Genomic DNA, 288,358 nt, shown 5'->3' with positions numbered 1-288,358 from the left:
GCACCCATTACCTCATTATCCACAGTTGCCAAACACATATTTTCATTACTTTGAAAACGAACTCCCACCAGTCTGGGACCATCAAGAACATCCGCAGTACCTGTTGCATCATCATCTTCTTCATCTTCAACTGTCAAAGTATCAGAATCCAGAGAAACAACAAACACACCAACATTTGCATTGTTTTATTCAATCAGTCTTTCAAAATTATCATTATTTGTAACATCCAAAAGACCATCCATTGTAATGGCTTTGAATACTACACCATAGTTTGCTTCCATTTTCTCTGTTTTATTGTTCTACACTGAGTAAAGTAAACTTCACTCTCCAACTCCACCACTAGAACTGAGTGCTGTTAGTGTGTTGCTTTTATTAGAGCTGTCACCAGACAATAATGTTTTCTCTCAAGGACCCAAAAACAGATCATTTTTCTTTATGCTCACTAAACAACTATGTAGGTCAATAATGGCAAATTACTTGCTTGCATTATTATTGTACATACCTTTTCCTACACGATCAGTGTCAAAATACACTAATAAGTCATTGATGAACATAGTGAGAATATAAAAAATGACATGCCTTACTTGCAGTAATTACAGTCTCGTTTTAAAATATTAGAAAATGTAAGACATGTCCCATAAAAATTGCAACAGATTACTGAAATTATTTAGCTTTATAATTAGTAATTGTAGCTCAATATAAGATATAACATTATTAGTAATAAAACAAAATAAAAGACAAAGGAGCCTAAACAGATCTTTAATCTTGAGATGTTTTCTGATGTAAAATGGATATAATTAGTCAGTTTTCATCTTTTACTGTGTGCTACTGTTTAATGACAATGACACTTTCTTCATTACACATGCCTTCTTTTATGTGTCTCTGGAATGCAGCTGCACTACAAATTGGTTGTATTTTGTTTTGTTTATTTTTATCTGGCTGATTACTGTTTTTAATCACAAAATTTTCCTAAATATTGAAATGATAAACTAGTCATGTATATGAGATATATTTCTTAGATCATGATGTTTCTTATACCCTCTAACATAGACAGCCACCTGTAAATAATATGTCAAATATATTTTTGCTTTCATACTCACTAAATTAACATATGTATTTATATCTCCATATGTTAGTTACATTTTTCCCTCAGAGCTATTTCAGTGCACTTCCTTTGTAACATCTCCCTTCTACTCTCTTGTTTTATATGTTAGTGACATTATATAGGTCTGATGGTCCTCCCTTTCAGAATACATATGTTTTATTTTTATTATGTTTTAGGTCTCTAGTGTACAACACTAGTGTAGCATTATTTTACTGTAATGTGTGTATCAGAAGAAGTTTGACTTTATTGTAAATTTCCTGACTAGTTTTCAGATATTCGAAGATTTATGGTATGGAGCATGGTCCTGAAGATCAAGGTTTCGTCGAAACTATAGGCCTACTGTAGTTTTCATTACATTATACAAAATTTTTATAAAATTTATTTTTACAAATTTATAAGTTATTTTGTGTTATTTGACAATAATCATGTTGTGTATTTGACAATTTTTTTCGTTTCCATTATTCAATTTTAAAGATGTAGTCAATATGTCGTCTTTTGTGTGAACTATGCCGCTGTTATTCAAGATGCAGTTTCTTTGTATCTCAGTGAATAATGTGTCACATATTTTGCAACAGATACTATACTGTCATTACTTGCTTATACACATGCCAGTGTGACCCCATATTTGTTCTAGACATTGTGTAAATTTGGCTCATATCTTATCCTTCATAGTCATTGTTTTGGCGATTTTGATTACCAGCAACTTAATATTGTTTATTGTGTAATATTTGTTGGATAAGTCAGCTGTAGCCTGGGGTCTAAGCTCCTTGTAATATTTGAGGGGTCAACATACTTATAAGTACATACAATATTTTACGTTATGCACCTGGATTAAATAATTTTCTTAAATATCCTGCCTTATAGCTACATTAGTTTCTTAAAAGGAAAATTGTCTGATCATTATTACCATTGTATAAGCTTGCTACTAGCAGTTCATAAAGCCTAACTTGGACACTCACTCAATTATTGTGTGACTGGTTACATTTTCGGGATATAAATATTCCTGCTAGATCTGGTTTTCAAAACAAACAATCTAACAGATTTAGCAATCACGGAAGACGTGGTCCATCACACGTAGTCGTTAACTTACGTAAATGGCTGATTAATGTAACAAGGATGTAAATAAATGGTAACTGACAGCTTACACTTAAGTACCTCATTTTCTAATCTACTTCATGTTACGATCACCACTTTCATTTCGTTTCTGTTGTGATTGATGTTTGTTTTTTACAAATCCCATAAATTATTATCCAATGATTACACTACTGCTTAGCATTTATATTCTGTGGAGATTTGTACCATTTTTTGTGGGACAGTTGTTTTTCTATATTTGTAATGGAAATTTGATTTCCCATTTTATGTTTAAATCAGAAACTACCAAAGAAATTCGCCAAAGATAATCTAGTCAATCAGCAGTTAACTCATGACCGATATACTTTGTCTCTTAAGGGGGCTTGCACACGTTCAGTATTTATTGACAGTGCTAATTTGTCAAACCTTCGATGTATTGAAGCGAGCCCACACTATCAATGAAATTGGCAAACATTCTCTGTTGACAGCGTGATTCTAGAAGGTAAGTTGTCGAGCAGCCAAAAGAAAGCGTGTGCTGCAGTTATATTATCTATAGCTTGCAAGCAATAGAAAACAACGAAAAAGAGGAAATGGTTCCGAGACTCGTCAGAAAAGCAGCAAATGGTCGTGTATTAATTTATTGACTGAAATCAGAATCACGCACCCAAAAGATTTCATAAATTATCTTCTGATGAGTTCTGCTTCATAGGACTAGTTATTAGTGTTGATACGAGATAAAACCTAGGAGCAAAATATATTTATGAGAGAGGCAGTCACGTTCGTCAAGAGATTAGGAGTAAATTTGAGATCTCTGACGACAGACAGGTAATTCTAATGCTCGTTGTAATGCTCGAAGTTTAGTTCCTTAATATCAGCAAGCACAGTTAGTAAAATTCTATGGAAACCTGTGATATAATTGCATCTGCGTTGCTAGGACCTGTTCAGGCAATTAACGTAAAACTTTTTCTGACATGCTTTTCACAGATGTCTTAGTAGTCATTGTAGGTGTGCGACACATTTTTTTCAAATGGGAGTGTTTTTCAAAATTGCTGTGTAACAACATCTGCACTATATTTTTAAATTAACGACATAAACTATATAATAATGAGTCCTCCATTAACTGTCCTAAAGTGGCATATACAATGATTACCCTTACATAAGCTATTAAAATTCTTTTGTATTGAAAGACAAATTAAAAATTTAGTCTGAGATACGATATACACAACGGCGAATTGAAAAAATAAACACTGTACACTATTGCCATGTGGCTGGTTCCTGAAGCTCTGTCACCATCTGAATGGAGAATATTGTCAAAGCTTCAATGTTTGACCTCAGACCATCAATCCCATTCATCAGTATTACTAGTACTGGCAGTGTGTCAATTCGTCCACTCAGACGATCACTATGTTGACAGCTTGACACTATTATTGAATGTGTGAGGTCTCCTTTAGGATGAAGTGGTTTGGTGAAGGTCTTTGACCAACTCTTCAGTGTTTGTAACATGATAGTACCTAGGTCTCGAGATTTCTCGTTAGTGTATATACTGCACTGTGAACTGATGTCCCTATTGAGCCCAACTAAAATGCCATGTGTAGACCTTAAATATACTGGGATTACATATTATAACAGCTAAAACGTATGCACTTCAAACGGTGATATGAGAGACGTATTTACTTAAATTGTTTTTAATTTAATAAGTACCAACATTCTTTTTGCACCTTTTTGTTATTTCTTACCATATTTTTGTGTATTTTATTTACCTCTATTTGTACCTTTGGGTAAATATCCATTGATGATCGACTAAGATTAAGCTAATTGATGCTGAAGGTTTTCAGTAAAACAGCTGATAGTCAAACAAGCATTTTATAAACATTAAACTTTATATCCATCTCACCACTCTTATTTCAGTATTGTGAATCACAGAAATGAAGAAAGACAGGCAACACTTCAATACTTCCTTGACATAAGTGGTGGCTGTCCTTCAAAAATATCTGACAAGTGTGAGAAGTACTTGTTCTCTGAGGGTTTTAATAAATTTAATTATGTGTGTAGATAATAGCAGCTTACTGGTCTGGTACAAGTCCATTGGGCGCCACTACAGTGACTTACATATCACTAATGCACCCTAGTTATCCAACCAGGGAAAGGAGACGTAGATTTTTAAATGGTGTCCGACACTCATGTTGGTTATGGTGACTTCTCCTTTGAGAAGTGAAGGCTAGGTTAAAAGGAAGATTGAAAAATACCTGGTCTGACAGAGTTTCGATCCCGCAGAGACTCGGATTCCATGCAGGCACTTTCACACTAGGACACCAAGCTCGAATCACCTGTAAATAGTTCATTTATAGGTTTTAGTGATTGAGATCGCGAGTAGCAAAATATATGATGTAAATGGTCACATCTTCTGATTACAGTGACTGCAAAACTTACAGTCAAGGGACCATAAAATTTAGGAACGATCAGGAATTTCAACTTGATTATAGACTTGCATAACACTGTGTCGGGTTAACATGGAAAAACGAGGAGTTACAATATACGTACAAGTTGGTCACAAAGTGAAAAATATTGAAGTAAATAGTTTTTGTGTTGATCGGAACCTGGATGCATGTTCTTGTCAATGGTAACTGCACAATATTTTTCTGATAATTGTAATAGTCTACAGATCCCCTCTGGGAAATTTTCAACTGTTTATGGGAAATCTAGATGCATTATTGATTTCTCAAGAGATAAGGACAGTAAAAATGAAATTTGGTCATTTCAATCTAATTTCAGTCGTAAATTTTTCAACTCATGAGTAGCAAAATAGTAGGACCCTGATTGATAAGAATTTTATAGACATACTCAGGCTGAAAGAATTAATGTGTACCTAGTTGATAATGAACTATCTGATCATGATGCCCAATTAATGGAAATAAGTGCAGTCCGGAACAGCGCGACTTTTATGGTCACAGGTTCGAATCCTGCCTCGGGCATGGATGTGTGTGATGTCCCTAGGTTAGTTACGTTTAAGTAGTTCTATGTTCTAGGGGACTGATGACCTCAGCTGTTAAGAGTTCCATAGTGCTCAAAGCCATTTAATGTTAATAAGCATCTCGGCATGTTACAAACTGGAGACAGTTTCATGCAAAGCAGTGAGTTCAGGATACAATATTTCTAGGGTAAGCTAACAAGATTTCCACCCAACAGTGCCGTCACAATACATATTTTCGTTGATGAAATTCGTCGTAAGTAATCCATCACAATTTGAGAAGACCAGTGATGTACGTACCTACAACACTAGAGGGATAAATGACCTTTATTTCTCATTGTTAAAGATGACAGTGACTCAGAGAGGAGATCAGTATACAGCAATAACAATTTTTTATCTTTCTCCCAATAACATAAAATTTCTGACAAGTAGCGAAGGAAGTTTTAAATCTGACTTAAAATCATTTCTCCTGGAGAGCTGCTTCTATTCTACTAACGAATTTCTCCTTAATAAGTGGTACTCAGAAAAAAGAAAAGAAACATGTTTTGATGTGTGAGTAGGGATAAAATGATCAATCTGTTCATTACTGTTAATGGTAATCATGTAAACATATTCTGTAAACTGACTTGTCCCTCATCATTTCGTTGGAAGAATCCTTCAAATTGTCTATGGAACATGTAACTAACTAACTAACTAACAACCATTCCCAAGAAAAAACGGTCTTAACAGACAGACAGACAGACGGGCAACAAATGGCAAAAAAGTGGTGTGATTGCAGAATATCAATTTTCGAATTTTTTCCGTAGTTGTACAGAGAAACCTTGCTTCTTGTTATCTGTCATGATTCTACGTTAACCCTGTAGCTTTTGGTGAGTGAGTTTCCGAGTGCCAAAATATTTGACGTAAAGGTATCTTTTGACTGCATTGACTTAGAAGCTTAAATTTTTCGCGCCGCAAAGGGTCCATACACTTTAGTATGTGAGACAAATTTCAGCTTGATATATATATCCGTTCCTGTAGAAAAGCGGTCTGAGGTGACAGACAGGCAAGTAGAGAGACAACAAAGTTACCCTGTAAGCGTCCAGTCTTTACCGATTCAGGTACGGAACCATAAAAATTAAAAACAATGAGAGAAAGGGAAAGAATTCAGCAGTCGCATGGATTGGTTTACAGAAACAATAGGAAACCTAAATATGCTTGAACGGATAGAAAGCAGAACCTCGGTCTTCATAAATACGAGTCGAGTCTCTCTAATTGTTTCTTCCTCAGCACTATGCGATTCGCAGCACATCGAACTGTTGTACTTATTTCAGTCGGACACGGCTACACACAGCATAAAATATCCACACAACGACATCAATTCTCTCGATCGGAGAATGTAAGGTAACTGGAAGGCTAAATAAAACGTACCTATCTTTTTGAAACAGTATGGAACGAGTAACGACTGTTTCCATTAAGCTGATAACTTTCGTAAATTGCATTTTGAAGAACAAAAGTCAACTTTGTAAGGTGTGTGTGTATATGCGTGTGTGTGTGTGTGTGTGTTGTGTGTGTGTGTGTGTGTGTGTGTACGTGTGTGTTTGTGTGTGCGGTAAAACCTGTACTACTAGCGTGAGCAGTTAATTAAGACAGGGAATATTAAGCTGAGCTGTAATATATGAACCTCTATGCTCCAGAAAACAAACTGGAAACGCTCTCTGACCACGAATACTTAACGGAATTATCACACACACACACACACACACACACACACACAAACATACACACACACATAGGGTTACTTAATGCGAGCACGAAGGAAATGAATTTTACGTTGCCACTTGTTCAAACATTAAACAATAAGTAATTTCCACCAAGAAACTGTCGGAATTTAGCCGGCCGCGGTGGTCTAGCGGTTCTAGGCGCGCAGTCCGGAACCGCGCGACTGCTACGGTCGCAGTTTCGAATCCTACCTCGGGCATGGATGTGTGTGATGTCCTTAGGTTAGTTAGGTTTAAGTAGTTCTAAGTTCTAGGGGACTGATGACCGCAGATGTTAAGTCCCATAGTGCTCAGAGCCATTTGAACCATGTGTCGGAATTTATAGAGTGTGTTTGCTTACAGCCCCAAGCAATGCGAGTGTGAATGTTCCCTTTACCTCTGCTCCCTGCATCCTGACATGAAAGAATAATTAAAACACTACTTTCTTGAGCCACGGTGATCATTACTTCAAAATATGTTCTCCTCCCAGTATTGCAGTTAGAGAATCCCTCGATATCACCTATTCCATAAGATATCTCACAGATTTAGCAGACCACTGCACACTGCATTTAGAAGGAAACAATCTTCCAGAATAGCAGCCGACGACTTCCCTTCCTCCATCTCAAGTCTGACTCCACGCGAACGTTTCTAATGCTTTACGATTGTAGAACGTAATTAATATAGTTAACTGTTTGTATCATATCTGAATATTTACGGGAAGAAATCGGCAGGCCGCAGTTGTGCACAATATGCCGGCGTGGCGGCATGACAGGCCTGTTTTGCACGAAAAAAGTTCAGAGAAAAACATTAGAAACGTTTACGTACACTGTTCTCAAAAGAATGCAGGTGAAGATGGAAGTAGGCTGTTTAGGTTTTTATGTTGGTAACGCCACGTAGCGCTCTATATGAAGATCACTGACTGTGCTGTGTGCAGTCTGTGGCTGGTTTGCATTGTTGTAATTTGCTATTGTAGTGTTGGGCAGTTGGCTGTTAACAGCGAGTAGCGTTGCGCAGATGGAGGTAAGCCGCCAGCAGTGGTGAATGTGGGGAGAGAGATGGCAGAATTTTAAGAGCGGATGATCTGGACGTGTGTCCGCCAGAAAGAGTAAATTTGTAACTGGATATCATGAACTGCGACTTTTGAACACTATTAAGGTAAATACATTGTTTGTTCTCTATCAAAATCTTTCATTTGCTAAGTATGCCTATCAGTAGTTAGTGCCTTCAGTAGTTAGAATCTTTTATATAGCTGGCAGTAGTGGCGCTCGCTGTATTGCAGTAGTTCGACTAACGAAGATTTTTGTGAGGTAAGTGATTTGTGAAAGGTATAGGTTAATGTTCGTCAGGGCCATTATTTTGTAGGGATTTTTGAAAGTCAGGTTGCGTTGCGCTAAAAATATTGTGTTTCAGTTTAGTGATGATCAGAATAAGTAAAGAGAGAAATGTCTGAGTATGTTCAGTTTTGCTCAGCTGTTTGAAAATAAAATAACGTAAGGGGTTTATCAACACAGTCTTTCATAAATTTTTCTAAGGGGACGTTACAAAGAAAGATCTCACCCATTTTATTCAGTATTGCGGAACCTCTGAACTAGCTCGCATCGACACCAAACAAAACCAGACTTCCTCGCAAATCGAACAGAACAAAACTTGCGGAGAATCAGCACCAAAGTAATAAATACCATTCGACCTGTAGCATCTCGCGGTTCCTAAACCGACGTCTGAAGATATAGAATGCATCACTGGAGACCCAAAGAGCTTACTCCAAGAGTCTCACTAATCTAAATTGACTATAGCAGAAAGACGCAAAGGAATGCAAAGACAACTCTCAGTTGATTAAAATCAAGAAGATTATGAGAAAAAGTCAGATTGCAAATGAACAGGCAACTGTCAGCTTCTTTTTCCTAAAAGAGCTTTCTGAATTTCGAGGGCAAGAAGAAAATTTCTCGGCCTGGAAAATAGGTACATAGATTTTTAAACTAACTCTGTACTGATATTTCGAATTGCTCTTCCTGTAGGTCAGAGCATTTTCTTTGATATTTCTCGAAAGAGTGCATTCCACCTTTGAAACACATTCCTGAGCTTTACTCCATCTGACGTGGTTGATAACTATCATCATCTCCTGTATTTTAGATCAGAAGGTGACCTATATCGATTGAAACTGGTAATTACAACTTAAAGAAAAGAAACCCTGATCTAGACTGGTTCATAAAGTTCTGAGAATTTCCAAAACACTCATAAATGGCTGCTGTAATCTGCTTATTGGACACAAAACGTTTGTCGCTATTTTTCTTCTTTAGTCTCCCATCTGGTTTCATGCAGGAATGGGCAGAAGTAATGGGGCCACAGGTCTAGTGAATACACTATAAAACTTGCCTCAAATTCCGAAGTTCTCGCTTTAACAAAGCACCTTTGTGGATAGGTGAAAGAAGACGTCATTATTTTGCCTTCACTTTTTCGTCTAAGTGGTGCAGAATCATTACGTATTCACAAATTAGTTTACCATTTTCAAGGGTAATTAACAGGAATAGTCCCCTTTGCACCCCAGGAACGCCGTCCCTAACCTTTCTTGCAATTGGTATCGACTTCCTCCTCTTTGGGGCAGGGAGAAAGGTCCCCTATTTAATTTCTTCATCGAAGTCATGGACTTCCATCTCATCCACAGTAGAAAATTGATGCACAATATCCGTTTGTTATTACAAAGTCAAATTATCATTTACGCATTTGCGGTTGATCAAAATTCAACAAATATGGCAACATCGCACTCTTCAGTGCTTTTTCACAATTTATGCCCTACTCGTTTCTTCTGATATCAGAAGATCTTCTTTAATGAACCATATTCCTAGGAATAAAAAACTTCAAATGTCTGATTACTTTATAGATTAGTTAACGTGTAAAATATTTGACTTTAACATGTAAGCTAGGAAAGTTTAGTAAGGGTTTGAAATTATGTTGAAAGTTTGTTGAAAGTCATTTAGTGCTCTTATTATCAAATATTGGATGAGGATAATCTGGGTAATTTTAAGAAAAAAAATAATTTTTCATGATCTCAATGTTTATGACGTCATATCTCCTGAAATACATGTCTTACATTTCTACAGTTTTGGAGATACATTCACTGCTATATGTAGAAACTGTTTGCAAAACGTGTTGCGAATAGAGTTAGTAGTAAAGAAGTACTAAATTAATAGTTAATACGTCATTCCTGATGTTGACGTTTTTGTACGTGAATAACGAAAATGTAAGCTACATAATTTTTTCATTTCATCTTTTTGTCGGGAGTAGCACGGAGCAATGTTTCGTAAAAGAATGCAAATAATGTGTAGAAGTTTGTTGGAAATCGCTAAGTACTCTTATTCTCAAATGCTGGACGAATGTAGACTGGATAGTTTTGTGCGTCACGCGATGCGCTGCTGCAGGATATAAACACAGTTTAGAACTGTAATACTTGTCTTGCTGTGTTAAACCTTTAATATAAGGTTATAACTCTTAATGAATAGATTATGACAGCATTTTAAATCGTTAAACTCGGTCAATAAAAATATGAAATACACAAAATCAGTTTCTCTCTCTCTCTCTTTTTCTGTTGTTTGACAGACAACATTGGGTGACCGTAGCCTGGGTCAACAGTGTGGTAATATACTCATAGATGGTTATGGCGTCAGCTCGTTGATGCACATTTAATAGCCCGTCAACCAATACAGTGTTGTGTATTTCTTTTATCTTTTCATCTGTGACTGCAGGTTTTGGACGGCGTATTCAAGAAAAGTGCGCTACATTTCAGTTTAGGCACCCACTCCATAATTGTTGGAAATCAAGGAGCAGATACCTCACAAGCAATCACCAATTTCGACTGGAATTCCATTTAAAGTAAAATTTCTTGCCGATATGGCGGTCCACTTAGCTCATTTGAGCGAAACATACCCAGACATGACCATTTTAAGAATCCATACCTACCAAACACACAGATCACTTGATTTACACTATTACAGAATGAGTAGAGTCATCACAAAAATAAAATTACGTGGTGCCAATGCTATCTTTCTTCGGAGCCTAGAAATTCTCTCTTCTCGTTGTATTTACAGCAAACATTGCATGTAGTGTTATTCATGTGAAACTGTGGAAAAGTTTTCCGAATGTTTCCTAATCGTGTGACTTGGCCGGGACTTGGGTACCATCCCCGTATTCACCTAGTCGAATGTGGAAAACCGTATAAAAACCACATCCACGCTGTCCGGCAAATCGACACTTGTCGTTAATCCACCAGGAGGATTTGATCTGTGAGAAGCGTAACTTCCCATTCCTAACGTGGGGCTTTCACATGTACGGCTATCCGACCCGGTGAAGCACGGAATACGGTAACTGATTTCGAACCGTACTCCTGTAGAAGAATGCTGTAGATCCGATGAGAGATAACTGATGAAGATTCATTTTATCCGCGATGGTCTGAGAACATCGCAGCAGTGTCTAGTGCCTACTTTAGACGAAAGGTTAAGCTACAGGTAACAACACACAAAAGCTGTTGCAAAGTCACTACAGGGACTAACATCATACGGAAGCTACTTGACATAACATCTCTTCGGCATCTACTTTACGAACAGCTTTAGCTTAGGTTTATTCTGCAACCTAATACTGCAGTCCCATCTAGCTTAATAGCTTCCACTGTAAGAAAATTGACACCGAAACAATTTATGCAATGTGAAACATTAAGAGTACTATCACTCTCTTGCTACCAGTCCTATGTTATATATTATTTATTCATTTATTTATACGTCAAGTTCCGTTGGACCAAACTGAGGAGGAAATCTCCAAGGTCGTGGAACGTGTCAGTACATGAAGTTACAACATAAAAGTAGTAATACATAAAAATAAAATGTTTATGAACCCGAAAACGTTAAGCCATGAATTTAATTAAACACAATCAACAATTCATCAAGAAACAGCTTAATTTTTCAAGGAACTCCTCGACAGAATAGACGAAATGACCCATGTGGAAACTGTTCAGTTTCGATTTGAAAGCGCGTGGATTATTGCTAACATTTTTGAATTCTTGTGGTAGCTTATTGAAAATGGATGCAGCAGTATACTGTACACCTTTCTGCACAAGAGTTAAGGAAGTCCGACCCAAATGCATGCTTGATTTCTACCGAGTATTAACTGAGTGAAAGCTGCTTATTCCTGGGAAGAAGCTAATATTGTGAACAAAAAATGACAATAAAAATATATACATATATTGAGAGGACACTGTCAAAATACCTAGACTCGTGAACAGGGTTCGACAAAACATTTGTGAGTTTACTCCACTTACTGCCCGAACCGCCCGTTTCTGAGCCAAAAATATCCTTTGAAAATGGAAGAGTTACCCCAAAATGTAATACCATGCGACATAAGAAAATGAAAATAAGCAAAGTAGACTAGTTGTCGTGTCAGATGTTAAGTTCCATAGTTCCATAGTGGTTAGAGCCATTTGAACCTTTTTTTTTTTTAAGTAAGGATAATAGAAAGAGTGGAGTCATTACGCGTCGTATGTGGGTGTATATCGGCTGTTAGATCATAGCAATTATTGATACCCTCTGATTCATAAAATTCCGGTGCCAAGAAGACAATTTACAGAGCAATTTCACACCAAGAGCCATGATCACGTACGACGACTTCGTATATGTGCCACAGAATGTCGTCACAGCCATCACCTTTAGTATAATTAAAGTTTAGTATTGTATTTATTTGCATGGACCAGTAATGTGATCTAATTTCGACCTTGTGTTAGGAACACTGATTTATTCCTCTGTATTTACCTGGACTGGTTCCTTTTGCTAGTCATTCAATAATTCTAATGAACTATTGAATCGCTATTGTTTTCAAAGTGTTCATTAGCTTTCATGGAGTAATAATTTTGTTAAGGGTTTAGTTAGTCCTTTGTGCTCCATATAATCAGTAAAAGTGAATGATTAAAGTATATTGACGGAAAAAATCGCAACACCGAAAACGAGCTGTGTGACGTAAACGAAAGTTGGTAGGCGCGTTTCTACATCTGTAAGATGATTTCTGTTCACATGCTGCACCAGTAGCATAAAAGTGGCCCCTAGGAGAATGGAAATCAGGTTTGCTTTATATACAGGCTGTAACCGTAGCGATAGTTACTTATCTTTGAGGTTGGACTTTGTGGCTTTATGTCAGACAAGTATATCTTTAAAGCGACAAAATCGCGATTATCAACATATGGCTGAGTTTGAACGAGGTCGTGTAATCGGTCTACAAGGAGCTGGATGTTCCTTCTGCAGTGCTGCAGAAAGACTTCACAGGAATGTAGCCTCTGTACATGATTGCTGGCACCAGTAGTCACCCGAGAGCTCAGCCAAGGGCAGGGTGGAAGTCTGCTGTGTTTTCTGATGGAAGCTGGTTCTGCCTCTGTGACAGTGATAGCCATGTGTTGGTTAGAAGGAGGTCAGGTGAGAGCCTGCAACCAACCTGACTGCGTGCTGGACACACTGGACTTACACCTGGAGTTATGGTCAGTGGTGCGATTTAAATGACAGCAGGAGCACTCTCCAAGTTATCCCAAGGACCATGATTTCAAATTTCTGCATCAGTCTGTGATTCGACCTGTCGTCCTTCTACTCATTAACAGCATTGCAAAGGGTGTTGTCCAACTGGATAACGCTTGCTCGCATACTGCTGGTGTAACCCACTATGCTTTACAGCAGGGGTTCCCAACAAAATTTTCTCAAGGACCCCCTTACCGAGCATGATTGGTACCTTGTCATATCACAGTATCAAGTACCTAAAAAAGCCAAATTAAAAGTCTTTTTATACGTTTTCTATTTTTGGTACTTAGAAAAAATATTGACATATTCATTATTGAAAAAATATTGAGCTTAAAACTTTTTCAATTTAGCCGTCATTGTTATTGTTAAATTTTTGATTATTACTCAAAATCTTTATCTTCAAATCTGGCTGTTTAGTATAACAAACTCCTTAAAAAAATAAAAATTGAGTATGAACTGAAAATTACAGGAAAAAATTAAAAGTAAGTGTGTTGGTCTTTCAAGTGTACTACACTTGAGATGGCATTGAGGAGACTGAGTAGACATGTGTGAAAAATAAGAAAACACTAATTTCATACAAGGTGTGCTAGTGTCAGTTGGCTCTAGGAAGACGCTAAACGCAGAAGTTAGCGTTCGCTAAAGCTCTGCTCATGCAGGAAGCGGCCAAAACAATATCATATGATATATTTTTAACATATTTTTTATTCTAATAACATCTTGCGGACCCCTCCGGCATAACTCGTGGACCGCTGGGGGTCCGCGGATCACCTGTTGGGAACCACTGGCCTACAGGGTGTCGCCTGTTGCCTTGGTCTGCTCGATCACCAGACCTGTCTCCAGTCGACCAAGTGCAACAGGCGTGGAACTCCATCCCACGAACTGACATACGGAATCTGTACAAGACAATGAATGAATGCACGTTTGCAAGCTTGCATTCAACATTCTGGCGGCTACATTGGTTGTTACTGTGTCACCATTCCACATTTGCAATAGGTTATCTAGTTCCTACGTTAACCTGTGGTATTGCAGTGTTAATCTCTTAAACATGTTATCTAGGCAAATCTATTCTCGATATTTCATTGCTCTACATTAAATGATGTTGCGATTGTTTTCCGTCTGGGTGTTTCAAAAGAATAAGTGTAAAGAAAAAAGTCTATTTGCAATGTTTAACTGTCATTCATATTGAAAGCTTTGCTCGGTATTAAAAGCATCAGTATAGAACTGTAGTTGAAACCTCCTCGCAGATTAAAACTGTGCGCCAGCTCGAGACTCGAATTCGGGACCTTTGCCTTTCGCGGGCAAGTGCTCTACCATCTGAGTATCCCAAGCACGACTCACGACCCGTCCTCACAGCTTTAATACCACTAGTACCTCGTCTCCTACCTTCCAAACTTCACAGAAGCTCTTCTGCGAATCTTGCAGAACTAGCACTCCTGGAAGAAAGGAAATTGCTGAGACATGGCTTAGCCACAGCCTGGGGGATGTTTCCAGAATGAAATTTTCACTCTGCAGCGGAGTTAAAAGAAGCATTGACGGACCATTGCATCTTAAAGGCCTGCTCCTGTATTATCTAATTGACAGATAGTAATAGTATTTTTATTCTTATAATTACGTTTATGTATTTTTGTTTGTTTGTTTGAAGTGTTTGCCCAAAACCTAGTCGGTAGGTAGCAAATTTTCTGGGTCCACCCACCAAATTTGAGCCAGTACCTCTGTAATTCTCAGAGCGAAAGTATTTATGGAGACAACTGTGTTCTTGTGAATGTAACTGGAAACAATTTACTAAAACCTTAGTAGATTCAGGGTCCCCACGCTTCACTTATGCTCTACGTAATGCAAAGACGTATATGCTCCATTTCAAGACAAATAGTAATCATGTTGGTTAGTATGACACTTTGACAATTATTTTTATTTTACTGTCTCTCGATAGTAAGGTGTAAAAGCCACCCCATATCCAAGATACCTTTGCTCCTCCCTTACTAAATGGTACTGTGTAATAAACTTTCTTACTTTGAAACAGTGTACGTTAACGGGAGATAATTTGTTTCCAAGACATTTTATGCTTTTATCTGTGTTGTTCGTGAATAGCTACTTTTCAGACATTTGCTAGAGTATGCCATTGTCCAATTTACAAAACAGTAGAGAATCCCATGAAAAGTCTCATACAGCCGTTAGTTTTCTTCATTAGCAGGGTATTTGCTTGGAATACCTTTGACTAATGGAATATCTTTGACTAATTAGGCTAGCGACCGTCTTTCATTTACATGAATACAATTTTACTTTCCAACTACAATGACATTGGTTCGATTTCCGCTAAATTAACCACTGCTCATTATGGATAAGTAAATTTCTGGTGACAAAACATAATCCAGGTAATTTCCGTTAGCTCACGATAACGGTCAAATTTTAATTCCTGTAGTAGGAAAGAGGCCATGGGTAACAGAGGAAATACTTATTAGTCGACGAAAGAAGGAAATACAAAACTGTCCAGGGAAATTAAAGAATATAAAAATACAAGTCGCTGGCTACTGAAATAAACAAAAAGTGTAGGGAATGAGAGGCGAAATGACTGGAGAAAAAAATGTGAAAAAATCGCAAAAGAATGATAGTCGGAAGGACTGAGTAAAATATAGAAAAGTCGAAAGAACCTTCCGTAAAATTAAGAGTATGGGGGGTAACATTAAGAGTGCTACGGGAATACCACTGTTACATGCAGAGGCCAGAGCGGGTAGGTGGAAAGAGTATATTGAAGGCCTCTATGAGGTGCAGGACTTGTCTCTTGTGATGGAAGAAGAAGCGAAGAGACAGGGGATCCAGTATTAAAACAACAATTTCAAAGAACTTTGGACGATTAAGGTCAAATAAGGCAGTAGGGACAGATAACATTCCTTAGGAATTTCTAAAATCGTTGGGGGAAATGGCAACAGAATGACTATTCACGTTGATGTGTAGAGTGTAAGAGACTGGCGATATACCACCAGAGCTTCGGATAAACAACATGCACACAATTCCGAATACAGCAAGAGCCGACAAGTGCGAGAATTAACAGCTCACGCATCCGAATTCCTGGCAAGAATGATATACAGAAGATTGGAAAAGAAAATTGAGGATCTGTTAGATGACGAAAAGTGAAGGCATTAGAGAGACATTTATCGCGTTGCGGTTGATAATGGAAGCAAGACTGAATACTCTTTCGTAGGATTTGTCGAGCTGAAGAAAGCGTTCGCCAGTGTACAAAAGTGCAAGCTGTTCATGCGATATGTACAGAAACCAAGAGGGAACAATAAGCCTGGAAGACCAAGAACGAAATGTTCTGATTAAAAAGGCTGTAAAACAGAGATGTAGTCTTTCGCCCCTACTGTTCAAACTATGCAGAAAATAAACAATGACGGAAATAAAAGAAAGGTTCAAGACTGGGATTAAAATTTAGAGTGACAGGATTTCAATTGTGAGATTAACTGATGACACTGCTACTTCAGTGAAACTGAAGAAGTGGTACAGAATATGTTCAATGGCATGAACCAGTCTAAAGAGTATAGATTAAGCATTGAGAAGAAACTGAAAAAGCACGAAAGTAATGAGGAGTAGCAGAAATGAAAACAGTGAGAAGCTTAATGTCAGAATTGAGGATCACGAAGTAGACGAAATTAAGGAATTCTGTTGCCTAGGCAGCAAAATAACCCATGTCGGATGGAGAAAGGAGGACATAAAAAGCAAATTAGTAGTGGCAAGAAGGGCATTCTTGGCCAAGAGAAGTCTATTAATATCAAACGTAGGCCTTAATTTGAGGAAGAAATTTCTAAGATTGTACGTTTGGAGCACAGCATTGTATGGTAGTGAAACACGGAGTGTAGGAAAACGGAACAGAATAGTATCGGAGCATTTGAGATAATGTGATACAGACGGATGTTGAGAACTAGTTGGACTGATAAGGTAAGGAACGAGGAGGTTCCCCACAGAATCGACGAGGAAACAAATGTGTGAAAAACACTAACAAGAAGAAGGGACAGGAGGGTAGGACATTTGTTAAGACATCAGGGAGTAACTCCAAAGGTTCTAGAGAGAGGTGTACGGGGTAAGGGAAGACAGAGATTGGAATACATCGACCCAAATATTGAGCTTGCGATCGCTACTCTGCGATGAAATGGTTAGTACACGAGAGGAATTCGTGGTAGACTGCATCCAAACAGTGAGAAGACTGATGAGGAAAAAAAAAGAAAAAAGAGAGTTTGGTGGTGACATTATTGGGGACTTAATCTCGTAGTAATAACCGTTACTACTGCAGAATGACAGACTAGTAGAGGGTGTGCAGATTGCCATTGTGCGGAGGCAGCATGACAGATGTTTCCCCCTCTGTGAGGGGGTGGGCATTCATGTTTGCGGAGAGCGGGAAGAGAAGTGACCGCCTGAGCGAATAATCACTTTCATGAATAAACAGCGCTGCAGATAGCGAATCCGTCGGTAGGGAGTACCTTGTCGCGTGGCGGCGATAAGCGCGAGTCGACAACCTCAGCGGTCAGTAACTCCGGTGCGCCGTTCCCACGCCTGCCAAGGTCCCGAAAAAGCCGACCGGGCCACGGCGGAAGGAAGCGAGGCCACGCGCCGCAGGTTTCGGTGGCATACGGCACGCACGACATGCCGCCAGAGCGCACTATCGTGGCTCAGTAGCAGATACACTGGCCTCCTTGTACTTCTTGTTCTTTGTCGTGGCTAGGTCGTTGTTGTGGTCTTCAGTCCGAAAACTGGTTTGGTGCAGCTCCCCACACTGCTCCATCCTGTGGAAAAGACTCCTCATTTCTGCTCAGCTACAACAACGCACGTCCTCCTCTGTAGCTGAGTGGCCACCAACAATAAATGTGGGACATACGAGGTGTGTGAGAAAAGTAATGAGACAGACAACGCTAAGAGCGATCTGGCAACGCTGTGTTGTTCTACTTGTGTTCACAGGTGTGTTCATCTCTACCAGATACTCAATCCGAGTTTCAGATCCGTACAGCCACCAATTTCTGAGAGCGACGTAATGAGGTTGTGTTATTGCTATGGTTACGAAAATGGAACAGCGGAATTTAGAGCACCACTATGCCATCAAGTTTTGTGCTAAACTTGGGGAACCCACGCGTGTGACCTCTGAAGTGTTGAAACAGGCCTATGAGGAACATTCCTTATCAAGAGCACAAGTTTTTCGCTTGTAAAAATCATTCTTGTAAGACTGAGGATACATTGAAGATCAACCTCGTTCAGGGAGACATTCAACTTCAAAAACCAACGAGAACGTCGAACAATGTTTTGAAGCAACTCACCTATAATCAGTTGTAAGAAATGCTACTGTCGTCGGAGTAGCTGATAAGGCTCTCCACTTTTCTAGTATAAATACGTCTGCTCAAAAGTATCATATTAGCTATTATTCTCACTGTCGAAAAATTACGACAAACATGCTGCAGTGCCTTGGTTATCAGCAGTAGATGCTTCCATTGTTTCGTTTAGCACAGCGAGTTCTGATTTCTGTTATAGTGGCCCCTACCATTGACTTGGCCGGAGATAATTAATTCCTCCATCCATTTATCGTATACGTGCGGTACGTGGAAAAGCAAAATTACAGAAATTGTGTTAATTCCTATCATATCCACAAAAAGAAAAAAAAGTTAAAAAAAAGACATGCAACTATCGTCATCATCTGTTAAAACCCGATATACACTGAAGAGCCAAAGAAACAGCTTCATCTGCCCAATATCGTGCAGGGTCACCGCGAGCACGCAGAAGTGCGCAACACGACGTGACATGGAAACTAAGGTCTGAAGTGGTGCTGGAGGGAAATGACACAATGAATCTTTCAGGGCTGTCTATAAATCCGTAAGAGTACGAGGAGGTGGAGATCTCTCCTGAACAGCACGTTGCAAGGCATCCCAAATATGCTCAATAATGTTCATGTCTGCCGGCCGGGGTGGCCGAGCGGTTCTAGGCGCTACGGTCTGGAACCGCGCGACCGCAACAGTTGCAGGTTCGAATCCTGCCTCGGGCATGGATGTGTGTGCTGTCCTTAGGTTAGTTAGATTTAAGTAGTTCTAAGTTCTAGGTGACTGATGAACTCAGACGTTAAGTCCCATAGTGCTCAGAGCCATTTGAACCATTTTTTGAATGTTCATGTCTGGGGAGTTTGGTGGCAAGCGGAAGTGTTTAAGCTCAGAAGAGTGTTCCTGGAGCAACTCTTTAGCAATTCTGGACATGAGAGGTGTCGCACTGTCCTGCTGGGATTCCCCACGTCCGTCGGATTGCACAGTGGACATGAATGGATGCAGGTGATCAGACAGGATGCTTACGTACGTGTCACCTGTCAGAGTCGTATCTAGACGTATCAGGGGTCCCATACCACTCCAACTGCACACGCCTCATACAATTATGGAGCCTGCTGACATGCAGGGTGCATGGATTCATGAGCTTGACTCCATACCCGTACATGTCAATCCGCTCGATACATTTTGAAAAGAGACTCGTCCGACCAGGCAACATGTTTCCAGTCATCAACAGTCGAATGTCGGTGTTGACGGCTCCTAGCGAGGCGTAAAACTTTGTGTCGTGTTGTCATCAAGGGTATACGAATGGTCCTTCGGCTCCGAAAGCCAGTATCGGTGATGTTTTGTTGAATGATTTGCTCGCTGACGGTTGGTTTTGCCCCAGCATTGAAATCTGAAGCAATATGAGGAAAGGTTGCACTTCCGTCACGTTGAACGATTCTCTTCAGTCGTCGATGGTCCCGTTCTTGCAGTATCTTTTACAGGCGGCAGCGATGCTGGAGATTTGATGTTTTACTGGATTTCTGATATTCACGGTACACTCGTGAAACGGTCCTCGGGAAAATTCCCACTTCATCGCTAGGTCGGAGGTACTGTATCCCACCGATCGTGCGCCGATTATAACATCACGTTAAAACTCACTTAAAACTTGATAATGTGGCATTGTAACGGCAGTAACCGATCTAACAACTGCGCCAGACACTTGTCTTTTATAGGCGTTGCCGACCGAAGCGCCATATTCTGCGCGTTTATATATCTCTGTATTTGAATATGCGTGCCTATACCAGTTTCTTTCTCGCTTCGGTGTATTTCGCCATAGCTTACTGAGCCGTACACGGCTCACGTTTATCCCATTTACTGTTTGTCATCTTCTATTACGGTACTGCCGCCTCGTTTTCTTATTCCATTTACTGGCGTCACTAACCTGCTGCCTTACTTGCCGTGAGCGGCAGCAGCAGCGCGTATCGATAAGTGCACTGTCGTACCATCTCTGCAGCGACCGATAGCATTTCCGGGTCGCTGTGTGTCTGGAGTCAGTTCTGGTCGGACCAGCAGTGCAGTCGGGACGCAGCAGCAGTGAGGTCGGGGATCGGAGCGCCGGTGAGGCGACGACAGCCAGTGCTCGCCGACCACTGGCGACACACATGAACTGTCCGACGGAGGGAGATTGGAGCGGGACGACGGTTGGTTGGTCGTTCGGTTGGTAGTCTCATTGGCCGACGTATATTTGGTCCTTTCACCGCTTCCGGGCCTGGGCAGTTGGTCGGTTGGTATGGAGGAGCAAGAAAGTCTCCGTGGCGCGTGTCTGTCCTGGGTCTGGCGGCTTCCACGCGCGGTCGGAGTGTGAGAGGCTGCTCCCATTGCTACGAGGTCCGTGGCTCACCGATCCTGGACATGAAGATTGAGTCTTTACTTAATCTACCAGCCAGCCCCAACTGGGCACATTGTGTCGTTTAAATTAGTTACCCTGTCGCTTGATCCGTTGACTGTCTGTCGGTTCGGTGGTCGTCGGATCGTGAATGGCTGATCCGACTACCTGTCTCACCTAAGCGAGCGTTAGTGTTTGACTTCCAGGCCGACCCTCGAGCATCTGAGCGCTCTTGGGTGTACTGCCTTTTTTTAAAAAAATTCTTTTTGTTGTTTGTACTTTTATGGCTTCTAGCCAATTTAAAAAAAATTAAGGTTGTTTTACCCTTAAGGCGTAAGGTTGTTTAGGCCTTCAGACTAATTTAAAGAAGTGTTTCACGTGAGACCTTTGGCATTTTAAAGGTTTTAATGTTGTTGATTATTAAGTGTTTGGCCTTCAGCCGATTTTGAGTTTGAGTTGTTTTGCTCTTAAGACCTTGAGCCTAAATTAAAGAACTTTTTCACGTAAGGCCTTTGGTATTTAAAAAAAATAATGTTATGGAGTTTTAAGTGTTAGATCTTCAGCCAATTTGAATTTATCTTGTTTGCTCTTGAAGTGTCTGATTCTTTGGGTCTTCAGCCTAACTAAAGAACTGTCTTAAGATAAGGTTTCGCCTTTTAAATGTCTGTTTTGGTTGAGTTTTGCCTAATTAAGAATTGTTTTACGGAGGGCCTTAGTTTTTTTTTTAAAAAAATTAGTGTGTTGCGCTTTCAGCCGATTTTGAATTCAAATTGTTTGCTCTGCAAATTCCAGATTCTTTGGGCCTTCAACCTAAATAAAGAACTGTTATAGATAAGGCATGCCTTTTAAATTTCTGATTATGCTTGCGTTTTAAGTTATTGGCCTTCAGCCTTTTTTAAATTAAAGTGGCTTTCAGCCGGTAATTAAGTCCCAAAGATTAAAGCTGTGTGTTTTTAAAAAAAACTGGGCTCTTGTAACGTCTGATCAAATAATAAAGTTGTATGTTCGAGTGTAACTGATAGCCCCTTGTTTTGGCCCCGTTCCACAATTTAAACTACCTGTCCTGTCCTGCGGGTTAAACCGGACGTTCCACTTACTGCCACACGACAAGATTTCTCTTCATACTGTACAGTGACAGAATAGTATTATGAAATGTCCCCTCACAAGCCTCTAGGGCAGACGGCGGCATTTACAAGCAACGAGAGCGTCGGTAGTACACGTCCGTCAAGGCACGCTGGCGCAGTGTCCCAGACTGTACACGCCGCAGACCCTGGTGCCGAGACTCGCGGCTGATACAGCGCCGAATTTACGCGCCTGCGCAGGGGCCTCAGTGCCACAGTTAACATTACGTTCGCATGCGAATGGGCTGGATACATAACGTTTTATCAAGCGCCACTGTTTCCCAACGCTGCTATAATTTCCGCCACGCGCTTCCCCTCTTGACACGGGACATTTATGTCTGCGGGCCTTTTGGGTTCCACTGGTTCCCCGTTATCTGCTGTGACACCTGCGAACCATTGCCTTGTTCGTTACGTTCCTCCGAGGGCCGCTATAACTTTTATTCAAGGATTATAACAAACCGCTCGGGTGTCTTTTTGCACAAATAGTATTTTAAAACTCTCCGCTCACGTTAAAAATAGACCAAGATTGTCGCCTGACGACGTTACGAATTAAGGGATGAAACGGGGGTCGATTTAAGGCCAGTAAGCCAAGAAAAGTTTTATGCTGATTAGTACGTTGACAAAAGTGATCATGATGTCCCCGGACAGTTGAGGGGCCTTCATAGGCTGACCTTCATTTGTTTGAGATAAAGTTATATTTTATGTGACATTTAAAAGCGCCACCACAAAACTTTGTAACAATGAACAACTACATTTCTCCTTTGATGTTCATTCAGAAGCATCTCACCAAATAAACAATGAACTCTGTAATAATGGACAAAATCCGACCACGTTTATCTCCTGTCGAACACTTCTTTTCAGTAGCTCTCCTGCGAACCTTGCAGAAGTTTGGAAGGTAGGAGGCGAGATACTGGCAGAAGTAAAGCTGTGAGTACCGGGCGTGAGTCGTGCTTCGGTATCTCAGATGGTAGAGTACTTGCCCGCGAAAGGCAAAGGTCCCGAGTTCGAGTCTCGATCGGGCACACAGTTTTAATCTGCCAGGAAGTTTCATATCAGCGCACACCCCGCTGCAGAGTGAAAATCTCATTCTGGAAATGTCCCCCAGGCTGTGGCTAAGCCATGTCTCCGCAATATCCTTTCTTTCGGGAGTGCTAGTTCTGCAAGGTTCGCAGGAGAGCTTCTGTAAAGTTTGGAAGGTAGGAGGCGAGATACTGGCAGAAGTAAAGCTGTGAGTATCGGGCGTGAGTCGTGCTTCGGTATCTCAGATGGTAGAGCACTTGCCCGCGAAAGGCAAAGGTCCCGAGTTCGAGTCCCGGTCGGGCACACAGTTTTAATCTGCCAGGAAGTTTCATATCAGCGCACACTCCGCTGCAGAGTGAAAATCTCATTCTGGAAATAGCCAGAAGTGTTTGTTCCGGCATTTTCTTTTAACCAGTTGTTGCTTGGCTTTGGAGATTCCACCTCTAAACTGCGTAGCAATGTGTGTAATGGGTCGTAGTGTACAACAACGTCGTCCAACATCGAATTTTTCAGTGGGATGCTGGCGTTACTTTGACGAAAATTTCAAACACCGTTGTTCGACATGCAGAGGCAACAAATAATTATGTTGTTTAAAGGAAGTGTGGAGTCACTGAAGCCAGTGTTCGGACCTGGAGTAAGGACGAAAGACATCTGGAAAATGTTAAGTCGGCTAGGAAAGCTTTCAGTGGCCCGCAGGGTGGACGTCTCTAAAATACTGAAATGGAAGTCGTGTCTTTAGTGCGAGAGAAACGTAAAGAAGGTTTGGTAACTTCCCGCAATGTCATATGAAATAAAGCACGCGAATTGACAGAGGAAGACGGTGTTAAATCGTGGGATATCGATTCTCGATACTTTCAAGAGCCATCGGACACCAGAAGTGAAGGTAGAAATACCAGAATTAAACGCAGCTCTTATCGGCATTCCAGGAGGCATGACTTCGCATCTACAAGTGTTAAATGTGGTGGTGAATAAGCCATTTAGGGGCCATCTGAAACAGCTATAAAGCAACTTGTTACTTCAAGGTGGTCACGTTCTGACCCCCACTGGGAGGCTGATGAAGCCTTCAGTGTCTGTAATTGCGAAGTGGATCGAGACTGCTTGGACACGCATATCGAGTTCAGCTGTTGTAGACAGCTTTAAGAACTGCTCCGCAACAAATGCATTAGGTGGGAGTGAAGAGGATCCGCAATGGGAAGAAATTCAAGATAAGCATGAAGTGACAGTGACACTGCAGATTCTGTGATTTATTCCAGGAGGTGGGCTAAGTGGCATCTGTATCTAAGAGAGGCCTTATCTGATTTTATTTTCTGTGTATCGGTACTTTTATTGTCTCCTTCAGTTAAGTATAATAAGACCGAGCGAGGTGGCGCGGTGGTTAGCACACTGGAGTCGCATTCGGAAGGACGACGGTTCAATCACGCGTCCAGCCATCGAGATTTAGGTTTCCCGTGATTTACCTAAATCTCTCCAGGCAAATGACGGAATGGTTCCTTTGAAAGGGCACGGCCGACTTCCTTCCCCATCCTTCCCTAACCCTATGAGACCGATAACCTCGCTGTTTGGTCTCTTCCCCTCAACCAACCACTTAAGTGTAATAAGATAACTATTTGTAATTTTTCGGAATAAATCAAGTGTTTGTAAGCATGTTTTTCTGTTAACCCTTACCCGATAATGGAGGGTCGTCTTACATTTAGAGTCGTCTTGGATTCGGAGATACACAATATATCGATATTTTACATCTGAGGTAGCCTCAAAAATGATATTTTTCATCTGCTTTATCTATATGTCGATACTTCAGAAAATTCTGCCATTTCTAGGCAGGCACAGCGTCGCGTCCCAGCACAGTTTTCCAATTTCTTTTTCCTTTGGCTTCGGTGTTATCTATGTGTTGTAATCAGAACGTTGACGACAATAAGGGTTTAGTTATCTTGTTTGTCAATCTTTATACGGAGGAGAGGGAGGAGTTCTCCTTGATTGGGATGGTAATTCTCGTGGAGTTGGCAGGACTGATTTTCTTAAGTAGCAATTTATTACTTTTAGCCGATTCGTTTATTGTTCTAACCAACACATTTGTTTGTTGACGTATCAGACCAAAACCTCTTAACAGAGTGTCAGATTCTCTCTATAATCGCTAGCAATAACATTTATCATAGGGCTTGTGCTTTCACTGCCGCTCAGTCTTCTATCTACTGGCCACTTGCCCTAAATCATAAATCATCAACACTTTGAAATAATTCGCTACCACTCGAGGCCCACTTTCTGCACAGTACAAGAGATATGTACCGATCAGTAACTTGTTCCTGCTATTCACTGAAATTTGTCTAACTTAATTCTTTGAGACAGAGACAGGCAGTCTGTGTTCAATGTTATTTTGCCATGCGTGTACCAGGACCTATCACCGGCTTCTCGTAGCTGAAGTGCCTACTGCTACATCAGGCGCTGCTGAGGGGCGTCGGTGTACTCCAGCTGCTCGGATTATTCGTTGAATCTCTGGCCTCCTTTGATCTGGCCCTCTCTGAGCTTTTATTCCGTTTCACATTGGTTCGAGGGAGGTGCACACGGCCTTCTGCAGTTTCTGTTGGGAATATTACCTACGATACGATATTGGAGTGCCTATATTGCACGATGCAGCGTTCCTTCCGACATGCACGCCTATCAGAAGGAACATTGCAACGTAATTCTCAAACAATACAGACACTGCAATATCATTTTAATCCGCTAACACTTGGCCATCGATCTTCAATTAAAATGTCATCTCTGTAAAGTAATATGCATAACGAATGTACGAGTGAAGGTTGTAGACACGTGGTTGACGACATATTGAAGTTTGGACCTGGCCGTGAGTCGTGCTCGGATATCCTACTGGTAAGGCAGCTGCTTGTGATAGGCAGGAAATCCAGATTCGAGTTCTGGTCCAGCATAAATTTTCATTGTCATCATTCCATTATACAGCTGATGATTGCCCATACTAGCGCCTGTGAATACTTTTTCACGTATTCCCTTGGAAGCTTTCCTCGACATGTGATCATCTTGATGTTTGACTATCATTCTAACTTCTGCCAGGAATTCCTCCATTATATGTATTGGAATGGAAGAACCCTGGAGATACTAAAAGATATCAGATAGATTATATAATGGTAAGACAGAGATTTAGGAACCAGGTTTTAAATTGTAAGACATTTCCAGGGGCAGATGTGGACTCTGACCACAATCTATTGGTTATGACCTGTAGATTAAAACTGAAGAAATTGCAAAAAGGTGGGAATTCAAGGAGATGGGACCTGGATTAACTGAAAGAACCAGAGGTTGTACAGAGTTTCAGGGAGAGCATAAGGGAACAATTGACAGGAACGGGGGAAAGAAATACAGTAGAAGAAGAATGGGTAGCTTTGAGGGATGAAGTAGTGCAGGCAGCAGAGGATCAAGTAGGTAAAAAAACGAGGGCTAGTAGAAATCCTTGGGTAACAGAAGAAATATTGAATTTAATTGATGAAAGGAGAAAATATAAAAATGCAGCGAAGGAAGCAGGCAAAAAGGAATACAAACGTCTCAAAAATGAGATCGAGGAAGTGCAAAATGGCTAAGCAGGGATGGCTAGAGGACAAATGTAAGGATGTAGAGGCTTATCTCACTAGGGGTAAGATAGATATTGCCTACAGAAAAATTAAAGAGACCTTTGGAGATAAGAGAACCAGTTGTATGAACATCAAGAGTTCAGATGGAAACCTATTTCTAAGCAAAGAAGGGAAAGCAGAAAGGTGGAAGGAGTATATAGAGCGTCTATACAAGGGCGATGTACTTGAGGACAATATTATGGAAATGGAAGAGGATGTAGATGAAGATGAAATGGGAGATACGATACTGCGTGAAGAGTTTGACAGAGCACTGAAAGACCTGGGTGGAAACAAGGCCCCCGGAGCAGACAACATTCCATTGGAACTACTGACGGCCTTGGGAGAGCCAGTCCTGACAAAACTCTACCATCTGGTGAGCAAGATGTATGAAACAGGCGAAATACCCTCAGACTTCAAGAAGAATATAATAATTCCAATCCCAAAGAAAGCAGGTGCTGATAGATGTGAAAATTACCAAACAATCAGTTTAATAAGCCACAGCTGCAAAATACTTACACGAATTCTTTGCAGACGAATGGAAAAACTAGTAGAAGCCGACCTCGGGGAAGATCAGTTTCGATTCCGTAGAAATACTGGAACACGTGAGGCAATACTGACCTTACGACTTATCTTAGAAGAAAGATTAAGGAAAGGCAAACTGCAACGTCCCCTTTTTAACAATTATACACGACTGTCCTTAAACTGACACAAAATATTTTTAGCGCAACGCAATCTGACTATCAAAGATCCCTGCAAAAGAATGGCCCTGACTAACATTAAACTATACCTTTCACAAATCACTTACCTCACAAAAATCTTCGCTGCTCAAGCTACTGCAATACAGCGAGCGCCACTACTGCCAGCTAAATAAAAGATTCAAACTATGGAAGGCACTAACTACTGATAGGGATAGTTAGCAAATGAAAGATATTAATAGAGAACAAACAATGTATTTACCTTAATATCATCACAAGTCATAATATATATATCAGTTCATGACAAATTACAAATCTCCACCATCTCTCTCCCCACATCCACCACTGCTGGCGGCTCACCTCCAACTGCGCAACGCTACGCGCTGTTCACATCCAGCTGCTGCTGCCCAACACTACAATGGCAGACAACAATGCAAACTAGCCACAGACTGCACACAGCACAGCCAGTGATTTTCATATTGAGCGCTACGTAACGTTGCCAATAAGAAAACATAAACAGCCTACTTACATAGAGAAAACATAAACAGCCTACTTACATAGCCCCCATGCTCCCCACAAAAAATTTTTACAAATGGTGTTGGGCACTGGCCAATACAGATTTGACAAAAATTTTTCACAATTACAGTAACAAAGATATAAAATGCACACACTTATTGATACTATGTTGGTCAAAAGCTAAAATTTTCTCACAGTCCATAAAGACAGTCCTGATCATTCATTACGGTAAAAATAGTAGTGTTTTTCTCAAAGTCTGAGCAGTAGAAGAAAATGCACACGGAAGTAGTGGATTTCCATGCAGTCTTGAAGAAGTAGCGTTGTCCTTCCAACGGAAAGACAGTGCTGACTCTTGACATGCAGACAAGTAATGGGTCACAACAGAGCAAACCCACAGCAGAGTCATTCGAAGTTTTGAAGAATATTGGTAGGTAGGTGATCACAGGGCAGACCCACTGTAGTCCTGGTAGAAATTACGGTACTGGTGGGCCACCAGAGGTGCAGACCCACTGCAGTCCTCGTAGAGATTACAGTATTGGTGGGCCACCAGAGGTGCAGACCCACTGCAGTCCTTGTAGAAATAATGGTATTGGTGGGTCATCAAAGATGCAGACCCACTGTAGTCCTTGTAGAAATAATGGCGTTGGTGGGTCATCATAGATGCAGACCCACTGTAGTCCTTGTAAAGATGGCCAGCAGCCATCTGTTGCGATTGTGCAGGTGCACATTCACCATGAAAGAGTCTTGCGGAGAATATAGCAAGTCCATAAACCACCACTTGTGCACTCACAAAGTTTTTGGAATTGTCCTTAGAACCAGCAATGCTGTTATCCAGTCCCTTGCTGAATTATCAACACACGTGCAAACACTAACAGTCCCAACTTCTCACATATTATCCATATACTATGACCAACAGAAACGTGTGCAGTGAAATGTAACTTACAAGTTAATAATAAGATGAACTGGTGTCAATTACAATTTTATAAATTTACAACATGAAAATACAATTACAAAGGTACAAAATACATCATTAAAGAACATAACAATACAGATAACATTTGTAGTACAGGCTTTACAAAAGAATCGAACTAACATATACATCAGTGGAATTATGACATGAGTACATACATAAAAGATCACAATAACTTTTGAAACATCAACTTCACACATGAGCATTGAACAGAACAGAATTAATAATGTCTAACATCTTTACAAAGTAAATAACATATTATTAATGCCAATTATATTCGAGGATAACAGTATTCCTCATCATAGTGAATGTAGCTTAGTATTAGAAGAGAAAAAAGTTCTATGAAACAGTACACAGAGACAGGAAGAAAACAAATACTCAAGGGTACACAAACACATAGTGGGATAACACCAATAGGAAAGGACAGGGTTCGTTTTCAGTGTAACATTTGGTACTGCAGTCCAACCCAAAACTTCATATATCTTTCCTCTTATTTCATCCTTTGTTTCCACCAAAAAAATTCTATCTAAGCATGCTTTCTGTATTTATATGTTCACACATTTCTTACCTCAACATTTATTTCCAAGAAAATCCTACCTAAACCTGTTTTCTCAATGCATTTCTTCCAATTCATCGTAACTCATTCTCTTAGAGGCTACCCCCTCTTAAGCTAACTTAAATCTACTGAGCTCAGATGCTAAACTAAGGGACGAGGCAATGCAGCAGCACAAAATAAGTTGTAAGTAGGCTGTTTATGTTTTCTCTATGTAAGTAGGCTGTTTATGTTTTCTTATTGGCAACGTTACGTAGCGCTCAATATGAAAATCACTGGCTGTGCTGTGTGCAGTCTGTGGCTAGTTTGCATTGTTGTCTGCCATTGTAGTGTTGGGCAGCGGCAGCTGGATGTGAACAGCGCGTAGCGTTGCGCAGTTGGAGGTGAGCCACCAGCAGTGGTGGATGTGGGGAGAGAGATGGTGGAGATTTGTAATTTGTCATGAACTGATATATATATTATGACTTGTGATGATATTAAGGTAAATACATTGTTTGTTCTCTATTAATATCTTTCATTTGCTAACTATCCCTATCAGTAGTTAGTGCCTTCCATAGTTTGAATCTTTTATTTAGCTGGCAGTAGTGGCGCTCGCTGTATTGCAGTAGCTTGAGCAGCGAAGATTTTTGTGAGGTAAGTGATTTGTGAAAGGTATAGTTTAATGTTAGTCAGGGCCATTCTTTTGCAGGGATCTTTGATAGTCAGATTGCGTTGCGCTAAAAATATTTTGTGTCAGTTTAAGGACAGTCGTGTATAATTGTTAAAAAGGGGACGTTGCATATAAAAATATTTCACAGGTCAAGAATTTGCGTTACAAATCTGTAGAAACAAAATGCTATTGATATAACAGTGTCCAAAAAAATTTTCGTCTGCATTGTAATACATTCACGAATATACACACACATTTCATAACTCTTAAAGTACGTTTCTTGGTTTCCAACATCCTTTTCATAAATCAGAGTCCCTAAACACTACTCATTATTCCTTACCTCATTATACATATACATATTCGTCGACACTTCTTCAATATTTCATCATGAGAAATACGTAGCATAATAAACATTCCTCAACAACATAATACACATCGTCGTCGTAATAATAACATCATAACACCTCAGTCAAATCTCAAAATCGTCGTAACTTCCTCCAATAATTTCTAAGCCTAAAAAAATTCTCTGCTCATGTCAAAAGTGTCAGCTGCCTCAAACGTACTTTAAAAATCATGATCTCATACCAAATACATCATTCAAAGCTCTCATAGTATCACAATGATTCCGAAAAAATATGAACAGTTTACAAAGTACAGAAAAAATACAGTTTCATAAGTGTGAAGTTATCCAACTGTATAATTGCGTAAACATGTGTCACTGATGTAGTAAAATAAATGTTTGTCTCTCTCAGTTAAATAATCAGATAGCTGTGTAATTCTGTGTTTTAGAGAAATATGGTACCGATGTGTAAAGTTGTATAAGCAAAATACCATATTAGCTAGGGTTCCTTGTTGTTGCCACACACATGGTACACAAAGTAAGCATGTACCCTCCTGAGGATAAATGTAATTATACTCCCAGGTGTTACAGATTACAGCAACGGAATGAAATGTATCACAGAAAACCTTTGTATCATTGTACTCCAAATATCTTTAAAAATAAATGTTTTAAGTACAAAATTAATCACTCAAATGCGTGTCCTGTAGCGCTAAATGTGCGTCTTGTTGCAACATAATCTCTGTGGAAGTGTCGTAGTTATCGTCCTCCGAAAGCTAAGTTCTGCAGAAGTCAATGTACTTACCTCATAATACACAAAAGTGAAATGCTTTGCGTATAAATGTCTTAGTTATTACGCTTATTGCCGTGATGAGGAAAGTACTGTGCTGTAACGTATTGTTGTGCTACGGAAAAGGCAATCTCATTGTAGCTATACCACAAAAGTTACTACTAAAACATGTTTTACTTTCCAGAATAAAACAGAAAACTGTGCAGATATAAAACAGATACACCGCAAAAGCAACATTGTAAATTGTCACTCATTAGTAGCGTCGTGATAAAAATCGTGTAGCTGTCACATAAACTAACCTCTGTGTCATCTGGTATCTCTCAGAAAGCACATTAAATTCAGAATGTATTTTCAAATAAACCAAAATGTTGCATTAAAATCTCATTAGCAGTACTGGTAAATGTTCTAAGTATGTGAGCCTTATAGTCGTTACGTAATTGTGCAACAAACAAGCAAGAATGTACACACACAATAACACTGTGACGTCTGTTCACTATAACAATGCATTCGTCATTTCTGTTTAAATAAGTTCTCTTGGTTCTTGATTGGATATTTAACTTCAAACATTGTTGTATGTTAACAGATTCTAAGTCTGACAAAGCATATTAGTAATGTGAAGCGAAAAATTTTATGACAAAGACTAAGATAAAAAGCAGATTATCTTTCAATAAACGGTTTTACATGTGAAATGTGGTGTAAACCTTTACTCTTCCTAGTACGCAGACTTTCAACTGCAAAGCAATTGTCATGTTTTACACGTCGGTAAGGAATGCTAAATCTTTTCTCAAGGTTCGCGTCTTTGTTATTTTTCTCTGAGCCAGCCGGCGCACGCGTCTGCCTGCGGTGCGAGTCATTGTCTGTCTCTTTGTTGGCGCGCGTCGTTATTGGGATTTGGAGACCTAACTTCTACGAATTCGCCTTGCCGAGAGGGCCCTGCTCTGTTTGAATCCCGCCAGTTCTGATGCAATTCAGGTCTGTCGTTACGATCATATCGTCTGTCGTCATGTCGGTAGATTCCATAGTTTCTTTCTTGTCGGTCACATGGTGGAGAATTTCTCCCTGAATCGTAACTGCGCGCTGGTCCATTGCGTCTAAAGTTATTCTGTCTCCCTTGATAGTATTTATTTTGGTTCCCATATTGTCTGTTTCTCTTATTGTCTCTGTGATAGTCATTACCACGGAGAGGTGATCTTTCCCTGTAGTTATTACTACTCTGCCAACGGTTGTCATACGGGTGGTGTCTGTTTTGGTCACGATTTGTGTTGTGATAATAGCCTTGTCGTGTCAAATTATTACTTCTTTCATCGCGGAATTGCGACGGATGTGACCTGTAATTGTTGTGTTCCTGGTTTCGCGTTCCGCGATTGTCAGTGGCAATTTCTAGTTCTTGTAACAGTCCCTGAAAAGATTCAATGTCGTCTTTGCAACGTCCTGCCAAAATAATATGTCGTAAATGTTCAGGTAATTTGATTAAGCAAATGCGGATGAGTTGTGAGGGGCTGTATGGGTTTGACAGGTACTGATTCTTCTGCAACATGTCTTCAAAATATTTCATAAGACTGGAAAATTCAGATTGTTCGAAACGTTTCATCATTATGATGCTATGTTTTACACGGTCTTGTGTAGCTTGAGACCAATATGCTGAGAGGAAGGCATGGTAAAACTCTCCTTCACTGTGGCAATCGTGAATTACCGATCGCATTCTTACAGCTGGTTCATTCTCTAAGTAGCCATACATAAATTCTAATCTGTGTTCCAACGACCAGTTGGGAGGAAAACAATGAGAGAATTGATGGAGCCATGCTTGTGGATGAATGTCGTTGCCAGAATTCTTAAATGTTTTGAATTTACGTGTAGTAATGAACAGCTTATAGTCAAAATCATCATGTCGGCGAGTCGCATATCGGTCATTGTTAGGTCGTGTCGGCCGTTCCATATCAAAATTCGGTGCACATTGACAATTTCTTTCATAACTTCCGAAATGCCCTGTGTTATTATTTTGTGGCTGTTCCGTATTTCTGTGTTCCTCTTCCCGTATTGGGGTGCGAGTATCCTCTGAAATACGTAATTCTTGAATTACCTGTGTCAGCTGATCTTGTACTTCCCGGATTTCTCTTTTGTACTGTGTATTGATTTGATTTTGATTCTGTTTGAATTTTCTAATTTGTTCATACTCTTCTGTGTCAGTGAAGGCTACAGGTCTTGTGTCATTCAGATCATCATCTACCTTTGTAGATAAGTTAGTGACCCGATCCGAAAGTTCGGCTACTTTCTCCGACAGTGAACACATTTCCTTAGTGTGTTTTTCTGAACCAAGTTTCAGAGTGTCCATTTGTGCTGAAATCGAATCTACTGTGTCCGTTAAGTTTTCCTGAGTTTTTGCAAGTTGCGTAACCGAATCGGTAGATGCAACTGAGTCAATTTTAGCCCACAAGGTCTCATGATTTTCATGAACAATGGTTTGCAGTTCTTTTATGGCTGCTTCGTGATTCTGTAATGCATTTTCATGCCGCGAAAAAATAGGTTGAAAATGCTCACAAATTTGTGTTTTTACGTCATTACAGACTTTTTGACATTTCGATTCAATGTTATGTAACTCAGTAGTTAAATCTTCACGTGTTCGTTCAAGTGTGGTGTCTAACTTTTGAAGATTTTGTTCCGTTGTGTCTAACTTTTTAAGATTTTGTTCGACTGTATCTAACTTTTGAAGCTTTTGCTGTGTTTGTCTCTGATTTTGTTCCATTGTGCCTAACTGTTGCTGTGTTTGTCTCTGATGTTGTTCCATTGTGTCTAACTTTTCAAGCTTTTGTCCCATTTGTTGCATTAATTGTAATAAAAATGCACTGGTGTCTGAAACATGTTCCTCAGTGCTTTTCGGCAGTGAATTTGCACCGGAAACATTCACATTTTGACAAGCAGAAAATGTGTCTTGACTTATTTGAGAAAACGGTGAGGATCCAAAACCTGAATCTACAGTATTTGCGAGATCGTGTCGTGTCATTTCGGCTTCCTGAGGGCAGCTATTGCCGACCGATCGATCGATAATGCTTCCCTCTTCACTAATTGTTTCACTGTCCACGCCATTGTTTGACGCCCGCTCCATTTCCTTGTGCACAGTTACCAAATTACTACTTTGAACATTAGTAAATTCATTACTCGGCGGCGCTGATAAGCTACGCTCGTCGTCACTATTATTTCTCAGTTTAGTTTGGAGCCTAGTGTTACGTTTTTCACACGCCATAATTGTCACAATATTTCACACGATAACACAGAAAAGCACAATTTGAAGTGCAAAAATAGGAGAACACATTAACATAGCACTGAAAATGATATGTAGTTAATTGCAAGCGTAGCTGCGAAATACTTGGTGCAAATCTACATGCATGCCACAACTGTTTTACTGTACAACAATGAAAGGCTACAACTACAAAGGAGATTCTCTCTACAATTACGCGCTAGCAATAAACAAAAGCTACACTAAAAACACAAACTACAAGAAAAAAAAAATCAGAAGATTCCAGTGAGGTATCCTAGGCTAAGGGTCGACATATGCAACGGCCCCTTTTTAACAATTATACACGACTGTCCTTAAACTGACACAAAATATTTTTAGCGCAACGCAATCTGACTATCAAAGATCCCTGCAAAAGAATGGCCCTGACTAACATTAAACTATACCTTTCACAAATCACTTACCTCACAAAAATCTTCGCTGCTCAAGCTACTGCAATACAGCGAGCGCCACTACTGCCAGCTAAATAAAAGATTCAAACTATGGAAGGCACTAACTACTGATAGGGATAGTTAGCAAATGAAAGATATTAATAGAGAACAAACAATGTATTTACCTTAATATCATCACAAGTCATAATATATATATCAGTTCATGACAAATTACAAATCTCCGCCATCTCTCTCCCCACATCCACCACTGCTGGCGGCTCACCTCCAACTGCGCAACGCTACGCGCTGTTCACATCCAGCTGCCGCTGCCCAACACTACAATGGCAGACAACAATGCAAACTAGCCACAGACTGCACACAGCACAGCCAGTGATTTTCATATTGAGCGCTACGTAACGTTGCCAATAAGAAAACATAAACAGCCTACTTACATAGAGAAAACATAAACAGCCTACTTACAAAACCTACGTTTCTAGCATTTGTAGACTTATAGAAAGCTTTTGACAATGTTGACTAGAATACTCTCTTTCAAATTCTAAAGGTTGCAGGGGTAAAATACAGGGAGCGAAAGGCTATTTACAATTTGTAGAGAAACCAGATGGCGGTTATAAGAGACGAGGGACATGAAAGGGAAGCAGTGGTTGGGAAGGGAGTAAGACAGGGTTGTAGACTCTCCCCGATGTTATTCAATCTGTATATTGAGCAAGCCGTAAAGGAAACAAAAGAAAAATTCGGAGAAGGTATTAAAATCCACGGAGAAGAAATAAAAACTTTGGGGTTCGCTGATGACATTGTAATTCTGTCAGAGACAGCAAAGGACTTGGAAGAGCAGTTGAACGGAATGGATGGTGTCTTGAAGGGAGGATATAAGATGAACATCAACAAAAGCAAAACGAGGATAATGGAATGTAGTCAAATTAAGTCGGGTGATGTTGAGGGTATTAGATTAGGAAATGGGACACTTAAAGTAATAAAGGAGTTTTGCTATTTGGGGAGCAAAATAACTGATGATGGTCGAAGCAGAGAGGATATAAAATGTAGACTGGCAATGGCAAGGAAAGCGTTTCTGAAGAAGAGAAATTTGTTAACATCGAGTATAGATTTAAGTGTCAGGAAGTCGTTTCTGAAAGTATTTGTATGGAGTGTAGCCATGTATGGAAGTGAAACATGGACGGTAAATAGTTTGGACAAGAAGAGAATAGAAGCTTTCGAAATGTGGTGCTACAGAAGAATGCTGACGATTAGATGGGTAGATCACATAACTAATGAGGAAGTATTAAATAGGATTGGGGAGAAGAGAAGTTTGTGGCACAACTTGACCAGAAGAAGGGATCGGTTGGTAGGACATGTTCTGAGGCATCAAGGGATCACCAAATTAGTAGTGGAGGGCAGCGTGCAGGGTAAAAATCGTAGGGGGAGACCAAGAGATGGATGTAGGTTGCAGTAGGTACTGGGAGATGAAGAAGCTTGCACAGGATAGAGTAGCATGGAGAGCTGCATCAAACCAGTCTCAGGACTGAAGACCACAACAACAACAACATGCATTGGAAGGTTACCACTCTGACACCTGGGACCGCGACCCGCGTTGCCTTGTTGAACCGCCACGAATAATCCTCACTGGCGTGTTTGGTCAGCCACTGAGATGAGATCAGTTTTTTGTTGCTTCGAGACTCGTTATCTCATCCTGTTTGTCGTCCTTGTCTTCCATGCGCCTGGAAGCCTATGTCTGCTTCCAGTGATGACCTAAAATCTACTCAAAATTATTAACATTTTCTGATCTGACCTGCAATAAATATTACACTGAAGTGCCATAGAAACTGGTATAGGCATGGGTATTCAAATACAGAAATATGTATACAGTCAGAGTACGGCGCTCGGTCGGCGACGCCTATATAAGACAACAAGTGTCTGGCGCAGTTGTTAGATCGGTTACTGTTGCTACAATGCCAGGTTATCAAGGTTTGTGTGGGTCTGAATGGGGTGTTACAGTCGGCGCACGAGCGATGGGACACACCATTTCCGTGGTAGTGATGAAGAGGGTATTTCATCCCACGACCATTTTACGAGGGTACTGTGAATATCAGGAATCCGGTAAAACATCGAATCTCCGACATCGCTGTGGTCGGAAAAAGATAACTGCAAGAACGGGATCAACGACGACTGAAGAGAATCTTTCAACGTGACAGAAGTTCATCCCTTCCGCAAATTGCTGCAGATTTCAATTCTGGGCCTTCTACAAGTGTCAGCGTGCGAACTGTTCTACGAAACATCATGAATATGCGCTTTCGGAGCCGAAGGCCCACTCGTGTAACCTTCATGACTGCACGACACAAACCTTTACGCCTCTCATGGGCTTGGCAACACCGACAATGCACTGTTGATGACTGGAAACATGCCGGACGAGACTCGTTTCAATTTGTATCGAGCGGATGCACGTGTACGGGAATGGAGACAACCTCTTGAATCCATGGACCCTGCATGTCAGCAGGGGCTGTTGAGACTGGTGAAGGCTCTGTAATGGTGTGGGGCGTTTGCAGTTGGAGTGATACGGGACCCCAGACACCTCTGTATACGACCCTGACAGGTGACATGTACGTAAGCACCCTGTCTGATCACCTGCATCCGTCATGTCCGTTGTGCATTCCGACGGACCTGGACAACTTCAGCAGCACAATACGACAGCTCACATATCCAGAATTGCTACAGAGTGGCTCCAGTAACACTCTTCTGATTTTAAACACTTCGCTGGGCACTAAACGCCTCACACATGAACATTATTGAGCATATCTAGGATGCCTTGCAACGTGCTGTTCAGAGGAGATCGCCACCCCCTCGTAGTTTTACCGATTTATGGGCAGCCCTGTAAGATTCATGGTATCAGTTTCCTCCACCTCCAATTCAGACATTAGTCGAGTCCATGCCACGTCTTGTTACGGCACTTCCGCGTGCTCGCAGGGGTGCTACATGATATTAGGCAGATGTACCAGTTTCTTTGGCTCTTCAGTGTATTAACATTTTCTAGTGTCATGGCAATAGGAGTCTGCCATTGAGAACCCGGGTGCTGCCAGGTATTTTTCCTTAATGAGGTGCACTCAGCTTTGTGATGCCAGCAGAGTAGCTACTTGAGTTAGAAGTAATGGCTACAAGGTCTGGGATGGTGACAACGGTCAGGAGAGCTGTGTGCTGACTTAATGCCACTCCGCACTGCATCCTAACGACGCCATCGGCAGAGGATGACATGGTGGCCGGTCGGTAGTGTAAACTCGGCAGGGCCAGGAGAGTGAGCTTTAGCTTTTTAGACATGGGCAGGTAACGGCGCCTCGTACTAGTTGCAGCGCGGCCACGCCCCACACTGCGGCAAGCGCGGGCGGCTGCTGCCTGGCATGTGCTGAAGCCTGCGTCTGCTGCTGCGGCCAGGCTGCAGAGCGCCGGACAATGTCCGCGCGGAATGCGGGAGGCCTTGCCCGTATATAGGCCGCGGCGTTCCCAGGGGTGACCAGGCGGCGCGCCTCCGTCCCGCGTGGCGCACGATTCGTCTCATCTATGACTGTAACCTGCCAGTTGTGTACCCCACTACAGGGCTCGCCTTAAGGCTTATCAGCAGCCAGTACACTATAAGTCAATGTTAATTTGGTTGGTGTCAAGACCGACAGAGACAATTTTCTGCTTCACCAGTCACATTCTGCAGTTTCTTGCTATTACGCCGCAGATTTCTTTGACAAAGATTTTTGATCAAGGCCCTCTGGTCACATCTATAGTCTAATACATACAGTCACTACACTCCCTGGTGTGAAAGTTGTTACCGTTCGACAGCTGGAGTGACGCTAGCATCCCAAGCGGCGAGAAATCGGACAGTGATATGTGTCGGAAGGATACTGTATGCCTTATTTCTTTTTCTACTTAGTTAAAGAAATAAGTATTATGTTTCTGCTTTTTAAGGTTTTGTAAGCCCCGTCGCCAGTTTTGTATACCCTCATCGCCAGTTTTGTAAAAGCCTCGTCGTTGCCGCTGCAGAGGCCGGCTTCTGGTGTGGTACACCGCTAAGACTAATTCTCCCTGCCACTATTACACAGCTATGCCCCAGGGTCAGGTAACAGGATAGGAGAGCGAAGTTCCTACAAGACTCCAACAAATTAGTAACCAAGTCACGCAAATGAGTTAAACTGATTTATTTGTCTTTGTGACTTGTTGAATAATGAAGCCTGCAACACTGCTTCTAATATAACACAAAAAAGGCCCTGAATGGGTAGGGGCAAGTAATCGTAGGAAAACTTCACAGTATGTAGCGAATGCAGCTTGCAGTAACTGTCTGTTCACTTCTAGGCATCCACTAAACGAAACGACTTTCCCCGTCTAAGTCAGCCCTGGACGATGATGTATAACCAACGGGGCGAGAGCTGCTCTTCTGAGTAGGCTTCTGCCCGTTCTTGTCCGGTCGTTGGCGGATTGTACTCGGCCGACAATTGGCTGAGGCGAAGTCGATGTCTTCGTCCTTAGCGACACCGGTGGCGCTGGTGGAACTCGCGCAGGTGGTGAATCTCTATGGCACTCGCACCAGCTCGCATCTTTACGCCTGTGGTGCTTTACACCTGGCTCTGTCTTGTTAGGGCGACACACCACATGCGTTACCAAATTACCAAGTGACATGAATTTTCGCGAAAAAATTGAAAACAAACGAGTTCCATTGATTCAGTGACATAAGCTACGTCAGAATTATTTCGAATTGCGGCTCACCCCTTTGACAGCAAGAGAATACGAATAAATATCTCGCGTGTGAGAAGCGTGTATTTCTATTGTTGTATGTTCTTATTATATAGGGACGTTCCCTGACACGTAAGAAACGTGTAAGTATGCCAGCTGCAAGCTGCAAGGCATTTACGTTAGTCCAGTGTGAAAAGTGTGGAGTAGCTCTGTGTCAGAAGAAGAACATTGATTGTCTCAAAATTTATCACATTGAATAAGGGTCATGTTTTACAGTGTCATGTTGTTTCTAAATATTTCATAGTGACTGACAGTTTTGCAAAAATATGACTATTTTTCTATATTGTGCTAAACTACTTCTTAGAAGCTATGAAATATTGATTGTACAGTTTGTTGAATGCTGCTAATCTAACCTATTTCATGTCACACTGCATGATGTAGCATTTTTGCACAATATCAAATATTAGTCTCATTGCATGATGTAGCGTTTCCGCACTTTTTTCGTTTTGTACCCAAAATGCAATAATAAGTGAAACATTGAGGTATCTTAAAAGTTATAGTTCATTTTTTCTACTCAAAATTACTGAAATAATTTTTACCACAATTTAATAACTTAAAATAAATTCATGCAGTGTAGGGTTAAATGAGTATATTGTTTGCAAATATGAGGGTCTGCAACGAGTCATGAGAAACTTGGTACCAATCGGAGATATCGGCATAGACACACCCACAAGTGTTTCCTTACGCAACTGCAGCCGGAAAGTTATTTACGTGCGAGCTCCGTGACGGTCAGCTCACTCTTTATGTAATCATGAATGATGTGCTAAATGATATATGTGTCAGCGAGAGCATCAGTTTCATGTCATCTGTGTCGACACTACTTGTCTACAGAGTTAATTATTTAGCATATTCAGGATTTAATAAGTTGCTAGCAAGTTGTGTGTGCGTTGTAGCATCTGCTCGACTTCCTCCTGAACTCCACTTTCAGCCATACGCTACACAATTTGTGAATTTCTTAGCGTCAGAAAGAATGCTTATATGTAGTTTTCTTCTACAGCTGGGACTAGTGCAAGCATAAACATAAATCATTATTGTAGTCTCATTATATTCACTAAGACAAGTGAGGAAACCAAGTATGTCATGGAGAAGTTATGCGAGAATGCATCAAAAACTCTAAGGAAAATTAAAGGTACCAGCGATATTAATGGCATATCAAGAGAAAAATTACAGATCTGTACACAGTACTAGACAAGTTCACTGATGCAGTACGCTGAAGACACTTGGACTTCTATGGTCACATCTACAGAACCGTCAAGACTGAATTAACAAAAAACTGTTTCCTATAAGAAGTTAAGCAAGACTTACAAGAAATGAACGCGACAAAAGATACCGTCAAAGAGTGCAAAGTCTTTGGCACCCTAGTTGCAACTCACACATTCGCGGAGAAAGCACAAAACCTTAATGGAAAGCAGTGGACAGCGGAATGCAAGAACCAATACAGCAAATGTACGAAAATATTTTGGCAAGAGAAGAAGAAGAAGAAGCTTCCATACCAGGCTAACAAGATCAAATGCGGTATTTAACTTGACATAACGAAGAAAGAAGAAGAAATCAATAAATTATGGTCTTAGCAAACTTGGATGGATCTAGGAATACAATTGAAGTGACTTGTATCTAGACAAAACATATGTACTTACAGTGATTACATTATGTTAGTTCACAGAGACAGAAAGCACTACAGAATTTACTGCCAGAGTTGAAAGCATGTTGAACCTCTAACTGAATAAAGTATTTTCGAAATGAAGACTGAAATTACTGAACAGTCTGCTTCGCTATTGCAGTCGGATCTCATCATATTCATAAGCTGAAAATGGCTGTGGAAGTGGCTGCCAAATCAGTTATTGGCTTGGTATTAACAACTCCTCCCTGCTTGCAGCCGGCCGGAGTGGCCGAGCGGTTCTAGGCGCTTCAGTCCGGACCCGCGCGACTGCTACGGTCGCAGGTTCGAATCCTGCTTCGGGCATGGATGTGTGTGATGTCCTTAGGTTAGTTAGGTTTAAGTAGTTCTAAGTTCTAGGGGACTGACGACCTCAGATGTTAAGTCCCATAGTGCTCAGAGCCAGCCTGCTTGCATCTAAGTTCAACGCAACTCCACGAGTGCCTGTCATTCCAGCTGAGAGAAAGAATGTGGATGTGGTTAAGATCTGTTTGAGAAATTGTCTACAATGAAGCCTAGAAGTGAAGAAGCCTGCCTGAGAAATGGCTGTTTGCAGGGCGCTTCCGACAACGAAAACTTGGAGTTTTGTTTCTCATCATAGCGTAATTTTGATTGGCTGCATACTAATTCTTACCAACATGGCAGGTCCTCTGTAAATGCAGTCGCACCCCTTACTTTAACTTCTCTGAATGATTAATATGAAGCTATAACAGCCTTTGTTACATTTCCGTAAACATTCAGTCTGGATGGCCCTGGGCCTGTGTTCGTGCCCACGTGCTACAAGCAAGTCCCAAACTTTCCGTTCCCGTTCCACCTTCTATGAAGTTAACAGCCCGTGACTATCGGTGATGTTCGATTGTCCACTATTACCAGAAGGCGATGCCAGTGGCAAATCAGTCTATTTATACTGTCTTTTATTTGTTTCGTGCTTTTCTACCTCAGTGGTAACACCGATTCCCGTCAAATCACCGAAGTGAAGCACTGTCGGTCAGGGCAGCACTTGGATGAGTGACTGTCCAGTCTGCCGAGCGCTACTGGCAAGTGGGGTTCATTCAGCCCTTGTGAGGCCAATTGAGGAGCTACTTGATTGGGAAGTAGCGGCTCCAGTCACGAAAACTGACAACGGCCGGAAGAGCGGTGTGCTGACAACATGCCCCTCCACATCCGCATGGAATGACGGTTGTGGGCTGAGGATGACAGGGGGGTCTGTCAGTAGGCTACTGTTGTATCTTCAAGGCCTGTTAGGATCGAGTTTAGAGTAGTAATTCTTGTGACTGCCGGCCAATAAGATGTTGTCTTTATTAGACGCTGGTGTCCCACCATTACTCGTATTTCAGGAGATTAGGCAGTCAAAAACTTGTTAGTCCTTGTGCTACAAAATATATGCGACTTACTGAATCCCTCTCCCATCTTTGATATGCTGGCCAATATGGCAATACGTCTGTGAGCGCAGTCACACCCTTACGTCAACTTCTAAACGATTTATGTGAACCAATAGTAGCCATTGGCCAACGGCCTTGCTGCAGTGATAACACCGTTTCCCGTCAGATCATCAAAGTTAACCACTGTCGGACTGAGCTTGCACTAGGATGGGTGACCACCCAGTCTGTCGAGCGCCGTTGGCAAGCGGGGTGCACTCAGTCCTTGTGAAGCAAACTCGAGGAGCTACTTGGCGGCTCCGGTCTCGTAAACTGACATATCTACATCTACATCTACATCTACATCCATACTCCGCAAGCCACCTGACGGTGTGTGGCGGAGGGTACCTTGAGTACCTCTATCGGTTCTCCCTTCTATTCCAGTCTCGTATTGTTCGTGGAAAGAAGGATTGTCGGTATGCCTCTGTGTGGGCTCTAATCTCTCTGATTTTATCCTCATGGTCTCTTCGCGAGATATACGCAGGAGGGAGCAATATACTGCTTGACTCTTCGGTGAAGGTATGTTCTCGAAACTTTGACAAAAGCCCGTACCGAGCTACTGAGCGTCTCTCCTGCAGAGTCTTCCACTGGAGTTTATCTATCATCTCCGTAACGCTTTCGCGATTACTAAATGATCCTGTAACGAAGCGCGCTGCTCTCCGTTGGATCTTCTCTATATCTTCTATCAACCCTGTCTGGTACGGATCCCACACTGCTGAGCAGTATTCAAGCAGTGGGCGAACAAGCGTACTGTAACCTACTTCCTTTGCTTTCGGATTGCATTTCCTTAGGATTCTTCCAATGAATCTCAGTCTGGCATCTGCTTTACCGACGATCAACATTATACGATCATTCCATTTTAAATCCCTCCTAATGCGTACTCCCAGATAATTTATGGTATTAACTGCTTCCAGTTGCTGACCTGCTATTTTGTAGCTAAATGATAAAGGATCTATCTTTCTGTGTATTCGCAGCATATTACACTTGTCTACATTGAGATTCACTTGCCATTCCCTGCACCATGCTTCAATTAGCTGCAGATCCTCCTGCATTTCAGTACAATTTTCCATTGTTACAACCTCTCAATACACCACAGCATCATCTGCAAAAAGCCTCAGTGAACTTCCGATGTCATCCACAAGGTCATTTATGTATATTGTGAATAGCAACGGTCCTATGACACTCCCCTGCGGCACACCTGAAATCACTCTTACTTCGGAAGACTTCTCTCCATTGAGAATGACATGCTGCGTCCTGTTATCTAGGAACTCCTCAATCCAATCACACAATTGGTCTGATAGTCCATATGCTCTTACTTTGTTCATTAAACGACTGTGGGGAACTGTATCGAACGCCTTGCGGAAGTCAAGAAACACGGCATCTACCTGTGAACCCGTGTCTATGGCCCTCTGAGTCTCGTGGACGAATAGCGCGAGCTGGGTTTCACATGACCGTCTTTTTCGAAACCCATGTTGATTCCTACAGAGTAGATTTCTAGTCTCCAGAAAAGTCATTATACTCGAACACAATACGTGTTCCAAAATTCGACAACTGATCGACATTAGAGATATAGGTCTATAGTTCTGCACATCTGCTCGACTTCCCTTCTTGAAAACGGGGATGACCTGTGCCCTTTTCCAATCCTTTGGAACGCTACGCTCTTCTAGAGACCTACGGTACACCGCTGCAAGAAGGGGGGCAAGTTCCTTCGCGTACTCCGTGTAAAATTGAACTGGTATCCCATCAGGTCCAGAGGCCTTTCCTGTTTTGAGCGATTTTAATTGTTTCTCTATCCCTCTGTCGTCTATTTGGATATCTACCATTTTGTCATCTGTGCGACAATCTAGAGAAGGAACTACAGTGCAATCTTTCTCTGTAAAACAACTTTGGAAAAAGACATTTAGTATTTCGGCCTTTAGTCTGTCATCCTCTGTTTCAGTACCATTTTGGTCACAGAGTGTCTGGACATTTTGTTTTGATCCACCTACAGCTTTGACACAAGACCAAAATTTCTTAGGATTTTCTGCCAAGTCAGTACATAAGTCATACGGCTGGGAGAGCGGGTGCTGACCACATGCCCGTCCATATCCGCATGCAGTGACGCCTGTGGGCTGAGATGACACGGCGGCCGGTCGGTACCGTTGGACCCTCATGGCTTGTTCCTGCGGAGTTACTTAATAGTAGCCATTGTTGCAGTCCTTAGACATTCAGTCTCGCTGCACCTGGGCCTGTGTTTGTGTCCGACGTGCTACAAAGAAGAACCAGACTTCCTGTCCCCATTCCACTTTCTAACATGTTAACAGCGCATGTTTTTCGGTGATATCTGGTTGCCCACTACTTCTAGAAGGCGATACCAGTGTCAAATAAGTCTATTTATACTGTTTTTTATCTGTCCCGTACAGTTTTACCTGTTACATAATGTATCATCAGCTGCTATGTGTTCTTTAGGTACTTAGACGCCTGCCGCTGTGGCCGAGCGATTCTAGGTGCTTCAGTCTGGAACCGCGCGACTGCTACGGTCGCAGGTTAGAATCCTGCCTCGGGCATGAGTGTGTTTGATGTTCTTAGGTTAGTTAGGTTTAAGTAGTTGTAAGTTCTAGGGGCCTGATGACCTCAGATGTTAAGTCCGATAGTGCTCAGAGCCATTTGTACTTAGACAAACGTTTTTTTTTATCCTCAGATGTTTAACTTATGTAATATGGTGCTACCTGCAGGGTACACGTGAAGGATGTAAACACATGTCGGAAAACAATACAAGACTCTCAAGGACTGCGTTTAGTGGCACCAGAGTGTAACATGTGCATACTAAGCGGTTGTAATATTAGCGATTTACTTGACTCGGTCATCGACGATTAGAGGGCGCCCAGGAAGTCTGTCTGTGCAGCCTTTATTTCGACTTTGCAGCTAGTAGATATGAAGATTTTACAGGTGAACAGTGCTTGCAACATTCATTCTAGGGTTCAACCATACTCCACGAATGAGTATGTCCTCCTGTTGAACAGCTTCAGCCATTTGAACGGTGTCGCATTGTGGGCCTGCAGGAAGATGGATGGACGTACCGATGAACTACTGAAAGTGCTGGTGACAATGAATCGTTTTTGTGTCGCTTCTGTCAACACAGATCTTTGGAATATTACCACAACCACAGATGACGTTCTGGACGTTGTGTAGTACAGACACACATCAGGGTCGACACATCGTGCGACCATTGGTGGCCAACCGAACATCATCCAGGGACGAAATCGGACGCCTGAATTACCTGCTGTGTCATCAGAGATGAATGGGAACTATCTGCTTGCAGGCCAGGCTATCACTGACACCACAACACCATCAAGCTTGGCTACCCTGGTATCGCGAAAGAGCTGACTGGAGAAAATAACACTCTCTTGTCTTCAGTAATGAGAGTACGTTCTGAACGTATGTGTTTTATGGATGTACACATGTATGGCATAGACCTGATGAGCTACCCACTCCAGAATGCATTCACCCACGACCAACGCCACCTTTTCATACAGGTGGTGTTGCCATGACACACAGATTCTGTCCGAGGCTTGAAGATATGAAGGGCCATCAATTTCGTGGTCTCATTTGGTGTTCCTGCAGGGTAAAGTAACTGATCCCTGTGCTGATGTAAGCTGTCGCCAGCACACTGGTCGGCAAAGATGTAGCACAAAGATCGTTATTAGGCGCTGGATGAAGCACACCTGTCATGGGCGAGGCCAGAGACACACCCGCAAGCAACACGCTAGAGTGGGTTCAGTTCTTATCACAGGTTACGACGATACATAGCGACCAGATTAGTAACCATAACGGGACCAGCAGTAAGACTAAAGTTTTTAATAGTAAGATTGCTGACATTGTCTGGAAAAGGACTATTTGATGAGTTTGTACCACAACACATGGACGCTATTCGAGATAAGAAAATACTTCAAGTTCATGTAAATAAAGAATCGTATTAATCCATATGCGCATTTGTGTTGCTAAAAAGTGGATACCGGCCACCCATAACAGCATCCTCTCCCTTGCTTCCTTACGGTACAAGACACTACAGTCCCCACTACATTGCACAGCCTGTTATTCCCGTACTACTGGCATTTCTTCGACAGGAAGGTGCTGTGCTCTTTCAGCAGGATGATGATTACCTACATGCAGCTACTGTGACGCAGCGTGCTCTTCATGGCGTGCAAGAACTACTCTGGCCAGCAAGATCACCAGATCTGTCGCCAATTGAATACGTATGGGTCATGATCAAGTGGGAACTTACACGTTCTCCTGGGTCTGCAAAAAATCATTGCCGGATTGCAACAAAAGGAGCAAGATGCTTCGGACAGTCTATCGCAGCACGTCATTCGGTACCTTTATGATGGTTTTCATCAGAGAATACACGGCTGTGTTGCCGCCAGAGGTGGGCATACTGTGTAGTGATGCGATTCTTTGGGCACTCTTCACTGTGACATGTGGTTCATTTGGCCTGAATTTATTATCATATACTCCTACAATGACTAACAACCTGCCGCCTCGCTTGTCAATAAAATGGTAATGTCATTCAGGGTGTTACATATTTTTTTTCGCAGCGCTACAGCCATTTGATTTAATTTGTCTGATAGCCTGAAACGCTGAAAGAGGCAGCGTCAAGTTGGAACACGTTCCGAATTGTCAGTCAGCGCTCAGAGATCAGCACTCGGAGACGCTTGAGTGACATTGTATTTACCGTGTCTGTCGCGCATTCTGGATTTCCAACAACGCGTGAACATTAAGTGCTGTTTAATTTTTCATAAAAATGTTAAAGAAATTCACGAAATGTTGATACTGGTGTATGGCGATAGTGCAGTCACTCTGAAAACTGTTTACAGGTTTTATGAGCGATTTATATGCGTAAATGAGTTGGTAGAAGACGAGCAACGTTCTGGAAGTCCCTAACCTCAAAATAAGGAAGATAACGTGCAAAAAGTGGCAAAAATTGTGCGCTCAAGCAGGAGAATAACTATTCGAGATCTTACTTAAGAACTTAGCACCTCATACGGAGCCTTGCAAAGCATTTTAACCGATAATTTGTAAATGAGACGAGAAATGCAAAATTTGTTCTCAAAGTTAAGTGATGAACGTAAGGAACATCGTTTGTTAGTTTGTACGGAGTTGAAGGATCGTCTTCATTCAGATTAAGACTTCATGTCAAAAATCGTAGCTGGAGATGAAACTTGTGCCTTCGTTTATGACCGCCGAGCGGTTCTAGGCACTTTAGTCCGGAGCCGCTGCTGCTGCTACGGTCGCAGGTTCGAAGTGAGCAGTCATTCCTTCCATGCGACGACCAATTAGTGGAATGAGAGGAAGCTTAACTATGAGCAAGCAATCACTTTTGAAGACTTACAGTAGTTTCCAAGTATTCTTTCAATAAATCTCAAGACGCTCTCCGCAACAAGAAAAGACCGCACTTCGACAGAAAGGATCACTTAGTGTAATGACGAATGACATACTATGATAGGAACAAATGCGATAATTATCAACTGTTAGAAGATCGAGTAGAAGACTTTGAATAAGAAAAATAGGGAAAATGGCATGGTAGCGATACTACATCTAAAAGTGTGTAGTAATAAATACCTCCGTTGTTATTTTCTGTTCGCTCTTACAAATCTGAAGCATTTGTTAGTCATTCATTCTAGTACATGAAAATTTAATTTGAATATCTCGTCATATATTCGAATAGTACATTTGTTTTTTACAGATGGGCATTCTACATAAATTATATAGGTGCATCGAGCACCAGCCCTAATTTGCATACTTGTAAATTACTAAATTAGTGCAGGATTTACATATTCGACAAGGTAAATTCACTCCAAACTGCTGTATAACTTCAGTATGTGGCTGTCGCTGTAGAACCACTATGGCGTAAAAGAGCATTTCTCTTTTGAAGATAAGGAATGGCTGATAATATACACTCCAAGTCTGAAGATTACTTTGATCGTAAGTGATTTACTTTCCACCATGTGAAAGTACACCGCCCAACTTTATTTTACGTGTTAACAAAAATGGTTCAAATGGCTCTGAGCACTATGGGACTTAACATCTGTGGTCATCAGTCCCCTAGAACTTAGAACTACTTAAACCTAACTAACCTAAGGACATCACACACATCCATGCCCGAGGCAGGATTCGAACCTGCGACCGTAGCGGTCACGCGGTGCCAGACTGTAGCGCCCAGAACCGCACGGCCACACCGGCCGGCTTACGTGTTGACAATCAGAATCCGAGTGTAAATAAAAGAACTTTGTAATGTAATAGTGCACTCTTGTTAATGATCCGTGATGATAATAGTAGTAACAATAATAAGAATTACAAGAAATTGAAATGCTATGATCTCAGTGGCGAAAATACTAATACACGGTAGCTGAATGTGGAAGTCACTGCTATCATGATTTTTGCCTCTGAATTTGAGGAATTCTCTTGTTCAAACTCTAACATGAAAGATACAGCATTATCCGATACATAATGTTTCTACCAATCACTAATATAACGAAAAAATGTTAGACTACCGCCGCAATTAACTCTAGTTGTATACATCAAACAACAAGAAGTAGATATCAATTCAGACACAACGAATGAGATAACCTCTTGTCGAAATAATGACAGAAGAATTAGCAATGGAAACGTCGGACATTATGAAAAACAAATTCCGCGTATTGCTAATAAAGTGGTAGGTCCGAGGAGAGCTTCAATTGCTTAGTTAAAAATAAGCGACATTCTACATGTCCAAATTAAAGCGACATGTATATCTGAATACACTAAAATACTTTGTAAGACATCTCAGTGAAAATTCAACGATGACATTTTCCTAAGCGCTAAGATAATGTCTTTAATTGAAATTCGTTTTTCTTTCTGCAGTTGTGAGCTGTAGAACTGGAGTACGACGGCACTGAAAACGTAAAAATATAGATTTCATGTGACACTTCAATGGAATGGGGTAACTGCTTATTATCCCAAATGCGAAGCCCATAAGTGAAAGATTAAGACGTAAATTTTTACTAGTGTTGTCCTTGTGGCAGCAAGCTAAACACTGTAACTAAACTATTAGAGTAAATAGACACGTGAGGTGGTGAGCGTCTTAAAATGAAATGGGATGCATGTCAACGAACCTAACAGCACAACTGTATCGTCAGTGCTATAAAAAACCTGTTGTTGTTTTGTGGTTCTCAGTCCGAAGACTGGATTAATGCAGCTGCTCTATCCTGTGCAAGCCTCTTCACCTCCTGATTATTAATGCAGCCCACATTTATTTGAACTTGTCTACTGTTCTTGTCCAGTTGTCTCCCTCTGCAGTTTTTACCTCCCACGTTTCTAGCGAAACTAAAGTGACGATTCCTTCATGTCTCAGAATATGTACTATCAACTGATCCCTTTTTTTTTTAGGTAAGTTATGCCACAAATTTCTTTTTTCCTAATTCTATTCAGTACCTCCTCGTTACTTACGCAATCTATCTATCTAATCTTCAGCATTCATCTGCAGCACCACATTTCAAAAGCCTCTGTTCTCTTCTTGTCTGAACTGCATATTGCAGTACTGTATGGCTACAATCGACACAGATGGCTTCAGAAAGACTTTCTAACTCTTAAATTTCTGTTCGATGTTAACAAATTTATCTTCTTCTGAAACACTTTCCCAAGAGGTCGCGAAAACGAATCGTATTCGCACCTCGGATCTTTCAGTCTTCGTTTCAACTTAGCCTTCACCTCTCATCGATGTAAAGGGTCGCCACCAACGACATGTTGTTCTGATTTCACGTTAAAGTGTAGGTACAGTATATCAACCATTGTGTCAATGTCATTTGTTTATTTGAAAACAAGCATTCTGCATTTTATATCCTCTCTACTTCGGCCATCATACGTTATTTAACTGCACAAATAGCAAAACTCATCTAATATTTTTCGTGTTTCCTGTATAAAAGAACCTATACACTAACAATACCAACTTTGTCTCAGACGTTACTACATAAATATACGTAATATAAAAGTTTTATGGAGTGTGTCATAAGCAAAAAAATAATCAGAAGAAGCTTTAAAAATTTGAGAGGACGGGTATGTGCACAATTACTACATATGGAATTTACGTTTCTTGTATTTATTGTGAGTTGTTATAGAATTGTGGCATATACATGTTGTGAACGTATCTACTACAGTTGTGCGAAACTCACTTACGCATACTCCATACACTGCTACCGCTTAGCAGATGCGTGGAATACATCATGCTTTATCATAAATAATTTTTCCTATGATGTAAGTACCTGAGGTGTGTAATTTTCGGCTGGTTCCGGCGGAGGTTCGAGTCCTCCCTCGGGCATTGGTGTGTGTGTTTGTCCTTAGGATAATTTAGGATAAGTAGTGTGTAAGCTTAGGGGCTGATGACCTTAGCAGTTAAGTCCCATAAGATTTCACACACATTTGATTTTTTGTGTAATTTTTTAAATAAGGTGTTTCAAAATTATGCTGACAAATTTGTAGCGGATGCAGAAGGAGTCTTGAGGAACAAATTAAGGAAAAGAAACTGTAGCAAGGAACGCCATTCAGTGACGCTACAGAGCTTCACAGCACCTGTGCCTGCCGCTAGCCCTCCACTCCAGCAGCAGGTGTGATGTAAGCGAACAGGCCACGAGCAGGTTGACACCTGTGGTTTTTGATTTTCAGTGATCACAGCTGATTGCCAAGATTGCTTATGGAGCAGATGGAGCTAGATTTTGCATATACAGGCCTTGTCTCCTATGAACGCAATATTGTGTTGCTGTGGTGTGTATTCAGTTTGTGCAGTTGCACTTCCAGAAACTATGGCTCTTGAAAATAGAAACCTATAAGCATTTATAGTACCACAGGCATAAGCATTTGCGATGCTATCAAGACTTTAATACTTACCAGTGTTCTCATCTATGCATCATGTTCCTCCTGACATTTACAAAAAGGATCTATAAGGAGGTGCATTAAACATGCATTACCAGTTGTGTTTCAAATGCATTGTCATACACATTGACTCTAAAATAATGATAATCAGTATTACATGTGAATTACTTCCTGCCAATTGATTTTGGAGTATTGCACTGAATGGGCTGGAGACATACAACAGCACTAGTAGTGGGACAAGGGTGCTGTGATCCCACTCTCCATTGCTGCCAAATTTATTCAAGATGGCGGATCAAAGGTGGTGGCGATAGATTTGACAATGTTGCAAAGACATCATGGCGGGAAGCTGAAACTTTGGCGGAAAGGTAGGTCAGTTGGGCTAAATTCCACTAAAATAACCCACTCCACTCCCCCCTCCCATGCCCACTCCCAGTAAATGGTGGGAAGTTCAAATTCCAGCAGGAGAATGCAGCACACCATGGCTACCAACACTAACCTAAGAAAATGGCGAGAAAATAGGTCACTTGGGCTACTTCCACTAAGCTAAGTCATCTGACCACCACCTCTTCCTAGGAATGAAAGGGAAAAGGGCTAAGCCTGTGCTGGATAGGATGGACATAAGTCTGTATTTTGCATGCAGTCTTTATTTAAACAATCTGTGGCAGTAGCTCCATCCTCTGACATGGAATCGAGACAGAATGCATTACAAATACTGGAGAAATATCTAGCAGTGGCATGAGGGAGTTGCAAATACTAGTTTTATACCATGTTTCTTAGCCGAATCACTTACTAAATTCGGTATTTTCTAATGAGGTTGCACCGTTGGCAACATGTAACCGCACTGTTGGTCTCATAATATATAACCTGGCAATCACCGTCTATATTCAGTGTCACAGTATTTGTACGGAAAAACCACTTCATTGGGATGCCATACCTGGATTTATAAAGCCTTTATAGCTTTTAACATGAATATTTTTGTGCACCAGTAAAAACAAGACTGATTGTAATGGTAATACAGTCGTGTTTTTTTTAACATATAGCGGTTTGTAAGATGATTATGCGTCTCTTTCTAAGACACAGTGGTAGTACTTGCAGGAAAAACTTATCAGACACGTCTATGCATCTGATGTTCTCTCAGTATTATTTTGTATTGTCAGCAGTCAACTATTGGCAGAGTAGTATACTTAGTAGTGGGGGGTACATGATAGGTTCACCTTGAGCATCAGGCTTATAAAAGTTGTGTGCGTGTTCCGAAATGTGTAAAGGAAATGACTAGTCCAGTCATAAGGAAGGTATGGATTTGAAGTGGAATACTGTGATAGCGAAGGGGAAAGTATGTCAAGTACTATGAGTGGTATAGATATTTCTATTTCTAGAGCCACAGCCATCAACAGGGTGTATTTCCAATATTCGCTCATTGTCGAATCTCGTTCAATTGAGACCACGATAGTAACATCAGCTCTAGTGCTCACAATTAAGTTCAAATTATTCTCCTGTTTGAATATTACGCAACGGAAACGGATAACGCAAACTGACTATTAGTAATTTACACAACTCTGACTGTTCACTACGCACTGGCAATACCACATTTTCTTTCTTACCCAACGGCTTTGATCAACACGTGGCTATCGCACTGAATATGAATGGCGCACACATTATAAATTCTGGATATCATGACAACATACTATTCGAAGGAAAAGGCCACCAATCTTTTTCTATCACTATCTTTTTTATTCTGATAAATTCTATAACCTAAACACACCATAACATTTTCTACAACAATTGCACATGAGAAACTCCGCCCAGTGGGCATGGCTTTACATTGGTGGTTCTCTATCTTATGGTCTCGTAATTATCTAATACTACAGTGCACTTTCTGAATAGGATGGTGGATCTTTTGCTATATCTCACACATCGACTCTCACACCCATCATCACGAAAATTTCCTCCAGACCGAGCGGTACAAAAAGGAACATGCATAACCCACTGCCTCTGAACCTATCTTGCTACTCTCCCATGCAAACCACACATACTTAAATTACATGAAATACACCATACTGGCAATATGGAATACAACACAAGGAATAGTCACAACGTTATAATCACATCACTTTCAGCTTTCCCACTTCAATTAGTATTCATCCCAGTTTCACACGACACTGCCCCACTTCGTAACTTTTGTTTCCTACTATGAACTCTGGAGGATATATGCACGTCTTCCGGTGCAATGCAAGCCAAGTGGCGTTGCTGGATAGACGGCTGACTCACCTTGCTTCACTCTCAGAGTATTATAGTTTGAATCAAGCGTCACACGGAAACATAACACGAAAAGTAATAATAAGAACATATTCGTCACACACGTGAGTCCTCAACTGATACCATGGACGAGTACTTCACTTTATCATTTGTCTCATACACAGATTGAGACTCATACAATACTCACCACGTGGAAGTACTGGTCTCTAATTTCAAGTCCTGCACATGCCATTTCTTACATATTTCTAACTTATAGTACACACACCAGTAATTGAGCTTAACTTTAGCACTTGGAAGTATATCAACTTATTTCTACACGTGGTTTCATTGTGACCGTTGGTCACTTCCGAAGATTACTACGATCCCACTAATATTACCTGCCTGACATTTAATTCTCCCCACAAAAGTTCCTGAAATAGAGAAATTATTATTTCAAACTACTCTTAAATATTCACCATGCATACCATGTCTCCACTCTTTTGTCTTTACGGAGCACACCTAAGACAGGTCTTAAAAGCACAAGATCCAGTGGCAGAGTGCTGAAACATGGCTGTTCTTCAGGTCCTCTCGCACCTCTGCCCAAGTGGGGGAGCACCTTCCAACCGTATTGGTCAGCCACATTTCAGGGGCTCAAAGCTCAGGTAAATTTCATCTCTATGGTCCCACCAAAGGTGGCCAAAGGATCGTCTCAAAGATGATCATATATTCACATTCACTATCTGCGGTTAGCAGACGACCATACATTCATTCATTTCGCAGATCTCACCAAATTGGATATAGGGATTTATTTTGTAGGAGTGCACATGTGATCAATTAAACAAATAAATTGTCCTTCTTTCCTACACTGCTATCCGGCTTTGGTGTATTAAGTGAAATTGAGTTATTATTATAAAAAATATGTTGTTCTGACAAGAATAATGAAGAATGCTGTACCTATTTTCAATGCCGAGCGGTACTGTACCCTTTCACTATCGCTGCCATCTTTAATCAGCCCTCCGAAGAAATTTGGCAACACTGGAGTGTGAGGCCACACTGCCCTCGTCGAACTACTAGTAACCTGATTATCAGAGAGGCAATTAATAGTTGAAAAGAGCTTTTGGAAACAGAACTTGGTCCATATGATATTGATGATTGAAGCGAATTCTCAAAATAGTCTGGAAAAAGGTTGGAACTATGTGCAGAGATCAGTACACTTAAATCCAAAATGAGACAGTGAACGCAACGATCAGAAAGACACAATATGAAGACAACTTGGTTTCACGAAAGGATTGGTTTTGAAGAAGGCTTCCAATAAATTTTACAGATCTGGTCAGACTGTGGATGTACCGCACGGTCTAGGGCGTCTCGTCACTGTCTCGAGGCTCCCCCCCCCCCCGCCACCCTCCCCTCCCCCCCCCCCCCTAAGAGATTCGAGTCGTCCCTCGGGCATGGGTGTGTGTGTTGTCCTTAGCGTAAGTTAGTTTAAGTAGTTGTAAGTTTAGGGCCCCATGGAACTTACCACAAATTTTTATACTACCAGTCAGTGCAATTCGTGTCGACTGTAACATTGCAATAACTCCTATCTCAATAACAGACTGATTCATACAATTTGTGGATTCTTCCTGTCAGTTGGTTTAAAATGGCTCTGAGCACTATGGGACTTAACTTCTGAGGTCATCAGTCCCCTGGAACTTAGAACTACTTAAACCTAACGAACCTAAGGACAGCACACACAGCCATGCCCTAGGCAGGATTCGAGCCTAGCGGTCGCGCAGTTCCAGACTGTAGCGCCTAGAACCGCATGGCCACTGCGGCCGACTCTGTCAGTTGGTTCGAGGTATATAACACGGTAACGCTATATATCTCCCAGTGACAGTTCAGAGATTGGATTATCTGGACCAGAGTAATAATTTAGAGAAACTAAGGAAAACTTAAATTTCAGTGGCCAGACGTGATTTGAATCACCTTCTTCCGGGTTGTTAGTTAAGTATCGTACCTAATGATCCAATTTCGCTAGTAATAATTGAGAAACTGTTGCCTCTGAATTCATATAAAATGTTGGAGTGGTACGAGAACAAGTAGGCATCAAAATAGAAAATAGATTTTTTTATTGAAATACGAGTATTCATACACTGTCATAAAATTTTGCACCATTGCTGTGTATTTAAAGTTTACAGAGAAAAATACTTGTTTGTAAATGAACATCACATTTATTTAGCGAGAGTCAGTTAACATGTTTAGGTGTATGAAAGTGGAACGTATTTTCAGCCATTCCACGTAATCTGAGTCCTCATATTATATTATCATATTTTACACACAAAAAGGCCTGGAGCTTTTAATTACGAGTGGAAAGCGGAATTTAGAAACACGGATATTAATTTAATTTTGCGTCAGTGTTCATTTATCTGTGGAGATTTCCTACGTCTCTGTGCTAAAAAAAAAAAAAAAAAAAAAAAAAAAAAAAAAAAAAAAAAAAAAAAAAAAGAAAAAGAAAAAGAAAGAAAGAGTGAAAAGCGCATTCCCGAAACGGCATACGCTTACAGAAGAAGCATAGACGGAACAGACAAAAAGTCGGCAATGCAATGTGTGTTGAAGTATTCTGAGTCATTTCTGTTGTGGAAGGATTGTTTTTGAAAGTTAATTTGAAATTCCTTACGGCACATTCTATCTGATTGAATTTGAAAAACTGAAGATCATAATAGTTATGTTTCGAAACGTTGATTATCTTGTTTCTCATGACTATTTCTGTCCAAAACATGCCTAAAAGCTCATATTAGTGCAGTCTTAGGTCATCCCATGTAGAACAGTTTAAGTTTAAGGGTGGAAAGACAACGTGTCAGGCTATCATCTATTGCGAATGAATCAAAATTTTGAATACTAATGATATTACTGAGTACGCAGGGTCTTTCGTCGTAACAGAGGATAGAAATTATCATGCAGAACACACGAAATTAATTTGGTTGTAACATAGTTAGATTAGTTAAGAGATATGTATTTTTTATCTAAAACAAGTACTAGGATTCCGATAAGATAACTATATATTCAGTTTTCAACGCTTAATGCACTTGCTCATACACTAAGTGGCCATTGTTTCCGGGCACCTCTATGTAATGCGGAACCCATCATTAGATGTCACAGGAGGCGCGCCCACAAGTATATAAGGGGGCGGGGAGTGCTGTGCTGCCAGCAGGAAACGGTAACAGAAGAATGGTCAGTCAGGAGGCCACTGCGACATCGAACGTGAACTAGTCACCGGAAGTCACGTAACAAATCCATATGGGATATTTCAAGCCTCTCATCAAGTTGATTGCTGGTGACGTGACTGTGAAATGGAAACGTGAAGGAACAGCCATTGCCAAACCAGGACCTTAACAGACGTCATTCACTGACAGGCTGGGATAGTCAGGCATTGCGGAGTGTGGTTGTGATAAATGGCCGGAAGTCACTGAAAGGAATCACATGTGACTTCCAAAGCACTATCAGCAGTCTACCTAGCACAATGACCGTACGTAGGAGTACCCACACATCTCTGGCGTCAATGTAAGAGACAACTAAGCTGACTACACAGTGGAAGACTGGAAACGAGCGATTTGGAGTGATGAATTACGCTGTATACCCTGTGCAGTCCGATGGAAGGGTTTCGGTTTGGCTACTGCCTGGAGAACCATGGCTGCCATCGTGTGAAGCATCAACAGAGAATACAGAGGGGTTTGTGTCACGGTACGGGGGTGTTTCTCTTTATCAGCGTGTGGTTCCCTTATTGTGCTTAAGAAAATGATAAATGCGTTCAGAGACTATGACTGTCAGTATGACAATGCAATCTACGATGAAGGAAACTCTATGAGGTAATAGTTTCTGGACAATAATATTCCTGGCATGGAGTGGCCGGTCCTGAATCAATGCAACACCCACGGGATGAGTTAGAACCGCGAATTCATTTCAGACCACAGCATTCAGCATCGAAATGTACCAGACGCCAAGTGTTGGCTCTTCTTCTTCTGCTACTGGAGGGTTAGGCCTAGTGCTGGTTGTAGTCTCTCCGTGTCTTCCCCGGGTTTTCCCACGCTCTTTTTGTCCCACGGTTTATAATCAATTGCCAGTTTAGGAAATCTTGGAGGTGACATACGAAGTACATGATCTCTCCATTGTTCTTTGAACTGGATTGCCCTTTGAGTTACTGGTTGGATTCGTAATTCCTCCCTTATTGCTTATTTTCCACTTTTGTCTTCCGTAGTGCAGCCTTTCACAGATCTTAGAAATTTCGTTTCTGATGCTTCTAGTTGCCGCAAATCTTTATTTCTCAGTGTCCAACTTTCTGACCCATATAACAAAGGAGGAACTGCCAGCCTTTACCAAAAAATTCTCAGGAGCCGTTGTGCACAGTGACCGAGGCTGTAATGAAGTATTGGCACACAGCAGTCAGTCGCAATCGCATTAGTTTTTATTAAGCTTGCAAATCTAGATTTCGGCTATAAATAGCCGTCTTCAGTGCATTTCCGTTGCAATTCAACAGACTCGCGGCATTTCATGCCATCATATGTTCTTACAGGTGTACAGGCAGTGTCCTTCTGCCTAAACACGTCTAAGAACATATGGTGGCATAAAATGCCGCGAGTCTGTTGAATTGTACTGAAAATGCACTGAAGACGGCCATTTGTAGCAGAAATCTAGATTTGCAAGCTTAATAAAAACTAAAGCGATTGCGACTGACTGCTGTGTGCCAATACTTCATTAGTTTTTTTCTGTTTGTCCGTATCTTGATCATATGATATGTTACATTCTAAATACGTGAAATGGGCTACATGTTCTACCGGTTTATTATTGAGGACTATTTTTGTTCGTGATGGATGAATAGCAGAAAAGGCCACAGTTTGAGTTTAATTTATATAGTCAGATTTTAGCTCGCACTTATCTCTTTTACTTTGTGTAATGCCATTTGTAATTTATCTTTGCTGTCTCGTATGATATCTTAATCATCCGCAAACAACATCCTTTTAAAATATTTATTCCCCCCCCCCCCCCCCAATATTTATGCATGATGATGTTCTCCTTTTTATCCATTCCCTGGTCATGTTATCTATATACGAGGGTAAGTCAAATGAAAACCTTAAACATTTTTTTAAATATTATTTATTGTGCAGAAGTGGTACAAAGCTGTATCACTTTTCAACATAATCTCCCCCAAGCTCAATGCAAGTCCTCCAGCTCTTACAAAGTGCATAAATTCCTTCAGAAAAAAAATTCTTTTGGTAGTCCGCGCAACCACTCACGCACCGCGTGGCGTACCTCTTCATCAGAACGGAACTTCTTCTTTCCTCTCATTGCGTCTTTGAGTGGTCCAAATATATGGAAATCACTTGGGGCAAGGTCTGGTGAGTATGGTGGATGAGAAAGACACTCAAAATGCAGGTCTGTGATTGTTGCAACTGTTGTACTGGCAGTGTGGGGCCTTGCATTGTCATGTTGGAAAAGGACACCTGCTGACAGAAATCCACGTCCCTTTGATTTGATTGCAGACCGCAGACGGTTTTTTAGGAGATCTGTGTATGATGCACTGGTGGCAGTGGTCGCTCTAGGCATGTAATGCTCTAAAATGACACCATTTTCGTCTCAAAAGAGAGTCAGCATAACCTTCCCTGCTGATGGTTCTGTTCGCAACTTCTTTGGTTTTGGTGATGAGGAATGGTGCCATTCCTTGCTCGCTCTCTTCGTCTCCGGTTGGTGGAAGTGAACCGAGGTTTCGTCCCCAGTAACGATTCTTGCAAGGAAGCCATCACCTTCTCGTTCAAAGCGCCGAAGAAGTTCTTCACAAGCATTAACACGTTGTTCTCTCATTTCAGGTGTCAGCTGCCGTGGCACCCATCTTGCAGCATGTAAATATGCTGCAATGACATTCAGTGTCAGTCGGCGGTTTTCCTTCACTATGACTTCAACTGCTGCAATGTTTTGTGGAGTCACAACTCGTTGTGACTGACCTGGACGAGGAGCATTTTCCACTGAAGTCACACCATTTGCGAACTTCCTACTCCATTCGTAGACTTACTGCTGTGACAAACATGCATCACCGTACTGAACCTTCATTCGTAGATGAATTTCAATAGGTTTCACACCGTCACAACGCAAAAACCGAATAACAGAACGCTGATCTTCCCTGGTGCAAGTCGCAAGTGGGGATGCCATTTTTATACTGATACTGCGACGGTATGTGTGCATCTGCACATGGACCTTGCCGTTTGTGGGGAGGCTTGCGTGCCTCAACGATACAGGTTCTAGGCGAGCAGTCCGGAACCGCGCGACTGCTACGGTCGCAGGTTCCAATCCTGCCTCGGGCATGGATGTGTGTGATGTCCGTAGGTTAGTTAGGTTTAAGTAGTTCTAAGTTCTAGGGGACTGATGACCACAGATGTTAAGTCTCATAGTGCTCAGAGCCATTTTTTCAACGTTACAGATAACCGTACCGTAGGTGCAACCACAACGGAGGGGTATCTGTTGAGAGGCCAGACAAACGTGTGGTTCCTGAAGAGGGGCAGCAGCCTTTTCAGTAGTTGCAGGGGCAACAGTCTGGATGATTGACTGATCTGGCCTTGTAACACTAACCAAAACGGCTTTGCTGTTGTGGTACTGCGAACGGCTGAAAGCAAGGGGAAACTACAGCCGTAATTTTTCCCGAGGGCATGCAGCTTTACTGTATGGTTAAACGATGATGGCGTCCTCTTGGGTAAAATATTCCGGAGGTAAAATAATCCCCCATTCGGATCTCTGGGCGGGGACTACTCAAGAGGACGTCGTTATCAGGAGAAAGAAAACTGGCATTCTACGGATCGGAACTTGGAATGTCATATCCCTTAATCAGGCAGGAAGGTTAGAAAATTTAAAAAGGGAAATGGATAGGTTAAAGTTAGATATAGTGGGAATTAGTGAAGTTCGGTGGCAGGAGGAACAAGACTTCTGCTCAGGTGAATACAGGGTTATAAATACAAAATCAAATAGGGGTAATGCAGGAGTAGGTTTAATAATGAATAAAAAGTAGGAATGCGGGTAAGCTACTACAAACAGCATAGTGAATGCATTATTGTGGCCACGATAGATACCAAGCCCACGCCTTCCACAGTAGGACAAGTTTATATGCCAACTAGCTCTGCAGATGACGAAGAGATTGATGAAAGGTATGATGAGATAAAAGGAATTATTCAGATAGTGAAGGGAGTCGAAAATCTAATAGTCATGGGTGACTGGAATTCGATAGTAGGGAAAGAAAGAGAAGGAAACATAGTAGGTGAATATGGATTGAGGCTAAGAAATGAAAGAGGAAGCCGTCTGGTAGAATTTTGCACAGAGCATAACTTAATCATAGCTAACACTTGGTTCAAGAATCATAAAAGAAGGTTGTATACATGGAAGAATCCTCGAGATACTAAAAGGTATGAGAGATTATATAATGGTAAGACAGAGATTTAGGAACCAGGTTTTAAATTGTAGGACATTTCCAGGGGCAGATGTGGACTCTGACCACAATCTATTGGTTATGAACTGTAGATTAAAACTGAAGAAATTGCAAAAAGGTGGGAAATTAAGGAGATGGGCTTGGATAAACTGACTAAACCAGAGTTTGTACAGAGTTTCGGGGACAGCATAAGTGAAAAATTGACAGGAACGGGGGAAAGAAATACAGTAGAAGACGAATGGGTAGCTCTGAGGGATGAAGTACTGAAGGTAGCAGAGGATGAAGTAGGTAAAAGACGAGGGCTAGTAGAAATCCTTGGGTAGCAGAAGAAATATTGAATTTAATTGATGTAAGGAGAAAATATAAAAATGCAGTAAATGAAGCAGCCAAAAAGGAATACAAACGTCTCAAAAATGAGATCGACAGGAAGTGCAAAATGGCTAAGCAGGGATGGCTAGAGGACAAATGTAAGGATGTAGAGACTTATCTCACTGGGGGTAAGATAGATACAGCCTACAGGATAATTAGAGAGACCTTTGGAGATAAGAGAACCTCTTGTATGAACATCAAGAGCTCAGATGGAAACCCAGTTCTAAGCAAAGAAGGGAAAGCAGAAAGGTGGAAGGAGTATATAGAGGGTCTATTCAAGGGCGATGTACTTGAGGACAATATTATGGAAATGGAAGAGGATGTAGATGAAGATGAAATGGGATACACGATACTGCGTGAAGAGTTTGACAGAGCACTGAAAGACCTGAGTCGAAACAAGGCCCCAGGAGTAGACAACATTCCATTAGAATTACTGAGAGCCTTGGGAGAGACAGTCCTGACAAAACTCTACTATCTGGTGTGCAAGATGTACGAGACAGGTGAAATACCCTCAGACTTCAAGAAGAATATAATAATTCCAATCCCAAAGAAAGCAGGCGTTGACAGATCTGAAAATTACCGAACTATCAGTTCAATAAGCCACAGCTGCAAAATACTAACTCTAATTATTTACAGACGAATGGAAAAACTGGTAGAAGCCGACCTCGCGGAAGATCAGTTTGGAATCCGTAGAAATGTTGGAACACGTGAGGCAATACTGACCGTACGACATATCTTAGAAGAAAGATTAAGGAAAGCAAACCTAGGTTTCTAGCATTTGTAGACTTAGAGAAAGCTTTTGACAATGTTGACTGGAATACTCTCTTTCAAATTCTAAAGGTGGCAGGGGTAAAATACAGGAAGTGAAAGGCTATTTACAATTTATACAGAAACCAGATGGCAGTTATAAGAGTCGAGGGGCATGAAAGGGAAGCAGTGGTTGGGAAGGGAGTGAGACAGGGTTTTAGCCTCTCCCAGATGTTATTCAATCTGTATATTGAGCAAGCAGTAAAAGAAACAAAAGAAAAATTTGGAGGTATTGAAAATCCAGGGAGAAGAAATAAAAACTTTGAGGTTCGCCGATGACATTGTAATTCTGTCAGAGACAGCAAAGGACTTGGAAGAGTAGTTGAACGGAATGGACAGTGTCTTGAAAGGAGGATATAAGATGAACATCAACAAAACTAAAACGAGGATAATGGAATACAGTCGAATTAAGTCGGGTGATGCTGACGGAATTAGGTTAGGAAATGAGTCACTAAAAGTAGTAAAGGAGTTTTGCTATTTGGGGAGCATAATAACTGATGATGGTCGAGGTAGAGAGGATATAAAATGTAGACTGGCAATGGCAAGGAAAACGTTTCTGAAGAGGAGAAATTTGTTAACATCGAGTATAGATTTAAGTGTCAGGAAGTCATTTCTGAAAGTATTTATATGGAGTGTAGCCATGTATGGAAGTGAAACATGGATGATAAATAGTTTGGACAAGAAGAGAATAGAAGGTTTCGAAATGTGGTGCTGCAGAAGAATGTTGAAGATTAGGTGGGTAGATCACATAACTAATGAGGAGGTATTGAATAGGATTGGGGAGAAAAGAAGTTTGTGGAACAACTTGACTAGAAGAAGGGATCGGTTGGTAGGACATGTCCTGAGGCATCAAGGGATCACAAATTTAGCATTGGAGGTTAGCGTGGAGGGTAAGAATCGTAGAGGGAGACCAAGAGATGAATACACTAAGCAGATTCAGAAGGATGTAGGTTGCAGTATTTACTGGGAGATGAAGGAGCTTGCACAGGATGGATTAGCATGGAGAGCTGCATCAAACCAGTCTCAGGACTGAAGACCACAGCAACAACAACAACAACGTCTTTACCCCCGTTAGTTCTAATTATGGTGTTCACAAAAAATAATACTGAGAAACCACAGAGACGGCTTCATGGCTAGAAACGGAGGAAAAAAGATCCTAAAACCACAAGTCCGAAAATGCACCGTTGCCACGGTACATAGCGCTCACGAATGAAAGTTCCTGTGACCATGTGGCGTGCGTTCCTTACGTGTTGCCTGCTGTGTGATTGACGTTACATACTGTAAGTAGCAGAATAGTCCGTTGTTCATGTCGGGAAGAAACCGAGTTTGTGTTTGCATACGACCAAGCAGTTGTATACGGTCGAGAGGTAGCACGGTTATACCAATAAAGGATCTTCACAGACACGAACCACATCACACAATATTTCAAGCCCTTGTTGGGCGTCTGTGTGGTCATGGTTCCCCCCAGACGGACGAACGTGCAATGTGGCGGCATACTGTGCGTACACCATATTTGGAGCACCAGGTTCTACAGGATATTGAGACGTACCCCAAGCTCCAGGCAAGGGGTCTGCCAACATGGTGTACTCCAAAGTATGATTATGTGTATCCTGCATCACAACCGCAACTATCCATGTCGCCTACAACGGGTACAAGGATTATCAGATTTTCATCTACGGGAAAGATTTTGTCGATGATTTTTGCACCAAACCATCAGAATTATGGAATTTCGTCCTCAGCTCTCTTTACCGACGAAGAACCCTTAACAGAACTGACGTCATCAGTCTGCATAATTGTCAGCTGTGGGCTACAGACAAGGTACGTGGTCAGAGGAACTTTCATTCGTCAGCGCCATCTATGGTGATAACGATGCACTTCTGGACAAATGTTCATACGACATTTTCTCCTTCATTTCCAGTCTGGAGTTTGTCCCTGCAATTTGTCGGTTTCATTAATGTTCACCCTATATATAGGCTTTGTGTTGCTTGGATGTTTCGGGATTACTCTTTTTTTCCTTGTTGCCCATAGCATGGCTGTGTGACTTTTGTCAAACGCTTCTTCGTAATCCACAAATGATAAGTGTGATTCCAGATTAAATTATCGTCTCTTCTGAATTATCAGTTTCAGTGCCAAACTTCGTGTATGTATGATCTTCCCTTTCAAAAACCTGCTTCTTCCTACATTAAAATAGCATGCGGGATATTTCGCAGTCTTTCGTTTAATATTTTGCTGTAGATTTTGTAAGAAATATTTAGAGTACTTATGCCACTGTACTTAGACGTTTTACTTCTTTCGAGTTTCTTATTTACGGAAATGACCTTTGCTATTTTCCATTCCGGTATTTCATATTTTATCCAGGGCAAAAAAAATGGTTCAAATGACTCTGAGCACTATGGGACTCAACTGCTGTGGTCATCAGTCCCCTAGAACTTAGAACTAATTAAACCTAACTAACCTAAGGACATCACACACATCCATGCCCGAGGCAGGATTCGAACTTGCGACCGTAGCAGCAGCGCGGCTCCGGACTGGAGCGCCTAGAACCGCACGACCACCGCGGCCGTCTTATCCAGGGCACATTACGGAGGTGTAGCATTTCTTAATCCCAAATGCACCGTGTTCAATGAACTCCAGATCTATTCCTGGTGATTTTCTGTTTTCATTGGTTTTAAACTGTCTTAAATTCTGTCAGTTCAATATAATGTACTCTATGCGGTTGTTCTTTTTTATCTGCATCTTTGATCGCTGGATTGTACCATAGTCTTTTATGACGTCAAATCCAGTCAGATGGTTGTATTAAATTTAGATTTGCGGTTTCTCTTTCTTCTTTGTTGGGGTGTTTCATTAATTTGTGTGGTATTTATTGTCTCCCATGGATACCATGTTCAGCTCTGTTTATAAACGGGTCTCACCGTGTACTGTGTGGTACTCTTACTATCGTTATTGCTTCATTTCTTTTGCGATGTTATTGCTCTTTAGCTTCTGTAAGTATTCATTATATTCTTTATGTTTATAGTTTGTCGCTTTTTTAAACTATCGTTCCGTATTTCTAAACCTTTTTTCCGATTGGTCCTATGTTTTTCACCAGGAATTTCAATTGCTATCTGTTTGACAGTGTTTTGAATATTAGAACATTCTTAGTTTGTATCTTCACTAGTTGCTGCTTCATTGAGCGGTTGTGTAAGTTAGTTCTGGTACATATTTCTCAAGCCCTTTTCTTGCAACAGATGTCTCTTAAATCTTTTATTTTAGCGGTCTTCATCTTTATATTTATTTTTTATTGATTGGGTTTTCCATCTTGGCCGGCCGCGGTGGTCACGCGGTTCTAGGCGCACAGTCCGGAACCGCGCGACTGCTACGGTCGCAGGTTCGAATCCTGCCTCGGGCATGGATGTGTGTGATGTCCTTAGGTTAGTTAGGTTTAAGTAGTTCTAAGTTCTAGGCGACTGATGACCTCAGCAGTTAAGTCGCATAGTGCTCAGAGCCATTTCCATCTTGATCATAACTGGAATTTTGATTTTACAAGATAGTGGTCTGTAATAACATTTTTAGGGCTGTATGCTTGAGTGTCTGTTATCCTTGGAACTAACTTTTGGTTAAGTTTTACATAATGTATTAGTAAGTGCCACTCTCGTGTAGACCATGTAAATTTGTGAATGTCTTTCTTCTTAAAGAATGTGTTCGTTATCTTCAAATCGTTAAATGGTATGAACTCCCTTACTTTTCCTTGATTCTTATTTATGGTATCTTTGTAGCATCTACCTATCAAACTGACAGTGTGTTAGTGCCATGAACCCTTAGCTAAGTCTGACATTTCTTCGGCTATTTTCTTTCCTGTTGGCCTCCCTTGGCCAGCTATTGAGTCGACCAGCAATATTAGTTTACAAGATCCTTTCAGTTCCGTTTTCTATCTCTAACGATGAAGAACCCAACGGGTCCCCATGCAAAAACTTCACTGGCGAAAGCTTCAAAGCAGTCTCAGAACGCTACTGCTTTGCAGACAGGCGATGACTGGTGAAAGGCTAATGGAAGAAAATTTCTAAAAAAAATTACTTGGTCCTTCTGGATGCGGGTTTTTCTATGGGCTGGTAATCCATACATGCAGAAGGACAAACACTCGAAAGTCTCACATCGAGCCTCGGAACAAGGCCGCGCAAAATAGAAAACGACCAGGCATGAATAAAAATGTGAGAAAAGATTAACGGACTCCCTAAATGTGGTCACATGAAATGTACAGGGAGTAGGATCAAATGAACTAAACAGAATTCTCAAATAATATTAAATAAATATAGCCATGATCACAGAAGCAAAGAAGTTTAAAGGCATGAAGGAGCTGGAAGACCATGTCATGCTTTACAGTGGACTGACACAAACAACGAGAACACATCGTGGAGTAGCAGTTTAATATACAGGAAATGGAGGCATAAAATAAGACATCATTCTTTAGTAGATGAGAGAACAATACGACTAAAATTCGACGGGGGAACAGTAGTATGAACTTATACACCAGAGGAAGTAGGACCAAAACGACCTTCACTACGAAGAACCTTAGAAGTGGTTAAATAAAACGAACAATAAACACCAAGTAAATATAACGGGAAGCATTCTTGTAGGGTATACAAGTAACGGGAACTCCAGTAAATCACTATTTTATCCTGCGGCGTCGCATGTTAGATTTTGCTGATTATTGGACGAGTTACTCTTGCAACCGATCCAGTCAGGTACGTTCTGGGGTGTTTGATGTTTGGTGATGCTACGGTATGATAACATTATGTACGAGTATTTGTTGATTAGTTATTTTACTGCTGACTGCAGGTCTGAGAAGGGTTAACGTTCAACCGAAACCAGTCATTCAACAATTAATTTAAAGCAATCGAGGCAGAGAATAATAAAGTCTGTGGTAAGATATGTAACTTACACCACGTACATGGGGACACATGCCCATCTTAATAAAACAAGAGAAATCAAAGCTCGCACGAAAAGATTAACGTGTTCGTTCCTTCCACGTGCGATTCTGGAGTGGAACGGTCGATGTACATATATCACACATACACACTCCGTAAGCCACCGTACATTGCAAAACGTCCTTCTTGTACCACTGGTATCCAACTCATTTCTTTTTCACTCGTAAATGGAGGGAGGGAGAAACGACCATCTATAAGCCACCATACGAGCCCTAAATTCTTTTATTTTCGTGGTCCTTACCCGAAATGTACGTGGCGGCAGTTCTTCAGTTAGCCTCAAATGCCGCTCCTCTAGATCTTCTCAGTAGCGCTTTGCGAAAAGAACTTCGTCTTCTGTACAGATATTCCCATTTCCGTAATACTTGTGTGCCGGTGGATCATGCCAATAAAGAACCTAGCAGGACGTCCTTGAATTACATTGGTGTTCTCCTTTAATCCGACCTGGTGGGATCCCACACACTCGAGCAGTATTCGAGAATGGGTCACACGAGTGTTCTATGTGCTGTCTCGTTTATTGGTGGGCTACACGTTCCTAAAATTTTGCCAATAACCCGAAGTCGACCACTCTCCTTCTGTGCTACCGTCCTTACATGCTCGATCCGTTTCAGATCTCTGTATAACGTTACGCCTAGATATTTAATCGAGGCGACTGTGTTAACCAGCACACTGCTACTGCTGTATGCGAAAGTTACGCGGTTGTCTTTCCTACTCATCTGCACTACCTTACATTTTTCTGCATTTAGAGCAAGCTGCCATTCATCATACCAACTAGAAATTTTCTCTAAGTCATTTTGTAGCCGCCTTCCCTGTCTCTCCCCTGACGATAGCCTTATCTGTGATAAACAGTCGCCGACGAAGATGACGTTCTGCATTCTGTTACTTAAGAAGTCTCCGAGTCACTCACATGTCTGCGAAGCCATTCCGTACGATCTTACCTTCGTTAACAGTCTGCATGTGGCGCACGGTGTCAAACGCTTTCTGGAAATCCAGAAATGTGGAATCTGCCTATTGTCCTTCACTCTTGATTCGCATGATGTCATGTGATAAAAGGGCTAGCAAGATTTCGTATGAGCAGTGCTCTGTAAATCCCCGCTGATTTATGAAAAGAAGCTTTTTTATGTCAAGGAAATTTATTTTATTGTAACTCAGAATATGGTCAAGAATTCTGCAGCAACCGATGTTAAGAGTACTGGTCTGTAATTATGACGATCTGCTCTTTTATCTTTCTGATATACTGGGGTCGCCTGCGGTTTTTTTCCAGTGGCTTGGAACTTTGCACTGGGCAAGGAATTTGCGATAAATGCATCCTAAATAAGGGGCCAATGTCGTAGCAAACTCTCTGAAAAATGGAACAGAGATTCCATCCGGACCTGGTGACTTACTTGTTTTCAACTCATTCAGTTGCTTCCCTATTAGTGTCTCCTCCATACGAGAGTCTGTGCGACAGTCAAACGATAGTATTTTTGTACGATCCTCCAGCGTGAATGATTTCTTAAACGCGAAATTTAAATACTAGCTTTCCTTTTGCTGTCTTCTATTGCCTCTCCAAACTGGTCGACGAGTGTCTAAAGAGGAGCCTTCGACCTGCTTGGCGATTTTACTTAGGACCAGAATTTTCTCGTGTTCTTGGGAAGATTTTTCGCTAAGCTATGACGGTCGAAGATGTATCTTAGCACATTGATCATCTTACAGACGCACGAATATCAACAAACTTCTGCCTCTCGACATTTGCGCGTTCTCTTTGAATCGACAGTGTAACAATCTCTACTTCCCCCTCATTTCCCGACTTTTGTAACTAAACCACGTTGGATCTGTTTCACAGAGCAAGACTGCACTGTAGTTCCCTCTCTAGATTGTCGCACAGATGACAAAATGATATGTATCGAGATAGACGACAGAGGGATAGAGAAACAAAAAAAAATCGTTCAAAAGAGGAAAGGCCGCTGGACCTGACGGGATACCAGTTCGATTTTACACAGAGTACGCGAAGGAACTTGCCCCCCTTCTTGCAGCGGTGTACCGTAGGTCTCTAGAAGAGGGTAGCGTTCCAAAGGATTGGAAAAGGGCACAGGTCATCCCCGTTTTCAAGAAGGGACGTCGAACAGGTGTGCAGAACTATAGACTTATATCTCTAACGTCGATCAGTTGTAGAATTTTGGAACACGTATTATGTTCGAGTATAATAACTTTTCTGGAGACTAGAAATCTACTCTGTAGGAATCAGCATGGGTTTCGAAAAAGACGGTCGTGTGAAACCCAGCTCGCGCTATTCGCCCACGAGACTCAGAGGGCCATAGACACGGGTTCCCAGGTAGATGCCGTGTTTCTTGACTTCGGCAAAGCGTTCGATACAGTTCCCCACAGTCGTTTAATGAACAAAGTAAGAGCATATGGACTATCAGACCAATTGTGTGATTGGATTGAAGAGTTCCTAGATAACAGAACGCAGCATGTCATTCCCAATCGAGAGAAGTCTTCCGAAGTAAGATTGATTTCGGGTTTGTCGCAGGGAGTGTCGTGGGACCGTTGATATTCACAATATACATAAATGACCTTGCGGATAACATCGGAAGTTCACTGAAGCTTTTTGCGGATGATGCTGTGGTATATCGAGAGGTTGTAACAACGGAAAATTGTACTGAACTGCAGGAGGATCTGCAGCGAATTGACGCATGGTGCAGGGAATGGCAATTGAATCTCAATGTAGAGAAGTGTAATGTGCTGCGGGTACATAGAAAGAAAGATCCTTTATCATTTAACTACAATATGGCAGGTCAGCAACTGGAAGCAGTTAATTCAATCAATTATCTGGGAGTAGGCATTAGGAGTGATTTAAAATGGAATGATCATATAAAGTTGATAGTCGGTAAAGCAGTTGCCAGACTGAGATTCGTTGCAAGAGTCCTAAGGAAATGCAATCCGAAAACAAAGGAAGTAGGTTACAGTACACTTGCTCGCCCACTGCTTGAATGTTTCTCACCAGTGTGGGATCCATACCAGATAGGGTTGATAGAAGAGATAGAGAAGATCCAACGGAGAGCAGCGCGCTTCGTTACAGGATCATTTAGCAATCGCGAAAGCGTTACGGAGATGATAGATAAACTGCAGTGGAAGACGCCGGCCGTGAAAGCCTACATGGAATGATTCCAGTGGAAGACTTTGCAGCAGAGACGCTCAGTAGCTCGGTATGGGCTTTTGTTGAAGTTTCGAGAACATAGCTTCAGCGAGGAGTCAAGCAGTGTATTGCTCTCTCCTACGTATATCTCGCGAAGAGACCATGAGGATAAAATCAGAGAGATTAGAGCCCAGACAGAGGCATACCGACAATGTTTCTTTCCACGAACAATACGAGACTGTAATGGAAGGGAGAACCAATAGAGGTACTCAAAGTACCATCCGCCACAAACCATCAGGTGGCTTGCGGAGTATGGATGTAGATGTAGATGTAGATCTTTTGCATCCTTAATCCATTTACTTGGCACATAATTATCCTTGGTGCGATTCAAAAACAGTTAAAAAGTTAGAGGTATCCGTCAGGGATTGTCGACGATCGTTGCTTATCCCAAACTGTCCAAATTTAGTCTCCAGATAGCTTTTTTTTATTTCCACATGACTGTCACATGACAGCGAAGTTTCATTTCCATATTTGACCGGTAACAGAAAAGCCTAAATATGTGATCTGGTATTCTCATGGTGCGTGACCAACGGGGACTGGTGGCTGAAAGTGGTTGGATGAACCCATAGCCAGACTCGTAATTGTTAATTGCAGAATAACCGTATAGACGTAGACGAACATGTTCAACACGAGAAAACGCTCCTCCAGTACTCTAAGTAACGTCAAAGTTTTCCCACTGGGAAAGTAACAGCGAACTGCAACTTAAATGACAGACAGTTCAGACCTTATACCGACGGGAACGACTTGTTATCATTTTAATCCTTACGTTCATACAATAAAAAACGAAAAAGTAAACAAAATAGAGATGAAACGAGGGCGTCCTCCTGCCCCATGTGTGTTACGTTTAGTTTAGAGAAGGAAGACTGAAGAAAATTAATGGGTTCGCTTGCGCGACAGCCTCCAGGCGTGCCTTAAAGAAGTTCCCCGACAGGCGCTGAGAGGGCCGCCGTGTAAACACGGCCATCGCCTCCTGCGTCACATTTATCTGCGTCCCTCACGGGATAAAACACAACTAGACTCGGCGCACGAGTGTTTTGAAACAATGGACGTGCCGTTCGCATCACCTAGAAGCCGTCTTTCGGTCAAAAGCTGCATCATCGACACACCAGTTACTTCCTGCTAGCATCCGAGCGCCAGAGGGTAAACCAGCAAAAGGCTACGAGCTTTACCAGCTGAAGCTGCTGAACAGGAAACCGATCCGTCACCTTCGCTTGACTGGACGTTGTAACAGAACAAAATGGTTCAAATGGCTCTGAGCACTATGGGACTTAACTTCTGAGGTCATCAGTCCCCTAGAACTTGGAACTACTTAAACCTAACTAACCTAAGGATATCACACACATCCATGCCCGAGGCAGGATTCTAACCTGCGACCATAGCGGTCGCGCGGTTCCAGACTGTAGCGCCTGGTGGAACAGAACAAATGTGGACCTCAACTACAGGGTCTATCATAATAACAGCAAAAAGTGACACGGATGGAAGTGTACCTTAGGTTGGTTGTTTATTTCGGGGGAGGGGACCAAACAGCAATGTCATCGGTCCATCGGATTATTGAAGGATGAGGAAAGGAGTTGGCCGCGCCCTGTCAAAGGAACCATCCCGGCATCTGCCTGAAGCTATTTAGCGAAATCAAGGAAAACCTGAATCAGTACGGCCGGACGCAGAGTTGGAACCGTCGTCCTTGCGAATGGGAAACCATAGCACTAACCACTACGTCACCTCGCTCTGTAGTATACTTGAATAAAAGCAAAAACGTTCCGGTATCCATTGGCCATTTGCAAGATAATTACGAATATGTCGTTACGAGATGGCGCTACGTTATGTGAGAAATATAGTCCTGTGCACTACAAAGGCATTTTCAACGTAGACTTTTCGATTAAGCCCTTATCTAACAGGGCTTAAAATTCGCGTGCGGTCTACGTTTACAACTTTAACCTAAATGGTTTGTCACAAGTCGCTGCGTGATCTTTATTTTATCTGAAAATGTCTACGTCCCCTTAACTTTGCTTGAAGAACGGACACATGCAGTGATTATAAGATCCAAGTTTCAATATTTTCTCTTGTAGGAAACACGTCAAGCAAGCCAGCTTGCTTGTCGCTTCGGAACACAGGGCTCTTTCCATAAGCTTCTCAAGGCCCGCAAAATTCTAAGAACACACGGGATGCCTGTGATAATTCTTGTTTGTCGGAAGGACAGAGCGCGCCCTTTGAAGTCAGGAAGTTCCGTTGAGCCCCGAAACTGTTTGACAGGTGTTACGGATCTGTTAAACATGCAGAGCACTGGAGTGAGCGGCTCCGCCATTTTGTGCTTCCACAGCGTGAATGCATCAGCATCGAGCGTGGGACCGCTGGTCGCTTCGGAACACACAGCTCTTTCCCGAAGCTTCTCAAGGGCCGAAAATTCTAAAAACACATGGGATGCCTGTGACAATTCTTGTTTGCCGGCAGAAGAGAGCGCGCCCTTTGAAGTCAGAAAGTTCCGTTGAGCTCCGAAAGTGTTGAGGAATTTTGGATCTGTTACCTCTTGGAGGGCACTGAAGTATGCGACTCCACCATTCTGTGCTTCCATAACGTGGGAACTTTTCATATTCTGGGAGCTCCAGAAGCCGCCTATCCCTGTTTTTGGTTTACCCAGTGGGGGTAGAGATAGCAATCGGTATGGAAACCTCATACAAACAAGGAATACGCTATTCAAGAAGTTTAGCTGTTTCTCGACCGCCATTTAAGATGAAAAGAGAAATCCTGAGTTCTCAGGCTGGTATTCGTGACACTTTCTTCCCACAATGACGTGGTCTTCTGGAGGGGGTGTTTGTGTTTTTAGAAAGGATGCTTTATTACTGAGGATAGTTCGAACAAGAATATTATTCTAAACATACTACTACTACCGTTTGTTAAGATCAGAGAGGTGCTCATGTCAAGCTTCTGAAGTCTTTCGCACTGACAAGTATGATCTGTTTTAAGAAAATGCTTATTGAAGTTTTATGGTAATTAACTGGCTGAGAAACTCGGCTTGGCCTGGTTATTTATTTATAGCTGTGCCAGACACTTGGTACGTATGAAATTTACGTTTTATTTATAAAGATTCTTTGTGTTCGCTGTTTGAAGTACTATAACTGGTGAAATGAATAAAGAGCTTGTTCGCTTCACTAACACAGGAGAGAGCCACGTAGGGCTAGTCGTTCGAAAAGCAACTGACGGTAAGGAACATGTCCGCGACACGCGGCATCCAGCCTCGTGGTTTATTTACAATCATGGCGTAACATAAGCTCACAGGGAACAGTACACGTTTGAAGCAAAATGGTAAATTGTCAGGAATAAGAGGTATTCGGTGTATAAAAACATGCTCGTCTGTGCCCCTTTCAGTCAAAATTTTCGCTTTTGTGATGTTATACTGGAGAGAGATAATACATGACGCTTCAGATCAGAGTTAGTCCCATCTTGTTTTTGGAAGGAGTTTAAAAACAGCTACACTATTTGATCAAAAGTATCCGGACACCCCTAAAAACATACGTTTTTCATATTAGGTGCATTGTGCCGCCACCTACTGCCAGGTACTCCATATCAGCGAGCTCAGTAGTCATTAGACATCGTGAGAGAGCACAATGGGCCGCGCGGGATTAGTCGAGCGGTCTAAGGTGCTGCAGTCATGGACTGTGCGGCTGGTCCCGGCGGAGGTTCGAGTCCTCCCTTGGGCATGGATGTGTGTTCGTCCTTAGGATAATTTAGGCTAAGTAGTGCGTAAGCTTAGGGACTGATGACCTTAGCAGTTAAGTCCCATAAGATTTCAACACATTTTTGAACAGGATGGGGCGCCCCGCGGAACTCACTGACCTCAAACGTAGTCAGGTGATCCGGTGTCATTGATATCATATGACTGTACGCGAGATTTCCACACTCCTAAACATCCCTAGATCCACTGCTTCCGATGTGATAGTGAAGTGGAAATGTGAAGGGGCACGTACAGCACAAAAGCGTACATGCTGACCTCGTCTGTTGGCTAACAGAGACCGCCGCCAGTTGAAGAGGGTCGTAATGTGTAATAGGTAGACACCTATCCAGATCAACACACAGGAATTCCAAACTGCATCAGCATCCACTACAAGTACTGTGACAGCTAGGCGGGAGGTGAGAAAACTTGGATTTCATTGTCGAGCGGCTGCTCATAAGCCGCACATCACGCCAGTAAATGCCAAACGACCCCTCTCTTGGTATAAGGAGAGTAAACATTGGACGACTGAACAGTGGAAAAACGTTGTGTGGAGTGACGAACAACGTTACACAATGTGGCGATCCGATTTCAGAGAGTGGATATGGCGAATACCCGGTAAACGTCATCTGCCGGTGTGTGTTTTGCCAACAGTAAAATTCGGAGGCGGTGGTGTTATGGTGTGATCGTGTTTTTCATGGAGGGGCTTGCCCCCCATGTTGTTTTGCGTGGAACTATCACAGCACAGGCCTACACTGATATTTTAAGCACCTTCTTGCTTCCCACCGTTGAAGAGCAATCCGGGAATGGCTATTGCGTCTTTCAACAGAATCGATCACCTGTTCATAATGCATTGCCTGTGGCGGAGTGGTTATACGACAATAACATCCCTGTAATGGACTGGCCTGCACATAATCCTAACCTGAATCCTACAGAACACCTTTGGGATGTTTTGGAACGCCGACTTCGTGCCAGGCCTCACCGACCGACATCGATGCGTCTCCTCAGTGCAGCACTCCGTGAAGAATGGGCTGCCATTCCCCAAGACACCTTCCACCACCTGACTGAACGTATGCCTGTGAGAGTGGAAGCTGTCATCAACGCTAAGGGTGGGCCAACACCATATTGAATTCCAGCATTACCGATGGAAGCCGCCACGAAATTCTAAGTCATTTTCAGCCAGGTGTCCGGATACTTTTGATCACATAGTGTAGTTAAATAAAGCCTGATGTTTTCGAACCTCAGCAAGCCTCGCGTCACGATATTCATTGGATTCTAGATATTGCATAGTTCGTAACCTTCTAACCGTTCTGGTGTATTTAAAAAGACGCGACCGTTTACTAGGCATTTTTATTTGTAAACGAAATTAAGTCAAAGCGTAATGAGTAGTCACCCAAAGACAAGAAAAATTTAAGGAAAGGTACAGGAATAAAACTTAGCGAAAGAAGAAAAACAATGTCGTTATGTTTTAAAAACACCAAAAGAAATCGGTAAATTCCTGTATCCCAGTCAGGTAAATTTACTGTTAGTATGTATTCGTAAAGATAATTGACGTAAACTACCGAAAATACAGATCTCACTGAACTGAAAAAAAACTAATAGCGGCATTTATGGGTTCTTTGTTGGACTTCGCCTTAATGATTAAACATCCGAACTATCGATTGCAAGCGATGGAAAAATCGCTGATTAGTTGAAATACAGTTTTAAGGTAAAAAATAATGTTTATCTTTAAATTACGTGGATTAAAAACAAATATTAAATGTGTGTATAAGTGTAAGTGTAGCAGAGCCGTATTAAGGGCCAAATTGTGTTATCTGGGTGTAACAGGGTGGAGGGACAGATGTGTGGTGTATAAGCCCGAGGGAAAACAGGTCTCTGGATTGCTTTCATGCACTTCCCCCTTTTATAGGTCGGCAAACTGAAGATGGAGTAGGTGGTTCCCCACTCTCTCTGCCCATTACGTCACAAGAAACAACTGAGGGCCTTTCACAAAGTTGTACCGGCTTCCCACAGCGCAGCCTATTGATCATTAGCGACATGCTGCGCAGACATGACCGGGACTGTTTAATTTCCAATAAAATCCGTTGGCACTGTATGGAATGCATATATGAGCTACTAATAATACTAAAACAAGTAATGTATATAGACAGATTCAGCGTAAATCTCTGCACACTGTTCTACACTGCCAGGGGGAAATGGATTCTTAGTAATCCTGTGCGGCAGCACTTCAGAGAAAGAAGACTACCTCCACGACGAGCGCTGCACAGTTTTCAGTTTCCAGACACTCTTTACCTCTCTAGCATTACCCATCCCGTGTTTATATAATGAAACTATTTTCAGTTAAATGAGCTCTTAATTGCAGTTGTTAAGTGGGGGTAAATGTAAAACATGTTCCTATAAACGGTGGGTGAGAAGTGCGTAATTTGTAAGTGTGATGTTATCAGTGACCTATGCTGTGTTGGTGAGAAAGGATTATATTGTTAATGAGTGGCCCGAAGATTACTGCGTTTCCCTCACCGTTGGCTGTGTTACTGATAGGTTGCGTAAATATTTTCCATTAAGAGTTAGCCGCACTGAGTGGAGTCACTCACCGAACATCTGCAGTTTATCTTACAAGATGGTTGTGAATATGACTGATGGAATGGGACTGATCATGTTAAAGTCTAGAACAGTAATTTATTACAAGGCATTGCTTGACTTGTGCTGAAATATTGGAAGTTCTATAACACCTAGGTGACCTACTGCTATTGTAGAGGGATGCAGTTTATGCCTCAGGGTCTCTTATATGTTTGGAAGAGCTGAGGCTGGGGTGATGAACTGGATGAAATCAACATTGTCGAGTACGTATTGACAGCATGATGCACTTGGAATAGGCTTTTTAGTGTGTTAGACAGCTGAGAGCTCCAGTTGTCGAACAGATGTTTCAACACTAACGTGCAGGATAAACAATCAACACAACACCGTATCCAAGCTGGAGTACCCCAAGGAGTCATCCTAAGGCCCATCTTGTTTAACCTGTACATTAATGACTTCCCAGCGACACAAAACACGACGTTAGCCGTCTACGCGGATGACACCGCCATCCTTGCGCAAGACTGGAAACCGTCGAACATCAATTCACGAATACAGACAGCACTCAGAACAGCTGAGCCTTGGTTGGAGCGATGGCGTATTAAAGTAAACGTCGACAAGTGTGAAGCAGTTCTGTTCACACGCAGACCGAAACTACTGCGCAAACATCAACACTGTAGACCAATAACACTACATACACGCCCAATACGTTACCGAGAGAAAGTGAGGTACCTTGGTGTCTGGCTGGACCGGAAACTTACATGGGGGGACCACGTCGAATACGTTGCCAAAATAGCGCACGCGAGGCTCAAACAGCTCTACCCAATGCTCAACAGGGAAAGCACACTGAATAGGAGGGTGTCGAGGTCCGTATACATGACACTGATTAGACCTCTGATGACGTACGCAGCTCCCGTCTGGGGATATGCAGCTTCTACACGACTGCGCCGCCTGCAGAGCATACAGAACAAGGTGCTACGAATCATTAGCAACGCTCCACGCTACACACGCACCGTGGATCTTCACCATGAATACCGCCTTGATACCCTCAAGGAAGTATTCAAAAAACACGCCACACGACTATACAGGAACTCGAGACACTCGAACAATCCTTTCATCCTCACTCTGGGAAACTACGATCACAACCACAGGTGGAAGCACAAGCGGCCAAAGACACTGCTAGCTAGGGCATAGCCACCTATGGTAAACTAACATACACAAACAGCGACAAACGTCGGTAAGCCCCTGCATATCAGCAACACTGACTGGCAACTACCAGCTGCTATTAGAGCCGACCAACAGGCCACAGCAGGGACACCGACGAGCTCGCCCACAGACGCACAAATAATCTGCCAACATTCCCTCACACTGTGCTTCCGGTATATGACCTATCGGACACAAGATCGATAACAAACCTAACTGTTGCAGGTTGCTGACGCTGAATGAGGTCTCTGTACCAGCACCCAGCGCCAGACGCCGAGCAGCACAAACGCACAACGTCAAGGTATCGACATGCATGATACCCACTACTAACAAAGCCTATCCTTGCACGACCTATCGCAGGCAGCAAGACAACCGCTACTGCTCTTACCACCCGACCTAACTATCGCAGAGGTTTTTTCTCTTGGTTCTTGCCTTGACACTTTTTTTCCTCTGCCCTTCAAACCGCTACCCTTCGTCCGATTTCGACCAATCTATCTCCAGATGAGCGCGTATTAATGGTTAACCCTAACCAGACGTACGCAAACATCGCAGTACCCACAACCTGCGACACCTCACTTTAGTAATACTAACCCTTATGCAGAGATAGCAGTAGACCTTTTGTGTTGGCCATCATGCCGGTGTGGGCGTGGAGGGGCTCCACCTCTTTAAAAAAAATCGACAAAACCGGAAGAAGTTGTGTGGAACTATGAAAAAATAAGCAAAATATACAAACTGAGTAGTCCATGTGCAAGATAGGTAATATCAAGGATAATGGGAGCCAAGGAGCTCCGTGGTCCCGTGGTTACCGTGAGCAGCTGCGGAACGAGAGGTCCTTGGTTCAAGTCTTCCCTCGGGTGAAAAGTTTACTTTATTTTCGCAAAGTTATGATCTGTCCGTTCGTTCACTGACGTCTCTGTTCACTGTAATAAGTTTATTGTCTGTGTTTTGCGACCGCACCGCAAAACCGTGCGATTAGTAGACGAAAGGACGTGCCTCTCCAATGGGAACCGAAAACATTTGATCGCAAGGCCATAGGTCAACCGATTCCTCCAAAGGAAAACACATCTGATATATTCTATACGACACTGGTGGCGGCATGTGCGTCACATGATAGGAATATGTTGTCGACCCACCTAACTTGTACACTTGGCGAATGGGTAAAAAGATTCTTCTACCTTGCCCGATTTAGGTTTTCTTGTGGATGTGATAATAAATCCCAAAAAAGTGATGAAAACATAGGAGTTTGTCACATAAACTGGAAATAAAAAATTAAACTTTTCACTCGAGGGAAGTCTTGGACCAAGGACCTCTCGATCCGCAGCTGCTCACGCTAACGACGGAACCACGGCGCTCGTGAGCTCACGTTATCCTTGATATTGCCTATCTTGCGCCTGGACTACTCAGTTTGTGTATTTTGCTTATTTTTTCATAGTTCCACATAACTTCTTCCTGTTTTCTCGATTGATCTGTGTTTAGTTTTTCAAGGCCTATCCCAGTGCCAACTTATAACTAAATCTGAGGGGGGTGCGATGTGGAGGTTCCCTTGTAAGTGCATATCGCGAAAGGTTTATGAAGGTAAAACTAAATATGAGGTATACCAACTAATCGTCCTTCACGGAGACTACTCGTGACTGGAACAGGAAAGTGGAAATGTGACAGCGATACACAAAACATCCTTCGCGAATCGCAATCAAGTAACCTGCAGAGTATAGATGTAGACGTAGATGTATGTAGCCCACTTTGTGCATTGGGAACAAAAACTGCACTACCGTTGCTCTCATCGCCTGTCAACAATCTGTCCAAACAGGAGATGAGAACCAAGAATGCGACATCTATCGCAACTGGACTCAGTAATTTATATGTAATTCTCGAATAAATGCTGCACCTGAAGCCTTTTCTGTCGGAGGAGCGGCGACAGTGCAAATGTAAAATGACAGAAATAAAGATTTACGAGCGGTCGTAACAGGGTCTGCAGCGGGAAAACGTCGATATTTGTTATGGTGTTCTGGGTTAATGACAGTTGCGAGCGAATGACGACGTTCCTCAGCCCCTAACGATCTCGGCGCCAGACTCGGTCGGCTGCAGCAGGGAGTGGCCCTGGTAACAGCGCCATTTATCTTGCGCCGCTTGCTCCTGCTGTCAACGGCAGCGCACCAGCCGCAAGTAATTCTGTCTCTCGCGCCGTCGCACTGCCGCTTGCTGAGCGGGGTACAAACGCCTGCTTCAATTGCGTCGCCCACTGAGATCACAGGTGTCACTTGCGCTAATATTTATTCACCGTACAGTAATCAGGCAAGCTTGCTAAGCGATTCTCCATCATACTCAATATAAGATGCGGGAATCCGCTCACCATCTCAAAGTGGCAGCTAATTCACCGCTTTTTGGCGTATTATGACAAGACGTGAAAGCAGGGTGGAAGGGACTGGATTCTTAATTCTTTTTCAGTTTGTACAGACAAGACGTGCAATGAACATAAGCTCCTTTTCGTCATGAAATATTCCCGTGTATCCTCATAACTTCATTCCGAGACAAGTTAATGCTTACCGACATAGACTTGATGTAGTCGTTACCAGTAGTGGCTCGTGCCCAAAATTAGTGGGAGTGCTGATTCAAAAATTTTTAGTCTTTGTTTTAAAATTGAGTAAAAGGAAACATACATGTACAACCCTTATATTTTGCTAATTTATTTAAAGTCTGTGTGCCTCACTAAGCTTCTCTCAAAATGGCTCTGATTATTATGGGACTTAACGTCTGAGGTCATCAGTCCCCAAGACTTAGAACTACTTAAACCTAACTAACATAAGGTCATCACACACATCCATGCCCGAAGCAGGATTCGAACCTGCGACCGCAGCAGCAAAGCGGTTCCGGACTGAAGCGCTTAGAACCGCTCTGCCACAGTGGCCGGCCCTAAGCTCCTCCTTAATCCCTGCGACACCTAGAAGTTAAAGCGAAACTACATAATCAACGTGCTTCTTTGACTTCTCGTGATTTTTAGCTTTTCATCCTAACACCATCTTTTGTCCAAGTTAAATCAGGAGAGCGAAACAATGCTTTTCAAAGCCGCAAAGCCAACTTTTCCGTTGGTGTCATTCAGGAATGAAGCAACGAAATAGTTCTTGTCGTTGCTTATGCCTGCCTGAGATATTAGTGTATCAATGTTGAAAGACCTTTTCTTTTAACTACAACTTTTCCCTGGAGAAACAGCCGTGGAAGTTTCAGCCGTTTAACCTGACTTACAGTCACATAACTTAATTCTTCGGGATATGTCGTTGTTGTTGTGGTCTTGGCAGCTCGCCATGCTACTCTATCCTGTGCAAGCTTCTTCATCTCCAAGTAACTACTGCAACCAACATCCTTCTGAATCTGCTTGGTGTATTCTTCTTTCGGTCTCCCTCTACAATTTTTACCCTCCACGCTGCCCTCCAATACAAAATTGATGCCTCAGAATGTGTCCTGCCAACCGAACCCTTATTCTAGTCGTTGTGCCACAAATTTCTGCCCAATTCTATTCACTACCTCCTCATTAGTTATGTGATCTACCCACCTAATCTTCAGCACTCTGCTGTAGCACCACATTCCGAAAGCTTCGATTCTCTTCTTGTCCATGTTTCACTTCCATACATGGCTACACTTTCAGAAAAGGCTTCCTGACACTTAAATCTATACTCGATGTTAACAAATTTCTTCAGAAATGCTTTCCTTGCCATTGCCAATCTACATTTTATGTCTTCTCTACTTCGACCATCATCAGTTATTTTGCTTTCCAAAGAGCAAAATTTATTTATTAGTTTAAATGTCTTATTTCCTAATCTAATTCTCTCAGCATCACCTGATTTTATTCTTCTACATTCCATTATCCTCGTTTTGCTTTTGTTGATGTTCATCATACATCCTCCTTTCAAGACGCTGTCTATTCCGTTTAACTGCTGTTCCAGGTCTTTTGCTGTCTCTGACAAAATTACAATGTCATCGGTGAACCTCAAAGTTTTTATTTCTTTTTCATGGATTTTAATTCCTACTCCAATTTTTTCTTTCGTTTTTTGTAACGCTTGGTCAATATACAGATTGAATAAAATCAGGGATAAGCTACATCCCTGTCTCACTCCCTTGCCAACCACTGCTTCACTTTCGTGCCCCTCGACTCTTATAACTGCCATCTGGTTTCTGTACAAATTGTAAATAGCCTTTCGCTCCCTGTATTTGATACCTGTCACCTTCAAAATTTGGAAGAGAGTATTCCAGCTACCATTGTCAAAAGCTTTCTCTAAGTCTACAAATGCTAGAAACGGAGGTTTGCCTTTCTTTAAGCTATCTTCTAAGATAATTCGTAGCGTCAGTATTGCCTCACGTGTTCCAACATTTCTACGGAATCCAAACTGTTCTTCCCCGAGGTCGGCTTCTACCAGTTTTTCCTTTCGTCTGTAAACTTTTCGTGTTAGTATTTTGCAGCCGTGACTTATTAAACTGATAGTTCGGTAATTTTCAGATCTGTCAACGCCTGCTTTTTTTGGGATTGGAATTATTATATTCTTCTTGAAGTCTGAGGGTATTTCGCCTGTCTCATACATTTTGCTCACCAGATGGTAGAGTTTTGTCAGCACTGGCTCTCCCAAGGCTGTCAGTAGTTCTAATGGAATGCTGTATACACCCGGGGCCTTTTTTTCACTTAGGTCTTTCAGTACTCTGTCAAATTCTTTACACAGTATCACATCTCCCATTTCATCTTCATCTACGTCCTCTTCCATTTCCATAATATTTCACTCGAGTACATAGCCCTTGTATCAACCCTCTAAACACTCTTTTCACCTTTCTGCTTTCCCTTCTTTGCATAGAACTGTTTCCCCATCTGAGCTCTTGATGTTCATACAAGTGGTTCTCTTTTCTCCAAAGGTCTCTTTAATTTTCCTGTAGGCAGTATCTATCTTACCCCTAGCGATATATGCCTCTAAATCCTTACATTTGTCCTCTAGCTGTCCCTTCGACATATAACGTTCTGTAAAATAAAAGTCAAAAAGTACGAATCAAATAGAACTGCTGGAAGCAGGATAGTAATCTATTTCTATACTTTATCACGCTCAAGAATACGATACACGGATTTTTAAGCACAACACGCGAGAAGTAAAATATCTATCGGGCATCAATAGTGTCGACACTGTAGGAGCGACATTGCTCTCTCACCAAAGCAGCCTCTTGGGTGGTTACCTGCGGATGCCCGCAACAGCAAAACACCGTGCCGCCGGAAATGTGAAGCACATAATTCCAAACAAAGATTTCTGTATCTTCTTTATAAAATGGGAAGTAGCTACAAGCTTAAGTGACTTTTCAGGCTATTTAGAAGGATCTGTTGCAAATACACCTCTCGGGTTTGCCACTGAAATATGTGCAAAAATTCCACACCATTTCATCGATACAACTCTTCAACATCTTCAGGGGCGGTAGTTGCCGACGTCACTGCTGTAAGACGCGTCTGCTGGTAATCACACATTTTTCTTTCTTCATCGTTATTTCATCCCCCTCGCCCCATATACAGGAAAACTATGCAGATGAGAGGTAGTAAATGAAGTGGATAGTGAGAAATACAGTCTATGGATAAGACAGGGAGTGAGGAGTAATATGTCGTGCGGGTTGAAAGAGGAAATGGATCGGGGTGGATAGAGAGGGAAAGAAGAGCCATTATGTGGAGTCGGAGAGGTGATTCAGAATTAAATTGGTAGGAGGGATAAATGTCGGGGCTGATCTCATTGTATGGGAGAGGGAATTCGTTGAAGCTGCGTTGGAATAGGATATGGAGTGTTTGTGAAGCGCAACAGCATACCAGAGTTGGTGATCAGAGGGGAGACAATGGGGTAATTGGAATCTAGTTCGTGGACTGTCTAGGAGACGTGGAGGTGTTCGATCTGGGTGAGGAGGGGTGGGAATTTGATGAGATGGTAGAGGATCCAGGAGGGCGAAGGTAAACGGATGGGGAAAGCGAGACGGAGTACATGACCGTAGAGGATTTGGAGGGGCTTACAGAACTTTCGTGGGGCGAAGATCCATGCAACACTCGCATAGCAGACAATGGGTCGGATCAGGATTTTTCGGTGTAGAGAATACTGGAGGGATTTAATCCCCAGTCAGTCACGACGCGATGTCGAAATTTATCAGGTCAGGAGCAGGAAATACCCATGCGTGGAGAGGCGGTCACAATTGGATGAAATCGACAGTCATAGAGCACCCCCCGCCGGGTGACTTCGGCCCGTGAGCGGTGAGGAATCCTTCCAGACACTCCTGTGGTTAATAGGTTCTTATTTCTCCCGCTGGATTCCAGGTGGCACTTACAAGGGCATGATCCAATACGACATGTTGAAAGATGCCGTGAATTTTTTCTTTTTTTGTGCAAGAAGAATACACCGAAAGACAGAACCTGCCAAAATTTTGGCTGCTAAGACGCATTACAAGCATTTTAAAAAATGTCAAAAACTGCCAAACTCGTAGCTCGCCAGGCGTTTTGAGGAATGGAACTGCTACCGGTGCTGTACGGGAATGCGTATGCGCAACATGGCATTCGCAGATGTCTGGTTGAAAGCATATCGGTTAACAGAGAATACGAGTTGGTACGATCGTAATTTGTAAAGTTAATTTCAGATTTCGTTGATAATTCCTGTGAGATAATTGCCCATAGTTACTGTTCATTCAGTTTTGCAGCTCAAATAACATCCATAATAATTACCAATTGTATTTGTAGTTGCGTAAGCGTTAACAATGGAGGTAAAGCTGAATTAATGTTCAGTGTGTTTAAAGCTTAATGTTAAGCACTGTGCAAACCCTGTTTTCTTCATAAAATCTGTCCTTGAATGCATAAATGGAGGAAAGACTTACACGAAATAACAAATACGCGCCAAAATGAAACTCGTAAAACTATCAAAGAAAAACTATCCGATAAAATTTACTCTACATGGTGGCCACAGAGTCCGGTTACCCCCATTAATAATCAGCATAAACCCCTAAACTTGAATAAATAATGTGAAAAACAGGTTATATATATATATATATATATATATATATATATATATATATATATATATACACTCCTGGAAATTGAAATATGAACACCGTGAATTCATTGTCCCAGGAAGGGGAAACTTTATTGACAAATTCCTGGGGTCAGATACATCACATGATCACACTGACAGACCCACAGGCACATAGACACAGGCAACAGAGCATGCACAATGTCGGCACTAGTACAGTTTATATCCACCTTTCGCAGCAATGCAGGCTGCTGTTCTCCCATGGAGACGATCGTAGAGATGCTGGATGTAGTCCTGTGGAACGGCTTGCCATGCCATTTCCACCTGGCGCCTCAGTTGGACCAGCGTTCGTGCTGGACGTGCAGACCGCGTGAGACGACGCTTCATCCAGTCCCAAACATACTCAATGGGGGACAGATCCGGAGATCTTGCTGGCCAGGGTAGTTGACTTACACCTTCTAGAGCACGTTGGGTGGCACGGGATACATGCGGACGTGCATTGTCCTGTTGGAACAGCAAGTTCCCTTGCCGCTCTAGGAATGGTAGAACGATGGGGTCGATGACGGTTTGGATGTACCGTGCACTTTTCAGTGTCCCCTCGACGATCACCAGTGGTGTACGGCCAGTGTAGGCGATCGCTCCCCACACCATGATGCCAGGTGTTGGCCCTGTGTGCCTCGGTCGTATGCAGTCCTGATTGTGGCGCTCACCTGCACGGCGCCAAACACGCATACGACCATCGTTGGCACCAAGGCAGAAGCGACTCTCATCGCTGAAGACGACACGTCTCCATTCGTCCCTCCATTCACGCCTGTCGCGACACCACTGGAGGCGGGCTGCACGATGTTGGGGCGTGAGCGGAAGACGGCCTAACGGTGTGCGGGACCGTAGCCCAGCTTCATGGAGACGGTTGCGAATGGTCCTCGCCGATACCCCAGGAGCAACAGTGTCACTAATTTGCTGGGAAGTGGCGGTGCGGTCCCCTACGGCACTGTGTAGGATCCTACGGTCTTGGCGTGCATCCGTGCGTCGCTGCTGTCCGGTCCCAGGTCGACGGGCACGTGCACCTTCCGCCGACCACTGGCGACAACATCGATGTACTGTGGAGACCTCACGCCCCACGTGTTGAGCAATTCGGTGGTACGTCCACCCGGCCTCCCGCATGCCCACTATACGCCCTCGCTCAAAGTCCGTCAACTGCACATACGGTTCACGTCCACGCTGTCGCGGCATGCTACCTGTGTTAAAGACTGCGATGGAGCTCCGTATGCCACGGCAAACTGGCTGACACTGACGGCACAAATGCTGCGCAGCTAGCGCCATTCGACGGCCAACACCGCGGTTCCTGGTGTGTCCGCTGTGCCGTGCGTGTGATCATTGCTTGTACAGCCCTCTCGCAGTGTCCGGAGCAAGTATGGTGGGTCTGACACACCGGTGTCAATGTGTTCTTTTTTCCATTTCCAGGAGTATATATATATATATATATATATATATATATATATATATATATATATATATATATGAAGGACGTAGAGCTGCTCTTGAGAGGCAGTGCCCTATTACCGATACAGACGTACGAGAGTGGGCCCTCCGAATCGCACTTGAGATGAACACTGCTGAATTCAAGTTTTCTGCGACCCGGTTAAGCAGATTCAAGAAATCATACAATGTAGGAAGTCGCAAACAACGGTGTTTACTTCAAGTAAGGTGTAGAGGAGACACCATTAATTAGTAGCTGACGCAACGTGCCGCTATCCCGACATCTGCTGTGTCTAAGGTTAGTCAGCCAGGTTTCGAGAAAGAACAGTGAAGAAACAGCACTTTATCATTTCCTGGCGAAAAAAGACCGAGTCTGTTGTGTAATGACAGTGATAACTATGGCTGGATTATTGTTTCTGCAGCTTTTTATCTGCCTTTAGCGCCCTAATGGCATATCTGGACCAAAAATAAAAAAAGGACTGTTCCGTAAGAAAAATCTTATAATTCATTTATCAAAATTTAGAAAAACCAAAAAGAATCATTTTTAACATGTCTCTCGAAACGGTTTTTAATCATTTGCAGTAATTAAGTCATTGCGTTTGTTGGACTCTTGGCCTGGACATAACGACACCTATGTGTTTCTAGTGGATGACGAAAAGAGTGTTGATATAATTCAGGTTCCACTCGGAACAACCTATGTAACTGTGAATGAAAAAAATTTTTCCTCTGTGGAGAGTACTTTTAAGAAAACTATCGCACTATATAATTTCCGATAACTTCGTGTCATTTGAAGTTTATCAGCAGAACAACATTCTTAAATGTCAATTATTTGTGCATTATCAGTTTGCATTGGCATATCTTACGAACTGCATTAAGTATGCTCGGTATGCAGCACAATAAGCAGAGCAGTGGCCAGGACCATTGCTTACACCACTGCAGTACTGTCTAAATACAACTAGTAATTACTGTGATGTGCCTGCAAGCTTTCATTTTTATTTCGTGAAGTCTACCTGGTGTAAGGAAAATGTTTGTTTTCGTCATTCGAATGATACTTTACTTCACTGCAATGACTTTGGGGTGAAACAAGGAACTGTTACTTTGTTACTGAAATATACATTATTTAAAAATTACCATAAGTACTATGCTACTGAAACTGTTATAAAGTTATGTATGTATAAGAAATAATTTCTTTTAATAAATCAAAGTCACAAATGACGGAAGTCGTCTGGAATGTAACATCAGACGCTGACTTGATTTATTTTCCTCTGCTAGTCGCCTTTGTAGGAATTACATATGAAACAGTTTAGCTGTGATTACGAAATGGTTCTTATTCGAAAAATTAAAGATCCATGACATTTTTCGGTATGGTTTAAGAGCTTCAAATTCGCTTGTGCCACTCCCAGTATTAGCACTACATGGAGCTACATTCTCTTGTCAGGGTCGATCGCGCGCTAGGGAGGAAGATCTATGTAAACCGCAGTCATAAGGATTCCTTCGTGCGTTGGAAACGAGTAACTTAAATGCTTTTTGAAAAATATTTGCACAACGTCTTAGCAGCCAAAATTCTGGCAGTTCATTTCCTTCGTTGTACTTTTCCCGCAAAAAAATTTCAGGTTCGGTTTTCACATGTCAGATTGGACCATTCCCTTGTAAACTGCAAACCTATATGCCTGCTGAAAGGATTGTCCGCTTCTCTGCTGTACGGATGTGTATGGACTCCTTAAAAATAGAGTCCCACAACGATGACGCTGAGGACAAAACTTGAATCTCTTTGTAAAACATGCGATACCCTGTGTTCGACTATCGCTGATTTAAGAGGTTGGCCCAGGTTTGTATGATGCTGGTGCTCAACACAACGTTCTTGCACGGTTTAACATGTCTGCCCAATATAAGATTTCCCACATTGGCATGGGTTCTTACGCACGCTGCATTTTCTAAGGAAACATCATCTTTGGCCGAACACAAGAAATTCCTAAGTTTTGCTGGGGGACGAAAAACACGCTTGATGTGGAGTCTCTTGAGGATTCTTTCTATTCTTGAAGACACGCTGCCAAAATAGGTAAAGAAGTCTGTTTCAGAGGGTGCCTCCGCATCTTCTTTCACGTCCCTACTTTGAACTTGCTTGCAACGGATTGCACTGGGCATCTGCCTATCAGAATAACTGTTCTGTTGGAACACCGTTCTTAGGTGTTGTAGCTCACCAGGCAGACTGTTGGCATCTGAGAGCACATGTGTTCCACATTCGAGAGAGCGTAAGACGCTACTGCTTTGTGCAGGATGATGACAGCCTGTGGCCTGCAAATATAACTCTGAGTCGGTTTGCGCTAGACCAAAATGTCCAAGCGTACCGCCGACTTTTCATCTAACCATGACATCCAGAAACGGTAACATACCATCTTTTGCCACTCCCACGGTGAATTGAATATCCGGATGGAGCGAGTTCAGGTGCTGGAGAAGCATAGGTAATGTCTCTTTTCCGTGGGGCCACAGCATTAATTTGACGTCTACATATCGCCAGAAGCAGGAATTTTGGAGACTTACCGATTGCAGTGCCTTTTCCTGGAAGTGTTCCATCAGAGACAGGGGACTTACTATGGTGACACCGTCCATTTCTTCAAAATACTTGTTATTAAGTAAGAAATACGTTGAGCTAAGCACATGTATAAACAATGTCTTTCTCAATCTTGCGCTGATAAGCTATAACGAGTCCTATGGAGGTATTTTTTAAATAAAGATACATCAATGCTAACCGAAAGACCCGGCGGTTGTAGTTCGTCTTCGGACGTCCTATGAAGTCGTCTGATTTCCAATTATGAAAATGCCTCCTTAGGGCTCATTAGAGCAAGTCGGCGGCAAGTTTGAAAAAGGCATTATAGCATTGTCTAAAAACTATTAATAATTTTTGTGGTGTTAAAAAGCTTTAAGACTTTTCACATGAAAATTCGAAGGTATTATTTTTCAACAAGTCCTCGTACAGACACACACACACACACACACACACACACACATATATATATATATATATATATATATATATATATATATATATACTTCAAAGAAAGTTTTGTTTGCATCACCTCGGTTCCGAGAGTCCCGGAATCTGAACAGAAAATTGGAATAGAGCTCGAGATCAACACACACATCAATTCCGCCCTTTTTATTGCTCATGAAAACCACACATTGCATGTTGTACCACCACACAGGGAGACCTTCAGAGTTGATGGTCCAGAATGCTGTACACACCGGTACCTCTAATACCCACTAGCACGTCTTCTCGCATTGATGCATGCCTGTATTCGTCATGGCATACTATCCACAAGTTCATTAAGCCACTGTTGGTCCAGATTGACCCACTCCTCAACGGCGATATGGCATAGATCCTTCAGAGTGGTTGTTGGGTCACGTCGTCCATAAACATCTGTTTTCAATCTATCCCTGGCATTTGCCAGAGTGTTCATGTCTGGAAAACATGGTGGCCACTCTAGTCGAGCGGTGTCGTTATCCTGAAGGCGATCATTCACAAGATGTGCACGACGGGGACGCGAATTGTCGTCCATGAAGACGAATACCTCGCCAATGCTGGCGGTATGGTTGCACTATCGGTCGGAGGATGGCATTCACGTATCGTACAGTCATTACGGCGCCTAACCACCAGCGGCGTACGTCGGGCCCACAAAATGCCACCCCAAAACAGAAGGGAACCCTCACTTTGCTGCACTCATTGGACAGAGTGTCTAAGGCGTTCAGCCTGACCAGGTTGCCTAGAAACACGTCTTCGACGATTGTCTGGTTGAAAGCATATGCGACTCTCATCACTGAAGAGAACGTGATGCCAATCCTTTGCAGTCTATTCGGCATGTTGTTGGGCCCATCTGTACCATGTTACATGGTGTCGTGTTTGCAGTGATGGACCTCGCCGTGGACGTCGAGAGTGAAGTTGCGGATCATGCAGCCTGTTGCGCACAGTTTGAGTCGTAACACGACGTCCTGTGGCTGCACGAAAAACACTATTCAACATGGCGGTGTTGCTGTCAGGGTTCTTCTGAGCCATAATCCGTAGGTAGCGGTCATCCACTGCAGTAGTAGCCCTTGGGCAGCCTGAGCGAGGCATGTCATCGACAGTTCCTGTCTCTCTGTATCTCCTCCATGTCCGAAGAACATCGCTTTGGTTCACTCCGAGACGCCTGGACTCCCCCATGTTGAGAGCCCTTTCTGGCACAAAGTAACAATGTGGACGCAATCGAACCGCGGTATTAACCGTCTAGGCATGGTTGAACTACAGAAAACACCAGCCGTGTACCTTCTTCCTGGTGGAACGACTGGAACTGATCGGCTGTCGGACACCCTCCGCGTAATAGGCGCTGCTCATGCATGGTTGTTTACATCTTTTGGCGGATATACATATTTTTCCAGATGTACTAATTTTTTTAGCTCGTCTTCGACTCACGCCACAACATCGACGTACACGGCTCGACTGGTGCCGTTAGGGGATCACTTGGAACATAGAATGGTGCACTGTGGTCTTCAGATTCTTGGCTGCACGCTAGTGATGGTCATTTGCGCATGTGACGTAGATATGGTTAGAGCTGTCTCGTAGAATTCATTTGTCCAAGACACTCTAGCCCCACCCCAGATTTTAAGCTCCAAGATGTGATAAGGTTCGGTTCTCGTATGCTGAACCAGCGCTCGGAACGCACAGAATGTATTTATTCAGTTCTTTTGTCGTTCTTGCAACAGGAAGATGATGTGTTGTTCAACAGGATAATCCTTGACCACACACCATCTGAGAAGCTCAATGTGCTCTGCAAAACGTTCAGCAACTTCCCTGGCCAGCACGATCTCTGGACTTGTCTCCAACCGAGCACAAGTTAGATATGATGGGATGAGAAATGACTGGTGCGACTCCTCAGCCAACAGTTCTTACAGAACTATGTGAACAGGTCGAGTAGGTGTGGCAGACTGTATTCCAGGATAGCATTCGACATGTGTACTATCGCATGGATGCCAGAAACAGTGTCTGCATTGCCGCCATTTGGGGCTACACCATGATTCGGCATGAGTCGACACCTGGTGTCCCAGAACCGCTTTGTGCTATTGATTTGCAAATCTAATCATTTAATTTACTCTCTACGCTCTGTTGCAAGAATAAATGTTTCGTGAACTGGAAACTGATGGCGCGAACCTTTTAGGATTCTATCTATTCAATGCATCTCTATCTTTCCTTAGGTAAACGAATGTGTCTTCATGATTTAGATGTTAGAGCTGGAAGAATTTCTGATGTATTCCCACACAGAGTCCCCAATGATCACTTCATCGACGGGATGAAAGAACCTAATCATGATTTTCTTCTTGTTTTTCATTTTTGAACCAAAACGTTACAATCTGAACGGTTGCATATAAAAGAGAAATATAGCCACTGACACAATTACTTAATAAAAAATTGAATCTATGCACCAGCGCTGGTGATACAAACCCTGAATATATCCGGAATTAGTTTAAATCACTTTTTATCACCTTGCTAATTTTCTGGTATGAAACCCTAGGGGCATTAGTCATTGCTGCATGCGAAAGATATTTTCTCCTTACTACGTTCCTCCCACAGTTCTCTTCCCTTTCACCGTAACCGAGGTCACCAAGTGGTGGTGGCTCTCATGTCAGAGGTAGCCGGTTCGAATACCGGTGATAGGGCTTTGGAAGAGCGCTGATGGTGTCGAGTTGCTCACCACAAGGGCTGCTCCAATGTCCTGACTTAAATTTCAAACCTTTCTACAACGACGTCAAGACACTGATACATCCTAAGGTGTGGGAAATTTACGCTCTCGTCTTGTTACATTTCACAAGTACCATTTGGCGGTGTGTTTAACATTGTCATTTGGATCTAGATTTGTGTTGGTCAAGGCAAATACAAACACTTACTTATACTCGTTGGATGCAAGAAGGATTGTATGGTGAAAACTCTCAGGTGCAACTACTGAAATTCACGAGGGATTTAGTGGAGTGAGGGCGTTGAGAAGCACGTTTGGACTACAGAAACGTGGGGTAATGAGAACGTTTTTTAGTAAGAGTTACTTCAGAGAAACGCATTGATATAGGTTATGTGAAGAAGAAAAGGCACGACAAACCAGTCGAAAGGATGTAGAAAAGAACAAAAAGAAAGTGATGGACAGCAACATGTTCCGCAAGTATCGTAGTTGACATTCCGCAGTACTCAGCCGTCCTTGGATACGTTTTGCAGTGGACCGGGAGGCCCAGAAAATGTTGGAGGCTACGTGTTGTCTGGCGGATCACGTGCGCGTTGAGACGCCGGGGCTGCCCCTGTTTATCCTTCTGGGAATTACAGCGGCGGGTCGCGACGCCAGCGATCACTTCGCTCCAAAATGGGCGACGTCCTTGCCGCTGTCTGCAACTGCCGCAAAAACTCCGCAAGGGGGCGCATACCACCTTTCCGTGCCCGGAGATCACAAGTGAGCGCTGCACAGAATGCAGACTGCTTCACACGCTCCAAAATCCATTACGTGGTGCCCATCAGAACAACACATCCCCACAACCCTACCCTGTAATAACACAAGTCGCGTCTGGAAGGAAGTAATGGGAATTACAAATTTGGTATACAAGTTGTGGATGATTATAAATGACAGTGTTCCAGTTTTTCTACGCTCGTTGACGTTTATAATTGAGCTCTGAGGGAAATGGCGTGTCTCTTCTGAACTGCAAAAGACCGTCGCCTCACATCTAACTTCGTTGAAATCATTTTTGTCAGTATCAAATATACACATCGTAAACGTAAGGGAGAAACATTTCTCATTTTCAGAGGTTCTTAGAGAGTTGTGCCTGGAAACTAAAGAACTCGTTGGCTAAAACGCAACCCAAGTGTAGCCACAACCAGGCCTACGCAACATCGCGGTGGCTAGCCCAGAAAAAATTTTCGTTTTAAAGGGGGCGGGAGATTTTTTGACCACCAGCCGCCAGTAACATTATCACCAGCTAGCGTCCACAGGGAATCACGCGTAGACAGTGCCTCTGAAACGTCTGTGCAATGTGTGTAGTCGTAGGGTCCGAGTTTGCCTGACATAGCTACTGTAAAGCTCAGGTTGCTTCACTTCATCAACCACCTCCCAGGAAACATATGGCATTTGTACTTGGAATAGTGCTCACGAGATTTATGTTACTGGGTTTGAGAAGTACTGGTCTCCAAGTTGGTCTGACTTAGCCACTGTCGATCCTAGACTGAAGAGCCAAAGAAACTGGTACACCTGCCTAATATCGTGTAGGGACACCGCGGGCATGCAGAAGTTCTGCTACACCACGAGCAATGGACTCGACTAATGTCTGAAGTAGTGCTGGAGGAAGCTGACACAATGAATCCTGCAGGGCTGTCCATAAATTCGCAAGAGTAAGAGGAGGTGGAGATCTCTTCTAAACAGCATATTGCAAGGCATCCCGGATATGCTCAATAATGTTATTGTCTGGGGAGTTTGGTGGCCATCGGAAGTGTTTAAACTCAGAAGAGTGTTCCTCAGCCACTCTGTAGAATTTCTGGACATGTGGGGTGTCGCACTGCCCTGCTGAAGTTGCCCAAGTCCGTCGGAATGCACAATGGGCCTGAAAGGATGCAGGTGATCAGACAGGATGTTTACGTACGTATCACATGTCAGAGTAGTAACTAGACGTATCAGGAGTCACTTGTCGCTCCAACTGCACACGACCTACACCATTTTAGAGCCTCCACCAGCCTGAACAGTCCCCTGATGACATGCATGGTCCATGGATTCATGAGGTTGTCCCCATATCCGTAAACGTCCATTCCCTCAATACAATCTGAAACGAGACCGACCAGGCAACATGTTTCCAGTCATCAACAGTCCAATGTCGGTGTTAAATGACTTACGCAAGACGTCCTGTTGGAATTTCCTAAGTCCGTCGGAATGCACAATGGACATAAATGGATGCAAATGACCAGATAGGATGCTTACATACATGTCACCTTTATCGCATATAGATGTATCAGGGGTCCCATATTACTCCAACTGCACACGCCCCACACCATTACACAAGCTCCACCAGCTTGAACAGTTTCCTGCTCACATGCAGGGACCATGGATTCATGAAGTTGTCTCCATGCCCGTACACGTCCATGTGCTGGATACAATTTGAACGAGACTTGTCCGGTCAGGCACCATGTTTCCAGTCACCAACAGTCCAATGTCAGTATTGAGGGGCCATGCCAGACGATAGGTTTTGTGTCGTGCACTCATCAAGGGTACACGAGTAGGCCTTCGGTTTCGGAAGCCCATACTGATGATGTTTCGTAGAATGGTTCGCACGCTGACACTTGATGTCACAGCGTTGAAATCTGCAGCAATTTGCGGAAGGGTTGCACTTCTGTCACGTTGAACGATTCTCGGCAGTCGTCGTTGGTACCGTTCTTGCAGGATCTTTTCTGCAGTAGCAGCGCTATGTCGGAGATTTGATGTTTTATCGGATCTCTGATATTCACGGTACACTCATGAAATGGTCGTACGGGAAAATCCCCACTTCATCGCTACCTCGGAGATGCTGTGTCTCATCGCTCGTGCGCCGACTATAACACCACGTTCAAACCCTCTTAAATCTATATAATCTGCCACTGTAGCAGCAGTAATCGATCTAACAACTGCGCCCGACCCTTGTTGTCTTATATAGGCGTTGCCGCTCGCAGCATCGTATTGTGCCTGTTTTCAAATCTGTGTATTTGAATACGCATGCCTATACCAGTTTCTTGGCGCTTCAGTGTATGTTACTCCAGTTTATCAGCCACTTCCCATGAAATCCACTGCATTTGTGCTGCAGCACACGTGTTGGCGATATTTCTCACGTTACGTTTGGCAAATCAGTCCCGAATGGGATCCTGCGCTCAGAGTTGGTGTGACCCAGCCAACGTCATGCAAAGGTTGCATCAGTTTATGAGTTATTTGCCTTCACGCACATGGTATTTGTACTAGACTATTAGTGTTGCTGAGATTTATTTCCTTGTGTTTGAAGAATTGGTGCAGAATATAACCTCAGCGCCCTGATAAGGGCTGATTTAGCCACTGTCGAACCGAAATTATCCAGTTCATCGTTGCAATTGCCATGATATCCAGTGTATTTATACTTGAGTACTAGAGCTGGCGAGGTTTCTCTCCTTGCGTCTGATGAATTGGCGTCAAGTGTAGTTCTGGGGTCAAGATTTCCTCTACGTTTGCCTAGTTAGTGCTGAAGACATAAGCGTATTACATCTACGAAATATTTCTACTGTCAACGTACGAGCGTGGCTCTCATACTGGACACTGGGTAGTCCGTAGAGAACTCTTGGTATAAATGCCTTGTGGTCGACCTATGAGCTTCGCCCTGACCCCAAAGGGATGTCAGATACTAGCAAATGCTGACACTTCAAATGATTGCCACAGCATATTTTTACAGCGGAGTTGAAATCGTCGGTAAGGTTTCCCATACTTCGATGTTCAAGTACTGTACATCTATCACACATATACTTGATATTGGTAGCTTCACCGACAGCTATAGCAGTGAACGACCCTGGCCTGCTTAAGGACTTCGTAGCTGTCCAGAATTTTTCTTGAATTGTATTGAATCCTGTTATCACCAAATGAAACTTCAATCGTATAGCCAAAATTGTGGGTACTTTGACTGCTCTGGGATATAACTCAACAAGCTACAAGATATGAAATATTATTTCACTTTATTATATGAGTGATAAAAATATTTACTTCACTTGATACACTTCTTTGCTACAGGAATACTTAATAATTTACAACTGTCATCGTCTGTTAAATCATAACTTGATGCATGCAATCACAAGCTCTATCCCTAAACTATACAAAAGTAGATTTCAATATGTTATTTCAATAACTCTTTAATCGTAGACGATGTGGATGACTGTTTCAAATGAGGTGACGAACCGGCGTGGAGCACTTCCAAACTCAGCACTATGTTGACCGCTACGTGCGGGCCCTGTTGGGCTTAGAGAGATGGTATGTCTTCTTCAGCCTCTCCCATTCGTCGTTGTGGATTGCTGCGAGACATAGCTAACGTCTGCGGTACCGATGCGTGTTGCCAACATAGTGTGACACTGCAAATTTTGGATGACACCACAAATCCCACAATGGTTGTGTCCTGACATTAAATGTCTGCCACACTGTTCACCACAAAGGATGTTGCATAGTCACTCTGACATACTGTGTATTGTTGTTGGTGACAATGAATACAAGCAACTACACAGGAACGGTGTGGACTACCGCCAAAAACTACTGTGAGAGAACAATAAGGATTATCTGAGGAATATAAATGGCAGCAACTGCTACGACTGCTGCCATTCAGAAAGCAGTGATTCACCTTCTTGGAACACCGTAACGGGCCCACGAACAACGATAAACGTGGACATTGTAAAAATGAACGCATGATTGAACTGTCAAGTGATTTCATCAATTAGTTCCCGATTTCGCGTGAAGTCCTGTCAATCAACGTCGGTTTTCAGCACGAGTGGCAGATCATAGACAACTAACTGCGTTGACGCTTGTAGCGTTCACTACCAATGATCGACTTCAGTACGACATCACTCTTTGCAGCTTCCAGGTTTGGTCTTGCAGGGGTAAATACTATTCCAACACTATCCAGGTAAGGGACTGTGTGAATCTGGAAGTTTCCTATTCGTTTGCAATTTCATTTTTGATCAATATAATTATATCCTTTTTTTATCATGCCGGAATCTTTGCAAGGCTTTGCACGTTTCCGCTATAGTCAGCTTCGATTACTTGAGCAATTCTTGGTATATCCACCCAGGCGTTTCGCATCTTTGGAGGTCGGTTTTAGCCACCACCCAGTCAGAAGGCTTCGTGGTTGTAGGATCACGAGACTTGTTTAGTTTGAATGGCCAGCTGCCACGCTGTTTCCTCTTGCGTTTCTACTTGCAGGTCTACTGCTATTTTTTGTTGTGTGTTGCACTGTTTGATTTGAAATTGTCTGGTTCTGGTGTGAACTGGTACGGAATTTCAATAGCGGTGAAGAAGTATAGTGATATCCTGTCAGTTACTTACCATGGTGAATATTAGGCGTATGTATATTTCATTTCAGGAGTATACTCAAAGTTCTACGCAATTCACTAACGATTACTCCTCGCCCAGACTAGCGAGGATGTGCCTCCGCGTGGCGAAATAGAATCGAATAAGTGGCTTTTTTTTTTTTTTTTTAAGTTGATTATCTCTTCCTGCCTCCGTGTTGTTGGCTCAACGTCTCCTAAGCAGAGTAAATGAGTTATTGCCTTGCTGGCAGTAGTGTATTAAGAGCCCGTCTTTTCGTTATTCGTTGTACCTCTCAGTTAGTTGAGTCTTTCCAAAACAAGGTTCAAATCGCTGTAAGCGCTATGGGACTTAACATCTGAGGTCGTCAGTCCCCTAGACTTAGAACTACTTAAACCTAAGTAATCTAAGGACATCACACACATTCATGCCAGAGGCAGTATTCGAACCTGCGACCGTAGCAGCAGCGCGGTTCCGGACTGAAGCGCCTAGAACCGCTCGGCCATAGCGGCCGGCTGAGTCTTTCCACACCACTTAAATTATTTCATTTACTTAAAGCAATTGCATGCTGGCTCGCCATCGTATTCAGCACTCTTGTAGGAATGGAATGAAACACGTAAACACTATGAAATGGCCAGTAATTTAACCGACTTCATTTTGTTTTGAAATTGCAGACACTAACAATAAATATAGTTTGTTTGCATGAAATTAGATTTCAGGTGGGGGAAGCCAAGTCGACGTCTGCTGTTGTGGACGATCGATGCTTTCGAAGTGCAGTACTTATGCGAGAACTGGCATATTAGTGAGATATACAGTGAGGCGACAAAAGTCGTGGGATCCCTTCTAAAATCGTGTTGGACCCCCTTCTGTCCAGTGTAGTGCAGTAACTCAACGTGGCATGGACTCAATAAGTTACTGGTAGTCCACTGTAGAAATATTGATCCTTGCTGTCTCTATGATGATGAGGTCCCCTACTCCGAGGAGCGTAGGGGACGATGCGGGAGACCCGCACCGCTGTACTAGGCAAGGTCCGAGTGGAGATGGTTTGCCATTGCCTTCCTCCGACCGTAATGGAGAGCCGTCCATAATTGCGAAAGTGTTGCCGGTGCAGGATTTTGTGCATGAACTGACCTCTCGATAATGTGTTCCATAAATTATCGATAGGACTCATGTGAGGCGATCTGGGAGAGCAGATCATTCGCTCGAATTGGCCAGAGTGTTCTTCAAACCAACCGTGAACATCTGTGGCGCCGTGACGTGGCGCATTGTTATCCATTAAAATTCCATCGTTGTGTTGGAACGTGAAGTCCATGAATGGCTTCAAATGGTCTCCAGCTATCCGAACATAACCTCTTCCAGCCAGTGATTGGTTCAGTTCATGTAAACACAGCTCACACTATTATGAGTCACCACTAGCTTGCACAGTGGTTTGTTGACAACATGGGGCCACTGCTGGTGGAGTATGCGCCACACTTGAACACTGCCATCAGCACTTAACAGCTGAAATCGAGACTCTCCTTTCCACTCTTCTAGGGTCCGGCTGATGTGATCACGAGCCCAGGAGAGGGGCTGCAGGCGACGTGCTGTTAGCAAAGGCACTCTCGTCGATCGTCTTGTGCCGTAGCTCTTTTTTTTTTTTTTTTTGGTCATCAGTCTACTGACTGGTTTGATGCGGCCCGCCACAAATTCCTTTCCTGTGCTAACCTCTTCATCTCAGAGTAGCACTTGCAACCTACGTCCTCAAATATTTGCTTGACGTATTCCAATCTCTGTCTTCCTCTACTGTTTTTGCCCTCTACAGTTCCCTCTAGTACCATGGAACTCATTCCCTCATGCCTTAGCAGATGTCCTATCATCCTGTCCCTTCTCCTTATCAGTGTTTTCCACATATTCCTTTCCTCTCCGATTCTGCGTAGAACCTCTTCATTCCTTACCTTATCAGTCCACCTAATTTTCAACATTCGTCTATAGCACCGCATCTCAAATGCTTCGATTCTCTTCTGTTCCGGTTTTCCCACAGTCCATGTTTCACTACCATACAATGCTGTACTCCAGACGTACATCCTCAGATATTTCTTCCTCAAATTAAGGCCGGTATTTGATATTAGTAGACTTCTCTTGGCCAGAAATGCCTTTTTTGCCATAGCGAGTCTGCTTTTGATGTCCTCCCTGCTCCGTCCGTCATTGGTTATTTTACTGCCTTGGTAGCAGAGGTCCTTAACTTCATTGACTTCGTGAGCATCAATCCTGATGTTAAGTTTCTCGCTGTCCTCATTTCTACTACTTCTCATACCTTCGTCTTTCTCCGATTTACTCTCAAGCCATACTGTGTACTTAGTAGACTGTTCATTCCGTTCAGCAGATCATTTAATTCTTCTTCACTTTCACTCAGGATAGCAATGTCATCAGCGAATCGTATCATTGACATCCTTTCACCTTGTATTTTAATCCCACTCCTGAACCTTTATTTTATTTCCATCATTACTTCCACAATGTACAGATTGAAGAGTAGGGGCGAAAGGCTACAGCTTGGTCTTACACCCTTCTTAATACGAGCATTTCGTTCTTGATTGTCCACTCTGTTGTGGCGTAACAAGACAGCTACGCCACACTGAAGTAGCCGAAAGGCACGCGTAATCTCACGTAGGCTAGATAGACGTCTGAAACAGGATACGTATTGAATGGTAGCAAGAAAGGTACGTAGCTGCTATATACTTAACTTTTAATCCTTCATTTGAATACAGCATTCCTTGATGATACAAGTGAGACTCTATCTTATAATGGTTAATGGCGCCTTGCTAGGTCGTAGCCATTGACTTAGCTGAAGGCTATTCTGTCTCTCGGCAAATGAGAGAAAGGCTTCGTCAGTGTAGTCGCTAGCAAAGTCGTCGTACAACTGGGGCGAGTGCTATTCTGTATCTCGAGACCTGCCTTGTGGTGGCGCTCGGTCTGCGATCACACAGTGGCGACACGCGGGTCCGACATGTACTAAATGGACCGCGGCCGATTTAAAGCTACCACCTAGCAAGTGTGGTGTCTGGCGGTGACACCACACACTCTTATTATTCCCTCTTGGTTGTTGTACATATTGTATATGACCCATCTCTCCCTATAGCTTGCACCATTTTATATTGTCGAACGCTTTTTCCAGGTCGACAAATCCTATGAAAGTGTCTTGATTTTTCTTTAGCCTTGCTTCCATTATTAGCCGTAACGTCAGAATTGCCTCCCTCGTCCCTTTACTTTTCCTAAAGCCAAACTGATCGTCACCTAGCGCATTCTCAATTTTCTTTTCCATTCTTCTGTATATTATTCTTGTAAGCAGCTTCGATGCATGAGCTGTTAAGCTGATTGTGCCATAGCTCATTAACGCCAAATTTAGCTGTATTGTCCTGACGGATACGTTCGTCGTACATCTCACATTGATCTTTGAGCCTATTTCACGCATTGTTGCTTGTCTGTTAGCAGTGACAACTCTTCGCAAGCGCCGATGCTCTCGTCCATTAAGTGAAGGTCGTGGGCCTCTGCGTTATCCGTGGTGAGAGATAGCGCCTGGGACTTGGTATTCTCGTCACATTCGTGACACTGTTGATCTCGGACTATTGAATTCTCTAATGATTTCCGAAATGTTGTAATGTGGCATGCGTCTAGCTCCAACTATCATTCCGCGTTGAAAGGCTGTTGATTACAGACGTGGGGCCAGAATCACGTAGGAAACTTTTTCACAGGAATCGCCTGTGTACAAAGCTCCGCCAATGCACTGCCTTATTATGGCTTGCGTAAGCGATTCTACCGCTATCTGTGTATGTTCATATTGCTGTCCTATGACTTTTGTCACTTCAGTGTATGATGGAATACTTGATAGCAAGAGGCTTCCTATTGCACATTTAACTTTTGTTCTGCTCTTAGTGCTTCAAGAAAACATTGGTTTAATTATTCTTGCAAATTCAGAATCACCGATTGCATATTAGGGGGAACATCCTCATTTGTCTTGCTTGGAGCTATAGCCCAAAAGTAAATACACTATTCAGTTCCTGGACAGCATCTTGATGGATCATTACTTTTTAATTAATGTTTGAACATTACTTAAGCAAACTACATTTTCATTAGCGCTTAGATTACGTAAGTGCATGACTGTGATTATTATATTAGCGTTACTAATTTGTTTTTTGAAGCAAAAAATTTCATATTTTACTGCATACCTCAATAGACTTTAGCTTAATGCTTAATGCTCGTGGTGGCAGTTCAGTTCTTCCACGCACGAACATTCACACACACACACACACACACACACACACACACACACACACACACATATCCGCGCTACACGTACACACACACGTACACATATCTTTCAAAATATTTTTTCGTTTGTGGACATGACTCCACCTCTACAAGGAATCTACGGCCCAACTAAGATATTACTGCACTTGGTCTCTCTTGGCCGTTTTCGGAAACACTCGGTGACGTTACAGTAAAGTAGTACAGTGGTGACCACGGGAAACCCATCATACTGGCAATTGTTTCTAGTCAGTTGTGCACAAACTATGAAGTGTCTAGCGTGTCCTCATAAAATATCGTCAGTAGTGCATGAATACAACTGAGAGTGGAAAACAGAGGAATATGTCATGAAAGTGGACACATTCAGGCGAAAAAGAGCTCATGTACAGAGTTGCGGAATTTTACAAGGAAGGAAAAAGGCAACATACCTCCACAGAAAGATATCTTTCGAATGGTTGAAATGATAGGAATTCAGAAAGAAAAGTGAAACACATTTTTAAAGATATTAATAGAGAGGAAGAAACCAGAAAAAAAGTTAAAAATTCAAGAAAAAAAGACGTTCTAGGCCTCTAGGGAATAAGTTTCTGTGGGTGACTTCGGTAAAGCATTTATTTGAAGACTTTTTTTAAATATTATGAGCAGAAGAAGAAATTCCAACGTCGAGAAAGTTGCTTGTATTTTCGATAAGTGTGATAAATTTTCAGAGGGGAGCGAAACATTTCGAAAATTTTTTGAAGAGACGGTATATCGTTTAACAAATGTAAAAAATAAGAAAAAGTCCTAACAGTCTGTTCCGATATTGTTACAAAGTGTGAGGAATACTCGAAAGCTACCTGAATTAATAAAAAGGGGCCAAATAAACCAGCGCTATACAAGGACGAAGCATGGGTACATATACACTGTACTATGAAAAAGTGCTGGTAGCATGATGTAGTTCCGAGTGTAATGACAAAAGGCAGCGCAGGTCAGAAAACTATTATTATTCAAGCTAGAGGAGCAATGGGCTTCATAGGTGGAACAGAGTTAATTAATTATTCGAAATCTAGATCCCATGATTATCACAATTATTTGAAGAAGCATGTTTATCCCAAATAGTTAGAAGATAAACTGATACCTACCATCCCAACTGGTAGTATTGTTATTCTTGATAACGCATAGGGTCGTACTGTTCAGGCAAATGAAGACCCCACTACTGCAGCTCTCAAAAAGGACGTAATTGAATGGCTCACTGAGTCTTTCAGAATAAAATCAGTTTTGAATCGTGTTTAACATGAAATGAGCTGAATTGTGCGCCCAGAACAAAATCAGTTTTGGAGCGATTTTAACAATAAATGAACTGAATTGTGCTCTATAATAAGCTAAAGCCTCTTTTTAAAACAGAGGGTTTTAAAGCGTAAGGGATATACTGTTCTGAGCTTTCCACCATACCGCTGTGCTTTAAGCCCATAGAACTAACATGGAATACAATGAAACAAGAAAATGCAGAAAGAAACATTTCTTCCATTAATTTAGCCACCCTAAACAAATAGCCAAAGGTCTTTATCCAGGATTACCTAACATGGTTGGTTAAAAGCTTGCGAACATGTAAAAGGAATTGAAAATTAATACTGGCGTAGAGATGGGTTAATGGAACATGCAACAGAGAATATAATAATCAATGTTGACCTGGAGAATGAACATATATATGCAGCAAATGACGATATGGGAAGAACGGTGGCGTGAATGATCACATACTACTTTACCAGCAGATGACTGTAACTAAAATGTTGAATTTGCTAACTGGCTAGCACAGGAAGACACGTTATACATCTCACGAGAAGATACTTCGAGAACTTCAAGAACTGATTTTTACGGGAAAGACTAAGTACATTCTTTAGCTCCTTAGCTGACATCCATTAATTACGTTAGCTCAAAATAAGAGGGAGGGGGCGGGGAGGGTTTGTCTAGCAAAATCTCACCAAATCTCACTTCAGCGGAGTGGGGAAAACATGAAAATCTCACATGCAATTATAACGGACAACAGTTTGTTTTGTATAATTAATCCCGAGCACAGACAATATTTAAGTGCCCACCAGTCTTAAAGGTCTCTCTGAACTGAACCGAGTGCTTTACGCATATGTATGCCCGGGATTCACCGATTTTAAACAAGTGCCGAACAAGTGTCAGATTTCTTTCGGAGAGCTCTCTGCCACGCCGGTCGGTATCTCTGCGTGCCAGTCAGTGAGTCAGTCGTGATAATCTGCAACGCATATAAAGCCGACATTATTGTCTTCAGCACGAATTTGTATCAAAACTCCTACAATGCGTATGTTAAGCGGCATACCGACAACTCGAAACACACGTGGGAGCAAGAAGTTAACTGTTTGTGTAAGGAATCTAAGCTGAAGTTCAGCGACAAGGATTCTCTTCGTGATAATATATATCAAGAGCCTTCAAAGCTAAGTAATCATACAATTCATAGGAAGATACAAAAGATGTTCTCCTGCGTCTACAAAGTAAGTCAGGTTCAATGACATTTAATTTACATAACATACCAATAAAAGGTTAATCATTAGGGATCCGCCAAAACGGCTACTAGTATTTTGGTGAAGCTTTCTTGTCCGTCTGTCTGTGTGTGTCTGTCCCTCCTTATACTACCAGGGTTAGTATGTTTAAAATAATGTGTTTTTAATGACGTGTTAAAACAGGGTTAAACACACTTTACAAATAAAACATGGTTTTATTGAAGTGTTTTTATTGAACTGTTAAAAAAATAAAAAATACGTGATTTTACATGGCTACGGGGTAAACCGCACATGAGGGTGAGGGGTGAGTGTAGGGTGATGGTCCCGCCACCTCTCACCAAATCTCACCAAGGGGGAGGGGGGGTCTAAATTTTAAGGAAAACCTCTCACATAATTGTTGGACGTCCCCTTATGTATCGATCTCATACAGACCGTACCGACAAAGTCATACAAAAACAATGGCATAGAGTGGCGAAAACAGTCATCCTAGACATGTTCAATAGCTCAGTGAACAGGAAGAAATGTTAATATACGGTAGCATTAAAAGTGACTTCTGTCATGTATTTCAGACATTTCTCTCTTTACTTATTCTGATCAACACTAAACTGATACACAATATTTTTGGCGCAACGCAATTTGACTTTCAAAAATCCCTACAAAAGAATGGCCCTGACTAACATTAACCTATACGTTTCACAAATCACTTACCTCACAAAAATCTTCGTTAGTCGAACTACTGCAATACAGCGAGCGCCACTACTGCCAGCTAAATAAAAGATTCAAACTACCGAAGGCACTAACTACTGATAGGCATAGTTAGCAAACGAAAGATTTTGATAGAGAACAAGCAATGTATTTACCTTAATAGTATCCAAAAGTCATAATATATATATCAGTCCTTGATATCCAATATTACAAATTTACTCTTTCTGATGTACACACACCCAGATCGACCGCTCTCAAAATTCAGCCATCTCCCTCCCCACATCCACCACTGCTGGCGGCTCACCTCCAACGGTGCAACGCTACGTGCTGTTAACAGCCAACAGCCCAACACTACAATAGCAAATATTGCAACAATGCCGACCGGCCTCAGACTGCACACAGCACAGTCAGTGATTTTCATACAGAGCGCTACGTGGCGTTACCAATATAAAAACCTAAACATCCTACTTACAGTTCCACTGAATTTAGGTTGCAATACTTATCCAAAGATAAAGCTGCCTGCACCAGATTCACTAGCATGGGAAGCTGATTCAAACTGTTGGAACTACACTGATCCGCCGGAAGACTATCACCACATACCTACAGTCCGTATATTTACCTTTGGCACGGGTAACAGCGGCGACGCATCGTGTCATGGAAGCAATGAGGCCTTGGAAGGAAGTAGGTACAACATCTACACACACGACTCGTGGAATTGCCGTGAATTCCAGGGATGGGGGCGATGACCTGTGATCCCACGTCCAGTCACATTCCAGACTTGTTTGATTTGGTTCAGATCTGCCGAGTTGGGACGCCAGCACATCAACTAGAAATGAAATGAAATGTCGTGTGGCTAGGGCCTCCCGTCGGGTAGACCGTTCGCCTGGTGCAAGTCTTTCGATTTGACGCCACTTCGGCGACTTGCGCGTCGATGGGGATTAAATGATGATGATTAGGACAACACAACACCCAGTCCCTGAGGGGAGAAAATCTCCGACCCAGCCGGGAATCGAACCCGGGCCCTTCGGATTGACAGTCTGTCGCGCTGACCACTCAGCTACCGGGGGCGGACACATCAACTAGAACTCACCACTGTGTTCCTCGAACGACTTCGTCACACTCCTGGCCTTGTCCTGGCCTTGTGACACAGGCATCTTGTTGAAAAATGCCACTGATGTCAGGAAACATGAGTGTCATGAAGCGGTGTTAGTAGTCTGCGAGTAGTGTGCGATACTGGGATACTCCGTGGCCGTGCCGTGCACGAGCTTCGTTGGACCCATGGATGAACACGTGAATGTTCCTCAGGGCATAAAGGGGCCACCGCCAGATTGTCTCCGTCCCGCAGCACAAGTGGCAAAGAGCTGTTCCTCTCTGGCAGACAATGGATTCGCGCCCTCGCATCGGCATAATGAAAAATGTATTGAGATTCTTCCGAACACGCAACGCTGTGTCACTGAGGAGGCCCATCGTCAGGAGTGTTCGGTGCATTCTGTGTTCAGGCACACTTGTGTTCTGCCCAGCATTAAAGTCTGGCTATTAAAATTGCCACACCACGAAGATGACGTGCTACAGACGCGAAATTTAACCGACAGGAAGAATATGCTGTGATATGCAAATGATTAGCTTTTCAGAGCATTCACACAAGGCTGACGCCGGTAGCGACACCTACAACGTGCTGACATGAGGAAAGTTTCCAACCGATTTCTCATACACAAACAGCAGGACCAACGTTGCCTGGTGAAACGTTGGTGTGATGTCTCGTGTAAGGAGGAGAAATGCGTACCATGCCGTTTCCGACTTTGATAGAGGTCGGATTGTAGCCTATCGCGATTGCGGTTTATCGTATCGCGACATTGCTGCTCGCGTTGGTCGAGATCTAATGACTGTTAGCAGAATATGGATTCGATGGGTTCAGGAGGGTAATACGGAACGCCGTGCTGGATTCCAACGGCCTCGTATCACCAGCAGTCGAGATGACAGGCATCTTATTCCCATGGCTGCAACGGATCGTGCAGCCACGTCTCGATCCCTGAGTCAGCAGATGGGGACGTATGCAAGACAACAACCATCTACACGAACAGTTCGACGACGTTTGCAGCAGCATGGACAATAAGCTCGGAGACCATGGCTGCGGTTACCCTTGACGCTGCATCACAGGTTCTGGCTGATCCGTCTACTACGAGAGAAGCAGCTATGAGGTTTGGCAGGCATGTTATTAAGCAATTATTGCAATCTAAGGAACAATATTTTGCGCTACACATAGAAGCACTCTATACTACCTGACCATGACATTATTGAATATGACCTCCCATGAGCGTTTTTACCGATGAGTGAATGGTGTTGTTATAGCAGCAATGTACAGTGGTCACTGAGGAAACTGCACTGCATTCTGAATGATTTCAAGGCAGTTATGTATATACTATCAAGTGGTTTAGCGTGGCCTCGTGAAATGTCACTATAAAAGCTCACCACAAGCCGACAGAAGAACCCTCACTTCCAGATGCAGTAACGTTGTGATCGACTAATAGTTCAGTATGACTTTGAGTTACGATGTTTGCAAGGACAGTTTCCCTGTGGTCGTAGAAAGGAATTATATTAGTCGACCACAATATTAAGGCACATAGGAATAACGGCGCTTCGTTGATCTTGTAGTGAGTCAGCGCGTAATCAGAGGTTTGCGGAGGGAAGGAAGAACGGTGCAACTACATTTCTGCGATGAAATCTGCGCTAAATTTGGTGATTAGAGTTATGGAGTGGACAGTCCATCACACAATTGAAAGAGGCCAAGTTCTTCATCTGCTGTATCTGCTTCACTGGAATCCTTTCCATCTTCATCCACCGTGTCAGTTTCCATATGATTTATGTGACCTGTAAATCAGATCTCATATGGATTTCATACATATGAACAATGTTTAATTAGCGGTCGAACGAGTGTTCTGTAATTTTTACCAGTGACTTGTAGCTTACTGTTTTCTTTTCCGCTTGAAATTTCTATGTTCTGCTGCTCTAATGTATTTTTGTGATAAGACTGACTCTACGTGTCACCTCTTAGTTTTACATTCTGTGAAGTTTACGAAATTTCTGGAAGTAATGCAAGTCTATATATACACACATTTAGCCTAATGCTAATGTCTTAATTTATAAACTCTCAGCCATTCGCACGTTGGTTGCATATCGTACCCATCGAAAAAAAAAAAAGAAAAAAGAAAACAGGAACACGCAAGAGATTGCCAACTCACTTACTAAACAGGTGTAGTCGGTCTTACATGTGTTTTAAATGCGGCATAGAGTGCATCGATGCTGTCTTAAAAATTTCTGTCGCCTGCCAGTAATGCAATAAAAGAGCTACAGACGGAGCGCAGCCAGGCCAGGCGATAACCCCTGAGAATCTGAATGCCCGCTGGCACAGTAACACATTTTTGTTGCAGGTTACGCAACAGCGCCGAACTTGACCGGACACAGGAGCAACGTTCGACCCTTCCCTTCACTGTTATCGCAGCCGGTCAAGGGTAACGCCTGCGTCACGGGACCGAGACTGCCCCACCAAGACTGTTCCTCTTACTGGACCCACTGCACACTGGTGTTCTTAAAGCCTTATGTACGGAGATACTCCGCAAAGAAAATTGTCGCACGGTCGATTAAGGGCAGACTGGATTTTTCTTATGTGAAAGTACACTGATGACACAAAACATTACAGTCATCTGTTTGATAGGGTATGAGTCCAGCTCTGAATTGTAATGGAGCAGCGATTCTATATGGCATGGATTCAACAAATCTTTGACAAGTTTCCTAAAGTATGTGACACAAAACGTCTACCAACAGGATACATAACACTCTTAAACTAGCAGCCAGTGGTTTGCGAAAGCAGAACTGCCTCCCATAGTGTCGACAGATGTGTTCCATCGAATTCAGGTCAGCCGAATCTGGTGGCCAAGATATCAACGAGAGTTCAGTGTCAAGCTCCACAAATGATTGCAGTATTATTTCGATTTTGTGAGACGGACGTTTATCCTGGTATAAGATCCCACTGCCGTCGGGGAAGACGTCAACCATGCAGCGTTGCGGGTGGTACCAATTACGTACGTGCTGAAAGGGTACAGTACCACCCGTCATTGAAAATAGGTACAACATTCTTCGTTATTCTTGTCAGAACACATATTTTTTTGTAATAATAACTCATTTTCACTTAATACACCGAAGCCGGATACCAGTGTAGGAAAGAAGGACAATTTATTTATTTAATTGATCACATGTGCACTCCCACAAAATAAATCCCTACATTCAATTTGGTGAGATCTGTGAAATGGATGAATGTATGGTCGTTTGCTAACCGCAGATAGTGAACGTGCAATATTTGATCATCTTTGAGATGGTCCTTTGGCCACCTTTGGTGGAACCAAAGAGATGAAATTTACCTGAGCTTTGAGCGCCTGAAATGTGGCTGTCCAGTACGGTAGCATGGTGGTCCCCCACCTTGCGGGAGGTGCGAGATGACCTGAAGAACGGCCATGTTTCAGCACTCTGGCACTGGATCTTGTGTTGGTAAGACCTGTCTTAGGTACGCTCCGTAAAAACAAAAGAGTGGAGAAAATGGTATGCATGGGAAATACTTAAGAGTAGTTTGGAATAATTATTTCTCTATTTCAGGAACTTTTAGGGGGGGGGGGGGAATTAAATGACAGGCAGGTAATATTAAGGGGATCGTATTAATCTTCGGAAGTGACCAACGGTCACAGTGAAACCACGTGTAGCAATAAGTTGAAATACTTGCGAGTGCTAGTACGAAGTCGGAATACATGCGAGTGCTAGTACTAACTTGAAATACTTCCGAGTGCTAAAGTTAAGCTGAATTACTGGCGTGTGTACTATAAGTTGGAAATATATAAGAAATGGCATGTGCCATTGAGGCATTGTCGTGTGAAACTGGAATGAATACTGATTGAAGTGGGATAGCTGAATGTGATGTGATTCTAACGTTATGACTATTCTTTGTGTTGTATTGTATGTTGCCAGTGCGATGTATTTCATGTAATTTAAGTGTGTGTGGTTTGCATGAGAGAGTAGTAAGATAGGTTCAGAGGCAGTGGGTTATGCATGTTCCTTTTTGTACCGCTCGGTCTGGAGTAAATTTTCGTGATGATGGGTGTGAGAGTCGAAGTGTGAGATATAGCATAAGATCCACCACCCTATCCACAAAGTGCACTGTAGCGTTAGATAATTACGAGACAATAAGACAGAGAATCACCTATTTAAAGCCATGTCCACTGGGCGGAGTTTCTCATATGTAATTATTGTATAAAAATGTAATAATAGAATAACAGAATTTATCGGAATAAAAAAAAAAGATAGTGAAAAGAAATAGATTGGTGGCCTTGTTCTTTGAATAGTGTGTAGTCATGATATCCAGAATTTATAATGTGTGCGCCATTCACATTCAGTGCGATGGCCACGTGTTGATCAAAGCCGTTGATTAAGAAAGAAAATGTGGTATTGCCTAGTGAACATTCAGAGTTGTGTAAATTATTAACAGTCAGATGTGCGTCATCCGTTTCCGTTGCGTAATATTCAAACATGAGAATAATTTGTAACTTAATTGTGAGTACTAGAGCTCATAATCAGTCACTGATGTTTTGCGATAAATAAGAATAAATCCACTCGCTTGGCAGACCACTCATCTCGCAGGCCTGACTGCTTGATGCCACAGTATGAGCAAGGCATGTGGGTGCCTCTCAGTGCAGTCCAAAGCTGTCACGATGCTTTCGAGTACAAGTACAGATCCAATGAAAGCCCACGCGAGTGCCACTCACAGCATAATAATGCCCCTAAAAGCTGCGTCGGTAGCGTGGTGCATGTTTCGAGCAGCTTTTCTCCTGGATGAAGGTGTATCCAGACACGAACATCGATCTGAGATTATACTCCAATGTACCACTCCATGTGCTGTGACCATTTGCAAAGCACGAAATCCCGCTATGATTGTCTGCGGAGAGACTGGTAATTGACGGATCTGGCTAGATCGTTTGGCTGCTATTTTTGCAGAAGAGTTCTTGGATGAGAATCGACAGTATTGTTTTGTTCAGTCAGACTAAGTGCAAAGAGTAGAACTCTGACACTACACGCCACATCCCCATTGGCTTAGCTACAGATTGCTCTTAGAGATTGCCCTAAGCTCATGCGCCTGGAATGGAAGCATACAGCTCTATTAGTCTTCATCTCCATCCAACTGGTTCCTGACGCCTTCTTCGACAGTAGAGCCAAAGAAAAAGTCTCAAAATGTGATTTCAGAATTAGCTAGTAAGTTATATGCCAACGGCCTTTCTGCATTGGTAACACCCGTTCCCGCGTAATCATCGAAGTTAAACGCTCTCGGGCTTGGCTAGCACTTGGATGGATCACCGCCTGCGTCCGCCGAGTGCTGTTGGTAAATGAGGTGCACTCAGCCCTTGTGCGGCTAATTGAGGAGCTACTTGATGGAGAAGTAGCGGCACCGGTGACGAAAACTGACAAAGGCCGGAAGAGCGGTGTGCTGACCACATGCCCCTTCGTATTTGCATCCAGTGACCCCTCAGAGCTCAGGATGACATGGTTGACGGTCGGTACCGTTGGGCCTCCAAGCCCTGTTGGGACGGTGTTTATTTATTTTTTAGTTAGTTATGTATTACATGCGTCACTTTGCACAATATTGTTAAGACGTGCGACAAGTGATTTACGGAATACTGACATGACTGCTATTCAACTACGCTAGCATATTGACCATTTAAAGATGGATTCACGTAACAGAGAGCAATATTTAGTTTTATAGGTCAAGTAAGTGTGTAACACTTTTACGCTAAACGAGCTAGTAGTACGCAAATAAACATTCACATTTAGAATAGAATGACTTGCCCATTGGCATGGACTGAAATCCGGAAAGACTAACGACTTCCCCGATGACGAGTCCCCATTGAGTTGTAAAATCTACGCTGTACATACCCACAACAGACTCTTGCCTAACTCGACTTACCAAATTTCTTTTAAACTCAGTGGTATGCCTTTGGTTTTTCAGCTGCTGTATGGAATCTTTCTGTTTCTGTAACTGGATCCATAGTTTTATGTTCCATTTGCTCTTTTTGATTTCGCTCGAAAGTGGTAGTCTATGCCTTGGGTCTACACTTACTCTTCTTCCCACGTTCCAAAGTAAATTACTGCAATATATATAAACAACTGATCTGAATGGAAATATCATAATAATACACCCTCTTGCTAAGACACGCAGATAAATCACTAATAGAATTTCATTCAAACTACATTCTGGGTGGAGTAAATAGCAAAGAGACGTCCAAAGAAACGAGGCTTGTAATTCTGCCGACTGAGTAATTCACTAAGTACAAGCAGCTGCCGTGAAGAAAGCCTGACGTATTACGTAGATATTAACGTTACTGGTATTTTGTCATCTCATTAAGCAGATAAAAGCGATTGTGACAATAAAGATGTATAATGACTTCATTGTACATATCAGCATTTTTAATGCACAATGCCAGACACAAAAAGTGAATCATCCAAAAGAGTGAAAAACTCCCTATTGGCTTCTGTCTCGCGTTCTCCGGCCGACGTTCATCTGATGATCTTACTGACGTTTCGCCAGCACGAGTGGCTGGCATTGTCAAAGCTTCACCCTCCATTGCCGGTGGTGAAGGAGGGTGAAGCTTTGACAATGCCAGCCACTCGTGCTGGCGAAACGTCAGTAAAATCATGAGATGAACGTCGGCCGAAGAACCCGAGACAGAAGCCAGTAGGGAGTTTGTCAAACAAGTGGCCACGAAAGCCTTAACAATTTTGTACCCAAAAGAGTGTCGGATGTCAATTTAACTTCGAACGTGTAGACACCATCGACCTATATGTGAATGGCTGATCGAATCGTACAAAATCTACAGTTGTGGAGCATCCAGATGTGACACTGACCTGACTTCAGATTGCAAGGGAACGTGAGGGTAAGAAAACACGTCCTCCAGGTTCTGATCGACCATGTTTGACTGCCGGAAGGGAGAATCGCCATATTCTGCACCAAGTACATATTAACCTTTTCACATCTGCGCCTGCCATCCGAGAACAAGTAATGGACTCCCAGCAACAATCTATGTCATCCCGCTCCATTGATCAGAGACAAGCAGCAGACGGACTGGGTGATTGCAGTACCATTCGTAGTGTAAGTAGGCTGTTTGGGTTTTCTTATTGGTAACGCCACGTAGCGCTCTGTATGAAAATCACTGGCTGTGCTGTGTGCAGTCTGTGGCCAGTTTGCATTGTTGTCTGCCATTGTAGTGTTGGGCAGCTGGATGTTAACAGCGCGTAGCGTTGCGCAGTTGGAGGTGAGTGGATGTGGGGAGAGAGATGGCGGAGTTTTGAGAGCGGATGATCTGGACGTGTGTCCATCAGAGACAGTGAAATTGTAAGACTGGATGTCATGAACTGATATATATATTATGACTTTTGAACACTATTAAGGTAAATACGTTGTTTGTTCTCAATCAAAATCTTTCATTTGCTAACCATGCCTATCAGTAGTTAGTGCCTTCAGTAGTTTGAATCTTTTATTTAACTGGCAGTAGTGGCGCTCGCTGTGTTACAGTAGTTCGAGGAACGAAGATTTTTGTGAGGTAAGTGATTTGTGAAACGTATAGGTTAATGTTAGTCAGGGCCATTCTTTTGTAGGGATTTTTGAAAGTCAGATTGCGTTGCGCAAAAAATATTGTGTGTCAGTTTAAGCACAGTCATGTAAAATTGTTCAAAGGGGACGTTTCAGTAGGTTGCCGGCAACACAAGAAACAAGTGGCTGCGTTTGGATTGGTGTCGCGACCGGGAAGCATCAACTGCTGATGAACGCCATCACATTGTGTTCAGCCATGAATCTCAGCTCTGTTGTGCACTACCCCGGAAGATCATCGTAGGAAAATACGCCGACGACCTTCTGCATCTACATTTATACTCCGAAAGCCACCCAACGGTGTGTGGCGGAGGGCACTTTACGTGCCACTGTCATTACCTCCCTTTCCTGTTCCAGTCGCGTATGGGTCGCGAGAAGAACGACTGTCTGAAAGCCTCCGTGCGCGCTCTAATCTCTCTAATTTTACATTCGTGATCTCCTCGGGAGGTATAAGTAGAGGGAAGCAATATATTCGATACCTCATCCAGAAACGTACCCTGTCGAAACCTGGCGAGCAAGCTACACCGCGATGCAGAGCGCCTCTCTTGCAGAGTCTGCCACTTGAGTTTGTTAAACATCTCCGTAACGCTATCTCGGTTGCCAAATAACCCTGTGACGAAACGCGCCGCTCTACTTTGGATCTTCTCTATCTCCTCCGTCAACCCGATCTGGTACGGATCCCACACTGATGAGCAATACTCAAGTATAGGTCGGACGAGTGTTTTGTAAGCCACCTCCTTTGTTGATGGACTACATTTTCTAAGGACTCTCCCAATGAATCTCAACCTGGTACTCGCCTTACCAACAATTAATTTTATATGATCATTCCACTTCAAATCGTCCCGCACGCATACTCCCAGATAATTTACAGAAGTAACTGCTACCAGTGTTTGCTCCGCTATCATATAATCATACAATAAAGGATTCTTCTTTCTATGTATTCGCAATACATTACATTTGTCTATGTTAAGGGTCAGTTGCCACTCCCTGTACCAAGTGCCTATCCGCTGCAGATCTTCCTGCATTTCGCTACAATTTTCTAATGCTGCAACTTCTCTGTATACTACAGCATCATCCGCGAAAAGCCGCATGGAACTTCCGACACTATCTACTGGATCATTTATATATATTGTGAAAAGCAATGGTCCCATAACACTCCCCTGTGGCACGCCAGAGGTTACTTTAACGTCTGTAGACGTCTCTCCACTGATAACAACATGCTGTGTTCTGTTTGCTAAAAGCTCTTCAATCCAGCCTCACAGCTGGTCTGATATTCCGTAGGCTCTTACTTTGTTTATCAGGCGACAGTGCGGAACTGTATCGAACGCCTTCCGGAAGTCAAGAAAAATAGCATCTACCTGGGAGCCTTATCTAATATTTTCTGGGTCTCATGAACAAATAAAGCGAGTTGGGTCTCACACGATCGCTGTTTCCGGAATCCATGTTAATTCCTACACAGTAGATTCTGGGTTTCCAAAAACGACATGATACTCTAGCAAAAAACATGTTCTAAAATTCTACAAGAGATCGACGTCAGAGATATAGGTCTATAGTTTTGCGCATCTGCTCGACGACCCTTCTTGAAGACTGTGACTACCTGTGCTCTTTTCCAATCATTTGGAACCTACCGTTCCTCTAGAGACTTGCGGTACACGGCTGTTAGAAGGGGGGCAAGTTCTTTCGCGTACTCTGTGTAGAATCGCATTGGTATCCCGTCAGGTCCAGTGGACTTTCCTCTGTTGAGTGACTCCAGTTGCTTTTCTATTCCTTGGACACTTATTTCGACGGCAGCCATTTTTTCGTTTGTGCGAGGATTTAGAGAAGGAACTGCAGAGAGGTCTTCCTCTGTGAAACAGAGAAGTCCCATTCTTCCACTGTTTTGGAGTCGGACAGCGGTTTCACTTCTGGCCTAGTGGCGTGGGGAGCCATAGGACATGATTTCTGATCGCGGCTTGTAGTGACTATCAACATTACGTTAAGGACATCTGTGTCATCATGTGTTATCTCTCATGTGACAGTAACGTCGTGCCATTTTACAACAGGATATTGCTCGTCCGCATATGGAAGGCCTCTCTATGAACTGTCTGCATAATGTAGGGGTACTCCCGCGGCCAACAAGATCGCCAGTCTGTCCCCAACAGAAGACCTGTGGAACCAACTCGTCTGTCGCCACTGTACCAAAGCCAGTATCCAGCGTATCATGGATCAGTTAGAACAACTACGAGCCGTCTTGCATCGTGTCGTGGTCGATATGACCACACAAGCACGAGAAACATCTGCGAGACGGGCGCGGGCCTAACCGGCGTGTCCGAGGCGTCGTGTGCGGCCGTTCGGAGCTAGTAGAGCAGCGCTGTACCGTGCCGTGGAAAGGTGCGAAAACACGGAGGTTCGCCAAAGCATCCCTCTTCTAGAAACGAAAGATAAATTTTTGTTTACAAATTTGCAGTTGTACACGACTACAAAACAATAAGCCCTGATGTATTTCAGAACATATCCGTCGTTTCATACTGTTTTGTTATTTTCAGATACTGTTTGTAAATCTTCCTTGGTAAGGCATTATGATAGTAATTCTAAACAAATCAGCCAGATCTTGTGCAACAACGTACTGATAGTGGGCTTACAGTGTGGTGACAAAAGTCATGGGGTAGCGATATGCACAAATACAGATACCGAATAAAAAAGGTATAAAAGGGCAGTACATTGGAGGACCTATCATTTGTACTCAGGTGATTCATATGAAAAGGTTTCCGACGTGATTATGGCCGTACGACAGGAATTTACAGACTCTGAACACGGAATGGTAGTTGGAACCAGACGTGTGGGATATTCCATTTCGGAAATCGTTAGGGGATTCAACATTCCAAGAAAAAAAAATGGTTCTGAGCACTATGGGACTTAACATCTTAGAACTACTTAAACCTGACCAACTTAAGGACATCACACACATCCATGCCCGAGGCAGGATTCGAACCTGCGACCGTAGCAGTCGCACGGTTCCGGACTGAGCGCCTAGAACCGCGAGACCACCGCAGCCGGCAACATTCCAAGACCCTCAGTGTCAGGAGTGGGGTGAGAATACCAACCGGCTGGGTGTGGCCGAGCGGTTCTAGGCGCTTCAGCCTGGAACCGCAATGCTTCTATGGTCGCAGGTTCGAATCCTGCCTCGGGCATGGCTGTGTGTGATGTCCTTAGGTTAGTTAGGTTTCAAATGGCTCTGAGTACTATGGGACTTAACATCTGAGGTCATCAGTCCCCTAGAACTTAAAACTACTTAAACCTAATTAACCTAAGGACAACATACACATCCATACCAGAAGCAGGATTCGAACCTGCGACCGTAGCGGTCCCGCAGTTCCAGACTGAAGCGCCTAGAACCGCTTGGCCACACCCAGCCGGCTTAGTTAGGTTTAAGTAGTTCTAAATGTAGGGGACTGATGACCTCAGATGTTAAGTCCCATAGTGGTTAGAGCATTTGAACCATTTAAGAATACCAAATTTCAGGCATTATCTCTCATCAAGGACAACACAGCGGCCGACGGCCTTCACTTAACGACATAGAGCAGCGATGTTTGTTTAGAGTTGTAAGTGCTATCAGAGAAGTCATACTGCATGAAATAGGCGCAGAAATCAATGTGGGACATACGACGAACGGATCCGTTAAGACAGTGCGGTGAAATTCAGCGTTAATGGGCTACTGCAGGAGATGAGAGGCGCTAGTGCCTTTACTGACACTACGACATGGCCTGCAGCGTCTCTCCAGTGCTCTTGACCATATCGGTTGGACGCTTGAGGACTGAAAACCATGGCCGGTCAGATGAGTCCCGATTTCAGTTGCTAAGAGCTGATGGTAGGGTTCGAGTGTGGCGCAGACCCCTTCAAGACATGGACCCAAGCTGTCATCAAGACACCATTCAAGCTGGTTGTGGCTCCATAATGGTGTGGGCTGTGTTCCCATGGAATGGACTGGGTCGTCCGGTACAACTAATACCGATAATTGACTGGAAATGGTTATTCTCAGCTACTTCTAGACCATTTGCAGCCATTCATGGATTTCTTGTTCCCAAACAACAATGAAATTTCCATGCGCCATATCACCGGGCAACAACTGTTCGCGATTGGTTTGAAGAACAGACTAGACAATCCGAGAGAATGAATTGGCCACGCAGATTGCCCAACATGAATCCCATCAAACATTTATGGGTCTTAATGAAGAGGTCATTTCGTGCACAAAATCATGCATCGGCAACACTATCGCAATTATGGGTGGCTATAAGACAGCATGGCTTAATATTTCTGCAGGAGACATTCAGCGACTTTCCGAGTTCATGCCACGTCGAGTTCCTTCATTACGCCGGGCAAAAGGAAGTCGGACCCGATATTAGGAGGCATCTCACGACTTTTGTCAGCTCAGCGTGTACTGCCTAGTTCTTTAAAAATTTGACTTTATTTTTTAATCACTCACTGACGTAACATCACATATACTCTCAGCTCGTGAAGTTTCGTTTCGTTTCTTCCTCCCCTTCTGGGCGCATCACTTTCTTTGTCAGGCAGCGTACATCTTCCTGAAACGTGCCAATCCTTCTTAACCATCATATTTAAATATCCATCTGTAACATAAAACCATTAGTTGATTTGGCTGCCAAGACCTGCGAGTGAAAAACCAGAACGAGATAATTTGTAAAGCTGCCTAAACTTAATGTAAAAATATAATTCTAAATCCCATGTGGAGTTTGCTGGTCTCCCATCGGGCGCCTCCCCAGGTGGCGGATAGGGTAATACTCACCAGATATGGTGGGTACCGGGGATATAAAATACCTAGGGTGGACCAAAACTAGCAACTGCTGCCTTGTAGTAAGATATTGGCTTATCAAAGGCTAAAGGAAGAAAACCTTGAGTAAAAATTACCTGGTCCTCCGGGTTGGGGGTTGTGCAGTGGGCCAGCTCCTCACTCACATAAAAACATACAAATGCTAAAAAACCTAATAATATGCCTCGGAAAAATTGGAACTTTGGACGACGAACTGGCAATGAGAAACGGAAAATTATGTTTGGATGCCGGAATGTGCAAGGTATTTCCACTAAAATAAATTTACTCCCTGCAGAACCTGACATGTTCAACATGGATGTTGTCGTACTCTCTGAAACAAAGAAGAAAGGCCAAGGACAAGAAGAACTGGATAATTATGTACATATCTGGAGTGGGGTATCAAAAGCAGTAAGAGCCAAAGCAGGAGTCTCCAATATAATAAAGAAATCATGGAAAGAAAGAATCACAAATTGGACATTCATCAATCAACGTATTATAACTGTTGAAATGACATTATTTGCTAGGGAAGTTGTGATTATTGGCGTATATGCACCCACGAACGACACAAAAGATAAGGAGAAAGATACATTTTGGGACACCCTCAGGGAGACTATTGAAAAAATCCCAAGAAGAAAGGAACTGATTATCATGGGAGATCTGAATGGAAGGGTAGGGATTAGAGAATCTTGTAGAATAGTAGGAAAACATGGAGAGGACGAATATAATGACAATGGGGAACGATTGATTGCAATTTGTGAACAATTTGATCTAAAAATTAAAAACACATTTTTCAAACATAAGGACATTCATAAATGTACTTGGCAACAGAGCACCAAAGAACTTCGATCTATAATAGATTATATTATCATTAGGCAAACAAGTAGTTTCAAGGTAGTAGACGTCAGATCTTATAGAGGAGCCCAGTGTGGATCAGACCACTATCTAGGTAAAATGAAGTCTTTCTGGCCATGGAAGAATGCAAGGAGTGATACAAGTAACATAAATAAATCGAACCAAACTGAGAAAGATGAAAATTTACTTTTTAATATTGACAGCCTACAAGACGAAAGTATCAGAAGACTCTTTGCGGCCAGGATGGAAAGGAAACTGGTTGAATCATTTGAAGGAAGTACAGAGGATATATATGACTATATAAAAGCTAATGTGAAAATCATAGCAACAGAGGTGTTGGGTAAAGAAGATAGCAACCACAACCGTGCAGCAGAGTGGTGGTCAGAGGAACTAGAGGTCCTCATTAGAGAAAAACGAAATGCGTTTCTTCAGTGGTTGAATGATAAATCAGAAGAAACAAGGTCAATATACAAGGAAAAGAAGAATGAAGTGATGAAAAAAAATAAGGATGACAAAAAATGAAGCATGGGAAAGAACATGTGCCAAGGTGAATAGCAAATTAGGATTTGGGAGAGCAAAAGAAGCATGGTCAGTATTGAAAGGGCTTCGACAGGATACAAAAAGCAAAACTAATCTCCAACTGATAACACAAAAGGAATGGGAAGAGTATTTCCAAAAATTATTAAATGAGGACAGAGAAGAATATCTAGAAGAAGGAACAGGGGAAGATAAAGGACATGAAGATGATGAGATCCAGATTTTAGAAAGTGAAGTACTTCAGGCGTTGAGAACAGGAAAGAATGGTAAATCATCGGGGCCAGGCAATATCAATCTGGAGTGTCTGAAATATGGTGGTGACAAAATTGTGAAACTGATAACACAGCTCTTCAACAAAATGATACATGGAGATTCAATACCCAACGAGATGAAGCTAGGTTACATTAATACAATATTTAAGAAAGGGGATCGCAAAATTTGTTCAAACTATCGAGGAATTTGTGTTACAAACACATTAATGAGAATTTTTGCGAAAGTAATGAAAAACAAACTGGGAAAAAATTTTATAACCCAAGAAGAACAATGTGGATTCACGGCTGGGAGATCATGTGTAGAACATGTTTTCAGATTACGACAGATTTTGGAGACATAGGGAAAAATCAAAAAATATAGGATTAATTTTGATAGATCTAGAAAAAGCGTAAGATACTGTTCCAAGAAAATTACTTTGGAGAGCACTACATATGGCAAACATAAACCCTTCCTTGATTAAAATAATACAACAGAGTATAAAGAAAACATTTGCCAAGTGAAAGTTGGTAATAAACTTTCACAGAAATTTAGAACAAGCAAAGGCCTTTTACAGGGCTGTCCCATGTCACCATCATTACTTAAAATCTATATAGATATTAGCCTTAGAACATGGTCTCGTAAATTTAATGGTATGGAATTAGAAATAAGAGATGGAGTTTACCTACATCATTTGTTATTTGCTAATGATCAAGTAGTCGTAGCACAAGATGGGGAGGATGCTAACTATATGTGCAATCAACTAGCAGTAGCATACAAAACTTGGGGTTTGAAGATTAATTACAAAAAAACAGAATACTTGACTAATGATTCAGATGAGCTATACATTGAAAGAAAGAAAATAAAAAAGATAAACTCTTTCTGTTATTTGGGATCCATTTTAGAAATCGAGGGAAAATCAGAGTCAGAAATCAATAAAAGAATTAGCAGCGGACGGAGGGTCATTGGGATGCTTAACTCAGTCTTACGGAGCAGGAATGCAATGAGCAGAACTAAAAAATTAATATACAAATCCATATTAGAGAGTGTGGTTCTGCATGGAACGGAGACCTGGACAATTAACATGAAGCACATTAAAAAATTACAAGCTCTAGAGATAGACTTTTGGAGAAGATCGGCAAGAATCTCCAGGAATGAAAAGATAAGGAACACCGAAGTAATAAGGGGAATGGAAATAAAAAAAGAATATATGTGTAATGGATAGGAAGAAATTACAGTGGTACGGGAATGTACGACGAATGGAGGAAGCCAGAATACCAAAATTGATACTGGAGTGGGAACCGGAGGGGAGAAGAAGAAGAGGACAACCTGTGACCACCTGGCTCCAAATTGTACAGCGCACAATGAGGAGAATGGGCGCAGAGGAAGAGGACACGCAAGATCGAAACACCTGGAGAAATATTTTGAGAGTATAATTTAAGAACATTTATTGTTTGTATTGTAATTTCCAAGTAAATTATTATGTTGGAGATAAGCCTCTGTAATGAGGAAAAGCTGAAAAAAAATAAAAAAAATAATTCTAAATTTAAATCTTAAATATCAAACATATTCATCTTTCGTACACAGTTCTTGGGCCCAAAGTATGTTATTTTCGGTCACACGCGCATTTTTGGGCAACCTGCCCTTGTGTTGATGTCTTGTACCTAGTAATCTGTAAGGGGATACTGCCTACTGTAATCTTCCATTATTTGAAAGCAGACCTTTTGTTCAGAGCCGGCTGATGTGGCCGAGCGATTCTAGGCACTTCACTCTGGAACCGCGCGACCGCTACGGTCGTAGGTTCGAATCCTGCCTCGGGCATGGATGTGTGTGATGTCCTTAGGTTGGTTAGGCTTAAGTAGTTCAAAGCTCTAGGGGGCTGATGACCTCAGATGTTAAGTCCCATAGTGCTCAGAGCCATTTGAACCATTTTGTTAAGATATCCAAATGTAACAGTCAAAGTGGGTAATAATTGTTGAAGTTTCTTACTGTTGGGAATGTAAATGAAATAGTTTCGTAATGCCTCACGATCGCTTACCGTGATACAGTAAATGAAAACAGATTAATAGGCAAATGATTATGGTGACGCAGTCCACATTGTACTGCGATATTTATATCTTAGAGTAGAGAAATGTATAAAAGGATGGGATGAACCCGTCAGACTTTCGTACAGTAATAATGTAAGTAACACCAGTAGAACGTCATAATACATACCAACACGTGATAATTAAGGTTGGGTAGGAAAACCTAAGAGCAAAGCTGGAATCCAGGTGATATTTCTCGGTCCGTTGAAGGATGCCCTTGGGATAAGATTATAGAAGAAACGAGTCAGTGCGAAGGAGACTGAAGACATTAGCCAGAAATCAGAAACTAAAGACTACAAACAATAATGGAATTCCACAGGTTTTCATAGATAGCTATCGACCAGAGAGAAGAAGACCAATGGATTGGAAAATGTTACATCTAATCCATAACAGTCAATTTATACAGCTGGTTCATTCGACAATTCTGTACATCGTCTGTACTTGTACACACAGAAAATATTTCTGTTTTTCATTTTCTTTCTTTTCGCCTTCTATTTAGAGCACTTTGTTTGAAGATGATGTTAAAGTTTCTCGTTTATATTTGATGGGATGTACTATATTTAGAACTTAAGGATAAACACATTTTTTTCTATCTTTTTTTCGCAAAAAAAGAGACATCCAGAAAAAATGTATTATAGTATAGTATAATATAATCATCATCATGAGCTATTTGCATGTATGCTGCATAGGCCTTATGGTCTTCAGCTATAAGAGCAGTTTCTAATGTCACTTACCCACATTCCATTATGTCATCGTCGCAGTATATTTCTATTCGTTTGAACCCAATAGAGATGTACACGGTCCATCTCAAAATGGTTCAAATGGCTCTGAGCACTATGGGACTTAACTTCTAAGGTCATCAGTCCCCTGGAACTTAGAACTACTTAAACCTAACTAACCTAAGGACATCACACACATCCACGCCCGAGGCAGAATTCGAACCTGCGACCGTAGCGGTCACGCGGTTCCAGACTGTAGCGTCTAGAACCGCACGGCCACTGGTGCCGGCACGGTCCATCTACCATCCATCTGCCATGCTATATGTTTATTTCACTTCCATTGGGCGTTCATTACATTAAATAATTATTGTAGTTGTGTATTTCATTCTAAAGTTCTCTGCGACACATCTTTCTTCACTTACCTGTCCATCCCAAAAATTCAAAACGTTCAAGGATCCATTCGTTTTCCTCCGAGTAATTCTCAGTATTTGTATAATTTTCGCTTTGAAAGTACACTCACAGTGACAGTAGGCAAAATTGGCAAAAGCTACGCTTATCAGTTATGTGTATCAAAAGTATTTCATGCCTTTTCCTTCTTTCCTTTATTTTTTTTTTCCAGTTCATCCAAAGGTTTTCTTGAACTGCCACAAATTAGATATCAACTGTTTCTATGTCTTCATTCTTTGCATCTTTTTCATACAAATGTAAACATAACTAGTGGATGGAACTGAATGAAGTACAAACATCTTAACTGATCCAGAATTACATCTTTTTAGGGTTCTGTACCTCAATCGGTAAAAATGAAACATCCGTCTGTTTGTCTGACTGTTAAACATCTCTTTTTCAGAGAGGCGGGCAGACGTATCAAGTCAAAAGATATGTCACGTACTAAGTTGTATGGTCCGTTAGTATTGTAAAAACGTTAGGCTTCTATGTCAATGCAGTCCAAGATACTACCATTTGTGTTACATATCCTCCTACTCGCTAACTGACTCATTAAAACTTATTGTGTATTTTACCTTTACCTAGAATTATGAAATTTGACAAGAAGCAAGGTTTCACAGTACAAGTAAAGGAAAGAAAACCAGAAAAATGTTAATTTGTGGTTATATCACACTAAAAGTATTCCTTTCATAATTTGTTATTCAACTTCAAACTTAAAATTAAAACCTTCTGGAATGTCTTGGAATTCTCGGGACTGATGTCTTCCCTGTATCATTGTCTATAAGAGGCAAAAATAGTCGAGATTCTCGAATACAGAGATAGGTTAACTGTCTATACACATAACTACGTTTGGACGGAACCCGCAGAGCGCGAGTTCTGCTCGCACCTCAGCAGATTTTCGTTTTAATTAGCAATAGTACTCCTTACAGAATAGTCTATAACACGTGGAATACTTAATGTAATTGATTTTAAGGCCTATCTACAAACTTGTTTTTCAAAATTCTTCCGTTGCTGCTGAAATTTTTCTGTACTACAGACAAACAATATAACGTGATCAGTTGAACCGATTAGCATGTGCTACTGCTTCTTTTTGTATACACTCGTGAGCCGACACATAACCATTGTCCACCGTGAGACGCATGCTGCCTCGTGGCATTGCGGTTAGGTGACGCGCTAAGGAAACCATACGCTGAAGCGCCAAAGAAACTGGTATAGGCATGCGTATTCAGATACATGGATATGTAAACAGGTAAAATGCGGCGCTGCGGCAACGCCTATATAAGAAAATGGTTCAAATGGCTGTGAGCACTATGGGACTTAACATCTGAGGTCATCAGTCCCCGAGACTTAGAACTACTTAAACCTAAATAACCTAAGGACATCACACACATCCATGCCCGAGGCAGGATTCGAAACTGCGACCGTAGCAGCAGCGCGGTTCTGGACTGAAGCGTCTAGAATCGTTTGGCCACAGCGGCCGGCTGCCTATATAAGAGAACAGGTGTATGGTGCAGTTGTTAGATGGGTTACTGCAGCTACAATGGCAGGTTATCAAGCTGTAAGTGAGTCTGAACATGGTGTTATACCGGCGAGTGAGCGATGGGACACAGCGTCTCTGAGGTAGTGATGAAGTGGGGATTTTACCGCACGACCAGTTAACGAGTGTACCGTGAATATCAGGAACCCGCCAAACATAAAATCTCCGACATCACTGCGGCTAGAAAAGCATCCTGCAAGAACGGGACCAACAACGACTGAAGAGAATCGTCCAATGTGACAGAAGGGCACCCCTTCCGCAAATTTCTGCAGATTTCAACGCTGGGACAGGTGTCAGCGTGCGAACTATTCTATGAAACATCATCAATATTGGCTTTCGGACCCGAAGGCCCAATCGTGTACCCTTGGTGACTGCACGACACAAAGCCTTACGCCTGCCCCGGGCCCTTCAGTACCAACATTGGACTGTTGGTGTCTGGAAACATGTTGCCTGATCGAACAAGCCTCGTTTAAAATTGTATCCAGCACATGGACGTGTACGGGTATAGAGACAATCTCATGAATCCAGGTCCAAGCATGTGAGCAGGGGACTGTTCAAGCTGGTGGAGGATCTGTAGTGGTGTGGAGTGTGTGGAGATGGAGTGGTATGGGACTCCTGATACGTCTAGATACGACTCTGATAGGTAACATGTATGTAAGCACCCTGTCTGATCACCTATATCCATTCATGACCACTGTGCATTCCGACGCACTTGGGCATTTCCAACAGGACAATGCGACACCCCACATATCCAGAACTGCTACAGAGTGGCTCCAGGAACACTCTTCTGGGTTTAAATATTTCCGCTGCCCACTAAACTCAGCAGCCATGAGTATTATTGAGCATATCTGGGATGCCTTGCAACGTACTGTTTAGAAGAGATCTCCACCCCCTGGTACTCTTACGGAATTATTGACAGCCCTGCAGGATTCGTGGTGTCAGTTCCCTCCAGCTCTACTTCAGACATTACAGGAGTCCATGCCACGTCGTGTTGCGGCACATCTGCCGTCTCGCAAGTGCCCTACACGTTATTAGACCGCTGTACCACTTTCTTTGACTCTTCAGTGTATGAGCGGAGCAGAGACTTATGTGGAATGTGAGACGGTACGGGTCACGAACGGAGACATCCACCGACATTAGAGACTCTGACAAAGGCCGACTGGGAATCAGTATCCCGAAAACAGCGAAGCAGGTCGACTGTCAACGTGCTACTATCTGAGTATCTCTGTAGAATGTGGCAGAAGGACTGTGAAACTACGAGTAGGCGACAAGGTGCTGGACGTCGGCACCTCTTCACAGAACGCTCAGGTCGGTGGCTTTCCGGTCTGTAATGCAGGAAACTCGGCGCGGCTGTCGATGGTAGGTCTGACTACACAGTACAATGCTAGTGCAGGCTCAGGCCTTTCGGAACTCATCGTTCAGCTCTGACTGTTGAACATGACACCTTCACTCACATGACTACTGTGCAGTTTACACTTTTGTCCTTGGCAGAGGGTTCATCGAATAACTGTTTGACTATTTCTCTACCGTTCCCTCCCATACATGCATCTGGGGAAAACAAACACCTAAATGCTCTGATTTCTGCTGTTTTGTTACGACAGCAATTTTTCGTACGTAGATGGGAGTCAACAAAATATTTTAACGTCCGAAGGGAAGGTTCTTCGTTGAAATTTCGTGAAAAATCTCACAGCCTTTTTTTAATAATTTATGCACCAACTCACGTATTCGCTCCTCCATTTTGTGGTAGCACAAAATTTCAGTATTCTTCTACAAAAACGGAAATGAAATTCAAATAATTTGAAAGCCCGCTAAGACACTCCATTCGAGTCATGTGATGCGCGTGAAAATTGTCTTTTCATCCACCTACCCATAAATTGTTCGGTACTCGGTTGTCAGAGCGATACGAATTGTTGTCCATAGATCGCTGGGTCAAGTCTAACCCGAAAGAATATTTTGACTTATTTGTAAAACGACTCGACAGTCCTCTCACATGACAGCCAAATCATAATCACAAAGCTTCGCAACACCGATCAGAAACAGAATATTATGGCGTTTTCTTTGATGTTTACATGCGCTTACATTTGCAATCGCTATTCACACACTCTACGTTCAAAAAATATCTTCTTGTTAATGTGAACACACACACTTTTTACTTTATTAGAAACAGTATTTTTATCTTCGTACTGTCCAGCTAGGATTCTTATTGTTTAAATTTTTGCAGTTTCATCTTCTAACATAAAGATGAAGTAAGTCCGCTTCAGTCACCAACGTTAGTTTACGCTCCCAAACATCACAGTTTGTGTCATCTGCATGTTGTACACACTTCATGTCTCTCTGTATTCTCATCCTCTTACACCTCGCTGTACTGTGGGCGTATGGTGATGTAGTAACTAGTAACAATGATTTCCAAAATATGTAAATGTTTTTCGCAGAGTAAATGCGTTTATGCTCCGTTGTTCATTTCACAGACTTAGACTAATGTGAAGCTACATACAAAACATCCCACAATCGAAATAACTGCTCGTCAGTCCTTGCTATCGCTGTTTTCGTATTTCGTGCAAAACTTCAAAATGACATAACTCTTCGGGGATTCGAACATATGACCTGTTCATTTGAAATCGGACGTATTATCCGTTGCACTACAGACGATATCAGCGCTAGTTTCTGCCAAGGACAATTTTATTGTACTTTGGATTGTAACTTATGACAGATAGTCTACAATCTAGTTATAAAATACGGACCCACTTGCGAAAGTTCTTCACTTCCTTAGTGCTGAGCGAGTTGAATGACACTCCAGGGAGCTGGGAAAATAATGTCAGCCGTTGCACATACCGCCTCTCTAAATGGGTGGAGCATAAATGCATCAACTTTCGCAAGGCTTCCACTATCAGCGTTCACAAAATTCATTTCTATTGTTACTTAAAAGTTGTGATTGCGCTTTCCATCACTAAATAGCTAAACTGTTTGCAGAAAAAGTGCGTAAAAACCTCGTAACCTCGGCTAATACTCCTATATCACACGTGTAGATTCGCTTTACTCCTAGCCTGTAAAGTCACCAGAGCATCAGCCAATAACAGAGCTATTTCGACCACGTGACCAGATCCTGTCATTTAATGACTTTTTAGTCTTAATTACATAAATAACAGATATTTTGTGAGAACATTAAGCGTAAATGGTATTTAAATGTTGTAATCAATCAGGATAACAACAATCTGAACATTATTTTTAACATAGGAAAACAGCCTATACTCCACAAGAGGATTGATATGCATAGTGTAGACAGTCTCTTCAGCAGATTTTCTGCTACTTCCTGAGCGCTCTGTCAATAGAACGCAGTCTTTGGTTCGCCCTCTCCATTTTCTTGCGATGGTTCAAATTAAGCTGTTCGTAACTGGATCAACGGCGTCATCAATTACGATTGCAGTGGGCACGGAGTCATCTATATTGGACGGTTAATCGATATGTCACCTGATCGGATGAGTTACATCTTTTGTTGCATGGGGTCGATAGCTGTGTCCGGATGCGCCTTCATCCAGGCGAACGTCTACATCTCTTCCTGTCTCCCTCTCTCCACCTCTATCTGTCCATCACCTGCTCTGTCCATCCTCTCCTCCACGTCTCTCTCCATCTCCTCCTTCCCCTCTCTACCCCTCTCTCTGTCTATCACCTCCTCCCATCTCTCTCCTCTCTGTCCATGTTCTCTTCCCTCGACTCTCACCATCTCGTCCAGCCCCCTCACCAACCATCGCCTTCTCTCCCATTTCTACGTCTATATTCTCCTCCTCTCTCTTTCTGTCTTCTCCTTTGCTCTCTCTAGGTCCATTTCTTTCCACTCGTCTGTCCATATCCTCTCCATCACCTCTCTCTGACTTTGAGCCTTGTTTATTTTTACTGCAAATTCAGATCCTACAGTAGTATTCTAATCATAAGCCGTAAGCCATAAATACAACTATCTGTTTGTTAATAACATTTCACTATTTTCAAGGGCGCTTAGTAAGAAATGCAGTTCTTTTTGTCGAAGGAGGTTGGTTTTATTCAGAATTTTAATACCTTATATTATTTCCCACTTTTCTGGCTTCAAAATACCAGTTTTCAGCGTAATCTTCATTCCATGCGACAGCCTTACGCCACCTTACTGGGAGGGCCTGTACCATCTACTGGTGGACGTGGGGGCCAACGTCTTGCTGCATCAATAACCTTCCCATCATCCACGTACTGCTTCCTGTTGACAGCATCCTTCACTGGACCAAAGAGATGTAAGTCGGATGGTGCGGGAACCGGGCTGTAGAGTGAATGAGGAAGAACAGACCAACGTCGTTTTGTGAACACCTCTTTGATGCACAGACTTGTGTGAAGCCTTGCGTTGTCTTGGAGAACGAGAAGTTCGTCTGCATTTTTGTGGGTACGAACACTCTGAAGTCGTTTCTGCAGATTCCTGAGGGTAGCGCAGTACACTTCCGGGTTGATCATTGCACCATAAGGGAGAACGTCGAACTGAATAATCGCTTCAGACTCCCAGAAGATCGTCGCCAGGTGTTTACCATTGAGGGTGCGACTTTGAACATTTTCTTCGGAGGAGAGGTGGTGACTGGTGTGGCGCCACTCCATGAATTGCTGTTTTGTTTCCGGTTCAAAGTGATGAAACCCTGTTTCATATCCTGCGACGATATTTGGCTGAAATTGTCACAGTCAGGCTCGTATCACGCAAACAACTCTGCACAGACGATCTTTCATTGTTCTTTATTGTCTTCTGAGAGATGACAAGGAACCCAGCGGTCGCAAACCTTTGAGCCCCCTCCCCCCCCCCCCCCCCCCCCGCACTAATAGACGAATGTGTCAGTGTCACCAACAGGGACGTCCATTTGTGCATCGATGTGTTTGATTGTAATCCGTCGATCACCTCGAATGAGAGTGTCCGCACGTTCCAACATTGCAAGAGTCACATCCCTGTGTTGTCAGCCGGCACATGGGACTCTGGACAGGTTTGTGCAACCTTGTTTCGATGACGACACACAGTTCGCCCAACGACACACCGTGCGTTTGTTCAGTGCCAGATCTCCTTAGACATTCTGCAAGCGCCTATGAATATCTGCGAAGCTCTGGTTTTCTGCCAAAAAGAATTTAATGACAGCTCTCTGTTTGGAACACGCCTCCGTTATGTACGCCATTTTTAAGGCTAAGTTTAGCGCCACAATGTACTGGAACTTCATGAAACTGCAGGGGCTGAAGCGGGAATATTCTACGATTCTCATAAAAAATTCCATTTTTTTCAGTCTAAAGTGGCCGACAGAAAAACTGTCTTGCATTACTTATTGGAAGTTCCTCGTAGATTATACACTACTGGCCATTAAAATTGCTACACCAAGAAGAAATGCAAATGATAAACGGGTATTCATTGGACAGATATATTATACTAGAACTGACATTTGATTACATTTTCACGCAATTTGGGTGCATAAATCCTGAGAAATCAGTACCCAGAACAGCTTCAACACGATACCACAGTTCATGAAGAGTAGTGACTGGAATATTGTGAAGAGCCAGTTGTTCGGCCACTATTGACCAGACGTTTTCTGGAGGATGGAGAATGTGCTGGCCAGGGCAGCAGCCGAACATTTTCTGTATCCAGAAAGGCCCGTCCACTACATACAACATACGGTCGTGCATTATCCTGCTGAAATGTACGGTTTCGCAGGGATCGAATGAAAGGTAGAGCCACACATCTGAAATGTAACGTCCACTGTTCAAAGTGCCGTCAATGCGAACAAGAGGTGGCCGAGACGTGTAACCAATGTCACCCCATACCATCACGCCGGGTGATACGCCAGTATGGCGATGACGAATACACACTTCCAATGCGCGTTTACCGCGATGTCGCCAAACACGGATGCGACAATCATGATGCTGTAAACAGAACCTGGATTCATACGAAAAAATGACATTTTGCCATTCGTGCACCCGTGTTCGTTGTTGAGTACACCATCGCAGGCTCTCCTGTCTGTGATGCAGTGTCGAGGGTAATCGCAGCCATGGTCTTCGAGCTGATAGCCCATGCTGCTGCAAACGTCGTTGAACTGTTACGCGCAGATGGTTGTTGTCTTGCAAACGTCCCCATCTGTTGACTCATGGATCGAGAAGTGGCTGCACGATCCGTTACAAAATGGTTCAAATGGCTCTGAGCACTATGCGACTTAACTTCTGAGGTCATCAGTCGCCTAGAACTTAGAACTAATTAAAGCTAACTAACCTAAGGACATCACACACATCCATGCCCGAGGCAGGATTCGAACCTGCGACCGTAGCGGTCGCCCGGCTCCAGACTGCAGCGCCCAGAACCGAGATCCGTTACAGCCATGCGGATAAGATGGGTATCATCTCGAGCGCTAGTGATACGAGGCGATTGGGATCCAGCACGGCGTTCCGTGTTACGCTCCTGAACCCACCGATTCCGAATTCTCTTAACAGTCATTGGATCTCGACCAACGTGAGCAGCAATTTCGTGATGTGATAAACCGCAATCGCCATAGGCTATAATCTGACCTTTATCAAAGTCGGAAACGTGATGGTACGCATTTCTCCTCCATACACGAGGCTTCACAACAACGTTTCACCAGGCAACGCCAGTCAACTGCTGTTTGTGTGTGAGAAATCAGTTGGCAACTTTCCTCAGGTCAGCACGTTGCAGGGGTCGCCACCGGCGCCAACCTTGTGTGAATGCTCTGAAAATCTAATCATTTGCATATCACAGCATCTTATTCGGTTAAATTTCGCGTCTTAGCACGTCATCTTCGTGGTGTAGCAATTTTAATGGCCAGTAGTATATGCGGGGTGCTCGAAAAGTCTCTCCGCAGTGCCGTATGACTGTTAGTCGCGCGGCCACAGTCTGGAAACGCGCGATCGCTACGGTCGCAGGTTCGAATCCTGCCTCGGGCATGGATATGTGCGATGTCCTTAGGTCACTTAGGTTTAAGTAGTTCTAAGTTCTAAGGGACTGATGACCTCAGCAGTTAGGTCCCATAGTGCTCAGAGCCATTAGTTAGCCGCGCGTGCCATATGATTTTTCGCCTGCCTGGGTTACTTCCCTTCAGGTGGAGTCTCCTAACATTGCACTGTTTCGTTTATCTCAGCCAGCGTCAGTAGTATCGTTGGTGTGTGCCGTTATGTATTGACGTGAACATTTTAGTTTAGTTCCTTTGTTCGTGTGTTTCGTTTTTGTTACCGTTAAAGTGCTAACCATTGAAGAGCGTGTGCTTTTAGTCGAACAAGCGTTCAAAGCTGGCGGTAAATACACGGTTTCAGATCCTCAAACATTTAATTCAGTTTTCTCCGAGACAACACTCCCACATCGCGGTACTGTGCGAGACTTGATTAACAAATTTCGAAGTACGGTTTCAGTGACAGATGCACCGCGAAATGGCCGTCGTAGCATTTTGTCTGAGGATAAACTACTCGATATTTCCGATAAAATGTCCATGAGTCCCAACAAGTCAGTAAGAAAACTCACCAAGGAAATCGATGTTAGTGTCGGAACGGTCCACACAGCTGTAAGGAAAAAATTAGAACTTTTCCCATACAAAGTGACAGTCGCGCAAGAACTGAAAAATGCTGATCATGGCAAGGGACTGCATTATTGTCAATGGCTCAAAAATTTCGTTCAACAAAATGGAAGGCATATTGTTAAAATCAAATGGCTCCGAGCGCTGGGGGTGTTAATATCTGAGGTCATCAGTCCCCTAGAACTTAGAACTACTAAAACCTAACTAACCTAAGGACATCACACATATCCATGCCCGAGGCAGGACTGAAGCGCCTAGAACCGCTCGGCCACACCGGCCGGCTCATATTCCTAATTAAATGTTTTTCACTGATGAGGCGTGGTTTCATTTATCCGCTACATGAACTCGCAAAATTCTCGTATGTGAAGTACTGCAAATCCATTATGTATTCATGAGGAATCACTTCATTCTGTGAAAATAGGAGTTTGGATTACAATTCATAGACGTCGGGTTGTGGGTTCCATGTTTTTCAATGAAACAATAAACGCACAACGATACTGCAGTAATATTCTGTACCCATTCGCAGGAGAACTTGTGTCAAGTGAAATACTGAATGGTTATTTTCAACAAGATGGTGCAACAGCGCATACAACTCGCGTTTCTATGTTACTCCTTGCTGATGTTTTTGGTGATCGTATAATTTCACAGTGACTTGGCCTCCACCATCGCCTGACCTAGCCGGCCGCGGTGGTCTCGCGGTTCTAGGCGCTCAGTCCGGAACCGCCCGACCGCTATGGTCGCAGGTTCGAATCCTGCCTCGGTCATGGATGTGTGTGATGTCCTTAGGTTAGTTAGGTTTAAGTAGTTCTTAGTTCTAGGGGACTGATGACCACAGATGTTAATTCCCATAGTGCTCAGAGCCATTTGAACCATTTGAACCTGACCTAACACTACCTGACTTTTTCTTCTGGCGTGCAACGAAAGCAATTGTCTATAAAAACAGTCCAAAATCCATCGATGAATTGAAAACTGCAGTATCCGCTTTCAGGCTTCTGTTACAGAAGAAATGTTACAGCTTGTGTTTGGAAACATTATTAGACGAATTGAATTGTGTATTCAACAACAAGGGGGGCACTTTCAACATTTAATGAGAAAATTTGTAAGCAAAAAATGAATATTCAATAAATTAATAACTTGTATTTCACTGAGTTTCATTTCGGTATATTCACTGCAGCATCCGGCACGTGAGGCTGATAATCATACGGCACTGTGGAGAGACTTTTTGAACACCCCGTATTTATATATTGCATATATTTAAATATGTAGCTGATGTCTGTCCGAGTGTTCATTAGAAAATTATGTAGAAATTTGAGGTAAATGGGTTAAGAACTCCTCGAGGTTTTCGGTAATAACGTTCTCCCTTTATATAATATATATTTATACATAATATACATTTAAAAATGTGTGGAAACACGTGACTTCCATTACGTATAAAACTCGCGTATTCGAATGCAAAGTTGTGTCAAAATTTAGATTCCAGATTTTGAACAAACGAACTACATTTCTGTTTATATAGGTTCCGTGCAAGTACACACAGGGTATTGCTCACAAATTACTTGACAAGTACTGAAACGAGCTCTTACAGTGGTAACTTTCAGCGTCACTGATCTTTAGAATACTTCTCGTCAATGTGATCTGCACATTAAATTTAACAGCAAACTTTCGTTTTGTTGTTTGAGTATTACGTGACTGTATTAAGTAAGTGGCGGAATGCTACCCGTTCCCTCTTACACACATGCGCCTTGCGCTGCCTGTCCCCGTGTAGTGCGCCTTCCCGCCTCTCTCTCCCTCTCTCTCTCTCTCTATCCTCTCCGTCTAGCAGGCGCCGAGTGCGGCCACGGTCCAGCGCTCGGAGCCGTGCATGCATTTTGCACGCCTTTCTAATTTGTTAATGCGGCCGCGCATAAAAAGTGCAGCGTGTCGCCCACTTTAAATGGCCGTCGCCGTTTCCCCGACAATTACACGGCCTGCGACTATTCCGGGCTGCGTGGTTGCCGGGCAACGGGCCGCCTGACGTCACAGATTACGCACGCTATCGCCCGCACATGCCTGCAACTCGCTCGCACGTGGCCAGGTCGTCGTGCCACAGCCGTACTCCAGGTGAACTTGACGCAAACGTGTATAGTGGTAAATATAACCTTCCTTGTATCACGTAACTTGAATATGACTTGCAATTACCATCGAGTTAAATGTGGAATTTGTAAAACAGCCCACTAATACTATTTAAACAATTTTGTTGTTCGGCCCCTCTATCTACGCTTGCATAACATAACTACTCTGCAAATCACACTGAAGGTTCATCGAACAATGTTCACACTAATTCTCTATTATTCCACACTCTAACAGTGCGAGGAAAAAACATACACTTGTATATTTCCGTGCGAGCTCTGAGTTCCCTAATTTTATTATCGTTATGATTCCTCCCTGTGTAGGGCGGCGCCAACAAAATATTTTCGCATTCGGAAGACAAAGTTGGTGACTGAAGCTTTGTGAGGAGATCCCGCCCCAACGAGAAACACCCTTGTTTTAATGATTTCCCCCGCAAATCATGTACAATGTCCGTGAAATACTCTCTCCTATTTCTCGATAGTACAAAACTCACTGCCTTTCTTTGAACTTTCTCGATGTCCTCCGTTAATCGTATATGGTAAGGATCCCACACCGCGCAGCAGTACTCCAAAAGAGGACGGACAAGCGCAGTGTAACCACTCTCTTTAGTAGATCTGTTGCATCTTCTAAGTGTTCTGCCAATAAGACGCAGACTTTGGTTGACGTTCCCCACAGCATTTTCTATGTATCCTTTTAAGTTTAAGCCGTACGTGATTGTAGCTCCTAGGTGTTTAGTGAAATTTAAGGGCTTTAGATTTAACAGATTTATCGCGTGACCGAAGTTTAACGGATTACTTTTAGCATTCATGTGGATGACCTCACCCTTTTCATTATTTAGGGATTTCCGGTTTTCGCACCATATATCTTTTCTAAATTGTTTTACAGTTGGCTCTGATCTTTATGACTTTACTAAATGATAAATGACAGCATCATCTGCAAAGAACGTAAGACGGCTACTCAGATTGTCTCCTAAATATTTTATGTAGATAATACACAGCAGAGGGCCTATAACGCTACCTTGTGGAACCCCAGTAATTACTTCCGTGTTTTTATTACCATCTGTGACTCCTCTGACAGGAAACCACCAATCCAGTCGCGTAATTGAGATGATATGCCATTAGCACGAGGTGCTCCTTTGTGAGAAGTAGCGTCAAAAGGCTTCTGGAAATTTAGAAATACGGAATCAATTTGAAGTCCCTGTCGAAAGCACTTAACACTTCTTGTCAATAAAGATCTGGTTGTGTTTCACAAGAACGATACTTTCTAAATCCATGTTGACCATGTGCCAATAGACCGTTCTCTTCGAGGTAATTCATAATGTTCGAACACAATATATGTTCCAGAATTCTGCTGCATGTCGACGTTATTGATATGAGCTGGAACGTAGTAGATTGCTCCTTTTGACTTTCTTGAATATTGGTGTGACCTGTGCAACTTTCCAGTCTTTGAGTAAGAAATCTCTGCAGTCGTTTATGATTGTTAAGTACGAAGCTATTCCATCAGCATACCCTGAAATGAAACTAATTGGTACACAGTTGAACCGGAAGGCTTGCTTTTATTAAGTGATTTAAGTTGTTTCACTACTCCAACGATATCTACTTCTAACTTACCCATATTGGCAGCTGTTCTTGACTTCAATCCTGGAATACTTACTTCGTCGTCTTTGGTGAAGGAATTGCGAAAAACTGTGTTTAGAAACTCTGCTTTAGCAACACTGCCATCGATAGCATTTCCATTGCTATTGCACAGAGAAAACATTGGTTGTGTCTTGCCGCTAGCGTACTTCACATACGACCAGAATCTCTTTGGATTTTCTGCCAGGTTTCGAGTCAAAATTTCGTTGTGGAAACTATTATAAACATCCCGAAAAGAAGTTCGCGCTAAATTTAGAGCTTTTGTAAAAGATCGCAAATCTTGGGGATTTTGCATTCCTTTAAATTTGGCAAGTTTTTTCCTTGTTTGTGCAACAGTATTTTGACCTATTTTGTGTACCATGGGGATCACCTCCGTCTTTTGTTAAGTAGCGTGCGCTGATATTTCCCTACAGGGGAACAGCAACCGTGAGAATTTAAAATTGTATGACATCCACAAGTCTCATGCCATATTTTCCTTATTTTTACATGTTTCACTCGACCAACGCGATCTTTTTCAGAAGTGTGGAAATACAATGTACTACGTCACCATACAATTAGATAAATTCACAAATGCAACTTACAGCGTGATGACTTACATTACGTAGCCGAAGGCTGCACGTTACAGATATCGAGCTGTGTATAACGCTGTCATCATATCTAACATGGAGTAAGTTGCTTGTGTCCAATTAACGTAAACTATCTGCTCAAGTGAATTCTAACATTAAACAACAAGCCCTAACAAAATGCTCTTTGGTTGAAATTACGTCATGAAGCCTAAAATAAAACAATACAATACAAAAAACACTAATATCGTTAAACTATGGAAAGATATCTGCCACTTTTTCGGGCGTTCACACATACAAGTCTAAAAAAATACCTGGTTATTAAAATAATTTCGAAAACACAATTACAAATCAAAATTATAATTGCCACTTTTACGGGCGTTAATACACACATGTGTACAGCAGGTTGTTAATCCCACTGACAGTAACCATTGTTCTTGTTGTGGTTTTCAGTTCTAAGACTTATTTGATGAAGTTCTCTACGATACTTTATCCTGTGCAAGCGTCTTCATCTCCGAGTAACTACTGCAACCTAGATCCTTCTGAATATGCTTGCTGTATGCATCATTTGGTCTCCCTCCATGATTTTTTCTCCCCCGCCGCTCCCCAACCCCTTTCCCCCACACATACTTCCCTCCAGTACTAAATTGGTGATCCCTTGATGTCTCAAAATGTGTTCCACAAACCGATCCCTTCTTCTAGTCAGCTTGTGCCCCAACAATCTTCAGTAGTATTCTGTAGCACCACATTTCAATAGCTTCTATTCTCTTATTGTTGAAACTGTTTACCGTCCATGTTTCACTTCCATACACTTCACACAAGCACTTTCAAAAAAAGACTTCCTGGCACTTAAATCTATATCTGACCTTAACAAATTACTCTTCTTCAGAAACGCTTTTCTTGCCATTGCCAGTCTACATTTTATATAGCGTAGCTTAAACGTACCTCTTAGACAAGGTGGCATGAGTCCTCTTCCTTCTACATCTATTACAAAGAAAATGTTACATGCAACTCGTGACTGCTCTATAATGTTAATCTGAAATGTTACGTATTTCCCAAATTGTTAATGATTTTGTCTAAAACGCGGATTACATTTTGGCAATTTTTTCTGCCTTTCACACGTTTCCTTTTTACGTAGCATACTCATATATTTTATTTACTCCCTTCGTAAGCATTCACATTAGATTCTGTAAGTTTACATATTCAAAAAAGGAAATAGAATCAATTTAGACATATACACACATAAAAAATGAAAATGAAACACTTTTTCCCAGGAACTAGAAACTGCTAGAGTATTTTCTTGTGGCTTGAACAACCACTCCTAATTGCAAGAATTGGGGAAGTATAGACATTGACATAGGTGATTCATTGTCTGTATTCTCCACATGCACTCAATGTTGGTCCTTGTAAATATTCCCATTTCTTTAGACTGTTCTTACGTTTGCCAACGTCCGGCCGTAACTTCTTCAGTGATCTGCGTATGGTCCAGTCTAAGTTGTGTCTGGCTGCTAAGCATTCTGCTGGCCTTAACTCTAGTTGGAGATAGCTCATTCTTGCTGCCCACAGTTTTTCTCTGGGTTTCTTGGCTGATGTATTTAATGCAGATGTTGACTGTAGGAAGTTCTTCATAAACCTGAGATGACTTCAGTGCTCTACTTTCGATCGGCAAGAGGTCTCCTTATCTGTATGGGCAAGTAGTGAACATTGCGATGAATATCTTCCCCTCCGATCCGTGCCTCTGACGTCATATGGCGACATATGAATCGATTGAAGCTTTCTAAATACGGAAATGTTGCGTTTTCGCTAACATTCTCTTCATATTTAACACACGAAGCAAAAATGTATGGCAACTCAGAAATGTTGTTACACATGACAGAGAAACCTCCGACGCTTATTTTTGTGCATGTTTCGCATAACATCGTAAATCAACGGTCAAAATCCACCACTACTGTTAAATTTTTGTTATTATTCCCCACAAACCGGCGCTACCAGCTTCATCCCACAGGGCCATTTCGAGGTGTCTTCGTAAGCACAAGTAAAATTTGAATCATACTTACAAGCGCCTAAGCTGTTCGTATGTATGGTGTTACAGGCATAGTCATCCAAGTCTAGAGATACCTGCGTCCAAACGTGTTTGCTTAGAATGCCACAAGCAAACTCATAGACAACAAACTCTACTACATTAACTATTAAATATGAATCATATTTACAGGCGCATACTGACACAATCATCTGAAAATGCCCTGCGTGCTGAAAGGGGATGACAATGATGGTGCGGTTTAACAGCCACCACCTTTGCCTAGAGTTCTGATCGACTTTTCATTAATTAAAACTGGAAACGATTGTACCGCTCGTTTCTTGCTCATATGGCGTGGCTCTGTAGTTAAGTGATAAAGTGCCAGGTTGCACAGAGATAACGGTTTGGCTCCACGATCAATTCTAGGAATTTTTTGTGTCACTTATTACTTCTTGCGGTATTTTTTAACGTAAAAAGTCCAGTGTTGCACAGTGGTTCGTATTCCGTGTTAGACTGGAGTTCTCTTTATAACTGGGTCGGGTGTTTAGTTGAAAAGTTGGAGGAAGACAAGGATGCATCACCTCCAGCAGGACAACGCCTAAAAGCAGTTTAGTGTCACACTAACGTTCGGGTTGACGGCAGCTTCAGTTGAGGTAAATACATACCTGACGAACTTCCAATGATTCTGTCACCATCTATCCGAGGTTTGTGTGAAAAATATTGCGTGTTTCACAAGGAATTTTGAAAGTAAGGACAATGTGTAAATACGATGCTCATAATTATGTTCTGTTTCGGAACATATCCTTGATAAGCGCCTGTTAATATTTGTTATCATTAAGTTATATGTTTTCATGGATTGGTTACTACGTTTTATGTTTCACGTTACAATAATTTTCAATATATTTTCAGCATTTCACATTAATATCCAGCCGCAAAGTGCAGTTTAAATATGACTACACTGTAAATTTACAACATTTCTCAATCAACTCAATGAGAACAATGAAGTTCGAAGCTTCTGATGTCTTCTTGTGGCCGGTTTTGGACTCTTAGAAGAACATCTTGTGTTGAAACTTCCTGGCAGATAAAATCTGTGTGCCTCATCGAGACTCGAAATTGGGATCTTTGCTCTACCGACTGAGCTACCCAAGCATGACTGACAACCCCTCTTCACAGCTTTTATTCTGCCAGTACCTTTCAATCTGCCAGGAAGTTTCGTATCACCGCACACTCCGCTGCAGAGGGAAAATTTCATTCTGGAAATATGCTGCGTTGCTTGGCTTACTGTGTTTTTGCGTTCTCTTATGAGAATTTATTTATTTATTTGCACGTCAAGATCTGTAGGACCAAATTGAGGAGAAAATCTCCAAGGTCATGGAACGTGTCAGTACATGAAATTGCAACATAAAAGTAATATCGGATAAAAATATAACGTTTATCAACCCGAAAAAATTCAAGCCGTAAGTTTAAGTAAACGCATTCAATAATACAAGAAGAATAAGCTTAATTTTTCAAGGAACTCCTCGATAGAACAGGAGTGACCCAAGAGGATACTCTTCAGTTTCGTTTGAATGCGCGTGGAGTAATGCAAAGGTTTTTGAAATCCAGTGATAGCTTATTGAAAATGGATGCAGCAGTATACTGCGCACCTTTCTGCACAGGAGTTAAGGAAGTCCGATCCAAATGCATGTTTGATTTCTGCCGGGTATTAACTGAGTGAAAGCTGCTTATTCTTGGGAATAAGCTAATATTGTAAACAAGGAACGACACTAAGGAATTTATACATTGAGTGGCCAATGATAAAATACCCAGACTCATGAACAGTGGTCGACAAGATGTTCGTGAACATACACCACTTTCTGCTTGGACTGCCTGTTCTGAGCCGAAAATATCCTTTTAGAATGGGAAGAGTTATCCCAAAATACAATAACATACGACATAAGCGAATGAAAATAGGCAAAGTAGACCAATTTTGGTGTCGAACAATTGTTCATTTCAGATACCATTCGAATGGTAAAAATGGCAGCACTAAGTCACTGAACAAGATCCTTTCCATTACAGTTTACTATCTATTTGAGCACCTAGAAATTGGAACTGTTCAGTTTAACTAATCATATGCCCATTCTGTGACACTAAAACGTTAGGTTTTGTTGAATTGTGTGTTAGAAACTGTAAAAACTGAGTCTTACTGTGATTTAGCGACAGTTTATTTTCTACACGCCAAGAACTTGTGTCATGAACTGCTCTATTTGAAACCGAGCCAATATTGCACACAACATCCTTTACTAACAAGCTAACGTCATCGGCAAACAGAAATATTTTAGAGGTACCCGTAATACTAGAGGGCATATCATTTATATAAATTAGGAACAGGAGTGGCCCCAACACTGATCCCCGGGGCACCCCCCACTTGACCGTACCCCACTCAGACCTCACGTCACAGCCATTCTCAACACTGTGAATAATGACCTTTTGCTGTCTGTTGCTAAAGTAAGAGGTGAACCAATTGTAGGCTGCTCCCCGTATTCCATAATAGTACAACCTCTGGAGCAATATTTTGTGATCAACGGAATCAATCGCCTTAGTTAAATCAAAAAATATGCCTAGCTTGCGAAAATCTTATGTTTAACCCAGCCAGTATCTCACAGAGAAAAGAGAATGTAGCATTTTCAGTTGTTAAACGACTTCTAAATCCGAACTGTACATTCGGTAGCAAATCGTGTGATATAAAATGATCAATTATCCTTACATGCACAGCCTTGGTTCAAATGGTTCAAATGGCTCTGAGCACTATGGGACTTAACTTCTAAGGTCATCAGTCCCCTAAAACTTAGAACTACTTAAACCTAACTAACCTAAGGACATCACACACATCCATGCCCGAGGCAGGATTCGAACCTGCGACCGTAGCGGTCGCGCGGTTCCAGACTGTAGCGCCTTTAACCGCTTGGCCACCCCGGCCGGCTGCACAGCCTTGTCAGTAACTTTTACAAACACTGATGGTATAGAAATAGCTGTTTTCGTGACGAACCTAGGAGTTCACCTCGAGTATCCACTTTTCTCTGTCTACTTCGTACGGCATAAAACCCCATAAAATGGGCGTAACGATACTACAACTGGAGATCTTGGTTTCGGATAGAGGAGTACTTCCAATACCATTCGACGATGAGAAAAGAATGAGTGTGGTCGCTGTGGTGCTTTACACCAATGGTAATGTGGAGCAAATTCATCATGCTGGAAGTACATTGCATACCATGTCTGCATCGCATTTAGCTTGGTTCTTAAAAATAACCGCAACTAATAAACATACCAACGCACACGAAACATATTCCATATCTGAAAAAAGTCGGGACAGAACATAAGACTGTACGAACGTTTTAACTCCAATGTACATACAGGTCTGTCGCCTCACGTAATACTTATCTACCTTCCTGAAACTGTCTGTGAAACTCTGAGATGCTGAAATACTCTCCACTACTTTCAACAGCACACTCACAAAATGATACCGTTAACAAATTTGATAGGGTATCAAGTAAAACTAAATAGCACACCGACAGTGTCACATACTTACTGGATGTAACATATCGTCAAAAAAATGCCACCAAGATAATTTTTTCGATACTTAAGAAAATATAAAAGATAATGAGGAAACAACAATACCGAATCTCAGTGAGTTTCTTTCTTCGAGGAGTGCCATTTAAGCATGTAGCAATAGCCCTCGTGTGAAGTTTGGAAACCAAGAGAGAGGTACTGCGAGACTGAAGGTGTCGAAGTGGACCCTGACTTATGCCAGGATAGCTCAATCGGTGAGAGTGCTGCTCGCGAAAGAGAAGCGGCCGGCTCCGACACCCGATCGGGCGCGTTATTTCCGTGTTCAAGACGATTCGCTAATGTGGAAGGCATTCCACATTTAAAAGTGTTTATCACTGTAAAGGAGAGTTGTACGTAATACTACAGTCAGAAACAAAAACAACCTACACTTTATTGTAATGCGTATTACATCTGCGTCTAACTACGGAAGCGGTCACGTCTTCGTTGTTGTTGTTGTGACGTCTACAGTCTGACTACTGTTTTGATGCAGCTGAGCACCTTATTCCACATCGTACAAGTCTCTTCTAGTGGGTGTAACTATTGTAACCTACATCATTTGAACTTCATTGCTGTATTAGAGCCTTGATCTCACACGACACCTTTTACCTATCCCTGTTTTCTGCACTATTAAATTTACGATTCCTTGATATATCAGTATGTGTCCGATCCACCGAGCCATTCGTTTAGTAAAACTGTATGGGAAATGTTTTTTTCCGATTAGATGCATTACTTCTTCATTAGTAACTCCATGTACCTCTACAATCTTCAGCATTCGTCTTTCGAACCACATTTCGAAAGTTTCAGTTCTCTACCCGACATAACTGCTTATCGTCGATGTTGTATTCCGTCTTCAAGCAAATACCTTCAGGATAGACTTCCCAACATTTAAATTTTTGATTATATTCATGAGGCTTCTACTCTTTCCTCCAGCGGCCTCTCTGATTTTCCATTAGGCAGCGTCTGCCTTTCCCTAATCATGCATACTTCAGCAACCTTGTACTCGTCCTTCAGCCGTTCCTGATTAGCCATTTTACATGTTCTGTCATAACGGTTTTTAGGCGCCTGTATTCCGCTTTGCCTTCTTAATTTTTCTGTATTTTTATTTCCCCTGTCATCAGTTAAATTTAATATCTCGTCTGCTATACCAATGTTTCTGCTTGTCCTTGTCTTCTTTAATCTCATCTGTCCCTCTGCTGCCTTCACTATATCATCCGTCAAAGTTACCCTCTTGTTTTATATTCCTTTCTTCTTCTTTTTCTAGTTAATCTCTCCTTAAGGCTGTCTTTGAAACACACGATGGCCCCTGGTTCTTTTATCCAGGTCCCATCTCCTTAATTTACTATCCTTCTGCAATCTCTTTGCCTTCAGTATGCAGTTCATGAGCAATAAATAATAATCATAGGTCAAATCTGCCTACGGAAACGTTGTGCAGTTTAAAATTTGGTTTCGAATTTTTTGTGTTACTATCACATAACCTATCTGAAACCTTACTATGTCTCAAGATGTCTTCTGCTAACACCATATCATATTATTTATAATTTTATCTCAGCTGCGTAAATTCCTATAACCTTGCTAATTTGCTGTGGTGTTTCTGGTGCACAAGTGTGACTTCCACTCTGGAGAACAATTGCAGTGTATCCTCCGCTCTTTGTCAGACTCAAGCGCTTCTCGTCTCCAGGGTTCTGATCTCCGTGGATGAGTTCTCAGAATATGGAGAGGGTAGCTGCCACTCGTTTACTGCGTACCGTCACGTAACTTTTGCTACCTTCACTCACATTACTAAAAATAATCGTCTACGGAGACCAGTTAACCACGTTAAATCTTTTGCATATGGTTCCTGTATCGTTACAAACTCGATTTCGATTAGAACTGGACAATAATAATTACATCGACAGCCAAATGGCATGGAAATGTGATCTTAAAAGCGTGTCGCTCCTTCACGAGTGCAGTAACAAGTGGAGGCACGGACTCTGTGACATGTTGGAATCTTTCTGGAGAGGTACTGATTCACGGATCTAGCAACATCACCCTCATCCGTTCTGTGTAATTGGTACTGGGTTCATCAAGCACAAACGGATGTCAACATCACTTCATAAATAATAGATTTGAATGAGAGATCCTGTTAAAAAAAAATGGTTCAAATGGCTCTGAGCACTATGGAACTTAACATCTATGGTCATCAGTCCCCTAGAACTTAGAACTACTTAAACCTAACTAACCTAAGGACATCACACAACACCCAGTCATCACGAGGCAGAGAAAATCCCTGACCCCACCGAGAATCGAACCCGGGAACCCGGGCGTGGGAAGCGAGAACGCTACCGCAAGAGATCCTGTCTTCTGAACGCAGGAAAGGGGGGGGTGGGAGAGAAACCACTGTTATGAATTCACAGAAGTGTTTATTCAATGGATGCAGGTGACATGTGAGAATATCGATATAAAGTGTACCTGTCATGTGACTATAGTCAGACCATAATCGAGCCAATCCTTGCCTAACTACCGACCACGTTCACATGCAGTTGTCAATACCAATGAAATTCGCCAACAGTCGTGTAACTGAGATGTTTCACAAGTGCTGCATTCAAAGACTAGCTAACAAGTGGAACGGTTTGAATTCACGACATCAGGGATATATGGCAGTGTATGATGTTATCGTTTATTTTGAGAGATGCATATGGGGCCTGAAGATGGGACAGTGGAATGCCGAAACTGGCAGTTGTCAAAATAAAATAAAATAACGTCTCCGTTACAGTACTGTTGGCGATTGTCTTTGACGCTGACAATTACTTAACCAGCTGATGCCCCTCCCTGTCCGTGTTGGATCAACAGAGGTGTTGACAAGCTGGTTCAGTAGTTTCACGGGGCACACATTATACTCTTATTTGCCCATCGGGAATGATACGACTGAAGTCAGGATTCATCGGCCATGCTGGTCGTCGCCACTGTTCCACAGTCCAGTAACAAAATTGGTGGGCGCATGCCAGTTGCTGAGGTCTCTGTCAATGTGTCATGAAAGGTCCGTGAAACAGTCATTGACTACTGAAGGATATGCAGTGCATGTTTCTCCATACAGTCCTGACATCTATGGGGTCTCGATCCCCACATTCAGATCGGTGACTATCTAACTCACAGCAGAGACACTGTGCAGGCCTACAGCCTCGTTCACTATTCACGCCATACGCCGCATCGAGCTGCAAGATTCGAGCGTTATATCACGGCATACTTTCAAACTGGAGAACTCTTTCCAAAGCTATTGACTACACAGTTTATATTACTACTCTTGTTGTCGTCGTGGTCTACAGTCCGAAGACTGGTTTGATGCAGCTCTCAAAGCTACTCTACCCTGTGCAAGCCTCGTTATCTTCAATGCGCCACTACTGCAACCAGCATTCATTTGAACCTGCCTACTGTACTCGTTTCGTGGTCTTCTTCTACAATTTCCCTCTCCTCCCCCCTGCCCACCCCCCCCATCCACTGACCCCTCTCCCCCATTTCCCATCAACAGTTCATTGAAGATTCCTTGAAGTCTCAGGATTTGTCCAATCAAACGATCGCTTCTCTTATTAAAGTTACGCCACACATTTCTTTTAGCCTCAATTCTAGTCAGTATCTCCCCATTAGTTACACGATATACCCATCTAATCTTCAGAATAGTTCTGTTAAGTCGCATTTCAAAAGCTTCTATTCCCTTCTTTTTTTTTTTTTTTGAACTGCTTATCGCTTACGTTTCACTTCCGTACACATGCGACGGTCGGAGTGGTCAAGCGGTTCTAGGCGCTACAGTCTGGAAGCGCGCGACCGCTACGGTCGCAGGATCGAATCCTGCCTCAGTCATGGATGTGTGTGATGTCCGTAGGCTAGTTAGGTTTAAGTAGTTCTAAGTTCTAGGAGACTGATGACCTCAGATGTTAAGTTCCATAGTGCTCAGAGCCATTTGAACCATTTGTTAAGATATCTCTCTTCTCCAGAGGAGCTTTTCTTGCTGTTGTCAGTCTCAATTTTATGTGCTCTCTACTTCCGAAATCATAAACTGTTGTTCTGCCCTAACAGCAAAATTCATCTACTACTTTTAGTGTCTCATTTCCTAAACTAATCCCCTCCCAATCCTCTGATTTAATTCGACTACATTTCATTACTCTTGAATTGATTTTGTTAGCATTTATCTTACATTGTCCTTTCAAGATACGTTACTATTACATGAATAAAATTAATGGCGGTGAGACTATGGAGATCACTCCATGACAACAGGTCGCAGCTATATTCTCTGCACTGGACGTCGATACATTGGAGTGCCAGTGTGGAGGGGGGGGGGGGGGGTGTAGCTAGCACACTGGTTTCCCTGATGTTGAGTGTTGAGGTTCGAACATGCAGATGCTACCTTCCATTCAAATATCCCGTCAGCTGCTGACTGTTCAGTTAAGGACTTCACAATTCCTGATGTGATAATAAATAAATAAATAAGAACATTCGAATGTCTTACACAATACGTATGGTGCATAAAAAACGTAAAGCCTTCAGATCAAGATAATGGAGAGAAACGCAGGCCGGAAGTCAACTGTTGTGAAGCTACGGCCGTGAAACTGCAGCGAATCAGTGACGATCCCCTTAAAGAGTCTACCTTTTGACTTGCCCCAGTTGATACTTGTTATGCTAAAGAACGCAATTACCCATGAAATAATCTCCAAGTAATTGCTGAAGCCGAACAGTCAAAGCTAGCTGACTTCGTTAGAAGCGGTTTTTCTATGGTGTTCCCTGGGTAGAGCTTGACTATTAAATCAAAAAGACCGAAATTCAGTTAATTCCTTAAGGTAAACTTCTATCCGGCAGAATTATAACTGCAGAGAGTGGCCCTTCACGTAGAAGTGTAACGTGCAATGATATCAATAATGGAATATTGCTTATGCATGGAGAACAAGAACGAACGTTTGTTGCAAGAAGCAGATCAGTAACTTTAAATTAACACACTGATGAGCAAGGAAATAGAAACTAAATTTTTGTGCTTAGTTTTCTTAGATGTCGTTTTTTAAGTAGATTCTCTAAATTTCTAATTATTAGCCATATTGACTAATTAGTCTTTCATGAATGTTTTAAAGTGTAAATGTGTGTAACGGAACTGCTACAGAAACGAGGACAGTGTTCAACTATCGCAACAGCCAGTGGATGTATAACTAGTAAGATATCAACATACTTTCGTAAAGAATTATTTACGTATTAGCATATCCTTTGGCAAGAAATGCAATACACATTTTTTCGCTTTCTTTTTTAGGGAGATAAACATTCTGCACTTGCTGAAGAGACAAGGAACCCAAAACATTAGCGATAATCTACTGCAGATAATAATATTAACAGTGTAAATAATATTTAAGTATTTGTATGTCTTGATGTCTGACAATTAGTACTAATGGCTCAAAACATGTTCCTTATAAATTAATGTCGTAAGATCAATCGTCATTAAACACAGATTAGTCGCTGTACGTAAATACGTATAACCTCGAAAATTCTGATTCGAATTTCGCTACAGAGTTAACATCCTCTAACAAACAATTAGGTCACAGTCTCCAAAATTACTGGGCTAATGAGACTTGTTGACAAAGACTTAAAAATTCTTGCGATTAGCTTGACAGACGTCGGTCCGTTGGCGGACTGCCACATTCGTTTTATTCCGTAAATTCCATTAATCACAATTAATGTCATGCACGCTTGATACTTGTTACTGTAGTGATACCAGTGATTGTAAAGGTCAACCCATTTTCTCCATTCTATTAATCTTCTCTGTTCTGATTTGGAATCTTTTCTTGAGGGTATTTTTTTCTGTCGTTGCAACTACAAAAATGCGTGCTTTTTTCACCAGAAGCGTTTCGCTTTATTGACCATAATCAATGGTCTATAATTAAGTTATTTACATTTTGATTTGCTTTAAGACAGAAAAACAGTTTGTTAGTAATAAGTTGATTTGTACTTACGGTAATTTCCGCTTGATTTTTCGCTTACTTGGGGAAATACCGTCTTCTAGCACAACGTTTCTGTTTTTCTCGTTTAGAAATTGGAAGTTGTGGTCTAATTTTCAGTTGTTCTGCAGCACTATGCATTTCTTATGTTTTGCACTACACTCTTTTTCGCACAACACTGTTTGTTTACTGTTTGTTTTTATACTTTCAAGTATGTGTTGTGGTTTGTGTTTTGTAGTGTTGCCAACCATAAAAACAAAATACAGCACTCCTCGTGTGTGTTGATTTCTGCGGAGTTTCGCCGACTGGCTGCCATTTTATAGCGCAGATCAACAACGGGGCATTCACGATCTTTGGCTATGTGCAGAATTTTACTCGATTCAATGTCCCCTACCCTCACGTGACGCTATTCCAGGGTCTAATGTGCTACATTTCTTACAAAGGATTCAACATAATAGTCCAAACTGCTCGTATATATTTCTACGCCTAAACTGAATCAGAACAGATACAAACTGCTTATACTAGCTTGAAACTTTAACTTCTTTATATAAAGATCTTAGTTGTACTTTCATGAGATTTAAACTTTACGAATTTACTTGTTTTTCTGCTTATGGCCATAGAAACAACTTATTCTGCTATTGGAGTCCCAGAGGTACACCACTGTCGAGTATCTGCAAACACACAGTGCAAGGTATGAGGAAAACACACTACACGGCAGATAGAGAAAGTAACATATTAACAACTCGGTGTAAATAAATGAGAGTGCTGGGACATGTTGCCAAAGGTCGCGCAGTCGCGTGTAAAAAGGTAGACGCCACATCATATAACGTTAGCGTAACTATAGCACCAAATGTGGCTGTTCAAGAAACAAAAAAAGACAGTGTGTGACAGTCAGCGAGCAATTACGGTGCACTGTTGTGGTGTTACAACTTGGCCCGGAGACTGCAATTGGACGACTTCACAGGAAAAGAACCTTAGGGAAACTGGAAGAAGGACGAAATCTACTGAGTGTAGCCCAAGAGCTTGGTGTAGTTCACAGCGTTCCGAACCACAGGTACCGCTGCCTGAAGAGGAGAAGGGCAGTCGACCACAGCCAACTAAAGCAGCAGATCACCACTACACTATGCAGCAGGCAAGAAGGAAAGAACGTGAAACAGACAGGAGAGCAAGGTACGCAGTATTAGGCTCGCCTGTAGCTCGGCGACTGCATGGGTTTGGTCTTTTTACCCGACGACCAGTCCGTTGTGTCCCGTTGACACTCATACATGGGCGGCGCTGTCTGCAGTGGCACCAAAAGCATAGGCAGTGGATCACCGAGGAGGGGGGTAGCGTGCTCTTCTCGGATCAGAGAAGATTCAGTCTGAGTAGTGATTCCGTACGCATCCCTATACGGCGGGAGGTGGGAACACATAATGCACCCAGGAATACTGTCGAACATGATCGTTTTGGAGGTCCAGGTATTATGGTATGAGGAGGCATAATGTTGCAAGGGCGTATTGACTTCCAAATCTTTGACTGCAGTACAGTCACAGGTCAACGTTATTGTGACACTGTACTTCTTCGCTATGTGCGTTGTTTTCAGGAGTGCATTCCACCCTGACTTTATTGTTATGGATGACAATGTGCATGGAACAGCACACGTGTAGGAGCTCTTGGAACGAGAGCATATTCGGCGAACGGACTGGCCTTCCCGTTCCACCGACTTAAATACCATCAAACACGTGTGAGATTCGTTGGGAGGCGGGTTGCATCACTTCTATATCATGGTCTCGTCCAAGGTTACACCACCGCCGCCTAGCACAAACACAACCGCCTTCTACAATGAGAGCGCCCGCTGCTAAATAAGTGGGTCAATGTTTTTATATTTTTTGGGGGATAAAGAATTAGGAAAGGGAGATAAGTAATTTACATTTACTGTCTACAATACAAAATACAGTCACCAACTACTTTTATTTTACAATTTACATTGCCTACTTTGACCCAAATAAACAAGTACTCATCAGAATATAACTTCTTCTTTCTTCTGTTTGACAATACAAAGGGCTTATCTGGAACCAAAGTACCATATGGCACCTTAGCAAGTATGCCAGGAGTCTCTGTTATACTCCATGTCTTCCACGCAAAAATATTGGCAACAGGGATAGCTTCAAGGCCACCATAGTCTCCATGGTTAACACAAACTACAACAAGAGTCAACCATGTACTAACTCCAAAAACATCAGATACTTCACATGTGAACTGCAATCCCAGTTCTCGAAACACATTAGGATCTCCAATAAGCTGCTGCTTTTTTAACTTGCCAGCAAGGTCAGTGTCTATAGTTTTCAGAGCCTTGTACACGGACATCATACGTCGACTAGGCCTTGCAGAGGTACAACACGTCCACGTCCAGCAGTTGTCAGTCGCGCTGGTGGAGGAATGGAACACCGTACCAAAACAACTCCTTACCAACCTTGTGGTCAGCACGGGAGCACAGCCTACATAGCGTCAGCGTGGGAGCACAGCCTACATAGCGGTCCGTTGTGACCGCGCACTGACTTAAGAAACATATCTCGCCTTTTACAATGTCCAAGGTATCATCATAAATCGCGGTGACTTCTGCGTAATTATTTTCGTTAAATAAAAGTGTTACTTCTGTTAGTCTCATTGCGTATTCCTTTCAGTCACCTTGAGTGCTGTACTGTAATGGACTGTAGCAGCTTGGTCTATGGTCTAATTTTCATCGAGCTATTATTGGCAGTGGCACGTCACACGAAATTTACTTTCATACTGATGTTTTGTCCGGAACCGCGCGACTGCTACGGTCGCAGGTTCGAATCCTGCCTCGGGCATGGATGTTTGTGATGTCCTTAGGTTAGTTAGGTTTAAGTAGTTCTAAGTTCTAAGGGACTGATGACCTCAGAAGTTAAGTCCCATAGTGCTCACAGCCATTTGAACCATTTTTTCGCTCTTTAATTAAATCTGCAGCTTCCTAATGGGCATTTTAAAGCTTTTGGTTGATGAGTAGAATTCTACACCATTGGAAGCCTACCTCCGAGCTTACAGGGTGACGGGGATAAAATAACAATATAGAAAAACTTTATAATACTAAATAACAAAACACTTTACGAATGTGAATAAAATCTTCTAGAGACTTAAACGGAAAGGAGGTGCTTCAGACAATTTATACAGGGCTACAACATGAACAGCGAAAATGTGGTAAGTGGAAAAGCTTTCCCCTTTCATCGTGTTATGGGGAGGGGGGAGGGGAGGCGCGCCATCGAGACAAAGTAAGTTAATGGTTTGACGTTTTGAGTAAACTTTGCTGGAAGTTGCTTATGGTCTCATTTTCAAACACTGGTGGAATGTAGTCAGGGAAGATAGCGGGCCGTGAGTTATGTTGCCTGAAGACATACACAGTCCAGTCCCATTGATGTGATCGCCTCCTAAGCTCGACGTCATCGCGCAAAAACGACTCACAGACGTCACCTGGCAGCCCTAGCAGTGGAGGGTATATAAAGCTTGCCGGCGGGACGCGAATAACAGTACAGTCGTTGTCGCAATTTGGAAACGGAGCGATTTATCTGACGTGCGGGAAGGGCATGATCATTGGCTTTCGGGACAATGGTGGAAGAGTTTCTGAAATGGTTAAGTTTGTAAGCTGTTCGCGTGGTGGCATTGTCAACGTACGCCATGCATGGGAAAATGACGCTATCCAAAACCGGCGGCGAAGCAAATGTGGCCGTAGATGAAAGGGGTGAACGACGGTTGTGGAGATGTGTCCGGGCGAGTAAGCGTGCAGCTGTTGAGGACCGTTACGCAACTGCCCACCCAGATGAACCAAGGGGCTACCAACAGTGCCTCCTCAACGAACGTTGAGCAAACGTTACTGCATATGGGCGTCATCAGCAACCGCCACGTTCACTCACTCATGCCAACTACTGTCCTACAGCGGCGAAGGCTGGAATTTACACGTCAGCGCCGCAGCTGGGTGACCGCTGAGCGACGACAGGTGGCCTTTTCAGATGAATCACGTTTTATGCTCCATAAGACGGATGGTCATTGGTGTGTACGGCGTAAAACGTGTGATAGCAAATAACCTGCATCCGGGAGGGAGTGTTGTGCTTTTGGGAATGTTTTCGCGCCAGTCGTTGGGTGATCTCGTCATTCTGGAAGGGACAAATGGTTCAATGGCTCTGAGCACTATGGGACTTAACATCTGAGGCCATCAGTCCCTTAGAACTTAGAACTACTTAAACCTAACTAACTTAAGGACATCACAAACATCCATGCCCGAGGCAGGATTCGAACCTGCGACCGTAGCAGTCGCGCGGTTCCAGACTGAAGCGCCTAGAACCGCTTGGCCACACCGGCCGGCCTGGAAGGGACAATGGATCATCACATCTATGCATCTATCCGTGGAGACCAAGTCAATATGCAGTTCGTTCTCCCTCGACACGATGGCATCTACGAGCAGGACAATGCAAGGTGTCACACAGCTCGCAGAGTGCATGTGTGATTCGAAGAGCACCGGAACTAGCTTAGCGTACTCCCCTGGCCATCAAACTCCGCGGCTTTATACCCAGCCGGTCGCTGTGGACGAGCGGTTGTAGGCGCTTCAGTCCGGAACCGCGCTGCTGCTACGGTCGCAGTTTCTAATCCTGCCTCGGGCATGGATGTGTGTGATATCCTTAGGTTAGCTACGCTTAAATAGTTTTAAGTCTAGGGGACTGATGTTGAGACCCATTGTGCTTATAGCCAATTGAACCATTTATACTCAATCGAGAATCTGTAAGACCACCTCGATCGGGCTATTTGCGCCATGGATCTTCAAGCCAGAAATCAAGCGCAGCTAGCTGCAGCACTAGAGTCGGCGTGGCTCTGTTGGTATCTTCCACAATCTGACTGATGCTCTTCATGCGCGTCCTCCGTTGCAAAAGGGGGCTATTCAGGTTTTTGACAGTGAGTCACATTAATGTGACTGGACAATGTGGGTTATGAAATGGAAGTCCTTTTGGTATGAGCCTGCAGCCTACACTCAATCCGCGACCCGGTCCCGCCTGGTGGTGCAACGGGACGTTCGACCTTGCGGCGGCCGCCACATTGAATCTGTCTGCTTTACTTACCCGCACCTTGCCTCGCCAGATCGCATTCCAGACGTCACGAGGCTCAAACTACCGGTCCGGTGTGCAGAGGGAAAGGAAAAATGTGCGCCACCCGACTTTGCTGCCTTAATTGGCCGGCGAGCAGCTGCTCGGACTTAGTCTGGTAACGGCACTTCTGGCAGAAGCAGACTGGGAGTAGCCCGGCGTGGCGTATCCAGACGGCAAGGCAAACCACTGTGCGTGTCTGTGTCTGCCAGTGGGAACGCCCTTCGGCCGCTAGCTGGCCGGCCGGAGCTGCCTGCCTCCGTGACCTAACTCTGTCGCGCCGTTTCGTCACGTGCTCCGCTTACTATTCGCTTCACCAGACTTGGCCGGACAGTAACACAGCAAGCGATCATTGTTATTATTACTCTAGCAATTTTAACGTAGCCGAGACGTTATCTGTATAAAAATCTCCTGCAGAAAGTGTCATCACATCTATCTCTATGCTGTTCATTTTTGGAACACAACCTACGACCAGCTTAGAGACAGAAGTGATGAGACTTTCTGCAGGACCTGACCATCATTTTGCAGGACAATGTTCAAGCACGTACAGTGCAAGGAGTTACTGATTTGTTTGACTGATGGGGCTGCTAAGTGCTATACCACATACCGCACTCCCTTGACTTAAGCCCTCGTAAGTTAAACTCGATTTCTAAAGTGAAGGAAACACTTCACGGCATTCGCTTCAGAACTGTTACAAATTCGTCGGGAAATACACGGCGCCGCTCGAACTGTCAACACAACTGGCACTGTTAAGAGTATCCTACGACTTCCACATCGCTGGTAACGGGTTATACACATTACTGGTGACTACTCTCAAGGTCAGTGAAACTTTGAAACACGAATCTATTTTGTACGAGCTGTAAATAAATAGTTGACATTATTAAAGTTCCAACCCTCGTATATTCAGGTGACATGGGGTTAAATAATTAGCGAATTAATATCTAGAGGAACTCGATTATTCCACATTTATTTTACCAAGATCTAGAACATGAAAAATGACTAAACTTAGCGAATGTCTTTGATAAAAGTAACAAGAAATACATGAAGTATTATACTGTGTCAATTATATTGGACGTATGGTAGGTCCGCAAGGTATTGGGTACCACAGGGTGAACGAGGCGTTACTTGCAGAGATCGCGACTGACTCAACTTCATATGGTGTGCCAGAAATAGCTGCATTAGTCATGGTCTTAAGCAGACGTTAGTCATGTTCCAGAATTAATAAGTGCACCAGGCGAGTTAAGAAACTAGCCAGTGGTAACTCAAGAGTCACTGTAACGAACGTGGAGTTCCTACTCGCAAAGACATTGAAATGGAAAAATAAGAAACATGACACCGACTGTGAAACGACTCTAACCTGATCGCAAGGTTCCTAAGCTTCACACGATGCTAATCTCAACTGCAGTGAAAATCCTCACCATTCTAGCTGCATCTCGGATCTCGAACTAAGAACAATTTCTCCCCGTCGATCTCTGTGCCATCCTCCTAAATCGGATAAATTCTATCTACTTTGCTCTCTCTAACTCTTTTAAAAATAAAAATAAAAACAGAGGAATGAATTTTAAAGAGAGAGACAAAGTTTCTGTTGAATTATCCTGCTGAAACTTGTGGAAAACACAAGTCATTTACGTAATAGCCAGAGCGAATATAATTGCGCCGTAACACTCACTACGATATCTAAAATGAAGTATCACTTCCGAATAGCAAAACTAATATGAAAAATATCTTCACTAAATGTAATCTAGGTATACCGAATGTCTATATTAAAAGAAATAGAAGGGGATAGGGAGGAGGAGGGGAAGGAATGCTGGCAGCACAGATAAATGGCTCTGATCATTATGGGACTTAACATCTGAGGTCATCAGTCCCCAAGAATTTAGAACTACTTAAACCTAACTAACCTAAGGACATCACACACATCCATGCCCGAGGCAGGATTCGAACCTGCGACCGTAGCAGTCTCGCGGTTCCGGACTGAAGCGCCTAGAACCTCACGGCCACCGCGGCCGGCGGCAGCACAGATAAGTGATGTCTCTCCACAATGCTAATCCTATAAAGTATGTATAGTTGCGAAGTATTAAAATGTGTAACGAAGACGTAAAATCAATTATTTGCCAGATAAATAACAGACATAAATTTGTTCAGACAGTACTGCGGAAGTTCATGGTTTCTGGAAAAGAGATTGTTTGTCAATCTCCAGTGGCAGAGGGGCTTTCAGTGCATGAGAAGCGAAAATATGTCGGTATACTGAAGCTGCGCTGTAACAGTTATGATAAAGTGTTCATTTTGTTATACCAGTTCAGTTAAAATGTTCCATTCATGGATGCATTGTGGAAAGAGTAGTGACTTAAATGCTGCTGAACGCCGTGTAATTAATCTGATTTTATCTGTGCAGTGCTTTCCACTGTATTATCTGCTAAATTGTAGACCGCGCCCGCCTTACTGACATAAAACCAGTTCTTAATACTTCACAAGAAAACTTATCCCCAGAAGAAAAAATAAATAAATAAATAAATAAAATAAAAAAAATAAAAAATCAGCAATAAAAAATAACTGCTCAGTGCGTGTCTGAAAGTACTTCGGCAGAGCCAAGTGATGGGGACTGACACTGCGAATGTTATACACGTTCCGAGGTCTTCACACGCAGAAGTTATAGCAGTTACTTACTACTAGTCGTATTTGGTTCTCCTCTTAAGGTTACTAAGCAGTTAGAATAGTGTATTTGTTTAGGTCACCGAAGCATGGTAACAGGTGAAACCCTAAATGAGCAACTTTTTTCCAATAAAACATAAATGCAAAAGCGTATATCCCATACAACACCTTCGATTAATTGCCACTTTGGCAGCTTATATCTCAAATATCTCCTTTGGCCTCACGATGCTGATTGATCGCAGTTCTAGATTTATCATTACAGAAATCTCTGGCCCGATTACTGGTAATCGAATACACGACCTTCGCGTCAAGAATCAGTCACGCTATCTAGTACTCCACGTGAGTGGTCTAGAGAAATGTTGTAAAATTTAAATGTAACACGAGCTTCCGCATTCAAAGTACAACATGTTCAGCAACACAGATGGAATCAGTTACAGAAAAATTGCGCGGCAAAAATTCAGTCAGCTGGGTTGAGATATTTTGAAAACAGTAATTACCAAGTATAATAATCTAAAGAGTATATGTAACTATATTACCTCAAAATTCGCTCAAAGTGAACGATTTACAGGTGGATGTCCTGCGCTTGCAATTTTTTGTGTTTTGTAAGATAAGCAGTTGGGGATGCTGTGCTATCGATACGAACCATCTCCATTCTGAAGAACAACACATTCACGTTCAATATGGTGTCATAGCTCATTCTCTAAATAAATGCAGTTTCAAGTGGCATATTAGCTGCAATGATAAATACGAAGCCTGTTATCAGATTTGTACCTTCGTCTAGGAATTTGGCCTTCATGTCACTTTACATCTGTGGTCCACGCCACTAATCCGCATCAAATATTGGCACTCGATCTGAAGCAAATCTATTTGAAACGCAGTAAAGGTAAAAAATTCCGTCTTAACTATTTAAACGAGAACTAGAAGCAAGTGCAGTTATAGTTCCTATTCGTAAAGTTGTACGACAACGCAGCTGTTTGAGAAAATTAGCTAGTCACTTCAGATGCGGATGTATTCAGCATATGTCGATAAATTTAGGAATCTGTTCAGTTCTCTTTGGCTACATGTTACGTCGAGTTTAGTCTCACTATTATTGTGTGTGTCATTATTATCCACTATGATTTAGACATAATACCACACCTCGTATTGGCCCTCGCAGTTATGTACATTGTTCAGTTGCAGATTTCAGATGTTGTTCAAACTTAACTGCTGTTGCCAAATCATGGTTTCACACGTATCTATTCCGACTCGTAAGTACCGTGATAGCTCCTTATGAGTCGTAACCGAGTTAGAAGTAAGTTTCTTCTGGCACACTTAGTGCTATTATTGCATTAGGTGTTGGTTGCGGATGGTGCTATAACCGTTTCATATCACTCAAACAGGCAAATGTCATCGATTATGATACATGATGTTAAGTACAAGGCACCCTCCGCCACACACCGTTTAGTGGCTTACAAATTATGCAGAATGCACTCACGCCAAAGTAGCAAATACAGTCACACCCGCGTTTTGGTGACTGGAAGCCCGAAGATAACACTAACCATTTTTGGTTCTGCATTTTAAAGACGTAGCTGGCAACGAATCTTCATATTTCCTAACAGAATTCAGAGAAAAGCATCGAGGAACTCAAGAGAAGTGCATTAAAAAGATATTTATGCCTTATATCACATATTTAGCAGCTTGCAGAGGCGCTTTTTCAAGGGAGTTATTATTCTATGCGGATTTCAGTTCGGAGAGTTATTTTACGTTACCTAAGTGCGGGACTACAGATCACCGTATGTACTGAGAAGACGACGAAGTATTTCCTAGGACTTTCAGGAAACGATCCTAGCTGTACGGAAGCTAGAGTCTTCTCTTTCTCGCCAGCTTAATTTTACTCCTGTTGTATAAAAACGGTTTGCCTTCATGTACTAAAAAATCTGACGATCGGTATTTAAAGCCGATGTTAAGGCAAGCTAGATGCATTTATCAGAAACATTGTTAACGGTTATTTAGATTTATACAGACATTCCCTTCCATCAAAATATACACGGTGTTTCAAAAAGAATCATCTGATTTAAAAAAAAAAATTATCACTGTTATGTTATCTGAGATCTGTGCGTGAACAACGTACTGTTGGGAAGAGCAAACTCCCGAGTTTTATACGGTTTCCGTTATGTAGCAGCAGCGTGCGCCCACTTCAGTTCTAGAACAAATTGTGTCGGGACTACAGAAAGCATTTTGTGCTCTACGTTTTGTGCAGTGCGGATCAGTAATAACTGTTCAGCGTGACTTTCGTACTAGGTATGGTGTGGACTCTCTACAACACAGAGCATTAGATGATGGCATGATCAATTCTGACAAACAGATTGTTTGTGTAAAGGCAAATAGCGGGGCAGTCCCCGAGTGTCTGACACAAACGTCGAACACATCCGCCATAGTTTTACAAGGAGTCCGCAGAAACCCGTTCGCCGTGCACTTCGACAGCTCAACATGCAACCGATATCCGTTTGGCGTGTGTTGCGTCGACGCTTACGCGTGAAATAATACAATATTCATCTACTGCAAGTTCTTCGTGAAAGTGACAAACAATCAGGTTTGGAATCTGTAATTTCGTTCTTGGCAAGATGGAGCATGACAGTTTTCTTCCACGCTTAGTGTTCAGTGACGAGGCAACATTCCAATTAAATGGAAAGATGAATCGTCATAATGTGAGAATAAGGGGTACGGAACAACCACATGAAGTTGTACAACATGGAAGTGACTCTCCAAAATTTAATATGTTTTGCGAAAGTTCACGGGAAAAGGTGTATAGTTCATTTTCCTTTGCCAAGAACACTGTTACAGGAAGCATATATCTCGATATGTTTGAGAACTTTCTTTTACCACAGTTGTAAACTGATTCGAACGGCATCATTTACCAGCAGGATGGGGCACCGTCATACTGTCATCTGGATGTGCTGGCCTCCAGGGTGAGCGGACCTGACAGTATGTGATTATTTCCTGTGTTTTTTTTTTTATAAAAGACTGTTTATGTGTTCCGTTACCAGCATCAGTGAATGAATTGAGACATCGCATAACGGCAGCTGTAGAAGCTGTAACACAAGACATGCTCGCTACAGTGTGGGAACAATTTGAATATCGCATTGACATATGCCATGCATCTCAAGCGGGGATATTGAACACCTATGAAAAGATATGGAAAAAACTTTGTGAGTTTCCCATTAATCAAAAAACAAAATTGATTGTATATGTTTATTAGTTTCAGAAATATAGACGTGCCAAATCGGATGATTTTTTTATACATCCTGTATTTAATTCCGTTCTGAAAAAGTATTATTTTCACTTTTAATAACATAACTTAACAAGAAAGTTAAGTTTACACATATTTAGGACGTTGTATAACTTGAATATAGATCTTCCATTCTACAGACATTCTTATTGTCTAAGTTCGGCAACTTAGGAGATACAGATATTAGCTGATACTAATGATGAAAGTGAAAAACCTTAACTTTTTGCCAATTTTCGTTCATTAATGTTTTTACCCAAAATGTTTACTGTATTTCATTATTAGTAGAAAGTATTCCTAGAAAAATCATTTTATTCCAGGGTGTATGGTGTCTATCCATGCAAAAATGATACATGTTGGCGAAGGGACCATCGATCAGGCTTATCTTCACCACTAATCCGATGCTAGCGGACACATCGTGTGCGCATTTGTACCACATGGAAGCCAATCGGACGCGAAGAAGAGGTAATTTACATCACGGGCGGGTAATGTCAACTTCTTATCATATCCCCCGAAATCTTGTCTACGAATGCAATGCTGGTTTTCCACACACACTATTCAAGCACTTAGCTGCTTAGTGTTACATAAATCTTACATCGCTTTTATTACTTAGGCTGCCCAAAGTACTGTAAGCTTGAAGGACGTTGATTTGTCTTTCCCGGAAACTGCACTTTTACACCTGAGACTCTCCCATTTACGCCGCGACGTGGTGACTTGTTTACGACGACAATTAGTAACTGTGTGCCGGCCGGGGAGTCACTGACGTAATTAAGCTTAATTTATGAGCTATCAGGAATGTCTCAAGGGAATATGAGATCAGTTTCGGCGTAATAACCTAAACAACTTGGTGATAATGTTAACAGCTGTAAGTGGCCGACGTATCGCACCAACGAATTGTGGGTCACGTGCTTTGGCTAGAGAGTCGCATACATATCACTCTTTTTTTTTTTTTTTCGTTTGGAATTATCGGTTGAGTCGCAAGGTTCAAGGAAAATGAAAGATCGTTCATTGACTGTCTGCCATCAAATATCACGTCAGACGTCGAAGTTTTGTCTTCTGAAAGGTCGAGGTGACCGTGACCGGATCACTGTTAGTATGAGAATTACGCCTGAACAGGACTGACTGCGACTTCCTTAAGGTTGTTTATCTTGCCAAGCCGTAGGGTCGCGCTTCCGAAAAACAATGATTATGGTCGTAGTGCCGGCTCGACTCCAAATTCCAACCTGTCACACATCTTGTTTATTTATTTTTTATTGTGCCCATTAGGAACATGTACAAAACTTTGCGTTAGAAACAAAAGAGCACACTTTTTATGTGCCATGGTGAAGTAGTTTAACTAACGATAGAGACTTTTATGCCTGTACCTGCGGACATCCACATTCGCAGATACTTTGCGGACATCCGTGGATGTACCTACTGATATCCGTACTAATAGCTGCTTCGTGTTTAAAAGTTAGAGGATGTTGTCGTATCATTATACGACATACGTCACATTGTACTATTGCGGCCAACGGGAGCGTATACACGAAACGACACCGAAAGTCTATTGTAAGGAGAGCTGAAAAGAAGTCATTCCTGTTTATCTGCAGTAACAGAGCTCAATAATGCTATTAATGAAAACTGCTGAAAAGTGATACATAAGATGTTCTAAGATAAGCAGGTTTTAGAAATAATCGCTTCACAAACTGACTCCTGTATGAGCAGCACATGCAGCATAAATAATGTTTGGTTCAAAATCGGTGAATCTCTCAATGTTGTTATTAAGCATATTTGAAAGTACACAATGCACCACTTGTTACTGGCAGAAGTATAATTCGTTGACATGATTTAACACTGTGGTGAATTAATGTACATATGGTAAAAGAATTTCGTAACTGACATTTAAGAATACGTAACATGTGACATCTTACACGACGACCTCATACGACTTATCGATGTCGCTGAAATGTCCCGTAGCAAATTTCACAATTTCAGTTTCAGTAATAACGATAGCATGTTGTAATTCGTTGAACGTATACAGAATTTGGCAAGCTACGTTGTATTAAAATGCCTCTACAGCCTTATTCTACGAACTGTTATTTAAGAAAGTTCGAAATTTCGTATCAGCTAAAAGTTTTAAGCAAAAGTAAAAGGTAATATCTGTGGCGTTCAAACCATGAACGGGCTTGGAGCATGACTGCAAGCACAGTGCAGCCTTTCGTTCGCTTTGGTCCTAGGAGGGAGTTGATGGAGAGCTGTCAAAATGTGTGTGAACTTCTAAGGGACAAAACTGCTCAGGTCATCGGTCCCTAGACTTACACATTACTTAAATTAACTTAAACTTACTTATGTTAAGAACAACACACACACACCCATGCCCGAGGGCGTACTCGAACCTCCGGCGGGAGGGGCCACGCTGGTGGAGAGCCATTCGCCCCCAGCGCCTTTCACCCCTGGGAAAGAACTTCGGTACTCAATGTAAGAGCAAGTGGAACAGATCTGGGCCCCGATTGAATCCAGGACCTGCAGGGTCCAAGTCTAGCGCTCTAACCGCTAGACCATCACGGCTACCAACATAATTACAAGAAACTGAGGTAGAATTAAATTTTCACTCTACAGCGGGGTGTGTGCTGATATGAAACCTCCTGGCAGATTAAAACTATGTGTCGGACTGAGACTCGAACTCAGGACCTTTGCCTTTCGCGGGCAAGTGCTCTACCAACTGAGCTACCCAAGCACGACTCACGCTCCGTCCTCACAGCTTTAATTCCGCCAGTACCCAGGTCCCGAGTTCGAGTCTCGGTCCGGCACACAGTTTTAATCTGCCAGGAAGTTTCAAGAAACTGATGTTTTATGTCACTCTGAGATGCAGAAAGAAAATGAGGTTAATGCTATATGACTGACACTGAAATATTTTGAAACATGGATGTTGACTTGAGTTTTGAGAAACTTATTTGTTTTAGGCCGAGTAACCACGTCAAAGAGTGGGAAGGAACTTAAATTTCATAAAAGCTGACGGATCATTAGAAGTAATAAAAAATGGTTGAAATGGTTGATGAAACTGAGCCATTTGTACAGTCTATCTACATGGCGATCGGAAATTCCCGTTACAAACTTCTAGGACCTGTATAGGGGAATGAGCAGACAATATTTTCGATTGGCACTATAGCGTCCCCAATGCTATATTACGAAAAGATTTAAAAAACGGTATTTATAAAGAAGAGACATTTAAAATTTGAATAATAAGTGGACACTAGCCGCTCAGGCGAGCATACATTTTTCTCTTTATTACAATAATTTCTCTGTGTAAGTTTCTAGGGCAAAGAAATATAACAAAATGATCAAAGAGACGACAAGATACGCTCTTTTGTTAATTTTTTTAGTCGTCTTCACTTCTTCTCTTGTCTTGGTTGCGTGTAGACGGACATCCTGCGAGTGCTGGCAAATGTAAGCATATTTGTACGAATTAAGCATATAATATATTGATTTAATATCATTGTTCACTTTTAATTTGTAAGAGGTGATCCCGATTTCATGTCCGCCTTCCTTGAATTAACCTGCATTCAAATAATTTACAGTTCAACAATTTCAGCGGCCGATGCAGCCAACGACTCCATTACGTGGCGATATTAACTTATAAAAAATTAGCGGAAGCGAAAAAACTCGCCCGCTATTAACACAATATTCATTTTTCTCCACAGCCGCACGAAGTTGCAGAAATACGTAGTTTTAAGATTCTTATTTTCAGTACCATAACCGAGAGCCAGAACCAGGACTCCGACTTCAATACAATGGTTAACGGAGGTAAGAAAAAATGCTCTCGTGAGTGTGTGGGCCGCAATTGTAATTAATAACTAAAGATTTTTTGCTTTAAAGTGAACTGACTAGCCGAGTAAATTAATATGAAAAGTTTGTTCCATTGTTCAATTTATATGCTCCTGCATTAAGATTCAGTGAGTCCAACGTTCGTTAATGTAAAAAATAATTTAAGATTAATATTGTTAAAAAGGAGAACTTCAGGAAAGCATTAAATCGTAAATCAAAATTGGATGAAATATCATTTTTATTAAGGCCCACCACGTAAGTCGGCAACAATCAAATAATAATAATATTAATAATAATAATAATAATATATTAAATTACGACAGCCGACGGACGTGAGATTGGCGCCGCAACTTTGGGGCCCGATCAAAGAAAAGGCGAAATTTATTAGATCTGATTCTATTGTAATGAATGTAATTATGTATGTGCCTAATTGTCGTAAAATATTAATGCCTATGTGAATTCTTTTACATGTACAACAACAAAACCACACCCTGAGGAGATCTGGAGAAGAAAAAGTGTAGAAAAGAAAAAGGATTTCGAGAAACAGAAATAACTAAGGTAAGGCCTATTGTGCAAGCACCCTGTGTAGCTCTGTGCGGAATACCGAATCCATATGCACATGAGATACCTTCGATGAAAAAATAGTAAGTAAAGTGCAAATTAAATTGTGTATTTATGCGTCTGTTTTTGGAGGGGATAATTATTCGTGTGCGTATCAGTGTTAAAGATTTGCCAGTGGCTTAAAGTGAATTTACTATGGGTAAGATAGGACAAGCTAAAGCATCTGTACCAGACGAACAAAATTTTGTTAATATGGAAAGTGAGGATCAATTGCAAAACGTAAACGAATCCCAAGCCACCGCCTCAGATAACATAATTTCCGGAGCGGGGGGCGAGGATCTGTGGACGGTGAATGACGCTCCACAGCAGAATCGGAATAGAGCAATAACAACTCCACTGCCTGGGCAGGGGGGCCAATCGAGTGCTAGATTAAGCGGGGCACCAGTATGCTCACCGATTGCAGACCCATTTGCAGAATTTCTGCGCAGGTTAGAATTAAGACACAGGGAGAGAGATCAGAAACTGGCTCAGATGCTACGTGAGCAAGAGCAGCGCAGTGAAGCGAAACTAGACCGTATCCAAGACGAACTTGCCGAGATGCGGGACCCGTGCAAAGAAATACCCGATCTTGTGCAAAGCTTAGCCGGCGAGATGCAAAAACTACGGATATCGCAGGCTAGGCTTGAAGACAATGTCCAGACTTCAACCACCCGCGTGGATAATGTGGAGATAGATGCACGGAAAAGTATTGATACATATTTGGAAGTGCAAGCTCAAAAAGTCGAAAAAGAATTCAAGGAATGGCTAGAAGTAATGGATCGCGAGATATCTGCAAAGTTTGAAAGTCTATCTACATGGCGATCTGAAATTCCCGTTACAAACATCTAGGACCTGTATAGGGGAATGAGCAGACAATATTTTCAATTGGGACACATGTCTGAAAAATGCCGTTTCCGTGCTACAGCCGTTTGATAGCATGCATGTTTGCTAGGTAGGTATGCAACAAGGTAGTCCTGGGGGGGAAGGGGGGTGCGTACATCGGATCGGCTGATGGCTGATGTCAATTGACATCTGTCTGTCCTACCTCTCTCTTACCTAGTTCGAACTTCATTCAAGTGTCTCTGAGTGTTAGATAAACATGGTTGAGTATAAAGTCCGACTCCATCGCATACCCTTTCCGCCACAGTTACGCAAAGGCTTGGAGAAAGGGGTAACTTCACTGTCAGCGGGCGTGACTGTGATGTCCAAGTAGACGCTGCACTGCCGAGTTGAAAGAGGCCGATCAATGCTTGTGAAAACTGATTAAGTTTACTATGTGTTTCTTTAGTTGTTTATGAGTGGAATTTTAGAACAAGTGATGTGGTAGGTCACGCCTTATAAACTACTTGTAAAGAGGTCCCGTTACCAAAATGTTTTCAAATGGCTGCAGCACGAAAACGATAAGTTTCCGGACATGAGTTCCCGTTGAACGTATTATCTACTAAATCGTCTTTGCAAGTCCCAGAAGTTTGCAGCGGGAACTTCCGAACATCCTGTAAATAAGTAAAAATGCAGATGTTCGTGTTTTTGGGTACTTTTCCCTATTATTAAATTTGATTAAAGAATTTTGCTTGGACTGCCGAGTGAAATTGAATGCAAGTCCACTTTGCTAGTCTTCATCTGTTCAATATGGCTGCTCAAATATAATGACCTGACTTCAAATAATTAATACAAAAGAATAGCCCTGAATTAAAAGAAATTCTAACAATAATCCATACATATCGTAAGTCACTTACCTCACAGAAAATCTTCATGACACGAACTACAGCAATGCAGCAAATACCAATAAAGACAGCTAAATAAAAGGTACTAACTACTGTAGGCTCTAACTACTAATAGGCATGTGGTTAGCAAAGGAAAGATTTTGTTGCAGAGAAAACAATGTATTTAGCAGATTTTACCTTAATCATGTGACGACCAGTTCAGAAAAAATTATATAATCACCATTAATAAATCTCCATGATGGATATTCATTCAGACCGCCTGCTCGCGCTATTACTGCAAACCTCCAACAATCCTAATTATTAACCTCTAACCTCCATCACTGCTGCGTACTCACTCCCAACTTCCATCACTGACGGCTGTTCATCTCCAGCTGCTATCACGGCTGACTATTCACCTCTAACAACAAATCCTAACAGCCACAGAGTTTTATATATATATATATATATATATATATATATATATATATATATATATATATATATATATGAGGGTTGAAACTTAAATAGTGGCAACTATTTATTCACAACCGGTACAAAAGAGTTACGTGTTTGCACCTGTTACTGTCCATCAAAGTAGTCACCAGGTTTGTGTAGAACCCGTTGCCAGCGGTGTGGAAGGCGTAGTATGCTGTTAGCAGAGCCTGTTTTGTTGATGGTGGGAATGGAACAGAGTACTTTCTGTCGAATCTCTGGAACAGTTCTGAAGCGAATGCGACGAAGTGGTTCCTTCATCTTCGGAATCAAATCAAAGTCACAAGGACTTAAGTCTGGGGAGTATAATGGATGGTACAGTACTTCCCAGTCCCATCGACCGAACAGAGCAGCCACAGCTTGCACTGTATGCGCACTTGCATTGTCGTGCAAAATGATGGGTGGGCTAAGCGGAAAGTTTCACTGCTTCTTTCGCAAAGGTGATCGCAGGTGATGCTCCAAACATGAACAGTAATACCGTGCATTGACGGTCTGCCGTGGAGGAACGTAATGCGTTAGTATAACACCATCACAGTCGTACACGAGAATCACCATAGCTTTAGACCGCTCCATTCGCACGATCAACAGAACAGGCTCTGCCAACGGCATACTACGCCGTCCATATCGCTGGCAACGGGTTCCACACAACGCTGGTGATTACTTTGAAGGACAGTAACGCGTGTAAACATGTAACTCTTTTGTATCGGTTCGAAGCAAATAGTTGACACTATTTAAGTTCAAACCCTCGTAACTACGACTGCAAAAAATTGGGCAGAAAAACAAAGAAGGGAACAGGTGCTGATTTCTGCTATCCATCTAGTACTCAGCCTCTGGTGATATTAACTTTTAGTGTAAATTAATGCAGGGCATGGTGACAGAAACTAAGACATTCGAAAGCAGTCACATTCATTCACTCTATACGAGACTGGTTCACGCACTCCACAATTGCTTGCGGGACTCGAACCCGAATATTGCTTTATACTGGCAGTTCTCTTGGAAAGTATGCCAGAGGTAGTAGCATAGGAAAGGGTCTCAGGGCTGGTAGTCAGTCGTGCCTGGATAAATAAGTCGGTAAGAGCAATGGCCATGAAAGTCAAGGTTGTGGACTCGAGTCCCAATCTGTTCAAATGGCTCTGAGCACTATGGGACTCAACTGCTGTGGTCATCAGTCCCCTAGAACTTAGAACTAATTAAACCTAACTAACCTAAGGACATCACACACATCCATGACCGAGGCAGGATTCGAACCTGCGACCGTAGCAGCAGCGCGGCCCCGGACTGGAACGCCTAGAACCGCACGACCACCGCGGTCGGCAGTGCCAATCTGTCACATAGTTTTGATCTGCGAGGAAAGTTTCGAACTAGCACTCGCTCCTCTGCAGAGCGAAACATTTATTCTGGAAACAATCCACTAAGGGGTCGATAACCCATTGCTTCGCGATATAGTTTCTTTCAGGAGTACTATTGAACGAGGTATGCGGGAGGACATCAGTGAAATTTGGAAAGTTGGGGAGAGCTGTTGGCAGCAATAAAGAAACGAGATGCAGGCTTGTAAGTAGGGCATGTATAAATCATTTAATAATAGTATTGCCCTTCGACAGCCAAAGTTCCGTTTTTGAGTACCGCTCTGTTAAACAGTTTTAATCTGCTTTGTCGTTTGTCGTTTCAGAAATAAAATGATTTACTATAGTAACTATATTTTATTCAGCCTGCGCTAGAAGGAAGACTCGGTTGATAAGACATATTCTAAGAAATCACGGCGCCGTATATATATATATATATATATATATATATATATATATATATATATATATATATATATATATATATCTGGACAGAATTTTTTTCACAATTCGGATCAGTGTCTCTTCATTAGTTATTATTCGATCTACCCACCTAACCTTCAGCATTCCGCTGTAGCACCACATTTCTAAAGCTTCTATTCTCTTCTTGTCTGAAACGTTTATTATCCACGTTTCAAAAGGAAAGATTCACTAAGTCCACAAAAAGCTTTCTAACCTTTAAATATATCGTAATATATAGTCCATAGAAAAAGTGCAAAGAAAGGCAGCACGTTTTGTATTATCGCGATATATGGGAGAGTGTCACAGAAATTATACAGGATTTGGGCTGGACATCTTAAAAAAAAGGCGTTTTCCGTTGCGACGGAATCTTCTCACGAAATTCCAATCAGCAACTTTTTCCTCCGAATGCGAAAACATTTTGCTAACAGCGACCTACATAGGGAGGAATGATCACCAAGATAAAATAAGGCAAATCAGAGCTCGTACGGAAAGATATAGGTATTCATTCTTTATGCGCGCTATACGAGAATGGATTAATAGAGAAATGTGAAGGTGGTTCGATGAAGCCGCACGGGATTAGCCGAGCGGTCTCAGACTCTGCAGGCATTGACTGTGCGGCTGATCCCGGCGGAGGTTCGAGTCCTCCCTCGGGCATGGGTGTGTGTGTTTGTCCTTAGCATAATTTAGGTTAAGTAGCGTGTAAGCGTAGGGACTGATGACCTTAGAAGTTAAGTCCCATAAGATTTCGCACACATTTGAACATTTTTTTGGTTCGATGAACCCTCTGCCATGCACTTAAATGTGATTTGCAGAGTATAGATGTAGATGTAGATGCATGTATTCGATGTTAGAAATTTTCTCTTTTTCGGAAATATTTTTCGTGTTATTTTCAGTCTGCGTTTAATGTCATCTTTACTTTGGCCAAATCGCAAAACTCATCTACGTTTTCTGGAGTCTCATTTCGTGACTTTTGTGTTCCATAATATTGAACATAGATTTAACATTTGATTTGGAAGCTATATGGGCTGTTATGTAACAATCGAGAATTAATAAGCAGTCGCACGTTATGCATTTTGTAATATTGGTATGATAGTCAATCAGAGTCGCTGTGAACACTAAGGCAGTCGTCCCACCAATGCACCAGCTCCAAGATACCCACATGGTAAAACACCATGACCTGCTGCGAGAAGCAGTCCGTAACTGCCTGCTGCACGCCCTCGTCTGCCAGAACAGGAGGTGGTAACGGCATGGGGAGAGATCAGGACTATAGGGCGGGTGCTCAAGTGTCCCCCACTTGAGTTGGCGTAACTTATGTGTTATGGGGACGTGGATTATTCGAAGCAGCAACACGCTATAGCGCACCATTCCACAACAGTTGTTTTCCACAGAAGTTCTGCACCATAGACAAACTTCGTTCTGCGATGTACACTACTGGCCATTAACATTGCTACACCAAGAATAAATGCAGATGATAAACGGGTATTCATTGGACAAATATATTATACTAGAACTGCCATGTGATTGCATTTTTACGCAATTTGGGTGCATAGATCCTGAGATATCAGTACCCAGAACAACCACCTCTGGCCATAATAATGGCCTTGATACGCCCGGTCATTGAGCCAAACACAGCTTGGATGGCGTGTATAGGTGCAGCTGCCCAAGCAGCTTCAACACGATAACACAGTTCATCACGAGTAGTGACTGGCGTATTGTGACGAGGCAGTGGCTCGGCCACTATTGACTAGACGTTTTAACTTGGTGAGAGATCTGGAGAATGTGCTCGACAGGGCAGCAGTGGAACATTTTCTGTATCCAGAAAGGCCCGTACAGGACCTACAACATGCGGTCGTACATTACCATGCTGAAATGTAGGGTTTCGCAGGGGTCGAATGAAGGGTAGAGCCACGGGCCGTAACACATCTGAAATGTAACGTCCACTGTTCGAAGTGCCGTCAATGCGAACAAGAGGTAACCGAGACGTGTAACCAGTGGCACCCCACATAATCAAGCCGGGTGATACGCCAGTATGGCGATGACGAATACACGTTTCAAACGTGCGTTCACTGCGATGTCGCCAAACACGGATGCGACCATCATGATGCTGTAAACAGAACCTGGATTCATTCGAAAAAATGACGTTTTGCCATTCGTGCACCCAGGTTCGTCGTTGAGTACACCATCGCAGGCGCTCCTGTCTGTGATGCAGCGTCAAGGGTAACCCCAGCCATGGTCACCGAGCTGATAGTCCATGTTGCTGCAAACGTCGTCGAACTGTTCGTGCAGATGGTTGTTGTCTTGCAAACGTCCCCATCTGTTGACTCAGGGATCGAGACGTGGCTGCACGATCCGTTACAGCCATTCGGATAAGATGCTTGTCATCTCGATTGCTAGTGATACGAGGCCGTTGGGATCCAGCACGGCGTTCCGTATTACCCCCCTGAACAAACCGATTCCATATTCGGCTAACAATCATTGGATCTCGACCAAAGCGAGCAGCAATGTCGCGATACGTTAAATCGCAATCGCTGTAGGTTACATCCGACTTATCAAAGCCGGAAACGTGATGGGACGCATTTCTCCCCCTTACACGAGGCATCAAAACAACGTTTCACCAGGCAACGGTGGTCAACTGCTGTTTGTGTATGAGAAATAGGTTGGAAACTTTCCTCATGTCAGCACGTTGTAGGTGTCGCCACCGGCGCCAACCCTGTGTGAATGCTCTGAGAAGATAATCATTTGCATATCACAGGTGCTTCTTCCTGTCGGTTAAATTTCGTGTCTGTAGCATGTCATCTTCGTGATGTAGCAATTGTAATGGCCAGTAGTGTATGTCTACCGGTGTTTGCCCTCCTGCAACTAAAAATAGAAGAACAGTACGGTAGCTTTGTTTGGACGCATTTGTTAATAACTTCGCCATTGTTCACATTTCCGGATTTACAGCACGAAGATCGGCAAGATATGAATCTCGCATTAATCTCTTGCCTACATGGGGGTCCTTACATACCCGTATCGGAGTCGCGCTACGTTGCATATACGCTGCAGCAACGACCTCAGACGGAAACTTTTTGATCGCCCGTTACAGTAAGCCATGCTCCCTTGAAACCTGAATCAAATTACAGTGTCGCTATAGCTTGGCCGTGTTCCCAATCTTCAAACTGCAAGTCATCTCTCTCAATGGACAAAAGCTGTCTGCTATTCACTTTCTTTTTTTTTTTGTTACTCGGTATGGCACTCTGTAATCACTGTGACCCCATTGTTTAGTGCTCTCGGTGGAGGGCGTGCGTTGTCTTGTAACGGTCATGTATTGTGCCGTAATTGTGTCGCAATCGCAAATGTACTGTTCTAACACTGTTTTCGTAATCATTAGTTTCTTTTAAGAAAATAAAGTGTTTTGGTTTTGACAACTTTTGCAGTTCTGTGGAACTTCTATGTTTTGTTCTCTCCTTTAAGTTTTAGAAACAAAATAATCACTGCTGCAGACATCTGCATATAGACCATCGGATATCCTGATCAGCATAAAGTCAATATTGCTTCAGACATCCACATCTGCTCAGAACTATACCAATTGGTTTCCCACATACGGTTAGTGAGCGGTTGGATTAATGTGTAAGCCTTCGGTTAAAAATCTTTGAGAAAAATTGGGTGAAGAGTATTTTCTGCATTTGATGTGTATATGTTAACAAACGTACATTGTCCAGCAGAATGAGTGCGACTTTCAGTCAGCACAATATGAGGTCATGAATAACGTAGAAACTAAAAATAAGGAATCAAATGTAGATGTAAATATTATAATGCATTTGTTTTTGTGTTACTTCTGCAGTGAAAACATAGATTTTGAGAGTATAATTATAATGCTAAATAAGAGCTACTGGCGGGGGGGGGGGGGGGGGCGAGGGGGGGGGGGGACAAATCCGGAACTCATTATTTATTCAAAGCGTTTCTCTTCAAGCCTCGCAATGCTGAGAGAAGAATTCTAGATTATTCATCACAGAAAAGTCTTACATAGTCACTACAAATCTAATTTAGAACAAGCAAATTCCTGTAAATTACGGGCCGGTAGTTTGTAGGCGCGGGGTTAGAGGATATTGTGGTTACTACGATTTTTGTCAGTTTTTGGATCGTAAGAGATCGATAATAATAATAGCTACTGTGTAAGTTATTATTATTATTATTATTATCATATTACTGTTACTATTATTATTACTAACGTAGTTCTTGTCCGTTGGATTGGCTAGAACGCATAGTATCTTGCACAAGGTACGTGTGGTGTCATAACGTGCTACAGCCAAGCATGGTGAAGTGATGATCATCCTGGTTTTCTGCAAGGTTCAGGCTCAAAGATAGCCAATTCGACCTGTAATTCTCCTCGTTTGCAACTTTCCGTGGTTATTTTCCTTATGTGGGTGCTTTGTGTGATTGTACCACTGGATGTGGCTAGTTCATGCTTGAAGTTGTATTTACCTCAGTATTGCCGTGATCTTTTACGTCTGCGATTTCTTGACTACTCTTTTTATTTCTTCCGAAACTGGAATTTCTGGCGTTTATTCTGTATGTTAATCTGCTCGGCCACGTGGCTCTTTCCTTGTCGTTTGGATAAATGCGTGCTCCTGTTAGACCGCTGAAACATACCTGTTTGCCGACTATATGTGATTAAGGTGTGTGTTTTAACTCATCTCGTTTCTTTTCTTTTCTCTGTGTCGTACTGGTGTGAAAGTGGAAGAGCGTGTGTGACACATGTCCGTCAAACTGTCCCTGTTTTACAAGATATCAATTGTTCATCAGCCCATTGGGTGAAGTATTTTGTTAATTTCGGTACTCACGTGCCTAGAAATTCAGTTGTCAGCAACCTATTATCATCCACTGCAAATATTTCGTTGTTTTTCTCTAAAATTCTGGAATTGGTAAATATTCAATCTAATTTCAACTGAGTTTCAGTCTCAGTATTAGTAAATTATCCTACACATGCCAACCTATGTTTCCTAGGGTACACCAACGTCTTTTTCCTTTGCGTAAGTGAATGCAGCCCCATTAATTTTCTTTATTAAGTAGAAGATCGATTTCCTAATGCCGACATTAGAGGAAGATTGGTTTTCTGATTAGTAATGTGTTTAAGCTGTTAGTCATCTACTTTCAGTCTTCCATACTTCCAAAAGAGATAGTTATTTTGAGTGTGCATTGTGTTTTGCTGACTGAGGCTTTTTCTCTGCTAGTTGATTTTTTATTGTTGTTTGTTGAACTAAGGGAGTCGGGTGGTGTGGAAATGTTTTCAGTTAATCCTTAAAATTGGTTAAGTAACTAGCTGCACCCGACCACACTTTGCAGTGTCTCAGTCTGCTTCAATGGAAAAGAAAGAAAATAGAAAGCACACGTTTCTAATATGTATGGGAATTGGACGTGTGCCCAAATCTCCTTATCTCTCCTGCTTGTGTCCATCACCTCTTCCCCCTTTTTTGTCCATTGCCTCCTCCTCCCTCCTCTCTCCGTCCATCACCTCCTCCTGTTCTCTCTGTTCGTCTTCTCCTCCCCCTCCCTCTTTCCATCTCGTCCTGTCGCCCTCCCTCTGTCCATCCTCTCCTTCCCGTTTTCTATGCACATTTCCTCTACCCCTCATCCCTCTGTCCATCTGCTCTTCCCCCTCTCTCTGACCTTGACTCTTGTTTATCGTTACTGCAAATTCAGATTATGCAGTAGTAGTCATATTCTAAACATAAACCAGTAAGCCATAAATGCAAATTCCCTGGAACTTTAATAGTGACAACTATTTATTCACAGCTCGTACAAAAGAGATAAAAGTTTCAAGGTTTTACTGACCTTCAGAGTACTCACCAGCATTGTGTATAACCCGTTGCCAGCGATGTGGAAGCCGTAGGATACTCTTAGCAGTGCCAGTTGTGTTGACACTTCGAGCGTCTATTGCCCGACTAATTTGTAGCAGTTATGAAGCGAACACCGTGAAGTGTTTCTTTCGGTTTAGAAATCCAGTTGAACTCACGACGGCTTAAGTCAGGGGAGTGCAGTAGGTTTTATAGCACTTAACAGCCTAATCCAGTCAAACAAATCAGTAACAGCTTCCACTGTACGTGCTTGAGCATTGCACAGAGCAAGTTGTTACTGTTTTGTTTGACTGATGGGGCTTCTAAGTGCTATACCACCTACTGCACACCCCTGACATAAGGCTTCGTAAGTTCAACTCGATTTCTAAAGTGAAGGAAACACTTCACGGTATTCGCTTCAGAACGGCTACAAATTCGTCGGGCAATAGACCCCGCCGCTCGAACTGTCAACACAACTGGCACTGCTAAGAGTATCCTACGACTTCCACATCGCTGGCAACGGGTCATGCACAATGCTGGTGGCTACTTCGAAGGTCAGTAAAACTTTGAAACTCGTATCTATTTTGTACGACCTGTAAATAAATAGATGCCATTATTAAAGTTTGAACCCTCGTATTTAGCTTAATACCGACTTTTGCGACTGTGATAAAAGTATTATTAAGATCATAACCGTTTTACTTTATTTATCGTCAGTTTTCATTGTAACAATAACGTGTTTTCTTATAGGCTGATTCTTGCAGAGAAGGTAACAGCAACCAGCCACGTCTTATAATGCTATTCATTTCCGTAAACAGCGCGTTACCGGTGTCGAACCGACAGGCTTGTCATCAGACGTGTAGTTTACGTTGAGAAGCACCTCTGTTGTAGTTCACATCATTAGATTTTGACCTTATTTTTAAATTTCACGCCAAAATTTAAAAAAAAAACTTAAAATTATAATCACATCTTAACTAAATGGAAAGTGCGTGACTTCCATAAACCCCACAGCACATCATCTCCATTCACAGACTAAGAAACATAAACAGAATTTTTTTACGCAGCACTTTCACTGAAACTATATGTATTTACGTTCTTATGTTGTGTAGGTCCATTGACATCTGCATTTACATGTCCTGCTTTTTTGACTGATGGAGCTGCTAAGTTCTATACCACCTACTGCACTCCCCTGACTTAAGCCCTCTTGAGTTCAACTCGATTTCTAAATGAAGGGAAGTGATCGCCATTTGTTTTTGGTTTGGTGGTAGTGGAAGCGTCTGCTATTGTTCTCTCTCTCTCTCTCTCTCTCTCTGTGTCTGTGTGTGTGTGTGTGTGTGTGTGTGTGTGTGTGTGTGTGTTTGTGCGTGTATCTGTAGTACATAAGTGATAACTCCTCTAATCACCGCTAAAATAGTATCACATAAACTAGAAAATATACCCACACTAAATCACCCACTGCGCTACCATAGTAAAATAATAACCTAGACACACGGAAGTTAGGAGATATTAGCTCCCTTCACGTAGACACACACACACACACACACACACACACACACACACACACACACACTACAATAGCAGACACTACCACTACTAATGAAATTTTGAAAAATGACGATCGCATCTCGCAATATCAAAGCAAAGTACACGAAATGGTGAGATGGTAGTGGACGTAACATAAAAATGAAAATGTATATCGTGTCAGTAAAAGTGCTGTGTACAACACGTAGGTTTATGGGTTTAAGAACATTAAGAAAGAGAGAGCGAACCTTGAGTAATGATAATAAAATAACACAGTCTATGCTAGAATTTAAAGCGTGAGAACTGTTCATAATCATGGCAAACATAATTAAAAAAGAAAGAACGTTGTTACAGTGACGACTGAAGATGTGAAACGCTTATGGCCTTAATGAGACTTTCTTTACAGTGGCAGTATATGTCGTTAACTATATAATTTGAGTGAATGAAGCGTATCGTTTTTAGGGATGCCTCTTAGATTTCACCTAAAATAACGAAAGGGGAAACCTAAAAAAGGTGGCCGCATGGACACTTAAACCTCGCTACTGCCGAATAAGAATTCAGTGACTAGACTGCCCCGTCAAATGCTTCGCTTTACATGAGCCATGTAGTAAGAGTGTCAGAAGTAAATGAAAATCTGAACTATCTGAAATACTGGTCTCTGACATTACCCTTCGCAAGAATGTATTCTCCTTCCATCAAAGGTTTCCATTTAATTTCTATAATCATTCTCCTAATGCTAATATGTGTACTACAGTGAATGATGAGAAAAATAGCTAACCTTCTCTGAATTCCTCAATGCCTAAATCATGAAGTTCCTACGCTCTTTAGCAATGCTCGAGAACTCACTGGGCGATAATAATGCGAGCAGTCTCATACTAAGCGGCTTTTCATGAATTCTTCGAACAGATTAAGAGAGAAAATCCAACATGACTATACCATCTCCGATACACTTCCGTCTCTAATGACCTCCATGTCGACGGAACGTCAAACTCTAACCTTCCTTACTTACTTCCATTCTCCAATTCACTCCAGATCGATCAGAACGTTTAACTGTTACAGAATCTAAATATTTTAACTAACACTATAATCGACTGTAGCGCTTTTTCTGATATTTATGAGCAATATAAAAAATGAGATTCTTCCTCCATTGACACTTATTCGAGAGTGCATTCGAGTAGGAGATATAGTATTTTGTTTCACTAGCAATCACGTAATCGTACATTAAAAAGCATTACGATTGTTTACAGTAACAGTTTTCCCCATTGCTTGTCAAGGAAGCTGCTCACAGTTTTTCATCTTGCATTTGAAGCTCCTTTTTCGTCCTTGTCATGGAAGCAGTATTCTGCCTCTAGAAAACACTTTCCTTTTCTAACACGAGTACATGTTTAATTGAAGTTTCACCACTGCCAGCATGTATATTTTACTTTCTTACTGTCACATACACTCACAGGAAAAAAAAAGAATTCGCATCACCAAGGAGTTGTGCGTCATTAAAAAAATTGGTGGGCGTGTTTCTACATCTGAAAGATGAGGTCTATTCAGATTCGACGCCAGTCGCGTAAGAGTGGTGCTAGTTGCAACAGTATAAGGATGCAAATCAGGTTTGCTTTAAATACACTTACTAAGACCAAGTGGCACAACCGAGAGGGAAGACCATCGTGTTCGGCATATGGCTATGGTGCGTCGTACTGCATCTGCAGCAGAATTTGGGCAGCGTTTGGCACGACAGTGATACAACAACCTGTTGTAGATAGATTACTTCAAGGACAGCTCTGAGTCAGACACCCTGCAGCGTGCATTCCACGGACCCCAAATCGCTACCATTTGCGATGTCAGTAGTGTCAAGCGAGAGCTCATTGGAGGGCGGATAGAAGTGTGTTTCGCTTTCTGATGAAACTTGGTGCTATCTCGTTGCCAGTGATGGCCGTATGTTGGTTAGAAAGAGGTCAGTTGAAGGATTGCAACCAACCTGTCTGCATTCTAGACACGCGGGACCTACACCTGAAGTTATGGTCTGGAGTGCGATTTCATATGACAACAGGCGCGCTCTCGTGGTTAACCTTCGAACCCCGACTGCAAATTTGAACCCAAGTGTGGTGATTCGACCTGTTATGCTGCCACTACTGAACAGAATTTCAGGAGGTGTGTTCCAACAGGATGGCGATCGTCCACATACCGCTGCTGTAACCGAACAGGCTACACAGAGTGTCGACTGTCTTGGCCTGCTGCACCACCAGATCTGTCTCCAGTCGAGCACATATGGCACGACATCAGACATCAATCCCAGCCTCATTCACAAACAGCATTAGCTGTCCCTGTACTGAGCGACAAAGCGCAAGAAGCATCTAACTCCGTCCCACAAACTGACATTCGGCACCTGTACAACATAATGAATGCACGTTTTAATGTTTGCATCCTACATTCTCCAGGTAATTAATGTACCAGCATTTGACATTTGCAATGGCGTGTCTCACGCTTACATTAACCTGTGATCTTGCAATGTCAATCACTTAAATACAGGGTGTTACAAAAAGGTACGGCCAAACTTTCAGGAAACATTCCTGACACACAAATAAAGAAAAGATGTTATGTGGACATGTGTCCGAAAACGCTTAATTTCCATGTTAGAGCTCATTTTAGTTTCGTCAGTATGTACTGTACTTCCTCGATTCACCGCCAGTTGGCCCAATTGAAGGAAGGTAATGTTGACTTCGGTGCATGTGTTCACATGCGACTCATTGCTCTGAAGTACTAGCATCAAGCATATCAGTACGTAGCATCAACAGGTTAGTGTTCATCACGAACGTGGTTTTGCAGTCAGTGCAATGTTTACAAATGCGGAGTTGGCAGATGCCCATTTGATGCACGGATTAGCACGGGGCAATAGCCGTACGTTTGTGTCGAGACAGATTTCCAGAACGAAGGTGTCCCGACAGGAAGACGTTCGAAGCAATTGATCGGCGTCTTAGGGAGCACGGAACATTCCAGCCTATGACTCCCGACTGGGGAAGACCGAGAATGACGAGGACTATTGCAATGGACGAGGCAATTGTTCGTGCAGTTGACGGACGATAACGCTAATGTCAGCGTCAGAGAAGTTGCTGCTGTAGAAGGTAACGTTGACCACGTCACTGTATGGAGAGTGCTACGGGAGAACCAGTTGTTTCCGCACCATGTACAGCGTGTGCAGGCACTATCAGCAGCTGATTGGCCTCCACGGGTACACTTCTGCGAATGATTCATGCAACAATGTGTCAATCCTCTTTTCAGTGCAAATGTTCTCTTTACGGATGAGGCTTCATTCCAACGTGATCAAATTGTAAATTTTCACATCAACATACGTGGGCTGACGAGAGTCCGCACGCAGTTGTGCAATCACGTCATCAAAACAGATTTTCTGTGAACGTTTGGGCAGGCATGGTTGGTGATGTCTTGATTGGGCCCCATGTTCTTCCACCTACTCTCAATGGAGCACGTTATCATGATTTCATACGGGATACTCTACCTGTGCTGCTAGAACATGTGCCATTACAAGTACGACACAACATGTGGTTCATGCACGATGGAGCTCCTGCACATTTCAGTCGAATTGTTCGTACGCTTCTCAACAACAGATCCGGTGACCGATGGGTTGGTAGAGGCGGAGCAATTCCATGGCCTCCACGCTCTCCTGACCTCAACCGTCTCGACTTTCATTTATGTGGGCATTTGAAAGCTCTTGTCTACGCAACCCCGGTACCAAATGTAGAGACTCTTCGTGCTCCTATTGTGGACGGCTGTGATAGAACACGCCATTCTCCAGGGCTGCATCAGCGCATCGGGGATTCCATGCAACGGAGGGTGGATGCATGTATCCTCGCTAACGGAGGACATTTTGAACATTTCCTGTAACAAAGTGTTTGAAGTCACGCTGATACGTTCTGTTTCTGTGTGTTTCTATTCCATGATTAATGTGATTTGAAGAGAAGTAATAAAATGAGCTCTAACATGGAAAGTAAGCGTTTCCGGACACATGTCCACATGACATATTTTCTTTCTTTGTGTGTGAGGAATGTTTCCTGAAAGTTTCGCCGTACCTTTTTGTAACACACTGTATATTACCTAGACAAATGTATTCACAAAATTTCATTTATCTACATTAACTATTTTTTGGTGCTGCAGTTTTTTCCATCGGGTTTAAGGGCCAACTGCTGGTTTTTGCCCGAGCAGTATCGGAAATTTTGTTTATTGACAAACCCACTGAAATGAAAGTTCGCCTCATTGGACATCACAAGGTTTTTTCAGATATGCGCCATCCTGGTCAATTCTGTCCAGCAATGTTGTGCAGAAATTGCGCCTAATCGCACTTAATATTCCAGCAGTAACAGCAGAGCCACTATAGCATGAAACTATAAATTCTGTTTCACAATCCTCTGAAAACATATGTGAACGATTTTTTATGTTCTGGCGACGGAAAAATCACAGTGGCCTTCGTCGCAGAGCTGCACGAGCTCGTCGCATATTTTCTGGCTTTCTGACATCACAGATTCCTTACACTTCAGTTGGGTTACAGAACGCGTATTACGCCATTGTTTTATCCAACTATATATTGTCCTTCTGTCCGGAACATGGAAGTGGCGGTCTGTTCCAGGGCTAGAAGAGCGTAGCGTTCCAAAGGATTGGAAAAGGGCACAGGTCATCCCCGTTTTCAAGAAGGGACGTCGGACAGATGTGCAGAACTATAGACCTATATCTCTAACGTCGATCAGTTGTGGAATTTTGGAACACGTATTATGTTCGAATATAATGACTTTTTTGGAGACTAGAAATCTACTCTGTAGGAATCAGAATGGGTTTCGAAACAGACGGTCGTGTAAAACCCAGCTCGCGCTATTCGTCCACGAGACTCCGAGGGCCATAGACACGGGTTCACAGGTAGATGCCGTGTTTCTTGACTTCCGCAAGGCGTTCGATTCAGTTCCCCACAGTCGTTTAATGAACAAACTAAGAGCATATGGACTGTCAGACCAATTGTGTGATTGGATTGAAGAGTTCCTAGGTAACAGAACGCAGCATGTCATTCTCAATGGAGAGAAGTCTTCCGAAGTGAGAGTGATTTCAGGTGTGCCGCAGGCGAGTGTCGTAGGACCGTTGCTATTCACAGTATACATAAATGTCCTTGTGGATAACATCGAAAGTTCACTGAGGCTTTTTGCGGATGATGCTGTGGTATATCGAGAGGTTGTAACATTGGAAAATTGTACTGAAATGGAGGAGGATCTGCAGCGAATTGACGCATGGTGCAGGGAATGGCAATTGAATCTCAATGTAGACAAGTGTAATGTGCTGCGAATACATAGAAAGATAGATCCCTTATCATTTAGCTACAAAGTAGCAGGTCAGTAACTGGAAACAGTTAATTCCATAAATTATCTGGGAGTACGCATTAGGAGTGATTTAAAATGGAATGATCATAAAAAGTTGATCGTTGGCAAAGCAGATGCCAGACTGAGATTCATTGGAAGAATCCTAAGGAAATGCAATCCGAAAACAAAGGAAGTAGGTTACAGTACACTTGTTCGCCCACTGCTTGAATACTGCTCAGCAGTTTGGGATCCGTACCAGATAGGGTTGATAGAAGAGATAGAGAAGATCCAACGGAGAGCAGCACGCTTCGTTACAGAATCATTTAGTAATCGCGAAAGCGTTACGGAGATGATAGATAAACTCCAGTGGAAGACTCTGCAGGAGAGACGCTCAGTAGCTCGGTACGGGCTTTTGTTGAAGTTTCGAGAACATACCTTCACCGAAGATTCAAGCAGTATATTGCTCCCTCCTGCGTATATCTCGCGAAGAGATCATGAGGGTAAAATCAGAGAGATTAGAGCCCACACAGAAGCATACCGACAATCCTTCTTTCCACGAACAATACGAGACTGGAATAGAAGGGAGAACCGATAGAGGTACTCAAGGTACCCTCCGCCACACACCGTCAGGTGGCTTGCGGAGTATGGATGTAGATGTACAGATATTACGCGTTGGACAGCGCCAGCGCTCTGATCACGACGGAACTCCTCCTTTGTCTCAATACACACCTGCACTGCGCAACGTTCAGTACTGAATTGAACGCTGTAGTACTTACATGTGGGTCAGATTAGATGCGGTAGATGGCGCAAGTACATCTGCATCTTAGCTGGATACGTAACTGAAAATGTAATACTCGCATTTCCCGTTGGCCACCCTCTAGTAATATTGAACAGTACAGTGCTTTATAGGGTAAACCTGGGATAGACGGCTGAACGCGAGAGTCGGTCAACGCCTGCAGTTCGACCATCCGCTGTACAGCGCTGCCGGTCACTGATAGTTAATAACGTGAGGGGTTGTTTCTGCTTCCGATGACTCTTTATTTCAACTAAAAGCAAGTAATTTCCATACTGTAATTTTTCAGTATACAATGAATAGTATGTAGTATGTTATAACCGTTAGATTTAAACATAACTTACGCTGTGAGCAGCGTCGGAAACTTTAGTTTTAGAGTTGTTTAGATCTAACTGCGTACCAGTACGTAGGTTTTGTTTGAGTTTGCGTGCGCCATATTTGATGAGGCGCTACGGCCTCGCCTGATCGGGTGAGATGGCTATGCGATCATCACCATAGATGGTCATCCCGTAAACGTGTTATTTACTAAACTTTGATGGTGTCGTTACCAAATAAATACATTCGAAAGACCGGGTCCTCTTGCAAGCCGCAATCCACTACTAGATCCACCGACTCTACTTCAGTGGACAAAAATCCCCTGAAAGGAGATCAATGTCACCTCTGCCAGGACCTTTTACAGGACCAGACGGTAGGCCTATTTGGCCTGTGATTTCAAATGAAATTAACCAAGTCATCCCTACAAAAATTTTGAACAATATTTCACCTTTAGTAGCTAGACCCGAACCTCATACAAACACAAACCTAGAAAGATTAAAGCTACAAACTTGACGTCAAAAGAAAATACAAAAGTTAAAACTGAAACTTAATGCAAAGAAAACTAGGTCTATTGGGAAAAAAAATTACTGAAAAAGGCTGTGGTCAGAACGGTTCAAGGTATTTCAGACAGTATTCGTTAGATGACGTTCACTACGAAGAAAAGTCAAGTGACGAACTTCTTGAACAGGACCAGTGCGCTGGATCTGGGGCAGATTACTCAAAAACAGATAAAACCTGTGATTGGATTCAGTGTGTCAGGTGTATGCGTTGGTTACGTGAATCCTGCACATCATATGTTGTGTGCCATCGACATGGTAATACAATTTTTAAAGAATAAACCTAAGCCTATAAAGTAAACATTCCTTTTCATAAATAGGGCTTGTTTCTAGATTCAATTAACTACACAAATGAGACGATTTCTGTTATTTCCTATATAATACTGGTATTCCAACGAGGTAATAAAAATTTTTAAAAAATCGACAATTGTAAAATGCTTGTTACAAATGAGGTTCTGTTAAGTTACAATTTACCTACAGTTAATATCTTCATAGAATATATATATATATTTTTTACATCAAGCGATTCAATAAAATAGGTTTACAGTGTTAAAAGTGTTTTTTATAATTTTCTCTTTGATTTTAAAGTGTTTTGTCCGATGGCCATTTTTCCCTTGCATGTCTGTTCATCTGATCCAGATACTTGGGTAAGATGGCCAACTGTTAAATATTTTTTAAGAATTTTTAGCTAGTATGATATCTGGTATATCTTTGTAATCGAAGTCGACTTTTCTACGGCTGCAGGTTCGAATCCTGCCTCGTACATGGATGTGTGTGATGTCCTTAGGTTAGTTAGGTTTAAGTAGTTCTAAGTTCTAGGGGACTGATGACCTCAGAAATTAAGTCCCATAGTGCTCAGAGCCATTTGAACCATTTTTTTGAAGTCGACTTTTATTTTTATGAGTTAAAAAGGAAGTTTATGTTTTCAGGTTGTTCTTGGTATCAGGTTGTGAAACTGGCTTCTGAAAATATCATTGCCATCATCCCGGATTTACATTATCCCCAGCTCATACGAGTATGTGTCCCTTACTATATAGACATGCGGTTGTGCACTGTGCGGTTGTCCTAATGTGAAATCCAAACAACGATACAAATGACGTCGTGCCTACTCGCCACAGTGGTAACTTCATATATCTCCGCTAACAGCACGAAACATTTTATAAAGGAAGGTTCGTGCAGCAGAATTATAGTCCAGTGATAGTCTACTGAGTGCAGTGCCGCCTCGGGCATCGCGTCGGCGCGGCGGTCCCGTAACCACATTCGGGCAGTCTTTTTCCTCTTCGACGACTGCAGGCGGCTCCGCCTTAAACTGACAATCGAAAGAGAGCTCCGACGGCAGCGAGTGCGCCATTTGTTCTGCGCTGGAAGAGGCAATAGGACTTAATCTACGGTCGCAGCGGCCGAACCGTTATTTACGGTGATTTAAACTGCACTTCGTCCTGAGGAGGCGGCAAGCCGACCGGGACGGGACGGCCACCATCCACGCGAGAAGCCGCGATTTATAACTGAGCGCCGCTCGCCGATCATGGAGCGGCGATTTATAAAGGCCGCCGGCGATCGGGGTCGCCCTTTCTTCTCCGATGCAGCCAATCTCGCGAAAGGCGCCAGCCAGATACATCTTGCATTATAGCCGTCCCTCTCTCTCTCTCTCTCTCTCTTTCTCTCTCTCGGTCTCCAGGCTTGGATCCATGATTCGGCTTCAGGGAGGCGGTGGGGGGGGGGGGGGGCGTCCTTGTTGCTTACACTGTCCCACCTCCCCCTTCACACACTCGAGTATAGACTACTGGCCATTAAAATTGCTACATCAACAAGAAATGCAGATGATAAATGGGTATTCATTGGACAAATATATTATACTAGAACTGACATGACTGACATGTGATTACCTTTTCACGCAATTTGGGTCATAGATCCTGAGAAATCAGTACCCAGAACAACCACCTCTGGCGGCAATAACGGCCTTGATACGCCTAGGCATTGAGTAAAACAGAGCTTGGATGGCGTGTACAGGTACAGCTGCCCATGAAGCTTCACCACGATACCACAGTTCATCAAGAGTAGTGTCTGGCGTATTGTGACGAACCAGTTGCTCGGTTACCATTGACCAGACGTTTTCAATTGTTGAGAGATCTGGAGAATGTGCTGGCCAGGGCAGCAGTTGAACATTTTCTGTATCTAGAATAACCCGTACAGGACCTGCAACATGCGGTCGTGCATTATCCTGCTGAAATGTAGGGATTCGCAGGGATCGAATGAAGGGTAGAGACACAGGTCGTACCACATCTGAAATGTAACGTCCACTGTTCAACGTCCCGTCAATGCAAACAAGAGGTGACCGAGACGTGTAACCAATGGCACCCCATACCCTCAAGCCGGGTGATACGCCAGTATGGCAATGACGAATACACGCTTCCAATGTGCGTTCACCGCGACGTCGCCAAACACGGATGCGACCATCATGATGCTGTAAACAGAACCAGTATTCATCCGGAAAAATGACGTTTTGCCATTCGTGCACCCAGGTTCGTCGTTGAGTACACCATCGCAGCCGCTCATGTCTGTGATGCAGCGTCAAGGGAACCGCAGCCATGGTCTCCGAGCTGATAGTCCATGCTGCTGCAAACGTCGTCGAACTGTTCGTGCAGATGGCTGTTGTCTTGCAAACGTCCCCATCTGTTGACTCAGGGATCGAGACGTGACTGCACGATACGTTACAGCCATGCGGATAAGATGCCTGTCATCTGGACTGCTAGTGATACGAGGCCGTTGGGATCCAGCACGGCGTTCCGTATTACCCTCACGAACCCACAGATTGCATATTCTGCTAACAGTCATTGGATTTCGACCAACGCGAGCAGCAATGTCGCGATACGATAAACCGCAATCGCGATAAGCTATGATCCGATCTTTATCAAAGTCGGAAACGTGATGGTACGCATTTCTTCTCCTTACACGAGGCATCACAACAACGTTTCACCAGGCAGCGCCGGTCAACTGCTGTTTGTGTGTGAGAAATCGGTTGGAATCTTTCCTCATGTCACCACGTTGTAGGTGTCGCCACCGGCGCCAGCCTTGTGTGAATGCTCTGAAAAGATAATCATTTGTATATCACAGCAACTTCTTTCTGTCGGTTAAATTTCGCGTCTGTAGCACTTTTAATGGCCAGTAGTGTACATTTGATCTCATCCCTACTTCTGATATGCCACAGACGACTGGAATTTAATAATAACCGCAATAATATAGAATTAACCTTTCACTCTGCAGCGTAGTGTGCCCTGTTGCAAACTCCCTTGGAAATTAAAACAGCGCACGAGACTGGGACTCGAAGTCAGCAGTTCGTCTTCCGTGTGCAATCATCTTGGAAAGTAGAACAGGAGTACGAGAAAAACGGTGTTAGTTTGTCGCCCTGGACGGTACTGATGGTAAAATCAACGCCTGTGAAAGGCAACATTCTGGGTACCAGTGCTGCACACAGTTTTAGTCTGCCAATGAAGTTCGAGACCAGCACACATTCCGTGCAGAGGGAAACATTCATATTGGACACAAACACCTAGACTGTGGTTAACCTATCACTACGCGATACAGTTTCTTCTAGGAGTGCTATTGCCGCATGCAGGATAAGTTCAGTTAAATTTGGATAGCAACTGAGAGTTATTTCACTATAATTAGACGTGTGTTATTATAACTGTCTTCAATCCCGGTCTGTGAAGTCAGGTGTAACGTGACGTTATTTTAAAGAATTTTTGTGCTCTTTCAATAGTCAGTTCCTTAAACTTTATTAGTGCAGCGGAGTTGACATCTTTTTCCTATGATGCCTTCTGCCTGCTATAAAAATGCTATAATCCGCTGCATGCAAGCTTTTAATTCTGCTCACTGAAATCCCTCGTATTCATCTTGGAAGATTTACTCTGTTACACATGTGTAACATCTGCTGTGGTTACCTTTAATGTGATGGTGAAATTAGCTTGAGTACGGCGATCCATTCTTGAAGTTATTGGGGTACAAGAATTCAACGAACTAATGGACCTACAATTCTTCCTTTTTGAATTGTCAAAAAAAAAAAAAAAAAAAAAAAAGTTCAAATGCGTGTGAAATCTTATGGGACTTAACTGCTAAGGTCATCAGTCCCTACGCTTACATACTACTTAACCTAAATTATCCTAAGGACAAACACACGTGGCCGAGCGGTTGTGGGCGCTTCAGTCTGGAACCGCGCGACCACTACGGTCGCAGGTTCGAATCCTGCCTCGGGCATGGATGTGTGTGATGTCTTTAGGTTAGTTAAGTTTAAGTAGTTCTACGTTCTAGAGGACTGATGACCTCAGATGTTAAGTCCCATAGTGCTCAGAGCCATTTGAACCATTTGACAAACACACACACCCATGCCCGAAGGAGGACTCGAATCTCCGCCGGGATCAGCCGCATAGTCCATGACTGCAGCGCCTCAGACCGCTTTGCTAATCTCGCGCGGCTTTTGGATTGTCACTTATTACTTTCCATTCGTTGGTTTTGGCACCGACCGTTATCGTACTTTTACCATGGACTGTACCACATTCGTTCATTCTCTCCAAGATTTCGCAAAAATAAAACTTGTGTACTGGCGTCTCCTCTCTTACGGCCTCAATGTCCCTTCTAAAACTGTTAAATGTCACAATGCTGCTACGTTTCACTCATTTTATTCGCCGAATTCACTCTCACGTCCACCCCTTCGGACGGCAGAAGCTCTTTTCATGTCTGTTCTAATGTGTTGTCCCGTTACTACTTTAAAGCGACGACACTTTCTGCGCAACCCACCCATCATTTTGCACGACAATGCGCGGGCGCATACAGCGCAAGCTGGGCCGCTCTGTTCGGTCGATGGGACTAGGATTCTTTCACAAAGCTGGTCGCAGGTAATGCTCCAAAAACGAATAGTAATACTGTGCATTACTACTGACGCTGGTCTGAGACGCTCCTCTACTTGCAGCATGTGTACTCATAATATATGGCGCCGATGTGTACGCTATTCTTTTAAACAATTCTTTTTTCTTACAGGCCGTCTTTCATAGCAAACTTATAAATACCAGAGTTGTTGGGAAAATACTTGGCAGGGCAAAGTTTCCTTCTTGCTCGGACAAGAAGTTATGGGCGAAATGGATGGAGATAATGGAGGACTAATTCGGATTGCATCATGGTAGAGTATGTGAGAAATAAAGCAATAAAGTACATTTATAAATGCTTAGATGCTGTGTATGATTAACAAGCTCCTGCTCATTGGCTGGTGGATCATTGTCATCAGCTGTGGAATGATGAGCAAAGTTGACATAACTGGGGCTGATTGCCGTGCCACCACTCACCGAGGCAAAGTTTTGAATTCAAGTACCGAATTAATTTGCTTGCAGGTTTCAAAAATAAAATGTAATTTTTTTTTGATGGAATGATAATATTTTATTCACAACTTCGCTAAGAGAAGGAGTCGGTTGTTTGGACATATCCTGAACCACGGAATCACCTGCTTTATGCTGGAGGGAAGGGTGGGAGGTAAAAACTGTATAAGCAGACAAAACTTCAAATATAGTGACGAGATTCAAATGGATTTAGGTTGCAATAGTTATCTAGAGACGAAGAGGCTTCCTTTGTCATTCTACGTGAAGAGATGCGCCAGATCAATCTTCAGACTGAAGTCCACAACAAGATCAATTTGTACACTTGAGTCTATTCTTCATCACTTCAGTGTAAGTTGCGAAAAACTGTAATTCAGAGGATATATAAGTTGAAAAGAAGTATTCCAAACATTTGAGAAGCACATACATTGATGATCACTGCCCACTGTGATGTTGAATGCTTTCTGGTGATGTGTTGCTGGCACGTGACGCAGAAAGAGAAGAATGTAAGCGGAAGAGAGACGAATGGGCTGTCATTATAGCGAAGATGCGGGACGCAAATGCGGAAATCCGCTGTATGAGCTGTTTTGATAAAGGGCACATTGTTATGGTGCTGCCACTGGAAACGAGAATCTTTCAGAAGGCGAAGCTGGTAAGCTGGTCCCCTGTTGGCGTACTACTGTCTTGAGCACCTATGGAAAGCGGTGAAGGATGGTGAAATAACGATTACGCCGTATGCTATTGGACGACCATGTCTCATCAGAAAACGGAGTGGTCGGAAGATCCTTCAGTGTGTAATCCAGCATAGGCAACGATCTGTGGCGGATCTGACGACAGACTGCAATGCTGGTCTGGCACAAGTGTTTCGGGGCACACTGTTCAAAGGCCATTGTTGAACATGGAGCTCCACATCACACGCCCGCTACATGTTTCTGTGTTGATCCGAAGGCATCGTCAGTTATGACTGCAGTGGCGCACCATCACTGAAGTTTCATGTCGCCTACTGAATGAATCACATTTCTTGTTACACCAGGTCGACGGCTGGGTCCTTACATGCCGTCATCCAGGCGAATGGCTGCACGGAATATGCACCGCGCCACAGATGCAGACCGGTGAGGGCAGAATTGTGCTATGGGATACACTGAGTTGGGCTTCCGTGGGACCTGTGGCGGTAATCGAAGGCATCATGGCAGCTGTGAACTACGTGAGATTTTTTGCAGACCACCTGCATCGCCTCGTGCTTGAAGTCTCCGCCTACGTCGATGACATCTTCCAGCAGGATAAATTTCCGTGTTGCAAGGTCAGAATCGTATTACAGAGGTTTGAGGGGCACTATAGTAAACTAACATTGGTGTCTTGACCAGCAAATGTGCTTGATGTGTACCCACTGGAACACATGCAGGGCGCCAGCTGCGTGCCCGTAAACTGCCACCGCAATTTGCGGGACTCGCTTGACTAGAGCGAAGACATCTGGCGTCACATACTTCTGGAATCCGGTCAAGTACTTGTACAAAGGGCGTTCAAAAAGTTTTGCACAGTCGTCTCTATTTTCTTTATTTTTTGCACGAGGAGAATGAAATTTTTTGTGAACATACTTGGAACATTTAGCTATGCATTGAGCCTACTCAGTGTAGCCTCCATCAGCTGAGACGCATCTGGCCCAACGTTCTTTCCATGATGTAAATGCGCTTTGGTAAAATTCTGAGGATTGACTTTTACACCATCTCTTGACACAGGAAATAAGGTCTTTCTCATTGTCAAATGTTTTACCGCGCAGGTGGGCCTTCAGACGACCAAAGAGGTAAAAATCAGACGGAGCAAAGTCCGGACTGAAGGGAGGATGAGGAACAATTTTCCAACCCATTTTCCTGATTTTTCTCCTGCGTCATAATTGCTGCATGGTGTTTGGCATTGTCGTGGTGTAGTCTGATGAGCTGACCCTGAAGCTGTGGTCTTTGGGTCTTTATGGCACGTCGCAGCTTGTCCAATGACAAACAGTAGCTGTTGTATCGTCACAAATCTGTCATTTTGGATGATCTGATCAGTGGACTTCTTATTCACATCACTCTCTGCCAACGATGGTCTACCGCATCGTGGATTGTCCAGTAGAGAGAAATCACCTTCTTTAAACCTCTGCAACCACCGCTGGATACTGCTGCGATCCACTGTGTCCTCCCCATAAACAGGGAGCAACTTGCTGTGAATCTATATGTCAGAGTCATCGCCGGTCTTGAAGAGAAACACCATCACCGACCGTTGTCGCAACCTGACATCTGCTTCACGGTCAATTATGGCTAATCTGCAAATAAAAGAAAATCTTTTTATATACCAACTTATAGCTGTGTTGCAAGTATGTTCACAAAAAAATTCATTCTCCCCCTGCAAAAAATAAAAAATTAGAGACTACTGTGCAAAACGTTTTGAACGCCGTTTATAGAATCCATGCCAAGCAGAATCTCAGTTGCACTGTGTTTGAAAAGTGGAACGACACGCTATTAATCAAACGGTCACAATGTTTCGGCTTATCAATGGTTATCATCTAATTTTGGTAAGAGCTACAAAGTGGATTTATCTTGACACTACGAGTCTGAAAACAAGATGGCACACAAGAGGTGGTGGGAGGGGAGAGGGGTGCTGTTTCTTTCAATCTTTCCCCCGGCGCTCGGAAGAGGCAGTTTTTCTGTAACTTTTCTTGCTGGAGAGTCTTCGCCTTTCTGTCTTCATTTACTCAACTTCTTGTCATTTGCTAGTTCTACCTATTGACTCACGAACCGTATCTCGTTTGTTGTTGAAAGCAGGTACAAGCACCTGCATTTCTGGCTGGAATGTTTTCTGCATCCTCTAATGTCGCAAGTCAATCTGTGTGAACCAGCCTTCAGACAAACAATTAAAAATGTAGCCTGCGCGAAATACAGCTTGTAATTTTCCATTGTTATTTTTCATATTTGAGACTCTTAGTTTTGCTACTTTTTCGTTGGCAAATTAGTAGTTTGATGTAAGTAAAAATATGAACGCTTTTAGTAAAATAATCTTTGGTGGTGGTGGAGTGGAAAAGGGGGGAGGGCGGAGAGGAAAGCCCGATGACCCCCATGACAAACCCGATTTCTTGGATCCCACTATGTCATTCTCTGTCTCCCCTTATTCTATCTTCGTTTTTGCTCTTTTTATTACAGACACATTCAACTGTCGTCTTATCTTCCTCTTTCGCGGTCTCTTTCTTGTTCTACCGTTGTCTCCACTTCTTCCATGAATGTATCCGTCAAGATAGCCTCTGCAGCGGTTCTTATTATCTGTTGCACTTTCCCGCCTTAATCAAAGTAATTTCGTTCTTCCCCATATTGTGAATTGACATGTATGTCATAATTTTCCGGTTACTGTCAAGAGCGTTGAATTTGCAGTGACTCAGTGCCGTAAAAAGCACATGTGACTTAAAAGTACTTGTGCGGTTAGTCATATTTTTTACTTCGTACAACGTGTAAAGTAAATGAAACAAGAGCACCTGCACTGCTGTTGGCTGTTTAGGTCATCTCCTAACTCACTTAATCATAAGCAAACATTACAATATAAGATCAAAACGTAAAAAACTTTTGAGGGTGCTAAACGAATTACCAAATGCTTTAAGAAAGAGATGTGGCTGCTAAAAATCATACTGTATGCTACAGTGAAAAGCCATAGCAAAGATAATCAGTTACTACAATGTATGATCACTGATTTATTAAGAGATGTGTTGCTGTGCGTGTTTGTGTATTAAGGCCATTAATTGAACACAAACTTAAAATACTTGTTCAAGAGCGTGCTAAAAATTATTACCTCCGAATTTTTTAGGCGGGTCTATTTATTTTTAATTTTAAATTTTTAAGACTGAAGCCGGCAAAGCTTCGCAATTGCTAAATATGTACGGGCATTGGATATATGTCCCAATCCCCTTCTTCCTCCTCTCTCTCTATCACTCTCCTCCTCCCACCTCCCTTTGTCCATCTCCTACTCCTCTCCCCCCCTAACTCTGTCCATCACCTTCCTCCCGCTCCCTGCACATCTCTTATCCCACACCCTCTCTATCCACCTCCTCCTCTCTCATCTCCCTGTCCATATCCTCTTTCCCCTTCTTTATATCCATTCCCTCCCCTTTCTCCGCCCATATCCTCCTCCACCTCACTCACCTTATTTGTTGTTGTTGCAAAAGGAACCTTGATTGGGAATAGAAGCGAAAATGAATGGCTTAATCGATTTGAATCATTAGTACACAGGGTATCAGAGAGACATTTCCAGCTACTGGATCTGTGAGAATAGTGGCTTTAATGACAGTGTTTTGCATGGTTTTAATCTACGAGCACATAGGATTATAAAGTTATCCATAAACATAACTTTACTGTTTTCTGTTACAAATGACAGCGATGAGGAAAACAAGACCGCACATTTTCACAGAACAGCTGGGCGTGTTCCTTCTCGCAGCCGATTCAACAGTAAGTGATTACAGTATAACATGTCTTACCTCAAATCGTTTGGACCGTGCGTTGTCTGTCTGTTAGACTGTCATTATCCAAATCGAATTTTTGCTAGACTTTGTGTGACTTGAATCATAATAACTGCAGTATGATCGTGAATTTATTGAAATGAGATAAATCAGAATTCATTGTTTCGCCCTATGAGCTCCGGTGAAACTTTGTGAATCATTGCTGGTTCTTTGTGTGATGTGTTTGGGGATGTGATGTGTGATGCAGTCGAAAAAGAATTTAATTTAAAAGTTGAGTTAATACCCCGTTCTTCGAGTCTTTTCGACCGAAATGACTGTAGTACTACTGTATATTCTGGAAGAAATTCTTCGATGGTGGTTCTTGGCCAGAAAGCTATGACGCCAGCGTCTCTGGTGGCGGTGTAAGTCATGCTAATTTGACCTTTCCGTTCGCACAACATAATCCTGGCGGTTCGTGTCGTAATCTCGAAGCGTTGCAGTGTTGACAAACATTATTCATGTTCCGAAGTCGACCAATACATCCACGGCGAAATCGATTGTTGGATAGTATCTGAACGCCGAACGTTCAGTTCGAATTGTCACGTTTGGCCGTCTGTTTTGTCGACGTTGCAACTTGTTTTGTGCGTGAGCTCCAGCTGAGCAAGTCGAGCTCGACACTATCCTTCGCTCCGGGGTCTCAATGGATAGCGCTCGAGAAATTCTTACTCGATTTGCCTCCAAACGCTGTCTACGTTCTTCGGCAGTCTCACTGACTCGACGTTCATGCAGTTGGCTTGTGTTGCGCGTACGTCGACCGATATTTCGGCGTCTCACAAGTGGAATTTGTTTTCTTTTTTTTTCTAAAAAATATGAACTACGAACTGAAATAAATTGTATCTTTGCAACACACTAAATTACCACGAAAAGACATCGATTCAATCTTTGCAACACACCACAGATATGATCACCACTCATCGTTTTCAGTTGCATTCTTTTTCACGAACTATCGATAATCAATGCGGATTTTGATGGTATTTGTTACTGTGAAAACATGCAACAGCAGAACTGTCAAACTAAATATCAATTTATTTTTGATCATGAAAATATGTGACAACAGAACTGTCAAATCGAACGCCACATTTCTTTCATTGAAATTTTCGTACGAAAATATTATCAAAATTTCCGATTTTTCCGGTGCATTTTCCAAAAATTTTCTTTCACACGAACACTGTGCTGACAGTTACGGAAAAAAGGTCAACCAAATCTGTCGAATCATTCTCAAGTGACGCGGCAATTGATTTTTATTTATGCAGATATGCTGGGCTCAGCTTCTTCCCTGTTTAGTGTCGTCTTTCAGCTTTGTTAGTCAAACCATTGTGTTCCAATTTGAAGTTAATGTCGAGTAGTGGTGTGCATATAGCAAATTTTGATTTGGATGAATCATTTTCGTCCCCTATGACCGAAGGGGAGGAAGAGAAGGAGGCTCTAGAGAGTAAAAGCAATTATGGTTACAGCTCTGTTGTAAGGATTGCTGTGCGGCTGGTCCCGGCGGAGGTTCGAGTCCTCCTCGAGCAAGGGTGTGTATGTTTGTCCTTAGGATAATTTAGGTTACGTAGTGTGTAAACTTAGGGACTGATGACCCTTAAGATTTCGCACACATTTGAACATTTTTTTTTTTGTAAGGGTTGCAGAGTTTTTTGTACGGGAGTTTGCGGTGCCAGTATAGCAAGAACAGGAAGTGCCAGCTGTCTACCTAAAATGCATATTCGTGTAGTCGTTAACTTTCGATTTTGACCGCAATGAGCCTTTATTACTGAATCTGACTGAATACTGTAACGAAAACGAAGTCCGAAAACGTAAAAACTGTTGCGACATAGCCGGCCGCGGTGGTCTAGTGGTTCTAGGCGCGCAGTCCGGAACCGCGGGACTGCTACGGTCGCAGGTTCGAATCCTGCCTCGGGCATGGATGTGTGTGATGTCCTTAGGTTAGTTAGGTTTAATTAGTTCTAAGTTCTAGGCGACTAATGACCTCAGAAGTTAAGTCGCATAGTGCTCAGAGCCATTTTTTTTGTTGCGACATAAATAAAAAGAGTTTTTTCTGACAACTAGTGTTTGGTTCGTTATAGAGTCCAGGTTTAAATATATCAAGCTTTAGCAAACGTTACACTGTCCTCACATATGTGCGGTAGTGACGCATTGTACAGTCTACATTTCTGAAGGTTTGCGTGAACAATTGATTATGTACAATTCGCGTTTCCGCTAGTGTGTAGTTTGAAAACGTGTGCTCACGATGTTTCAGTCCTATTTACAGTACTACCGACAGTCACGACACGTTCTTCCGTCGCCTTTTGATTGTAATGTAATGGCTTTGTCGATTTCAGTTTTCTTACGAGTGGTCAATTTGTGGTGCGGAGAGGGTGGTTCTGTAAAAGAGGGTGAATATTGGTGGACGAAGTCGCTAACATCGGTTTTTATCGGTTATCCCCCCCCCCCCTCCACTCAACGTTCAGACCACGCGAAACTGACAGGAAAGCCCTTCTTTGGTTTGGGGTGTCATACAAATCGAGCGTCGCATTCGCTCGCACGTAAGGTATGTGTCAAAGCGTTGACCCTTTATGTGAATTTCTGCATTTGGTTGTCGAAACTTTCAGGATGGTTGGTGTAAATTCCCTGTCACAAAACTGCCTGTCAAATGGAGTACGCCTGTGCAGTCACAAATTCAACAGCGTTGTTGTTATGGTCTTCAGTCCAGAGACTGGTTTGATGCAGCTCTCCATGCTACTCTGTCCTGTGCAAGCCTCTTCATCTCCCAGTAACTACATCCTTCTGAATCTGCATCCTGTATTCATCTCGTGGTCTCCCTCTACGATTTTTACCCTCCACGATTTTCTCCTGTACTAAATTGGTGATCCCTTGATACCTTAGAACGTGTGCTACCAACCGATCCCTTCTTCTAGTCAAATTGTGCCATAAATTCATCTTCTCCCCAATTCTGTTCAGTACCTCTTCATTAGTTACTTGATCTACCCATCTAATCTTCCGAGTTCTCCCGTAGCACCACATTTCGAAAGCTTCTATTCTCTTCTTGTCTAAACTATCATCCATGGCCGCGCGGGGTAGCCGCGCCGTCTCAGACGTCTGGCCACGGTCCGCGCGGCTCCCCCCGTTGGGGATTCGAGTCCTCCCACGGGCATGGTTATGTCAGTACTGGCAGGTGGCGCTGAACTCTGTCTTCCTGGAGGCGTGGCACTCCCCGCTTTTTCCATTGGCGCGTAGGCCACACATCCTTCTTGAAGCCTTTTTGTGGCGTTGTGGTGGTCGGTATGCAGTCGACGCTTTAGACTGCACATTCTGGCAAATTAAAACTGTGTGGTAGTTTGGAAGGTAAGTGATGAGATACTGGCGGAAGTAAAGCTGTCAGAAGGGCTCGTCAGTCATGCTTGGGTAGCTCAGTTGGCAGAGCACTTAACCATGAAAGGCAAGTCTCGGTTTATACAGGAAGATTCACTTCTAGGTTTGCTTCCGCAACGCGTAACCACTCATTTGAAAGGTTGAAAGGGGCCCTGCGGTACAACATTGGAAAGCACGTGCAGCTGCTTCTTCACATGTAGCTAGGTAGAGAGAGAGAGAGGGGCATCGCATGCTCGCTCCTCAGTTTACCGACAGCTTATACCAATAACAGTTTTTATCTAATCAGTTGCACCCCTTAACAAGCAGTCCATTAAATTATGTTTTAAGTTTCTTGAACGCCTCTAAGTATTCTCATCACCAAGCACTTGAGCATAATTTGGGTAATCTGCAACTCTTTTAAGCAAAACATTGTTCTTTACGCTTCTCACTGCCCATGACGTCATATCTCCTGAGTTGTGAGTTGTACAATGACATAATTTTTCACGTACATTCAGTGATATAATGGATGCTGTTATTGTGGTCTTCAGTCCTGAGACTGGTTTGATGCAGATCTCCATGCTACACTATCCTATGCAAGCTTCTTCATCTCCCAGTACCTACTGCAACCTACACCTTCTGAATCTGCTCAGTGTATTAATCTCTTGGTCTCCCTCTACGATTTTTGCCCTCACCGCTGCCCTCCAGTACTAGACTGGTGATCCCCTGATGGCTCAGAACATGTCCTACCAACCGATTCCTTCTTCTAGTGAAATTGTGCCACAAATTTCTCTTCTCCCCAATTCTGTTCAATACCTCCTCATTAGTTATGTGATCTACCCATCTAATCTTCAGCATTCTTCTGTAGCACCACATTTCGAGAGCTTCCATTCTCTTCTTGTCCAAACTATTTATCGTCCATGTCTCACTTCCATACATGGCTACACTCAATACAAATACTTTCAGAAATGACTTCCTGACACGTAAATCTGTACTCGATGTTAACAATCTCATTTCCTGATCTAATTCCTTCAGCATCACCCTATTTAAATCGACTACATTCCAATAAATTAAAACATCATACCCGATGCTGAAATTTTACTACATGAACAGCGAAAATGTATTAAGCGAAAAAGCTTAACTATTTCGTCGTTTTGTGCGGGGCGTTATCGGGAAAAGAATTTCGTACAGGTTTGAAACTGTATGTAAAGCTGGTTGGAAGTCGCTAAGTGATTTCATTCTCAACTGACGGATGAATACAACCTGGGTAGCTTGGGCTCTGTGAGTAATGTCGCCTCAAGACATACACAGAGGCGGACAGAAGTATTCAGACACTGGGAGTAATCAGAGAAGTAAACCTCAAATGTGTTTTTAACTCAAAAAATATGTTTCATTCTTTACAAGTGTGTAATACATATGTTAATCTGAACATATGCAGAGCAACGCCGGCCGGGGTGGCCGAGCGGTTCTAGGCGCTACAGTCTAGAACCGCGCGACCGCTACGGTCGCAGGTTCGAATCCCGCCTCGGGCATGGATGTGTGTGATGTCCTTAGGTTAGTTAGGTTTAAGTAGTTCTAAGTTCTAGGGGACTGATGACCTAACAAGGTAAGTCCCATAGTGTTCAGAGCCATAGTGCTCAGAGCAGAGCAACGAGTAACAAAACGCGCCATCCTTTTTTAAAAAAGAAAGTAAATCAAAATATACAGTGGGGAAATATATTCAGACACTCAGTAGTCAGATTAGATTAGATTAGATTAGATTAATACTAGTTCCATGGATCATGAATACGATATTTCGTAATGATGTGGAACGAGTCAAATTTTCCAATACATGACATAATTAGGTTAATTTAACAACATACTTAAGTTAATATAACAACTTTATTTTTTCTATTTTTTTAAATATTTTCTTTTTTTTCCTTAATTTATATCTAAAAATTCCTCTATGGAGTAGAAGGAGCTGTCATTCAGAAATTCTTTTAATTTCTTCTTAAATACTTGTTGGTTATCTGTCAGACTTTTGATACTATTTGGTAAGTGACCAAAGACTTTAGTGCCAGTATAATTCACCCCTTTCTGTGCCAAAGTTAGATTAAATCTTGAATAGTGAAGATCATCCTTTCTCCTAGTATTGTAGTTATGCACACTGCTATTACTTTTGAATTGGGTTTGGTTGTTAATAACAAATTTCATCAGAGAATATATATACTGAGAAGCTACTGTGAATATCCCTAGATCCTTAAATAAATGTCTGCAGGATGATCTTGGGTGGACTCCAGCTATTATTCTGATTACACGCTTTTGTGCAATAAATACTTTATTCCTCAGTGATGAATTACCCCAAAATATGATGCCATATGAAAGCAATGAGTGAAAATAGGCGTAGTAAGCTAATTTACTAAGATGTTTATCACCAAATGACCCTTATTGCATAAGTAGCTGAACTCAAACGTTTCAGCAGATCATCAATGTGTTTCTTCCAATTTAATCTCTCATCAATGGACACACCTAAAAATTTGGAATATTCTACCTTAGCTATATGCTTCTGATTAAGGTCTATATTTATTAATGGCGTCATACAATTCACTGTACGGAACTGTATGTACTGTGTCTTATCAAAATTCAGTGAGAATCCATTTACAAGGAACCACTTAGTAATTTTCTGAAAGACAGTATTGACAATTTCATCAGTTAATTCTTGTTTGTCAGGCGTGATTACTATACTTGTATCATCAGCAAAGAGAACTAACTTTGCCTCTTCATGAATATAGAATGGCAAGTCATTAATATATAATAAGAACAACAAAGGACCCAAGACTGACCCTTGTGGAACCCCATTCTTGATAGTTCCCCAGTTTGAGGAATGTGCTGATCTTTGCATGTTACGAGAACTACTTATTTCAACTTTCTGCACTCTTCTAGTTAGGTACGAATTAAACCATTTGTGCACTGTCCCACTCATGCCACAATACTTGAGCTTGTCTAGCAGAATTTCATGATTTACACAATCAAAAGCCTTTGAGAGATCACAAAAAATCCCAATGGGTGGTGTTCGGTTATTCAGATCATTCAAAATTTGACTGGTGAAAGCATATATGGCATTTTCTGTTGAAAAACCTTTCTGGAAACCAAACTGACATTTTGTTAGTACTTCATTTTTACAGATATGTGAAGCTACTCTTGAATACATTACTTTCTCAAAAATTTTGGATAAAGCTGTTAGAAGGGAGATTGGATGGTAATTGTTGACATCAGATCTATCCCCCTTTTTATGCAAAGGTATAACAATAGCATATTTCAGTCTATCAGGGAAAATGCCCTGTTCCAGAGAGCTATTACACAGGTGACTGAGAATCTTACTTATCTGTTGAGAACAAGCTTTTAGTATTTTGTTGGAAATGCCATCAATTCCATGTGAGTTTTTGCTTTTAAGCAAGTTTATTATTTTCCTAATTTCAGAGGGAGAAGTGGGTGAGATTTCAATTGTATCAAATTGCATAGGTATGGCCTCTTCCATTAACAGCCTAGCATCTTCTAATGAACACCTGGATCCTACTATATCCACAACATTTAAAAAATGATTATTAAAAATATTTTCAACTTCTGACTTTTTGTTCGTAGAGTTTTCATTCAATTTGATGGTAATACTGTCTTCCTCTGCTCTTGGTTGACCTGTTTCTCTTTTAATAATATTCCAAATTGTTTTAATTTTATTATCAGAGTTGCTGAATTCAGACATGATACACATACTCCTGGATTTTTTAATAACTTTTCTTAATATAACACAGTAGTTTTTATAATTTTTGATAGTTTCTGGGTCACTACTCTTTCTTGCTGTCAGATACATTTCCCTTTTACGGTTACAAGATATTTTTATACCCTTAGTAAGCCATGGTTTGTTACAAGGTTTCTTACGAGTATATTTAACTATTTTCTTGGGGAAGCAGTTTTCAAATGCATTTACAAAAATGTCATGAAATAAATTATATTTTAAATTGGCATCAGGTTCATGGTACACCTCATCCCAGTCTATCTGCTGTAGGCTTTCCCTGAAATTTGCAATTGTTAAATCATTGACTGAACGTACTACTTTGGAGGACTGTTTAGTATTGCTGAATGGAGCTATGTCATATATTGTAACTAGCTGTGCACCATGATCAGAAAGACCATTCTCAACAGGCTGAGCATTTATCTGGTTAAACTTATCTTGGTCTATAAAGAAGTTATCTATCAGTGAGCTGCTATCCTTTACCACCCGAGTAGGAAAATCAATAACGGGTGTCAAATTGAAAGAACCGAGTAATACTTCAAGGTCATTTTTCCTCTTACCCTCTTTCAGAGAATCTACATTGAAGTCCCCACAAATAATAATTTGCTTCCCCCTGTCTGACAGATAGCACAACAAGGAGTCCAAATTTTTCAGAAATAGATGAAAATTTCCTGATGGGGACCTATATACAGTTACAATTATAAATGTGCCTTTATTTAATTTAAGCTCACAGGCACATGCTTCTATATGTTTATCTACACAAAACTTTTTTGTTTCTATACTTTTTGCACAATGATAACTTTTGACATATATGGCAACTCCTCCTTTCTCCATATTTTCTCTCATTACATGTGCAGAGAGCTTATATCCACTTACATTTACCTTATCCATATCAGTAACAATGTGATGCTCAGACAGGCATAGTACATCTATTTCATTCTCAGCTTCTAAAGCTTCTAAACAAACCAGAAGCTCATCTACTTTATTCTTTAAACTCCCAATATTTTGATGAAATATACTTACATTATTTTTAATTATACTTTTCTGAGAACCTTTCCTTATTCTAACATTTGCAGTACTCTCCTGTCTGAGTTTCTCATTGTGCTTAGGCCTAGTTCCTATGCCAGTGGTCACACAGTGTTCAGAGAGGCAGATTATGTCAACTGGGTTGGGTGACTTTAATTCATTAATGCAGTTACCTAGGACTGAGATACAACTTGGTGGAGATAAAATTTCTGGTGATTGGTGAAAATTTATAATTGATAGCTGTGATTGGTGATCCAATGTGCTAGAGTTGTGCTGTTTAATTTCTTTCCTAAACTGAAGATTTGTTTCAATCCTGACCTCTCGTAGAACTTGACATCTTTCTGTCTCACCTATCCTAAAAAAGGTGCTGCTCCAACACCTGTAACCACTGGTATTTTATCATTCATGGCAGTGCCTCCCCCCCCCCCCCCTTAAATTTCCTGCTATTACCCCAGCCAGTTTCCTCTTCCCTTTCCTGTTGAGATGTGGGCTGTGCCTGGTATAGTCCCACCTACTGAGATCATCAACAGGAACCACATCAATATGAGCCCCCGCACCTGACTCAAGCTGCCGTTCCAACTCCAAATTAACTCTCCCAACAGAAGAGTTCTAATGAGGCCGGTCATGGCGTCTCAGGACAGATACAAATTCAACATTGGTGTGTCTCGATGCCGACGCAATCTTTACCAGGTCACACTCTATACTGTACCCAGGATCTCTGTCGATGCTGTTCCCTGGCCCTCCCACAATAACCACGGTGTCTTCCCTGGTAAATCCTTTACAGAGTGAACCTAAATCCTCTGTCACCTGATCCAGACTAGCACTTGGTTTGAAAAAATTTGTGACCTGGTATTCTGGTCCTAATTCCTCCTGCAGAAGTTGGCCTACACCTCTGGCATGAGAACTGCCTAACAACAAAACTTTCTTCCTTTTCAATGACTTTCCTACATTCTTTTTCAATTTCCTATTGAAAGTTTGTTGTGTCCTGTCTACACCTACCTCTGCTTGAGGCTCATCAGTTTCTAACTGAAGCAACAGGTCAAACTTATTTTTGACATTCACCACAAAACTGTCAGACTTAGTTCTAGGCCTGTTCCTTCTGCTACCTGTTGCCACTTCCCACCTCTCTTTGCCCTTCTCCCTCCTTAACCTGTCCAGATCTTCCCTAGCCTGATCTAGCTCAGCCTGAAGGGCAGCAATTTTCCCCTCCTGTTCCACTATCTTCCTATCTCTGCTGCAAATCCTACATAACCACTGATGAGCCTGATCCACTTTCCCAACACCCACGCCACTGCAGTCCCCCCAGTGAAAAAAACTACTGCATCCATCACACCAAACCCCGGAACTAACAATTCTACGGCATGTCAGGCACTTCTCACTCATGGCAAAAATAATACTTTAGCTAGAATAAATCAGTTAAATTACCGAAAATCAAAAAAGACGTTACAAAAATTAAGCCTATTCACGAATGTATATAAGCACGTTTCTGATTTAAAATTCCGCTGTTTTTCTGAGATCTGTATTAAAACAATGAAGGTATACGCTATTTATTATATATTTCACTCGATGGAATGAAAAAAAGGACAATTAAACGAGATACTTTAACTTTGATTCTCCAAAAACGTTACGAGAATTAGGCCTATAAAACAAATGTATATAGGCAAGTTTCTGATATAAAGTTACGCTGTTTTTCTGAAATCTGTATAAAAACAATGAAGTTATACGCTATTTACGGTAGTTTACTTATTTGTTACCGAGAAACTAGTTAAATTACCGTGAAACAAGAAACAAACACGTTTACAAAATTTAAGCCTAAGCGCGACTTCGCGAAGTTACGATCTTTTCGTGTTTTCTAAAAAAATACGCAAAGAAAAGTCAAACCTTTGATGGCAAGACTAAACGATACACTAATGCACGTATTTAATTTGTTGTCGGCATTAAACTAAATTATATTCCTGTCTAAATCACTTAACTTTCTGGAAATGGCTTCTGGCGTCACTTACTCGGCGGCCATCTTGGACTGACCAGTATTTGGTAATCCGTCCCTTTCTCTGTATTACAGCCCTCAGTCCTTGTGGCGTGGAGTAAAAAACCTTTTCGTTATATGCGAACCGATATTCACCCATTCTTCTTGCATCATTGCACGCAAATACGTCAAACTGCTGACATGTCGCTTGTGTAGTCTCGTTTTCAGTTCATTTCAAATGTTTTCTATGGGACTGAGGTCCAGAGACTGCGGTGGGGTAATGAGGCGATGAGGCATGTTGTATAGGATACATAGATGACAAATTCCACCATATGCATAGGATTACTGTATTCTTAGAATTAAAAGTCATCTCCAAGATCCAGCTTCGCAGCACTTTTCGTCAGTTTGTTTGAGTATATCGAGACAGACAAATTCGTCCATGCTGCCTTCAACAAAGACAAGCGCGCCAACACCTCTGTAAGACTTACATCCCCTCACCATGAGACTGTCGTCTCCATGTTTGGAGGTTGCTTGCATGGTTTTGGGCTCCCACTCTGTGTTTGCTTGACGCCACACTTAGTTAAGACCATCCACGTGGCTCAAAGTAAATCTGCAATCATCACCCCACAGAATCTTCTCCAAAGAGGTCGCATCCTTGCCGACAAATACTTCTGCAAAAACTATCCGCTTTTATGCGTTACACTTGCTCACGAACGGTTTGCGCATTGGCACTCTGGCACTGAATCGAACATTGCTCAGGCATCTGCGCACTGTTTTAACACTAACTTCGGTACCAACACCTGCCAGTTCTGCCGCCATAGCAGATGCCGTTGTCCGCGGGTCGTTTTTCATCATTCGAACTGTCTTACTCTTGTCTCTGTTCGTGAGTTTCTGAGGACGCCCCTGTGGTGGACGATTGCCGAGTTTTTTTTCTTTCCTTTTCTGGACGACACTAAATATAGTTTTTCGACTTCGGTTGACGATCTTGGCTATTTCTGCATATGACTTCCCCTCACCATGCTTCGGCACAATACGTCTTCGCTCTTCCAGTGTCGTTTCCCCACCTATACGGGCCATGGCTCTACGTTGGTCCTCTTTGACGAGACCTATGCTCTGCTGTAGTACGAGACAGCTGCCTTGTGTACACTGACTGCTTGCTGCCGTCGAGTTGTGCCTTCAGACTGCGGTTACCTAATCAAGCGGGGCGGCGTCTGATTTGTTTTGTCCCACGTGAATCACACGCCTGTGATGGTAGCGCAGAACTAATCGTTCCAGGCAGAGGGTACGGTGACATTCGCATAGTCAACGTCTTTCGAAATATTCCCTGCATTATGGCACATACGCAGATACACATTCCGTGTATGCATCAGTCACAAGTGACCGTGAGATACCGTGAACTGGGTCTGAATACTTTTGTCCACGTCTGTATGTCCTAAATGATTAACATAGGATTATACATTTTAATGAGCAGCCGCGCAGGATTAGCCGAGCGGTCTAAGGCGCTGCAGTGATGGACTGTGCGGCTGGTCCCGGCGGAGGTTCGAGTCCTCCCTCGGGCATGGATGTGTGTGTTTGTCCTTAGGATAATTTAGGTTAAGTAGTGTGTAAGCTTAGGGACTGATAACCTTGGTAGTTAAGTCCCATAAGATATCACACACACATATTTTTTTTAATGAGCAGATAATGACAGCATTTTTAATTTTTAAATTTTGGTAAAGAATTACACCAAATATTGAAAATCATATTTTGGGGCCCCTGGAAGTTGTTAGACAGGCAACCAGTAAGGTTACCAAGTTTCTGCCGTCGTAGAGAGGAAGGAGAACGTTGGGGAGTCTCTCGGAACGTGCGCAGCGATATCTAACATGGCGTGAGTTTAAAAATAGACCAATGAGATGGAAGAACGCCACCTACGTCACGTAACGCCGTGTGTCTTCCGTACAGAGTCGCGAGATGCCATACTGGTTTTCAGTTGAAGCCTATTTCCATACATATGCCGTTTCTGGGCACCAGAAAATTGAGGATCTCTCGAAAACAAGTCGTTAATTGTACGATTTATTGTAGTAAAATGGCGGGAAACGTCAAATTGGTCGTTAAGGAATTATAGTATATTGCATATTATGAAAGTACTACATTTCAAGGCAACGGCCCTTTGAGGATCCGTTGGAAACGCATTTGTTTTAATTAAATGCCAGTTAACAACATATCTACGATTAAAGCTTTCAGGAAATTGTAAGAACATCTGTCATTTACCTCGGTGTAGTGTAATGAGTAGAGACCCAGAAACAGTCAGCCTTTGGCAACGGAGCAACTCGCACCTGTTTACGTGCGAAGATGACGGATACCAGGGTCAACGCGTACAAAATAGGGACAGTTAGCGTTAAAAGTATTATATCACCTGAGAAAATACAGCATTTCCGGGACATGCTCTATAAGTCAGATGCGGATATACTGATGGTGCAGGGAATTTGAACTAACGCGTTCCAGGAAGTACGCGACTACATTTCCTACATTGCGCCGAACTCTGGCAACGACAGTAGATTGGGGATATTGGTCCGGGAGGGGATCCCTGTTCGCGGCCTGACTTATGTACTTTAGGTATGGGGACGTTTACGCTGCATCTGGCACAAAAAACAGACGAGCATGATCGAAGTATTATCCAGAAGAGATCGTGCCCTTATTTACCGGCGGATTCCATCATCTCTTGGTGGCTGGAGACTTCAACTGTGTATTCGCCCCAAAGGATCAAACTCCACTTTACAACACCTGTTGTGAACTACAAGCGATATGCCGGGAAATTGGATTATCCGACACACGGGACAGGATCCGTGGTAATCGCGAGGGATAAACATTTTTCAGTAATGACTCGGCGAGCCGACTTTCTGTTGGCCTACGGAATGAGGTGGTGGGTGCTGAACGCTGGCGCACTGTCTTTAGCGATTACATAGCTCATTTGTGTACCATATCCCTCCCTCAACAGACTGTGTGGAGAAGCCACGGCACATGGAAACTCAGTTCGTCACTGTTTGAGGATCCCGAACGTCGTCAGTTAATCGAGGATATGTGCACCACGTGTCACTGCCGCATTCCAGCTTGCGACTCGGTGTTTATTGGTGGTTAGCACGTGCTATTTATGTAGGAACCAAACACCAAAACAAATAATAAACAATAAAGAGAAGTCGTCGGCTACCAGTTTCTTTCTTACACATCCCTTTATGTTTCTTTCCCTACCAGTTCTACCAGTACTACCGATAATGCTACCATTTACTATGTCATTTATGCAGCGTACCCAAACTACCGAATCGTAGTTTTGGTAGAGCGCAACTCTTATGGTAGATAGTGCAAAAAGAAAACACTCACTCCTCAGAAAGAGCACATTTTAATTTTAATAACGTCGAGTATTATACACTGAAGAGCTAAAGAAACTGGTACACCTGCCTTATATCGTGCAGGGTCCCAGCGTGCAGGCAGAACTGCCGCAGCACGACGTGGTATGAACTCGACTATTGCCTGACGTAGTGCTGGAGGGAACTGAAACAATGAATCCGGTAGGGCTGTCCAGAAATCCGTAAGAGTACGAAGGGGTGGAGATATCCTCTGAACAGCACGTTACAAGGCATCCCAGATATGCTCAATAATGTTCATGTCTGGGACGATTGGTGGCCAGAAGAGTGTTTAAACTCAGAAGAGTATTTCTGGAGCCACTCTGTAGCAATTTTAGATGTGTAGGGCGTCGCATTGTCCTGCTGGAAATGTCCAAGTCCGTCGGAATGCACAATGGGCATCAGAAACGACGCTTACGTGCGTGTCACTTGTCAGAGTCGTATGTAGACATATAAGGAGTCCCATATCGATCCGACTGCAGACGTCTCATGGAATTACAGAGCCTAAACCAGCTTGAACAGTTCCATGCTGACATGCAGGGTTCATGCATTCTTAAGGTTGTCTCCATACCCATACACATCCATGCGCTCGATACAATTTGAAACGAGACTCATCCGACCAGGCAACGTGTTTCCAGTCATCAACAGTCCAATGTCGGTGTTGACGGGTCCAGGCGAGGCGTAAAGCTTTGTGCCGTGCAGTCATTAAGGGTACACGAGTGGGCCTTCGACTCCGAAAGCCCATATCGATGATATTTCGTTGAATGGTTCGCACGCTGAAACTTGTTGATGGCCCAGCATTGAAACCTGCAGCAATTTGCAGAAGGGTTGCTCTTCTGGCTTCAGTCGTCATTGGTGCCGTCCTTGCAGGATCGTTTTCCGGCTGCAACGATGTCGGAGATTTGATGTTTTACTGGATTCCTGACATTCACGGTACATTCGTGAAATGGTCGTACAGGAAAACCCCACTTCATCGCTACCTCGAAGATACAGTGTCCCATTGCTTGTGCGCCGACTATAACACCACGTTCAAACACACTTAAATCTTGATATCCCGCCACTGTAGCAGCAGTAACCGATCTAACAACTGCGCCACACATTTGTTGAGTATATAGGCGTTGCCGACCGGAGCGCCGTATTCCGCCTGTCTACATATGTCTGTATTTGAATACGCCTGCCTATACCAGTTTCTTTGTTGCTTCAGGGTAGAATATACCTGTCCTTCAGTAATAAATAAAGTATCATAACCTATTAGAAAACGCGAAGGTTAGTAAAAAAAAAAATATTTGAGTACTGTGAGACGTGAATCAGCAACGCCTCACTTACAACGTTATAGTTATTATATGCATACATACATAAACAAATGCGTTTCCCACATTTAGTTAACAATGTAGGAACTGTAACGAAAATGATCATACATAATACAAATCTTCTTTTCAAAAAATCACAAAATCTTGGAAAATAATAAATATTTCAATATCAGTATGGTTCAAATGGCTCTGAGCACTATTGGACTTAACTTCTAAGGTCATCAGTCCCCTAGAACTCAGAACTAGTAAAACCTAACTAACCTAAGGACATCACACACATCCATGCCAGAGGCAGGATTCGAACCTGCGACCGTAGCGGTCGCGCGCTTCCACACTGTAGCACCTAGAACCGCTCGACCACCACGGTCGGCCAATATCAATAAAAGTAGAAGGAAGATTAAGGAATTTTCTTTAATTATGTCCACCTACCTTTTTTATATTCGGGGAGATAGAAAGACAAATAACAATCCTCGTCAAGCGCTGGAGTCAAAAGAAAGCAAACTTTTATTTCGTATTCCCAGCAGCACGCAGTGATGCATCATAAATCTTGCGTCCAGCCGGATTAACTTAATCATCCCGGCCTTTAGGGCGGAATCCCTATTTTGGGTGCCGGCGATTTATCGGAATGCTATGTGTGTCGTTGTAGCCGTTCACTATCGTTCGTACGACTCGTAAATATTATCCGATACATATGGCGGCAACAGCCGGGCCCAGTGGTCTTCTCAACGTGCAGTATGCCTACATAAATAAACCGTGTACATTACCATCTTTAAACGTTCGTTACCACAAGTCGTCTCAATTTCTGGGATTCTACAACGATTGGGTGGGTTGTGAAACACACTTCCTAAATAGTTGGCAAAGTAAGTTCTCCATTTCGTATGACAACGTACACTACTGCCCATAAAAATTGCTACACCACGAAGATGACATGCTACAGACGCGAAATTTAATCGACAGGAAGAAGATGCTGTGATATGCAAATGATTAGCTTTTCAGAGCATTCACACAAGGTTGGCGCCGGTGGCGACACCTACAACGTGATGACATGAGGAAAGTTTCCAACAGATTTCTCATACACAAACAGCAGTTGACCGGCGTTGTCTGGTGAAACGTTGTTGTGATGCTTCGTGTAAGGAGGAGAAATGCGTACCATCACGTTTCCAACTTTGATAAAGGTCGGATTGTAGCCTATCGCGATTGACATTGCTGCTCGCGTTGGTCGAGATCCAGTGACTGTTAGCAGAATATGGAATCGGTGGGTTCAGGGGGGTAATACGGAACGCCGTGCTGGATCCCAACGGCCTCGTATCACTAGCAGTCGAGATGACAGGCATCTTATCCGCATGGCTGTAACGGATCGTGCAGCCACGTCTCGATCCCTGAGGCAACAGATGGGGACGTATGCAAGACAACAACCATCTGCACGAACAGTTCGACGACGTTTGCAGCAGCATGGACTATCAGCTCGGAGATCATGGCTGCGGTTACCCTTGACGCTGCATCACAGACAGGAGCGGCTGCGATGGTGTACTCAACGACGAGCCTGGGTGCACGAATGGCAAAACATTTTTTCGGATGAATCCAGGTTCTGTTTACAGCATCATGATGGTCGCATCCGTGCTTGGTGACATCGCGGTGAACGCACATTGGAAGCGTGTATTCGTCATCGCCATACTGGCGTATCACCGGGCGTGGTGGTATGGGGTGCCATTGGTTACACGTCTCGGTCACCTCTTCTTCGCATTGACGGCACTTTGAACAGTGGACGTTACATTTCAGATGTGTTACGACCCGTGGCTCTACCCTTCATTCGATCCCTGCGAAACCCTACATTTCAGCAGGATAATGCACTACCGCAATTTTCAGGTCCTGCACGGGTCTTTCTGGATACAGAAAATGTTCGACTGCTGCCCTGGCCAGCACATTCTTCAGGTCTCTCACCAATTGAAAACGTCTGGTCAATGGTGGCCTAGCATCTGGCTCGTCACAATACGCCAGTCAGTACTCTTCATCAACTGTGGTATCGTGCTGAAGCTGCATGGGCAGCTGTACCTGTACACGCCATCCAAGCTCTGTTTGACTCAATACCCAGGGGTATCAAGGCCGTTATTACGGCCAGAGGTGGTTGTTCTGGGTACTGATTTCTCAGGATCTATGGAGCCAAATTGCGTGAAAATGTAATCACATGTCAGTTCAAGTATAATATTTTTGTCCAATGAATACCCGTTTATCATCTGCATTTCTTCTTGGTGTAGCAATTTTAATGGCCAGTAGTGTATAAGCTCATATTGTTCTTGTAGATATGTTCAATAATCCATCACAGACCACAGGCAATACAATCTCGAGAAAGCAAGCATGTATTACGTTGAGTGTCCAGCAATCCATACGTCTTATGTTTAGGAAAGAACGTCGTGTCCGTTAAAAAAAGTGCATCCAATGTGATCTCTGTATCGATGGTTCATTGAAGGAGGGCCAATATTTGACGCGTCAGCATCCAAACGTTCCTCACCGCCACGCACATTAAACTATGTTCTTCCGTATCCAGTAGTCCATAGGTTACGCAAAGCTGAGAATCAACCATATGAATAGGGAACAACCGTTTCCGTGTGTCAGTTTTACTGTTGGTGAGGATACACTACGTCGATCGTGCTGTCGTTGACAATAGTTGTGTATGCGCTGTTCGTCAGATATGCTGCCAAGCTCTTATTCGATGTTTGATTTCCGTGACGTTGTGGCCGTGGGAACTCATCAAGCAGCGATATATCTCCTGAGTTGTACATGTTCTCATGGCAGAGGCTTCCAGACGAACATAAATATAATCAACTAAAAATGAGACTACGCGAGGAAGAGAAGGCGAGATGTTGCCAACCGCTATCGGTGATTAGAACGACGGGGGAAGATATTCTTCTATCACAGCTGATGTTATGGTGATTTTCCGCTGATGCCAATTCCGAACCATTGTTCGCAGATAAACAGCGCACGTTCGTGAGGTTGAGGCCGTTGTTTCGGAACATTAGGATTAACATATCACACTTGATCTTAAATACAATTGCAGTACTAACATAATGCCCAAAGGCAGCAATGAGGCGGTCCGCGATATCCTTCGGTATCGGTAGGATCTGAGCTAAATGTGGCAGTCGTGACGCGAGGTGAACGTTGGTGTACGCTACACGTTGGCTCATGTTGGGGCTCTCAACAAATTTTTGCGTATGGACAATAGAACATTCTGAAGCAGCCGTCGATAACACACCGCCGTTGACCGTCTCAGAGAATGGGTAAATGTGATCGCTAGGCATAGCAGCGTTTCCACAGTCTGAAACGATCCTGACACGTCTTCCAGAGTCCAGAGTATAGTATTCTTGGCTTCATCATGTTAACGAAACTACCTGCTGCCATCCCGTAATTACTGAGCTGCCGCACAGCCTGGCGCACTTCATCTTCTGAGTGGTCATGGATTATCAGGTTGAAACTGAAACTTCCTGACAGATTAAAACTGTGTGCCATACCGAGACTCGAACTCGGGACCTTTGCCATTCGCGGACAAGTGCTCTAGCAACTGAGCTACCTAAGCACGACTCACGACCCGTCCTCACAGATTCAATTCTGCCAGTACCTCGTCTCCCACCTTCCAAACTTTACAGAAGCTCTCCTGCGAACTTTGCAGAACTAGCACTTGCGCGCGAAAGGCAAAGGTCCCGAGTTCGAATCTCGGTCCGGCACACAGTTTTAATCAGTCAGGAAGTTTCATATCAGCGCACACTGCGCTGCAGAGCGAAATTCTCATTCTGGAGTATCAGGTTGTTCACATAGGCACGACAAATGAATAAGGTTTCATATAGCGTTATTCCACTGAGAGAGCATCGCATAACATACACCAGAGGCTCGAGTGCAGTTGCAAAAATCGCCACTGAAAGCGGACCTAGATGTTAATGTGAATTAGACCCCTTTCCTGACCGTTTACCATTACGTTTGATGTAGTCCGACGTATCAGTCCCGTAACTGTGGAGATGAAGACAGATGGAACCGACATTCGGCTCATAACTGACGGTAAAAATCATGATTTACCGTGTCGAATGCACGATCAAAGTCCACCGATATTAGAGCTGCTCGCATTCGACACGTTTCCTCAGTGGCTACTATGGCACGTTATCAACTTAAAGCTGAGTTGATGCCTAGTCAGGGGAGATAGCCCTCGTTATTGCCAATTTAAGAGGAGACGCTACCAATCTTGGGAAGATTTTGCAGTCGTTATTAAGCGTGGTGAGCGGCCGATGTTGATTCGCACTGCGACTTACCATCACAAAATCAGGCGAGACACGCATTTCAACGCGCAGTAGCTCATCGTAACATGGTCTCCCGCTGTGGCATCACCATTTCCGCGAATTCTCGTTAAAATACTAACGTTATCTCATCCAGAGCTGGTGATTTATGCGCCGCTCCTTTCTTGAGTGTCCCCATTAATTCACCTTCTGTTAGTGGCTCTATTAGTGCAGCCTTATCCATCTCAGTCAGTCCTTTGCAACTGTTAAACTACATCCTCCCCCACCCAGTGGTCTGTCGGAGCGCCGCAAACAGATGACATAAAAAAAGCACTCCGTCTTCAGGCCACGAGTGGCCTACCCGGACCATCCGACCGCCGTGTCATCCGCCGTGGAGGATGCGGATAAGAGGGGCGTGGGGACAGCACACCCCTCTCCCAGTCGTTATGATGGTATTCTTGACCGAAGCCGCTACTATTCGCTCGAGTAGCTCCTCAATTGGCATCCCGAGGCTGAGTGTACCCCGAAAAATGGCCACAGCGCATACTGGTCTGGATGGTCACCCATCCAAGTGCCGACCACGCCCGACAGCGCTTAACTTCGGGGAACCGGGGTAAACATTGCGGCAAGGCCGTTGCCCAAACAGATGACATAAATGCTCCAAAAATCCAGCCGCACTGTCCTTTTGTGTCATCAGTTGACGACCCCCTGAGTCATGGAGCACAGCGAGGTATGATCGGCGGTAACGTTTGTGTTCTCGTGACACATGATGCACAAAGGTGCATTCGACAGCAACCGTTGTGTAGGCACATTGCCCTGATCAAGATGCCTCCCAGTCTTCGACGCGTGATCGATAGGATGCATGCCTTGACACGATGAACTTGTGCTTGATGTTCTGGAGACGGATCCATAAATGACAACTCACGATGAACTCTGTAATTTACCACGTTGAGCACTCTTATCGATGCAGAAGTCGTATCGTTTCTTAGCGTTCAGCAGGGCGGTGAACTAAGAAAGATCAACGTTGACAATAATATTATCTTGGAACTCTTCCATCTGGTCCGTGTTTGCATAGAAAACAGTAATATCACAAATTGAGTCCGCCTTAATGCAAAACACCGTGTTATTTGTTTATTTCTTTAATATCCCAAACTAGTTTCGACGATAAATATCACCATCATCATTGTTTTTTTTTAATCTAAAACATGCAGAAAATGGTATGGTTGTACAAACACAGTAAAACATTATTCCATTTTTACAAATCGTCTTTTGAAATATAGTTTTATGTTGATACTTTTATACTACATTATTTATTGTACGCTACAGCATATTTTAAGCCATTATTGGCGCTGTTTGTGGCATATTTTCTGTGCTCTCTTTTTTCTGTTGCCGTCTTTTTACTTAGCGAACATCATGTCATCTGCAACCATGTGAGCGGCTGTTAGTAAACAAATACTCAAAGGTGAACTTCTTATGTCAGCAGTATATACAGTACATGGCGTTGTGGTAGTGTTGTGGAAACCAGTTATTTTGGTATGTATTTAGCTGTTGCTTTGCTATTCGTGTACTCACGTTCGTTGGATGGTATGTGGCTGCTTTTTACACTGAAAAACAAAACTTTTGCACTTTGTCTCTAATCCACAATATTACGCCATTTTGCTGTTCGCTTGTGTCGCGAGAGGCGTATGGCAAGTGGCGAGAAAAGCTATGAAAAACTGTAGCGCGAATTACGACGATTTCTGTTCATTATTTATGTCTCTGTGTGTGATGGGGAAGTGGTTCTTTTGGGTGTATGTGCTTTCTGTTCTGTGTCCTTGGTCAGTTCTCTGAGAGCTCTAAAGTGTGTTGTTGCAGGATGTTGTGTTTTCATTTATTACATTTTTCCCTTCGACTATAGCCTTTAGTATGTGGCAATTTTCTTCTATCGTTAGTTGTCGGGAACGACTGTTGCTGTTTCTCAGAATGCGTAGATCGTTTTATATACATCTACATCTACATCTATACTCCGCGAGCCACCTTACGGTGTGTGGCGGAGGGTACTTATTGTACCACTATCTGATCCCCCCTTCCCTGTTCCATTCACGAATTGTGCGTGGGAAGAACGACTGCTTGTAAGTCTCCGTATTTGCTCTAATTTCTCGGATCTTTTCGTTGTGATCATTACGCGAGATATATGTGGGCGGTAGTAATATGTTGCCCATCTCTTCCCGGAATGTGCTCTCTCGTAATTTCAATAATAAACCTCTCCGTATTGCGTAACGCCTTTCTTGAAGTGTCCGCCACTGGAGCTTGTTCAGCATCTCCGTAACGCTCTCGCGCTGACTAAATGTCCCCATGACGAATCGCGCTGCTTTTCGCTGGATCGTGTCTATCTCTTCTATTAATCCAACCTGGTAAGGGTCCCATACTGATGAGCAATACTCAAGAATCGGACGAACAAGCGTTTTGTAAGCTACTTCTTTCGTCGATGAGTCACATTTTCTTAGAATTCTTCCTATGAATCTCAACCTGGCGCCTGCTTTTCCCACTATTTGTTTTATGTGGGGTTATGGTTTTCGTTCATTAGATGTTCTGCAAAAGTTGAATGTGTGCTGTCACTTCTTAGAGCTCTCATGCGCTCTGTGTATCTCTTTCGGAAATTTCTGCTTGTTTGTCCTATGTAGTGGTCCTGACAAGAGTTGCAAGTGAGTCGATATATTCCAGCGTTGCTGAGGTTTTTCTGACTAGTCTTAGTCTTTTCTGAAATGTATTGTTTGTTCTGAATGTTATTGGGATCCCTTGCTTTTTTAAGATGTTTCCTATTCTATGTGATATTTTGTTATTGTATGTTAGTGTGTACCATCTCTCTCTTTTTTCTGAAGTGGTGTGGTCTGCTGTGTTGTCTGTGTGTGCTGCATGTTTCCGTTTTACCTTGTTGTTGGGTTTTGCATCAAGGCGGACTCAATTTGTGATATTACTACTCAACGTTGACGTTCGATAGCACGGTCCGTGTGCGGACGGCTTTAGCCATTTAGTAGTACAGATAGTGTTGCACTGCTATGCGGCAGAGTGCTGCACGACGAAGCGGGCAGCGCAGCGTGAAGTGCGCACGTGTCGGTCGCCTGCTCTTCCTGCTTGCGAGCCGGGATGGCGGCGGGGCGGCCGGCGTTCCCCTGCGTCAGGTCGGAGCGCGGGGGCGTTAGGCAAGAGCGGCCGCTAGGAATGCCCGCCGGGTTGCTGAACCCCGCGCCGCTCGCCTCCGGTGGCTCCTCAAGGACGCCGCCTTCATGCAGAGGCTCTACTCTGGACCTGTACGCCCTCCTGTACCATCATAGTCGCCTCCTCAGACCCAAAAACTTGGCTCATCCTGGCTACACACCTGAGCTACAGCACCCATCCTCTCACTGACGTAGGTCACGACAGTGAGGAGGTGTGTCTGTAGCAGTCGGTTGTGTCGATTGAGCACACTGGGATGGGCTGACATGGGGAGGTGACACAACGGTATAAAGGAACTATCGTGTTTGGACGTGCCTGTGACCACACCGTGAATGACCGTATCCGATTTGTTGGTGTATCAACGTAGACTGTCCAACTTGTCTACAAGGAATAGGACTTTCGAACACTTGCACGTATAACAGTTGTACAGAGATGGAACGTGATGACATTTCTACGGATCGCAGGACACTTCAGATAGTGGAGCTCGAAACAGGGTGTACCAGAAGTAGCATACAAACGCGAACAGCAAGATGGCGTAATATTGTGGATCACAACAAAGTGCAAAAGTTTTGTTTTTCTGTGTAAAGAGCAGCCACACACCATCCAACGAACGTGAGTACACGAATAGCTAAGCCACAGCTAAATACACACCAAAATACCTGGTTTCCACAACACTACCACAAACCCAAGTATATACAGCTGACATGCGAAGTTCACCTTTGAGTATTTGTTCACTAACAGCCGCTCACATGGTTGCAGATGACATGATGTTCGCTAAGTAAAAAGACGGCAACAGAAAAAAGAGAGCACAGAAAGTATGTCACAAACAGCGCCAATAATTGCTTAAAACATGCTGTGGCATACAATAAATAAGGTAGTATGAAAGTATCGATATAAAACTACATTTCAAAAGACAATTTGTAATAATGTAATAATGTTCTACAGTGTTTGTACAACCATACCATTTTCTGCATGTTTTAGATTTAAAAACCCCACTTATGATGGTGATATTTGTCGCCGAAACTAGTTTGGGATAATAAAGAAATACAAGAATTACAAGGTGTTTTGCATCGAGGCGGACTAAATTTGTGATATTACTGATACACCAGCTTCGTACTACTGGGGAAGGTAATTTCTTGTGCCAAGAAACGTGTCCGTAAATCAGTGCATTGACAAACGGCTGTGGTGCGTGGCTTCCTCCCAGAGTTCTGTATCACAGTTGACCTCTGACTGGCAAGTAGTGTTCCGTGTTCTAAGAGTGAATTTTTCTGTTCTATAAATTGTGTGTGTGTAATGTAGTGTGCATGTGTTCGAAACTAATTACTGAAAAAGGTGATTACTTAAACCCTGTATTGCACAGTCGAGTGAACAGTGGTGTATTGCCTAAAGTCACAGTGGACAAAAATGGTTCAAATGGCTCTAAGCAATAACATCTGAGGTCATCAGTCCCCTAGATTTAGAACTACGTAAACCTAACTAACCTAAGCACATCACACACATCCATGTCCGAGGCAGGATTCGAACCTGCTACCGTAGCAGCAGCGCGGTTCCAGACTGATGAGCCTAGAACCACTCGGCCACAGCGGCCGGCTCACAGTGGACCGTTTTCAACATCTGGAAGATATGGGATGTCGAATGAACTACTAAATTTTGTCTGAACAAATTTTCCAAATTACTTTAATAAAAGTCCACTGCTCATTTACGTACCTAACTATGAAACAGAACTCACAATACGATAAATGTTTCACACGCAAATGTATCAGACTGTTCACTGATATGTACTTTGTACGATAAGAAAATAATTTACAAACTGAATGTAAGCTATCTCACCTGATCACTGATTAACTGTGTAAAGACACTGTTCTCTATGTATAGTGAAACTGTATGACTATGATCCTGAACTATTCTTGCACTTACCTCGGTGTAGTAAAAACTTTCACTCGAGTTTGGAGCGCAGCGAGTAGCGCCGCAGCAAAGGTAAATTAAAATGGTAAACTAAAAACGATATTCAAAAGCATCCATACCGCCACGTGCAATGCGGACGCAAGCAACATAAAATTTCTTATATGAGAATAATTTTGGGGACTAATGTTCTACAAACGATGTTTTCAAAAGCAGTTTAAAGCAAAGAATCACTTTATAACTTGACTTTCAAGATAGTGAACAATACTGACATTATACAAAAATAATTGTTTTTTTTTAACAGGTCGATTATTCAAAGATTTTACTTTAGACAAATATTAACCTACCCAAAATGATATCTTTGCTTTCACAAAAATGTATATTTGGGGAAGGAGAACTAACTTCCCTAGCTGTGTCCAATCCACGAGATATGTTTCAACCAAATTGCGGTCGACATTAACTTTTGCAACAGAGTATTAACGAAGCACAAGTATGGAAAGCTATCGATTTGCCTTCAATCATAACTCTTTACAAAACTCTTTTCAAAATCTATAAATACTCTCATCATTGTCTTATTCAAACTTCTCCATCAAATCTGTATCCAATATTTAGCAGCTCAATTCCAGATAAAAATTTCCTGACCGTTCAGTTCCACGTTTGCTTCTCATCAAACCTCGAGTAATAAGAATCTCTCTCTATGAGCGCCCTCAGGCAGGGACGGTTTAGCAACACAACCAAAGGCAGTGGGTCAGCATGGCTTGCTCTGAGATACGTGCATATCGATATATAAAAGTATGGAGTTAACAATTTTTTAAAGACCAAGGTGACATACGTGCCTCACAAGTGTTGTGAAGATGGATTTACAAAGGACGTCCTTAGAGAACGCACTTTACCACCAAAGTAGAAACGTACTGGCGTTGTGTTTACGAAATGAAGAATAAATGTAAACAACTATTAACCACTAAAAATAAAACATTTTTAGGTGAAGTTAGCGGTTACTGAACTCCAGAGAAGCAGCAAAACAAGGGCGAAAACATCTTTCTAAATGCATCTTCAAAAGAAACAGGTACCACAATTTCATCAATTTACGTTGTGAAGTAGGGCTACAGTCGATGCTACGAGTTAGTAACATATTTAGCATAACATAGGAGTGCGAAACAGTAACTGCAGTGTATCAGGTTTATGTACATGGAACCTACTCAAGATCCGGCAGATTATGGAGGAATATTCTTGGTAGAAAATAGTTTATTGTTGAACAATAGCAGCAAATTTTTATTTACGGATAACCACAGGGGCCCGAAAGATTGAATAATGGTGTCTGGCAGAAAAAAGAGAAAATCATGTTTTTCCAGCTGTGAATCATTCTTTATTGGTGGTATGTTCCAAAGACCTAGTAGTTTGGATAATTGTTTATACTTTACTCCGATTCTACAAATTCTTGAGGGAAAAGACACACTATACCAGCTCTTCACGTTCTGCTAACCAACAAAAAGCGAAAACATGTGATATTTTATTTAACTATTAAAACCAACGAGCCTGTATGCAACCCTGCTTCTTTCATAATGGACTTCGAAACTGCTATCACCCAAGCAGCTAGAAGTTTATTTCCTTAAACAGAGATTATGGGTTGCAGTTTTCATTTTAATCAATGTTTCTTTGAAACAAGTTCAGCGTTGCGGCCCTGTCCCTTCCTATAGAGGGAAAAAACATTGTTACATAAGAACGGTTTGAGATCTAGCACATCTTCCCCTGGAAATGATGGATAATGGTTGGCTGTGTAGTCAGGACAGCACGTCTGAAATCCAGAAGTATCAGAATCTACACGACTATTACTGAACCGGTGACTCGGTAACAAGCATATGGCAAAGAGATATGCGGAACTGCAGTGGAAGGTGCCGATGCACTTAACAACGTCCGTGAAAGATGGAACCGAAGGATAGATATGTTAATATCAAATGTTCATTCACATGTCTACTTACAAAAATCTTCGAGAAGACGGACACCCTTTTGACAGATTATTTTTAAATTTCTTGCTAAAAAAAGAAGGACTCAGCAATTAAGACTAACGAGGGTATTGCAAGGGTATTAAAGAGACTCTAAAATGACGGTAGCTTAAAAATCATATCCGACTTGAGTGACCTACATACAGAAATTACAGTGTAGAAATTACAGTGTGGAAGTTATGAAAAACTTAGAATTGTTGTTAAGTGTATCGGCACCTTCCACTGCAGTTCCGCATATCTCTTTGCCATATGCTTGTTACCGAGTCACCGGTTCAGTAATAGTCGTGTAGATTCTGATACTTCTGGATTTGCTTAAAAAACGACATACTCATTGGAAATCTAGTAAAAATTTTAATGCAGGACGAAATAAGACAACCTCCTCGTGGTTTTCCTTAGAAACGATACAAAGTCAGCTAAATGTCACTTGCAACTTGTAAAAAAAATCGCTAATGAAGACTGACAAGACTGTCTCAGAAACCATGTCTCTTCTAGGAAATCACCGCGGCATTCCCCTTGAGAGATTCTGTTAATTAAAATCTGTATGGATAGACACTGAATACCAAATCGTTGGAGCGGAAGCGTAGACAAATTACATGCAGCAACATCCATTAATACTCCCTCCTTCTGACGACGTGTAGCAGACTACGGCATGCTGTGGTAAGCTGCTGGACTACTTAGTGTGCCTGTGGAAATCCGCTTATCCCAGCAAAAGCCCCAGGCTCCACGCAGGTGTCACTCTGTAAGAATGCTACTCCATATAAGTGTTCCAACCACAAGTAAGCAGCAAAGTACCACGGATTAAGAACGAGGCTCGTAAAGAGATCCTAACCGACAAGTACTGGAGACAATCGGTTTCAGACCCGACATGTATCGCTGCTGCCAATGAATGCAGGGCTATCTCAAACAGAATCCTAGTGAACGCTGTGAAGCGAGTGAGGGACTTTGCGAAGATCATTTGAAGAGTGGAACTGGAAACCGTTTTAGTGTAGTTTTTTCACCAAATACGTTTCCAGTTCTGTTGTCTTCCAGCTGTTGCTTATCTCTAGACTTGATACAGGTGCCAAACCATGGAAGAATTCTTTCAACCATGTGTTAGTAAATAGAGCACTGCCTTTGTACCAAGCTGTGCTTTCCTCTTGAATTCAAAAATTTAAAGATGTGCGAAGTCGTGATGGTTAAAAACACTACAGTTGTAATAGTTAAAACCTTAATGTTGTTTTTTTGTACTTATTATTATTATTATTATTATTATTATTAAGCATTACAATCCATGAAGGCTTTTTGCTGCAGAATGGACAATGTTGAACCACTTTGCTCTGTCTTTACAAGTAATTTGCCACTGTCTGTCATGTCCTAGTTTTCTGAGATCGTCTTGAATATTGTCCAAGTATCTCATGCGTGGGCGTCCAAGAGGTCGTCTTCCGGTGGGAATCTCTTCAGTCACTTTCTTGATGGTCCTGTTTGGTGGTGCTCTGATGACATGCCCTATCCATTTCAGTCTTTTGGCTTTAATTTTGGCCACTATATCGGAGTCTTTATATAATTTGTAAATTTCATTGTTATTTAGCAATCTCCATTCATCACTGATCCTATCTCTTATGGGTCCAAATATTTTTCTCAAAATTTTTCGTTCAAATACTCTTAATCTGTTTTCCTCTTTTTTTGTGAGAGTCCAGGTTTCAGCTCCATAGGTGCCTTAACACTAGCAAAACATAAATTGTCATTTTTCGAATCGTGGCTATGTACAAAATACGAGTTTATTCTTTCAAAGAAAAAGCAGCAAAGCAGCAACCACCCATTGTTAATAGTGCAATTAATTTATACAACGAGCGACGTTACCGGTTTCGAAAGGAGAAGTTCATCTTTCGATTGCTGTTCACGGTCATATTACATTTATTGTTGTTTACATCAGTTCTTGGAAAAAAAACAGCCAATAACTAATGAATTCCGGCTGGCGCTTAGACCCACTCAATAACGTTCACGTGACCATGGCGGCCAAATGTTTCCATTACTTCCAAATGTTCATGATGAGCATGCTGTGGACTCTTCCATCTTCCAAGATGACAACAGCCGTGGCCACAAATCTGCAAGCATACTTTCAGGCACCCTATCACGTATTTAGAACATTGTTGTTGTTGTTGTGGTCTTCAGTCCTGAGAGTAGTTCGATGCAGCTCTCCATGCTACTCTTTCCTGTGCAAGATTCTTCATCTCTCAGTACCTACTGCAACCTACAGCCCTCTGAATCTGCTTCGTGTATTCATGTCTTGGTCTCCTTCTACGATTTTTACCCTCCACGTAGCTATCAGTATTCCCGCAGCTCGGTAACTCTACGGGGTCTAGTCGAAAATGGGTGGCTTCAGCTTGATAGGGAACACCTGAAGGAAGTTATGGAGCCTCTTACTCGCCGAAATGAGACGATTATTAAGGTTAGGTAAAGTGTTATAAGGTTTTATGGTGATATGTTCTACAAGTGTCAATTTTTTCCCAGTGTGCTTATGTAGGTAGCTATGAAACCAACAATTCGGTCAGGCCCGACGATCACGTGATACGGAGCGTCCGCCGTCTCATCCCGTGCCAACAGCATTATTACGCTGAGGAAACGGCTTCGTAATCATTGTCAGCTTTCCCACCTTGTCTTACGTGTGGTGTTAGTTGTGCTGTTTTGCATACCTTTATGATACTGAAGTTTGATCTCTTGCGACCAACAGAGAAAGGAAGCACCCCATATGATCATGCATGTTAATTAAAAGAAATAATAATGTCGCACAACAGAAACGTCTTACTGATTGATAATTAATAGAGCTGACTCGATTAAACATGACAGTATGGGAACAACATCACACACATGACATTCTGATGGGAGGATGGGTCGATTATTAATGGGAGCAAGTGGTCATTATAACAATCAGATCTATTGTCGGAAAATAAAACAAAGACTTATCCACTGTGATAAACAAGTGAACATTAAATATTTGGACGAGGACTTCTAATGGTGAACTTTTTTGAGGACAAATGAGCGGGCATGTCAGATGCAAACGTATGTGGATAATAACACGAATACGAACAGTGACTGAAAGCACTGTTAGTGAATCAACGGCAGAACATCAAAAATATAGGATCGAACACCACTGAGATCGCGGAAGTGTATACTTACTGAAAGCAAATTGGCTGGCTGAGAAGTATTAAAATGGAATAACTGGCTCCTGGAAGGGGCGAACTGTTATAGCGTTCCTACTGAATCGCCGATGGTGCATCTTACCACACTCTTAGCTTCATACGAGAGGCAGTGGCGGTAGTAGCTGGATATTGAAAGTTCAGCTCTCTTTCTCAGAACTCGAGTGGAAACATCCTTCTCTCTGTGACGGCCAGATTTGTCTCATCAGACGTCCAGCAGCCTCTTCACTATTCCTCCACAGTCTAACGTGAAGTCGTTACTTTTCACAAGCTTAAAGCGAAGTGTTCTCACTCTGGACATACTGTAACATGGTTACATTTTGTCAGAGCCAAAATGCGACAGCCAATTCCGTCCAGTAAAACCCAAGTACATACGTTAAAAAATATCCTATTTTTTTATAGATTTTTGCTAGTTCGAGCTTTTAATGCTCTTGACGTGGGGAGGACAGCAGAAAACCTCTCCCACTAGATGCCGCAATTTTGGAAAGGACCCATGAGAAGGCTGACACGCAGGCACTGTGAGGAAACAGCGTGCTTTTCGGTTCAAAAATGGTTCAAATGGCTCTGAGCACTATGGGACTCAACTGCTGAGGTTATTAGTCCCCTAGAACTTAGAACTAGTTAAACCTAACTAACCTAAGGACATCACAAACATCCATGCCCGAGGCAGGATTCGAACCTGCGACCGTAGCAGTCTTGCGGTTCCAGACTGCAGCGCCTTTAACCGCACGGCCACTTCGGCCGGCTTTTTCGGAAAATAACAGTAAGAACCAAGCAGAATGCTGAATTCCAAAATTCAAACCGAACGGTATTTCGTGGCCTCGCCACGGAAGTAACGAAGATTCACACGCTAATCGCTGGAAGCGACAGCTGGCTAGAGATCTCACATATTGCTAAAAGGCTTTTGCAAGCAATACTGCGTTTCGCGAGCAGAAAGCGACCGTCCCACTTCCCGCCTGGACAGAATGGGACAAGGGAAATGAATGCCTGTCTATCTATCTGAGTCTGCAGCTTCACCTCGGATTCAGAATATATTTACGTTATCTCACTCCTCTTAAAAGGATTCTAACTTTTGCTAGCCAGCCAGCAGGCTTTCAACTGTACTGACCCTTAAGAACAATCTTGACTGTTGACTGGAATACTCTCTTTCAAATTCTAAAGGTGGAAGGGGTAAAATACAGGGAGCGAAAGGCTATTTACAATTTGTACAGAAACCATGTGCCAGTTATAAGAGTCGAGGGGCATGAAAGGGAAGCAGTGGTTGGGAAGGGAGTGAGACAGGGTTGTAGCCTCTCTCCGATGTTATTCAATCTGTATATTGAGCAAGCAGTAAAGTAAACAAAAGAAAAATTCGGAGTAGGTATTAAAATCCATAGAGAAGAAATAAAAACTTTGAGTTTCGCCGATGACATTGTAATTCTGTCAGAGACAGCAGAGGACTTGGAAGAACTGTTGAACGGAATGGACATGGTCTTGAAAGGAGGATATAAGATGAACATCAACAAAAGCAAAACGAGGATAATGGAATGTAGTCGAATTAAGTCCGGTGATGCTGAGGGAATTAGATTAGGAAATGAGACACTTAAAGTAGTAAAGGAGTTTTGCTATTTGGGGAGCAAAATAACTGATGATGGTCGAAGGAGAGAGGATATAAAATGTAGACTGGCAATGGCAAGGAAAGCGTTTCTAAAGAAGAAAAATTTGTTAACATCGAGTATAGATTTAAGTGTCAGGAAGTCGTTTCTGAAAGTATTTGTATGGAGTTTAGCTATGTATGGAAGTGAAACATGGACGATAAATAGTTTGGACAAGAAGAGAATAGAAGCTTTCGAAATGTGGTGCTGCAGAAGAATGCTGAAGATTAGATGGGTAGATCACATAACTAATGAGGAGGTATTGAATAGAATTGGGGATAAGAAGAGTTTGTGGCACAGCTTGACAAGAAGGGACCGTTTGGTAGGACATGTTCTGTGGCATCAGGGGATCACAAATTTAGCATTGGAGGTCAGCGCTGAGGGTAAAAATCGTAGAGGGAGACCAAGAGATGAATACACTAAGCAGATTCAGAAGGATGTAGGTTGCAGTAAGTACTTGGGGATGAGTAAGCTTGCACAGGATAGAGTAGCATGGAGAGGTGCATCAAACCAGTCTCAGGACTGAAGACCACAACAACAACAACGACCCTTAACAACATTAAAAAGAGAAGTGAGCAGAAAGCAATAAAAGAAACAGTCGCTGGAGGTGCTGAATCTTGATTGCAGTTACCATGCAGCTTCAATGATGGTCTACTAGATCAGAGAAAATGAGCATAAAATATTTTGAAATATGTTGGGATGACAATTTCAGAGAAAACTGGCCATGTAACACTTGGAGTTCCCATTTCTCATTAAAGTATCTTCTCAGTTTGCTTTCCATCAAGAAAATTTTCTTGAACTAAGTGATGTAGCCTTCCCCTCTCCTGCCCGCCCAGACAGTAATTAGACAAGGAGTAAGATAATTGCAGATATGAACCTTACGTTAAATGTTTTCATTAAATGGGTGTGGTCCACAACAGTGACAATTGTGAATGCCACAGAGTTTAAAAGTTGGTGTTTCGCAGATTTTCTTAACATTTTGTGTAAGATTTTTTAAACTAACAAATATGCATTACACAACCCAACACAAGTAAGCCAGGCAGAGTGGGTATGATGTTCTGACTGTTTACTGGTACACTGAAATAAGTCAATCAGTTTGATATAATTGTTTCAAGCAACGGCTTCCCACTTGCTCCGTCTTTTAAATCGCAAGCATAAAGCAATTTTGTAAATATTGTTGGAAACGTCTCGTGAATGTGTTAGTGTGACTAATGAATTAGGAAAGGTATCGTGAATTTTTATAAGAACGTACATGTCCGTCTTCGTACCATCCTCTTCCTGAAGCCTTATTTATTGGGTCCTGCGAGGACTAAGCAAGAGGCTATTCATTAAAAAATCATATATAAGGGTGAGATCAAAAAGTTTCCGAACAGTCCAGAATCGGTGTACCAATCAGGCAAAATCAACGTGAGCATTGAGGAAATCGTTCCACCGAAGCACCACACAAGGTTGAAAATACCCGATTGGTAAAAATCCGTGTCGTCCTGCATGGAGAAGTCCATATCTTCCTGCTTCACATCCTCGTCCTACAAGAAATTTCGATCTTTCAAGGCTTTTTAAGGGATCGAATGCGTGATAATCACCTGGGGAAAGATCAAGACTGTAGGGCGGGTTCTCTAGTGTCTCCCAACCGAGTTGGCGTAACTTTTGAGTTACGATATTAGCAATATGGGGACGTGGGTTATCATGAAGCAACAACACCCCTTGGAAATTGGAACAGCATTCCACCACAGTGATTTTCGGCAGACACGCTGCCTCATACACATTCTTCATTCTACCATGGATATCTACCGGTGTTTGTCATTCAGCAACCAAGAAAAGCATGACAGTACGATTCTACGGCAAAATTTACATACGTTTTATCTGAAGCATTTTCTTGATTCTGTAATCGAAGGAATAAAAATGGATACACACTCATATTTTACGTATGCTGTTCAATGACCCTTGAATATCGAATAGCACGTGTGACCCCACCTGCATGCTGTGAGGGTAGGACAGTTCAGTATTTCGTTACTTCTAATTGGAAACCCCATTCGCAACGTTGTATTCCTCCAACATATTGAACAGGGGACAACACGAAGCGCTACTGTGGCCGTTGCGCGAGGCGAACGCCACTCTACTTTTCCAATTAGAGTAAGTGTTGAAACGTAGTATCGCCAACTTCTATACACTTTGTGATCCACTTTTCAAATGACCGTACACAGGACAGAAGCATATATGCCTTTATGACAGCACACGTGTTTCTGATGCGTTCGACATTGTCTACGCGGCCTGTTGGCACTTGCTGGTACATCTTGTCTTTTAAATATCTCCTAAGAAAGAAAACCGACGACGTCGAGTCCGTCGACCTAACGGGCCAATTAATAGGGCCACCTATGCCTATCCACCGACAAGTGTAAACACGGTCTACGTCTACATCTACATTTATACTCCGCAAGCCACCTAACGGTGTGTGGCGGAGGGCACTTTACGTGCCACTGTCATTACCTCCCTTTCCTGTTCCAGTCGCGTATGGTTCGCGGGTAGAACGACTGTCTGAAAGCCTCTGTGCGCGCTCTAATCTCTCTAATTTTACATTCGTGATCTCCTCGGGAGGTATAAGTAGGGGGAAGCAATATATTCGATACCTCATCCAGAAACGCACCCTCTCGAAACCTGACGAGCAAGCTACACCGATGCAGAGCGCCTCTCTTGCAGAGTCTGCCACTTGAGTTTGTTAAACATCTCCGTAACGCTATCACGGTTACCAAATAACCCTGTGACGAAACGCGCCGCTCTTCTTTGGATCTTCTCTATCTCCTCCGTCAACCCGATCTGGTACGGATCCCACACTGATGAGCAATACTCAAGTATAGGTCGAACGAGTATTTTGTAAGCCACATCCTTTGTTGATGGACTACATTTTCTAAGGACTCTCCCAATGAATCTCAACCTGGTACCCGCCTTACCAACAATTAATTTTATATGATCATTCCACTTCAAATCGTTCCGCACGCATACTCCCAGATATTTTACAGAAGTAACTGGTACCAGTGTTTGTTCCGCTATCATATAATCATACAATAAAGGATCCTTCTTTCTATGTATTCGCAATACATTACATTTGTCTATGTTAAGGGTCAGTTGCCACTCCCTGCACCAAGTGCCTATCCGCTGCAGGTCTTCCTGCATTTCGCTACAATTTTCTAATGCTGCAACTTCTCTGTATATTACAACATCATCCGCGAAAAGCCGCATGGAACTTCCGACACTATCTATTAGGTCATTTATATATATTGTGAAAAGCAATGGTCCCATAACACTCCCCTGTGGCACGCCAGAGGTTACTTTAACGTCTGTAGACGTCTCTCCGTTGATAACAACATGCTGTGTTCTGTTTGCGAAAAACTCTTCAATCCAGCCACACAGCTGGTCTGATATTCCGTAGGCTCTTACTTTGTTTATCAGGCGACAGTGCGGTCTATTACCTCACATGCTTCAATTACGTAATGCGCTGGGCAACCATCATGTGAAACCACATACGTTGTCGAGCGCCCAGGGCAACAATCTGCAGTAGTACCGTAGTTCCTGTTTCAAAAACGTTCGATATTTGAGTCCATTCGACTTTCCTATGATAAAATACGGACGAATGAGTTTGTTCCCAATGATGCCACACCATACGTTAACCGACCAAAAACGTTGATGGTCAACTTGACGTAACCAGTGGATATTGTCCACGCTCCAGTAATGCATTTATGCCGGTTAACGGTACTGTGGTTTGTCAATGTAGACTCACCGGAAAATGGTACATCGGAAAAGAACCTGGGGTCGTTTCGGTTTTTTGACGTCCCCATTCGTAAAAAAACTACACGGCTGTGGAAATCGGCGCCATGAAGTTCTTGTTAAGGCGATACATGTTGTGGATGACTTTACGATGATGCAGTATCGTGACAGTACTACCTAGGAACATACAGTAATCGCGGTGTAATTGCCGTGTGCTTATCCGTCGGTTGTGGTGCAGTGGCACTAGTACAGCTATTTCATTAGCTTCTCCTGTAAAACGTTTGCTTCATTTCCTTTTACCGGTCTGTACGTTGCCATCAGACATAAAGGCATTCACAACGTTGTTAAAGAACGGAAGAGGAGAGCTTTCTCTGGAAAACGCTCGGCATACTAGGCAACAGCAGCCTCAACATTTCTCCTACATTCTCCGTAAATCAGTATCATTTCAATTTTGTCTTCTGAGGTTGCAGCATTCATCGTTCACTTGGAATCTGTTCTCCAAATGATAGGCGGGTTGTGCGGGCAATAAACACTGCACAAGTATTACAATGATGTTTGGTTTGTGGGGTTCTCAACTGCGCGGTCATCAGCACCCATACAAAGTCCCAATTTTTTCACGGTCCAATTTTTTTCACAGTTCAATCCATCCACTGTCACGAATGTTGATTATGATGAAATGATGGGGACAACACAAACAGCCAGTCACTGCGCAAGTATTGTAATGTATAGAAGCACTACCTGTTCTACGTCTGCACGATACGTGATCCCCGATAGCAGCGTACTTTCTGTTATGATATGTCGTAGTACGTTACACGGCCATGATAGCGCGTCGAGTAGTCCCTTTTTCGATATGTCGGAGGATTACTATGTTGCGAAAGAGGTTTCCAGTTAGATGTTATGAAATACTGGCATGTTATACCTTCGCAGCATGGCGGTGGGGTCCCACGTGCCATTGGGTAGTCAAGGGCCATTGAGTATCAGGTCGTAAATTACTACCCCGCAGCCGTTTCTATTGCTCCTATTACAACGCCATATGTGGCGAAACGAAGGAAATGCTTCAGACAAAATGTTTGTAGATATTGCCGTAAAATCGTAATCTGCAATAAAAAACGGGGGTTTCCATTGAAGATTTCAAAGATGCCCCCGCCACCCACGCACGGGGTGGGATGGAGGGTATCGAGTGTGGTATTGTTGGATGTTCCCTTCCGAGACAAACAAAGTGGAATCATAAGTTTTTATGATCCGATGTGTAGTTCTGGAGATATTTCAATGTCTTGAGTTAAAATGAACACCCTGGACACTGCAGCAATGCCCTCAAGCAGAAACCTTTTGGTCACCCCTTATACACAAAAACAGAAAAGTAATTATAAAGGCGATATTGGTTTCTGCACATCCCGCCCGTGGGAAACCTACTAAAACAGTTTGAATAAATGTTCCCATTCTTTAAGTGGGTGTCTTACTGTGTATCGCGTAATACTCTTCTCTAGGGAAATAACGTGTAATACAGCAAATTGGCATTAGGCCAAGGGACCGCACATGTATGCATTGAAGTCACGTAGAGACATGATATATCCATCTGATGATAAAGATGGAAGTCCCCGAAACAATTCATGGACCTTGTAGAAAATTGTGTAGCTACTGAACCATCATTTTGCCAGATATGTCTTTCTCATACTGTACACCTTGCCCCGATCACTAGTAAAACGAGAAAAACAAACTAGACTGATATCAGTTGAAGGAAACGTAACTATGGTCTCAAGGAGGTCTATATGTGTTTATTAAATGGAATCAATAACAGAACGCAGAAATTAAAAAAAAATTAATAAGCATATACTGAATATTAATTTGTAATTGATTTACAAGGTATTACTGTGTAACGCATCTTATTGTCGTCACGATTCCATGTTTTAAATTATTTTACATCGTTTCGAAGCATTGTGAGTTACGGCATTGTTGCCATTTTCCACCGGTATTTTTTTCTGTTTAAATAGGTGACGCGATGAATATATACAGATTTGTGTGTCCTTAGTTCACTTGTCTTTCTTACTAGCACTGTAATAAAATAAGTGAGAAATGCCGAACAGGAAAGGAATATTACGGCTAAAGCCAACTGCACTGGCACGAATGCAACACATCACGCACAAAATTACTCATATCATTAAAAAATAACGTGAGTATTATAGAATATTGGATGAAGAAGGAATACCCATTTATAGCATGTATTTGCAATGTTTTATCCAATATAAAGTTAAAGAAGGTTATTATCCTGTGGTATCCATATCAAATAAGTTCTATGTACGTAACACGGCAGCTTAGAAAACATGTTTGGTGTGCAGCTAGCCGTTCAGAGGTTCGTTCCAGTATTGTCGTGGTTTAGACCGAGATTTTCCACAAATTCATTTGAAGACTGTTTATTAGAATCTCCTGAGGCATTTTGCGTAGACTCCGTGCTACCCATATATTTATTTATTGCTTTGGCTGCTGTTATTAAATCATTGTTTATTACGCGTCTGTCATTCAGTATTCTTTACATAGACATTCGTATAACGTATTGCAGTGCAAGGGAGTTATTTGAACGAATAGCAGTTGCGTAATATTTAATGGGCTCATTCCTGAGCCTGAAGGAAATCTGTTTAATTACTCGTACTTATAGTTTAGTTTCTCTTGTTTTTGCTCCTATGCGGCAAGAGCTCTATTGACATTATGTGTAATTCTTATTTTTATTTTTACCTTGTATTTCCCTCACTGGAGGTACTGATTATGTATTTATTAATTTATATTTCCCCAAGTCTATCACGTGAAAGCTGTTTTCTACATTATATTGTGAATTCTGTCAAGACTGGAAAAAGGAGGAAAGAAGATTACTTTTTTACGTCCTGTGGATGACAAACTTAGAACCTAAGAAGATGCTAATCACTCCAAAAATAATTTTTGTGTGTGTTTATTGTAAACGGTTTGTTTGAAGATCGCGGTGTAATATATTGGGTAGTCTGTGCATATTACTTTCAAACGATTTAGGATTACTAGAGACTACTTTTGTCTCTAGCGTCGTATCAGTCACCAAATTCTACGAAGCACTTTCTCATATAGAAATGAGGGCTGCGGATACCGTTGCACAGTGTTGTGGGAGCCTCACCGTTCCCAGTACCGTTGCACTGTGCGGACGAGCTTATCGAGTAACAGTCACAGACGCGAGACGCGCACGTAGCGCAGTTCCGATATGGCCCACTTCAACCAAAGTCCAGACTGCGTGTCCCTTACAGCTGGTTGATACTGTTGCCAGCTAAGCTCATCGTCAAAAAGTGAGTTGCCCCTATATAAATCACTAGAAGCATCATTTAATGCCGTGTAATTCCACCTCTGGATTTGATAACCGCCTAGATCCGGTTACCAAGCGAGTCCAAAAGGTTGTGCAGGTACTTCGTATCCAGGTTACGTCAATCGCTGCGGATCTGATCACCAAACTAGAGGACGCTGATGTCGGTGTTTTAACCGCGGTTCCAACATGTCCCATAGATTTTCTATGGAGTTCGAGTCGGTGATTTTGCAGGTCAGAACTACGAGGCGACTTTAATGTCAGTCATTTAATTTTCCATTTCGATCACGTGGGCCGGTTTCATTATGTAACCTCACATGCAATTCTGAACGAGGGTAGAGAGTGGGAGAAAAATGCACGAAGACAAGGTAACACAGAAAGCAACCAATACTCCAATTCAAATACTGTCTGTGTGTTGAATTGTACGAAACCTATTTTACCATAATTTGAGATGTGTTTTAGACCCAGTATTACTTTATGTGTATCAACAAAATGGCTGCGAGAAGGATTATGGATAACAGCAATGGTGAAGTTGGAAGTTTGTAGTGGATTCTCTCTCTTCGCAAAGAAATGATCTTTGAATTCTTCCGAATTCCCATATTACGTATTTATTGTCTCTGTTGCATCTCGCTAGGGCGAGGACGGTATTTTAACTCATTTACAATAGAATTAACACATATATAATTTATTCTAATATTTCATTCCAACAGAGAACAACTTTTACGATACAAACGCCAATGGTACGTATGGGAAGTGAGTATCATATGTTTTATACAGACGATTTAAAATAAAAATAAAAATTAACAAACACAATCTACCCCCGTATGCACAGCATAGAAATACCTATGAGGAGATGATAAAGACCGTAACAGTTTGTGTTATGTTCCAACGCTTCTTCAAAGGATCATTTGGGAATAGTTATGGCTAGTCTGCGAGCTGTAGAGTTCTGGCCGGAAAATATGCAGTAAAATATATTATCCAACATATTCTTGAACCAGTAAACCTCTGAAGTGAAGTGTATATCTACATCTACATCTAAATAGATGGTCTACAAACAATTGCGAGATCTATGGCTGATGGGACTTAACTTTATGCGAACGAACATTTTCGACAATGTGCTCAAAATGTACGTAAACTACCACGTTAAAATATTATACAGTAATTTCGTTTAGGTAACTGTTGAAGCAGGAACCAGTTATTAAATAATAAGACACATCCAGGGGCAGCTGAGAACTCTGACAACAATTTACTGGTTATGGAATGTATTGGGTCTTGCTCACTTGCCTGTAATAGGGTTCGTAAGGGATACAGCTTTCTCAGAATGCTCTACAACAATGCAAGCAAATAACCTTTGCAGTTTTATTTCTATGAAACAGATATGAAAACGCTTAACTTTAATTACAGCACATGTCGCTAGCAAGAGGCGACATGCAAACATTAAATGTTCGTCGCTAAGGGCGAAGTTCCTGCAAGTTGACACACGTCACTGATAACTGAACCTGCGATACTGAGCCCGGTCAAGACCTGTACCCATACTGTCCGTATACGGAGACGATCCGAGCGGCCGTGGCTGGCACGAGCGGCCCTTATACTCACTTCTTGCAGGGGGGGCTCCTGGATCAGCGCCGTCCAGTTCCGGGCATCATTGGCCGACGTTTCCTCAGCGCCTTCTCTGGTCTTCTGTTCGTCTTCGTTCTGGCGCTTGTAGTTACGCCAAAACAAACTGTAGATTAAAACGGAACAAACTGCTCAATGCAGACAAGTGTAATGTGCTGAGAGTACATAGAAAGATAGATCCCTTATCATTTAGCTACAAAATAGCAGGTCAGCAATTGGAAGCAGTTAATTCCATAAATTATGTGGGAGTACGCATTAGGAGTGATTTAAAATGGAATGATCATATAAAGTTGATCGTCGGTAAAGCAGATGCCAGACTGAGATTCATTGGAAGAATCCTAAGGAAATCCAATCCGATAACAAAGGAAGTAGGTTACAGTACGCTTGTTCGCCCATTGCTTGAATACTGCTCAGCAGTGTGGGATCCGTACCAGATAGGGTTGATAGAAGAGATAGAGAAGATCCAACGGAGAGCATCGCGCTTCGTTACAGGATCATTTAGTAATCGCGAAAGCGTTACGGAGATGATAGATAAACTCCAGTGGAAGACTCTGCAGGAGAGACGCTCAGTAGCTCGGTACGGGCTTTTGTTAAAGTTTCCAGAACATACCTTCACCGAAGTGGCAAGCAGTATATTGCTCCCTCCTACGTATATCTCGCGAAGAGACCATGAGGATAGAATCAGAGAGATTAGAGCCCACACAGAAGCATACCGACAATCCCTCTTTCCACGAACAATACGAGGCTGGAATAGAAGGGAGAACCGATAGAGGTACTCAAAGTACCTTCCGCCACACACCGTCAGGTGGCTTGCGGAGTATGGATGTAGATGTAGATGTAGAAGGCAGGAATTTAAGGAGACGGGACCTGGATAAACTGAAAGAACCTGAGGTTGGAGAGAGTTTCAGAGGGAGCGTTAGGGAACGATTGACAAGAACGGGTGAAAGGAATACAGTAGAGGCAAGCTTTGAGAGATGCAATAGTGAAAGCAGCAGAGGATCAAGTAGGAAAAAAGACGAGGGATAATAGAAATCCTCGAACAACACATGAGATACTGAATTTGATTGATGAAAGGACAAAATATAAAAAATGCAGTAAATGAAGCAAGCGAGAAGGAATACAAATGTCTCAACAATGAGATCGAATGGAAGTGCAAAGTGCCTAAACAGGAATGGCTAGACGAAAAATGAAAGGATGCAGAAGCATATAACTAGGGGTAAGACAGATGTCGCTTACAGGACATTTGGAGAAAAGAGAACCGGCTAAATGAATATCAAGAGCTCAGATGGAAAACGAGTCCTAAGCAAAGGAAGAAAAAAGCAGAACGGTGGAAGGAGTACACAGAGGGGTCTATACAAGGACGATGTACTTGAGGGCAATATTATGGAAATGGAAGAGAATGCAGATGGAGATGAAATGGGAGATATGATACTGCGTGAAGAATTTGACAGATCACTGAAAGACCGAAATCGGATCAAAACCCCGGGAGTAGACAACATTCCATTGGAACTACTGATAGTCTTGTGAGAGCCAACCAAGGGAGAACTCTACAATGTGGTGAGCAAGATGTATGAGACAGGCGAAATACCCTCATCCTTGAAGAATAATATGATAATTTCAATCTCAAAGAAAGCAGGCACTGACAATTGTGAAAATTACCGAACTATCAGTTTAATAAGTCACGGCTGCAAAATTGTAACAAGGATTCTACACAGACGATTGTAAAAGCTGGTAAAAGACGACCTAGGGGAAGATCAGCTTAGATTGTGTAGAAAAGTAGGACACGCAAGGCATTACTGACTCTACGATTTATTTTAGAAGAGAGGTTAAGGAAAGACAAACCTATGTTTATAGCGTTTGTAGACTTGGAGAAAGCTTTCGACATTGTTGACTGGAATACTCTTTTTCATATTCTGAAGGTTGCAGGGGTAAAATACAGGGAGTGAAAGGCTATTTACAATTTGTACAGAAACCAGATGGCCGTTATAAGAGTCGAGGGGCACGAAAGGGAATTGGTGACTGACAGGGGAGTGAGACAGGGTTGTAGCCTGTTCCCGATGTTATTAAATCTGTATACTAACCAAGAAATAAAGGAAACCAAAGAAAAATTTGGAGTAGGAATTAAAAGCCAGGAAGAAGAAATAAAAACCTTGAGGTTTGTCGGTGATGCTGTAATTCTATCAGAGACAGCGGAGGACTTGGAACAGCAGGTGAACGGAATGGACAGTGTCTTGAAAGGAGAATATAAGATGAACATCGACAAAAGCGAATCTAGGATAATGGAATGCAGTCGAACTAAATCAGGTGATGCTGAGGGAATCAGATTATGAAATGAAAGACTTAAAGTAGTAGATGAGTTTTGCTATTTGGGCAGCAAAATAACTGATGATGGTTGAAGTAGAGAGGATATAAAATATAGACTGGCGATAGCAAGGAAAGCCTTCCTGAAGAAAAGAAATTTTTTAACAGCGACTGTAGATTTAAGTGTCATCAAGTCTTCTCTCAAACTCCTTGTTTGGAGTGCAGTCTTCTATGGAAGTGAAACATGACGATAAACTGCTTAGACAAGAAGCGAATAGAAGCTTTTAAAATGTGGTGCTAAAGAAGAGTGCTGAGGATTACATGGGTAGATCACGTAGCAAATGAGGAGGTACTGAATAGAACTGGGGAGAAGGGTAATTTGCGGCACAACTTGACTAGAAGAAGTGATCGATTGGTAGGACACGTTCTGAGGCATCAAGGGATCACCAATTTAGTTCTGGGGAGGCGTGGAGCGTAAAAATCGGAAAGGGAGACCAAGAGATGAATACACTAAGCAGATGCAGAAGGTTCTAGGTTGCAGTATTTACTCAGAGATAAAGAGGCTTGCACAGGATAGAGTAGCATGGAGAGCTGCATCAAACCAGTCTTAGGACTAAAGACCACTACACAACTGTTGAACACTGGTCTCTTACTTACTACTCATTTGCTGCATCAGCTCTCATTTGCATTTAGTGTTACGCTGCGAGAAAGGTAAGTTTCTTCTTCTAGCAGGCGAAGAAAGCACTTCAATAATTATAAACAACAGTACCCATTTAAAGCACAGTTCAGTGATGATTCAAACAACGGAACAAGAAAAATTAGCAGCTAGACAATGGTATATAGGAACAGAAAATATGCATCTACGAAGAAATTACAGCCGGCCGCTGTGGATGAAAATATGCATATACAAAGAAATTACAGCCGGCCGCCCTGGTCGAGCGGCTCCAGGCGCTTCAGCCCGGAACCGCGCTGCCCCACAGCCGCAGGGTCGAATCCCGCCTCGGGCATGCCGGCCGGTGTGGCCGTGCGGTTAAAGGAGCTTCAGTCTGGAACCGCGTGACCGCTACGGTCGCAGGTTCGAATCCTGCCTCGGGCATGGATGTGTGTGATGTCCTTAGGTTAGTTAGGTTTAATTAGTTCTAAGTTCTAGGCGACTGATGACCTCAGAAGTTAAGTCGCATAGTGCTCAGAGCCATTTTGAACCGCCTCGGGCATGGTCGTGCGTGATGGCCTTAGGTTAGTTAGGCTTAAGTAGCTCCAAGTCTAGGGGACTGATGACCTCAGATGTTAAGTCCCATAATGCTTAGAGCCTTTTGAAGAGATTACAGGTATTAGATTGACAGACACTGCCTACTCACAGCAGAGGGGATAAACGACAAAACCTACAAATAAGAAAATTGAAAAACATAACGATTGCAGCTTGATAACAGTAAGCTATTGGAAGTGTAGCGAACGTAGCTTGATAATAGCAACCTGTACATCTTCGGAAACCACCTGAACGACGTATAATGTGAGATTTCCAGCGAACGTCGTTTGATTTTCGACCGCAAACTAGAAGGTAAAATGGAAGCAACTAAAGGTGGCAATTGCAGTGGTACCCTACCGATCCAAATTGCACAGAAAGGCCGAAGTGGAAACATCTAAATGCAATATTGAAAACTTTCTGCATCCATTCACAATTGCACTACTCAACATTCTTCCGGAATGTAGTTCCCCCATTACTAAAACGACTTCGAGAAATTTCCTCCGGCGGGACACGGAAATTACGCACGCCTGGAATAACATAAGTATCAACATCAGGAACCTGCCTAATAAATCTGCCTAAGTCTAACCTATTGCTACACTCTACAAATTTGGTAATCTTTCCACATTCACGTCCAGAATAGACACTGCAGTTATTTACTTTGTCAACGCAGACAGTTTCTGTACTAAAAAAGAGTTTCTACAAAAATTGATTTGAGAACTAAACATTACAATTTTTTGAATTTCCGAAACCAAATACTGCGCAAATGCATAAGCCTTCTCGATTATGTGTGTCACAGATTGGACAAGCTCGAAACAAGCATAGGCAGATGTTCAGAAGGATGGGTAGCCATCTTTCATACAAAACAAATTGCTGCTATAAGACTAGATTTGCCAGAAAATCTGAACACCTACCAATCTATTGTCTTAAGAATGGTAGGAAAATATAGGAAACTGATCCTCTTAGCCACTGTATACGTGCAACTCACTGATGATCTACCGATGTATCTCTTTGTTACATCTCTACATTTGGCCCAGCAATTATTGCGGGAGACCTTAATGCCAGATCCACTGTCCTCGGTGACAGACCCAATGACAAAAATGGCGATCTCCTCATTGCAGCACTAAAAGACACTCTGTTCCACCTACTTTCATCAGTCATACTGGAACCTCCATCTTTGATCACGTTAGTTGCACACCGCAAATTGCTAGTAATTGCAGTGAAATGGAAATAGGTGACAGCATTTCCAGCGACCACCTGTCCATCATCATAAAAACAACGGCTATTACCCAAGTCGAAAATGACGACCACAGCAGGAAAACTATCAACGACTCCAAAAACCTTAATACAGAAAACTTCAGAACAGAATAGATTATCTAAACTGATTAATAAAACGGTTCCATTACGTTTTAGCCCTTTCATTAGGTTGTCGTTTAATTCATACAATTTTCTATTTTCATTGATCAGGTTAAGTGTATTTCTAGGAAGCTTGTCCTCATGTTCTGTGATGGTTTTCTGTGGTGCATTGATAGTGATAGCGGACTGCATCGTTTGAACGATTAGCGGGCTATAGTTGTCAAGGTCTTCAGCCAAACTATTTCTGTCACAGGGACTTGCTCTGACACTAATACATTTGTTTAATGCAGCCTTAACTCAAAAAACTGTACCATCCCAAAGGAAAAATGTGTATATTAGAATGATTCCGAAACCCGGAAAACACAGAAACAATCTCAAACAAACCTGTCACATTAATTCCAATAATGGACAGAACCTTGGAAGCAATAATTAACAACAGACTACAACAGTTTGCGGCAGACAATAAAATTATACCACATGAACAATCTGGTTTCAGAAACAGTCATAGTGCCACTGATTCGTTGTTAAGGCTAACTAGCAAAGTAGCAGAAGCCTGCAACTTAACAGATGCGGCTGCTGCTCTCTTTTTGGGCGTAGAGCGAGCCATTGATAAGGTATGGCATGCGGTACTTATACACAAAACGCTAAAATACAACTTCCAACCTGAAATATTATAATTAATAGCTAACCTCATTGGAAATATGAAAGTACGAGTTAGGGATCAAAAATTGTCTCTACTGCGCATCCAAAGCGGAGTCCCTTAGGGTGCCGTCAAATCCCCATTGTTGTATACGACATACACTGCTGACCTTCCAAGACCCAGGAGGTGGAATGAAAGCTCTGTACATGGATGACACATTTATGGTGTCATGTACTCACCTGCAACGCAATTAATGAACAAGCCATAACTACATCAGCAAACCTGAAAACTGATTCAGTAAAAGAAGAATCCCACCTAATCCAACCAAAAGTCAACTTATCCTATTCAGTCATAGAAATCCTACTAAGCACCAACAACAAGGCCCCCACAAACACAACATTCGGCTTTGGGAACAAGAAACAACTCCATTACCAAACGTCAAATGTCTCGGAATCTATACATCTCAAATTGGCAGAAAAACATTACTGAAAAGGCTAAACAAGCTGCAAGCCGACTTAATGTAGTACGTCTCATAAAATACCGAACACTTGGAGTGAAGCAACCAATTGCCCTTCTTAATTACAAAATATTTGTCCGATCCATTCTCGAATATGGATCTCAAGCGTGGATTATGTCATGTAACCAAACGAAATAAATTCTATCTGCTGATTGGAGGATGCTTCGAATAGCTGAAGATTTACACTATGACTTCCTAACAAACTCCAAGGACATGCTGGACAGAATGCGACACAGAATAAAAGAACAAATCAACAGATTCGGGCTCAACACACTACGTAACAAAGGGTGTGCAGAATAATTCTTGCAGCACGATCCTACAAGATTTAATTTTCCGAAATTCAAATACGCATTTCCTCCCTACATTATTCTTGAAACAGTATCGAATTCACTTCTTCAGACTCCTCTGGAAAACGAAGAAATCAATGAAACTGTCAGCAGATCAAGAACAGTTACAAGGATTTGGGACAATGCGGCAGCCTGATATAGAAATAAAAAATTTTTTGAGCAAAGTTACTTCAGTCAACTCCTATAGAAGAAGACTCCTATAGAAGAAGACAGAATTCTCTACGTAGACCAGATTTTCAAGCTTCTCATCTTCTACCGAATTACACTGAAATTTTGTATATCAAAATGATTCCAGGGTCACAGTTTAACATTATCAAGACGACTAAGATAATAATAAGATACAAAAGCCCAAAAACGGGCAACTAATCTCAGCTGAGGCCTTTTCGATCGAGAGGCTTTTCCAACAGCTGTAAGGTAAATGCCGGAATTGGGAATACAGGAAACTTAATGAACATCTTCCTCTCAACTATTCATCTGCATGCAATTAAAAATCCTGCAAAATTAAACAAGCACCCAATTGTCCTGAATAAATGGTGTCACAACAGCACAGGCTACAACTGTTGGCTGAAAAGAGCTGCGCAGTCCTACGGTCTATCATCTCCTTCAGAGAAAGAAAAAAGAAAGATTAAAAAATGAAGATTAAAAAAGAAACATTAAATAAATAAATCTAAATAAAAAAACAATGGGTAGGTGAATTGTCAGTTGCGAATATATTGGTGTGAGGTTATTCGAAGGAGCGAGCATTTTCCGAGTAATCTGTCCTTTGTCGAGTAAACAATATTTCGTATCACACCACAAAAAAGTAAGCAGTGTTGCCAGCAAAACTAAACTATTTACGCTACTATCATACTCAAATTACGATATAATATCAAATGTAAGTATATAGGCTACGTAAAAAACTGTAAACAAGTATATTCCATACCTTTCTAGCTAGGCCATTCGGCGATCAGCGATATCATAGACGATAGTGACGAACTTGAAGATCGTGGATCATATACGAGCCCTAAACTGAAGCAGCGGCGGATGAAGAAAAACCTCAAGGAGGGGGCACTGAAGATATCTTGAGCTATCTTTACCTTTGCCGTAATAAAAAATAATCAAGTCACTTGCAAAGTTTAAGAAAGTTGTATTTAAACTGATTATACACATATACAAGACAATGCCATCTTACGATATAAAGATATTACAGTTGTGCTTCTCTTCCTTAAATGATGAATTCTATGGGCCTATTCTTCCTGGCAAATTGGTTAATTACATCATCAATAGGACAATCAATGTCAGGGTGAGTGTTCAACAGAGCTAAGCCATTAAGTCCAGATGTGAAGTAGCTTTCTATTCGGCGAATAGTCAATACTTACAACGCTACGCATCGAAGGTTCTCTGTACAAGAAAACAGTAGAATATTTGTGACTTTTCTCGAACAAACGCCGGACGCAATAACCTATCGAGGTCACTACAATGGCCGCAACTTTTCTCGTATGTATGTGTTAACTATCTATGTGCCAGACAGAAACGTGTAAAATACGATGACGCGGACGCAAGTGCTACATAAATAAAGTACAACTACTCGGTAACTCGATTAAGTCGAGTCGGCTGACGAAAGAAACGAACGAATAGCGTGCGGGCTGACTGGCGGGGACGGCGCGGGTGGCAATGTGCGCCGACCCCCCCCCCCCCCCCCCCCCCCAGTATGTATCCGACTGCACTAAAGAGCCAAATAAACTGGTACACCTGCCTAATATCGTGTAGGGTCCCACAAGCACGCAAAAGTGCCGCAACACTATGTGGCGTTGACTAGACTAACGTCTGAAGTTGTGCTAGAGGGAACTGACACCATGAATCCAGCAGGGACGTCCTTAAATTTGCAAGAGTACGAGGGGGTGGATATCTCTTCTGAACAGCACATTTCAAAACATTCCAGATATGCTCAATAATGTTCATGTTTTGGGAGTTTGTTGGCCTTGATCTGCTCTTTCTGCCTCTACCTGTAGTATTTCGGCGCTTCTGCTGTTTGATTACCCCCACATTAACTTCTTCAGTATCGAGCTACACGTTAGGGTCAAATACATTTAAATTGTCTAACTTCAGGTCCTTGGTGAGGAAGGAAGGTTTCATGATACTGTCTACTAGTTTCTGATAAATATTCTACTCTTTGCATACAAACTGAAGCGCCAAAGAAACTGTGATAGGCATGCGTATCCAAATACAGAGATATGTAAACTGGTAGAATACGGCGATGCGGTCGGCAACGCCTGTGTAGGGAAAAAAGTGTCTAGCGCAGTTGTTAGATGGGTCACTGCTGATACAATGGCAGGTTGTCAAGATTTAAGTGAGTTTGAACGTGGTGTTATAGTCGTCGCACGAGCGATGGGACACAGTATCCCCGAGGTAGCGATGAAGTAGGGATTTTCCCGTACGATCATTCCGCGAGTGTACCGTGAATATCAGATATCCGGTAAAACATCAAATCTCCGACATCACTGCGACCGGAAAAAGACAAGAAGGGGACCAACGACGACTGAAGAGAATCATTCAACGTGACACAAGTGCAACCCTTTCGCAAATTGCTGCGGATTTCAACGTCACCGTGCACACCATCCAATGAAACATCACTGATACAGCCAAAGGCCCACCCGTGTACCCTTGCGACTCCACGACACAAAGCTTTATGCCTCGCCTGGGCACGTCAACACCGACATTGGACTATTGATGTCTGGAAACATGTTGCCTGGTCGGACGAGACTCGTTTCACACTGTATCTAGCGGATGAACGGTACGGATACGGAGACAACCTCATGAATCCATGGACCCTGGATGTTAGTAGAAGATTGTTCAAGCTGATGAACGCTCTGTAATGGTGTGCGGCGTGTGCAGTTGGAGTGATATGGGACGTCTAGATACGACTCTGACACGTGACACGTACGTAAACATCCTCTCATGTTCATTGTGTGTTCCGACGGACTTCGATAATTCCAGCAGGACAATGCGACATCCCACATGTCCAGAAGTGGCTCTAGGAACACTCTTCAGACATTAAACACTTTCGCTGGCCATCGAGCTCTCCAGACGTGAGCATTATTGAGTATATCACACCTTGCTACGAGCTGTTCAGAAGAGGACTCCACCCCCTCGTACTCTTACGGGTTTATGGACAGCCCTGAAGGATTCGTGGTGTCAGTTCCTTCCAACACTACTTCAAACATTAGTCGAGACCATGCCACGTCGCGTTGCGGCATTTTTGCATGCCCGCGGGGGTTCTTCACGGTATTAGGCCGGTGTACAAATTTCTTTGGCCCTTCAGTGTAGATACTATAAAAGGACTTGCAGTCACTATAACATCGAATGGAACTTGTTAATGAGTGGCTATACATGGTCCATAAAATGAAGATAAGACTTTTTGTAGCGATTTTGAAGTTCAGAAAAGATCAAATTTCCTACAGTATTCTTGTTCTGCTATAACTTTTTTTTTTCTTCTCGTTCAAGCTCATCCCCTATATTCACTTTTCTTCTTTTATGTTGAATAGGCAGTATAAGCACTCAACTCAATATTTAGCAGTGTTACACCTTTAACGTTAGTATATCCAAGTCACACGTATCCGATTCACACGACTTGTTGTAATAAATTGATTTAATGATATATTGTTATCGTATCGTGTGTGAAATGGCGTTTTAATTCATGATTCCGGTTATTATTGTCGACTGCCAACTGTCGGTGGCATCTTTCTCTTTATGTGATGTCTTGAATGATATCGTCTCAGCTGGAGCTGTATGCAACGTGCTCAGTACTTATTAAATCTGTATTAGTCTGTAAATTAATAACGTTTAAAGTGAAGGTCATAGTGAGCTAAATATTTTTTATACTTTGGAATAGAAATTTACGGGGGTTTACTTTGAGCCAAAGCATGTTAAATTACGCTACATTGTTAACAATTTTGAAACTCTGCAGTTACATCGCGAAGGTCAAGAAACTCTTCTACGCGTAGCTGATTTCTTGTACGGATAGCGTCACTGAAAGTAAGTTTTTCTTATACCGGAAAAAAATAACGGCTTAAATAGCCACATACATCTTGCTTACTGCAATGAGGGTAAACATGTCTTATTTCACACAAATTAAGTATCTGTTTGTGTGATTCACTCCAAATGTCTTCCATAACGCTTTTCGAGAGCTTGTGCAAGACCAAGTCTTCATTAAAAACGATGAAGTCATAAAACGTCGCGCCTGGAATGAAACTGACATCATCATCATCATCATTTAAAACTGATTATACCTCTCAGCGTTCAGTCTGGAGCGTAGTCCCCCTTATGAAATTCCTCCATGATCCCCTATTCAGTGCTAACATTGGTGCCTCTTCTGATGTTAAGTCTATTACTTCAAAATCATTCTTAACCGAATCCAGGTACCTTCTCCTTGGTCTACCCCGACTCCTCCTACCCTCTACTGCTGAACCCATGAGTCTCTTGGGTAACTTTGCTTCTCCCATGCGTGTAACATGACCCCACCATCTAAGCCTGTTCGCCCTGACTGTTACATCTATAGAGTTCATTCCCAGTTTTTCTTTGATTTCCTCATTGTGCACATCCTCCTGCCATTGTTCCCATCTGCAATCGTCCTAGCTGCTTTCACATCCGTGACCTCAACCTTATTGATAAGGTAATCTGAATCCACCCAGCTTTCGCTCCCATGCAACAAAGTTGGTCGAAAGATTGAACGGTGCACAGATAACTTAGTCTTGGTGCTGACTACCTTCTTGCAGAAGAGAGTAGATCGTAGCTGAGCGCTCACTGCATTAGCTTTGCTACAACTCGCTTCCAGTTCTTTCACTATGTTGCCATCCTGTGAGAATATGCATCCTAAGTACTTGAAACCGTCCACCTGTTCTAACTTTGTTCCTCCTATTTGGCACTCAATCCGTTTATATCTCTTTCCCACTGACATTACTTTTGTTTTGGAGATGCTAATCTTCATACCATAGTCCTTACATTTCTGATCTAGCTTTGAGATATTACTTTGCAAACTTTCAATAGAATCTGCCATCACAACTAAGTCATCCGCATATGCGAGACTGCTTATTTTGTGTTCACCTATCTTAATCTCACCCAGCCAGTCTATTGTTTTCAACATATGATCCATAAATAAAATGAACAACAGTGGAGACAGGATGCAGCCTTGTCTTACCCCTGAAACTACTCTGAACCATGAACTCAATTTACCGTCAACTCTAACTGCTGCCTGACTGTCTATGTAAAGACCTTTAATTGCTTGCAAAAGTAGGCCTTCTATTCCATAATCACGTAGAACAGACAATAACTTCCTCCTAGGAACCCGGTCATATGCCTTTTCTAGATCTATAAAACATAGATACAATTCCCTGTTCCACTCGTAACACTTCTCCATTATTTGCCGTAAGCTGAAGATCTGGTCCTGACAACCTCTAAGAGGCCTAAACCCACACTGATTTTCATCCAATTTGTCCTCAACTAATACTCGCACTTCGTTTTCAACAATACCTGAGAAGATTTTACCCACAACGCTGATCAAAGAGATACCTCTGTAGTTGTTACAATCTTTTCTGTTTCCATGTTTAAAGATTGGTGTGATTACTGCTTTCGTCCAGTTTGATGGAACCTGTCCTGACTCCCAGGCCATTTCAATTATCCTGTGTAGCCATTTAAGACGTGACATTCCACTGTATTTGATGACTTCCGACTTAATTTCATCCACCCCAGCCGCTTTATTGCACTGCAATCTATTGACCATTTTCTCCACTTCCTCAAATGTGATCCTATTTCCATCATCATTCCTGTCCCATTGTACATCGAAATCTGAAACATTACTGATCGTATTTTCACCTACATTGAGCAACTCTTCAAAATATTCCCTCCATCTGCCCAAGGCATCCACAGGATTCACCAGCAGTTTTCCTGATCTCTCCTAAATACTTGTCATTTCCTTCTTACCTCCCTTTCGAAGACTGCTAATTACACTTCAGAATGGTTTTCCAGCAGCTTGACCCAAGGTCTCCAACCTGTTTCCAAAGTCTTCCCAAGATTTCTTCTTGGATGCTGTAATTATCTGTTTGGCTTTGTTTCTTTCTTCAACATAACTTTCTCTGTCTACCTGAGTTCTAGTATGTAGCCATTTTTGATACGCCTTCTTTTTCCTTTTACAGGCTGCCTTGACTGTGTCATTCCACCAAGCTGTTTGCTTCATCCTACCTTTACACACTACTGTTCCAAGACATTCTTTGCCCACTTCTAGTACTGTGTTCCTGTACCTTGTCCATTCCTTTTCCAGTGACTGCAACTGACTACATTCAACTAAGTGGTACCTTTCTGAGATCACTGTTATGTACTTGTGTGGTTTCCTTATCCTGAAGTTTCTCCACTCTTATCCTCCTACATATGGACCTGACCTCCTGCACTTTCGGCCTCACAATACCAATTTCACTGCAGATTAAATAGTGATCAGTGTCATCAAAGAATCCCCTGAATGCACGTGTGTCCCTCACTGCCATCCTGAATTCCTGATCTGTTATTATATAGTCAATGACAGATCTGGTTCCCCTGCCTTCCCAAGTATACCGGTGAATGTTCTTATGTTTAAAAAAGGAGCCTGTGATTACTAATCCCATACTGGCACAGAAATCCAAGAGTTGTTTCCCCTTCCTGTCGGCCTCCATATCCTCTCCAAATTTACCCATAACCTTTTCATACCCTTCTGTTCGATTTCCAATCCTGGCATTAAAATCACCCATGAGCAGAACACTGTCCTTGTCCTTTACTCTAACAACTACTGGGGTGTAGGGCTTTTCATCAGGAAAGAAATGGAACCCAGCGTAGTTGCAATAAGGTATTAAACGAACGACTGATGTGGATAGATATGACAGTGTCTAGCAAGAAAATTAGGATTGTGCCAGTACATTCGCATTGTGAAGTGACAGATCAAGATAAGATGCATAGTTTTTATGAGGCACTCAGTGACGAAACTGACAGAATGGCTGAAAATACAGTCCATCAAAAAGCTGTCGTTTAGTTTTCTTAGCGTTTAGTGCGTCACCTTTCTACTGAATATAGTGGTCACTGCTTTTCTATCATTTAGACTCTCCAACTAGAAGATCAATGCTACATCGTCAACGTGCTTCTGAAACCTACGCGGAAGAGAGATAAGGCTTCTTTACTTGGCTTGTACCTACCAAGTTTCTTTCTCTCTCTCTTTTTAATTCTGAGTTTTACAAGTTGTCCAGGAGGTTCTGGGTGTTTGTCTACACTCTACAGTATCATGAATACGTTTATTTCACACATGTCTGATTCTTGTATTATGAGAGGTTCGTTTGTTCCGTCTAGCTGCTAAGTGGATCTTTATGGATTTCGCTGTCTAATTCGGAAGACGTTTGTTAGCTGAAATCCTATGCTGACTGGATGTTTTACGCATCTTTGTGTCCACATAATCCCTTTGATGCATCGTCAGTTGGTAATGTAGCTGTTTCGAAATCAGTCAACCGAGAACCCTCAAAACTGATTTTCCTATCCGAATCACTCATTCTGAAAGATAGTGTAGGTATGACTTTCTCCACGTGTACCAAGACTGTACGCTCCTTGTTGCCAAAAAATACGACAATCTGTCACAGGCGCACGAAAAGTCGGTCAGCTTTAACGGTGACCATCACCAACCAGTACAGGCTTTGGATACGACATACTGTCTGTAACGGTTCACAGTCTCTGTGGTCGTTAGAGATGCAACACAAGCTTGAACTAGGAAGGGGAAGAAGAAAAGCACGGTTCGTTACAGGTTCTTTTGTAAGCACCAAAGCGTCACGGAGATTATCATCCAACTCCAGCGGCAGATGCCATAACAGAAGAGGCGTCTGCATCACGGTGCGGTTTGTTGTAAAGTTCCGAGAACTTACATTCCTAGAAGAGTCAACAAACACATTGCTTCCTGCTATGTACCACGGACGCTAAATAAGTAATGAAATACATTTTTTTCTAAAACAGGTTCGCTTTATCCAGGATTTCAGTACATCATGTTTTTATATGAAGATGGTATCTGTTCTTTCACACGTACTGCTTCTTAGGTACCGGCCTAAAAGAATTAATTTCTTCCTAAGTTTCTCCTTTCAACGATATTTTTACGGAACTTTCCTTTTTTCTGAATCTCATCATTTTTGTTTTTCCTACCTGTATGCTCATTACATATTCTGTTCCCTCTTTTACGTTCCTTTCTATCATAAATTGTTGTCCTTCCTCTGACGCAGCCAACATTGCTTAATCATCTACATACTTGTTTGTTTTTTTCTTACAACTATGAAACTTTTTGTTTTTTCTAACGCTTGGTCCGTTATTAGGGCGTATACTGCTGCTAAAACGCTCTCAGCCCTTTTTCGCGACGTGTTCCATCTTTTGTGTTAATACTAGCATAATTTACACTAGCAAGCCTAAATATTCCTTATTTGTATCTAACGCCAGTACCAAATTAATTTAACACTGGACTCGCATTCGGGAGGACGACGGTTCAATCCCGCGTCCGGCCATCCCTAAATCACTCCAGGCAAATGCCGGGATGGTTCCTTTAAAAGGACACGGCCGACTTCCTTCCCTGTCCTTCCCTAATCCGATGAGACCGGTGACCTCGCTGTCTGGTCTCCTTCCTCAAAACCAACCAACCAACCAAATTAATTTAAGACCTCTTCTACGATACGGTAGGTGTACCGAAACAAAATACTTCCACTTAAATAAATAATTATTTCTTTTGTATTCTTTCCAGATAATTTAGTGTCTAAAGCCATTAGACGGAACATGTTTGATGAAACCTAAAGTATAAATGCAGTTGAAATAGACGAGTAATCTCGTCTACAAGAAGAAAATCTCCCAAACGGTAACTGAGGAAGAATAACTGCAAATAATTCAAACCTTTACGAGACTTTTCCTCGCTGAAAACTCCCACAAAATGTTGAAAGGAAAACGTTTATCACTCCCTCCATTTTCGCTTGTCGTTCAGTAAAACAGCAGTACGAAGAATGACTTTTTAAATTATTACTTCTTCACTACTAACTCTATTCGTGACAAGTTGCAGACAATATTCACATATACTACTGAAAGTACAAGCAGTTATTGTACGACAGGAGATATAACGTCAGGAGATATGACGTCAAACACTGAGATGCGTGAAAAACCGTTGCATCTTCCAAGAAGTTTTAATTTATTACTTAATTAATACTGGCTCTATTCGCAACACTTTTCGCATACGGTATCCACGTATGTCACTGAGTGTACCTACGAAAATATATCACTGTACGACATGCATTTCAGAATATATGACATCAAATACTGAGATGCAAGAAAAACTATGACATCATGTATGACGTTCTAATTTATTACAACTTTACTAGTAACTCCGTTTGTAATACATTTCGCAGGCAGGATCCACATATGCCACTGAATACACCCGGAAAAATATACCACTGTACGACACATAGTTCAGGAGATATGATGCTATAAACATTGAGTTGTGTGGAAAACCGCCACATCACGCAAGACGATTATTTTTATTACTTCGTTGTTGCTAAAACTTTTCGTAACATATTTCCCAGATAGTACGCACATATACCACTGGATGTACCTGTAAAATTATATCACTGTACAGCACATAGTTCAGGAAATACGATGTCATAAACATTCAGCTGCGTGAAAATGGTACTGCAGGGCGAAAATCGCCAGAGACACAGGTGAAGTGTGTTACAAAAACGTGTAAAATATTTTAAATATACGTGAAATATATTTGACATCTGTGCACGTGGGCAAAGCCATGGTAAGAAGCTCACCCTAAACCCCTGGAACGATTTCAAACAAATTTGGTACACATATTAGTTACTATACAGAAAGAAATACTGTGAGGGCAAGAACCACCAGCCTACTATAGGGGTGGTGGAAAGAGGGGGGGGGGGGGGAGAGGGAGACAGACAGACAGCAACGGGGAATGAAGAGATGGACAGACAGCAAGGGGGAAGGAGGTGATGGCACAGATAGGGAGGAGGAGAGTTTGGATACAGAGAGTGGAAAAGGGTAGAGGAACAGATGGACAGAGAAAGGAAAGAGGAGGAGGTAGAGAAAGAAGAGAGGAGGCGATGACTATGAAGAGGGACATGAAGAGGGAGGAGAAGGATATGGAGAGGGGGGAGGACAGGATAGGCAGGGAGAGGGGCAGGAGGAGATCGATGGAGAGAAGGCTTAGGAGGGGATGGACAAAGAAAAGGTGGAGGAAGAAATGGAATTATAAGGGAGAGAAGGAGACGTAAAGAGGGGAAAGGAGCCAATGGACAGAGGGGTGAGGAGCAAGTGGAAGAGAGAGGGGGAGAAGGAGATGGACAGACAGATGAACAAGAGGAGAAGGATAGAGAGTGGTGGGGTGGATGAGGTAGACAGAGAAAGGGGTTGGATGAGGTGGTCAGAGAGGGGGTGAAAGAGAAGATGTGCAGAGAGAGAGGGAATGAGCAAATGGATTAATAGAAAACAGGAGTAAGTATATCCTGGGCGAGGGCGGGTACTTATCTATTACCATAACGAAAGTTTCTTCATCTGAAGATGGGCTTGATTGGCCGAAACTGGTCATGGCAGTAAAATAGAGCTTTTTAACTGTACTTGTGGTTGATTGTGTTGTTCACTAATAACCCTCACTATTCGGTATGAGTTTCTGGGTACCAGCTTTCGTCGTCTGGCAGCCAGCCTCCTTGAGACGCCTACAGCGCAGAACTGGATGCTGCCCATTTCGTGGCCGCGGTGTGCCGGTTCTACCAGCAGGGCTGATGTAGAGATCACGATCGCTGCGCTGCCTCCGCCCGCAGCGGCCACTTTTGGACAGGAAATGCCTCTCGTGCCTCCCTGGCTCTCGCCTGCGAAAGCGGCCCCTGCGTTCGCTGCCACCATCAAGGCCGTCTCGAGAGCTGCAGACCACACCCCACTGATGTGCCACAGGTCTAACGAGGGGAACCCGCCAGAGGTCGCCCTTTGATAAAGTCGAAAATTGACAGGGTGATAAAGGATCAAAATAAATGGACAAGTATTTTGACTTGGATGTCAACACGCAGTAGCTACCGACAAAATAACGATCAAAGTTTCGACCCGCGCGTTAAACGGACTTCGTTTATAGCGCCCTGGCTAAGAGCGCACTTTCAAAATTTTTCTCCCCGTGTTCAAATCCAGTCTCACGTTTTCTTTCCTTTTGTTGTCGCGGAAGAATGTGACATCATAATTTTTTATGGCATCCTGAGATGCAATGAAATTAGTGGAAAAGAAACTAAATGTACCTAATCTGATTAAGAGCAGTTCTTATTGTCACAACTGACACGGAATGACATCTTCCAGAAAATTGCAGCCAATAGTTTTCTTTTGGCTTCAAGAAGTTAATGACAAATATTGTCCTCGAGTTCATCAAGAAGTAAACCACTTAAAGAAACGACATCAAAATGTGCACGCAACATCCACTAAATCTGGAAAGCTCACAAAAGAAATCTATCATCAGTTTCTGGACAAAGTTTTGCCACCTTACCTAAAAATGAAGCTGTTTTGTACGTTATTGACTAGTAGGGTGAACGAATGCTCCGTCCCTATTACTATGTTTTGTTTGTCAATGAAATAGGAATATAGACATGTTCATTTAAAGTAATTCCGCCAAAGCGTATGCAGTTAGGTAAACTCTGCAAGGCACACTTTTACTGACATATGAATAATTACATAAGTGCCCCAGTGTCATCGTACAGCAAAGGGAAATAACAAGTACAAGAGGTACAACTAAAACTTACACCTTGATCCATAATCAATGCAGGATCCAGCTTTCAAGAAAATGTCTCAATATACACGAAATTATCGGGAGATCGGAAGGTGTTTTCCGAGTGATATTCAGTCCGGAATAAATGACTATAGTATAAGAGACTTCGCACGTTGCTTGTGGTGTTCGGAATTATCATGCTATGAATGTTCTGAGGAATGCACTCGTTCTCTCGAAGCAGAAATTAAAATACCAAGTAAAACTTGAAGTACTAGAACTTCCAGGTTTTTAGTTTTCAGTTACTGTTAATTATATAAGATTACATGAGATTTGTTTTGATATCTATTTTCATACTACTAGAAATGCTTATTTCTTTAGTCAATAATTCCATTTTATTTTACGAAGTCGCAAAAAATATTGATGTGACGTACTTCCACCACAACAGTAGTAAGAAGAATTAAGATTGCATTTTAACACGAGGCGTGAAATTCCGAAACTATGCTCTTAGTCTCTGCGCTATCAACCCACTTTGGTTTCGGCTGCGCGGGTGGACTGATGAATTCACGTAGAAAGTTTGATTGTCATTTTCTCGAAAACTATGAGCTTTGGCACATAAGCTGAAATAGGTATCCATTTATTTTCTCTTTACTTTCGCCATGCCTATGCCACGTTACCCTTGTAGGTCATACTCTCGTGAGGCTTATCTTTTTCTTTTCTTAAAAACTATAGAAAGGTAAATATTTCTCATAAATTTGCGCGTCTCGTCATGATTAACTATCCGTGATCGGTTTCTAATTTTATCACGAATTGTTCTAGGTTCCATGTATCGTAGAGTTTACTCCGTTCCAGACGCGCGACTGTTGTTAATAAACTTCATGGCCAAAACTGACGGGAAACACTGCTCCACTGCCGTGTGTCTCGATAAAATGTCACAGGATATTGCATACGTAGCTGTTACAAACACGATGTCTGAGCAGTCTGTTACAGACATGTAGGTAATAAAAACGGTAGGACGTCGCCAATTAACCAACCTGAAACACGTGACTACAATCGTTGCAAGATGCGTGGGCCTGTCAACATTTTCACATGCGTCAAAGGCGGCACAGGATGGCCACAAGTGTTGGGCTAACGGATGCCGCATCGCTTCCGCACCTATGGGACGACCGACGGAACACTGCCAGGTAAATCGCCTGCGAAATGAAAGCGGGGCTACAGGAGCCCATTTCTGCCACGACTGTACGGAGACAAAGACACTGCTTAAGATTCAGTAGCCTCCTACCGATTCGTGCCACAATGCCTTCCATTAGTTTCGGCCAGTCATTGTTTGGAGGATGAGGTACGCCAAAATTTTTTTATATATTTGACGACGTTTCCGCAGAGAAATATATGTATCTTGGTCCCTAATTCCGTCTAGTTATAGTTAAGTAAAATTATAAATAAATAATTTAGTGGCACAAAGAGAAACACAATGTAAGAGTTATATCCGAACTTGTACTTCGTAGCTTAAACAAAACCAGCGACCGTTCTACTCATTTATAGCCAAGCAGAATGTTTTTCAAGTCAGTGCCAAAGGCAATTGAGAAATACGTTTATTACTAATTTCAGTATTCTGCCATTATCTGAAAATACTAGGAACTAATTCAAATACCACCACTACAGTAATACACTGAAGCGCCAAGGAAACTAGTATAGGCATGCGGTTTCAAACACAGACATTGTAATTTGGCTGTTTAGGTTTTATGTTGGTGACGCCACGTAGCGCTCTGTATTAAAATCTCTGACTGCGCTGTGTGCAGTCTGTGGCTGGTTGGACGCACTGTAGGCTTATTCGCTAGTGTAGTGTTGGGCAGTTGGATGTGAATGGTACGTAGCGTTGGGCAGTTGGAGGTGAGCCGCCAGCAGTGGTGGATGTGAGGGGAGAGAGATGCCAGAGTTCTGAGAGTAATTCATGATGGGTATAGGATATTGTTAGTCAGGGCTATTCTTTTGAGGGGATAATTGAAAGTCAGATTGCGTTGCGCTAAAAATACTGTGTGTCAGTTTAGTGATGATCAGAATAAGTAAAGAGAAAACTGTCTGAGTACGTTCAGTTTTACGCGGCTGTTTCAGTATCAAATAACGTAGAAGTTTACCAGCACACTCATTCTTAATTTTTGAAAGGGACGTTTCAAAATATGTAAACAGGCAGAATACGGCGCTGAGGTCGGAACGCCTATATAAGACAACAAGTGTCTGGCGCAGTTGTTAGATCGGTTATTGCTGCTAAAATGGCAGTTTATCAAGATTTTAAGTGAGTTTGAACGTAATGTTATACCTGGTGCACGAGCGTTGGGACACAGCATCTCAGAGGTAGCGATTAAGGGGGGATTTCCCGCACGACCATTTCACGAGTGTACCGTGAATATCAGGAATCCGGTAAAGCAACAAATCTCCAACATCGCTGTGGCCGGTGAAAGATCCTGCAAGAACGAGACCAACGACGACTGGAGGGAATCGTTCAACGTGACAGAAGTAAAACCCTTCCACAAATTGCAGCAGAATTCAATGCTGGGTCATCAACAAGTGTCAGCGTGCGAACCATTCAAGGAAACATCATCGATGTGGGTTTTCGGAGCCGATGACCCACTCGTGTACCCTTGATATCTGCACGACACAAAGCTTTACGCCTCGTCTAGGCACGTCAACACCGACATTTGACTGTTGATGACTAGAACCATGTCGCCTGATCGGACTAATCTCGTTTCAAATTCTATCGAGTAGATGGATGTGTACGGGTATGGAGACAACCTCATGAATCCATGGGCTCTGCATGTCGGCAGGGGACTGTTCAAGCTGGTGGAGGGTCTGTAATTGTGTGGGGAGTTGCAGCTGGAGTAACAAGGGACCCCAAAACGTCTAGATACGACTCTGACAGGTGACATGTACGTAAGCATCCTGTCTGATCAACTGCATCCATTTATATCCTTTGTGCATTCCGAAGGACATGGGCTGTTCCAGCAGGACACTGTGACGTCCAGAACTGCTACAGAGTGGCTCCAGGAACACTCTTCTGAGTTTAAACTCTTCCGCTGGCCACCAAACTCCCCAGATATGAACATTATTGAGCGTACCTTGGATGCCTTGCAACGTGATGTTCAGAAGAGATCTACATCCCCTCGTACTCTTGCCAATTTATGGACAGCCCGGCAGGATTCATTGAGTCAGTTCCCTCCAGCACTACTACAGACGTTAGTCGTGTCCATGCCACGTCGTGTTGCCGCATTTTTGCGTGCTCGCGGGGTCTCTACATGATATTAGGCAGGTGTATCAGTTTCTTTGGCTCTTCAGTGTAATTCGTAATTGGAAATTAAATCTAGTAACTACGTGGTAAGGTTACTGTTGGACTTGAGTAAAGAAAAAACTCTCTGTAAGTGTTAGCAGTATTCTATGTTGACTGTATATACGAGCACTCAAGTAAGACTAAAAGTGGAGTAGAGTTATGTGCACTCCAGTGTATGTTTACTCATAGTCAAGAGTAAATGCTACCCTAATGAATGTCATAAAGTTGTACAACACAACTGTAACTGTGTCAAAATAGTGAAAACAGATACCTTTTGTAGTTTATGTAGAGAACTCACAGAGTAAGAAGTTGGCATGTGTTTAGCTTCGCAGGTTGCCATCTTTGGATGCAGTTCTCTACTGGAAAATGGGCATACGACCCGAATTCTAGGTTATATAAAAGTAAGGAAGTTTTATGAAACAATGCAAAAAAGTCTTTCGTTTGGTTAATACAGCATACGTTGTTTCACCAAGAGCGCACAGTTGACTCAATTAAAAAGCTTCCTCTCTATTAACATTTGTTATTTTAGTCATACTGAAATTTTAGTTCTGTTAGTTTAATTTTTATTAGTCCCGTACAATAGAAAGATGTGAGGAAATGAACCACAATTTCTTACGATATAAAATTCATAATTTTGGCGAAACTATATTTGTTAATCAGAAGATTATCAGGAGATCTGTATGTCTTATTATTCTCTCAGGAGGTAATGCTAGGAAACGTGTGAATGGTTTCTCTGTTCACATTTTTATAGTTACTGACACTACCTGCTAAAAATGATGTAGATGTAGGAAGTATGCAGCAGACCTCAGCAGTTACGGTGCCTAGGACAGTTGCAAAGTCGAAGAGAAAGAAGAAGGTTCTGCTGTTAGGTAGTTCTCACGGCAGAGGTGTAGGCCAGCAGTTGCAGGACGTGTTGGGGAGTGAGTACCAGGTCACCAGCATTGTGAAGCCTAATGCATGATTGGTTCAGGTGACTGTTAACATAGGGGGGTTATGTAGGGATTTTACTAAAGAGGGTCAGGTAGTGATTGTGGGTGGGGCTGGTAATAGTATTGATAGGGATGGGGAGTATGACATAGATGGTGACCTGGAAAAGATAGCCACTCAGACTGGCAACACGAATGTGCATTTCGTGGAACTCTTTCAGCGTCACGAGCGGCCTCATCTTAATACACCGTCAGGCGTAATAACATGAGATTTTGGGGTGCGCTGATGACAGAAGGCATGGGTCACATTTCAGTGGTGTCGGTGGAGTCTATCATCAGGACGGGTTTCACTAGACATGGCCTGCATCTCAACAGGTATGGGAACGGGAGGTTGGCAAAGCTTGTAGGTGACAGCATAGATGGGGGTAGTGGGATCACTCATGGGAAAATTCCTGCAGTAGTGGGTGTTAGAGCTGCTACTTTTTTAGATTGAAGTCAGCTGATAGGTATTCCTGCTTAAGTTAAGTCTCTCTAACAAAGGAACCACTTTCGAGAAAGCTTAGGTATCCGAGTAATGAGGGAATTAGTATATTTCATCAAAATATACAAGGTATTAGAGATAAAGTTAGTGAACTGCTTATAGATATTGACTCTGAAATTATTGGTATATCTGAACACTTCTTAAATAAGAAGATAATTCAGAGGCTTCCTTGACCATGATACAGGTTGGCTGGCAGCTTTTCTAGGAGCTCTTTGCAATGTGGGGGAGTAGCCATGTATGTGAAAAACGGCATCCCATTTGAGTCAATTGATTTTTCAAAGTACTGCACTGAAAAGGGTTTTTTAATGTTGTGCAGGTGTGGTTAAATTTAGTGGAGCTAAACTTCTTACTGGTGTTATTTATAGATCCCCAGACTCCGATTTCACAACATTTTTGCTAAAGCTAGAGGAGGTTCTTGGTTCACTTTATAGGAAATGCAAAACGTTAGTTACATGTGGTGACTTCAATATTAATTGTATAAGTAATTGTGCAAGGAAAAGGATGCTGGTAGACCTCCTTAATTCATATAATCTTATGCAAACCGTATTCTTTCCAACGAGAGTGCGAGGGAACAGTAGAACAACCATAGACAACATTTATGTTCATTCCTCATTACTAGAAAGAAGGGCATTCTGTTAGCAAAATGGTAAATGGCCTTTCAGATCATGATGCACAAATTTTAACTCTAAAAGATTTTTGTACTGCAACACATGTTAAATATAGTTATCAACTGTTTAGGAAAACTGATCCAGTTGCTGTAGAGACCTTCGTAAACCTTATCAAGGAACAAGAGTAGCAAGATGTTTATAGTGCTGATACAGTAGACGATAAATATAATGCGTTCCTCAAGACTTTTCTCGTGCTCTTTGAAAGTTGCTTTCCGTCAGAACGTTCAAAACAGGGTACTAGCACAAACAAGCAGCCTGGGTGGCTGACTAGAGGGATAAGAACATCTTGTAGAACAAAGTGGCAATTATATCAAAACGTTAGAAACAGTCAAAATCTAAATGCAGCAGCCCACACTACAAACAGTACTGTAAGGTGCTTAAAAATGTTGTTAGGAAGGCAAAAACTATGTGGTATGCAGATAGAATAGCTAAGTCTCACGATAAAATTAAAACCATATGGTCAGTCGTAAAGGAAGTGGCTGGTCTGCAGAGACAGGTCGAGGATATACACTCCTGGAAATTGAAATAAGAACACCGTGAATTCATTGTCCCAGGAAGGGGAAACTTTATTGACACATTCCTGGTGTCAGATACATCACATGATCACACTGACAGAACCACAGGCACATAGACACAGGCAACAGAGCATGCACAATGTCGGCACTAGTACAGTGTATATCCACCTTTCGCAGCAATGCAGGCTGCTATTCTCCCATGGAGACGATCATAGAGATGCTGGATGTAGTCCTGTGGAACGGCTTGCCATGCCATTTCCACCTGGCGCCTCAGTTGGACCAGCGTTCGTGCTGGACGTGCAGACCGCGTGACACGACGCTTCATCCAGTCCCAAACATGCTCAATGGGGGACAGATCCGGAGATCTTGCTGGCCAGGGTAGTTGACTTACACCTTCTAGAGCACGATGGGTGGCACGGGATACATGCGGACGTGCATTGTCCTGTTGGAACAGCAAGTTCCCTTGCCGGTCTAGGAATGGTAGAACGATGGGTTCGATGACGGTTTGGATGTACCGTGCACTATTCAGTGTCCCCTCGACGATCACCAGTGGTGTACGACCAGTGTAGGAGATCGCTCCCCACACCATGATGCCGGGTGTTGGCCCTGTGTGCCTCGGTCGTATGCAGTCCTGATTGTGGCGCTCACCTGCACGGCGCCAAACACGCATACGACCATCATTGGCACCAAGGCAGAAGCGACTCTCATCGCTGAGGACGACACGTCTCCATTCGTCCCTCCATTCACGCCTGTCGCGACACCACTGGAGGCGGGCTGCACGATGTTGGGGCGTGAGCGGAAGACGGCCTAACGGTGTGCGGGACCGTAGCCCAGCTTCATGGAGACGGTTGCGAATGGTCCTCGCCGATACCCCAGGAGCAACAGTGTCCCTAATTTGCTGGGAAGTGGCGGTGCGGTCCCCTACGGCACTGCGTAGGATCCTACGGTCTTGGCGTGCATCCGTGCGTCGCTGCGGTCCGGTCCCAGGTCGACGGGCACGTGCATCATCCGCCGACCACTGGCGACAACATCGATGTACTGTGGAGACCTCACGCCCCACGTGTTGAGCAATTCGGCGGTACGTCCACCCGGCCTCCCGCATGCCCACTATACGCCCTCGCTCAAAGTCCGTCAACTGCACATACGGTTCACGTCCACGCTGTCGCGGCATGCTACCAGTGTTAAAGACTGCGATGGAGCTCCGTATGCAACGGCAAACTGGCTGACACTGACGGCGGCGGTGCACAAATGCTGCGCAGCTAGCGCCATTCGACGGCCAACACCGCGGTTCCTGGTGTGTCCGCTGTGCCGTGCGTGTGATCATTGCCTGTACAGTCCTCTCGCAGTGTCCGGAGCAAGTATGGTGGGTCTGACACACCGGTGTCAATGTGTTCTTTTTTCCATTTCCAGGAGTGTAGAATCAGTGCGTAGTGGGAATGTCCGTGTTCCTGATAACTCGCATATATTGTAAGTAGGCTGTTTAGGTTTTTATGTTGGTAACGTCACAAAACGCTCTATATGAGAATCACTGACTGTGCTGTGTGCAGTCTGTGGCTCGTTTGAATTGTGGGAATATGTGCCATTGTAGTGTTGGGCAGTTGGATGTGAACAGTGCGTAGCGTTGCGCAGTTGGAGGTGAACCGCCGCCAGCAGTGGTGGATGTGGGGAGAGAGATGGCGGAGTTTTGAGAGCGGATGACCTGGACATGTGTCCATCGGAGACAGTAAATTTGTAAGAGTGGATGTCAGGGGATGTCATGGATTGATATATATATATATATATATATATATATATATATATATATATATATATATATATATATCAATCCATGAGATTTTATATATATATATATATAATGACTTTTGAACACTATTGACGTAAATACATTGTTTGTTCTATATCAAAATCTTTCATTTGCTAACTATGCCTATCAGTAGTTAGTGACTTTAGTAGTTAGAATCTTTTATTTAGCTGGCAGTATTGGCGCTCACTGTATTGAAGTAGTAAAAGTAACGAAGATTTTTGTGAGGTAAGTGATTCATGAAGGGTATAGGTTATTGTTAGTCAGGGTCATTCCTTTGTAGCGATTTTTGAAAGTCAGATTGCGTTGCGCTAAAAATACTGTGTGTCAGTTTAAGCAAAGTCATTTATAATTTTTCTAAGGGGACGTTTCAATATGTACAGAATTTAATAATCACTTTCTGAACATAGCAGGTGAATTAAATAGAAACCTAGACCCAACGGGGAATCATATCGCGCTCTTAGAAAAAAGTATTCCTAGACTGTTACCTGAAATGCTCCTCCATGATACTGACAAGAGGGAGATTGAGTTGATAATTAAATCACTAAAGACCAAGAACTCTCATGGATATGACAGGGTATCTAGCAGAATACTGAAGTATTGTTCTATGTATGTTAGCCCAGTACTTAGCCATATCTGTAACTTTTTCTTTAGGAGTGGTCGGTTCCCTGACCGATTAAAGTATTCGGTAGTGAAGCCACTTTATGAAAAGGGAGATAGGGATAATGTTGACAATTTTAGACCTATTTCTATGCCATCGGTGTTTGCTAAAGTTATCGAGAAGGTTGTATATACAAGATTACTGAAGCATTTAAATTCACATAATTTGCTGTCAACTGTACAGTATGGTTGTAGAAATGGTTTAACAACTGAAAATGCTATATTCTCTTTTCTCGGTAAGGTTTCGGACGGATTATATAAAAGGTTGCGAACGCTAGGTGTTTTCTTTGATTTAACGAAGGCTTTTGACTGTGTTGACCACAAAATATTACTGCAGAATTTGGACCATTATGGAGTAAGGGGGGTAGCTTACAGTTGGTTTGCCTCTTACTTTAAGAACAGAAAGCAGAAGGTAATTCTCCGCAATATTGAGAGTGGTAGTGATGTTCAGTCCCAATGGGGCACTGTTAAGTGGGGCGTTCCCCAAGGGTAGGTGCTGGGGCCGCTGCTGTTTCTTATTTATATAAATGATATGCCTTCTAGTATTACAGGTGATTCAAAAATATTTCTGTCTGCTGATGACACCAGCTTGGTAGTGAAGGATCTTGTGTGTAATATTGAAACAGTATCAAATAATGTAGTTCATGAAATAAGTTCGTGGCATGTGGAAAATAATTTGATGCTAAATCACAGTAAGACTCAGTTTAAACAGTTTCTAACTCCCAATTCAACAAGAACCGATATTTTTATCAGGAAGATTGGACGTATTATAAGCGAGACGGAACAATTCAAGTTCCTAGGCGTACGGATGGATAGTAAGCTGTTGTGGAAAGCCCATGTTCAGGATCTTGTTCAGAAATTAAATGCTACTTTATTTACCATTGGAACAGTATCTGAAATAAGTGACAGTTCAACACGAAAATTAGTCTACTTCGCATATTTTCATACACTTATGTCGTATGGTATTATTTTTTTGGGTAATTCTTCTGATTCAAAAATGGTATTTTTGGCTCAAATACGGGCTGTTCGAGCTATATGTGGTGTAAGTTCGAGAACCTCTCGTCGACCCCTATTCAATAGTCTGGGAATTATGACATTGCCCTCACAGTATATATTTTCTTTAATGTCGTTTGTTGTTAGCAATATTAGCTTATTCCCAAGAGTTAGCAGCTTTCACTCAGTTAATACTAGGCAGAAATCAAATCTGCATGTGTAATGCACTTCCTTCACTCTTGTTCAGAAAGAAGTGCAGTATTCTGCTGCATCCATTATTAATAAGCTACCACAAGAACTCAAAAATCTTAGCAGTAGCCCGAACACTTTTAAGTCTAAACTGAAGACTTTCCTCGTGGCTCACTCCTTCTATTCTGTCGAGGAGCTCCTGGAAGAGCTGAAAAATTTAGCAAATTCCAGTGTTTCATGGTTGATTTTCTTTATTTAAACTTACGACTTTTCCCCTGAATATGTTTCTTATATTTCATTTTATCTATTTCTACTATCGTGTTATAATTTCATGTACTGACTCGTTCCATGACCATGGAGACTCCTCCTTAATTTGGTCCCATGGAACAATAAATAAATAAATAAATAAATAAGGAATAACATAGATGCTGGAGTTTTTGAGATTCCACGACAAATGGCTCTCATTTCACTTCCCGCTGGTCAGTGTCTATTGTACGAAGATCAGCCAAAACATTGTGACGACTGCCCACCGCAACGTTGGATGCCGCCTGGTGGCACTGCGGGCTCGTGAAGCAGTAACAAAAGTATGTAAGCAGAGCAAACACGGAGAGGGATCGTTCTAGCGAAGACATGGGCTGTGCAAATGTGGAAACCCATTGAGACAAGCGATCTTGACAAAGGGCAGATTATTATTACGTAGAGCCTGTGAACGAGTATTTCGGAAACGGCGAAGCAGTCGAATGTTCGCGTGCTACTGTCGTGAGCGTCTATGGAAAGTGGTAGAAGTACAGTGAAACTATCACTAGGTGCTTAGTGGTTGGACGTCCACGACTCTTTACAGAATGTGGGGTCGTAGGCTCGTCTACTCTGTAAACTGGGATAGACAGTGACCTGTGGCAAATCTGACAAAAGAGCACAATGCTGGAGCACGCACGAATGTCTCAGAGCACACCGTTCATCGTACATTGTTGAACGTGCAGCTCCGCAGCAGACTACCCCTACGTGTTCACATGTTGACCCAACGACATCGTCAGTTACGATTGCAGCGTGCACGGGACCATCGGAATACGACGATCAATGGAAACGTGTCGTCTCTACGGGTGAATTGTTCTACAGAAACGCTCTCATCAAGTGAACGGCGGCTCAAAACGTGCAGTTCGCCACGAGCACAGGCCGGTAGTGCAATGTTACACAATAGGAGACATTCTTGTGCCCTCGCATGGGACCTGTGGTAGTAATCTAAGACATGCTGACAGCTGCGAACCACCTGCATCCCTTAATGCCTGAAGCCTTCCCCGCCGGCAATGTCGTCTTGCAGCAGAGTAATTGCCCATTTCTCGGAGCCAGAACCGCGCTACAGTGGTTTGAGGAGCGTTATAGCGAACTTACGTTGTTGTCACGGCGACCAGGTACACTTGATGTAAATCCTGTGGAAACCCTGTGGGTCGTTATCGGTCGCCATCACCGCGTTCGCAAATCGGCAGCCCGTTATGTACGCGAATTACGTGACCTGCGCGTTGATATCTAGTGCCACATACCTCCACAAACCTACCAAAAATGTCTCGGATCCCTGATACGCAGAACCAGTGATGTATTTCGTTCCAAAGACGGACAAACGAGTTATTTAGCAGATTATCGTAGTGTTTTGGCTTATCATTGTGCCTGGTTTTCTTTAGATTTATACTGATTGCGTTGTGGGAAAGATGACAATTCGGTTTGCAAAGATCACTTTACAGGCAGGTGACACGGGGGGAGGTGGGGTAGGGGAGGTGGTCTGCAGGGGGAGAGGGCGAGCATGTGCCTACTTTTGCTCCTGCCAAAGCCACTTGCTAGGTAATTCACGGAAGACACTATTGTTCTAGGCATTTCTACATGCTGAGTGTGCTCTCAGAATCGAAAATTGCGACATTTTCACTGTGGTATTAATTTCGCGACCGAGCGGAGGATGAAAAAGACAGCCATCGTAATTAGTACTTACAACGAATCCCTATGCGATGTGTCGTGTGGCCATCCGCAGTGCGTAGGTGCTGTTTCGTACATCAATCACCTTTGACGTTGCTGCGAATATTGTGTCGTATAGGGACTGACAGTGATTCAAATGACTGCGATGCTAAGACTTTTTTTAAAAATTGAATTGGACTGGAAAATGAATAAAACCGTTCACAGTGATATGGTTTTTATTACACACGACTTTGATAGAATCGTAAAAGAAAATTCACATTACTGATCTATACAGTATACACCTGCGTACTTTAGTCTGAGTTGTTAACAGATGAGCAACCCATCTTGAAGCGTCCACGCCGTATCACCGTGAAACATGGCCTCCCCTTTCTTTAGCATAGCAGGGACCACCATTCAACCTCCATCAGCCAAACATAAGCCCTGGAAAATTTATGCTTCCTCATCAGGCGATGGAATGTTCCTACCTCCGTGGACTCATATTCACAAATGGAATTGGAAGCAAACGTGTTGTTACCTTATAAGACAATATTACATATCTCACCATGCGGCAAGTACGTGACTATGAGTGCAGTCCGCTGCCGTAACGCTGCATCTGAATGTAGTTTATCCTTGAGGTAGCGAGTATGCTTTAGTTCACGTATAGGGTTAATTAGATATGACCGTTACTTACAGCCATGGGTGACCGCATCGGTACAGACTTTTATCCACAAAGTCAACATTACCGCGGGTATAATAGCAGATGTTCGTATCCGCGCATACTTCTAATCATGTTAACGATAGCAGATCAATTTGGAAAATCACAGCCAGTAACTTTTGTTGCACGAATACTGGTGTCCTCATCCTTAAGACTTGTGTCGCTTTGGTGTATCGGAGGTGTCATGCTTTTGCTTCGGTGTTACGTGAACTGCTTTACTCAGACTGCTGAAATGAGATCTGCAGCTTAACATATAATCTAGACAGTGATACTTCAGACATCAATTATCAGGGGAGCAGTCTCACCTAGAATGAGGTAATGTACACCATATTTTTATTGCAACAAAGTGCCGCTAACATGCAGCTTCAGAAAACTGTAGTGTGTAGGAAGAGAAATGTCGTTTACCGTAATTTCAGGAATAAAGAGCCTTTGAGTTCATCGTTAACCGACGTCTGCAAGTAATCACGTTATTCAGATAGGAATAATGAGATGACGGTACCCGATCGGAAGGCAAATTGCTACGCGTCCCGTTTACCTGGTCGTCTGCCCTTACATACACTCACACAGTTGTAAGACGTGAGTGACTCGTATTAAGCCATCGACGGGAAATATTCATCTACCATTTTCACAAGGATCTGAAAAAAAATTAAGGCTCACATTATTCCACAAGTGATGTGATTGATTTTATCGTCTCTGTACTTCAATGATACCCATCCCAATGTGATTTATGAAGTTAGTAGCGCGAAATTAATCGTAAAATTTTATAAACGATATTTCATTTGACAATGTACCGCTTCTGATTTCCATTCCTCGCTACGTCAGTTTGCGTTTGCATTCACATTTTGCAATCTTTATGTGAATTAGTGGGTCAGTCACCAACGTGAGTGCCACCGAAATCTACAATTACGCTTCTTTCCACATCAATGTGCGACAAGCCTGGGCTTGGAAAAGGAAATAAATACTCCATAAACTACGAGGATCGTCCATAAAGTAAAGAATGTTTTGGCGAATTAAATGAAAACGAAAAACATCAATAGAAAACTTATTTACAAAGATACAGCAATTTACTCTATTTTTCAAAGTTGTCATCATAAATGACAAGGCACTTTTTGTAACATGGGGCAAATTGCTTAATTCCCATGTTGTACTCCTCTATCGCCAAGGATATGAATCAGGGTGCCACTTCTTGTTTGTGGACTTCATCGTCTGCGAACTAGTTTCCACCAAAAAATTCCCTTACTTTCCGGAATAAGTGAGAAGCATTTGGTAAACAAGTCAGAGCTGTAAGGAGTATGTCCCAAAGTTTCCCATTTAAAACGCTGAAGTTCTTGATCTGTTCGATCTGATTCATGATGCCGCTCATAGTCATGAATCAAAACCACAGTGGCGACAACATTCCATGTCGCTGAAGACTCGTTCATGCACTATCACCATAAACACTCTTTATTTGTCTAAAAATCTTAATACGCCGAACATTTTGTGCATTCGTAAAACGAATGACGACACTATGCACTTCGCATCTAGGGGGACGGGAGGGGGGGGGGGGGGATGTTCCAATGGGGGCCGAATCACCTGTACAATTTCATGAAGAGATGTTCGAGTGGTCAATATAATCCCTGCCCATCCTCGGTGTCGATCTCTTTCCACAATGTTTGGGTTCTGAAATCGTGTTCCGTGTTCCATCCAGTTGCGAATGCGTAGAGAATTACTCTCCAGACCAAACCGGAACTCGTCCGTGAAAAGAACATTGGTCCACTGTTCGATCGTCCAGGAGGCAAGTTTACGACTGCCCTCTAGACGTTCTCTTCTGCGAAGACGTGACAGAAGCACTCATACGGCTGGTCTCCAACAATAAAGGCCACTCTGCCGGAGCCTTGTGTACACCGTTTGCCCCGATACAACACGTCCAGTGGACGTTGCGAGGTCAGATGCCAGTTGCTGTGCAGTACTAAGGCGATACCGTTCTGTCCTTACAACCAAATAACGGCCCTGTCTTTCTGATATCACACATGGTGGGCCCTGCCCTGGTCTTCGGGATACCAGTTTCGATCTCATACGACAAACAACAGAGTGTTTCACATTAAGACATCGCACCACATCAGTTTCTTTCTGTCCTGCTTCCATTCTTCCTATGGCCCTCCACTGTAGCGTATGGCAGGCTTCGTCTCTATGCCATACTGCACCGTCTGTGTCCGCCTGCTTAGCTGAAAGTACGCCGGCACGGTAGCTCAGAGTGTTCGGTCAGACAGCTGGCTGACCTATGTAATAAAAAAACTGAGTGAAAAGATCAACAACGAAATTCAACGGTTATCATGTGACGTCCGGTACGACCAAATACAACGAACAATAACGAACAAAAAAATGTGGTAACGTGCTTGCCTCCCATGCAGCGGGCCCGGGTTCGATTACCGTCCGGGATGGACTGAGTTCTGTGTTGTCATCATCATTTCATCCTCATCATCGGCACGCAAGTCGCCCAGTGTGGCGTCGACTTAAATAAGACTTGCACTCGGTAGCCGAACTACCCCGGATGGGGCCTCCCGGCCAACAATGCCACACGCTCATTTCATTTCATTTTTGCACCATCAGTGCACTTTTCGAATTAGAGGTTGTATACCAAAGATGGAAAGAGTATATTGAGGAACTATATGAAGGAGAAGATATTGCTAATGAGGGGGAAATTTTGGAAGAAGAGAGCAGTGTGGATATCGACATGATAGGGCCACCTATACCTAAAGAGGAATTCAACAGTACCTTGAATGATCTAAATAATGGCAAGGCGACAGGCTCAGATAACATCCCAGCAGATTTGCTTAGCAGCAAAACAGTAATAACCACAAAAAGGAAATGCTCTGGACTGTGAGAACTATAGAACTACCTCCTTACTATCCCAAACTTCCAAAATAATGTTAAACATAATAAAAAATCGAATGAAAAAAAATTGAGGTAAACCTAGAAGAAGACCAATTTGGTTTCAGATCAGGAAAAGGAACTAGAGAGGCAATACCAGCTTTTAGGATGGTATCAGGAAGTCGAATTGGAGTTAATAGGAAAACCTACTTGACCTTTATAGATTTACAAAACGCATTTGACATGGTTAGTTGGAAATTGTTATTCCGAGCAATGAAGGAAATAAAGCTTGATTGGAGGGACAGAAGATTCATCTGGAACCTGTATAAAAGGTAGGAAGCAGAGATAGAAGTGAATGGTGTGAAGAAGAAAGCAAAAATAAGGAGGGGAGTAAGGCAAGGATGCCCATTATCATCATATTTGTTCAACTTATTCATTGAAAAAACCATCGAAAAATTGCAAAGAATAACAAAAGGGATTATAATTCACGGGGAACGAATGCACTGTATCCATTCTGCAGATGATTTAGTAGTACTTGCTGACTCAGTAAAGGAAATGGAGTTTATTTTGCTAAAATTTGCCAAAATCCTAAGAGAATTTAATCTAAAAATAAATAAGTAGAAAACAAAAACTATGGTAGTAGTGAAGACAAAAGAAAACGGCAAACTTAATATTAAACTAGAAGATGATGTGCTAGAGCAGGTTGAGAACTTCTGTTATTTGGGGAGCACAATCACTGATGACAATAAATGTATCACAGATACAAAGAGAAGAATAGCCTTGGCAAAGCAAGCTTTCCAAAATAGAAGGAATTTACTAACAGACAATTATATAAGCCTAGAAAGTAGGAAAAAGTTTGCCAAAACTTTTGTCTGAAGTGTCTTAACGTGCGGATGTGAAGCGCGGACTCTGGGAAAGGCAGAGAAAAAGAGACTGCAAGCAATGGAAATGTGGATATGGAGCAGAATGACGAAAACGAGCTAGGTAGATAGGGAAAGCAATGAACAGGTCTTAAAAAAAGTGAATGAAAACAGAACGCTGCTAAATTATATTGGAAGAAGAAAATGAAAAATAACAGGGCACATAATGAGACACAACCAGTCCCTAAAGAATGTATTTGAAGGAAAAGTTTTAAGGAAAAACCCAAGAGGCAGGCCAAGAGCAACGTATTTTAATAACATCGAAGAAGATATGGGGATAAAATCGCATGAAGAATTGAAGCCGGCCGCGGTGGTCTCGCGGTTCTAGGCGCTCAGTCCGGAGCCGCGCAACTGCTACGGTCGCAGGTTCGAATCCTACCTCGGGCATGGATGTGTGTGATGTCCTTAGGTTAGTTAGGTTTAAGTAGTTCTAAGTTCTAGGGACTGATGACCACAGATGTTAAGTCCCATAGTGCTCAGAGCCATTTGACCCATTTGAAGAATTGAAGATGATGACAATAGAGAGAAGGACGTGGCTAAATCGACAAGGCATAGTCTTAAGTTTATGATGATGACCGTCTGTGACTTTGTACACAGCGATTGTGGGTGTGGATTATCCGGAAAATTCTGTTCCGTTTTGTAGGTGTCCTTAAGTCATCGTTGACGTGTTTGTCCGATGACCGGAGTGCCATCTGGCGTGCAGAAAACGATCGTAATCACATCTTGTGACAGTTTGTGTGATTATATCGTGAATTAGACAAGGGACGACAAATAGCGGTTGTAAGAGCCATCAGAGCTCATATGGAAAGGTTTAATTGTTCGTGTTTCCCGCGTGCTGTTCGAAAGTGAAACGGCAGAGAAATAGTATGAAGATGGTTCCATCAACTCGCTGCCAGGTACTAGACTACGAATTGCAGAGTAATCATGTAGATGCAGAATAACAAGTCACATTATCATTGTTTCATAGCGAAGCATTGCTGCCTATGCGATGTAGGAGTAGCAATAAAGTGTAAGGTCTATACATTTGCCGTAGAAACGTTTGGTTAACATTTGTAAACAATCGAGCTAGGTGGGGCATTGGTAACACACAGGACCCGCATACCAGAGGACGACGGTTCAAATCCCCTTCCGACCAGCCGGATTTACGGTATTTGTGATTCCCTAAATCGCTTAAGACAAGTGGGAGGATGGTTCCTTTGAAGGTGTAAGAACTATTGCCTTCCCCATTCTTCACTAATCCCAGCGGGTCCTCCATCTCTAATGGCCGCGTTGTCGACGGGACGTTAAAACTAATCTTTTTCCTTCCTTTTGTTTGTGAACAGTGGTAAATGTTGCGTCAAAACTTACGTTACTCCCGCTAGCACTTCGTTGAGGAAGTGTTGCATCCTGTGAAACAATTCTGTCTTACAAAATTGTTAAGGCTTTCGTGACCACTTGTTGACAAACTGCCTGTTGGATTGAGTCTCGGGTTCTTCGGCCGACGTTCGTATGATGGTTTTTCTGGTGTTTCGCCAACACGAGTGGCTGGCATTGTCAAAGTTTTACCCAAAGTTTTACCCACTCGTGCTGGCGAAACATCAGGAAAATCATCATACAAACGTCGGCCGAAGAACCCGAGACTGAAGCCAACAGGCAATTTGTCAATTCTGGTTTAGCTGAAATGCTACTAAGAAAAAGACGTTCAAGTCTGAAACGAATTCTTAAAAGATCGTCCTCCAGCGTCAGCGAGAACACCAGCAAATATTTAGCGCGTGATAGTGGAGACTAGTCTGCAGCCGTCAGCTCAGAAACACGGTGCAGTTACGCATGTCTACCTGATTGCAGCACAAGGCGAACACTTAATTGTAATTTCCACTTGTACCCTTACGAAACTGCCATGGGTTAGCAACTACAGGCTCAAGATTACGCAAAACGCATAAGTATTTCACAACAAATGCTCAAATTGATGACTGCTGACTTGCTTCTTTAGACGATCGACGAAGACCGTTTCCACTTATTTGATTGTGTTATGAGCCAAAATTTTCACTGATGGTCAGGCAAAAACGCTAGGAGTAAGCATGGACGTCCTCTTCTCAGTGACGAAGTATTGTTCGAAAAAGTGTACCGTAGCCGCGCCCATAGCGAAGAATTGACTTGGGCACGTGTCTCGGCGTAGCCGTGTCCCGGACACTGTAGTGCGCGTTGTCGCATCACCGTACAGAGAGGGGAAGTGACCGGCGGACAGCCGCGACGATTTTCTGTTGACGATGTAAGCGAGAAACCAGTGACATTGCAGTTGGAAAAAGTGACAGAACGTAGAAACAAAATGTTAAATTTGAGTGAGTCGATGGTGCAAAAATTTCGGCAGGGAGAACATGTTGGTGAGTGGAATGGGGCTCAAGTATACACTACAAAAAAGATGAAGCAGTTTATACACAGTAAATATTACATTGTCGATATGGCTGTATTTACTGTCCCGGAGCAATGTCTGCGGTATTATGGACAGTACAATGAAATGCCAACTATTCAAAAACTTCACTGTTTCTGTAACACAGAACAGAACTTTGAGGCTGTCAAGGAAACTGTAAGAGAAAAATATTATATCTGTGGGTCGTGGTATACTTAAGAAAGGTATACAACGTTACTGTTTTATATACAGATCAAGTATCACTACTGAAATGTCCAGTGATTTATTCAGCCGAATCATGGACTCATACACATTTCACTATGAATAAAAGTTGTTACGGTACTTTCTTTGGAATTTAATGGATACTGCGAGAGTAGCCTTGATAGCCATCACGTATCCCGGTGAAAAATGAAGCGAAGCTCTCCATGTTTACGTGGATGGATCAAGAATAGTGTCAGAAGGTAACGGAGGGGGTACTATTTCTGTCCAAAAACGGTTCACTTTGAACAGTACAAGCTCGTTCATCAGCCTCTTTCCATACTTCGGAAGCAGTAGCAATTATGAAGGCCATTAAGCACTCCTTAGCCTAGGATTACTAAAGGGTTTTCAGCCGGCCGGTGTGGCCGTGCGGTTCTAGGCGCTTCAGTCTGGAACCGCGTGACCGCTACGGTCGCAGGTTCGAATCCTGCCTCCGGCTTGGATGTGTGTGATGTCCTTAGGTTAGTTAGGTTTAAGTAGTTCTAATTTCTAGGGGACTGATGACCACAGATGTTAAGTCCCATAGTGCTCAGAGCAATTTGAACCATTTTTTAAAGGGTTTTCCTTATCTCTGATTCTAAAAGCATTCTTAGTGGCGTATAGAACAGGAATTGTATAAGCACAACAATAAACTTGTTTTCGATATGCCTCACGAAATAATGGAATGCTCTCTAAGAAATAAATGTTTTACCCACATCGGATTACAGTTCATGCAGGCATTTTGTGTAACCAAACTGTAGCTCAGTTGGCCAAGGAAGCTACTATATCATCAAGGGCCTTCTCAGATATCCAGTTACCTCTCACAGGAACCATACATCAAGGTAAAATGGACGGCAGATCCCAGTGGGAAGAGGAATGGGAAACATCATCTGTAAAAAATTGAAAATATGATACTCGGACACAACCCCCCACACCTAGCTTACCACAGAGCTATTTCTACAGTCAAGATGATGAGGTTTAATCACGGCAGCTTTCCTTCTCATTTATTTCGTCTAGAGCTTAGGAATTCTGACACCTATGACAACAACAACTAGCACATGGGGGACATTAATCATTTAATCTTCACCTGCCCGAAGTATAATCAACAAAGCGAACAATTCCACGCAGCTCTTAGCAAGCTTAGTGTTCCATTCCCAACAAACAATATTGGTATTCTGATAAAGAGCAATAGCAGTGTTTCGAGTCTGACAAGACTTATTTTGGTAAGCAATTTTAAATTTGACCAGAGAACTATAGACCAGAAGCAGGCACCATTTTACTTAAGAGCTTTTTATTATTATTTCCTTCACTTTCTCAGACGTTAAGTCCGGTTAAAAACGGAGTGACGCGGACCTTGATCAAGCGTCACTTCCTTTTAACTGTACGGTATGTGTTATATTGCATTTAGGAACTTTCGGGTAATTGAACATGTATCAATAATTACGGATTTCTGTAGTTGTATATATATGTTTGGATGTAGCTGTATTGCATTGATGTACTGGTGGATATTGTGTGGTATGACTCCTGTAGTTGATAGTATAATTGGTATGATGTCAACTTTATCCTGATGCCACATGTCTTTGACTTCCTCAGCCAGTTGGATGTATTTTTCAATTTTTTCTCCTGTTTTCTTTTGTATATTTGTTGTATTGGGTATGGATATTTCGATTAGTTGTGTTAATTTCTTCTTTTTATTGGTGAGTATGATGTCAGGTTTGTTATGTGGCGTTGTTTTATCTGTTATAATGGTTATGTTCCAGTGTAATTTGTATTCATCATTCTCCAGTCCATTTTGTGGTGTATACTTGTATGTAGGAATGTGTTGTTTTAAAAGTTTATGTTGTAAGGCAAGCTGTTGATGTATTATTTTTGCGACATTGTCATGTCTTCTGGGGTATTCTGTATTTGCTAGTATTGTACATCCGCTTGTGATGTGATCTACTGTTTCTATTTGTTGTTTACAAAGTCTGCACTTATCCGTTGTGGTATTGGGATTTTTAATAATATGCTTGCTGTAATACCTGGTGTTTATTGTTTGATCCTGTATTGCAATCATGAATCCTTCTGTCTCACTGTATATATTGCCTTTTCTTAGCCATGTGTTGGATGTGTCTTGATCGATGTGTGGCTGTGTTAGATGATATGGGTGCTTGCCATGAAGTGTTTTCTTTTTCCAATTTACTTTCTTCGTATCTGTTGATGTTATGTGATCTAAACGGTTGTAGAAGTGGTTATGAAATTGCAGTGGTGTAGCCGATGTATTTAAATGAGTGATTACCTCGTGTATTTTGCTAGTTTCTGCTCGTTCTAGAAAGAATTTTCTTAAATTGTCTACCTGTCCATAATGTAGGTTTTTTATGTCGATAAATCCCCTTCCTCCTTCCTTTCTGCTTAATGTGAATCTTTCTGTTGCTGAATGTATGTGATGTATTCTATATTTGTGGCATTGTGATCGTGTAAGTGTATTTAGTGCTTCTAGGTCTGTGTTACTCCATTTCACTACTCCAAATGAGTAGGTCAATATTGGTATGGCATAAGTATTTATAGCTTTTGTCTTGTTTCTTGCTGTCAATTCTTTTTTCAGTATTTTTGTTAGTCTTTGTCTATATTTTTCTTTTAGTTCTTCTTTAATATTTGTATTATCTATTCCTACTTTTTGTCTGTATCCTAGATATTTATAGGCATCCGTTTTTTCCATCGCTTCTATGTAGTCGCTGTGGTTATCCAATATGTAATCTTCTTGTTTAGTGTGTTTTCCCTTGACTATGCTATTTTTCTTACATTTGTCTGTTCCAAAAGCCATACTTATATCATTGCTGAATACTTCTGTTATCTTTAGTAATTGGTTGAGTTGTTGATTTGTTGCTGCCAGTAGTTTTAGATCATCCATGTATAGCAAATGTGTGATTTTGTGTGGGTATGTTCCAGTAATATTGTGTCCATAATTTGTATTATTTAGCATGTTGGATAGTGGGTTCAGAGCAAGGCAGAACCAGAAAGGACTTAATGAGTCTCCTTGGTATATTCCACGCTTAATCTGTATTGGCTGTGATGTGATATTATTTGATTTTGTTTTGATATTAAGTGTGGTTTTCCAATTTTTCATTACTATGTTTAGGAACTGTATCAATTTAGGATCTACTTTGTATATTTCCAATATTTGTAGTAACCATGAGTGGGGTACACTATCAAAAGCTTTTTGGTAATCAATGTATTCGTAGTGTAGCGACCTTTGTTTAGTTTTAGCTTGATATGTCACCTCTGCATCTATTATCAGTTGCTCTTTACATTCTCGTGCTCCTTTGCAACAGCCTTTTTGTTCTTCATTTATAATTTTGTTCTGTGTTGTATGTGTCATTAATTTCTGTTTAATGACTGAAGTTAATATTTTGTATATTGTTGGTAGGCATGTTATGGGGCGATATTTAGCTGGGTTTGCTGCGTCTGCTTGATCTTTAGGTTTCAGATCTGTTATTCCATGTGTAAGTGTATGAGGGAATGTGTATGGGTCTGCAATATAACTGTTAAATAATTTAGTTAAATGTGAATGTGTTGAGGTGAACTTCTTTAACCAGAAATTTGCTATTTTATCAAAGAAGTTCACCTCAACACATTCACATTTAACTAAATTATTTAACAGTTACATTGCAGACCCATACACATTCCCTCATACACTTACACACGGAATAACATTATTATTATTGTTATTATTATTATTATTATTATCACACAATGGCGGAGGAGTAATGTTCACCTATTTTAATGAAACAAGCTCATGTCCAAGTAGAACAAATTCCAACTTTTCTTTTAAGCAGACACCATTTTACTTAAGAGCTTATTATTATTATTATTATTATTATTATTATTAACATACAATGGTGGAGGAGCAATGTTCACTTATTTTAATGAAATAGGCTCATGTCTAAGTTGAACAAATTCCAACTTTTCCTTCAGCTGTTAGTGGGTCAATAGTGTCCTCACCCTGAAGGGCAAATAAATAAATAAATAAAGGTACTTTGTTGTTCTGTGCAAGGTATTAGCATTTTAGTCATGTAACTTTTAGACCTTGTAAGAGTTTGTAGACCAATGGTCGTCAAACGTTTTTGCTTCAGAGCCAATGCTGAAAAGGTGGAGAAGTACCACGGGACTCATTTGTACCGATCTTATTGTTAATTGGTAGCCTACATAAAATTCTAGCTATAGTAAGGGCGCGATAAGTTGGCCGCCGGATCCGAAGTACTGATCGTTAAAATTCGGAACCGTTTGGAAAACTTCGTGTTGACTGTTCTCTGTTTGAGACCACTGTCACCCTCAGCCTCAGTTGTGGCACTGTCACTGCCTGACGAAGCGTTGTTGTGGGATCTGTGTGGGCGGATGATTGATTAATATCAGTAATTGGACATTTTTCTTCCAGTCAATATATTGTATTACAACAGCCTTAATATAATTTCATATTCCTTACTACAAACAAGTACCGGAAGATGATGACAATCGTGCAATGCACATTCACAAATCAATGTTACTCTTGCATGAAAATTTATACCATAGCAACTGATCGGTAAGAGTGTCAGTAGTGGAAGACAAACAATGAAGCATTCTCTCCCTCAAATCCCCTAACTCCGCAGTGGCAGCACTACTTACCTCTCTATCCTGAGGTAAGTGGCCAATTTTACACAGCTCATGGCCAATTTCACCAACAACAATTAAAACGAGGCACATCTTAAAATATTACTGTCTCTGTAAGTATTTTCATTTCTTACTGAGCAAGAAAACTACACATTTAAGAAGCTCAAAAGCTTGATGACGTTTTCAGATTTTTCTTTTACTTCATCTTCATCTACATCTACATGTATACTCTGCAAATCACATTTAAGTGCCTGGCAGAGGCTTCATCGAACCACCTTCACAATTCTCTATTATTCCAATCTCGTATAGCACACGGAAAGAATGAATAACTATATCTTTCCGTACGAGCTCTGATTTCTCTTGTTTTAACGTGGTGATCGTTCCTCCCTATGTAGGTCGGTGTCAAAAAAATATTTTCGCATTCGGAGGAGAAAATTGGTGATTGGTATTTCATGAGAAGATCCCGTCGCAACGAAGAACGCCTTTCTTTTAATGATGTCCAGTCCAAATCCTGTATCATTTCTGTGACAGTCTCTCCCATATTTGGCGATAGTACAAAATGTCCTGCCTTTCTTTGAAGTTTTCGATGCACTCCGTCAGTCCTATCTGATAAGGATCCCACAATGCGCAGCAGTATTCTAAAAGAGGACGGACAAGCGTAGACAGTCTCCTTAGTAGATATGTTACATTTTCTAAGTGTCCTGTCAATAAAACACAGTCTTTGGTTAGCCTTCCCACGACATTTTCTATGTGTTACTTCCAATTTAAGTTGTTCGTAATTGTAATACCTAGGTATTTAGTTGAATTTACGGCTTTTAGATTAGACTGATTTATCGTGTAACCGAATTTTAACGAGTTCCTTTTAGCACGCATGTGGATGACCTCACACTTTTCGTTATTCAGGGTCAGCTGCCACTTTTCACACCATTCAGATATCTTTTCTAAATCGTTTTGCAGTTTGTTTTGATGTTCTGATGACTTTATTAGTCGATAAACGACAGCGTTATCTGGAAACAACCGAAGACGGTTGCTCAGATTGCTAGATGCATATTATTATACAATAAAGCTGAGAACAGTAGGTCGCACGAATACTTGATTCGGGCCAAATGCAGTACTCGGGCCATAGTTTTCCGAGCACTGGTGTAGACTGTTATTGCTTCCCTTTCCAGTTTTTTAAGCTTTAACACGACAATGCTGTCAGCCTGATTGCCCCTCCCCCCTAAGCCTATTTGCTTTGCCGTGCAATATGTTCCCAGTATTTCGTAATTTGGCAATTTATTTCATTTTAACTTTGTTGTGGGATGCCCTTCCCGACGCCACAGTCGTCACGGTAACCTGACGTGTGGGCCATCTATATGTGAAGAGTGTAAACTACGTTCTGTATGTTATCGTATTTAACTGTTACTTTATAGTATTTTCTGAGACAGATTAGAGACCAGCCCATCATTTGCCTAAACGAGAGTGAAAAAACGACTAAAAAGCACACCCATGTGGCTTGTGGATTAGGTCCGGGTCTGGGCCACCTCTTGGTTTCGAAAGCTAGTGCGCTACACATTAATCTATACGAGCAGGTCATCGCAATTAGTGTGATGATAATATATTGATTCCTCCGAGGGATGGGCGATTGGCGATGAAACTGAGGAAGAGATGGAAGACTGAGAACAGGTGAAGGGGTTTCGAGAAGGAGGTGGTTACTATAGTAAGACGGATGTGAGGAAGTGGGGTGATGATATGAGAAAAATAAAATTAGAGAGTGTCACAAACAGAAAGCGAGGGAGAGAAGAGAGAGAGTAGAGGGAGGGGAGAGAGGGAATTCATACGTTATCCTTTCTGTGTTTTCCACGTAGTATATTTATCAATTTTTGTGCGTGTTTCTCTGTTTAAGAGGTTTAATCTCCATTTTTTATAAGTGTAAATTCATTCAGTCTGTAGCAGGATTGTTATTCACTGGACAGCCAGATACGTAGCTCATTAAGCATCAGAGTCCGTTAGTGACATTAGGAGGGTAGCAAGCTGAAAATCTAGGATTGTCTGCTTTTATTGATCACTTCTTCAGTTAGTCTTGCTGGGATGGCTATGATGTGTGCGGACGCAGAAGGAACAGCCGGCAGTTCGCAAACAGCTGAATGTGCTATTGGCTACGGGCAGTGATCTTCCGGCTACTGCCTCGGGAAAACGGTGACGGAGAAGCTGACGCTTCGCATGGGACACCTAAGGTGTCGCTGGTTTTGCCCACGAGCTCTGCTGCTGAGGCACCTCCTATTGCACTCGATGTGGTGGGTCCGCCATCACAGCAGGGTGAGTGGCGTGTGGTGACGCGTTCGTGTCGCTCGAGGCGGAGGCCGGTGTGGAGATTGGTCGCCTGGCCTTGTCCACTCACCCCGTGAGTGGGCAAGTGGCCGCTCCTTCAGCAGGGGCCGAGCAGGCACACGGATGACGGGGTTTATTGGTTAGTGAGAGCTCCAATGTTAGGTGCGTTATGGAGCCCCTTAGGCAGATAGCGTTCAGGGCTGGAAAGAAAGCCAATGTGCGCTCGATATGTCTGCCGGGAGACTTTATCCGAGATGTGGAGGTGGGCTTGCGTGTGGCTATCGAGTGTGTACAGTGCAGACGTCTGCTTGTTGTGGCGCATGACGGCACCAGCGGCGACTGTCTCATGGGTTCTGAGGCGATCCTCGTTACGCACGGCCAGCTGAGAGGAGGTGGTGAAGATTGCTGGCCTCGTGCGCGGGGTGCAAGCAGAGCTCGCAATTTGCAGCATCGTCCCCAGAGGTGATTTGGGTCCTTTGGTTTGGAGCCGAGTGGAGGGCCTCAACCAAAGGTGTCGTCGACTCTGTGACACTCTTGGCTGCAGATGCCTATTGTGTGGGGATTTGTAGGATCCCCATTGATAGGTCAGGGGTGCACTACACAAAGGAAGCAGCTACTTGGATAGCAGATTACCTGTGGAGTGCACATGAGGGTTGTTTTGGCTAGGCATTACTCCGAGGTGCTCTGATGGACACTCGCCAGTCGATAAGCAGAAAGGGAAGTCAAACGGCGTTCAGAATAAAGACATTTCGATTGTTACAATTTTATCAGTACACTCACCAAGTATTCGTACTAAAGTACCATAATTTACAGCCCTCCAGGAAAGTTCTCGAGCTCAATTTTTTTTGGGGCCGAGGGCTGGCTGCAAACCGAAGTGGATAGCTCTGAAATATTTAGAGAGTCGTGGAAAGTATATCAGAAAGAAGGGGCAGTGTTCATTGCAGTTTGCAAAAATATTGTCTGTATTGAGGGCGAAGTTGTGTGTGCCACTGAGGTCATCTGGTCGCATATAACAGGTGTAGATGAAATCAAGTTAGCTGTTGGATGCTTTCACCGGCCATCAAATTCCGCTACGACAGTTCTAGAGTCATCTAAAGAAAGTCTACGGTCAATAGCGCGTAAATCCAGATCATGCAATATTGGTTGGAGGCGACTTTAAGCTGCCGAGCATAGACTGGGATGTCTATGAACTCATTGCAGGGGGCACAGACAGACAGTCATGAGAAATACTTTTGAAAACGTTTTCTGAAAATTGTCTTGAGCAGCTAGCTCGACAGCTCGTACGCAGTAGAAATATCTTAGACCTTGCAGCTACAAATAGGCTGGACCTTATCTACAATGTTAGCATAGAAACGCGGATTAGCGATCATGAAGTCATTATAGCAACTACGATTGCGAAAGTTAATAAATCAGTAAATCAGTCAAGAAGGTAGGAGAGTGTTTCTGCTAGATTGAGCAGATAAGCAGTTATTAACTTCTCACTTAGACATTCAATTGGCTCCACTTAGTTCCTATAAGATGGAGGTAGAGGAATTATGGGCAAAGTTTAAGCAGATTGTAAATCGTGGTCTGGAGATTTATGTGCTTAGTAAGTGGATAAAGGATGGAAAGGACCCACTATCGTTTAAGAACGAAATTCGGCGGATGCAGAGGAACCAGAGGCTGTTGCACTCTAGGTTCAAAACAGGACGCACAAATGACAACAAGCGAACGTTAGTAGACATTCGTGCGTGTGTGAAAAGGTCTATGCGCGAAGCATACAACAGCTACCACCGTCACACCTTAGCAAAAGATTTGGCAGAGAAGTCGAGAAAATTCCGGTCTTACGTAAAATCGCTAAGCGATTAGTTCTTTGTTGACCATTCTGGTGTGGCAGTTGAAGATGGCAAAACGAAAGATGAAGTTTTGAATTTCATTTTCAAGAAATCGTTCACACAGGAGAATCGTAAAAACATACCGTCATTTGACTATCGGACAGACTCCTGTTTGAACGAGATAGTAATAAGCATATCTGGCGTAGAGAAACAACTGAAAGATTTGAAAGCAAGTAAGTCACCAGGTTCGCATGCAATCCCAGTTCGAGTTTACAAAGATTGGCCGCTTACCTAACTAGCATTTATCGTGAATCTCTCGTCCAGCGCAAAGGATAAAGGCACTGGTAACTCCAGTATATAAGAAAGATAAAATAACGGATCCGCAAAATTATAGATCAATATCCCTAACTTCGGTTTTTCTGCAGAATTCTTGAACATATTATCAATTCGAACATATTAAATTTTCTTGAGACTGAGAAGCTTATGCCCACGAATTAGCATGGTTTGAGAAAGTATCACTTGTGTGAAACTCAGCTTTCCCTTATCTCAGATGATACAATGAGAACTATGGATGAAGGGCAACAGGCAGATTCCATATTTATAGATTTCCGGAAAGTATTTGACACTGTGCCCCATTGCACGCTAATAATGAAGGTACGAGCACATAGAATAAGTTCACAGATATGTGAGTGCTGAAAGACTTCTAAAATAATAGAACCCAGTTTGTTGTCCGGGGCGGCAAGTGTTCATCAGAGACGAGGCTATCGTCAGGAGTGCTTCAGGGAAGTTTTGTAGGACCGCTGTTGTTCTCTATATAGATAAATGATTTGGGAGACAGGGTAGACAGCAATCTGCGGTTGTTTGCTGATGATGCCGTGGTGCACGGTAAGGTGTCGAAGTTGAGTGACTGTAGGAAGATACAAGACGACTTAGATAACATTTCCAGTTGGTGTGATCAGTGGCAGCTAGCCCTGGATGTGGAAGAATGTAAGTTAAAGCGGAAGAGTAGGATTATCAAACCTGTAATGTTGTAATACGGTATTACTAATATCCTGCTAGACGCAGTCATGTCGTTTAACTACATGGGCGTAATGTTGCAAAACGATACGAAGTGGAACGAGCATGTGGTAGGGAAGGCGAGTGGCCGACTTCAGTTTATTGGGATAATTTTAGAAAAGAATGGTTGACCTGTAAAGGAGACCGCATATACGACGCTGGTGTGACCTATTCTTGAGTACTGCTCTAGTGTTTGGTACCAGGTCGGATTGAAGGAAGACATCGAAGCAGTTCAGAGGCGGGCTGCTAGATTTGTTACCGGTATGGTCAAACAACACGTAAGTGTCACGGAAATGATGTGGGAAATCAAATGCGAATCCCTAGAGGGAAGGCGACGTTCTTTTCGAGAAACACTGTTGAGAAAATTTGGAGAACCGGCATTTGAAGCTGACTACCACGTGATTCTACTGTCGCCAACACGCATTGCGCGTAAGGACCACGAAGATAAGATACGAGAAATTAGAACTCATACGGGGGCATACAGACAGTCGTTTTCCCTCGTTCTATTTGCGAGTGGAACAGGAAAGGAAATGGCAGTGCAGGGTACCTTTCGACTCACACCGTACGTTGACTTGCGGAGTATCACTGTAGATGTAGATGAAGTGAGGGGGGTGGGGGGATGGCGGTCAGATAAGTATGCAGGATGCTCTACAAATGTCACAACTACGTCAGTGTTCCCCCCGAACAAAACGAAACTCGAATGTTATTATTATTATTGTATGGAATTACAGAAGACACAGATTTATTTGAGGACTACGAGGGCTACTCAGAAAGTAAGGTCTGATGCTCGCGAAATGGAAACTACAGTGGAAATCAAAAATATTTTATTTGCAATACTTCGCTACACCTTCCAACTACTTCTCTAGATAGTCGCCGCTTCGACTTAAACATTTGTCGCAGCGTTGTGCCAATTTTACCTCCTACCCCTGTCACACAAGGCCTATGCTTTCTACCACGTCTCTATGCTTGTCTACCTATCGCTGTCGCTGCCAAAATGTTGTCTTGATAGTCAGCGGTTCATGTGAGCAGAGATGAACACCAGAGGAAGATAATGCCGGGTTTTATGGTGGGTGTTCAAAATCTTCTCATCGAAAACAGTGCAGGGGCGACCTCATTGCCCCTACAGTCTGCCGACAAGAATTGTTATGAAGAAGGGAAAGCATAACAGGTACGTTATGCGGGGTTGCATGAAGTCAGAAGCAACCTCGCAACGGGCACCCATGCTTGGTGGGAGACACTATTGTTACAGGCATCTTTACTTGCTCACCGTTTGCTCCGAACTGAAACGAGTGACTTGAAGCAATCGACAGGCATACTAGACACAGCGGCTAATACATCTGTGCAAAGCTTCATCGAATTTTCACTGTCGTTTCGATTTCGCTACCTTTCAGACCTTAGTTTCCGAATAGCCTTCGTATTTTCTTTTTTCTCGAGATCAGATCGGTCGTAACATCAACATCAAAGTGAAAATCCCTCGATGATCTGCACAGATGTGTTACGCAGAGTCTCTAGTATGTCCATCAATTGTGTCACATCACACTTTTGGGTTCTGAATGCACAGTGATCACATAAAGCTACGCAGAACAGTAAATGTGCGCGTTGCTTGTGCACTGGACACGTTCCATATCATAACGGTTACCATAAGATTGATCAATGAAACACGTAACTAATTAAGTAACTAAACCTCCTCCCAAATTTGAAAAAAAAATGTTCAAATGTGTATGAAATCGTATGGGACTTAACTGCTAAAGTCATCAGTCCCTAAGCTTACACACTACTTAACCTAAATTATCCTAAGGACAAACACACACACTCATGCCCGAGGGAGGACTCGAACCTCCGCCGGGATCAGCCGTACAGTCCATGACTGCAGCTCCCCAGACCGCTCGGCTAAACCCGCGCGGCCCAAATTTGAAGTGCGTGCTGTCATTCACTTTCTTCAGGCTGAGACGTTCCGCCTGCTTTCATGCAGCTCACATATCGTATCCGCCATGTGTGGCAGCAAAGTGCGCATTGCTGCAGGAACTTCGAAGCAGGACATAAGACGCTCATGACGTAGGCGATCAGGGAAGAAAGTGAGTGTCAGCCGATGATCTTGTTTAATGAGTGGATCAGGCTATTCGAGAACATCGTCTATGAATGGCAATTAAGAGTAAGCGAAGAGTAATGTTGTCTTTAGGCATTTGTAGTCTTTCATGACTGTGTCGGCTGCACATTGCATCTGAAACAAGGACATTCCTATGGCATTTTCGATGGGAAGTGGTTGATCACCCACCATGCACCCCGGACTTGTCTCACTCTGATTTTCCTCCCTTTACCCACATGAACCATTGGCTACGAGGACAGAATTTTGCCACAAAGAGCTGCAGGCCAGCGTACGGAATTGTCGGTTGCCTTTTTTGACGAGGGTGTTGGAAAGTTGGTACAACACTACGATAAACGTCTAAGTCGGAGCTGCGACTATGTAGAGAAGTAGGTGGAAGGTGTAGCTAAAAACTTTTTTAATATTCTCTGTGGTTTCCATTTCGCGACCGACTGGACAGTGAAAAAAGATAGCCCTTGTACCCACGTAATGCATTTGTAAGTTAAAGTTTAAATTTGACCACAAGACTGCAGCCCTCGGTGTCTTCACGCAAGTCTTTCTAACATCCTTTAAAAACATGGAGTGTGCAGTTCTCCACTGATCGTCTTATACTAGACACCGCACACACAACAACCTCAGTTCTTCAAGGTGACGCCACATCTCCCTTGTCCCATTTGGATGTGGTTAAATCTCGATCATCAGCGACAGGGACGATCTGTCCCTGCAACCTTGGTCGCTGGGCTTTGAATTAAGTGGGCTGTGTTGGGTGGATTTTCATTCAAGAGTCCTTTCCTGTTCCCAGTGAGGTCGTAAACGTCTGCGACCCGAAGATCGATGCAAGATGGCTTGCCTGACTTCAGGAGCGCAGCTGGTGGACTGTACAAAGTGCTAGTTAGAATTGAGTTCTTAACGGACTCTTGTCTCTTCAAAAATGTGTACCTTGGTACCTTTTCTTCTGAGATACTAAGAAACAGTATTGAACAGAACAGTTGCAGTAATGCTCCTCACAGACTTATTACACTGAGCTGTTGTTCCATGCGGTGAAAGCTGTTGAGTACGCAAGTGAAACTCTAATAGGACCTGGCGTGTCTGCATTTTCTCCCTGTTGTTTTCGGATATTTTGTGGAGTAAAATTTACTTTTGAGCCAAGCTTCTTTGACAGCTTCGTGCAGCGCAGCTTAAGAAATACGTAATATTAATAGAATTTTTTATGGGAAACTCCATAAAATAGAACGTGCAACTACGTGTGTGTGTGTGTGTGTGTGTGTGTGTGTGTGTGTGTGTGTGTGTCTCTTATGAGGATGGAACGCTGTGAATTCCGTTTTACAGGGGTTTGGCTGGATCTATCGTTTGCAAAACTACTCATTCAATATGCTGAAGTCTCCTGACAACGCTCGATATTTTTGTTGAGACACATTAATGGCACATGATCAGTTCATTAGATTTTCTGCATCGCCGGTCTAAGGTCTACAACTGGCCGCTGGGGCACCAAAATGAGACAGGCGACAGAGGTGTCAAAGTGCAAATTTTCGTCTCGGACTGTAATATCGAATATTGTTCTAGTTAATGCTAATTTATTTGGAATGTTAACTTTTCGCTTAAGTCTCCATTTAATTGAGCTGTAATTTCACCTTTAAGCTGTTTCGTGCTGGCGATAAACGTGATATCAGTCGGCAGGAAATAAACCTAGAAATTTTTACCTTATCACCCATTCTACCTGCTGGAAGTACTTCACCGCGCTCATTACGTTATATTACAAAAAGCAATTCTATTGATATTTTTCCAAATACTTTTGTAAGCTCACGCAACCTCCAGACTTTACCTACATCTGTAGCTAGTGCCGAAGAATTTTAAAAACACCTAGTTGACTACGAGATACCTGAGGTCAACACTTTATCTAGAACAATTGTGTGGTCTGTCAACTTTCACCATTGAAAGCAATCCTTGAAGTCAATAGACTGACATTCTATTTTGTATAATTTTGCTAAGCCAAAGGCTAGAAAATTTTCAATACAATGTATTTCTCCAACGGAAAAATTGCTGGTAAATATACTGAAAGAGTGTAGGAATTCTATACGACTTTCTTAATAAAATATTTCTGTTTCGTATTACACACAAAAATAGATCTTACTTTTTAGTTGCACACATTAAAATTTCGCCCATATTTATGTATTTTCTACTACTTCTATGCATAATGTTCTAAAATTTAACTACTTACTAGTGATTTTCTTAACATGTAACATATAACTTACGCAGTGTCTAGTGTTTAACATCCCAATATAAAAATAGATGATAACTTTTGTATTTCTGTTCCACTTTTTCCAATGAAAGATGCAATAATTTGCAAAGAACAGAATAAAAAGGTTCCGTTGCTAAATCAAAAAATTATCCTAACAGAAATTTTACTTTTTTTGCACTAAATGTCACTTACAGCATATGTCAATTGACACTAGAACAGTACGATGAGGGTAATTCTTTTTGATTTCACTAAAGGCTTTAAAAGATCTCAGAAATTACATTGCATGGAAACAAACTATTTTTTCTTCTAATATTTAGAACTGGAATAAAATTCAGAAATTTATTGCTCTCTCAGAGATAAGTTTGGGCCATACTTATTTTAAACGGATAAGCAATAGATTTTCACTACCACTAAATGTATCTTTTTAAGGGTCTTACCTAGAGCTCAAGGGAAGGCAAATAATGTGTGAGGGACGGAAAAAGAGGGGGGGGGGGGGTCGTCAGATGATGTGTCACTCGTGCGGAAAAATGTTCTCGAACCGGCCCTGAGTATTTGGCAAGGCGTGGATATACAAATTAATTAAAAAATTTTGCTTTTCTTTAATTTTGCCGATTTCAGCTGAATTTTAAGATCATGTCTGTCACATGAAGATGTAGCAATATCCAACCTTTGGAGTTCAAAAATTCACTGGTTTTTGAGTTACTAATTTTTAATCAGGTTTATAAATGAAGTTTTGAAAACCAGCTTTTGGTACTCAGACCTCAGTTTTCAGTTTCCTGACATTCTAGGCCTATTAAGAAGACATTTTTCAACAGTTCTATGTATTCATTATTAATTTACTTAGAGCATTTTTTTCAGTTTTTAGACTTAGAGTGTCATTAATTACATAGGCCAACAAAAATTTTTTTGAGAATTTTTTTACTTTGATAGCTGATCTTTATAGATTTTTGCGAGCTGAATCCAAATCTGGCCTTAGTTTTTTTTTATCACCCATAGTTTTCGAGCAATATGCTTTTTATTGTATAGTATATAAACCCTATGCTATACAGTAGAAGGGAAAATTAAGGAAATGCTTTGTTAGAACATAAGGATGGTTTGTATTTACAGTAATCTACTTAAACAATGATATGTGTTAATAGAGGTTTCACCTGTTAGCTGGAATTGGTTTTTATTTTCTTTCTCTTTTTTCCTTGAAGCTTCTTGTGTAGCTTTTTCTACGATGAGTCGCTTGCTGACCTTCTCGGTGAAGTGACCAGCTGTAGTACTCCATCATGTTGGTGTTCCAGCGGCCTTGGTAGCGTTTATCCATCTCTTTAACGTCCTGGTGAAAACGCTCTCCTTGCTCCTCACTAACATCTCCCGTATTGCCTAGGATGTAATCAAGGTGACTGTTCAAAAAGTGAACTTCCAGGCCCATTAAATATCCTAAAGTTTTAAACTTCTTTAACATTGTAGATATAATAGAAACATATTCTGGGTCTTTTTAATGTCCTAAGAACTTTGTAATGACTTGCTTGAATGATACCCATGCTTCTTGTGGATTCAAAGTTAACATCAAATATCAGTTTTCTAATATCAGCTCCGACAAAGACGCCTTCTTTCAGTTTAGCTTCTGAAAGGTGTGGAAACTTTTGGCAGAGATACTTAAAACATGGTCCATCTTTAGGCAAAGCATTTACAAACTGTTTCATTAGGCATAACTTTATATTTAGAGGTGGTAGGAGTACGTTTTTTGGATCTACAAGGTTTTTGCTTAGAATGTTCTTCTCACCAGGTTTTAAAGACTCCCTCACATGACAGTTCTTTCTGCACCAGTGTTGATCCGTAGCCCTTCTGTCCCATCCACACAAGAAACATGGGAATTTGGTGAATCCACCTTGCTGACCAAGGAGCATGCATGTTACTTTTAGATCGCCACATAGCACCCAATCATGAGCAGAATAACCTATTTTATTTAGCTCTCTTTCTAGGTTTTGATAGCTTTCTTTCATATGTATAGAATGTCCAACCGGTATAGATGCATACATGTTATGATTGTGTAGTAAAACAGCCTTTAAACTAGTTTTGGATGAATCAATAAACAGCCTCCAGTCTTCCTTTTTGTATGCAATACCAAACTCATTCATCAGACTGGGTATATCTTAGCAGTACACTAAATCACCTTCTTGTTGAAAAAACTTGGAAAATTGCTGTTCTCTCTTTCTATACATGTATATGCTGGTTCCAACTGCCAATAAGTTCTTTTCTTTAAATCTAGAGCCAAGAAATTGAGCTTTTTGTTTCATTAAGCCAAGATCCCTAAACAAACAATTTGGGCTCTAGACTTTCTGTATTACAATGGAATTCATCATCATCTGGTTCATCTAAATCACACTGTACATCAGAAAATACTTCTGTTGGAATAGAATTTAAATCATCTGGTGGTTCAGGAACTGGCAAATCTACACCACGCCCTACTGGTCGGATTTAGGACAGAAGGTTAGGGTAGCTCATTATCTTCTTGGTTTTCGAATTATGACCAGTAATATGAACACTGCAAAAGTTGCAATCACTGGAATGATTTCTTGGCTCCCTCCATATCATAGGAACAGCAAATCTAAAGGCTTTTTTTCTCCTTTTTGGACCATTTTCTCAGATCTTCAAAACACACATAACATACCTTATGCAGTGCCCAAGATTTATGTTAATCACCAAGTTTAGACGCAAAGTATGATAGATTAACCTTTTTCAAAAAGTCTGTAATGTTTCTTTGGTGTTTTTTAATCACAAATTCACAACAAATGTAACGAAATCTGTCAGCAGTGTTTTTACAACCATGATTAGACATTGTACTGAGCACATATACAGGAAACGCGAAAGTGAGGTTAGATTGACAGTAAACAAAACACCATCTATTAACACAAAAATAGAATCGACCTTTTTTTGTCAGCAAATGTTTTTCAGCAGTGCTACCAACGTCATTTACATTCATTACACCGCCTTTTTAAATTATTTTGATTGTATAAAAGCTGTTAAATTCTTAAAAATCGAATAATTTAATAAATTTAACTGTAAAATGTGAAGAAATACAGTATTTTAAGTATTATATTTGGATTTCCCATCGTTGGCCTGTGTTGTTGATGTATAAATGTGATAATAAAGTAGATAAACCCCATTGTGATAATATTAATGCACAGAGGTATGCAAATACTTCATGACTCTTTGTTGCAAATATTCAAATGAGATTGGTTCATACTGAGGATAAAAGAGTTGTCATTGAACTTGGAAAAACAAACTAATGGGAATGAGATTTTTAAAATTTTATTTAAAAAATGAGTGTCAGTACAAGCACATACCCACTAAAATTCATCAGCACTATACCTTTTCTCTTCCTGCTCCTGCAAGGCATCTTCTTCTTGTAATTTCAAGACGGGGTAGCCTGTTTCTTAAATTTTTCCTTCTCCGGTAAACCTCTTGTGGACTGCTTGATCCGTCATCGATCTCTAGATAACGAAATCTTCTGTGAGGATGATAGTGGAGTGCTGGGACCCCTGCTTTCTCCAGTCATCGATCATCCCTAACCGAAATGAGAAACAGCTTGTACGAGACCCACTTCTATTTTTATTTACTTATTTATTTATTTATTTTATTTGTTTTTCTTTGTGGTGGCACTTGGACCAAATGGCACTGTGCAGGCTTCAATGTGCATGTTGTGTCTTGTCATCAGTGGATCTAGCCAATAGTGCATCACATGCAACTTTCTGATATACACGTACTATCTTGACCACTTTGGCAGCTGCCAGTTTGCCATGTCTCCTCGCGCAGTCTATATTTCAAACACATCTTAGATGTACTTGTTACTCGAATACAGCCAACTCGTTTTAGGATGTATAAGTACTTGTCCTAAAGATGTGAAACAGTCAATAAATTTTTTTTTTGAAAAAAATGAAGTGTTATAGTTAGGTGTCCCCTTAAGAAAAATACGAACCACAACTTCGGGGATTTGGTGTCATAAGCACGTATCTGCGAAATTCGCCACTTTGAAATGTTTGCTTCATCACTGTTTTAATATAATTCCGAAAAATTATTCAGTGATTCTAAACACATACTAAGTACTATGAGGTATCTCGATTATGAGCAACTTGAAATTAGCTGGTAACAATGAGAGTGTTTCCATGTTGCGAAACTTCTTTTCCCTTTATGCCTAAACACGCATTTTGTAGATACGTCTCCGTTACTGACCCCTGAAGTAGGCCACTGTTCAGGGCTTATTTCGTGGATGCAGAGGGCGTAAATGAATGGGTAAGGTGTCGCAGGATCCGACTGGTACGGAGTGGCAGAGGGAGGAGGGGGGAGTGCTGCGTGTGTGAGTACGGGACGGAAACCTGTTGTGGGTGAATAAGGTGGCGCGGCGGGGCGGAATTCTAGGCCGTGCCGGAAACGCGGGCGGCGGCGGTGGCGTTCCACGTGTGTGAGGCGGCGGCGGCGGCGGCGGCCACGCCCGCGGAGCGTTGACCCGCGCCGCGCAGGCGCGCCGGCCAGGTCCGGGTCCGGTCACGACTCGGACAATTCGCACGGCCGCCGCCGCCGCCGCAGCAGCAGCAGACGTAGAGAGACAGCCAGAGGCGGCGCCGTGCCGCGCCGCGCACCGCTGCGCCACTCGGCGGGGGCGGAGGGCCGCACACCGCCAGCCCAGCACCGCCCCAGGCCGCCACCGCCACGTTCCCCGTTCTGTACGGTAGTTGTCAATCACCGAGTGTACGTGGCGTCACTGTATTGGCGTAAGGACCGAAAATTCGTGAAGACTTTACCAATCGGGGAGTCTAGACTGCAAAACAGGAGTTACCACAGAAAGCTAAAAGCACAGTTCGAAAACAAACACTATTTGATCAAAAAATCCAGAAAGCAATGTGCAATGTGGAACTAACAACTAGTAGTCACGAGATGCGTATCCCAGGGATTAGTCTTAGGTAATACTCTTCTTATCCCCCCCTCCCCCCCTCCCCCCCATGAACCATGCATGAATTTTGCTGTCAGTGGGGTGACTTGTGTGACTCAGCGATACAGGTAGCCGTATCATAGGTGCAACTACAAAAGAGGTATTTGTCGAGAGGCCAAACGAAGAGGACAGCAGCCTTTTCAGTAGCTGCGGGGGCAACAGTGCGGATAATTGACAGATCTGGCCCTGTAACGTGAACCATAACTGCTTTGCTGTGCTAGTACGGCGAACGGCTGAAAGCAAAGGGAAACTACAGCCGTAATTTTTCCAGAAGAAACGCAGCTCTACTATATGGCTATGACTTCCTCTTGGGTAAAATATTCCGGAGGTAAAACAGTCGTACATTCGGATCTCCTGGCGTGCACAATTCAGGATTTCGTCACCAGGGCAAAGAAAACTGGTGTTTTACGGAGCGGAGCGTGCGATGTTAGATCCCTTAATCGAGCAAGTAAGTTAGAAAATTTAAAAAGGGAAATAGGTAGGTTAGACATAGTGGGATACAGTATCGTTCGCTGCCAGGTG

The sequence above is a fragment of the Schistocerca americana genome, chromosome 3, assembly GCF_021461395.2.
Source record: "Schistocerca americana isolate TAMUIC-IGC-003095 chromosome 3, iqSchAmer2.1, whole genome shotgun sequence".
Lineage (NCBI taxonomy): Eukaryota > Metazoa > Arthropoda > Insecta > Orthoptera > Acrididae > Schistocerca > Schistocerca americana.
The sequence above is the reverse complement of the archived record's forward strand: the minus strand, read 5'-3'. Positions refer to the sequence as shown.